Below are 288,358 nucleotides of genomic sequence, written 5' to 3'. Positions count from 1 at the left end.
GCAGAAATATGACAAATATGGGAGTGATGATGATTCAATAATTTTTCATTATGTTGACATGAGTTTAAGTAGTTATGAGAAATTAAATAATAAGATCTAAAAAAAAAATGAAAACAATAAGAAATTAAACAAAGATAATGGCAGGGTGTCTGCACGGATCTATACAGTTACAAGTTTTAAGCAAAGATAAAAGAAGGGAGAAAACTGATCAAAAGCTGTAATAGGTGTAAGGAAAAAAATATGTACTGTTGTAATTACAGAATAGTTAATGCACATTAGTGTCAGCAGAAAACATAACACTATCATTAATTTTTAGATTAACACACTTCCAATGGTTAGACAATACTTTGTGTTGCCTATGAGAAAGTAAAATATAACTAAGTAATAAAATGAATATATTTATATAAGATAGTGAGATCACAGTTTAGAAAGAAAAAGAGAGGAAAAAGAAAGCAAAAAGCTACTGTATTTTTCGGACCATAAGAGGCACCGGATTATAAAACGCATTGTCGATGAACGGGGCTGTTTTCATAAATAAGGCGCACCGGATTATAAGGCGCATTAAGCGAAACAAAACAGTCAGATAAGTCAAACTTCACTCAACTCATTCTTCCTGCTTCCTCCACTTCCGTAGCATTGATTCATTAATGTTGAATTCTCTTGCAGCTGCTCCATTCCTGTGTTGTTGCAGTATATTAATGACTAACCTCGCATTGTGGATAGATTATCTCACTTGTTCTCCTGACTGAAGTTTGGTCCGTTTACAGCATCCCAACATGCGATTGCATTTGTCCCTAACCATCAGAAACCCTCACGTTAACTTTTATTGAGTGAAAAAAAAAGTTAGCATTCATCCCCTAGCTTCACTATGTTTATGTTATACTAGCATACCTGAGTTGCTAGTGTGACGCCCACAAGTGTATGGTCACAATTGTAATTTTTTTGTGAATTGTTTTTGATGTAAAAGACCTGATTTTATGGTGGTATTGGACTTTTCATTTAGAGTTTTGGACAATGTAATTGCGTGGCATTGCCACAAGGGGGAGATAGTGGTGAGTGCGATATGCCTTTGCAACGCGTCTCTGCCTCAGACGAGGAAGAGCCTGCAGACCAAACGCAACTGATGTCTCCTGTCTCTGCTTTTCTGTTAAAAAACAGGTTAGTGGTTCAAGTTTGCTCACTGCAATGTACATATAAACCAAAGAAACCTTTTTCTGTCTTAGTGTAAAGACCGCGAATATTGTGAGAGAGTGTGTTTTCACCGATTGAGAGAAAGCTAACTATACCGCCATTTGTAATGGAAGCCGCCATTTCACTCGTAGTCTAAATAGGCAGCTGGTCTTATTACCTGTTTTATTTTGTGACAAACGCAGCTCTTAAGACGCTTCTTTTATCCTGACATTATTGGAAGTTACAGTTGATTAGGACCTACCCAGTTCTTATGTGTCAAATGTAAATAATCTGATGTATACTGTTTGTGGATGATTGTGAACTGTTTGTGAGCAATGGAAGAATATTTTTGTTTATTGGTTACAAATGTAATATATTGTTTGAATCTGTTAAAGTATAAGGAATGTATAATGGTATATAAGCGGGTTAATTGCAGTGTTAGTGGTGCTGCACAGAAATGTTTTTGATGCTGAAATGCAGTAGAATTGGTTACAGATTTATTGTAAATAAGGACACTCATACAATGATTATTTTGTAAGTTTATTCTTGCGAGAGTGCAAGGTAACCAAAAGGGTTTGAGCTATGGACCTAATTGAATGTTTGTGTTGTTAAAAGAGAAATGTGTGTGTCTAAATGAAAAGAAAAGGACGTTGTTAAATTCTATTAATAAACCAGACGAGGAAGAGCCTGCAGACCAAACGCAACTGATGTCTTCTGTCTCTGCTTTTCTGTTAAAAAACAGTTTAAAAACAGACCCCATCAAAGGCCTGTAACACTAGCAATCACGTAGCAAATCATTATATACCAGCTAGCCCAACTTCAGTAATCCTGCAAATGTCACTGCTGTTTAGTTTTCTGTCTTCCTTTATGTTGGAAGTGATAGCAGAGCTGTACGTTTTAATTTTTTCAGAAATCTCTCAGTCAGAACATGCTATATCATGTTTAGGTGGAAACTAGTGAGCTAACTTCCTGCTAACTTCTAACTCTGTTAGATTTAATAAATCCTGTTTTCATGGATGCCTGGATGTTAAACTTAATTGTTACACCTGGTAAAGCAGCAACGCTGATCATTTCAGTACAGATGAAAGAAGACAGTTTTTAACTCTCAGTGATGCCACAGTGTTCGTTCGAGTTTGGGACCTGAAGTGGACAGAGAGCCCATAGTCCTCCGCAAGGCTCCTGAATATGGTAGCTGTAATGCTCAGGCAATTCATCAAGCGGTGCGGCTTCATAGCTTACCAAAGTCGTACTAAAACATTTTTTGACAGATTTTTGAGCACCGTGTGCCACATAAAATCGCCTCGAGGTCAGTAAGCACAACCAGAATTCATACATAAGGCGCATCTGATTATAAGGCGCACTTTTTGACAATTTTTGATTTTTGAGAAAATTAAAGGATTTTAAGTGTACCTTATAGTCTGAAAAATACAGTAAAGAAAAGTCAGTTTCATTTAATCACCAAAAGCAGACCAAGAGAGTTTGGTGTTGACACTGTATTTAATGGGATAATAGGATGGTTTCAGTGATCTAAAAAAAAATCTATTAGTAAGGCCTAGGGATGGGTACCGGGTTCTGACATAAACGGTAGTAACCAGACCGAAAAGCAGCGCACATTTCGGTGCTTTATTTCTGTGCTTTTTTTTTCCTGAGATGTCATACACTTTGGATTCTAGCCAATCATTTTACCTTTCCAAGGATAGTAGGCGGGCCCAGGTACGTACATTCTTTTAGAGCAGAGCTACAGATTAAAAATGCCCAAGGCGAAGCGGTGAAATTCTGGCTGTACTTCACAGCAAAAGATGCAAACTCAGCACCCTGCAACAAGTGCTTTAAGGTGATACTGTGCAAAGGAGGTAACTCCTCAAATCTGATGAAACACCTGGCGACGTATAGCATTTTGTTAAAAGCCAAGAAATGCGCCGTATTTGATAGCTTGCTGCAAGACTTCACACCGTGCACATCTACTGCGGGTGGGTTGCCTGTTATCGGACCCAGAGTTAGCAACATCCCCCAAAAACCCGAAGAGGAGAGGCCTGGCCCCTAGCCCTGCCAGTGTAGCAGAAATGATGACGGATGATGATGGCAGCAGCAGCCGTTCTTCTCTGTAGCTTAATGTTGTTCGTGTGTAAGCTAACCACGTTATTAAATTAAAGCATGTAAGGTGAACTAGCAAACACTGTCGTAGTTATAGTGGCTGTCTTCTTGTTTGATGGCAGATGCTCCCTTCACCCTGGCCAAAAAGGCTAAAATGACCAAAGAAAAAGTGGAAAACAGTTAAACATGAGAGGTTTTTGGACAAAGTTTGTGTTTTTTCCACTGATTAAGCACTGCTTCCAGGCAAGAGTGATACCATAAATCCCCTATAGCTGCAGAAAAGGCTAACATTGTTATCTTTTTACAAAAAAAACAGCTGAACATGAGAGGTTTTTGGACCAATTTTATGTTCTCCATTCTTTAAGCACCGGTTCGAGCACCGTTTAAGCACTGGCACCGTTTCAAAAGTACCAGTTTGGTACTGGTATCGGATAAAACCTAAACAATACCCATCCCTAGTAAGACCTAGTTTTAGACTAAGTCAAAATGGGAATCATATAAAAACTTGTGACAAATTTTGCTTTTTTTAGTATTCCACTGCAATAATACCTAAATTTGAATCATATGAGATGTGCAAAATGGCTCTCCTTAGCTCTACTTTTTAGTTAACACAAATTTGCACATTTTAGCATGCTGACACACTAAACTAAGATAGCAAACACTTTACTTGTTAAACATCAGCACTTCCATGTTTGCTTGTTGACATTTAATTTAGCTCAAAATACCATGGAGCATATGTATAGCTTCATATTAGTAAGTGGACTGGTACACATAGTGCTTTTCCATGTTACCAGGCCACTCAAACCTTTTTGAACTACAAGCCTCATGCACACATGTACACACAATCACACATGTATTTATACAAGTGTTTTTTTCTACACCTAAGCACCTTGTCTAATATAACACTTTAACTCCTCAGCCACAGCCACAAGGTGTATCATCATACTGTATCATGTCATTCCATGTCATGTTTCGTTCCTTAGTAGAAATCTAGCTCTAGGTATGTATGACTTATCCAAAATCACCCTGGAAAGTGTAAAAGTAATTGCAGAGTAGTGAAGATGGTGGCCAAGGAGTATGAGTGTGAAATTCCCCAAAACCCTGGCCCTTATGATAATAAGGTTAATGATAATAATAACAACACAAAAAAAACATTACAACAGCAATGAAAATTGACTTATTAAACCATATATCAAACAGAGACACAATAAAAATATGCATGTTTAAATGTAGAGGAAAAATATTCACAAGAGAATTGATATTTACAACTTATCACAAAAAAAATCTCATAATGTTTATGTAAATAAAGCATGTGAGTGTATAGGCTGTCACAGAAAACTGTGGGTAGAAGAAGGTATTATAATTTTCATATCCACTTGGATCCCAGTCCTGCAAATTTCATCATCACAAAAAACGGACTCATTGAATTTACATACAATACACCAACTTTACATGTGCCCAGGCTAATCTCCCAAAATCCCATACAGTTGAAGGCAATGGTTTAATTTTTTGCTAGTCAATGTGATGGTCACAGAAACAGCAGAAATATAGAGGAAAATGGTGGAAATCAAGATTGCTCCGAGGGGCTGCTTTGCCATTGAGTTAGTTGTGTTGATGGTGACATCACCAACTGCACAAACTGTCTGTGAGTCAGTCCACTGATGTCAGCTGTCACATACAAACAGCTGCACCAGCTGATATCAGAAGCCTCTGGCTGTTGCAGTCCATTAGATGCAGTGTAAACACATGTGGGTATTTAGTTGGTTGAGATAACATCGGCATCATAACTCTGTCATGTTGACAGCAGATCTGAAATTATAAAAGGACTCGTGGAATGGCCAAATTTAACCTCATAAGACCCAAACTTCTTCATAGCATGCATTTTTTTTAATTTAAAAGAAGTTAAAAGTTTAAGCACCTTGTTTTTTCCAAACTGTGAGCATGATGTTTTTAATTTTACTGCAGTTCAGAGCTTTTGCCACAGTCAGCTTCCACTGACTGTATATAGGGAGGACCCAAATGCAGACAGGCAAAATGAAAACTTGATTCTTGACAGAAAGCAAGCCGTTTATTGTGGTTGATTAGAGGGTACAGAACAAAAGGCAAAACCAATGCAACACTAAGCAAAAACCTAAAATGGGAAGACTAGAAAGAAAACTATGGGCAGAAATCTGTGCCATCAGAAACTGAATTTGAATAAGTTAAATTCAAATTTGAATTGCTCGGATTGAATCTGAATTGTAACTTGAATAAATGCTTTTAAAAACTGAATATGAATTAGCCTAATTTGAAATTCAATTTATTGGTTTGAAAATGATCATCACTAAATTGAAATTAAATTTTATATTTTGAAAATGAATTCATTTGCTTTGAAACCGTATTTTATCCTTTAAAAATTTAGCTCTCGAATAATTTCAGATTCACTTCTCACCATTCAGTTTCAGTTCTACAATTCAATTTCAGTTCCAAAATTCAGGTTTTTTTGGGACTTACATCCAGTTCAAGAGTAATCGAGCACAGATTAATTCGGTTAGTATGTTATATGTATATATATGTACAATATAAGAGTGTATGCATTACTGAATGTATATACTAAATAAGTTTTTCTACGTGTGTGAATATATGTGTGTGTGTATATACATATTTTACAAATTAAATAGAGTACACAGTAAAATAAAATATATAAAATATACAGAGGTTGGTAGTTGGATATTGTGCAAAACAGTGGCATTACTGTACAGTATGGAGTGCATAATGTTGAAGTTCCAGTAGTGGAGGTGAGGTGTCTATGACGTGTTCAGCAGTCTGATGGCCTGATGGAAGAAGCTGTCTCTTAGTCTGCTGGTACGGGACCGGATACTGCAGAACCTCCTTCCTGATGGAAGTAGTCTGAACAGTTTATGGCTGGGGTGACTGGAGTCCTTGATGATCCTCCCCGCTTTCCTCAGGCACCGCTTCCTGTAGATGTCCTGGAGGGAGGGAAGCTCACCTCCAATTATCCGTTCAGAGCACCGCACTACTCACTGGAGAGCTTTGCGGTTGTAAGCGGTGCTGTTGCCATACCAGGTGGTGATGCATCCAGTGAGGATGCTCTCAATGGCACAGTGATAGAAGGTCCTGAGGATGCGGGGGCTCATGCTGAATCTTTTCAGTCTCCTGAGAAAGAAGAGGCGCTGCTGCACCTTCTTCACTGTTTTGTTTATGTGTCCTGACCACGTAAGATCCTCAGCCAGATGTACACCAAGGAACCGGAAGCTGCTCACTCTCTCCACAGCAGCGCCGTTGATGGTGATGGGGGTGTGTACTTCTCTGCACCTCCGGAAGTCCACTATCAACTCCTTTGTCTTTGCGACGTTGAGGGTGAGATGGTTGTCTTGACACCAGTGGGTCAGGGCGCTGACCTCCTCCCTGTAAGCCGTCTCATCACCGTTGGTGATAAGACCCACCACTGTAGTGTCGTCCGCAAACTTCACAATAATGTTGGAGTTGTTAGTGGCCGTGCAGTCGTAGGTGTAGAGTGAATACAGGAGAGGGCTCAGTACACACCCCTGTGGAGCACCAGTGTTTAGTGTGATGGGGGATGAGGTGATGCTGCCCAGTCTGACCACTTGACGTCTGTCAGACAGGAAGCTAAGGATCCGGCTGCAGAGGGAGCTGCTCAGTCCTAGATCCTGCAGTTTCCTGTCAAGCTTCGAGGGAACGATGGTATTGAATGCTGAGCTGTAATCTACAAACAGCATTCTCACATACGTGTCTCTCTTCTCCAGGTGTGAAAGGGCAGTATGTAGTGTCAGGGCTATGGCATCATTAGTGGACCTGTTGTGGCGGTATGCAAACTGTAGAGGGTCCAGTGAGTCGGGTAGTGCAGAGCAAACGAAGTCCCTGACAAGCTTCTCGAAGCATCTGCTCACGATGGGGGTCAGGGCTACAGGTCGCCAGTCATTCAATAAGGAGATGGTGGAGGATTTGGGTACAGGGACGATGGTGGCCATTTTGAAGCAGGCTGGGACTACAGACAGAGAGAGGGAAAGGTTGAAGATGTGCGTGAACACTCCAGCCAGCTGAGCCGCGCATGACTTGAGGACGTGGCCTGGAATCCCGTCCGGACCAGTAGCTTTGCGTGCGTTCACCTTCTTGAAGCTCTTCTGCACATCCTCCTCAGACACAGTGTGCGCACTGATGTCATCCGCGGTGCGCACACTGTCCGGTCTCATGGTGTTTGCTGTGTCGAATCTAGCGTAGAATACGTTTAGATCCTCACACAGAGAGGCCATGGTCTGCGGTGTGCAGGTTTTCCCTCTAAAGCCTGTGATTGTGTTTAGTCCCTGCCACATACTCCGAGGGTTGTCAAACTGTTGCTCCACCCTGTCCCTGTATTCACGTTTGGCTGCTTTGATCATCTTCCGGAGTTGGTAATGTGCATGTTTGTAATCCGATGTTTTTGCAAAGGCAAAAGCGGTGCTCCGTGCCACCAGTGCCGTGCGAACATCTCCGTTAATCCAGGGTTTTTGATTTGATTTAACTGTTCTGGATGGGACGATATCTTCCACGCATTTTCTGATAAATCCGCAGACCGAGTCTGTGTACTCATCGATGTCATTAGCAGCCACGTGAAACATTTCCCAGTCCACGTGATCAAAACGGTCCCGCAGCGTAGACTCCGATTGGTCCGACCACCGGTGCACCGCCCTCAGGGTTGGAGCTTCCTGTTTCAGCTTCTGCCTGTAGGCGGGCAGGAGCAGGATGGAGCGGTGATCTGATTGGCCGAATGGGGCGTGGGGGGGCTTTGTACGCATCCGGAAAGAGGTGTAGCAGTGGTCAAGTAGCCGGTCTCCACGAGTGTTGAAATGGATGTGTTGGTTGAGTTTTGGTGAAACTTTCTTCAGGTTTCCCTTATTAAAGTCTCCAGTCGTGATAAACGCCGCCTCTGGGTGTGCGGTTTCCTCGCTGCTGATTGCGCTGTACAGTTCCCTGAGTGCTCGGTCAGTGTCGGCTTGTGGGGGAATGTAAACAGAATGGCCGACAATCATCAGGTACTCCAGGTCTGGTGAGCAGAAGGATTTGACGGGTGCACGTTCGCATAATCACACCAGCTGTTGTTGATCATGAAACACACACCACTGCCTCTGCTTTTCCCAATAAGATCCTGTGACCTGTCCGCGCGGTGCACAGAGAACCCCGGTAGTTGTATTGTGGAGTCCGGTACCTTGTCCAATAGCCAGGTTTCTGTGAGGCAGATCACGCAGCAGTCCTGCATCTTTCGCAACCATGAGATCCGTGCCCGAAGCTCGCACAGCTTGTTCTCCAGAGACTGCACAGATTAGATTAGATTAGATTAGATAGAACTTTATTAATCCCTCGGGTGGGTTCCTCTGGGAAATTCGATTTCCAAAAAAGCACAGCACCGACAGAAGTTACAGAGTTACAGAATATTATATATATATATATATATATATATATATATATATATATATATATATATATATATATATATATACACAATACACACACACACACACATATATATAAATACAGAGACAATATAAATAAAATATACGAAGGGGATAAATAGAATAAATAGGAATAAAAATAAAAATACAAGTGAATTGCACATTTCAAGTATTGAGTCTATTGCACCGTTGACTATTTACAAAAGTATTGCACAAAAGGTATTGCACAGTGAGGTGAAGAGGCACTACAGCTTAGTTGTTCCCCTGCACATTAGCCAGTAATAAACTGGGTAACGGTGGTCTGTTAGTGCGCCGTCTCAGTCGAACCAGAACGCCAGATCTTCTCCCTCTGTGTCGGCGTTTGCGGCCTCCAGGGCCAGAGAACAAAGACGTCTCTGGTGAGATGAATGGGGGGTCTGCAAATGGAGGGTCCGTGTTGCAAAACTTGAACTCCGGAAAGTGATGAGAAAGTCCGTCTTTTATGTCCAGTAAGGTTTGTTGGTCGTACACAAGGAGACATGTGCTACTCGTGAAAAAATAAAGGAAAAGTAAAATTAAACAAAAAACAGCTGTTGCTTGGGGGAGCTTGCGACAAGGCTGCCATACTGGGCGCCATCTTATTGCTTAGTTGTCGGGTCACCTCCTGAACTTCAGCCTGTCAAACATAGCAATGGAGCAGTATGTTAAAAAAAAACTAATTAAGCATGCACTCAGTACCCTAAGAATTATTATGGTAGTTAAACACAGTGATAGTCACATATCATATCACTTCAAACAGAGGTGATCCAGTAATGCTGCTCTAATGAACTAGACTAACTATTCACTTTAGCTAAAGTTATTAAGTTAGCTAAAGAGTTGGGATGCTGTGTAAGACATAAATAAAGCTAAAATACAAAGGTTTGGACACCGTTTTGCATGTTTCCCTACTGTAGGGGTCTCTGCAAGCATAGAGAGGGGGTACTCTGAGAGGGTCCAAGATGACAACTTTGGAATTCTACTAGAAACAGTCGATCATATTTGTTTGTCAAAGCTGAATCCAGGGCAAACTACGCTAAATTAGCGTTTTTAGCTAACAGCTACAATAAGCATAAAAGTTACTGTATGGCTATCATTTATTAACATGACGCTTGTTCTTATACATGTAATACATTTATTACCAACCTGAGAGTTTATCCGCTGGTCATTCGACATGACGAATGACTTCTGAAGTCTTAATTCAGCTCAAGATGCTGTAGATTCCCATCAGTAACACTTTCGGTCCGCTAGTAAAACGTAGTTCTATTAATCTGCGCTCGATTACTCTTGAACCGGAACCAGATGTAAGTCCCAAAAAACTGAATTTTGGAACTGAAATTGAATTGTAGAACTGAAACTGAATGGTGAGAAGTGAATCTGAAATTATTCGAGAGATAAATTTTTAAAGGATAAAATACGGTTTCAAAGCAAATGAATTCATTTTCAAAATATAAAATTCAATTTCAATTTAGTGATGATCATTTTCAAACCAATAAATTGAATTTCGAATTAGGCTAATTCAAATTCAGTTTTTAAAAGCATTTATTCAAGTTACAATTCAGATTCAATCCGAGCAATTCAAATTTGAATTTAACTTATTCAAATTCAGTTTCTGATGGCACAGATTTCTGCCCATAGAAAACATGAAACATCTTAAATGTGAAATTCTGGCATGGATACATGAAAACCTAGAAATATGGCAAGAACATAACAGACAACTGGACACTGAACAGAGGGACACAGAGGACTTAATCAGGGAAGTGCAAAGACCTGGGGAACACAGCTTATATAAATGAACATGACGCCACAGGGGAATCAAAACTAAACACACTGATCATGGAATACAAGACTTTCAAAATAAAACAGAAAACATGGAGACCTAAACTTGGATGCGCAAGTTTGACACGAGACAAAGCGAGGGAGAGGGAAACGTAACCACAGGAGACACAAGAAGGAGGAAACTAGACATGATGGGCTTTAGAAACATACATGGACACACATGACAGACAGGGGAGGCATGAAACAGGGCACGGGGAGGACACATGTAAACAGGAATGGGACACATGTATATAAACACAGACACACAGACAGGGACAAAGAGGACAAAGACACACAAAGGCAAGGGAGACCAACACGGGGGACATGAAAGACTTCCACACTGAAGACACAACACTATAACTAACATAGTGGGGAAGACAGACATGGGAAGAACCTAGACAGACAAGAACGAAACAGGGAAACAGAACTCAATATCAACAGAAGTAACTGAAGCCTAAACTATAAACACCTGCTCTGCCACGAGGTGACCTGCTCTACCTCCAGGCTGTAGCTTGTAGCTGTAGCTGTAGGTTATGTTGTTTTTCCTACTATCATGAAATTCTTGCAAAGCATTTTTGACTTACACGTGTCATTTTCCACCATGTATGCATTGCTTTGTCCCTTGCCTGACATAACATGGCCCAGTTTTACACACGTATTATTAGATTAGGGACTTTTTAGGTATACTGCCAACAAAGCTCTCACAAGGCTATTTGTTTAAAATAAGGTTGTGGAATATGATATATGTGCCATGCTTGGCCCCAATTGGTTTTGAAAGGCTTGTTGTTGGCATAGATTCAGAGGCCATGAAATAAGGAGCAGGCGGAGGCAAAGCATGAAAGCATAAAAAACAGTAGGTCTAAAGCCCAGCCATGCAAAGGCAACATCAAAGCCAACATCTCAGTTAAACTAACTGTTGAGCTGAGAAAAAAAGGGGGGGAAATCAGACCCCACCACTCACAGCAAACACAAATATTGAATCCTTGCATGAATATATTTATACTTACCTTTAGACTACAGGGTGGGCCATTTATATGCATACACCGTAATAAAATGGGAATGGTTGGTGATATTAAAGTCCTGTTTGTGGCACATTAGTATATGTGAGGGGGCAAACTCCTCAAGATGGGTGGTGACCATGGTGGCCATTTAGAAGTCGGCCATCTTGGATACAACTTTTGTTTTTTCAATAGGAAGACCGCCATGTGACGGGTCATTGCAGCAAATTTCAATGCAAGACACCTTACGAGACCACCCATCTCCCATGCTACAGTTAGCAAACTGCTTTCTAAGTTTCGTAAAACTGGTTCAGTGTTGGATTTGCCAAAATGTGGACGCAAGAAAACTGTCACTAATGAAGAAACATCAGTGGCTGTCCTAGCTTCATTTAGCAAGAGCACTCGCTGCATGTCACTGGAGAGTGGCATTAGTCGAACATCCCTTCGGCGGATATTAGCTACTCACAAATGGCACCCTTACAAACTCCAGCTACTGCAGCATCTCAATGAGGATGACCCAGAATGACACACAGAATTTGCAGAATTGGCAAAACAAAAATTGGAACAGGACCCTCAGTTCACGCAGAAGATTGTGTTCAGTGATGAGGCAAACTTTTATGTGAATGGTGAAGTTAACAAACAAAACCACCGCTATTGGTCTGACACTAACCCACATTGGATGGATTCCTCCAAGACTGTTGGAACAACAAAAGTGATGGTTTGGTGTGGTATATGGGGTACAACGATAGTGGGTCCATTCTTCATCAATGGAAACCTCAAGGCCACTGGATATTTGAAATTGCTACATGATGATGTGTTTCCCTCTTTATGCACTGAAGTTGGCATGTTCCCTGAGTTTTTCCAGCAAGATGGTGAACCACCACATTATGGGTGCCAGGTCCGAGCATTCCTAGATGAACAGTTTCCTGGAAAGTGGATTGGTCGTTGTGGGCCAGTTGAATGGCCCCCAAGGTCTCCCAGTCTGACCTCCTTAGACTTTTATCTTTGGGGTCATCTGAAGGCAATTGTCTATGGTGTGAAGAGACGAGATGTGCAGCACCTGAAACTACGGATACTGGATGCCTGTGCTGGCATTTCTCCTGCGGTGTTGCTATCAGTGTGTGAAGAGTGGGAGAAGAGGGTTGCATTGACAATCCAACACAATGGGCAGCACATTGAACACATTTTATAAGTGGTCAGAAACTTGTAAATAACTCATGACAGAATAGAGTTTCATTGAAACCAAGCGCACCATTGTTTTTCTTGTGACATTACCAATAAGTTTGGTGTGTCACATGGCCCTCTTCCTATTGAAAAATCAAAAGTTGTATCCAAGATGGCCGACTTCTAAATGGCCACCATGGTCACCACCCATCTTGAGGAGTTTGCCCCCTCACATATACTAATGTGCCACAAACAGGACTTTAATATCATCAACCATTCCCATTTTAAATCTATGGAAGAAGGTAGTTGTATCCCTAGCAAGTATCATCTTCATTTGTTCAACAGAACTTTAAATTCAGACTAATCAGCTGATCTAACACTAGCAGCTCTTGTACCAGTAGCCTGCTTTCAATGCTGCTTTCCATATAGTGAATGCAGATAGATAGATAGATAGATAGATAGATAGATAGATAGATAGATAGATAGATAAGATAACCTTTATTAGTCCCACACGTGGGAAATTTGTTTTGTCACAGCAGGAGTGGACAGTGCAAAAGTTATGAGGCAAAAATTAGAATACAATAAGAATAAATACAGTACACAACTGTACAGAATAGAATAAAATAAAATACTATATACAGTAGAATAAAATAAAATAAATATACAATAAGATAAAAATAGAATACAAATACAAATACTATATACAACTGAGTAAAAATACAACGATGACAGAAAGGATTATTGCACTTAGTATTATTGCATATGTATGGATGTGTGTGCTTGATCAGTTAAAGTCTTTATTATGGAGTCTGACAGCAGTGGGGAGGAAAGACCTGCGAAATCTCTCCGTCCCACACCGTGGGTGCCGCAGTCTCCCACTGAAGGAGCTGCTCAGTGCTGTCACAGTCTGCTGCATGGGGTGGGAGATGTTGTCCATCAGGGATAACAGCTTAGCCGCCGTTCTCCTGTCACTCACCACCTCCACTGGGTCCAGAGGGCATCCTAGAACAGAGCTGGCCCTTCGGATCACCCTGTTCAGTCTCTTCCTGTCCCCAGCAGAGATGCTGCCGCCCCAGCAGACCACACCATAAAAGATAGCAGAAGCCACAACAGAGTCATAGAATTTCTTCAGGAGTGGGCCCTCCACTCCAAACGACCTGAGTCTCCGCAGCAGGTACAGCCTGCTCTGCCCTTTCCTGTAGAGGGCGTCTGAGTTATGAGTCCAGTCCAGTCTATTGTTCAGATGAACACCAAGGTACCTGTAGCTGTCCACAGCCTCAATGTCCATACCTTGGATGTTCAGTGGTTGCAGTGGAGAATGCTTGTGCCTGCGGAAGTCTACCACCAGTTCCTTGGTTTTACTGGCGTTGATCTGGAGGTAGATGACTACGTAGAACCAAACTACAGTGGTTTTGCCAAGTGCCTTCTATATCCCTTTTGGTTGTTGGTGCTCCATTGCATGAGCTGCAGCCCTAGATGTGCAGTCATCACCACTAATTTTTCATTGTTGAAATATTAATCAATAATAATATGATATAACCCAGTAAAATACCAGGAAGGCATGAAAAAATAGATGCCATACCAATTATCAGAATCAGAATCAGAATACTTTATTAATCCCGAAGCAGGTCTAACTTGTTTCAATTATGTCACTCAAACGTCTCTGACCTATATATGTATGGATGCAGGACCTTAGAAGGGTATGTGGCACAGCAACACTGACAGAGGGTTCTATGGGTCATTTGGGTTGCAGGGTGGGGTCTCTGTGGTTCCAGTTTCATTCACTGAAATCCAGAAAAATTGGATTGGGATCTGGAGAGTTTGGAGGCAATGTCAACACCTCGAGCTCTATGCCCCTGGCATTGGGACACTGCCGCAGGGGTTAACTTGGTCTGCAAAAGTATTTAGGTGGCTAATGAATGTCAAAGTAACATCAAAAAATGTTTAATGCTAAGGTAGGATCCAAGGTTTCTAGGTAGTAAATCTATGTTCAAAATAAAAGAATGAAATAAAAGTGACTTGGCGTCACCGTTATTTTTAGTTACCAGAACACATGATACGTAATGGGGAGCCTTTAATGCTTTAGTGTCTCATAGGAAAACATCACCATAAGTCTATATTGCTATATCAATCTATATCACATCCTGTGTTGATTCATTGCTTGTCATTTTCTTTTTTCTATTATTAATTACTTCAGCTTAATACGAGAGCATTTCTCATTTTAGACGGTCATTAGAAACACATTACCGCACCACTGATGCAATGTGACTTATTTACTCCACAACAATTTCCTCTTTGATGTTGCCTCAAAGACTCGGAAATGAGCCTGAAAAAGAAAGGACCAGCCAGGTTGCACTAGAAGAAAAACACAAGATTTTGTGTCATGGAAAACATCTGACATCAGTGCTTCAGTGTCCAGGTTGAGCCGCAAGAAATGGATTTTGAGTTTGCTTTTCCAGCTCTCAACAGGGCAGTAACATTATATTATTGGTTGTTAGCAGCTCTGAAGTTTTTCTATTACCTTGCTCTGTGACTTGACATTATTGTTATATAGTGGCACAACATGTGCCTTGCAGCTTGTTCAATTGTTTTGACCCTGTGAACCGTCATGACTGAGGGAAACATACGGGGAGAAAGGAGGGGAAGGTGGAAAGGTCAATGGCAAGGTGATCATATACCCGAGAGGAAAAGTGTGTCTGTGCCTGTATGCAGCGTTGCCGCTGTACTGTGCTGTTTCTGTTTAATACACATAAAAACAAGGTGGCTGTGTGCTGTTGTGGCCATCCAGCTCCTTGTTATTGAAAATACATTGATAGTTGTTCAGTCTATTCCGTATGATGAATGACGGTGAGCTAAGAGGGCAGATGAAACAAATAGCACTCCCTAACTATGTTCTGGTGTCTGACGGTGCTTCAATAGTGAGAAGTTGTTAGCCCCTTTCAGCCAAGACAACAATAAGTGTTGTGCTCTTTTTCTACATTGTGTTTTGCACAAATGGTATTGTCAGTTTTGTGTTTTTCTTGTTTTTTCATTTTCCAAGACCACGGTGATTTTAAGTAGAAGATTGCTTCATCTGGAAACGGAAATCCCCCCATTTACACAATGTGACCACAAAAATGCAAGCATCCGTGTCCTATTAGGTGTCACACTATGATGAAATGTTGCTAAAATGCGGTACGTTCGTTATATTCACCCAGAATGTTAGTAAAATATGTTTTGTGTAATGGGTCAGTAATCTGCAGGTGAGAATAAACAGATAATTTCTGAATTAAGCTCAGTATCTGGAACCTTTGTGAGCTATCATGGATGTATTGGTGCAACAGACTCAACATTTTTTAAAGCCCTGGACACCTGCGGTACCTGTGGAAATCCCATTCAACGGATTTAGATCCAGTCATTTCAGTTGTAGGAAATGTGACATTTTACTGCATCATGCAGCAACCTGCCTCAAGAGATAACACAGAAAGCAAACAGGCTCTATTAGAGCTGTGAATGTCTCACTGTTCGGATAAAGAAAACTTCACTAGCATCCAAACCCATCTTACATGGATGTGGAATTTGGGGCACTGAAATAACCATCGTTATAGGGCATACTGATCAATAACATTTAGGTTGTAAATGAGTCAAAAGGCTTGATTCCAAGCTGAAACTCATAGCTTTCTGTTCATTTGTACAGTTACAGTTACGTTTATGCCTTACTCTAACCTACAGTGTCACTGGATGGGGTGTCAAAATACATGAAACAATAGTAAACTCATAAAAACTTGTTACACAGGGAACTAAAACTACTATACAAATGTTTAAAAAAAGACAAAATAATGATAGTTTTTTAAAAAGCATGAAATTTCAACCCAAGAAACAAATGCTAACATTACCTAAACATAACCTGATCCGAACAACTTGTGGATGAATGGACTGAACGTGCCGTCCATAAGGCACATGCAGTACGCTTTGCATTAATCCTGCCTGTAGCGGCACAGAAAAAACAACATTTTTAAGTCTTAAAAAGGAGCTGCCTGGCAAAGAAAGAATGCTTTCAAATATATAAAGATGAAAGTTCTACTACAATACATAACTCAAAGCTTGTTCACGCTGCTTTGTGTGTTTGCTGCAGAAATGCTGCTTAGATTGTGTTCCCACAGAACAGAGCTGCTTCTTTTGGGCCTGTATGAAACATTAAAGTGTCTAATGTGCCGAGACAAATCACAGTTGCTGTTGGTCAGAGCTCAAATTTTGCAAAGTCAGGAGAAGCTTTCTAAATGTTTCATAAAGTATGCTATATAGACTAAAACCCAGGAAAAGCTTCTGCAAATATAATATGTGGGACATATTTAATAGTAAATAGAAGTCTTTTTGTAGTCCTCATGAAATTGTTTCTTTACAATTAGAATAGAATAGAATAGAATAGAATAGAATAGAATAGAATAGAATAGAATAGAATAGCCTTTATTGTCATTGTACAGAGTACAACGAAATTGGAGTGCCACTCCCTTGGTGCAAGTTTCAATAATAAATATAAATGTAAAATATAAAAAGTACAAAAAAACAATCGTAAGTACTCAAACAATAGTATGTACAATATATACAGGATAGCAGCATTAATATAATGACAGTGACGGTATGGAATAGGTTCAATTGTTTTTGTGCTTATTTACTACGGTGGTAGCTCTGGGAAAGAAGCTATCCCTGAATCTGTTTGTCCTGGTTTTATGTGACCTGTACCGTCGGCCTGACGGTAATAGTTCAAACAGTTGGTTGCTGGGGTGAGAGTGGTCCTTGATGATATTGCCAGCTCTGCTGAGGTACCGAGAGTTTGCAGTGACCTCCAGGCTGGGCAGAGAGCAGCCAGTGATCTTCTGGGCTGTGTTGATGACCCTCTGCAGTACTTTCCTGTCCGCAGCTGAGCACCCTGCATACCATGTTGTTATGCCGTACGTTAGGATGCTCTAAAATTATAATTAAATTAACAGACCAAAGATTAACAATCCAACAGAGTTTAACCTTTTTAGAAGTGATAAATAATGTACAGATTTCACAACTAACCATCCAAGTCAATCACACAAATTCCCTTTTTTTCCCTCCTATCCAAACAGAGTGGGTGACAGGACTCATTAGGCATGATTTTCTGTGGTTGCCTAGGTCAGTGGTTATTTTGTTAAAAGTTGCTGGTTTGTTATATCCCGAGAAGGTCGAAGGAATGAGGAGGTGTAACAATACTAGGAAGCAAAATGCAGGGAGGCTGTTTGGATGAGGTGGAAAAAAATGTTTTACTGTTGACAGGTTAACAGAGAAGCAGAGCCAAGGCCAACACAACAAACAAAACAGCCCTAACTTAAAACGAAACCCCGTCCACTGAATAACTTAGTCGAACAAAAGGATTACAGACCTACAAGTCAGCTTCCTGTCAATCAAGGAGAAACAGGAGAAAAGGGTGAATATCAAAAGAAAACGGCAGCTCTCCCCTACAAGCGTCCTCTGGGCAGTATAACAAAAGGTATAGAAACAAGGGTCAAATAGGTTGATTTGAGTTAAGAACCAAAATCAAGCTAGCCAGAAACATAACAATAAAACAGGCAGGTAAACCAAAGGTAGCAGCATACTCAAACAGTTGACATCTCAGCAACCACAAAAATGGCCAAAGTTCCCAAAGTGTAGTTTCAGTCAGCTTATAAAGCGTCCAGACTCAGACTTCAGCCAATGACGTGAAGCACAGGGACATCAGCAGCCAGTAGGAGGGAGGGGTGGAAATCAGAGGCCAGGACCTGGAAGCAGCACAGTGAACATTAACCTTTTTTTCCCCCTTACGTGGTTTTTATTCCTAACCTTGGAATTATGATCCCGTGCAATAGCTACAGTATCGCTGTTTGTCAAATTAATTTTATATTTATGTTTTGATAGTAGTCAGCAAGTGAATATGCCAGAATGTTCTGTTATGCAGTAAGGTTCATAAGTGTTATGTGTTTGTCAGAGTAACAGTGTTTGGTGTTACTTTGACACATTTTGTAACTAAAACATGATTACAGTATTGCCTTACAAAGTACTGCATTATTTTGTAATGCTAAGTAATGAGCTACTTTGTATAGTCTTACTGTAATCCCATTGCATTTTTCAGTATTGCACTAATGTAATGCATTATTGGACTAATGCCAGTAATTGCGTTACAGTTACTTTATGCCATTAACCTGAATCCAAGTACTGAATTTACATTTGGTTTCTGTTCCACACTCAGTAATGAGGTACAAAGAGATGCTGATACAATCAAAGGAGTCCATTATCAGGCTTAAACGAAACAAAATAAACCTATCAGAGAGATAGCAGTAATTTTATGATTGGTCATATCAGAAATTTGGTACATTCTTTTAAAAAAAAGGAAGGTGTTGTTCAGCGTAGAAAAACCAAAAGGCCTAAAAGACTGCAAAAGATAACTAACCTTGGGTAACAAAAACGTTTTTACAACATCTAGCCAAGTCAAGAACACTCTCAAAGAGGACGTAATATTATTTCCTACAAGTCTATTAAGTCTAGAAAAGATATGTTCATGAATGGAGATGTCTACAAAGTGGTATAAAGCACTCACTGAAAATGTGGGACTGTGTATACAAATGCCTGTTCAGTAATTACTAAAATGGTAAGCTTTTGTTAAAGCCTTTGCATTACAGATAACTGTCTGCACTTCAGTCATAACTTCATTTATGGTCCACTGTGGCAAATCTACTAAAACTCATTTTCCATATATTTACAGATCTGACTCGATTCTAATTGGATAACACTGAAAACTTACATGTTGTTGTTACATGTGAGCAGAAAAGGCATATGAGCAGCAGCGTGCAAACGAGGGATAAAGAGAAAATATCAAACATGTGAGACTGTTCATATGTAAATAATTGGATTAATGCCACATTCATAGTTGAGGTGAGGCGATTGTTTGCTGTGGCATGTAGTGTGTACAATTGTTTGGGGGGGAAATAATGCATTATTCTTACAAATAATGGCTAGGTTTGAAACCTCTTCTTTTCTTATTTTGATTTTGGGAAGTAAGGGAATATTTTGTGTGCTCAATGAGCAATGGCAGTTGGTGAGTAGGCGTGCGCCACAAGGACAATGGCCAAAGCTTAGGGATGTCTGGTGTGTTCTATATATTTATCTGGATGTGAGGAACCTCTGTGACACTTCCTGGAGAAGAATTTACTTTTCAAAGAGGTTCACACCATTTTGTCTGGACATGCTTGGGAATTGGAAAAAAAATGAAAAGTTATCTGATTTAAAAACAAAGAATGACTGCTGTACTGGTGGAAACTCTGGAGAATGGATTTGCATTTCAGATTTTTCCCTATCATTTTTCAATCTGCCACAAGAGATAACAAAAGAGCCATAAAAACCTGACCAAACAGACTTTTTTGCTATTTTTCATGATGCCTGAAAGACCAAAACTCCTGTAAAATCCCAGATAAAAAGGTCGCTCTGACACGCCTGCTTCTGCGAACATTGGATGTTAATTTACTCTGCCTTGAATTGATTTGTCTCAGGATTGAAATTCCACATGAGCATGAACTCAGAATACAATACTCCTGAACTAAGCTGAACTGTCAGTCACTGTCTGAGATGAGAGCGCTGAGGGTTTTCCTTCACTACCACGGGCAAGGGCGCCTGGTGCATAGAGTGTTAATACATGCACTTCTGAGTGAGCCACTCGCTGCTTTGGGCTGTGGGTATAATGTCTCGTTCCATTGGTTAGATGCTGCTGAAGGGTGTACTTAAAATCTTCCATTTAGTTCTGTTCAGTGCCCAAACAGTGGACTCCAGACGCTGCATTTTACATGTCAGAACAGCCCGGGAAGACTCCAATCTGTGAGCCGCTCACGGGGTATTAATAACTCACCTGAGCATCTGTGTAAATGTGTGTACGTTTGAGTGCATGTGTTTATGTGTCATTGAAAAGAGAGAGAGAAAGGCAGAGAAGAAGTCTGACTGTGGGTATTAAACACCCACAGCTCCCTCTAGCTTCTTTACTGTGAACAGCTAACTGCCCTAGATGCAGTAGGAGGCTTGAAGTGTATATGTCCAGTCATGCAGCTTCTACCAACTCATTTGTCATGATTTAAAACAGTGATCTGGAATAAAGCAGGGCCAAACTGGTCCAGCTGCCTGACTCATTTTCCTGAAACAAACTAATAATACCACCAATCACCAAATGGTTTGCATCGCAGCATTTTTAAGCTACTGTTGCCCAAGATCAAGATATTTTCCTCAAGCCCTCAAGCCTTGCTTTTTGTTCGTTTAAAAAGCCAGACTCAGTGCGATTGTTTTTATCCCGCCAAGAGTGAGAGCCCTTGGTACTCAAGAAAAGAAAAAAAAGTAATGTGAAATATTCTGGGAGACAGACTATCAGAGGCTGAGCCAATGAGCTGATAGAAAGAAACAATGAGATTGAGTCTGAGCCGCCATAGAACAAATAAGACCAGAGAGAAAAAGAAAAGTTTAGACAGGTTTTCACTGATGGATTTACTGAGAAGGAAAACTCGGAGAGAGAAGAGACAAATGGATAAACACAGGGGCAGAAAGAGCTGTTGCTGTTGAATGGAATCAGAAGGTTAGGCACCAAATTAAGGTTATTTTTTTTTATCAGTGTAGCATCTGTAGTGTCCACAGATGTGTACACATTCCTGCAGACCATCATTAAAAACACAAAAATAGGTATAGATGTTTTGTTTTGTTTTTATTTCAGGTGAAGCCTTCTGGAAGATAAATTTTTACAAATTTTTATACATTTTCCTGATATTTTACAACAAAAGACAATAAAAATATGTATCAACTTCACATACAGGTGACCACTGGTTAGAATACTTCCCTAGTAAATGTTTCCACACAGATTTTATGCTATTAATGAGTGGAGCAGATCAGCTCACTAAAACCTGCAAAATATTCTTACAGTAACATGAAGTAAGTCATATGATTAATAACACCTAAAAATGGGATGGCATTGATGTACATATTGAAACTGATGAGAAACAACAGATTAGAGTTATTGGCTAGTAGCATCAGAAGGAGAAGAGAAAGAGATGTTTTTCAGACAATTGTCACATCTGTCTACCTACCTGATCTCACTCTTGGCACTCACTGGTTTCATACCTAGACTGGAGGACATTGAATTAAATAAGTAAGTAGTAAGCAAACATTTTATATTACTTTTAAGTAATGGGAGTACATTGCTCAATTGCTCACTGGGGAAAGTTCATTGTTACACTACAATACTTTCCCATGTTCTTGTCATCTTAATTTAAATTCTATTTACTGTTGTAATTGTTTTTGAAAGTTCAATCATTAAATCCAAATTACCTTTTATGTAGTGCCCTGTGCTTGATTTCTTCTAGCAGCCCGGTAACATGTTGATTTTTAAAATGTATTCTTAATTTCATTTTCTTTTTAAATATAAAATTATGCACTATAAAACACAATGCACCAAAATTATGCACTACATTACTTCACATTGCTAAAATAACTGATGCACTTTAATGAAATCACCATTTGTACTTAGGATTGCTCACGGTTGACACACTTTCACCCAGTGAAGAGCATAGGCAGAAGTTTAAAAGCACTCCCCTGCACATTATCCTTTTATAAAACTGCTACAGACCTGCCTTTAACTATCATGTTCTTAACCCTCCCTAACTCAGTCACTTGGCAGCAGAGATGGGCAGTAACGCGTTACTTGTAACGCGTTACTGTAATCTGATTACTTTTTTCAAGTAACGAGTAAAGTAAGGGATTACTATTGCAAAATCAGTAATTAGATTACCGTTACTTTCCCGTAGGAACGCTGCGTTACTGCGTTACTAAAACCGTGATTTTTTTTGCGAGAATGTCTCATGACAGTGACGTAAGCAAGTGCGACGTTGGTGACAGCAGCTGTGTGCAGATCAACAATGGATAATATATCGAGTGCGGGAGAGAGTATGAGCGTGCAGCGTTTAAAGTGTGGAAGTACTGACCTTACTTTGAGTTTGATTCCATAAAAAGTGACAAAAACATTAGCGTCCATCGTGCGTGGGAAGAAAACTTCTTTTTACAGCGAAAAAAACCCCTAAACTTCCGAGCAAGCACCGAGTAGCTACGACGTGATGGGAAACTCACAGAGACACTCACGCGGATTCTTCAACTGACCGCAGCACACCTGCACCAGGGTAACCCTCCGCCTACCCTGCTCCTGCTTTACAGGTGAAAATAGAGCAAAAGGACCGCTGAGTCTTTGACTTTATTTTCTGCTGTGTTTTACTTGCATCTGTTTGAAAGAGTGAGTGAAAACACAAAAAATATTTTATTTTATGTGCTGGAATGTGTAGAAAATAGGTTTAAATGTTAAACTAATTTATTCAAGTCAGAGAATGTTGCATATAATTAAATGTTTTGCTTGATGCATAAAGTTAAAAGATTAAAACTGATAAAACAAGTTAAAAAAAGAGACTTTTCCATTTGATTACATTTTGTATGATGGATTATGTAGAAAAAGTAGAATTGGGCTGAAAGATCTATCGCTTTATCACCTCTTCAGGTTGTAAATCGTGTTTTTAAAAAGTAACTAAGTAACTAAGTAACTAAGTAATTAATTACTTTTGAAAATAAGTAATCAGTAAAGTAACGGGATTACTTTTTTGGGGGAGTAATCAGTAATTAGTTACTGATTACTTTTTTCAAGTAACTTGACCAACACTGCTTGGCAGTAGAAACGCCTGTGTCTGCAGAGCAGTCCAGATTTGAGCTGCATGAATGTGCAGGATGAGCGAGTTGAAAAGTGCACCTGTGAAAGCCTGAATAAATACAGGTTGGAAGAAAATCTTTTCCCCCCGAGCCTCCGACACCATGACCCGCAAAGCCTGCCGTTTGCATGTGCATCATTACACTACACAGCCATATGGAAGCCAATGTGCTTGCCTGCTTGGTGTGTCTAAAGCCTGGTCCTCTGGGATAAGTTTTACTCACTGTTGAGTAATGCAGCTTTTAGCAACATAATTCTGTGATTTCAGTCCCAAGCAGAACAATGCTATTTGTAGTTTTCTCACAGGTCGCTTGTGATTCCTTTTTTTGTCAAAACTGTGTATTTTGTAAAAGCAGGGGTAGTGATGTAGCATTTAGTGCAGAAATAGTAAATTTTACCAACCTTTTAGGCACATACACAGTCATCACATTATATAATGCCGCATCAATATGTATGTGTTTACAGATGGTTTGAATCTGACTGCCAACGGGTACAAAAAAGCTTGCTTTTAACCTCTCACATTGGACTGAGTGCTGCTTCACACAAGCTGAGGTGCAAAGCTAGTGAGAGTAACTGTCAGGTTGTGTGCCTGCTGGTGTTTGGTGGTGGTCTGTCAGTGCAGTGCAGGACACGGGCAGGGCCCTGGCATACACCATCAAAGCAAAAGTCAAAACTTGTCTGCATGCTTATATCTACCTTCAAACTATTCGATGAGCATTTTCGTGTGCTGCATGGCTGACTGATTGGGAAGAGCTGTGTTGAATACTCAAAGGACTCTTGCAGCCCCACCCACCCCAACCCCACACATCACACATCACACACAAACACGTACACCCCACTTGATACATACAAAGAAGGGATCTGCAGCCCTCTATTAATACACGTTTGTTTCCTTCATCTGGAGAATGATACACAGAATAATCAGGAGAGTGTGATTCATTTTTACCTCCCATGCCCTTCACCCACAGCATTATGTGTCTTTAGCTCCTGCTGTTCAGTTTAGTATCAAGTGAATCCATCCACGGTTTGAAAATGTCCCTGTTGAAATAGTAAGTTGCAAGCTGTTTCTCATGCAGGGCCTCGTGCAAAGAAAGAAAACTGTATATTGAAGCGATGGTGGTAGACTGAATTCATTATATTCTTAACTGAATTAAGCCAGAGCATGAAGTTGGAACAGACTGATCAAAAGCAAAGAAGGTCTTTCACATTGATGTGTCAGCAGAAAGGTTTTATATACATTTGTTTGTATCTACAGAACTAAGAACAAAATCTTATACGCCACATACATGGCAAAGATAGATCTGCCACTATTGTCCTTCAATATGCACACATATTGTATCCAAATACCTTTGTGAATATAAACAGCATATATAGCAACAATAAAAACAAAGTACAACCTCTTTAAATTTTATAGTTTTATATATTAGAATGTAAAAAATCATCTAGTTCTTAACAGGTCTTATGATTAAGTAAATACAATCTTCAAAAACGGACAGCATGACATGCTACACTGTGATATTACAGTTTTTCTCGATTGCTTAAACACTATAACCAGGCCTCTAAACTAAAATTTCAAAACCGTAACGCTACTGTTCAAAAAGCTCACCCATTTCCCTGAACTATAAACACTATTCCCTGCTTTGACACATGATTCAAATTTGGTGAACTGTTACTGCAAAACTCTACACACAAATCCCTACATTTTACAGTGCTTACACCATGTAGTCATTTAGAAAGCACTAGCATGCAATAATGTTAACTTAAGTCAGCATAGCTTGAGCTCAATTAGCACACAATTAACCAGGTGGAAACACTAGGAGTCAAAATTTAGCACACACCAATCAGAACCTGCGATAGATAGATAAAAGGGCCAAAGTCAGCTCATTCAGGTTTGAAACAATGGATCCAAAGAGATGCAAAGGAAGAGGACGTGGTGAAGGAGGTGGAGAACGACGGCGACAAGGAAGGGGAAGAGCAAGGGCAAGAAGACAGTCAGTCTCGGATGAAATTCGAGCCACTTTAGTTCACCATGTCCTTGTCCATGGGATGACTATGAGGGAGGCTGGGCAACGAGTACAACCAAATTTGAGTCGCTTCACTGTTGCCTCCATCATCAGAACCTTCAGGGAGGAAAACAGGTAGGTGTACTTGCAGTAAGACTGCTTTGTACAGTAACGTTTAAGTTACTGAACTTATGTGTCTTGAGTTTCAGTATGTTTCCATTATTTGCCTGTAAAATGAATGTGTGACAGTTACAGTAATGAGTGCTTCTATTTTTGTAGGACACAGAGACGACCACCTGGTGGAGGCAGGTTAAGGCTTTTGTCGGAGGAGCAAGAGAGGGAACTTGTAAACATGGTAATTGCAAATAATGTAATCCGCCTACAAGCGATTCAAAGGAGAGTGATTGAGGATGATCATCTTTTTCGAGGCATAAATGCCATCAGCCTCTCCACAATTGACCGAAAGAATCAATTCCGGATGAAACAGGCATACCGAGTCCCTTTCGAACGAAACTCTGACAGAGTGAAAAACCAACGTGTGGAATATGTTCAGGTATGAGTTTTGATACTGTATAAAGTATTGTGTACCATCACAGCATGGCAGTTTATGCTGCCATTTCAGCACTCTTGAACTGTGGTTCAGGGTACCGATTGACTCTACTGTGTTATGTGTTTTGCAGAGAATCTTTGAGATTGAAGGACGGCCTGTTCCCCATGAAATAATCTTTGTGGATGAGGCAGGTTTTAACCTGACCAAAAGAAGGAAAAGGGGGAGGAACATAATTGGCCATCGGGCTATTGTAAATGTCCCTGGTCAGCGTGGGGGGAATGTCACTATGTGCGCAGCCATCAGCCAACGAGGGGTACTCCACCGCCATGGCGTACTAGGACCCTATAACACTATGCTTCTCCTTGCTTTTCTTGATGGTTTAAGACAACATATGTTCCAGCTGGACTACAGGGAACCAGCACAGCCAGAGCAGCCTCACTACGTTGTTGTGTGGGATAACGTCAGCTTCCATCGCGCTGCTCTGGTTCATGACTGGTTTACCAATAACCCAAGGTTTTCTAATATCTTTCTGCCTGCATACTCTCCCTTTCTAAACCCGATAGAGGAGTTATTTTCGGCATGGCGGTGGAAAGTGTATGGCCGAGAACCTTATGTCCGTGTTCACCTCCTTCAGGCCATGGAAGAGGCCTGCCTAGACATATCAGTAGATGCATGCCAGGGGTGGATCAGGCATGCAAGAGGATTTTACCCCCGCTGCCTGGCTGGGGCCAATATAGCCTGTGATGTGGATGAGATTCTCTGGCCTGACCCAGACCAAAGACAAGATGCTGAGGTGGGATAATGTTTCTGGTGTGTGTTGTACTGTATAGTACATGAATGATAATGTGCCACTGTACATACATTGGTTGCGTCTTTTGTGTTTATCATGTGACAAGGGTTTTGAAGGGGAGAACCATAAGCAACCTATTTGTTTTGGAACTATTGTTTTGAATTAATTGTACCAGTGTGCAAAACTCTGTTGTAGTGTGTGTGTTTTTGAGGGCTTGTGTTTGATGTCTGAGGGCAAAGTTTGGTTTTTCAGCAGGAGTGAATAGTTTTGGGTGTAGAGCTTCATTTTGACCTGGAAATAGGATGTTTGGGAAATTGAGTGAGATGTTATGGATTTGTGTTTACTGTTGTGAGGATATGAGGCGTAGTTTCAAGAAATGTGTTTTAGCAATCGAGAAAAACTGTAATTACTTACTATGATAACTAAGCCAAAAAGGCAGAAGCAGCGTGTGAAAAACTGAGTCCACCCCATGATTCAATAGCTTGCAAAACCACCTTTATGACTTTATCCACCTCTTACATCATTGTGGATGGATGCTGGTCGACTTTACAGCATTGTACGTGATATATGTAAATCACAGACACTCACACAAACATACAAAACTCTCCCATTAAAATCTACAAATGTGTCACAGGCTGGGTCTCTGACCCAGCGCTCTGAGTTCATGTTTGTATTTGTCTCATTTTGTTATGTGATTTAGTTTGTGTTATTTCCTATCTGCCTTTAGTTTAGGCAGTTATTGTTCCTGGGTTTTCTATGTTTTGGGGTTTTGTATTTATTCATCACATATTAGGTCTGTTAAGTTGTGTTGTCATGTTTTAGTATTTCCTGTTTTATTCTGACAATGTCATGTGTTCTTTGTTTATTGTATTTAGCTTTCCTCTCCTGGTCCTGTCATTAGGTTTATGTCTGTCAGCTGTTTTCCCCCATGTGTCGCCACTTCCCCTGATCACCTCATGTCTGTATTTAAGCCTTTTGTTTTCTTCATGCCATTGTCAGGTCGTCTGCTCATCCATGTCTCATCTCCAGGTACCCATGTCAGTTCACTATGGTTAAGGTTTTTCATGTTTTGTTATTAGTTCTCCCAGTTTAGGTTATTGTTTAGTTTTCACCGATGCCCTATTATTTTGTACCCTCGTTGCTAACCTCAATAAACGGCTTGTTTTGTTAATCCACACCACGTTTTGGTCTGCGTTTGAGTCCTCCTCTGCAACACATACGGTCTGCCCCAGCCAGACCGTGACAAAATGTCTTTGTTTTAACAAATGCAGCATATAAAAATCATGACGTTGCTGTTAGAACCACCAGTCACAAAGTCCAGTCATTGAGGCAGTTCCACTTTGTTTTATCCCTTGAAGTGATGCAAGTTGTCTTAACACAAGAAATCTACACTAGAAAGGGATTTTGGCTGTCTACAGCAATCTTCTCGTTCAGCAAGGTTTGTGGGCCTTCGGCACAGTCCTCTTAAAGTCCTGCCGCAGTATTTTAATGTGGTTGAGGTCTGAGTACTGACTGGGACATTGATTCTCTTCATCTGGATTCTTTTCTTTTTCAGCCATTCTGTTGTAAATTAGCTGCTGTGTTTGGGATCACTGTCCTGTTGCATGACTCAGTTTTGGCCGAGCTGTGGAAGAGATGGTCTCACGCTACAATACTTCAGAGTACTTTGTTAAGAATTAAACAGATATTTTTTAATGGTTAACGCAGTGACTGCAGGTCTGGAAATCAAGTCCAAATCATCACACCTACACTGCCGTGCTTGGAAGTTTGTACAAAGTGCTGTCCAAAAACATTGTTTCTGTAACTGTGGTGCCATGCTGTTTATAGGGAGAAGATTAAATCATGTTTATTAAGATAACCTCAGAAATGAAAAAAAGGTGTCCTGTCTTTTTGCCATGACTGGATATGAATGCTTAGAAAAACTCATTCAGCCCTAAATATGCATGTATGGAGACATAGAAGAAATTTTATTAATGTGGAAGAGCAAGCCATTTATGAATATTATACAGGCTAAAAACATAACATAGGTGCAAAAAACACGCTACATTACATACAAATTGCAGATATGCAGACTCCAATTTAAATAAAACACTCTATTCAACCTAACTGGTCAGTTCAATTAATCAGTGCACACCTATACATTTCCCCCTTATTATAAGTTATTCTGCATTGTGCCTAACATATTTCACACAAGGTGTAAATGAGACAAATTATATTTTAAATCACTCAAATTGGCCTTTTTGGACAACAGTCTGCATACTCTTGGCATTCTCTCCGTCTCTCTCTGTTTGTGTGCCTGCTGATTTGGCAGACGTGTACATCATCTATTCATCTGTTTCGGCAGTATATGAAATCCAGCTTTTCCCTCAGTCTTTGGCAAATGTTTCCGTCACCTGCACTCACCTAAGATTGCTCTCAGGTCAGTCTTAGTTTAAAGTTTAGTTCCTACTGCTTTTCCTTACACTATCTCTCCGTGTGCCTCAGATTTTCCTTCATCTGGCAGCTCAAAAGCTATTTGCCTACCAGCCATACTCAGCTTATGCTACGCTCACTACAAAGACATCACCATCTCACCTTCCTGCAGGTCACACTCAACCCTGCCTGCACGCTCGCTCTCACCAGCGATTCCCAATTCACCGTTTCCCCTACTCTGCCAACCAATCACTCTCCAACTATGTTCCTGTCAGAAAACTACTCACTCCTCCACCCCTGTCTTCAGTCTCCTGGGTTAGTTTCTCTGTCTTCTCTTTTGAGTTTTGTAGGAAAAACACTTAAACATCTCCTGAGCATTTTTGTTATCTTTCTTGTAAATTTAAAAGCTGAGGTCATCACCTCAGTTTATGTGAGATAGTCAAGGCCAGGTTTTTCCAGCAGGCTTGCCACATATGCTGAACAACTTGTTTTGCCTTCACACCTCATCCCATATTATAGCTCGGTTTGGCTCAGGTGATCGTGGTGATTAAGGGCCACATTTACTAACAGGTTGCACCAGTGCAGACTGGGACTTGGTGTTAAAAAAAAGTGTCAGAATTTATATAGACAGAGCAGTGAGAAGATTTCATGTGAGAGACAGGAACTTCTGGGAGTTTCCTTCTCAAGGCACATTATAGGGAATGAATATTTAATTCAAGGGTACAAACTGATTACATCATCTTATTTTTTTAAAAATTAGATCACCAAGCTATCTAAATTAGTGGCCTCAGAGATGATCTGCAACCTCCAACCCAAAGGAGTCACGTAGTCAGAGCAGCAACAAAACTTCTTCCAGCTCTGAGTATATGTCTGCCATGAGAAGTCTGAGAAGCAGCCCATCATTTATTTTGATGTTTTAATTGCTTTTGTAGTTTGAAGGTGCTGTTTCTTTTTTGTTTGGATCAATTCATTTGCATTAATAAACTTTCTTTTTAGTAAATCTTTAATGCATTCAAATTGTATTTTGGTATCATTTCAGAACCATGGACAGTGCATGGTCCTATTTTGCCTGTTTTCACTGGTTCTCACCAGGCACGTGAAGAGGGGGGGGGCTAGAGGGGCTTGAGCACCCGCCCCTTTCCTGATGGGTGCCCAAAGTGCCCTTTTGTTGAGGCAACTTTTTAAAAAATATATATATATATATATATATATATATATATATTTTTTTTTTTTTTTTATGTGTGTGTGCGTGCGGAGTCCTGTCTGTGCCCCTCAACAATAATATTTAACTATTAATCACAGTTTTGCTAAATAAAAGGATCTGGCTTGCATCAGTCACATGATCACATTTAACCAATGATCGCCCTTGACGGCAGAACGCGCTGGTTACGAGCCGGGAACGAGCTCACAAAGAGCACGCGCATTTTTAGCGGTCCGGAGCTGTAGGAGAAACAAGTTAACTCAGAGACACAGACTGATGCGACAAACCCAGTAAGTAGGTGTACAGCGCACACTGTAGTGTATAGCACACAGGAGTATTAGCTTATTACGTACACGTTGGTAAGCTGTCTTGTTGCAACTGACGAACTGAAACAAACGAGCTGTGTGTGCAACAGCGCGACAAAATATTACCTGTCCTTTTATTAACTGCACAAGTAGTGCTGGTCATAGCTGCTGGCTACCTGTGTAAGGCTGTCATGGGTCTGTAGCTCTGTCACCGTTTTAGGGAACATATTTAGTTTTAAAGTAAGTTTCCGGGCTTTTTCTGCCTTTCTGGAGGGATTATATTTCACTAAAAAACGATCTAATATGCATGTCCACATAATAATTATTATAATTATAATATATTTAAAAACACAAGCTGTATTTTAAAGAACATACATTAAGAAGCAGATTATATTAGATTTATATTTTAAATAAGACAAAATTTGGATTTTACAGCAGTAAAATTATTGTATCTCTACAGTTTAAAAATTTAATAAGCTTTGCCCTGCACAGAGTGGATAGTGAAACAAATGGAATCATCATAATGACATTATTTCATATTTATTACTTCCCCCTCCTCATTGCTTTGTTATTGTAGCTCTAGTAATAAATAATAATGTAAGGATTCTGGATCAGCACCATGATGCCCATAGTATATACAGTATTCTGAAGAAGGTCTAAAATGTCCCTGTGTGTGCGTGCATGTGTGTGTTTTATTTAGATGGATTTAAAAAAAATATATTACTCATGATATAACATTGTCCAGACATGCCTGGTAAGGACATGAGGAGGAAACAGCAGGAGCTGTGTGAGGCTACTAAAGGCAGGGCTATAACATTTTTCTGTCATCATTTTATTACAGATTAAGTGCAAGAGTTGTTAGGTGTGGATAATTAGATTATAGTTTATTGCAATAGCAAGTTGTGCCTTGTTCCCACATAGCAAGTGGAGAGTGATATATGAAATGATGGGATGGAAGGAAGAAGAGAAGCAAAGAGTGAATCACAGGCAGAGCCTAAATTATTTCTCACAGTTTTTTGTTGCCTTATGGTTCCAAGCGCTGTCACCAATCTTTGCATTTTGTTATTATCTCATGACACTTGTTTAATCAGCTACCATCTCTCCTATGGACTTTTTAATGTCTACAGTCTCAGATCAACACAGCCCTGCCCTTCCTATATTAGATTATTGATCAATGTGTGTTGTTGTTATTCAGCCTGGTTCAATGTGCCCCTTTTTAACTTTGAGCACCCGCCCCTTTAAACCTCTCTGCACGGCCCTGGTTCTCACCACAATCTCATCAAATGTGCTCTAACCCATGGCTGTTGTTAGTGGTGGACTTACATGAATTCAGCTGCATGCACTTCGACAATATGTAACATATAGATCACAAACAGGAAAACACACACACAGGTGTGTGTTGCCTGGTTGCATGGTTCTTGGGAGATTGGGTATGTGATAGTGAAATGAACTGACTGTCTTTAGAAAACAACAAACCCTTTGTGAACCACCTTTTAAACTAACTACACGTATCATCGCTATTAGTGGTTTATGCTCACTTGCTCTTTTACTCCGTTCAGTAAATGGCCCTGGGACTTCTGAATCACCAGATAAAATATAGTTGTAGTCATTGTAATTCCACCCACTGGTTTGTGAACTCTGGATTTTGAAGCCACAGTGTTAGGATTTTTTTTTTCAGTACCATGTTCGTGTTTTGGTCTGATGGTGAGCAGATTTGGAGGGAAGTTGAAGTGCTAAGTTATTATCTAAGACTAGCAAGCTGAAGGCATAAACTGTATGGGAGCAACACACAGACACCTTCTAAAAATCTCCAGTGTTAAATTAACACTGGAGAGTGTCTATATGGGTCCACACCTCTGAGTGTTAAATGCAACACTGTTGAGTGTTAAATTAACACTTTTGACAGTGTTATATGTTTAAAAGTAACCTAGTCAGTTTTGAAGATTAACAATGGCTAACACTGAGCAGTGCTGATTTTCTAACACTGGAAAATAACTCAAAATGTTAGAAATATTCCAGTGTTAGAAAATGTCCCCACCGCAGGGAAAAGGGTAACACCACCTGGGTCTGGGTGCAGTTCCCCCCTCCAGGGGCAAGGGTACCTAGACCCGGTTCGTAGAGTACGCTTGGGGAGTGTGATCGTGTGTACAGCGTCTCTTTATGTCCGTCTCCACGTTGGTTGAGTGTGGAGTAAGTGCATATGAGAGCACGAGGGTGGGAATGGATGTTTGTGTCTGTGTGTGCCTGTATGTCTGTGTCTATATGTCAGGTTGGGTATCAGACGCCACCTCTCTGGGGACATCTCAGGCCCTCCAAGGTTTGGAGGCCTATCTCCACCCACCACCACTTCCCCTGCCAGTGGCGGACTCCCTCAGACATCGGTGTGTTGGTGGTTCTTTGTGTCTGGGGGTGGGCGTCCGGGTACACACCGGCTCAGTCCTTGGCGGCCGCTTATTGGGGCCTGGAGCCTGGGGCTCGCTCGGGCCACTTCGGAGGTGGGGTGCCCCCGGCCTCTCGGCCTGGGGCTCGGTCACTCAGGCACAGCTGGCTGCCGGCGGAGCTCACGGGCGCGTCACTGGGACAGTGGCGCGGCCGCCCCTCTGTTGGTCTTCCTTGGTCTCTTGTGTTCTGGGGGCCTCTGGATGTCTGGAGTTTTGATCTCCTCCATACCTGCTTCATACCCTGGAGGGACGGGCCTGTGGCTCCCCACACTCCCTAGCAGATCATTACATGGAGAAACCTTTGGAATGCAAGCATGCTGATCCACACAGGTATGCACACAGGTGTACACACAGGTATTCACAGATGCGGACTACAGCTTTCTTGGCTGCTGCCTCAAAGCACATTGTGCGCTGTCTATCTTGCGTGCTGCACAATATCGTTTCTTATTTTGTATCTACTGATATCTACTGCTAGCTAGTTTATTGTGATGGTGCTGTTTTTTTATTATGTTGCTCTTTGTTGTTTGCTTTCTCTTCTGTTTTTTTTCTCCATGCAGGTGACCCAGGTGTTTTGTTTTTTTTGGGGTTTTTTTCTTTCTTCCCCCCCTTCTCACCGTCTCTTCTCCCCTTTGGTTTTCTTTCTCTCCCTCTCTTTCTTTCATTCTTTCTCCCTGTCCTATCCCCCAGTCATGTCTGTCCCGTTTGTAGCAACTGAAAATAAAATAAATTCATAATTATAATAAAGGTCAATCAAATGGACCAATATGGCAAGGCCATGATGATCCACTTGGTAAAATGAATCCGCTTGGCATCTTTCTTGGCCTTAAGACAACAATTCTGATGGCTAAAGATCCAAACGGGACACAAAAAAAAAAAAAAAAAAAGGAAGCGCAGCAGTCAAGAAGCCATTCCCAACGATGGGGAACAGAGAGAAAAGGCTTAGGTATTACACAAAAACTGGACTGAAAATCAGCGGAAATGCATTTTGTCGAGTGATGTATCCTAATTTGAATACTTTGGTTCTGATCAATTTCAACATGGAGGGTGTCAGGAGAGAAGTGCAACAGTATCTATAACCAGAAAACACAGTTTAAAACACCGTGGAGGCTCTGTCAGGGTTTGGGGCAGCAGTTCAGCCAGTGGTGTTGGAGAACTTCTCAAAATTGTACTGAAAAAAATTCATTTTTCATCTTGACAATGATTGCAAACACACTGCCAATGCTGTAAAATCACACCTGGATAGAAAAACAGCAGAACACTATCAGTTATGAACTGACTTCCCCAGAGCCCAGACTTCAGCATTATTGAAGCAGTGTGGGCTCATCTTGATGGAAAATGGAACAAAAGGCTCCAAATATCCAAAGAAGAGCTGTGAAAGGTTCTTCAAGGAGCCTGGAGAACTTCTTGAAGACTACTTAAAGAAATTACAAGAACACTTGCCTCAGAGAGTTCAGGCTGTGTTGAAGAGGTAAGGTGGTCATACCAAATACTGACTTTCAAGCTTGTTAGGATCTGTGGTTTTCTTATAAACTTTTTTCAGTGTTTGTTTGCACGTTTATTTAAATCACTGCAGCTATTTCCCATTTTCCTCCCAAATTATAAAGAAATGAGGACTGACTCAAGAGTTTAGCACAGTGTATTTATTATAGTACAGTACATGCTCAGCATCTAATTTGTATGCATATAAGGCTGACACGTTCTGTCTGAGACTAAACATGAAAGAGTGTTTCAGTTCCAGTTTTATAAAATAAAAGAAAAAAGTGATATTAACCACCTTTGTTCATTCATCATTACTTCATTCTGTGATAGATAAAGCCATTGTTGTGTTACTTTTTTTTATTATTCTGAGTCAAAGCTGCAGGGGTTTAAAAAAAGAAGAAGAAACAAGGAGAAGGAGCGGGTGGGGGGTTGTTCAGGTAAATTGGCCTTGAAATAGAGGAAGATTTCACCCTAGGTTAAAACAGGTTGCTTTTCCCCTCAAAATATTCATGAAGCAATTATAATTCATATGATTAACAGCAAGGAACACAGAGGAACTGTGATGAGCATTGTAATTATGGGATTTGTGCAATATTTGAGAGATAAGGGTGTTTGTTTTTTGCTTGTGCCTGTTTATGCATGTGTGTATACTTTGACAAGCAGGCAAAGGGCATTGACTTGATAGGGTAGGTAAAAGCTGAATATCCTTGAGTTCTTGCTCCTAGAGAACCCAAGTGGAATTGGTGGCATCAATATTAATGAAGCGCATCAGTACAGGCCTGAATCTGACCGCACGAGCGTAATTTTTTAAAATCATAATAATCTACAGTCTGTTTATTGGTCATAACTAAGGATTCAGTGAGAGGGTTAATATCAGTGAGCGGAAGAGAAAACACGTGTTTCTCAGATGCAGATGGTGTTGTTTGCTTCTGTCCAATTCTCAGCTGCTGGCTCATGTTTTCAAATTAGGAGAAGAAGAACACACCTTCTGTCTATTTCTCTCTTCTCACTTCAGTAACTATCTTGTTGGTTTAAAATGGAGCACTGTAACAAAAAATAATTTCCCCCAGGGATCAATAAAGTATTCTGATTCTGATTCTGATCTTATGGGATGTATCCCATATCTGCCTATAGAATGAGACTGTGGCATTGTTGAGCTGTTTTTTGTTCTTGCCTCTACAGAAGAGCCACTTCTTTGGTTCAACATGAGTGCTTTCGGTCATCAAATACAGTCTGGTCTTCCTGCTGAGTCTAAAATGTGTGTGTGTGTGTGTGTGTGTGTGTGTGTGTGTGTGTGTGTGTGTGTGTGTGTGTGTGTGGGCAATGTGTTGCAGTGTTTGTGTGCAAACAAAGAAACTGTGTGTGTGGATGCTGCTTTTTGGAGGAGAGTGTGTGTAAGTGTGTATGTGGACGTGTGCTGGCAATCTATCATAGCTCTAGAGGTTGCTATAGAAACCCTTTCTCTTAGCCACACATCTACTCACACTGGGTTACATTTAATCTATACATAAATATGTTTTTAACTTGGAAAGGGCACCAAACCTTGTGTAGTATCATGTCTGAAACTACACCAAATGTGCCACTGAGCTGGAATTTTCAGGTGGCACAACAGAAAGAAGGCAATTTTTATCACAGGGAAGTTGCAGGTTGACATTGTTTGCTTATTCAGAGATGTAAACAGTAAAGGGAAATTCACTGTAAAAGAAACAAAATGTGTTTTTTATGAGGACACCATTTATCGTTATGGTAAGTGTTGCTATTATATATATACATATATATATATATATATATATATACCTGCACGGTATGTACCACCGGCAGATAGAGGAGGTGGCTGATATCCAGAAATCCTACCAGTGGCTGGACAAAGCTGGACTGAAAGACAGCACAGAGGCACTAATCATGGCAGCACAAGAACAAGGTCTGAGTACAAGATCCATAGAGGCTGGGGTCTATCACACCAGGCAAGACCCCAGGTGCAGGCTGTGTAAAGATGCCCCAGAGACAATCCAGCACATAACAGCAGGGTGCAAGATGCTAGCAGGCAAGGCATACATGGAACGCCATAACCAAGTGGCCGGCATAGTGTACAGGAACATCTGTGCCGAGTATAACCTGGAAGTCCCGAGGTCAAACTGGGAGATGCCCCCAAGGGTGGTGGAGAATGACCGAGCTAAGATCCTGTGGGACTTCCAGATACAGACGGACAAAATGGTGGTGGCTAACCAACCGGACATAGTGGTGGTAGACAAACAGAAGAAGACGGCCGTAGTGATCGATGTAGCGGTTCCGAATGACAGCAATATCAGGAAGAAGGAACACGAGAAGCTGGAGAAATACCAAGGGCTCAGAGAAGAGCTCGAGAGGATGTGGAGGGTGAAGGTAACGGTGGTCCCCGTGGTAATCGGAGCACTAGGTGAGGTGACTCCCAAGCTAGGCGAGTGGCTCCAGCAGATCCCGGGAACATCGGAGATCTCTGTCCAGAAGAGCGCAGTCCTGGGAACAGCGAAGATACTGCGCAGGACCCTCAAGCTCCCAGGCCTCTGGTAGAGGACCCGAGCTTGAAGGATAAACCGCCCGCAGGGGCGTGCTGGGTGTTTTTATATATATATATACACAGTGGGGCAAAAAAGTATTTAGTCAGCCACCGATTGTGCAAGTTCCCCCACTTAAAATGATGACAGAGGTCAGTAATTTGCACCAGAGGTACACTTCAACTGTGAGAGACAGAATGTGAAAAAAAAAAAATCCATGAATCCACATGGTAGGATTTGTAAAGAATTTATTCGTAAATCAGGGTGGAAAATAAGTATTTGGTCAATAACAAAAATACAACTCAATACTTTGTAACATAACCTTTGTTGGCAATAACAGAGGTCAAACGTTTACTATAGGTCTTTACCAGGTTTGCACACACAGTAGCTGGTATTTTGGCCCATTCCTCCATGCAGATCTTCTCGAGAGCAGTGATGTTTTGGGGCTGTCGCCGAGCAACACGGACTTTCAACTCCCGCCACAGATTTTCTATGGGGTTGAGGTCTGGAGACTGGCTAGGCCACTCCAGGACTTTCAAATGCTTCTTACGGAGCCACTCCTTTGTTGCCCGGGCGGTGTGTTTTGGATCATTGTCATGTTGGAAGACCCAGCCTCGTTTCATCTTCAAAGTTCTCACTGATGGAAGGAGGTTTTGGCTCAAAATCTCACGATACATGGCCCCATTCATTCTGTCCTTAACACGGATCAGTCGTCCTGTCCCCTTGGCAGAAAAACAGCCCCATAGCATGATGTTTCCACCCCCATGCTTCACAGTAGGTATGGTGTTCTTGGGATGCAACTCAGTATTCTTCTTCCTCCAAACACGACGAGTTGAGTTTATACCAAAAAGTTCTACTTTGGTTTCATCTGACCACATGACATTCTCCCAATCCTCTGCTGTATCATCCATGTGCTCTCTGGCAAACTTCAGACGGGCCTGGACATGCACTGGCTTCAGCAGCGGAACACGTCTGGCACTGCGGGATTTGATTCCCTGCCGTTGTAGTGTGTTACTGATGGTGACCTTTGTTACTTTGGTCCCAGCTCTCTGCAGGTCATTCACCAGGTCCCCCCGTGTGGTTCTGGGATCTTTGCTCACCGTTCTCATGATCATTTTGACCCCACGGGATGAGATCTTGCGTGGAGCCCCAGATCGAGGGAGATTATCAGTGGTCTTGTATGTCTTTCATTTTCTGATGATTGCTCCCACAGTTGATTTGTTCACACCAAGCTGCTTGCCTATTGTAGATTCACTCTTCCCAGTCTGGTGCAGGTCTACAATACTTTTCCTGGTGTCCTTCGAAAGCTCTTTGGTCTTGGCCATGGCGGAGTTTGGAGTCTGACTGTTTGAGGCTGTGGACAGGTGTCTTTTATACAGATGATGAGTTCAAACAGGTGCCATTCATACAGGTAACGAGTGGGGGACAGAAAAGCTTCTTACAGAAGACGTTACAGGTCTGTGAGAGCCAGAGATTTTCCTTGTTTGAGGTGATCAAATACTTATTTTCCACCCTAATTTACGAATAAATTCTTTACAAATCCTACCATGTGAATTCATGGATTTTTTTTTCACATTCTGTCTCTCACAGTTGAAGTGTACCTATATATATATATATATATATAAAAAAAAAAAAAAACACCCAGCACGCCCCTGCGGGCGGTTTATCCTTCAAGCTCGGGTCCTCTACCAGAGGCCTGGGAGCTTGAGGGTCCTGCGCAGTATCTTAGCTGTTCCCAGGACTGCGCTCTTCTGGACAGAGATCTCCGATGTTGTTCCCGGGATCTGCTGGAGCCACTCGCCTAGCTTGGGAGTCACCGCACCTAGTGCTCCGATTACCACGGGGACCACCGTTACCTTCACCCTCCACATCCTCTCGAGCTCTTCTCTGAGCCCTTGGTATTTCTCCAGCTTCTCGTGTTCCTTCTTCCTGATATTGCTGTCATTGGGAACCGCTACATCGATCACTACGGCCGTCTTCTTCTGTTTGTCTACCACCACTATGTCCGGTTATATATATATATATATATATATATATATATATATATATATATATATAGTGTATACAGAGATATTTAATAAAGAACCAGTAGTAGAATTTTTCTTATCAGCCATAACTGCTATGGGGTTCAGAGGGTTCCCATGAAACCTCACATGTCAGTCAGGTGGTGGGGACGGTTAGTGGTCACACAGATTGAAAGATGGCTGATCTGTTGCCCTTACAAGATTTGCCCATCAGTTAACAGCTTAAAGGTTGCTACATTTATGTTTTTTATTGCAAGTTATTTGCTTAAATAAAAATTTGTTTTCCATCATTTTTTACTTTGTCTTATAGGTACAACATTAATTTGCCATTTTGCAAAACTTTCCACTTCACATTTCACATTCATCCATCTATATTCCTAATCAACCAGGGTTGTGCTGCGTCGGACCTTGGGTGAGATGTATAGGTAAACCCTAGATGGATCACAAATCAGTAACAGAGCTTACAAGCTGACGCTCACAATCACACTAAAAGCTGATTTAGAAAAATGCAAATATTGTGGCAGCTGTGGTTGAGGAGGTGGTAGTCACCTGGAAGGTTGGTGGTTCAGCTTTCCAGCTCCAGTCTGCATGTCGACCAGATATTGAATTCCAAATTGCTTTCAAATGCATCCATTATGTGTGTGTGTTGGTGTGTGTGTCTATAACTAAAAAACATTTAAGAGCATAGAATAAAGGATTACATAGATGTGAATGTGGCTTGTTGTGTAAAAGTAAATTCACTGTTCACTAAGAGTAGAACAGTGTTCTCTAAGTACCAAGTACTTGCAGATTAGTTTTAGGGTACACCCTAGATAGATTACCAGTCAATGACAGAGCTTACACATTGCCTCTAACATGCAGTGTTTCTTCTTTACTCGGCTCTTTTCACTCACTGTGTGTTTATAAACCACTCTAAAATGAATTACTAATAATTAAAAGCAAAGTTTTTAAGATCTCTGTTTGTGTCTTTTGTCCTCTCTCACCCCCAACAAATGTAGTTCTACCAGGTTTCCTCCTGTTAAAAGGTTGCTTTTCCTTCCCACTGTCACCAAGTGCTTGCTCATCAGACGGCTGTCTGATTGTTGAGGTTTTGTCTCTATAGTTGTATGGTCTTTGCCTTACAATATAGCGTGCCTTAAGGTGGCTGTAAGGTGTTGTAATTTCACATTATATAAATAAAAGTGAATTGAATAGTCTCATCACAATGCACACATAAATTCCTGAAATGTAAAATTCTAAAACTCCACTCCTTTATTTACAATTTAGAAATTGGTGGAGCAATTTATAGAAATGTGCAAACGTACATGAAAATACAATAAAAAGTTGTATACAGTTGTTGTGGTTTTTAGTTTTTAAAATAAAATGGAAATGAACTAAATTGAGTGAAAATGAAATGAAACTTGTGACTCCACTGTCACTTGCCTAGCCTGCAAATATGGGCTTCATTGCTCTTTAAAACAGGACTATTATCTCCCAGCATAGAAACCGATCCCAAAGGACACTTTGTGCTTATCTCGGTTTTCTGAAAGAACAGCAGTATTTGACGACCTGGGAATGAAAACACGTTGAATGTGCATGTAGCATCTGTAAATGTAGAGCTTCATTTTCTCTGCAAACGTGTCCCTTTGTTCATTAACACTTGGAAAAAAAAAAGCTACTACAATATGCCATAGGCAGAAGGGGCACATCACAACTCATAATGCTTCTTAATCCAGTTTATTTATTTATTGTTCTCTCTCATAACTCTGTGTTGTAAACCAGAAATTCTCTCAAAATAACTTTGAAAAGAAATTATTCAAAATTGCATGTTAGTATTTTTCCCCACGGAGGCATGTGTGTGTGTCCATATTGATAAACGAGACAGACCCTAAGCAACAAGAGCCAGTGCCCATGTTCAGTGCCTCAGACTTCATCTGTTTCCCACTGGCTCCATGGGAACAGGTAATCAGGTTTGGTGAGCTATTGTCTCAGAACGGCAGCTACCTGCCTGGTAATCGTAAATGAGCGAGCGTGATGTGGAAAGACTATGGCAAGATTTTTCTTGGGTGAGAGAGATGGGGGGGGGGGGGGGGGGGGGGGGGAGCCAGAGACTGGAGAAAGAGAAGCTGTAATGGACAGTGCCAGAGAAAGCTTGTGTCCCTGAAGATTCTTCTGCAGTGATGGCTATTGGTATCTTTGTTTCCTTGGGGGACCGCTGCTCTGTCATCTTGAGCACACTTTCACAATAAAAACACACATGCACACCCGCTCACACTCACGTGCACATACACGCAATCCTCCGACACTGCATTCTGCCTCCTAGGTATTAGTCTGTTTTTCTGGGATATACACACTCAATCATTCACAGCTGCACACATGAATTTGGTTTTGTGAGGCACTGAACAAAACACACATGCGATGAGTTGTACGGTTCCCCCCAGTGCTACACTGTGGCATCCATTATTGCCCAGCACAATGACATCAAGGTCATGCCTTCAGGAGATCAGCATTTTGTCAAAAGTGACACCGTATTGCCGCCATCACTGTTGCTGCTGCTGTTGCTGAGAATTTATGCATCACTCTCTGGTTGTTCGTTCTTGACATTTTCAGCTCAGTAGGTGGCTAGAAATCTTTTCAGCATAACAATGCTGTTTTGAAAGCAGGAAATCAATTCATGTTTTTCATGTGTTGTCATGTGTTAGTTACCTGCAGAGGGAGAAAGTAAGGAGACAAATTTAGTCAACTACAGATTTAAAGTACTGCCACTTTTCCTGTTGTCAGCCATGTATTCATACTGGGTATCACATTCTAACAAAGTATAGTTTAAAGAGGTTAGGTACTATTGACTTTAAAACATATGGACATTCAGAAACATTGAATAAACTCTTAATAATGTAAGAATTAATGGGAAATTTAAAAAATGTATTGGACCACCTGTCATAACAATCAGAAAACACCTAAATTTAGCTTAAAAACTGTTGAAAAGTGTCAGTTAGATGTTAGTTTAATTTAGAGATCACATCAATATTTTCATTATTTCTTTTCCATTGTGTCTTTCGCCTTCTCTTCTTAATCTTTATCTTCTGCCACTCCTCTCTCCTCCTCAAAGATCAATGGGCTTTGATCAGTAGTTGTTCATCAATAGTCATGAGAATTTGCATACTAATGATCAAAGAACTGACCTCACAGTCCATTGTTCATTCAGTGGAGCTAGTTTGAGTCATTATGCAATGTCGTGTTTATAAGGTTGGGAAAACCTGCAGTCAGCTGAAACTGAAGAAGTCACTTGGATGCGTGACAAAATGTTTTTCCCACTCAAAACGTTACGTCCAACCTTTTGGGACTCTCTCCTCCTCATTTCCACCTTGTCCTTGTCTTCCTGCCCACGTGAAGCCTCATCACCTGAACTGAAGTCTCGGCTCTAAAATAAGAAAAACTGGCATAAAAAATCTTGTTTATTCTCAATATTGTTGCTGTTGCTTATTGTTGCTGATTAGATATGCAGCCCTCTCATCTCCCGGCAGCTGACAGCCATTCAGCAACAACAATGACATATTTAGTCCCTCTTTGGGGGGATACTTCCATGGGGCTTAAATCTGGAACTCTCCACCATTTGACCCTAGAACTGAAGAAGCTTCGCGGATGAGAGGTGAAACGTCTTCAAGCAACCTAAAGAAGTCCAGACGCTTTTCTTTCCAAGCTCCTTAGACTACGATGACCTGGATGACTGAGAACCTTCACAGACAACAATGACATGTGGTTATAAGCTAACACTTTGCCAGCTAACATTAGGCTAGTTTGCCCTAAAATCACACATTTCCACTGATGAACAGGTTGATCACATTCTCACATCATATGAGAGTTTATTCACTTGCATCCAAATCTGATGATGTTAGAACCACTTCAAATAAAGCTGTGGTAACACCAGCTAACAGTGGCTAACACTGGCTAAAATAGCATATACCATAACTAACTGTGGAGATAAACAGTGGACTGGAAGTTAATTGTTAAAGGTCATCATTCATCATCATATCCTTTAAGAGGGCTGATCTGTTCCCCTCAGAAGATTTGTCCATCAGTTAACAGCTTAAAGGCTGATACATTTATAGCTTTTATTAACCCTTTAAAGCCAGACGGAGCGGCAGGCTCCGTTTTGCGTAACTATTTTTAAATCCCAGTAGAGCTGCAACCACGTAAGCTAGTGCAATAATCTTTGTTGCATATGAAACCGGAGGAGTTGTACTTACATCTTATGCCATCAGCTTGTCCTAGGTCACGGTTTCCTTCCACATATAGCTTTGCAAAAATTGCATAAAAGCCACTTGCAGCAACAAAAACATAATATTCCAGAAACAGGCTTTGCCGATCTGATCAGCTGTTTGTAACACTTCCTTCGTTGGAATAGACATCAGAGCGAACCAGTGTTGCCAACTCCTCAGTATGGAAAATCGCTATTGGTTGTCCTAAAAGTCGCTAGAAGTTGCTAAATGACGTCATCGCCCCCATTCTCTGCGGCCTGCTGGAGCAGGGGGGCTAGGAGGAGTTGGCCGTCCGACTGCAGTCTGGAGTGTGGGGCCTCCCTGCTGCTACGGAGTGGGGGTGGTCTGCCTCTCCCCACCGCAGGGAAAAGGGTAACACCACCTGGGTCTAGGTGCAGTTCCCCTCTCCAGGGGCAAGGGTACCTAGACCCGGTTTGTAGAGTACGCTTGGGGAGTGTGATCGTGTGTACAGCGTCTCTTTATGTCTGTCTCCACGTTGGTTGAGTGTGGAGTGAGTGCATATGAGAGCATGAAGGGGGGAATGGATGTTTGTGTCTGTGTGTGCCTGTATGTCTGTGTCTATATGTCAGGTTGGGTGTCAGACGCCACCTCTCTGGGGACATCTCAGGCCCTCCAAGGTTTGGAGGCCTATCTCCACCCACCACCACTTCCCCTGCCGGTGGCGGACTCCCTCAGGTGTCGGTGCGTTGGTGGTTCTTTGTGTCTGGGGGTGGGCGTCCAGGTACACACCGGCTCACTCCTTGGCGGCCGCTTATCGGGGCCTGGAGCCTGGGGCTCGCTCGGGCCCCTTCGGAGGTGGGGTGCCCCCGGCCTCTCGGCCTGGGGCTCGGTCACTCAGGCACAGCTGGCGGCTGCTGAGTGAACCCTCATCTGGGACTCTCCTCAGCTCTTACTGGAACAGTGGCGCGGCTGCCCCTCTGTTGGTCTTCCATGGTCTCTTGTGTTCTGGGGGCCTCTGGATGTCTGGAGTTTTTATCTCCTCCATACCTGCTTCACACCCTGGAGGACGGGGCTGTGGCCCCCCCACACTCCCTAGCAGATCGTTACACGGAGAAACCTTTGGAATACAAGCGCGCTGATCCACACAGGTATGCACACGGGTGTTCACTGCTCGTAGACCCAAATTACACCTTTCTTGGCTGCTACCTCGAAGCACATCTGTCCTGCATGCTGCACAACAACATTGAATATTTAGTATTTACTGCTGTTTACACTTAGCTAGATTAATGCGATGGTGTTGTGTTTAGTATGTTGCTTTGTTTTTTTTGTTTTTTTTGTCTTTTTTGCTTGTTTTCTATTCTTCTCTCAACAGGTGATCCAGGAGATTTTTTTTCTCCCCCCCCCTTTCTCACTGTCCCTCTCCCCTTCTGTTTTTCCTTTCCTTCCTCTTTCTTTCTCCCTTTCCTATCTCTCACTCATGTCTGTCCCGTCTGTAACATCTGAAAATAAAATATAATAAATAATAAAAACAAAGATCGACCAAATGGACCAATACGGCAATGCCACGATGATCCATTTGGCAAAGTAAATCCATTGGGTATCCTCGTTGGTCTTCAGACAACAATTCTGATGGCTAAAGAACCAAATGGGACAGGCAGAAAAAATTAAAAATTAAAAATTAAAAAAAATAAATAAATAAATAAATAAATGACGTCATCGCCTAATTTGCATAATTGGTCATGCTAATGTAATTGTAACCTACGTTGTTGGAGAGAGAAATAACATCGTGGAAGAGACATAAAGTGAGTAAAAAACATCCTAAATGCATTTAGAATTTATTTAGAACTACAAATTAAATTTCTTTTAGCAATTATTGTTTTTTTTAATGTCACAATTCCAACCCTGCTCCTTTACCCGGGCTTGGACCGGCAAAAGTGACCCGAAATAGGCACTCTGGTGGAGTTACTGTGTGTGTGTGTGTGTGTGTGTGTGTTTATAAGTAGTTTTAAACCTTGTGATCCACAAAACAGCATAACAGTAAAAGAAGAACTGACTGCGTTACAGTCAGTGCGGGAGCAGCGACTTTGCTCATGCGCGATTCATTTGCAGTTTGGACGCATAGGTGTGAACATCTTCTGCCCTGATAGCAGCTGGGGGGGGGCTGTCCTCCACCCGTGAGCGCTTTGGAACGGGCGAGGTGCCCACGGCAGCACCGCTGCTTGTTGAGAGTAAAAGCGATACGCGTTTTCACGTCAAAAAGTCGTCATAAATAAGTCTCCAATAACACCAGAAAAAGTCCCCAGATTTGTCGCCAGTCTCTTTTTAGAAAAAAAGTCGCTAAGGGGGTCTGAAAACTCGCTAAATATAGCGACAAAGTCGCTAAGTTGGCAACACTGGCGCAAACTATCGCATGTCCGCCATTACCTGCCCGAAACCAGAAGTGACATCATTTTCGCAGAAATGTAGTTTTTTACCTTCAGTGTCTTATAAGCCTATACTGGTGTTTTTAAAAGTTATGTTTGACTTTATGACTTTCTGAATAGTTTCTGGGATGCTTAAAACTCAAATTGCACTGCTGGAAATAGTTTATTTTGATGCATATATGCTGGGGGGGTTTTTTTGCAAATTTGCATTATAATATTTATTTTCGTTTTTCCTGCGGTATGTAAAAATTTGTGTATTTAAAAAATAAAACTATGAAGACACTCAAAATAAATTTCCTGTGGTGGGAAACTATTTTGTGCAACCTTTTTGTATTTACAGTTTTGAGGGATAAGCCTCTTAAATTTCTCTAACTAGAAATATATGTTAAAAAAACAAAAATGATTTTCAATTGTTTTGTAGTTTATTGCACTTTTTTGCAATTTATGTAATTACTATGCACTCAATGCAGACATATTATTAAAATTTGGGCTATAATGGTTGTATTGATGTATAGCAACTTGAAATGCTCCCAAAAATGGCACTACAGCATGTAAAAATATAATATAAGCTCTGGCGGACTTGGTTCTATGGTAGGTCTTAAAGGGTTAATTACAATCCATTTTCTTACACAAAAGTTTCATCCTAATCACTTACCTAACCAGGGTTGTGCTGCGTTGGAGCTCATCCCATCTGTCACTGGGTGAGAAGTATAGGTAAACCCTAGATAGATCACCAACCAATTACAGAGCTTACACACTGATGCTCACATCCACACCAAAAGCTCATTTAGAATCATGCAAAAATTGTGAGAGCAGTGGGGAACCAGTCCAATCCATGTCCAAGTCCAATCCAATAAGGGACTGTATGGATGTGTCTTGGAATGTCTTGTTGTGTAAAAGCAATTCCAGTTCTCACTAAGAGTAGAAAAAATTTCTGTAAGTAACAAGAACTTGCAGAAAAGCCCACAATCCAAGACTTCTGGTGAAAGTTTTCTCCAACTACTACAATAATAGGACAATACTCCCTAGCGGTGCTATATCAAAATAAGGGTTGTTACAAACTTCATATGATTGTTCGATTATTATTACTATTATGCCCAAAAGCTGAAATCCCTTTCAGTTAGTATTATGATAATGTGTTTTGTTTTGGGGGGGCCCTATAGCTATTCTTATTAATGACTAACTGTAAGTTTCCTAAATAATTGCTATTCATAACTAAAGACTAATAGTTCGTAAAATAAAATATAACTTACTCTTAGCTGTTAGTATGAATAGTTCATGTGGATGTAGTATAAAGCACTAATTAATACTAGGCTTAATAACCAATACACAGGCTTACAATAACTCACGGCGAAATGTAAAGCCTACCATACAAACCTCTTGCAAAAAGATGAGCAGAGCTAAGAAAAGGAATAAATTGATTTTTAGAAAGTTGCTTCAAATAAGAGACATTAAGAAAAGAAAGATTTTCTCAGTAGATTCACTTGAAAGATTCAAGAAGCATATGTAAACATAAACATCATCAAACAAATACACTAAAAGGATGATGAAATATTTAACACCAGAGCCTTTAATAGTGCCCGCCTGGAGGAGTGCAGCCTGCCAAGCCGGGAGGAAAGGCAGGAGGAAGGGAAAGATCCACTTTGGGTTAAAGCAACTCTTGGTGTGAACACAAAATCACACAAACTCCCACCACAAAACTAACAAGGTGCACGAGGCAGGCAAGGTGCAGCTGTGGCGAGAGCTGTCACTCCACACAACCTGAACTGAGAAGCCAAACAACCCTCTTGTCAAAGCTGGAGGATATGGGCTGTGGGTTCAGTTATGGGTTACAATGAAATTCTGAAATGAAACAAATGATCAAGAAAAAATACTTTTCATAATCAGTCACAAAAAAACCCTTTCCTGATATTGTGTAGGTCTCTCTTATGCTGCTAAAACTGCTCTGACGCTTCAGGGCATGGTCTCTGGTCATGTTCCATGATGTCTGTCACCAAGACAATGACAGCATGTTGGGCTTGTTTAAAGTTCATTTAACACAATAAATACTTTATTCACCCTAAAAGTTTAGGAATGTCTGTGCCACAGCAGCCAAAACATGAAAAAGAACTTAGCTCAATAAAATAAATAAAATATCATCGAACACAATAGTTTTTAGAGATATATATAATACAACTCGTAAGCAGCAGGTCAATTAAAAAGAAAAGTTCAAAAAGTGAAGAATCAAAATTTAAGTATAAAATAATAAGGAGCATAAATCTGAAATAAATTCATTACCATTAACCATCAGGATCTATCGCAATTCTCCTCAGCCACAGTTATTTGGATGACCTCAGTGTCAGCTGATGGAGGAATCCAAACAGTGTTATTCAAACTGGAATTCTTTGATATGAATAATATGGATGCATTCCACCAGCAGGCAGCTCAATATTCAGGTCAGAGAAATACTCCTTCACAGAAAGCTATCCAGCATTATACCACTTTTCTGTCACAACTAGTGCAATCTCACTAAATTTCTTCCTACCATTCAAATTAACGTGCCTGTCCACCAATAAAGCTGAAACCACACTGTGGTCCCAAAAAGTGTGAATATGACAATATCTCACTATAACTTTGCAACACTCCATGAAGCACGTCAAGCTACACTCACTGTGTTCCCTCTGGTGTTAATCAGTTCACTGAGTTGTCAGTATTTTTTTCAAACACCTCACATTCCCCATGATGATCACTGGAACAGCCCCAGCTCTGAAACCCTGATGTTTCCTCAGCAGCTGCTCTGAAGGCCTCGCTCAGGGCAGTGGAAATGTTGGCGCAATGGGATTGTGAAGATTCTACGTCGTCATTAGTGCAAGTTGAACAAGCAAAACCTGACTGTTCAAGTATTGCAAAACACCTTCGCTTACATCGCAGTGAGCAAGAAAACATTATCAGGCATTTCAAGAGGCTGATAATCATCATGGTGATGGGAAAATTAAAAACAAAAACAAAGGCATGTAAAAAAAATCATATTCAAATGTTAGATTAGAGAAGGACTTATGGTCCTAATGGGAAAATCACGGAATCCCATTAAGGTTTTGGGGGATGGGAATTTTGCAACATATATATAAAAGCAAAAGGATTCCTAGCACAGTATTGCATTGTAGCAAGATGATAAACAGCTTTCACTGGCAATAATGTTAATGACGTGAATAATTGATAGAAGTAATGTAGAGCTGAAAGTCAGACAAGTGAATTAACACAACTAAATTAGGTATTTAAGATAAACTATTCCTTAAGACTAATTTCCTGCCCTTCCACAAACCAAAAATGGCAAAATATACCAAATATATTCCAAAGAAACATGAAGAAACATTTGCAGAAAGAGATGTGTTTCAGGCAAGTGCTAATTAATGCCAAAATATTAGATCATTAACCATCACATTTTGAGTTATATACGTGATGAGAGAGAGAAAATGACAGCTGGCGAGACTGTTCAGAGGGATTTGGCGACTCCGGAGCGTCTTCCTCCTTCCCACAGTGATCCGTCGGGCTGAGTCCCACAAACAAAAAGAACTGTGTTTTGGATCAGGGCAATGCTTATTATTGAGGCACAGAGATGGAAAGGCAAGCAAGAGGGAAGGAGCTTAAAAGGAGAGAATGCAGAGATTGGGGGCAAAGAGAGGGCCAGGAAAGGATGAGTGCCAGCGCTGCCTCCAGTGTCCATCTCAGATCCCTCCATCCTTCCCTTCATCCTCCCCCTCCATCCTGTCCCTTCTCCCACTTTTCAGCAGCTGGCTAGTTTTTTACCCCAGCAGAGAAAGACCTCTCTGATGGAGCAGACTGAGGCGTCAGTGTGTGTTCAATCTAAGAACAGAGTCTCTCTCTCTCTAAACTCTCTGTGAATTCACACCCGCTGCCGTCTCTCTCCTTTTCTCACATCGTCATCTGTGTTCTACCCTGCCTTCCTTTCCTCTGTTTTCCAAAGTGTCCTCTTCATCCTCCAGTGTTTTACCTTAGCCAGTTCCTATGCTTGCTATCTCTTCCTTATCTCCTTTCTATATTTTTTACTCGTTCACCACTCCATCCAACTCTTTTCATTCTCTCTCCCTCTCTCTTACTCTCTCGATCCAGCTGTCACTCCTGTCACTCTGCACTTTCTTTGGACGATCTTTCCAGTCCACTTTTAATTGACTTGGAGTGGCGTGTCGCTGAGAAGATGGGAGCAGTCCTCCTGGGGAGGTCGATATGTACAGATATGGAGCACCAACTCATTGCCACAGAATAAACATTGGCTGACTGCAGGGTATAAGAACTCTTTCTTGGCATGCATTTTTAAATGTTCTTTGCTATTTGGGTTGATTGGGACCTAAAGAATGTAAAAACAAAGAATTGCCAGATTTTTTTTTTTTTAACCTAACTTTTGTTTTTTGAGAAAAATGAGATCCACATATGAGGACATTTGTTTCAAACTTTGATAGAACAGTGTATATAATGTCCTCGTAAGTGGATCTCAGACCCTTGTAGAGAAAAATTAAGTATTTTGGTCTAGACGTCCCAAAATGTGATATCCACATATGTAGACGCCGGGTCCTAGTAGGTTAAGTCCAGAAATGAGGCCATATACTCAGTGTCTGAAATATCCCAACGATTTAGCTGTGGGTAATTCAGTTCTACTGCGCATTCAAAGTTCAGACCTCTCAATAATATTGAAAAGTGCAATGTTCATGCAGTTTATATGCCCTACTAGTTTGCAATATTACATCAATGTGTGTCTCCAGGTTTCTATAATTTATTTGAAGAAATTAGTTAATTTTAACCTCTCAAAATTGTGAAATCTTGCACTGGGATCACACTGCAACACATCAGTAAATTCAATAAAGATCTTTGAATTCAACCTTTGTTTTGGTGTTCAAAACAAAACCTACCTGATAAACATGGGCACTAAAACATCTCTCACAAGATCCAAAAATTGCTTTAATAAAATGACATTAGAAGGCATTTTTGATCTGTTTTTTGGGTTTGTTTTTTTGGTTTTTTTGCATTGGTTTCAATACACTTCTTTTTAGCTGAATGTGTTTGATCCTTCTCTAATTGTCACCATTGATGGAGTAAGAGTAACACAACACCAGATATCTACTTCTCACTTGAACTACCTTCTCTTACTCACTTGGTAGACATTCCCATTTCTATGCTTGTTTGCATCGCATTTATAAATATTAACGATAATATTCCTGGAAACGACACAGTTCACTGTGGGATCGTTCTGACCCTACAGAGGCTCTACATGTAAAATCATGGCGTCAATAAGCAGACCTTTTTAAAAGCACTAAAGAAAAAAAAATAATTTTTCTTTTTTTTGCCCGGAGGGTTAAGAGGTTTAATGAACTGGTGGGCTTGCAGGATTTTCACTGCTGTAAACATAGTAATCATAGTTTCACTTGTGATACATTTTTAATTTGGAAGCTCTCAAATGGAAAACCGCATTGACCTCAACATACCAGCCAATTAAATAATGCACTCTAAGGTACTCACACACTGAACATCTTTCAAGTAAAAACTAGAGCACGGATGAATCTCCATCAGGTTTGGTAATTAAAAACTGAGTTTATGATTGATCGAGTGATGCATTTGCAATATATGTACAAAACACACAATGGAGGTATAGTTGTAAATATTAGTGTTACAAAAATTGTAGAGCAACTTTATTTCACCTGGAGATACCCCTACACATACCTACACCTTACCTGAAGGTAACCTTTAATCACTTTTTTTAGGGAGAAGCAATTGCAAGGAATGTGTTGAGGATTTATTTTTTCGCTTCAAGTGACAGCATAAATTAATGATGTACAAGTACATTCTAAATATGTTCACATTTAATGAGCTAGCCCTTTGCAAAGCTGACAAACAGTATGAGATATCTCAGGAAAATCAAAGAGAGACGTTTGCATGGCCTTAACCATCTTGGTACTTTGGTGTGGTGCCACAGGTTATTGGTAGTTTCTTTATTAGGATTAGTTCATTATTAGGACCACTGGTTCAGATGAAATCAGCATTTTGGAATCTTGAACCAGTGTTCCTGCAATCCAGTCTTAATGAGTCAAAGCACAATTCAAAATACAAGGAAAGGTTGCAAGTGTTTACCATCTAGTGAGGAGCTGGGCAAGTCTGTTTGACGCCTGTGGTCTAGACAGGCCAGTGCCCACTATCTGATAAGTCCAAATCTAATACTGTTTAAATTTTTGCATGATCTTCTGTAATATACTGTAATTTATGTAATTTCCTCCTCAGATCCAGTTATAATCACAGCTTTATTCTGTCCTAACTTTTCCTATCGTTTCGTAATATGGGGACATGTTGCACATCTCTATAATGTACCCTTGTATCCTAAAACTTTTGTCTGAATGTATTCTTGTTTTACTCTTCAAAATACTTCTTTAATTTATTTTTAAAGGATGTTGATGACCTTCCATTTAGAATTGTCAGGGTTTTAAATACAGGACACAGAAAAACCAAGGAAGGATAAACCAGATACCACTTTTATTGAAAGTTTTTTTTTATTTTTTTATGAAAGTAAAACAAAAGAAAAAGTAAAAATTATAGCTTTGATCTAATTAAGGCTGAAAAAGCTAACATAAACCGGGTATAAAACACAAGTGCGCTAAGTTGGAAGTACAAAATCTTGTGGCTGGGGACAATATACTTATATTAAGAGAGTTAACCAGCTGTAATGTGTTGCAATTATTAACCTAACTGGTTGAATCCAAGTTAAATTTAACCCATTTTAACATTTCACAGCAGTAAAAATAGCATAATGTCATTCTTTTAGACTTTAATTTGAAGACTTTTCCTAAAGTGAAACTAAATACACAAAAATTATAATATTATAAAATTTTATGCTTTTGTGCAGGTGCTATCTATTTAAATGGATTTAAGATCTACCAATGTGGGAAATCCCTTTAGGGTTGTGTCAGGAAAGGCACTGGTTGTCAAAGTCTGCCATATCGAACATGCAGTGCTAACCAAAGTGGCAATCGCTTGTGAATAAAAGAAACGGCCAAAAGTAGGTTTTTAGTGTGGGTCAAAACAAGGAAAATGGTTTTTATTGGGAATCTTGACACTGTGAAGCTGTACATGTCATGTCTGTGTGTATTTTTTATGGGGCAGTGGTGACAGACTTCAAGGGAGGCCTTGACATTGTCATGGGAACTGCCTGTGTTCACTCCACATTTCCCCAATTTCCCACAGAGATAGGCAGCTAATGGTCTGAAATAGTAAAACCAGTGTAGGAGTGATCATATGTTGTGCACATAAGGAACAGAGGTCATTCAGAGGTCAGATGGTGCCTTGAAAAGTTATGCCTTGAAACAGATCAAATCTGATATAGGGTGGCAGAGGTGCAGTGGTTAGAAATGTCATCTCATAGCAAGGTGGTACCTTGTTCAAACCCCATCTGGGCTTCTTCTACTGTCCAAAGATATGTGTGTTAGCTTAATTTGTGAATTTCTAAACTGGCTATAAATGTCAGGTGGATAATATGCTGTATGAAACTATAATGTGGCTTGCACTTAAAAGCACTTTAAGTGGTCATTAAGACTAGAAAACCACTATATTACTATAAATACATTAAGCACTTGCCTTGTAATAAGATAACCTAAATGTAAGGCACTGGATTTATCCTGAGCTAGCTTATATTATTAAATTAGAGATCAGAACAGTTGGGTTGGATTATCATAGCACCTGAGGTGCTATTTCAGTGAGTGTGGGAAACACCTGTACAAATCGTACACATTAAATTTCCTTCCACTGCTTTGAATGTACAGACTAGTTTGTAATGACTTTTTCCATTTTGTTTTTGTGTTTTTCTAATTCTAAGTGTTAACTAATGTTAAGTAAACATTGGTACTACATGGATGGATACATAGAGTAAGGACAGTGTTTCATGATTAAGAATTAATATATAATAAATTCCAACAGTTTCAGAATCTTCTTGCCATTTTCACCTTCAGTAAATACAGTGCAATTAAATCATTATTACTGTTATGTAACAGTGCATTATATTGGGTAGTAATAGATATTTTTTCTCTAAGAATGAGTGCTATACGATTTTAAATAATGCACTGTGAACTGCTCAAATATAAACTCTGCCTACTCTCTGAAACAGTATTACAGTTTTTTCTGATTGCTTAAGCACATTTTTTGTAACTATTGGCTAATTTTGCAAAACTCTTCACACAAATAAGAAAACCTGTCACCCAATAATCAAAACATTGTAGTTCTCTTGCAAAAGCGAACACAGCTAGATTAACTCTTCACACCTTCGTAAAAATGGTGTTTCCGTATCAAACAGTACACACAAGCCATCATCTACGAAGCACACAATGCGCCAACTGCACACTGATGGTATGAATACAAAACACATCTGGCTTTTGCTTTCTCTGTGCACAAGGTAGGCTATGTCAGTTTGAGCTCATACTTTTGGCATAGGTCCATAAACATAGAGGGATCCAAACTTCAAGTACTGGTGTTTATTCACACACATCAAAACAAACACAAGTGTTTATTTCCAAGTCAAAACGAAATAGTAATTTCACTGAGGAAAGAAAAGAAATCAGTCTACATCGCGTCATCTCTCTGGATCTGGCCACAAAATTTTGTCTACATCACATGCAATGTGCAATCCTCCTTGTCCTTGTCGTCCTCTTCGTCCTACTTCTTCACCTCCACGTCCTCCTTGGTCTCCTCTACTTCTCACTCTTCCTGCTCCCTCCATTGTACTCCACACACAGAGCTTACCTGTATTATAGTGCTTGGGCTGATTGCAAAGTAAACTAATTATCTAAAAAAGTTTTCACATGTGGCAGTGTGCCAGACAGTTGGCAAAATAGTGTAAATAATAGCCATAAATGTGTAGGGTTTTGCTAGGAGTGCGTTGATCATTTGGAAATTGAGTGTAAAGCAGTGAGTTGTGTTTACAGTTCTGCAAAAAGAGTGCTGTGCAGTGGATTGTAGCTACAGGTTTGCAAAGTGTGTGTTACAAAATGGCAAACTGAGTGCAAAGCAGTGTTTGTGCTTTTAGTTTTGCATACTCAGTGAGTGGTTTTGCTATAAGTATTAATAGTTTTAGAAATTGTGCTATAAGAATCACAGTTAGGGTTTAAGCATTCAGAAAAAACTGTAACAATCAATCACCATTTATTAATGTTGATAGACTATTTATACATTCTAAATATATCTGTAGTTTAAAGTTAAAATAGTATGGTTCAGGTCAAAATTGGCCCAAACCATACAATGAAGGCATGGAATATGAGGATTAACCATGGATATTAAGAAATCTCTCTAAAAGGTGAATTCCTGCCCATTTCTCTGTGTGTGACGAGTTGAGAAAGGTGTGCTAAGAACTAATTAGTGGGGAAAATAAAGGCAGAGCAGCATGAACTAAAATTAATGGCTGAACTAACAATAACAGCAAAACTATGACAGTGGTGGTAATTACCACCCTTGTAAATGTCTTTTGGGTGCTTGTGCAATTATTGTTGTCAGGTCCTCCTACTTGTCTTGCTCTTCATCAGCAAACAGACATCCTAGAAACTTTGCAGCAGGATTTTAATCATTGCTATTATCTTACTTGCATCAACAAATCTCTTTATCTTCAGATAAAGATTCTTATTTGTCTTTACAGAGAAACTCTTTTTCTATTTACTACAGGTCGGAGTACGCAATAAGGCTAATCATAATTTTGAAGTTTGATGTATTCTGCTGTCTTTTCCTGTTTGACAAGTGGGTGGATAAAGGGTAGCAGTGTTTACTTTTAACACATACAGCATCGAAATAAAATCATTGTTAAAAATCAGTGTTAAAAACAAGAATCGCTAGCAGTGCTTTGCTAAAATGTAATTTGCAGCAAAGAACCTGTCAACATGTAGAGGTAAGAAGGTCATCAGGATTTTCTTTTGCAACAACACTGGCCTTGAGGCAGAATTTCAGTCCTAACAACACTCAGCAGGTGCAAGCCTGAATGGATGACCGATTAAAATGGTGGAAGACTAAAAAACTGGAGGCTATCATGAGGTCACTGACCATATGACCTCTGCTACACAGTTTCAAACAGATCCCTTTAGAAGCAGCCTATATTTGAAGGCAACAATGCATCTGTGATGGAAAAACATCAGGGGGTAGTCGACAGCCGTCAAATCCACAAACAGTTCGGCAAAGTTTGGAGGTTTTACAGGACTTCCCTTGTGCTAGCTAGTGTGCATCCTAAACAATTGCAAACTATTTACTTTATTTTAAAAAATGGATCTGGCAAATGAAGCAGATTTATAATATCTCTTTGGATATTTTAGCTCTCCGTTTATAAGCTCTCCAATTTTTGAGGTTGGAATTTGCAGACTTATTTGTGTATTTGTGTTAAGTTGGTGAATAACTCTAAAGAAGCAACTCACTTGAAATGCAGAAGAATTTTCTTTTATACTGTACATAGAGGACAATTCCAGGATCAGCACTATGGACGCTGTAATGATCCATTGATGACTACAAGAAATCAAAAATAGTTGTTGCAACCCTTTAACTTTCTATAATGTCAAATTTATTCACTCACCGATCCAAATCGTTGAATTCAGGTGTTTCAATCACTTGTATGGCCACAGCATAATGGGATCAAGCAGCTAGGCATGCAGACTGCTTCTACCAACATTTGTGCAAGAATGGGTCACTCTAGGAAGGTCAGTGAATTCCAGCATGGTAGCATGATAGGTTGCCACCAGTGCAGCAAGTCCAGTCATCAGATTTCCTCAGTATTAAATATTTCACAGTCAGCTGTTTGGGAAGCTATTGGGAACAACAGCCACTTAGCCACGAAGTGGTAGGCCACATAAAAACACAGGGCAGGGTTAGCGGATGCTGAGGCACTCAGTGGGCAGAGGCTGCAGTCAGTTGCTACAGTCCTGCCAACTTCTGGTGTCCATCAGATTAGCTAAAGTAGAGTGTGTAGAGAGCTTCATGGAAAAGTTTTTCATGGCCGAGCAAGCTTTACATCACCAAATGCAATGCAAAGTGCAATACAGTGGGGCAAAAAAGTATTTAGTCAGCCACCGATTGTGCAAGTTCCCCCACCTAAAATGATGACAGAGGTCAGTAATTTGCACCAGAGGTACACTTCAACTGTGAGAGACAGAATGTGAAAAAAAAAATCCATGAATCCACATGGTAGGATTTGTAAAGAATTTATTCGTAAATTAGGGTGGAAAATAAGTATTTGGTCAATAACAAAAATACAACTCAATACTTTGTAACATAACCTTTGTTGGCAATAACAGAGGTCAAACGTTTACTATAGGTCTTTACCAGGTTTGCACACACAGTAGCTGGTATTTTGGCCCATTCCTCCATGCAGATCTTCTCGAGAGCAGTGATGTTTTGGGGCTGTCGCCGAGCAACACGGACTTTCAACTCCCGCCACAGATTTTCTATGGGGTTGAGGTCTGGAGACTGGCTAGGCCACTCCAGGACTTTCAAATGCTTCTTACGGAGCCACTCCTTTGTTGCCCGGGCGGTGTGTTTTGGATCATTGTCATGTTGGAAGACCCAGCCTCGTTTCATCTTCAAAGTTCTCACTGATGGAAGGAGGTTTTGGCTCAAAATCTCACGATACATGGCCCCATTCATTCTGTCCTTAACACGGATCAGTCGTCCTGTCCCCTTGGCAGAAAAACAGCCCCATAGCATGATGTTTCCACCCCCATGCTTCACAGTAGGTATGGTGTTCTTGGGATGCAACTAGGGTTGCCAACCGTCCCTTAAAATACGGAATCGTCCCGTATTTCGAAACAAAAGTACACGTCCCGTATTGAGCTAATAAGGGACGCACTTTGTCCCGTAATACAGTGAGAATCAAAAGTAGTCTATAAATGTTTATGGAATTAACACTTTGTTTGAAAACATAATTCCCAGCCCCTCTCCTGCTTTGTGACCAATGAGCTGACAGCACACTTATGACAATTCGAGTATGACAATTCAGATTACCGCTCATCTCATTGGTCGAGGAAAGGTCGCTTGCGGAGAAAATACCGGAAGACAACAGATGACCACAACAAGAAGCATGGCCAACAGGGGAACAAACGCCGACTCTGCGGTGCAAGTCTCGGATGACAGTACACCTAAAGCTGGGCAAACACTGTGCGATTTTTTTCAGTCACGTTATTCAGCTCCTGCTCAAACTGCACGATTGACTCGCAGGGGTTAGAAGTTCGTATGTCACGATGTACTCTCACACTATACCGCCCGATGCTCTGATGCGACCTGAGTGCTCACACTGTGCCTCCATAACATGAAGGTTATAACAGAAAATCTGTCGCTCGCTCTCTGTCTTTCACTCACACAGACACACCACCACCATCAACTTTGCTAAATTGCTAATGAAAAACATTGATCAGGCAGCTGTGATTGAGCAGCAGTGTAAATCCAACTATTTTCACGGTTGTTGTGGTCGTGATAATTTTGTGATGCCACATCGAAAAGGCTCGGATGAGCTTTCCGAAGTTCTACAAGTTGTGCCTCCATCGCTTGTGTCCAGATCACACGCTGCACAGCCGTGCTGCGCCGTCTTTTTCACCAACGTTTACGTTTGCGCGTGAGCAGTGTGAGCGCCTGTGGTGACACCCTCACGAGCGATTGATGATCGGGAGCTGGTCGTGAGGTGTTAATCACTTCTCTTTACCCCACGTATACTACACGATGCACGATGAAGGCCAAAATCGGTCCGATCACTCAAAAATCGGCTCAAAATGGGCCAAAAATCGCACAGTGTGAGCCCAGCATTAGAGCAGCAATGTTTGTTCCCCTCAGAGAAAGGGAAGAATGGGAAAAGGAAAACACCTGGCTGGAAAAAGTTAATATGGGCATGTGCAGTGAATATCAGCGCTATGTGGCCAGAAGTGTGATAATATAATTTATTTTGTGTAATAAACAACTGCAAGGATAGATGATTACAACAAATAGATCACTAATACATAAAAGTAATACATAGATGAATAATGATGATGAGTTATGATGCGTAATCATGGGAACAAGCGGGTTTACAAACAGGAGCAGCTGATTAGCATTAGAAAAGCTGAAATAATACCTCAACTGAAGCCAATTGTACTAAATGCACTAAATGTGCACTGTTACAAGAATATTTTTCTTTCTATTGTTTTCTATTATTTTAAGTTAAGCAGGACAGAGTGCTTTTAAAGAAAGATTTACTTTTATTCTCAAAAGTTAAGCATGACAGGCTTCTGTTTAAGAAAGAGACCTGTTTTACTGTGTTAATGTTGTCATTTTGAGCTAAAAATAAATGGCTAAATGATCATTTGTTTCACATGTGTTCATATCACAAAGAATAGAATATGCATCTACTTAAATCAACTTCAAGTCAAATGGTTAAAAAAAGTAATTTCACACACAAAAAAAGAGCTAGAAAATTCACCACACTGGGAAGGGTGAAGACAACTGGGTCGCCCGGCCCTGGCCACGAGGTGTCCCTTATTTATTTTTCAGGGAGTTGGCAACCCTAGATGCAACTCAGTATTCTTCTTCCTCCAAACACGACGAGTTGAGTTTATACTAGAGATGGACCGATCCGATATTACGTATCGGTCCGATACTGACCTAAATTACTGGATCGGATATCGGAGAAAAATAAAAAAATGTAATCCGATCCAATAAATATCACGAAAGCACCTCACAAAACTTGCAACACGCCGTAACTCACCTCAGAACGTTAGCACGTTGGAGCAGTATGCATCACGTGATAGAGCGGCTGTGGCATGCGGGACCTGTCGGTGGTCTGGATAGCATTTGGAGCTTCGCTAGCAACCCAGCATTTCATCTCCGACAAAGTTATCCCGAGAGAAGTAAAGCAAGTGTGTAAGTCCATCTCTGAATGTTTGTAAAGCATTCCTGCGTTAAGCTTAACAAGCGACTGCCTCTCCTGCTGCTACTTCAATCATGAAACTGCTTAACGATCAGCTGATTGGCTTTTCTGTCGCGAGTCCGTGTCTCTAGTTTGCTTTTGGCCCACTTTGCACCAGAAAGAGGAAACCAGCGGCTGAACAACAGCAGCACGTTTAAGCTTGATCAGCTGTTGTTAGAATGTATTTAATATTACTTTCTACTCCAGGATCTTTTTCTACGTAGCTGACGCTGGTAACTGTGCAGGGGCGGATCTAGCAAAGTTTAGCCAGGGGGGCCGATAGGGCATTAACAGGGAAAAGGGGCACAAAGACATACTTTTCTTTCTTATTCTCATTTAAAATGTCTAGCTTTTAATAAATAATTATCTGACACCCAAAGTTTTAATTTGATGTAAAATGAATAGAAGTCCATTACTGTATATAGTAACTATTAAGTCTAATATATATACCCTAGTAAGCTATAGTACTTTTTCCTTTGGGAAGGTACCATCTGTGCAGTCTGCAATTTTGTTGAAGAAAGATGTTGAATCTATTTAATATTTCTTGAAAAATAATTGATTTCTGTGCATTTTTTTTCACACTGCATCAAATTAAGGTTGATTACGTCGATTAAGCATCATGAGGTGGAGCGTGAGGGGTGGTTCCCTATTTTTTATTTATTTATTTTTGTTGTTGCTGGGAGTTGGAACCCTATTAGTTAGGTTGCTTAATATTTATGCTAAGTACTCTTTAAAATACCAGAATAGGGAGGATGGTGTAGGTTTAAGTTTATTAGATTGATCAGTATTGCTGAACTATGAAACATTTTTTTTTGCATACAGGTATAACAGAATAGCTTTAGTGTTGTTGTTGTTTTAAACTTGAGTATGAACTTATACAAAATGCAGCAAGATATTTTAAAAAAACAGTTTTGTTGATTAAAAAACACTATATCGGATTCATATCGGTATCGGCAGATATCCAAATTTATGATATCGGTATCGGTATCGGACATAAAAAAGTGGTATCGTGCCATCTCTAGTTTATACCAAAAAGTTCTACTTTGGTTTCATCTGACCACATGACATTCTCCCAATCCTCTGCTGTATCATCCATGTGCTCTCTGGCAAACTTCAGACGGGCCTGGACATGCACTGGCTTCAGCAGCGGAACACGTCTGGCACTGCGGGATTTGATTCCCTGCCGTTGTAGTGTGTTACTGATGGTGACCTTTGTTACTTTGGTCCCAGCTCTCTGCAGGTCATTCACCAGGTCCCCCCGTGTGGTTCTGGGATCTTTGCTCACCGTTCTCATGATCATTTTGACCCCACGGGATGAGATCTTGCGTGGAGCCCCAGATCGAGGGAGATTATCAATGGTCTTGTATGTCTTCCATTTTCTGATGATTGCTCCCACAGTTGATTTGTTCACACCAAGCTGCTTGCCTATTGTAGATTCACTCTTCCCAGTCTGGTGCAGGTCTACAATACTTTTCCTGGTGTCCTTCGAAAGCTCTTTGGTCTTGGCCATGGCGGAGTTTGGAGTCTGACTGTTTGAGGCTGTGGACAGGTGTCTTTTATACAGATGATGAGTTCAAACAGGTGCCATTCATACAGGTAACGAGTGGGGGACAGAAAAGCTTCTTACAGAAGACGTTACAGGTCTGTGAGAGCCAGAGATTTTCCTTGTTTGAGGTGACCAAATACTTATTTTCCACCTTAATTTACGAATAAATTCTTTACAAATCCTACCATGTGAATTCATGGAGTTTTTTTTCACATTCTGTCTCTCACAGTTGAAGTGTACCTCTGGTGCAAATTACTGACCTCTGTCATCATTTTAAGTGGGGGAACTTGCACAATCGGTGGCTGACTAAATACTTTTTTGCCCCACTGTATGCCAATGCAGTGGTGTAAAGCGTGCTGCCACTGGACTCTAGAGCAGTAGAGATGTGTCTAGAGTAATCAAATACACTTCTCTGTCTCAGTCAGTGGATGAGTCTGGGTTTGGTGGTTGCTGGATGAACAGCACTTGTCTGACTGCAATGTACCAGGTGTGAAATTTGGTGGAGGGAGATCAAGGTGAGGGGTTGTTTGTCAAGGGTTGTGGTCAGCCCCTTGGTTCCCCTTAGTTTCTTAATGATTTAGCTTACCAAGACACTTTGGACAATTTCATGCTCCCAACTTGGTGAGAACAGTTTGGGGATTCTTGTTCAAACATGTGGTGCCGAAAGTCCATAAAGACGTGAATGAGCGAGTTTGGTGTGGAAGAACTTGATTGGCCAGCACAGAGTCCTGACATCAACCCGACAGAACACCTTTAGTATAATTAGAGTGGAGACTGTGAGCCAGGACCTTCTAGTCCAACGTCAGTGTCTGACCTCACAACTGTGTTTCAAAAAGAATAGTCAGAAATTCCCATAAAGACACTTCTAAACCTTGTGAAAAGCCTTCCCAGAAGAGTTGAAACGGTGGATTAAAAATGGAATGTCAAATTCATGTGCGTGTGAATACAGATGAGCGAATGCTTTTGGCAATATAGTGTATTCTGCAAATGTAAAAAAAAAATTTTTTTAAAAATGGACATACTTTTGTTTTACCACAACTTTAAACATGCACATTTTGAAGTCTAGTTCATACCAGATGCAACGATTTCTAATACTGACCCAATCTGTGTACTGGCATTTGAAGCAGAAAGATCAATAGACAGATTTAGTCTGAACTAATAAAGGGCATGATGAATTTTTGAAAGTTATTTTAATTAAATTTCCAAACGCAGATATACTTGCAATGCAACTGCTTCTCAAAGCATTTCTCAAAATAATCGCTTGCAGAAATCAGGCAGAATGTTGCCTGAGAAGCACAGAGCTCAGAAAGACTGTATCTGCATGTTAGATTCCGTCTACTCCTCTGTTCATCACCTACTCTGCATGCAGTCCTGTTTATTTATGTACATCTAAAGCCGTCAATAACATTACTTATTCTTTGAAAGCAATGGGTTGTTCGTATCTTCCTTTTCCCTCTTTGGAATTCCTGTTGTTTATACATAAACATCAACTACAAAAATGTGTCTTTTGCACATGTGCACTTACATGGTTGTGTGAACAATACATCTTAGAGAGATTCATTAACTCAGCTCAACTCATTAGCCTCCGAATGTGTTCCTTTATCAGAAGGGTTACGCTTGTGAGCCGTTTCATAAATTGTATCCACATGCGGTGATCCTTGTGGAGCAACTCAACTAAAAGAATGTCCAATTAAATTACCAGGATGCATTTCTTTCTGTATTTGATGCCAGGTCGTGCATATGCTTGGTATAAAATTATTTTAAGCTCAACATTAAAGAGAGTGTTTTGGTTTTTCTACATTTGTTCCTGCTTCTTTCATTTTTAATGATGCTATTTAAATGGAAATTCCCTATAGACTCAAATAAAAACTGTCACGATATGGACACTTAACAGAATGTCCACCAAGGCACATTGTGTACTATCACCTCTCATTATGCTGAAAATAATTCATCTATGTCTCATTGTTGTTGTGCTTTGTGTCACACCAGATAGAAAAGAAGAGCGACTGTTTGATTTGAAAGACTTCCACCTCTTGTTTTGATTCGCCCACGCTTTAAAAGTAACTCAGTGTCCAGTATGTATATATTCACTGCAAGGGAAACAGTGTGTAGGAGTAGCTTTTCTCACAGAAGCAGTCAGTGAGCTCTATGTTTTTGCAATGTCATTCAGCTTTGTTTCATTTGTTGTATGACACTGTTTTCTTAAAAGAAATAGAGTTGCTGTAAACACACATAGGGGTCAAGCATCAATAATTAATATAATCTTACTAATGTTTAGCATTTTGTATTTCCCTGAATAGAGTCAAGCAACATAGTCTCCAATGTTAAAAAACCCAAGTTTACAGCAGAAATGTTTACAGCCTATAGCGTCAACATAAAATTGTACAGACAATTTATGTTGACTAACCTGTCAGTCTATATTCCAACCCTCACCTGTGGCTCAGAGTAGCGACCAAAAGAATGAGGTTGCAGATACAAGCGGCAGAAAAGAGACCCTCGAAAGGAGCTGGTCAAGGTGGTTTAGGCATCTCATTATGATGCTTTCTGAACGTACCTAGATGGGGAGCCACGGCAGATCCAGGACTCGCTGAAGAGATTATATATATCTCTTGGAAATGATTCTGTGTCCCCCCAGATGAAAATGATTTCCTATACATGTGAACAGGACTCCTTGTTATTTTCATCTGCTTCCAAAAAATAGTAAAAATAACAAAAATATTCTTTTTCTTGGGATCCAGAATTAAGTTTTCGTGAAGTTTATACTCTATTTAAAGAAATTTTGTGGTGTGCCTTACACAGGTAGCTAATGCCATTGCCAGCATGTATACCTGAGGGAGATGCACATCAGGTTATTGAATGAGCTACAACACAGTGTCTCAGAAGAGTCTGCTGTTACAGCATACCTACTGCTCAGTTTTAACACAGTATAAATCCTCTGTTAGGTTTAAATATGCCTGTATATACCATTATCAGTGAAATATTCAAATGTCTTAAAGTTAGTTAAAGCATTTTGACATTGAATATCTCCTAGTGGATTCTGAATGATTCCGAAATCTGAGGAAGTCTCTTAGCTATAAACAGTGTTGGGGAGTAACGAATACATGTACCACCGTTACGTATTTAAAATACAAAATATGAGTAACTGAATTCCATTACAGTTACCGTTTAAAAAGGTGGTATTTAGAATACAGTTACTTTGTTGAAATAAATGGATTACACGGCAGTATTTTCCTGTTTCATATTGTCGCGGGTCAGGATTGTTTGGGTTTTGTGTGACAGCTATGTTCTGTTGTTCCAGGCGGCAGCATTACGGTTGCCAGGGTTACTATGTGCAGTGTTGCCAACTCCTCAGTAAGGAAAATCGCTATTGGCTGTCCTAAAAGTCGCTAGAAGTCGCTAAATGACGTCATCGCCTAATTTGCATAATTGGTCATGCTAATGTAATTGTAACCTACGCTGTTGGAGAGAGAAATAACATCGTGGAAGAGACATAGAGTGAGTAAAAAACGTCTTAAATGCATTTAGAATTTATTTAGAACTACAAATTCAATTTCTTTTAGCAATTATTATTTTTAATGTCACAATTCCAACCTTGCTCCTTTATCCAGGCCTGGACTGGCAAAAGTGACCTCAGATTGGCACTCTGCAGGAGTTAATTTGTGTGTGTGTGTGTTTATAAGTAGTTTTAAATCTTGTGATCCACAAAACAGCATAACAGTAAAAGAAGAACTGACTGCGTTACAGTCAGAGCAGGAGCAGCGGCTTCGCTCATGCGCGATCTATTTGCAGTTTGGACGCATAGGTGTGAACATCTTCTGCCCTGATAGCAGCTGATAACACCTGTGAGCGCTTTGGCATGGGTGAGGTGCCCACGGCAGCACCTCTGCTTGTTGAAAGTAAAAGCGATACACGCTTTCACTTCAGAAAGTCATAAATAAGTCTCCAATAACACCAGAAAAAGTCCCCAGATTTGTCGCTAGTCGCTTTTCAGAAAAAAAGTCGCTAAGGGGATCTGAAAACTCGCTGAATATAGCGACAAAGTCATTAAGTTGGCAACACTGACTGTGTGTTTCCTGGGTGAGAGAGCGCCTTTTTGTTGTTGTTGTTGTGCTAAGCTAATAGGCCAGTGGTTCTTAACCTGGGTTCGATCGAACCCTAGGGGTTCGGTGAGTCGGTCTCAGGGGTTCGGCAGAGCCTCCACCGTGACATGCACCGCTCATTTTGTGCACCAATAAAAAACATATCTATGTCTTGAATTTGAAAAAAATCATATTTTATTTTTCACTAAAGAGGGGTTCAGTGAATGCGCATATGAAACTGGTGGGGTTCGGTACCGCCAACAAGGTTAAGAACCACTGTAATAGGCAGAATGCTACAGGCATAGCCCTAAAGAATGTAGCCTCATGGGCAGTGTAGTCCGTGCTGCAGGGAGAATGGACTGCGATACCCATTATGTGTCTGTGAGCGCAAAGAGGGAGAAAAAGGCGAGTGGAAAAGTACGAGTTGTCACCGAGCAGAAACGGGAGCTGGAAGCATGTAAATATAATAATAACCACTGCAGCCAAGAAGAGTTCCTGACGAGCCCAGTTGTAAGTAAGCTATTAAGACTCGACTGTACACCGTGTTCGTGTTTTCCTCCGAAACAATAAGTTCTGTTGGAGCAGCCTTTCAACGCCTCTCTCAAAGTAAAGCTATTTTTCGGCTACAAGCCCGACACGGAACCCGACGTATTAGCCAGAGGTCCCTTTACTACGGTACGGAGCCGCGGAGCTTCAGTAATAGTAATAAATCACATTCATGTAGTTGTAAACAGCATGATAATATATCAAGTAATCCAAAGTATTCAGAATACGTTACTCTCATTGAGTAACGTAATGGAATACGTTACAGAATACATGTTGGGGCATGTATTCTGTAATCTGTAGTGGAATACATTTTAAAAGTAACCTTCCCAACACTGGCTATAAACAGTAAGTAGCTTGCTAACACAGTAGCAATGCATTTCATTACAATTTCAGAGTGTGGCGTGGGGTTAACTGCTGTGTTCTCTGGTGTGTGTATTGTGGTGTTATTTGGTCCTAGAGCACAAAGAGTATTTCTGTTGGTTTTTGTGCTCTAGGACGCAACTTCCAGGTCTAAAAAAGTGAACCTAAAGTCTTTAAACTTCAATTTTTTAATAACCAGCAGGGGGCGACTCCTTTGATTACAAGACTTTAAGTTCCATATAAGTCTCCTTTTGGCTCCCACTCTCTGTGACCTCAGTCAACACTTTCCTAAAGACTGTATGGTCTCACTTAAAGGTCTTAATAAATAACACAATGCTCATTTTATAAACGATTACAAAGGAAAATTATTATTATTATTATTATTATTATTAGTTATTCTCATTGACTTGACTTACAATCACTGAAGCTGTTAATCAATGAGCGTGTGGCGTCCTCAGCGTCAAAACACTGACATGACCAAGGGTCTTACCAAGGAGGCTGTGGCCTTTTTAAATATACGGTCTACTGGCTCTTATTAAATCATATTATATTTATGGTGCAATTTTATTTTCAGAAAATAAGTTTGTCTGCAGATAATATTGCATAAAATTGCTTTTCCCCTCAACTTTATCCAAACATACCAAAAAATATCTTTTAGTTTAGAAGTTTTGCGAGCTGAAAGAAACCATATATATGTAAAGATTTAACAGCTTTGCAAAGGGTTAAATGTTATTAGAAGAGGGAGAAGAAAAAAGAGGAATTAGAGTGTTGTGAAGGAAAAGAGTAATCTGATTTTGGTCAGAATGCTGCAGTCAGATATTAATGTCAGGTCCAAGGGTAATCTGGATAAATCACATCCAGACACAATCAAGATAAGGGATGCATGGTAATGCCAGGTATATAGGGAGACGTGCCGGTCTCCCTGACAACCGTGGCAGATGGTGTGTTGGGATCAACCGTGTGAGTAGCTGAACAACTGTAACAGCATGATGAGTAAGCCATGCTGAGCATTGGAAATTTTGTTTAGCATTCAGTAACCTTCAGTGGATATCACCCCCATTCAGTAATATGTCAGCCTGACATTCAGACGCACCCTGTTGCTGCAAGAATCTCATTACCACAGTTGGATTATGCTGCCGTCTACATAATATTGTATGAAGGAGTGTGGTATTTTTTTTTATTGTCTCACGCAGCTGAACTCCTGAATTCCATATTCTTAATGTAAGACTTTTAGGTCATCTAACAGTTTTTTTTTCCAATATTGGAGCCCAGTTTAATTAAAGGTTCAACAATTCAACATTTCAGTCAGTAAACAGTATGTGCACAGGGACTCATGTCAAAACCTTTTAAACAACAGTAAAGAAGTCTTTATTCTCAAAGCTTGGTCGTGTTCAACATAAACTTGATGGAGTTAACCAGATTTAATAGGGACAGTGGCTCCTATCCACTGGGATTCCAGCATGCAAATGTCATGTTTCTGTTTTTCAAATTTTGCTTACCAGTATCTTTGTTTTCTATCTATCTTTTATTTATTTTTTTTATTTTTTTTTAAATGCAGGCTATAGATGACTAATGAGATTTTACCCTTGACCAAGTGATTTTTAGTAAACTTGTTTTGAAAAGAAAAATCAATATGTATTGTCCTGGTCTGCTCAAACTCCATTTACCTCCACTGGGTTGATATGTAATGGTATGTTGTGAGCCTTTGCACAGATGGACCTACCCAGAAAGCTGATAAAGGGAGGCTTTATTAGAGTCCCAAATCACCTTGGTTTGTTCCTTTTAACACACAAGTGCAAAGGTTTTAGTCTGAGGTAGCATGTCAAAGATAATCAGGATTTAAGGTTGAGCCTGAGCAAAGTAAGAAAGATTCACACGGGTCCCTCAGACTAGACAAAATGTGCTCTAAAAGAGCAAACAGAAACCTTGTGTGATTTGACGCAACCTTCAAGAAGAAGGTGTTGCTTATCTGTGCTTCCAAAAGTATTATAACCGTTTTATAATCTGACAACATTCTGAATAAGCTTTGACTGGTATAGGCACAAACAGAACTTTATTTGTTTCACATATTAAGAATATCTGGTCATCTTTCTAGATATTTCTAAGGACTTCCTTATCATATTATAATACTACCCTATAGTCCCAGCAGGTCAGCTGAATATCTTCTCTACTGATTTTACAATCTTAATAGTACATTTTAAAGCATTAGATGGCTTTGCTTCAATGTGCATCAACAACTTAGTAATATTTTATTTGCCTTGGCATTTACTTAGACTGGTAAATGTTAATCTGTTGGCTATTCAAGGGTCTCAACTACTAAATGAAGGGCTGAATTTTTCCTTCAGAGCTCCCAAACTGTAGAACAGTCTGCACATTGGGATCAGAACAGCAACTTCCAACTTCAGTTTCAGAACAGTTGGGATTCTGTGTATAATGTAAATAAAAGTAGAATGCAATGGTTTCCAAAAATATAAAATATTCAAACTTTAGTAATGTAGGATGGGGTGACTAAAGGCTGGGGAAGGAAACGGTACTAAAAAAAGAACGGTTGGAGGAATATTTAGCAACTAATTAGATTAAATAGCAACAGGTCAGTAACATGATTGAGTATAAAAAGAATATCTCAGTGCATCAGAGCTTCTCAGAGGTAAAGAATAATGTTCATCAGTGCAAAACTGTGACAATTCTGAACATCTCATCGTCTTTAATAGTATCGTCAAACAGTTCTGAGAATTTATGGAAATCTCTGTGTCCATGGGACCAGGATGAAAATCACTATCAGATGTCAGTGTTAAAAGAATAGTGATAAACACAGCTGTCTCTGGACCAAAGGCCACCAAAAGTCTCCAGTTTTGGTGAGTGAAATTTTGATGTCTTAATGAGCTGGGCTTCTATTTAGGTCTTTTTGTGTTCTTGTGTCAGATTCTTTTCTTTCATTCTTATATTTTACAGGTTTGATTCCTATTGTAATGCAATTCCATTCTCGTAATGAAATACTGATGAGTTTAGATGGTCTACTGTTCTAGTCTGTTTTGGGTCCTCTGTCTTTATCCAGTTCCAGCTTCTATTTTGATTTAGTTATTTCCTGTGTGATTAATTCCCTCCGTATTACCCCATCTGTTCCTTCCTGTCTCATTTTTCTGTGTTTATGCTGTCGTCATCAAGTCTACCTCTCTCTTTGTCGTATCTACTGAGAGTCTTGTCTGTGGTTACTGGTTGTCTGTAGGTTGTTTCCAGTTTTAAATTCTGTCATGACTTCTTTCACTTTTACATCCTTATTTGTGATCGTCCTGATTTTTTTCACCTGTATGTTGCTGCCTTCCCTAATCAGCCCTCTGTGTATAAATATTCATGTCTTCCTCTTTGTCGTTATGAGTCCATCTGTTATACTCCATAGTCGTCCTCTGTGTCTGTGCTTCTCATGTATGTTTGTGTTTTGGTCTTGTTTTTGTCTTTTGCACTTTGGTAATGGTTCAGGTTTATCATCAGCTTTAAATAAAGGGCTCATTGTTTGTTATAGGTCTGCTTGTGTCCGGTATTTGGGTCCTGACTGTTGTAACAACCCTTATTATGGTATAGCACCACTAGGGGTTGTTGTCCTAATATTGTAGTAGTTGGAGAGTCTCCTACTGTAAGTGCAGCGGCAGCCATTACAGCTGTGAACGCTGCTCGCCGTGCATCTGTTTAGAGAGACCGTACCATTGTAACGGGCTGGTGCCAGCAACTACCTAACCCCGGAACAATGGTCAATGGTCAATGGTCAATGGTAACTTTATTGTCCCTGATGGGAAATTGATTCGCAGTATGTCAAAACAAACAACAAACATACAACCAACACATCACGTACACTCATTAAAAAAATACTATAATATAATATAAGCCTGATAAAACAACCTAGATATTCCATCGAAAAAAGTGCAATGTGCAATGGCAACAACACTTACAATTTAGTGTTGTTAATTAAGATAATAGCACTAGGTACAAACGACAATTTGTGTCGCTTTGTCTTCACTGCAGTCATTTTATAACGACGACCTGATGGAAGCAGTTGAAAATCGTTAAAGAGAGGATGATCATGTACTGTATGTACTAATAGGATAGAGCTTTGGAGACCTGGCTTGCATGATCTTGTTCTGTTAACGCTAAATAAACGTCTGTTGTTCTATTTAACTGACTGGCCGCTGGACCTACGCTGGATCTACTAGCTGCTCCTTTCTCGCCAGACAGAGTGGCGCCCGAACAGGGACCATTACACTGTAAAACCGTTTTAAACTATTTTTAGTATTTCTCTTTTTTTCTCTGGAGTACTTTGTGACTTTGTTACCGAAGTCCTATTTAAATAAATGCTTGCGATAAATCTTTTTGCTTGTTTAGCTTAGCTGTGCCTAGCTAACTTAGCATAGCTAACCCATTGAGTGAGGAAACTGTTTAACCTCCTTTAGCTTGTCCAATGTTTCTCTGCAAGTGCAAACCACTTTGCAACCCGCCTCTTCCCCAACTCCACTGTTGTCAGAGATGCCTGTTCTCTGACCTGTAATGTGGTCTTGCCATATCTAATCTAATTTAATCTGATCTAAATCACATACACATATGAAATGGTGGTGAAGTCCCAGCAGAGCATACCCAATTGGAGATTAAACAAAGCTAGAAATAATAATCTTCTGTTGATTATAGTGGTTCAGAGTGAACTTAAGCCATCATTTTCTTATTTTAAAGGAGAAAATTTAAAAAACATGATTAACTTAATTAAACCAGATTTCTCTGAAATGAGCTGAATATGACTGAGTTCTTCATTTAACAACATCTTAACTGCAAGGCGTATTTAAAAGCATCTTGTGATGAAATGCCAAGAAAGTTCTGCCATAATTTTTTAAGTATTTAAATATTTTAACTACTTTGGATGGCTGCTCGTGAGATTTCTACTACATGCTAAATAGTTGTTTTCCGTCTAGTATTGCAAATCGGCCAAGTTTACTTCCTGATGGATACTGCCAATATGGTTCATCCTGCTCTGAAGGACAAATGTGACAACCACAAACAGTCATTTCAAACACCACAGTACGCCAAGAAACAATGCAACTTCACCCAGTACTAGGAGCAATCAGTTAGTAATATCCCCACTGATTAGAGGTGTGTGTATATAATGTTGGACGTGAGGGAGAAGTTGATATAACACTCTATCAAAGATAAATAAAAGAGCCCTGGGCAAATATGCTAATGCCATTAGAAGGCAGGTTAGGGAAAGGTCTGTCTGTGCTCCCCCTTCATCTGCATAAAAATCAGCATTCCCTTCTCATCATCTCGTGTAGAAAACATGTTGTTGCCTCCAGCCATGCCCAGAGATGAGGTGTAACATTAACGCGCGAGGAGGCCAATCTTAGTCCCATGTTCTTCCTTACTCATGCTGGGAGAGAAGACTCGGAGGTGATTTGATTGCTACATAAAGAGGATGAAGCAACACAAAGGCTCAGAGCAGAATTTTATCAATGTATATCACAGTGAACCAGAACCGGCTGAACAGCAGTAATCACTGTATGCCACAGTTGTGGATCCACTTCCATAATAATTAGAATATGTGTGACTTTACTTTTTCTTGTCACCTTTGAGGAGGTTGTTATAACTCCTACTGAGAAGAAATAAACACTTGTGTGTATTCTTGCATAAGAAAAAGTAAGGAGTGAGTGAGTCAGGCTCTGGTTTGTGACACGAGAACATTGTTTATCCTAATTACTCATCGGCTAGGTTGCCTAATGCCTTCGCAAACAACCGAAAACATATGCTGAATTATTCCGTTTAATACTTTTTAAAAATGTATAATCCTGAGCACAAAAAATACATAAAACGTGAATTAATACAGAGTTTTAGAAGCACTGAGAGTGCACTGAGTTTCATTTCTGCTTTGGAAGGATAAATATTCTCTTTTAGATGTGTCCGCACACACGCACACACACTTTTTCCGCTTGCTGTTTGGTTTAAAGTGCTGAGAGCAGATGATGACAGTTGGGTGCATTACACCGTGGGATGATTGTGGAGAAAAAAAAGGACAAAAAAAAAAAGTGACAAGGCAACAGCCGACAGTAACATTTGTCCTCTGCAAATGTTATACTCCCCCACTGACGAAATCAGCAGCAAATAAGTCACTTTCTTTTGACCTGTAATTGCAGCACCAGTTGTTGGTCAAGAAGTGTAATTTTGGAACTGCCTGAAAAGTCCACAAAGTTTTGTCAAATAGCAGTCAGTGAGGCCTGAGGTACTGCATCTGAAGGATAAAAAGAGGACAAAATTCACAGGTATATATGTGCCAGAAGAAAAACTGGACGCTTGATTTAATGAAGAAGATGAAATGTAATCAGTGCAACTGTAGTGAGTTTGGATAATTAGTCTCCACTAGCATGTAGTATCTGTCAACTAGGGTTGAGATGCTGTAACAGAAAGACAGAAGATGGAAAAATCTATAAGTCTCATTTATTGAAAAATCATTCAACAGATTATTCAGTAGCCGTGTAATACCTCTGCTGTGGAGGTTCTGTTCTTGGTAGGGGTTTTGCACATTTGTGCGTGTCATTCAGTCTGCAAACACAACAGATCAAATTTTTTCAAATGTATCCCTCAAAATTTTCAAGGTCAACTTAATGATTTATTTCTCAAAAAAAATTTGACAAAAAAAAGTCTTTTAATTTAGAAACCATGATTCTTCCAAATCTATTGTGTATAGTCAACATACAGAAAGTACCATAAAAAGATTTAAATTGCATCACATCTGACCTCTAAATTCCCCTTTAAAGTCAATCTGAGTGTTAAAGTACTAATAATGCGATACAGAGCCATTTAAAACTATGCTTCCTACTGCCATTGCTTGTATAGACAACATATAGGCACATATAGGCACACTGAACGACACAGGAAATCATTCCTGCCTGTGGCCGTCTCCCTGTACAACGCATCCACTTAACACACTGTTTGCTGCTACAACTACACATGTTTCTTTTCCAACTATTTATTTATGAGTGACTTATGTATGTATGTATGTATATATATGTATATATTGTACTATTCTTAGTTAGTGTATTGTCTGTCTTGTCTTAATGTTGGTTTAAAATGGAGCACTGTAACAAAAAATAATTTCCCCCAGGGATCAATAAAGTATTCTGATTCTGATTCTGATTCTGATAAGGAATGATATACAGAGATTCTCAATATCACATTACATTGAACCCCTGACCTCTTCTTCAAGGTTAAATGAGGTCAAAGTTTCATAAAACGTCTTTTATCATTAAAACTATGCTCAAAATGATGCTGACATTGTTTGTATTGGCAACATTTCGGAAATGATACCACTTTATGCGGATTCTAAATATCACATATCTTTAAAAAAGGTATTAATTATTAAGTATAAAAGCATATGAGCTGCCTACTTATATGTTATACAATAAGCTTAAGTCATTCATGCCCAGTTATTTACAAATCAATACCTATTATCTATTACCCACTCCTACATAATTTTATATGTAGGTGTGGGTAATGGATAATATAAAAAATAATATACAAAATACAACCCAGGGCCCTTAAAAGTAAACACTGCCCAGAGACTGAGCTGCCTTGGTGGAGGTTTACGCTGTTGGAGTGCTTCTTTTTACATGTTGTAATAGTTCTTATGACTTTCAAATAAACCCAATTTTAGTTGGAATTACTTTTAGCATTTCCAACATTAGGCAATATAAAAGCACTTTTACATGCACTATTTTTATTGGTAATGCAAATATGTTATTGTGCAACCGCAGTACCAACACATCACAGATCCATATAAAAAAGTATAGTGGATTTATACCAGTTTCAGTGTTGACTTACCTGCTGCCATACCAGAACAAAATGAAGTTATTGCTACAGAAGACCAGTTTCTGATAAAATATCCTTTCAACCGGTGAACCACAGACTGTCCTAACTCATTGATAAAAAAGTTCTTGGTACGAAGTTTAACCATGATCATGTCTTAACATTATATATTTATTTGTTATTTTTCCATGTGCACTGCATTTGATTTTATGTTTTGTTTTTGTTTGTTATTTATTTTACTCGTTTTTAAGGGACAAATGCAGCAGGAAGCAGCATTAGCCACAGTGAGCTGCTGTAAGCCAGTGCCAACTTTTCAGCAAGGTAACCAACTCCTGTTGGAAGCACTGAGCTCTGCTTTTAGGAATAAAACTATTTGTGCTGTGCACAGCATGAAATCCTGTCATGCAATTACACCCTCGCTCTTTGATAAAACAATGGGAGTTCATTTTGTTGCACAGTAAACAGATACGTCACTGACTCCTCAGCTGTGCTTCCGAAGGAAATGTGTAACGGAACACTTGCTATTACCAGACTATAATCTTACAAATTTTAATTTGCAGGTCACCACTTGAAGTTTTTCTAGTGTTGATAACAACACTTCCATTATTTCAAAAATCAAATGACAAGATCTGAAGACCTCAAAGGAAAGAAGCTATTCCGTTGTAAAATATGGGAAGATTATATTCAATGGGGAAAGTTCAGCAAGCTCCCTGTTGGCTTCCTGTTAAATCCAGAATTGAATTTAAAATCCTTCTCCTCACATACTGTACAGGATCTTGAATAATCAGGCCCCATCTAATCTTATAGACCTGACAGTATCATATCACCCTAACAGAGCACTTTCCTTTCAGACTGCGGGTTTACTTGTGGTCCTATAGTTATTAAAAGTAGAATGGGAGGCAGAGTCTTCGACCTTCAGGCCCCTCTGTCTCCCAAATTAGCCAGTGGAACGAGCTGGTTCCACTGGCTGATTTGGGAGACAGACACCTTCTGTACTATTATTAGGCTCAAAACTTTCCTTGTTGGCAAAGCTTATAGCTGGATGAAGTGACCCTGAACCCGCACATAGTTACCCTGCATTAGACTTGGGCTGCTGGAGGCTTCAAATGACGCATTGCGTATTTCTTCTTCATTCGGCTTTTTTACACTGTCTCTGTGCTTATGAACCACTCTGCATTTCCACAGTGTCTCTTTTGTCTCCTCATCACCAACCAGTCGTGCCAGATGACCGCACCTCTCTGAGTCTGGTTCTGCCTGAGATCTTCTTCCTGTTAAAAGGGAGTTTTTCCTTTCCGCTTTCACCAAAGGCTTGGTTATGGGGGGGTCATCTGATTGTTGGGGTTTTCTTAGTATTATTGTAGAGTCTGGGGTGGAACAGTGCAATGGTAGTGTGGTGGCTGACATTGTTGCAAGAAGGTCCCATTTGGCCAGGGCCTTTCTATGTGGAGTTTGCATGCTCTACCCATATTTGCAACTGAGAACTGCATTCTCTTGAGGTACTCTGGGTTCCTCCCACAGTCCAAAGACTTGTAGTTAATAGCATTATGTTAACAAGTGATTCTAAATTGCCCATAGATGATGTGGATGTGAATGTCTCACTCTGTTAGCACTGGATGCATGGATGGATGGAAAAGGATAAAAAGGGTGCAAAAGGGTAAAAAAGTAGCAGAAATGAAATGTATAATTCTGACAACTCGGTTTGTTTGGTACACTTGATCTCAGCATCAGTTCATTCTCTCAGTTTCTATTCTTTGTTTGCTCACTTCCAAACAAATGTGTGAAAAAGAGGAAGCCACACGCGTCCCAAAAAAATAATATTAATAATAATCTGAGCTAGAATAAATGGCAGTGTCATCCCTGCAAGGTCCAGTTTTGATGTTAGTTTGTAATCCTCTGGACCAACTGTCACACCCTTTTCCCACAGAGTGCACAAACAATGCATTGAAAGGAGACAGGCCGCATGCATCTCTCTCCACAGAGGCAGTAGACATGAGTGATATTAATGGAAGCCATTAAAGAAATCTTGCACAGAAACACGACCCTTGGACGAGACACTGCGACTCGCACCGAGCAACCAAGCAGTTTTGTCTGTCGGGGAGAGAGAGGGTGGGTGAATGAGCACAACAAATTCTTGTGCCACACTAAATGTCGCCTCTCGGCTTTGCCAGGATGACCTCTGTGGCCAATTATAGGGGAGGCTAATGCTTTGGCTGACATATCTATTTGAATGGATGAGATGTTTTTCTCATTCGCTGACACAGGAGATCACATGCTTATTATCATCACAATGGTCGTATACACAAGCTTATGTAAATGCCTCCACGCGCTGTAGTGACTGTCAGGCCCGCCTCATATTAGCTTTGTGCTCGGAAGAATGGTGAGTGCCGAGAAAATAGAAGGGATAAATTCAGGGTTGCGTGGATATCAATGCCTGAGCTGTGAAGGCCACTCACCCAGATAACAAAGCCTTTTTTTCAGTATGTGTGCAATTTATTTTTTTAAATTAGGTCATCCAAAATGATTTTGAGGTCGCGCTGAGGTGCAAAGGACATTCCAGCTCTAAGGGGAGTCAACAAAGCTATCGCTTTCACATTTGTTGCTCGAGCATCAAAAGACACCAAAGCCCTGAACTGACAATGAACTGCTGCTAATGCATTCAATTCTACTATAATAAAACCAATTCCCAAAGTCCAAAATGCTAAATTCGAACACGCTCCCAATGTCATGCGGAAGGAGAGTCTCCCTGTCCCTCTCCCAGCTCGTGTCCTCCAGGCTTGCCCATCCACTTTAACCAGACTGAGAGCACCTTGTGGAGTGAAGTAGGGCAAGCACGTAGGCCCGAGGCACAGAAAGGAATGGAAATGAAGCCGCCTGGCTGCATGTTGAACTGGGTAAAGAATAAAACTGACTCGCCCACCCCCCACACAATCACCAGCCCCCCCTGCAGGAAATGACCCTTAATTATAGCCCTTCATGTTCATCTGTGCCAGCACCTGAAGAAAAGGCTCCTGTGGGGTTTCAGAGGCTCTGGCGGTGATTTCATCTGTAGGGCCATTCTTTGACTCCGTTTGTGTTGGCTGGCGGTACCCTCAGCTGCCGATTCATTGTTTCCTCAGATGAAGTGGGCTGATTTGAAATAGCTCTGATTTGATCAACTGATTTGCCTCCTGCTCTCCTCTGTTTGATCCCACTGCTTGCTCAGCCGTGAGCTTGTTTGGTAACCTTTGACATGCAGATGATGAGACCGTATTGACAGGAGCGTACGCCATGGCAGGTGTTTACCGAGTTTGAATGTAAACAGAACACACACACACGCACTCACAAAAAAAAGCCTCATTTATATCCATATAATTATATACAGAAGGCTGCGGTGCTTATTTGTGTGTTATTATTTTTTTCTACCTTGCTTATAGTGAAAGCTCAGGCTGTTCCTGCTTTTGCAGAGACCTGAACACAGTGTCCTTGTGCTTTTGCAGAGACCTGAACACAGTGTCCTTGTGTCCAAATAATCCAAATACTCCTCTGCAGGCCGCCACTTTGATTAAAGCACAATCCAAGAGCCTGCAGAGAGGCTGGAGAGAAGGGGGTGGGGGGCAGCACAGGGTTGTCAAAAGACTCGCTGCTATGCTTGCATACTCAGGCATCTATCTGTCTCTCTCTCCCACTCTTCTTGTGTGCCACTAAAGAGCCCTCAATGTCCAGCGTGCACGAGCCCGTTCCTGTTTGCCACCTTTCATTCTGTCAAGTGGCGGCCCCACTTTTTAATGACCCTCACGCTGTGTCTCTACTTCTTTGAAAAGTTCAATCCGGCTCCCCTCATACAGTGTCAGCCAGTCTCTAACTGTGATAATTGAAGCCCCTCATCTTTGGAGATGGGCTAATTTGCTGTCTTTGTAGCGTTTTGTTCTCTTCCCCTTTCATTGTATTATTCGCTCCACCTGCCATACTTCAGAATTCCTTGATGTTTCACAGCCCTCGCTGCCCTTCAGCTGGACAGCGCTGACAGTCAATTGCTACCACCACCACTGTCACCTACTGTCCCCCACTGGACTCACAAAGTACTGCATCAGCTCGCAGCCCCACTGGTATGGAGCACTTTCAATGAGAAGGAGATTAAACGTAATGGTTGATTAAGCAGTAATAGTTTGGCTTTCACTTGGTTGTAATCTTTCATGCAGTCATCTCAAAGGTTTGTCAGTACTTCCCGACTGACTACCCCGTGAGCAATTTGACTTCTCAAGGGTCCAATACCCTCGCCGTGTAACAGGTGTCATGCTCGCAACGCTTGTGATGTGTCCTAGCATCCTGGATCAACGTATTCGTATGTACTCAGCAGTTTTTGCGAGTCACAGTGGAGGAGGAAGAACGCTAAATACTGAACGAGTTTGCCTTTTCACCCTTAAAAAAAAAAAGAAATCTCTGCAGTGACTACAAAGCAGAGCCGAGATTTGTGGCCGTTTTCAGTTTTTTTAAGCTCTGCAAAATTTCAGATCACAATGCACTCATTTGAATGTAACAATCTGCAGATGGCTGTGTTTGAGTTACCCACAACCACGGCGGTAATTTCTGTGTCACCACATTGAAAACGAGTGGCTCGAAATAGCTCTGACTATTTTGGATTCAGTTACCGTCAGTGAAGGGGAGGATGTGCTGCAGCTGGCAAAAAGGTTTCCGACAGTGACTACCGAGCCTCCCCGGATACGTGTTTGCACACATACACACTTGTACCACAACACACGTACACAGACACACTTATCCTCACAACTTGGCAGGCATGCCCACAGAGCCGGCCAGGGAACGCAGGCCAGAGAATAACTTTGCTTCTCTGTGTCAGCAGCGCCCCCCTCCTCCACCTGCAGAACAGAGGTGGGGGATGAAGGAGGGTCTGCTACAATCCTTTCCTTGAGTGTTGCTAATAAGAACAGGAAGCCCAGATAAAGGGCTCTCTTTCATGGTGTACCCACAGCCATAATGAGCCCTGGCATCTGATGGATTACCCAGACTTATTTCGTAAAGGCTGCCTCATTTTTCCAGTTGCCCTCCGCTACCCTCAGCTCTCCCACTCTGTTGAACAAACCCCAGTCTTTTTAGTGCCTTATTTCTTTCGTCGCGCAGCCGTCACATGTGCCTGGATGCTGTATCTCCCGCTCATTAATTGTTCAGCGATAAGTCTGACATGATTTCCTCGGAGCTATACAGAAAAAAGTGTGAGAACACCGGTCATTATACTCGACATAATGGCGGCCCTTTAGTCAAACTCATAATGACTGGCTATATTTTCCGCAAATCTCCATCTAAAGCAAATGCTTGCAATTGGGAGATGATTTAAATAGCTACTGGCCATATATGAGATGACAGATGTTGAGTCTTAAGGCCTCCATTCAATACAGCATTGTGAAGCACTACAGGGCGCTAAAGTGCTGATCTCAGTTCTGTGTTGGCTCTTCTCCTGCTTTCTTTGACTTTGTGTAAGCACCAAGGAGTCCTTTTAGAAAAATGTTTATTTGATTTTGTGTTCAAAATCAGTGATATGCCTCCCAGTATAGCGCTTCATTACAATTAGAGGTCGGCTCTCTGTAGACAACAATTAATTATAATGATAGTACTGTTCCCGTGAAACTTTACTCTCTTCTCTTAACTTAGAGTCCTGTGAAAAAATTAAGTAAGTAAACCTTTACTGCATCCCTTAGATAGAGGTGCTCACACTTGCATGGCTAATTGAATACACAATCTATAAGCAGAAGCTTGGATGTTGTCAGGAGTTTTCAGGTGTGTGTTGGCACAATGCCACAATTTTCCAAGGACAGGACAGCCCAGCAATGTCACCCCAAGGCCAAATCACACAATGCTCAGGCAAACTGCAAACTCTTTGAGCTATATCTCAACAGGCCTCAGTTAGCATGTTAAAAGTTAAGTTTGTGACAGTACAATTAGAAAAAGACTGAACAAGTAGAACTTGTTTGGAAGGGCTGCTTGAAGAAAACTTCTTCTTCTTTCTAAAAAGAACATGGCAGCACAGCTTAGATTTTCATCTGAACAAACCACACAATTGGGATTGGGATATTTGGGGATAATGCACAACCAGACATAGCATATTAGGACAAAGACACATATAAGCCATTAAGCACAGTGTTGGAGAATTCTAGATTCAAATGGCCGTCTGTCTGACAGCTACAGCTTGGCCAAAACTATGCAAATCTACAGCAGAATGGCTGAAAAAGACAAGAGCCAGAGCTCTACTTGATTAAAAAGCTGTAGTGGTACCTTAAAAGAGACTTGCATAAACAAATGCTCCCCAAACCTCAATGATCAGAAAGAAGGCTAGCACAAAATTCCTCCAAAACATCTGAAAAATAACAGATTCATACAGAAAACACTTATGTCGTGTTATTTCTGTATGAAGGTGATTCTGCAAGCTACTCAATCATAGGGTGCACTTGGTTAATCTAAGCCAGACTGCATCATGTGAAAAGACTGACTTTTCCAAAACTGTGATATCCAGCAACACTAATGTAATCTCAAATCTCAAAACTATGAACATTTAGTTTTACCCATCTGTCTGAAATAACTCTAACTACTCATTTCATAGGGATTGCTTTACCATAATGCTGATGTTCAGCTTGTGGTTATCCTGGGCTCATGAGACAATAAACTGTATTTTCTTTACTACGCTGACCTTTTTCTGGATTTGATTAAAGATACTATTGGTAGTAAATACTTTTCTTCCTCAACAACTTACAAGAAAAAATAAATACCATTCAAATGTGCAGACCTACGACACAGCCATCATGGGGTGTATCTGGGATGATCAGGAAGAGGAGTACAGAAGTCTGGTGAGGAACTTTGTCGCATGGAGTCACACAAACCACCTGCAACTCAACACCTCAAAGACTAAGGAACTGGTTGTGGACTTCGGGAGGTCTAGAGCAGGTCCACTGCCGGTTCAGATAGAGGGGGAGGAGGTGGAGGTGGTCAACAAGTACAAGTACCTCGGGCTGTGGGTGGACAATAAACTGGACTGGTCATGCAACACAGAGCACCTGTATAAAAAAGCCCAAAGCCGACTGTACTTCCTCAGGAGGCTGAGGTCTTTTAACATCTGCAGGAAGCTCCTGAGGATGTTTTACCAGTCGGTGGTTGCTGGAGTACTTTTCTATGCTGTGGTGTGCTGGGGGAGCAGCACAGCAAAGAAGGACTCATCCAGGCTGGAGAAACTGATCAGGAGGGCTAGCTCTGTGGTCGGCATGAAGCTGGACACTCTGGTGACAGTGGCAGAGAAAAGGACATTAAAGAAACTGATGGACATTATGGACAATGCTGGGCATCCTCTGCACACGGCCATTAACAACCAGAAGAGTCTGTTCAGTGACAGGTTGCTTCTCCCAAAGACAAGAACTAACAGACTTAAAAACTCCTTTGTCCCACACGCCATCAGACTGTTTAACTCCTCTCTGGAGGGGAGAGGGAGGGGAAACAGGAGGACAAAGGAGGGGGGAACAACTAAGCTGTAGTGCCTCTTCACCTCACTGTGCAATACCTTTTGTGCAATACTTTTGTAAATAGTCAACGGTGCAATAGACTCAATACTTGAAATGTGCAATTCACTTGTATTTTTATTTTTTATTGCTATTTATTCTATTTATCCCCTTCGTATATTTTATTTATATTGTCTCTGTATTTATATATATATATATGTGTGTGTGTGTGTGTGTGTGTGTGTGTGTGTGTGTGTGTGTGTGTGTGTGTATTATATATATATATATATATATATATATATATATATATATATATATATATATATATATATATATATATATATATATATAATATTCTGTAACTCTGTAACTTCTGTCGGTGCTGTGCTTTTTTGGAAATCGAATTTCCCAGAGGAACCCACCCGAGGGATTAATAAAGTTCTATCTAATCTAATCTAATCTAGACCTATAATGCTGAAGACAAGTCTAACTTGCTTTTTTTTTTCTTTCAAAAAGTACGGTATGCTAACATTTAAAGATGTAGAAATTACTCAGTACTTAAAATTACTTTTATTTTAAAGATTTGTTACCCCTTAGTGTAGTCTACTTACCTTTAAGTATTTGTAGGTAAATATAATTGTGGTTTCAAATACAATACACTGAAATTTCTTTGTATTATAGGGGAGATATATCCTTATTCACAAACTGTATTTTAAAGTGTTACGGCCTTAAAAAAGCCATTAAAATTTAATTATGTACTGCTGTCCAGAAAAAATGCTTCAAGAATAACATAATGACATCAGAGGAGTGGCAAAAAGAAGTATTAGTAGTGTAGTAAATGAAAATCAAGGAATTCAGCCATCAGCTGAATAAAACTGAATTTACTAGATGTTTTCCATATGGCTAAGACTATTCCAGGGCTGGATTTCACTTTGTTATTGAACCCATTAATCAACTTAAGCCTTCCTTCCTGTCTAGTCCTGACAGTTTGGTTCGTTGGTTAAAAAGAGCAACAAGTTATTAGCCAGCGGTTATCTTTTCGGTCGGGTGGGAGAAACAGAAATAAGTTGACAAGAAAATATTACCATGTCATGACCTTTTAAGTTAGCCTGACAAACTTCTTGGGAAACGGTCACATATTTAAACATCCAGCAATTATTTAGTCACGTCAGCAGCCACCTGACATGGCTTCAGCCCAGCTTTCATTTTTCACCCGAGCTCTCTTTTTTGGTCTGTGCCAACTCCTGAGTGAAATAGCTGGCTCTTTAGTTTCTGAATGCTACACTGTGTTCACCACTTTGTTACTGTCTGTGTCTGCTTGCCACTTAGTCCTGGACAGGTAGTCTACAGTGGGGGTTTTTGTTTTTTTGATGAAAACAGCACCTTGCTATGGTCCCAAATTACCTTACAAGAGAAGTGAGAGCCAAACAGAGCTGTACGGTGGCTGTCTGGACAGCTAAACAACAAGCTAAAACTGTTTAGGAAGCTCAGTAAAGCTGAGTGGGAGTGTCAGGTTTGTGTGTTAACTCTCTGGGTTCAACAAATCTGACCCTGTTAACACCAACACTGGTTTTATATTGTCACTTGATACATCATTATAAAAATTAGAGCTTCTTTAAGCAGGTTCAATGACTGAATTAAGGAAGCCTGGCATTGATCTCGGTGTTCATTAGTCATTTGTTGGATCCGTCTACACAGAGAACCTTTCAGTACCTGGCAGCTTTGAACTGACTAATCTTAAAGCAAACGTCTTTTAGTCTCTGCTGAGGTTTAGACAAAGGTACTTTGGTTTAAGAGAAGTGTTAATGCAGTATTCATGAAGCACATTTCATAGGAAATAATTCTATGTTTTGCAGGTGGTTTCAAAAGGACTGCTTGGAGCATGAATCATCATCATTATTACAGTTTTTGCCCGTTGCTTGAACACTATAAACCCATGCTCAGACTAAAGTAACACAACGTGAAGCTTTTGTTACCATACCTCAAACACATGTACCCATACCTTAAACAAAAGCGCTGCTTTGCACCCCAGTACCAATTATGCAACACTCCTACCCCTTTATGCAACACACATGGTCCTGCATGCTACACTCTATTTCATACATAAGACACTTCGCTCACAAAATGAAATCTCAGGGTGCCATTCGGAAAACACATGTATCCAAAATACAAAACACATTGGATAATTGCAACCACTCAAATACACACCTGAAGGCACGTACTTGCAAAACCGAACACCAATTAGCCAACTACAAAAAGCCCTCAGCGTAGACATTTCAAGAACTTTGCAAGCATGGATGGAGGGAGAGCAAGAGGAAGAGGAAGAGGTAGAGGAGGAGGAGGAAGAGGAGGAGAAGGCCGAAGAGGCCATGAACGGACCCATATTTCTGATGAAATAAGAGCAACTTTGGTGGACCATGTCATCAACCATGGCCTGACTATGCGGGAAGCTGGGCAGAGAGTCCACCCACATCTAAGCCGCTTCACAGTGGCATCTGTAATACGAACATTCCGACTAGAAAACAGGTATGTCTTCACCTCCATACCTTCTGCTCTACTCAGATGGTTTCATAGCACTGTTCTACAGTATATCACATTACCATATCAAGTGTACGGGGTGCTAATGCTCCTTTTGCAGCCAAAGTGGCTGATTCCTTATATTGAAGTACAGTGTTGTACAGTGGATGACACAGTATATACAGTAAAGTACTGTAAGAAAAATAAGCAAACCGATGACAATATGTGGTTGTATTCCTCCAGAATGACCCGAAGACCTTCTGGGGGAGGACGGCAACGCCTGTTCACACAACAGCAGGAACTTGCCGTTGTGGACCTAGTGAGGGCAGACAATGCCATCCGTCTCCACCAGCTACGACGGAAAATACTTGCAGACAGGCGAGTGTTCAGCAACATAAACCATGTGAGCATCACCACCATCAGACGCATCTTGGGTAAACACAGCATCACCATGAAGCAGCTCTACAGAGTCCCATTCGAGAGGAACAGTGACAGGGTACATATCTTTCTACGTAGCACTCATAATTCTTATTCTCATGTATATATCTCATGCACATATCTATCTTTCTTTCTACATAGCACTTTAATTCTTATTGTCTGCACTGAAGCACCGCAGCAATTTCCTAATGTTGTAAACCTCAACATCTGGCAATAAACCCATTCTGATTCTGATTCTGACTTCGAGCTGAATATGTACGGGTACGTGTAACTGTCCCTTACATTTACAATAGAGTATTGGTGAAGTCCAGTAGCAGCTGAATATGTACCATATCAGTACCACATGGATCTATTCTGAGAGCTACACAGGTACCTGTGTGATGGGGTGAGGGTGCCGTATGTGTAGCACTGTAGTACAGTGATATGTTCCCCTTTTTTTCAGAGAATCTTGGCCATGGATGGAGCTGCACAGCCTCATGAATACATTTTCATTGATGAAGCTGGATTCGACCTGAGCAAAACAAGACGACGGGGTCGTAATGTAATTGGCCAAAGGGCAATTGTGCACGTCCCAGGGCAGCGCGGGGGAAACATCACATTATGTGCCGCCATATGCCTTCGAGGGCTTCTGCACCATCATGCAATACTAGGTCCATAAAATAGCCAACACATACTCACATTTCTAGATGCTCTCCATGATATAGTTGTACAGAACAGAGCAGATCAGCCCAGGTTTGTGGTGATATGGGATAATGTCAGTTTCCATCGGGCTGCTCTGGTCCAGGCCTGGTTCTCCAACCACAATCAATTTGAAGTGGTATACTTGCCCCCTTACTCACCATTTTTAAACCCTATTGAGGATTTTTTTAGGCTTGGAGATGACGTGTATATGACCGCCAACCACATGCCCGCATGCCTCTTCTGCAGGCAATGGAACAGGCCTGCGGCGACATTCAGGTGACAGCAATCCATGGATGGTTTCGACATGCAAGAGGATATTTTCCCCGGTGCCCAGCGGGAGAGGACACTGCTTGCGATGTTGATGAGGTCCTGTGGCCAGACCCCAACAGACGGCGGGATCCATGAGCCCACTTATGCACAATTGTCATGGTTTTTTGTGTTTACAGTATAGTGTTTTTTCTATTGCAGTATTATTGTGTTGTGGTTTTTTTTTTTTTTGCTTTATCTGAATTCATGGTACTGCGATGTACACTATTGAGTAGGTCTATTTGCGTTTTTGGTTGTTTGGAAATGTGTCTCCTGTAAATGTGCCTTCTGAATACACAATGGAAATCAAGGACTGCAGTGTTTTATGTAAAGAAGACTAGTGTGTTCCCCCTGATCTGTAAGTGTTTGCATATGATGCAAGTATGTGTCATTTTGTCAACAGAGTTACATTTTGACAGAGGAATGTCAGGTTTTGACAGCAGAGTTTAGGTTTTGGGAGTGGAGTTTCATTTTGGCACAGATGTGTATGGTATATTTCCCAGTGTTGTGTCGTGTTTACTTGTGTTTAGAGTTTTGGCACAATGAGCGACGTTTTGCCAAATGTGTTCAAGCAACGGGCAAAAACTGTAATTCACAAGAAGCATTCTAAAAGAAAACAATTGTTTGAGATCCACTCAGCAGTCTTCTCAAAGTACCTACTTCATAGACAAAAGGCCTGTGAAGAACTGTTGACCTTTGCAAGTCTTATCTGATCAGCAGAAAGTAAAAGACCAAGGATCTTTGGACTGCATTGCATTGATGTGTATTCTGTGAGTTTCTACATGAACATTTCTTTTGTGTGTGTGTGTGTGTGCGTGCGTGCGTGCGTGCGTGCGTGCGTGCGTGCGTGCGTGCGTGCGTGCGTGTGTGCGGGCGGGCTATTGAAGTCAACTCTGTGTTCTCTCCCTGGTGCTTCCTGGGCCTCAGCCAAAGCCAGGGCTCTGTAATACAAGATAAAGCTCGTCTGTTACCAAGACAGGAGGAAATGGAGCTTGGCTCTTTGGAGAAGGCCACTCACAACTGTATTTACATCATCGTGGAGAAGCGCTCGGCCACACTAAACCCGCGTGTGTGCTCATCAGTGAAGTGTCGTGTCTGCACAGAGAGAGCCGTGGTTTGTTTAGAGAGCTCTCCCTATAGGCATAAACAAAAAAAGAGGGTCTGCCTTTTAATTGCAGAGGTAATTTATCGCCTGACTTGCTAATTAAATTGCATCTTCAACCAGCCAGCCTAACACGTAACTGCACAAAGCCTTGAGCGAGGCGTGGAGTGAAAGATTTTGCTGCAGGCAAGAGGAGACGGGGAAAAGAAAGAAGAGGGGATGATGCGAAGAAAGGTTGAGAAAGAGACAAAAGTGAGCCTGGTAGTGAGGTCAAAGAGATGGAGAGGGAAAAGAGAAAGAGATTAAAGCGGGGAAGAAACACATGCCCAGCCACACAGTGTTACTGATCCCACCCCTGTTGTAATGCCACAAGTTACAGAAGTCGAGTGTTCTCATGCACATGTAACATCCAATTAGTTTAACTGAAGTCATGTTCTCTGAAAAGAACTGAAACTGACTTTAGGTCAGACATTTCTGTGTGCATCTTTTATTTTTCTGATTTTAAGGTTTGTGTGCTCAAATGCCTTGCAAAGAATATGCATTTTTGGCAACACTTTATGACACAGCCGACAGCTAAGGACACAATTCACCTACAATAAAATGTAATTTATTTAAAATTATTATTTAATTATATTTACATATAAATACTCCAAGGTAGGCACAGTAGAATAAGGGGGTAACAACCCAGACTTTTACAGGAAACAAAGAAATATTTACACTTTAAGTGAATTTAAGCAGTCTGTAAGTCATTTTAAGTAGTGCACATAGTAGCACTAGTAGTAACTAAGTGTTGCATAACGTCAGATATTTTAAAAGAAATTAGAGAAATTAAGTCATTTTAAGTACTATAAAAATCATTTTAATTGCTGCATAATTTCATGGTCATTTTTGCATGGTAAGTACACAGTGTGGGCTATATTGTGGAGTAGCTTAACTTTGTCTACGTCATTTTAAGGTCACTTATGCCTGGGCATTTTGATGGTATTTATCATACTTGTTATTAATCTCTGGCTCTCTTCCACAGCATGTCTTTTATCCTGTCTTCCTTCTCTCACCCTAACCGGTCGCGGCAGATGGCCGCCCCTCCCTGAGCCTGGTTCTGCTGTTAAAAAGTTTTTGTTTCCCACTGTCGCCGAAATGAATCTTTGGTAAAATTAAAAAAAAATTGGGCACTTGAATAATAAAACATCCAACATGTACATCAAAAAAAAAAAAGATGTGTGAAAGATCCACAGCAGACCCAACTACATTTCAATGCTTTTCAGCACACTTTGCTTGGTTGCTGTTCTCACACTCACGGCTGCAGCTTTTAAGCTCGCAGTCACACACACTAACAGCAACAACTACAGCAGGACCCAGTACAGACTTTAAGCCGGCGAGGCGTGATTGCAGATGCCCCTCAGGTGGTTCTGCCTCCCCTGCAGCAGCATCGCAGACCACACCCCGCCACAAGATGCAAAAAGGCAAGATTAATCCACCTGATTACTTCATATGTCTCACACCCCAAAAAGGATACTTACAAAGTATGATGGGGAAATGTTGTTTGTTCTTCTCCAAAATTACATGCACATGCTTATTACTTACAATACTTAAATTTACTTACGGCTTGATTATTTCTTTGTTTCCTGTAAACACTTGACTTGTCAGCCCCGTATGCTAGTATTCTAGCTTACTTTGAGTATTACAGTTTTTGCCCGTTGCTTGAACACCATGAACCCATGCCTAGACTAAAGTAACACAAGTTGAAGCTTTTGTTACCATACCTCAAACACATGTACCCCTACCTTAAACAAAAGCGCTGCTTTGCACCCCAGTTCCAATTATGCAACACACCTACCCCTTTATGCAACACACATGGTCCTGCATGCTACACTCCATTTCATACATAAGACACTTCTCTCACAAAATGAAATTTCAGGGTGCCATTCGGAAAACACATGTATCCAAAATACAAAACACATCGGGTAATTGCAACCACTCAAATACACACCTGAAGGCACTTACTTGCAAAACCGAACACCAATTAGCCAACTACAAAAAGCCCTCAGCGTAGCCATTTCAAGAACTTTGCAAGCATGGATGGAGGGAGAGCAAGAGGAAGAGGAAGAGGTAGAGGAGGAAGAGGAGGAGGAGGCCGAAGAGGCTATGCACGGACCCATATTTCTGATGAAATAAGAGCAACTTTGGTGGACCATGTCATCAACCATGGCCTGACTATGAGGGAAGCTGGGCAGAGAGTCCACCCACATCTAAGCCGCTTCACAGTGGCATCTGTAATACGAACATTCCGACTAGAAAACAGGTATGTCTTCACCTCCATACCTTCTGCTCTACTCAGATGGTTTTATAGCACTGTTCTACAGTATATCACATTACCATATCAAGTGTACGGGGTGCTAATGCTCCTTTTGCAGCCAAAGTGGCTGATTCCTTATATTGAAGTACAGTGTTGTACAGTGGATGACACAGTACATACAGTAAAGTACTGTAAGAAAAATAAGCAAACCGATGACAATATGTGGTTGTATTTCTCCAGAATGACTCGAAGACCTTCTGGGGGAGGACGGCAACGCCTGTTCACACAACAGCAGGAACTTGCCGTTGTGGACCTAGTGAGGGCAGACAATGCCATCCGTCTCCACCAGCTACGACGGAAAATACTTGCAGACAGGCGAGTGTTCAGCAACATAGACCATGTGAGCATCACCACCATCAGACGCATCTTGGGTAAACACAGCATCACCATGAAGCAGCTCTACAGAGTCCCATTCGAGAGGAACAGTGACAGGGTCAAAGGACTTCGAGCTGAATATGTACGGGTACGTGTAACTGTCCCTTACATTTACAATAGAGTATTGGTGAAGTCCAGTAGCAGCTGAATATGTACCATATCAGTACCACATGGATCTATTCTGAGAGCTACACAGGTACCTGTGTGATGGGGTGAGGGTGCTGTATGTGTAGCACTGTAGTACAGTGATATGTTCCCCTTTTTTTTCAGAGAATCTTGGCCATGGATGGAGCTGCACAGCCTCATGAATACATTTTCATTGATGAAGCTGGATTCGACCTGAGCAAAACAAGACGACGGGGTCGTAATGTAATTGGCCAAAGGGCAATTGTGCACGTCCCAGGGCAGCGCGGGGGAAACATCACATTATGTGCCGCCATATGCCTTCGAGGGCTTCTGCACCATCATGCAATACTAGGTCCATACAATAGCCAACACATACTCACATTTCTAGATGCTCTCCATGATATAGTTGTACAGAACAGACCAGATCAGCCCAGGTTTGTGGTGATATGGGATAATGTCAGTTTCCATCGGGCTGCTCTGGTCCAGGCCTGGTTCTCCAACCACAATCAATTTGAAGTGGTATACTTGCCCCCTTACTCACCATTTTTGAACCCTATAGAGGAATTTTTTTCGGCTTGGAGATGGCGAGTATATGACCGCCAACCACATGCCCGCATGCCTCTTCTGCAGGCAATGGAACAGGCCTGCGGCGACATTCAGGTGACAGCAATCCATGGATGGTTTCGACATGCAAGAGGATATTTTCCCCGGTGCCTAGCGGGAGAGGACATTGCTTGCGATGTTGATGAGGTCCTGTGGCCAGACCCCAACAGACGGCGGGATCCATGAGCCCACTTATGCACAATTGTCATGGTTTTTTGTGTTTACAGTATAGTGTTTTTTCTATTGCAGTATTATTGTGTTGTTGTTGTTTTTTGTTTTTTTTTGCTTTATCTGAATTCATGGTACTGCAATGTACAATATTGAGTAGGTCTATTTGCGTTTTTGGTTGTTTGAAAATGTGTCTCCTGTAAATGTGCCTTCTGAATAAACAATGGAAATCAAGGACTGCAGTGTTTTATGTAAAGAAGAGTAGTGTGTTCCCCCTGATCTGTCAGTGTTTGCATATGATGCAAGTATGTGTCATTTTGTCAACAGAGTTACATTTTGACAAAGGAATGTCAGGTTTTGACAGCAGAGTTTAGGTTTTGGGAGTAGAGTTTCAATTTGGCACAGATGTGAATGTTATATTTCCCAGTGTTGTGTCATGTGTACTTGTGTGTACAGTTTTGGCACAGAGAGCGGAGTTTTGCAAAATGTGTTCAAGCAGTGGGCAAAAACTGTAATATGTAAATATAATTACATTATAATCTCAAATAAAATACATTTAAATTCCTTAGAGGAATTGCACTCCTAGCTTGAGTGCCTAGTTGCTCCTATTAATGTTATGACATTATAATCATGAAATGAATCATGAGGAATCCCTTACAGTAACTATAGACTCTATAAATATAAATAGTCAACATGATGCAAACTGGTGTTTGCCACAACCATCACTACAGTTTTGGCTGCCATCTTTTCTTTTTCTTTTTTTCATTTTGATGAGCAGGTGGAGTGCTAATGCTAAGTTAGCAGCTATGCTGCAAACTGCAATCATAAATTATATAGGTTCAACACAACCATGCTAATCAGTGCAAACTATTAGAGTAAGAAAATACTTCTACAAATATTTGTAACTTGATTTAAAGGAGTGGCATGACAGGAATCAGCTACCAGCCCTGTCTGCATACCACTGTCAGTCTAACTTGCAAAAATCCCCTACCATACTGTTGTTAAGAAAGGCTAAAACCATTTTTGTACCAGGCCTTTAACATGCTTTTCAGTACTGTTAAGCTGGGCTTTTTAACATGGAAATCTTTGGAGCCAGCCTTAAGTGGCCCTGCCAGGAAACTACAGTTTCTGGCTCTTTTGCACTGGCTTCATTTTTGTTTTTCAGGACTGGGAGCTAGTACTTGTCATTCACACAGACTCATTACCTGATGCTGGAGCTTTTTAAACAGCAACATTTTATCCCATGTTAAGGTGCCGTTTCAAACACACATTATTGTTAACTTGCGCATCACGATCCCGAAACAGACGAACTATGCATTCATCCATGAAGACCTGATTCCATGTCAGTGCACTGGATGTACATCAAACACTGTCACAAGCATCTCAGCAGGAGTGTGTTTAGCCACATCAGGTGCTAAGAAAACCTGTGTTCCATGTCCATCGTGTACATTAAAGGATGTGATGAATATGTGCAGCTGATCCCAAAAGAAAAGTATGTTATGTCTGTGCTGCTTGAGTACAAATGCCTGTAACACAGCAAAGTGCAGACACATGTATGACAAAAGTACACAGCTGCTGACCTTCCTCATCACGACCTGTCCATCACTGTCACACAAGGGAGGGAAGTAAGTGAGGGCCACACATTTTGGAACAGCTGTGTCAATAAAAACTGAACTATGAGAGTTCAGATTATGCAGCGAATGCAGAATGGTACACATAGCAACGCTCTATGAATGTAATCATGTCTTTGATCCAATGTGACACCCATGACTGGAAACTGTCACAGTCACAATACGCAGCTTGGTGCTGAACATATGGACAAAAAAACCCTGTTTCTCTAAGAATGTTACGCATTTATTGAACTAACACGTTTCACGCGAGTCCTTTTCAAAGGTCTCTCATATAACTAAGCTGAAAAACAATAATCAAAGGTAACACGCTGACTGAATTTTAGTAGCGGTGCTACTTCGTATTTTTTTCCAGCCTGCGTTCTTTTTTTAATGAAATGAATAAAACAAAGCACGGTGACGTGTCTTTTGCCAGTTCTTCGTTTCATGTACATTGTGTTCCAGGCAGAAGGAAAAAAAAATAAACGGTACCTCACCACCGAGCTTTTCTCTCTCTCGTACAAAATTGAAAAGCACTTCACCGTTACATGTCAGTCAGGGGAGCAGCAGTGTTCTTGTTGTAATTAAAGGCTAAGACTCTTGTTTGAATATAGTGCCTTTCACATTAACACTGCAAAAGCTTACTTGTAAAGAACGGAATGCCCTCTTTCAAAATGACAATCATACACTTAGCTTTTCACACCTTCTTTTATGATTAAATGAAGATTTTGGGCAGTTTTTTCACATCTTGCACGAGAGGTTGTGCATCTAAGTAAAGAGTATTGTATTCTTTTGTGCATAGCATCCTTTTTTTCCTAATCCAATGAGCAGCAATGCATTTAATGTGAACAGGGCTGTGAAAAAGGCAAAAGATTCCCCCAAGGTCTCTACAGTATGTGTGAGAGCAAAATGCATTCATCAGTGTTCATTCAATAACATTTTTTTACTTATTGATTTTCTTTTGTCCATTATCTGCCAGGTGGCGCAACGAAAATGATAAACGTGACATGGCCGGGGAGAAGCATTGTGTATGAATTTAGATAAGACATTTAAAGCTCGCAGCAGAAGCGTCATACATCAAGTTATTATCCACTGTCACCTCTTCTCCCCTCTTTAGCTCTTTACAAAGGGCAGTCTAGTCGCTTTGAAGCCATCATTTGAATTCTGGGTTGCTTCGCAGCAAAGGTCTTATCTGGCTTATTTCATTTGCTTCTGTGTATTTCTATGAAATGCGTGATGCTTGAAATGCACGCGATTAAGCGAGCTGGAATAAATTTCTTATAAGTAAAGTGCAGAGATCATCTTTGTGTTAATCATCAAGGCGTGATAATTTGACATGTGTGCGCTTCAAATTTGCATGCAGATGGTTTTTACAAGATAGGTTCTGTTTATATTTCATTTATTGTGATAAAAAAAAGCCAATTAAATTCTCTCCAAGAAGCTCTTTTCCCCTTCCTTTCTCAGAAATGCGCTGAAGTATTGTACTGTAGCTCTTCTTATGTAGTATCTCGGCTGAACTTGTGCACTTGTTTGAAATGCAAATTGATTGCAGTGGTGATTTGCAGGGCAGCAGATTCAAATTTAAATTTTAAGAAGTGTTCTGAGCATTCAAAAGAAGATGCTACGATGCTAAATCATAATAAAAATGTGTGTTTCTATCGTTCTATCGGGAATATCATCATAACAGGTAGGTCAGGTAGGTGTACAGTTAAGAAAGAGATTGGTGGAGTCCAGTGTTAGACTTATATTTAAGTGGAAAGTGGAGGGTTTTTAAATTGCATGGACTTCTAGCTTCTTCCTTTTAAGCGGTATCCTCAAAACAGCTGAAAGATCTTATTATAAAAGAGAAAATGTAGAAGAGGTCAAAGTATAAGCTGACCTGTTGCTAAAAAGCTGTTTTTTAACGTAATAGTTTCACACTTTAAGGAATAAAAAAAAGGTTGTGTGCTAAGTGCAGAGGGTTAGTATAGCAAACGCTAACCTCACAGTCTCAAAGGTTAAAAAAAAAAAGGTCTGTCTGTCTAAAACTTACTGGTTCACATCTTTTTTTTTTAAGACAAGAAAATGATTATTTATGGCTTAAGGTTAGAATTTATAAGCTGGAACTTTCTTCATAAACAGGACTAAATGGGTCCACGGGGTACTTCTGTGAAGTGTCTCCACTGGACTAAGCTAATCACTGTCAGCTTCAGTTGACACATGGCCATGAAAGTGGCATCTCACTTTTGGGAAGAAAATAAATAAGCGTCCCAAAAATGTTGAGCTCTTCATATGAGAGCGACTGCCCACCACTCTATGAAAGCATACTACTGTGAAGTCCATCATTTGCATCCTTTTAATAACCTTCCTGGCTCAGGTAAAATTAGCATTCCTGTAAAATGTTTTCAGAAGTTGTGAAAATAGTTCCAAGGGGAGAAAGTCAACTTTTTCTACCTTCTCTTCACGAAGGCCAGGAAATACGTCCTGAAAGAGGAACAAACACGTTCTGATGAAGAGGGGTCTGGGGATGATGATAATGACAGTTTGGAGATACCTTTGTGATCATGATTGGTGCTCATGATTGCATATGATTTTTTCTTATAAGGATCTAGGTCTTTTTTCAGGTAGTTTTCCTGATTAGCTTAACGAGGGGGGAGGGAGGGAGGTGCTAATCACTGATCACCCGGTGCACCCGTTTCGGCTGCTATGAAATCCTGCCCAGCTCGCCGGCAGTGAAGGCGATAAGAAACCTCCTCATGCTCTGTTCTCAGAGTGAGGTCAACACGGGCCCACTCCCTTCCATATAAGCCATTCTTATTTTCAACATTATACCACTTTGATTCTTCAGGATAGCTACCTAAGACTAATTAGATGGTTGCATAGCAACAGGACGATGCAACAGCCCCAATGTCCTTTGAGCGCTTGGTTTCTTTCATATTAGCGATGCTCGCAGCTGTGCTTTGTGTTTGTGTATAAGAGGCAAGTGGCACTTGAGCTGCCCAATATCCTGCCACACTCACCATCACACTGAAGCATAACCAGTTATGCTGATGAGGTCATTAACTAAGCTAATGAATGCATTACTTAGCATATGTTGGCGCACTTGTTTTCAAACAACACACGGCAGCATCAATATTAACTGCATATCTTAAAGCGTGAAGGCATGAAGGAACCGCAGCACATTTATTCTCATTAATAACCAAATGTATGCAGCAAGTAGCTGAAAAATCGAAGCCAATTATCTGCCCGATGGGGCCGGCTGTGGTGCAAGGATCAACGTTATTCCGCGTGCTGTTTGTGTCCGTGTTTAAATCAATGCGCCACTCGCGCGTCTACATGTAGGCACACTTGACGGCACTGTGACGTCCTGTTGCTATGCAGTGTGTAATGCTGGGTAACTTGCTGGGTTCCTTCATTTTATTATTCATTACCATTAAACATTAGGAAGCAAAATGCTTTTTTTTTTCAGTTTGGATGCTGTTTTTTTATTATTTCATTTAAGGCTGATTCAAAATAGAGATAAACAAAAGGAATTATACATTCTCTCCAGCATGCAGGCAGATGTCTTTTAATAGTACAGTGTCTCATGGTTTAGCGAGGACTCGTGTACTGGGGAAATTGCCTTATGGGTTAAGTACACTGGTTACACTCATTGCAGATTAATGTGCTTTAGAATTGCGGCTATTTCTGGTCTCGCTGTTTAGTCGTGCATACATTTTTAGATGTTTGATCCATGGAGTTACCAGCTTGGCCAGTTATTTTCACATCACTGGCACATCATGTGTCACTACCATCCTTGACATCCTGAGGGTTAAGAGGAGCTTTGTTCATGCAATGTGGGCGCCACAGCGTTGTCACTTTCCATATGGGAAGAGCATATGACCGGCACACAGATGGGCCAGTGGCTGCCGGAAACCTTTCCTTTGCTTGAAATGTCTCAGGCTGGGACCAGATGATTCGGCATGGCATGACAAGTGAATAACAGCGCAGGGGACAGCTGTGATGTTGTGCCCTGAGGCCTGCTGGGATCTGAAGAGTCTTCACTTGAGAACTGATTGAACCTAGCTTGCCATTTCACAAGCATTGTTTGCTGTGCCGCTGCCCACGATGCAGTGGCCGCAGATGTTTAATTATTTGAAAAAAGAAAGAAAAAAGAAAAGAAATGAAAGAAATGGAGAAAATAACACAACAATGAAGCAGACACTGCTTGGAGCCGAACAGTCAGAAAGCAACACTTTTGTGTTCCACGTCAGCCAATTAGTGACAAACACGATTCTACATGACTGTTAGAGACCTAGACTACGAAATATCTGCTGGTAGAGTTGCCATTTTTATTGCCGGATGCTTTTGCCAACCTCGGCAATATCAGGTTCTTTTTGTGTGCCCGTTGTCATTATTATTTTAAATCCCAGAGTGGAGAGAAAAAAATACAGCCTCATATCGTAAACAACTTTTCTGGCCGTGTTGCATCGACCACTTTAGTGTAGCTTGTCAAAGTTTGGTTTGAGATGCATGGACTTTGAGTTTTTGCACTAGTGTTCAATATTCTCCTGCAGTGAAAAATTCCACTGCAGAAAACCCCAAAAATGTCAATTTTGCCACAGGCAGCAGACTCTAAATAAGATGTACCCACAAGACACTTGACTTAGGGCTGTTACTCCCCTTTTTACCTGCCAGGACAAGCTCACTTTCTCAGTGTAACTGCTGCTACAGCACCTCTATGGGTACCAACAGGATAACCAACAGCTACACTAGAAATCAAGGCAGCTCTGTTTAATATAAAAACTTCTTTTTGAAATAATACCAGCAAATAGATTCTAAACGTCATAGTGTTTAAATGTTAGAGATCTCATATTGCCTGGAATTTGAAATTGTGATTGTGTGAACAAGATATTGTAAAATAAATACGTAAATAAATAAAGACTCTCTTTTCTAAACTCTAACGGGTGGCTTGATGCACCCAATCTGTGCCAAAGAACTGGGTTGGATTACCTCAGGATAATTGCAGTGAGATTACAATCAAAGTTTTAATTAGACTGCAGCTACAGTTGGTTTACTCCTGCCTGGGTGTCGATTTACGATCTGTTAATTAAGAATTAGCGCATTAGCCTTCCCTGTTTCGCTCTCCCTCTCGGAAGCACACGCTTTTATCTTGCATCTTAGCGAAGGTTTTAGTTCTGTTTCTCACACCAAAACTGTTTGAACACCCCACATTAACCCACAGAGAGAGCTGTGATTTTATCTACACCTACGTGGATGTGTACTCAAATCCACGATTAGTTACAAAGAAGAAACACAACCTTGTTATGCTTTTCAAAGGTATTTTTAATAATCTTGAACAGGTATTTTTACATGATCTATACAGTAATTATATCAGCAGTGTAATGTAATAACTTTACATGCAACTTTTTCCAAGTCTAAGTCTCAAAAGTCAAAGTCACAACACCATAAAACCTGAATAAACCCTCTAAATTTTGGAATCAGATAAAATTACTGTCATGTTCCCAGTTCTGCTCCAGTCCTGCCTGACTATATATTAATTAACTGAGTTGAGATTAAGAGTAAAGCTGATATTGTTGGACATTTTAATGAACAGCGAGTTCTGTTTTTAATACAAATGTGACAAAGTGTTCTGTTTTTAATGTCATCTAGCCTTTTCAAAGAACCTTTTTTCTTTAGACCTGTTTTGACTGTGGTGACTTGCAAAGCTTTGAAACCACTGATCTAAAAAGGGTTATCTAGACCTGACAGTCTAAATACTTATCTTTTCAAGCATGCAGCTGATTTTATTATTGAGCCTGTTACAGCTGTTTTTAATCTGAGTCCCTAGAATAATATGATCCCTAATACCTGGAAAGCAGCCTGTGTTTGCCCCTTATTAAAATTTGGGGAGCCTCTGTGATTTAAATAATTATCCCCCTGCATCCACACTTTCAATGTGGATCCAACTCTCAGTTGAAAGAGTGCTTGGTTGACAATAAGACTGTAGGTGAAACCCAGTCTGGCTTTAGACTAGGTCATAGTACCGTAACAAAAAATAGGTCGGTGACAAATTATATTAATATCATTAATTCCTTGGACAGGAAGCATCTGTGCCGTCTCGGTTGCTAATCCATCAAAGGCATTTGATTCTGTAGACCAAGCTGTTGTTAGGCTCAGTGATGTTGCTTTCAGTGACGGGGCTATTGCATGGCTCAGGAGCTACTTGAACCAGCTATCTGTATTAACACTATGTTTATACAGATGGATACATGTCAACATTTCAAAAGGAATCCCCTAAAGTTCAGTTTTAGTTTGTTTTGATAATGGCTCTGTTTAATTTTCTGTTTTTTATTCATAACGTTGGGAAGCTAAAGTGGACATTTATGCAGGTGACACAATACTTTACTCCGCTGGCTTCAGTCTGGATCAGATGGTAAACGGACTGATTCTTATATAGCGCTTTTCTACTCTCTTGGAGTACTCAAAGCGCTCTATACAATATGTCACATTCACCCAATCACACAAGCACTTTCTTCTAAACTACATTTATACTCCGATGGATGAATCGGAGAGCAACGTGGGGTTAATGTCTTGATAGTACCCTTCAGAACAAGGATAAAGCAAGGATACTTGACATCCAGGAGTCAGGAAACCACTAACCTTCCGATCATTAGGTGACCTGTTCTACCTCATGAGCTACAGCCACCCACAGTTATCATTGCATCATTGCATAATGCTGCTTTCCAGAAAGCATATCCAGATCTCTTACAAAAAATTTTTTTTTATTTGCTAGGCATAGACTTTATTGAAAGAGTATCAACCAACAAATTTTTAAGTATTTATGCACCTAGTAAGAGAGCACCTAGTGCATTCTTAAATTCTTCATTATGCTCACCTTTACCTTTCACATATTTACATACATGCTGCCTTCTCTGCACTTTACATTTCATAATAATATCATTTTATAATCTGGTTTCTTGTCCCTCATTAAGCTGTGCTGTTGTAAGGAGACAACAGCACTGGTATATTTGTACACCCTTTCTTATCTGTGTAAACTCCTGAAACAGCAGCTACTAATTTGCACTCCTCTGTAGGATTTCTTCTGAACTTGGTAGTGCAGACTTCTCTTTTTTTGAATGTGTTAGTCTCCCTTGGAGAGTTCAGAGCTATTATAAAGTCTTCTGCGTTTGAAGAGTGCGAGTGTTATTCATAAGCTGGACTCTATGTATTTATTCATTCTATTTTTATATTATGTTCATGTTGTGTTAACTTTGACCTGCTTTATTTCCTCTTATGTGTACTGAGTTATAATTCATTTATAATTTGTAATTTTGCAATGGTGCACCATCTTGGACAGGCCTCCCTTGCAAAAGAGAGAATAATCTTGAGGGATTTCCCAGTTAAATAAAGGCTAAATAAAATAAATAACAGTGGTTGAATTAATGTGGATCGTTTTATAAATTACAAAAGGACTAAAGACTCCTAACTGAAACCCAAATCAGAAGAAAGATTTTCATCTCATCTATTAAATACTTCTAACAAGCTCTGGTTTGTAGCTTGTTCACTTGTTTGATTAGTAAGGCTTAAGGCTTGAAATTTCTCAAGAGATTTGACTTTGAAAAACGGATCAATTTAAGACATGTAATGCTTATGCTCAACAGTAGGGGGAGGTAGCGTTCTCATGAGGGTGGTCTGTTGGGTACACGAAGAAAAATGAGACCAAGAATTAGAAAGCATAGAGCAGTTCGCTGTATAGAATCAAAGAAAATCACCTTTTGTGGATTTTAAAGACATCACGTAGAAAATATTTTCTAATTTTCGTTTCTTATGCTGTTTTTTCTCGTGCTTGTTTTGCATGGGTGGAATCAGAGACCACCCAGTTACAGTCAAATGTATAAATTTATTGCCTATTATATATATATTCAGAAAAGTCGCATTGCGCTATAAATACATTGCTTTTCTCACAACTGCCAAAAAAGCATTGATAATATGAAACATCAAATCATACGCGTAGGGAAAACCGTCTGTAGTAGGACTAAGTACATCAGGAGCTGCTTTCTGTCTATCCGGTGCGATTCTATCTGAGTGGACATTTTTATTGTTTTGATTAGGAAAATATTCTGGGCAGCTCCAGCTAGAGGGTGCGTTATCTAAGGTTAGTTTCCACACAGTGGCTTCCGTTATATCCATATAAAATATTTAGATTCCTGATGTATCAAATCACATGTCAAGGTTAAATGAAAACAAAGGCTTTCGATGACCCATCTTCATGCTAATTGATTGCTAACGCTAGCTAGGAGCACACTTCGCAATCAGCTAAGAAGTTTAATGTATTAGTGTTAGCTTGTTACTTTTGATAATTATCATTTGAATATGTCTCCCTTTTTTAGTCGATTGATTGCCATTCAGCTGACACACAGCCAAAGAGTGCAGTTTGCCTGTAGCAGCTGTTAGCTTTGCCTAGTAAGTGTATGTTAGCATCATGTAGCAGCCAGTATAGTTCGCTGTTCCTGCTGGCCAAATGGATTATTGTTTATTCATTTAATTTTAGCGATACATCAGTATAATAGCCCACGTAAACATCTAGCTACAGTAAGTTAAATGTAAGTCTAATCACTATCTGGCCTAGCGTGTTACTGTTTAAACATACTGCTTCAGGGGATAGGCCGCTAATGGCTAAACGCTAATGGTTGATTATCACACAGAGAAGATCCCACATACACGTATATAAACGTCGTTACGACTGACAGAGAGCTCCTAAACCTAACAGCTTCCTGTGGTGTGTAATAATTTATAGCTACTGCTGTGTAAAATATAGGAACATCGGTTGGCCTAGGTACCTCCTTGTACCAAGGTAAAGCTGTATACTATAATAAAGGACAAAGCGCACTCTGGTATATGCCTTGTGGTGATCACATGCTGCTTGAATATGCCACCATGTAAAAAGTGAAACTATTAAACATCATATTTTATCTCACAGATTGTGATAGTGGACCATTTTATCTGGAGAAAAGAGCTTTGAGTCATGCATCATGTGCTAAGGTCCAGCAGAGGGCACTGTGGCATAGCCTTTTTCTGCTACACAGAGCATCGTTTAGTCTTTTCTGTGCTCTTTTTTTCTTCTTTGTGAGATTTTTTTTTTTTTAGTCAAACCCGGCGTCTTACAACCTAACCCAGAACTCCTAAAGTAAAATCAAATAAGCTTCCTTGGATGACAGACAGGGGATAAGTTTGCAGAATGACTGGATTTTATTATCACTTTTTCAGGGTCTTAAAAAAAAGTCTAAGAAAGAAAACCCTGGCTTACCCTTCTCTTCTGGGGGGGGCTTTCCATAAGAGCTTTTTGAGGTAGACTGACTAATTCCTCTGTGACTTTTCCCACAGTATTTAATGGCAGAGGGCAGAAACCACATCCAGGCTAAAGAGGTGTATTTCCCATTTCAAAGGAGAGGTCAAAGGTTAAAATGCACAGTGTTGCTCCTATATTTAGAGCTCAACCTGGGCTGCAGCTGCCTGAATCAGCACAGGTTTTAATTCCGTGCTATCGCCATTCATTTGGTGTTTTTTTGCAACGATGCTTTGTAGTGTTTTCAAGTGGGTTAGAGGCTCCCAAAATATGGCGATTCCAAGTTAATCTCATTTTTTTAAGCACTGATATTCAGTGAGTGAGTGCGGTTTTATTGAGAGAGTGTTTTAGCACGTTGAGTGGTGTTCTCTTATCTCCAAGTTTAAGGCAATACTGCCACACTGCTGCTGTTAAAAATAGGCTGCGTTAGTGCTTGAGAAGTGAATGTGTTGTGTTTTTCTTTTTTCATTTACTTGCTCAATTGTGATTGATAGCAGCAAGACATTTCTATTAGAGGAAATGTGGCTGGCCAAGAGACTGTTTTGCAGCCAAACCTGGGTGGAGTTTGGACAAGAAGCCGATCAGTCTCAAAATGCTTAACCCACCTTTGGGCAGCAATCTATGGCCTAGTTTTTCACCTGATCTTTAGGTTAACTAAACATTGGTCTTTTGAGATCGTATATTCATTTTTTAAAATAGTTTATTGGCTGTGTCTGCTGTGAAATGTTTTTTGTTCTAACATCTAGTGTTTTCCTCCAGATCTAATCTTCCATCGTAAGAGTCATGGATGAGCAGACAGGCTCACCTGGAGCCAATGCTGACAACAACAGCCAGAGAAACGGAGATGAGGTAAGAGGTGAACACACAGATATCGAATGATCGAAAAAAATACATATATAAATTAATAAAAAATTCCAGTTCACACTAAAAGAAAGTCTTGCCAGTACACATCAGGGTAGAACCCCTACGTGAACCTTTAAAACATGTTTGTTTTTGTTTTCTGGCAGAAACCCCGACGTGGCAGCTGGACCAAGGGGAGGAAGAGGAAGAAGCCAATGAAGGACAGCAACGCTCCCAAGGCCCCCCTGACAGGATACGTTCGCTTCATGAACGACAGACGGGAGCAGCTACGGGCAGAGCGTCCAGACGTGCCCTTTCCAGAGATTACAAGGATGCTGGGCAACGAGTGGAGCAAGCTGCCCCCCGAGGAGAAGCAGGTCAGCAGAGAAGTTTGAGACAGGATTACACAGTGAGCCCACAGTGGTGGAGAGACATGTGTCAAAACATTTCTGTTGGCATTTCTTTCCCAGTTGTATGCGAGTCTGTTTTAAGATTACCTGCAAAAGCATTCAAAAACAAATCTCTATGTTTTCACTCACGTCCAACTATGGAGTGCAGCTTTTGAGAAAGCAGTGGAAGAACATGAAGAGAACAGAAGCAAGCAATATTCATCTGGAACATGCCAACACAGAGTAATTTTTCACTTTGCACAAAAACGACTTAGGGAAAAAGTTCCCTTAGAATCCATAGCAACCGTGTGTTTGCAGCTGACAAAGAAACTCTGACGGCCTCTAACAGATTGTATTGTCGAAGCTTGATGCCCTCAGATGCAATACAAGAACAGCAGAAACGAGCATCGTCTTATGATTGAAGCATTTGGAGTTTTGCTCTAACAGATTAACTTTTTTATTCCAGTCCCAATCTATAGATGGACCACTGAGCTTAAGATGCACATTTAAAGATCCGGCAGAACCGTAATCATTTTGGAGTCCCTTTAGCTCTCATGATCAGCTCACAAATGCTAGCAAAAGAGAAGAAAAATCCTCATTCTTAATCAAGTATTTATACTATTCAGTGTGGGAGTTTTTCTTCTTGCTATTTTTACAGAGAATATTTGAAATGTCTGGACATGTTTTGTTTTCCAAAGTTGGCAAAGAGCATGTGCAACTTTGCTGCCGATGTGTTTCACACAGAGTCGAAAGCTCAGACTGATTAGGCGGTACGCTGGGACGAGACCTCTGAATGGCGATGGTTTAATAAGCTTTTCTACTAATTATATTACAAGATGCTTTTTCTCCCTTCTGTGAATTGAGCGATTGTAGGTTATTAATATTGGAAAATTGCATTATTTTTTTTTTTTAGTTTGTTGAAAAGAATTCATACTGATTAGGAATAATTACTCCCACTCATCTCACAATCTAACCCACAATCATCCTCCATCATATTTTGCACAAATCTTATTTCCAGCCTTTGCATCTAAGTCTCCCCGGCTTTTCTCACCTTTGTTTCTCGTCTCTGCAGCGATACTTGGACGAGGCAGAGCGCGATAAGGAGCGCTACATGCGAGAGCTGGAGAAGTACCAGAAGACGGAGGCCTACAAACATTTCACCAGGAAGGTCCAGGAGAAGCAGAAGGGCAAGAGGCACAGGGGAGGTGAGATCTGGTCAGAAAACAGCAGGGTGGCTGGTTGGCATCGAATGCTGAAAATCAAAAGTTTGGCTCGTGGCCCACCATCCATTAGGGTCTGCTGTTTGAAAGCTTTTGGCAAGTGAGTTACTTCCTTTGTCTGATGATATTTGGATAATCCAGCCTTTCTTTGGTGCGCAAATCCCTTCCAGACAGGATGACTCACATAAACGTGTATCTAATGAAAATCATACCGTACAGTGAGCAGTCAGTGTGTTCTTGTGGTTCCTGTTTGTCTTTTCAAATCATTATCACACAAAATGGAAGTTTGAAAATGTTGAGTTTTGAAGGAGTCCTCGAACAGAGAACCAAATGATTATTTAGAGCTTTTCTTTGTAAAATCATATCTCATTAGAGTCGATATATATTTTTTGACCAATATAGGATTTATAAGACTGATATCAATACTGATTTTTGGCTGATATTTTTTCTTTTTTCCACACACATACAAAGGAAAATAAAAAGATTTCCCTAACACTCCCTAGCCAAAATACGCAACATTAACACTCGTAACATGCTCCAAGTGTGTTTTTCCCGTCTCCTTTTTAAAATTTTAAATGTATTATATTTATTGGACGTTAAAAATACAAATGCAGATATACCAGTAAATGGCTAATATCAGTCGGACACTAATTCTCATTAATACTTTTGTGATTTTCTGCTTAAGTGAATAAAAATACTAATAAGGCATACACATTAAGTCGATTGTGACAAAACAAAACTATCAAATCTTTTCTGATTAACAAAGACCCCTAACATATTTCTGCTTACAGTTTAGTAATTGAACATATTTCAGTATTTAGTAAAACATAAATCACAACAAATTCTTTGTTTGTTCCTCATTCAGCGGAAAAATCGAAAATGATACTTTGCAACTTCTTAGTTGAATTTACGATTAATCGTTAGAAAATCGCGATCTCGATTCATACTTATGTGCGATCTCATTTCCAAATGACAACGATTAAAAAAAAGAAAAAAAAAGACGATGACGATTGTACCGCATTTTGATCCGGGACGTACTCTGCATGAAAACAAGCGCTCACTCTTCCTGCTCAACAAATGACAAGGGCGGAGCCTTATACCACGTGATACAGAAGCTGTGCCGTGTGATGCTAAAATTAGCAGGGAAAAAACAACTGAGAGCACGTCAGGGATGACGAGAAAGTGACAGGAGAAAATCCGTCCCTGTCAACCACCCAAACATCAATAACGGGAACCTTATACAGCGCTTCCCTATACACGTCGAACTCCCGCAGGCACAAAGAAATTACGGAGGCTATCACTTATCACCTGACCAAAGATATGGCTCCCATCAACACTGTGCAAACGAGGGATTTAGGAAAATGATCAACACCCTAGACAAACGCTACACAGTGCCGTCCCGCAACTATTTTTCTATTGTTGCGCTACCTGCTCTATACACGCAGCGTCGAGCAACGGTGGAGACGGAATTTCAAGCAGTACAACATTTTGCGGCAACGACAAAACGTGAGACATTTGTTGTTTTTATGTTTATTTATTGTTTTTATGTTCAGTCTCAACTGTTACGAAGTTGATGTGCAGTTAATAAGTGCAATAAATATTTATACTGGAAAAGAGAATCGTGAGAGAATCGTGATCTCAATTCTAAGCCAAAAAATCGTGATTCTCATTTTATGCAACATGAGTAACAGTTCAAGGTAAGGCCCTAGAGGCCGTTGCTTTGCTTGCTCGACATAAGGGCGGCATTACCTCTCCTTCAGCTCTCTCCTTTTAAATCCCAGAAATGTTAACGACACAAACAGCTGTGCTCTTGAAAAAAAAATACGAGAACGTGATCTGAACTTGATGCCCTGCTTTGTTCCCGATGATTCACAATACAAAGTGCACTGAGAGGATTTATTCTGTCCTTACTTGAACTACTTTTGTTCACTCTGTCAGTTTGTGTTGTGGTAAAGACACACCTCTCCAGATAAATGAATCATTGGCTGTCCTCTTTGCTTCTTTCCTTCCACTCCAGATGTCGGACACCAGGTAGCCAACGAGGCCCTTCACGAGGTCAGTGACTCTCTGCTCGTTCACACGTACTCTGACTCTATCTTTTAAAACACTTCAAACACAAAGTTAATAATGAGATAAGATCGCTCATTATGTTGAGGGGGATATCATTGTCGAGTAAAGAGGAAGACATGAGCACTTTATGTACTTAGTCAGCATTTTAGCGGTTGTAAAGAAAACAGAAGAAATGTTGGGGTCATGGTGTATTTACAGCAAAACGAAGCAAATGTGGCATTTTGTGAATCACATCTATATTGGTGCTAATGTAATTTTTCCATCATGGTCTCTTTATTAGTATTTATGAGGAAGCTGTAATAGCATGAAATGAAAGAGAATTAGTCATTAGTTGAAAGTTTTCTTAATACGTGTGTGTTTTCTGGCTTTTGTCACCCAGCAAACTTCTTGGGTTGTTTGCCCTCATCTTGCTCTGTGTGTTAAGTGCCTATTGTTGCGTGACTAAAGCGGGCTTAATCCTCTTTGGTGCTGTGTTTTTTTTGATCCAAACGCTTGCCTTGTACTAACTGTGTAATTCGTTTTTATTAAGTTCTCCGTGTGTTTAAGAGGTTTCCTTTGTAAGTCTTTCAGCACACTCTGAAGGGTTACAGCCAAGGTGACTTGACTTGGAATCACAGATTCCTGAGGGAATACCAGTGTTTTGAATTTAATGAGGATTCAGCATTAATGTCATTATGTTAAGATGTGAGGAAAGATGATTCTTTTAGAGGAGGGGATTAAAGCTGTGCTGCGTCTTGCGCTTCTGTTTCAAAATGTATTTTATTGCAAATTTATTGCAAACCATTTCAGAGCCTTTGATATTGTAGAAGCACCACTGATGAGATTACGTCTACCTCCTCATTTCTTATACTGTATCACTGTATTTCCCCGGTGGCTAGGTATAAAATCAATTACCCACCCACACACAGCCCAGCTAGATAAATGACCACCTCTTTGCTGTCAGTCTGCGTGGCCAAGTGTTTTCACCGTTGAGCTTATCTCTTTCTGTCTCGCTGTCTCCGGTTATAAACAGAAGGATGCAGAAGGAAAGGACAGAACTGTGTTTGACATACCGATCTTCACAGAGGAGTTTCTAAACCACAGCAAAGGTAAAAGAGCTCCATCCCAACCTGCTGTCTTCTTAAAAATGATTATTTGTTTTTAAACTTTGTGTCCATTTGTCTAGTTTCTAAACACATTCTTCTGCTACTTTAAGGACCACCACACTTTATGGCCACTGTCCTAAAATAGCTCCGCTTGCAACTCACTGATGTCCTAAACTCTCAGAGCAAATGAAAAATTGATGTGTAGATGTATCATCTGCCCCAGAGCTCCCCCTGTGATCTACCACTCTTTCTTCTGCATACGTTTCCCTGAACAGCACGTGAAGCTGAGCTGCGGCAGCTGCGTAAGACAAACATGGAGTATGAGGAGCGTAACGCAGCCCTGCAGAAGCACGTGGAGAGCATGCGCGGCGCTGTAGAGAGGCTCGAAGGGGACGTCATGCAGGAGAGGGGACGCAACGGGCTCCTTCACCAACACCTGGAGACCCTGCGCCAGGCTCTCAGCTCTAGCTTCTCCACTATACCCCTGCCAGGTGAGAGCACCCAGCACTATTCTGTGGATCCGGCATTCACAAAGGTGTCAAACAAAGATCGCGTTAATAAAGCTCTTTTTCCATTAGTACCTACTTGGGCCGAGTCGCCACGGATTGACTTGGATCGGCTGGTTTTCCCTCACAACCCTTGTTTGCATGCTTGTTGTCATAGCAGCGTAATTAAAATGTGACACGAACGCTACAACAAAGGTGGATGTAGTGGAGATATCAAAGATAGGCACGGCTGTGGCACTGATTCAGTCTTTGAGCACTACGGTCACCCCGGTGTGTCGGCCAGAACACCACTTAAGGCTAAATTGTCCCAGAGTACGAAAGGAGGAGGGAGCTTGAGGTTCCGTCTGAGGCACTTTATTGTCACCACTCAATTTCTGGGGCTGTAAACACAGCGGGTGTACACAAGTGTGTGTGTGTGTGTGTGTGTGGTTTCCTACAAAGGAAATAAACAAGGGAAATAACGATAAATAAAGAGAATAGACAAGTCAAATACTCAAATATAAACATAATACAACATAGTTAACATAATCAAATATAAAGATCAGATCACACTATGCAACTAAACAGTATTAGTGCGAGGTTAAGCAACCGTCAGTACACAGGAACTACTTCCGGTAGTTGTACAAAATAAAAGCGTCCCCCATCATAATCCGCTATAATGCTCTTATTGTGAAGGGCAAGCGGGACGCCATACTTCCGGTCTAACTTCGCTATTTTATTAATCCACATACCTAATTGTTCACTACAAACTCCGCCACTTCAAAGTAAACAATCACAAGCATCACATACAACATACAGAGAAGGTCTGATAACACAGGACTGACATTATGGACATACGAGCGACCGTACATGCGTCAACAAAGCTAAACCGGGGTAAGCTAACAACATAAATTAGCATATGAAATGAGGGTGATCCGACATTAAACTGCCCACCTTACTAACCGGATGATGTCACTAGAAGGTGGGCTGGCCCAAACAGACAGAAGACTGAATATTAAATGAACTTATATAAACTTATAAACACCAGTAAAACTATTCTATGAACTTTGGGGCCTTTTATACAGTGGACGTCGAACCAAATATATACCTAGTATTTAGTACCTGTTTGCATTGTTTGGAACCCCGGCCGAGCAGGTAATAAAAAAGTAGCTGGTACCTAATGGAAAACCCTGCAAAAAAACAAGATAGAAATCCACTGCTTTTATTTCTTAAATTGTGCAATTGCACTTTTGGGCTCAGTGTGATGCTGATGAATGCACATCATAAACTGGTATCGACTTAAGATCCACTAACAGTATTTCATCCCTCGACACACACGAACCAGTGTAGTAAGATATTAGTTCTACAGTCACGGTTGAAGATGGTGAGCCATACATGCACATAGACAAAGTATTTATTTATTCCTTGAGCTCCAGAATCTTCTATTAATCCACACATTTAAACACGGCTAACTCAATTTTTTTGTTTGTAGACCATATTGTAATGAGCCTGGGAATCAGGGAATTCTTTATTTTAATGTAATTTATTGTTGAAATGGAATTTGCTCCCACTGTCTTTACTCTTGTTTCATCTACATTTAAAGTCTATGCTGAGTTCACAGCTGTGATGTTTTCCTGGTTTTCTCCCACACCTGTTTGAATGTCTTTCTCACAGCAGAGACACTGAGTCTGCAAACAGCAGAAATAGTCAGAACACTCCTGGAATTATTTCCTAAGAGCTTTGCACTGAAAGTTGATTGCAAAACGCTCTCAAGTCTAGTGTCTGAGAAGCTCAACAAAGACTGTAAGGTCTCTTGAACGAGAACTTGCTCAATTCATGTTTGTAGATTTTACTATTGTTTGTTGCACCTCTGCTAGTCGCAGAAGTTGGGACAGAGCCAAATTTATGGTTTAGTATGAGGGTCGCTTTGGGGAATTGTAGGTTAGCATGTGTCTGGAAATGCAGGAATCCGTTCAGAAGCATTTTTGACATTGATAAAGTCAACAGTGTCCAGCATGACCGTGTCGTATGAGTCGTCCTACTACGATGTGATTAATCTTGCTTGTGTTATCTATTCTTGCTTGAGAGACATATTTGGTCATATCTGTGCTTTTCTGTGAACATATTTGACCTGAAAAACACACTCTTGTGGGCCTACAGGCAGTGGCGAGACACCCACTCTTGAAACCATTGATTCCTACATGAAGAAGCTCCATAGCATCATTGTCAGTAACCCTCAAGAACACGAGAATCTCATCAACAATGTGAGAGAGGTGGTCAACCGCTTGGACAGGTAAGAGATACCTCCATCCTCCACTCCAATTTAGATTTTTTCTACATACTTGATGTAATTTTCACTTTACTCTCCTAGTTCATGTACAGGCCACTCTTATGCTTCTGCTTCACCACAGTTGAATGTTTTTCCTGTTTCATCTGTGAAGAATTTTAATCATGTGTTTTACTGCTGTTTGACTCAGATAATTGGATTCAAGTTCAGCTGATGCAATGGACTGACTCACAGGACATTAAACAGACGCTCCTTCCTGGTTTATGCCCTTCCTCTTTACGTCCAATCTTCTTGTTGATCTCTCATTTCAGCCGAGTTTAAAACAACTTTTGTTACTCTGCTAAAGTGATACAAGCGAGGGTAATGTAGCGTCACATATTTATTTATAATTTTTTACTTCTGTTTTTTTTGTAAACCTGTTCACACACTATTAACATAGCCATAGTTTGTTTTATAAAGTAATCAGAGAATATTTACAACACTTTTCTGTTGTTATTGCTCCTGTTCGGTCTTCACTGTCTGTTTATAGCAACCTCCAGAACAATATCTAAGTCATTATCAGATGTGTTGTCAGTGGATTTGTATTTACATGCCCAGGACATACTGTTGAAGAGACTGTCTTTCTTTCATGCTCTGTTGAGGTGAAAAATGTGCCATTCTTGTTTTCTTTTTTTCTGTGTGAAAAGTGTTTGTGTTTTCAATAAATGCATTTACATCACGTAAGCCTTCAGTTTGTTTGGAGAGGTTCGTGATATGATGGGGAATACCATATGTTTGCTCTGAAATCAGAGCTAAATACACAAGACACCATTGCCCTAGATTTCCAACTTCAAGCTTTTCAAGTATCTTTTAGCATTAGTGTAGTTTATTCTGTGGATTTAGAAAATATTCAGACCACTTACTTTTTGTACACATTGTTTAGAAATGGGGCAATCTGTATTTAATAAACCAACATGAAGCGTGAAAATGCATGTTTAGAAATATTTAAGATAAGAAAGAACTTTGTTAATCCTAATGCAAACACAAGTGTCACTGAAATCTTTCTCCTGTTTTCCAATAATATCATGAAAGTATTATCATTATAATAATATTAAGAGGCTATAGCTGCTTAAATTTTAATGCAAGTCTCTAAAAGCTCTGCATACATTATTTTGTTTACATTATTAGGTCTTGCAGTTCAGAATGAATGTAGAAAGTCTATAAACTGAATTTCTGTCTTCAGGTGTCCCACAGTCGTTTTGTGGTGTTTAAACACTATCCTTTACCCACTGTGGCATTGTGGTATATCAAGTCATTGTTGTCTTCCCTTTGCCCTCTAGGTTCAAGAGCAGTTCATCTTCTTTCAAGGGCGTTTGCATTTTTGGCTGCATTCATTCTTCAGAAAGTTACAACAGGGAAATGCCACAATAACGTGATGCTGCCACCACCATGCTTTACTGCTGGGGACTTCATTATCCAGATAAAGAGCACTGCCTGGATGTAGCTAGACTCTGCTTGGAGTTCAGTTCGGTAGAGTTTTTGTCTCAGACCTGATAATTACTGAGGCCAGAGTGCTTCTGGGAATACTCTGTGCCTTATTTAATTATATCCAACCCATTAATTCGCTACAGTTGCACACTAATCAAGTTGTAGACACATCTGTGGGATAATTAGGCAAGCAGGATGCCTCTGATCACACTTGGAGTGCTCCATCAAGGAGTGAATATGTCTCTCAGTTTTTGATTTTAGATTTTAAAATAACAAATGCAGTATTTAGAAAAAGAACTTCTTTTTGTCCTTAAATTGTGATTAGTGGGCAAGTGGAAAACAGACAACAAGTCAGAGTTCTGAATAATTTTTTTGTTTACCTGCTGCATAACGCCGACTCTGTCAGATGTGAAGACACTCATTCTTTAGACGACTGTAGATGGTAAAGCAGCTGGTTTTATTACTCTGGATCTTTGACTTTGGCATTGTCTAAAAGCCTAGATTTTAGTAGGTGTACTGTACACATAAAACCAAGAAGCTAATCTGCTATAATCTACTTGGCTGGCACCTAAGCCTATTTACTTGCAGCTGATATGTGAAGTCAAAAAGATTTGGATTGCTGAAGCGAACTGAGCAGATCTGTTGTAATTTGCAGAGAGAGAGATACAATTACATTGCAATCTGCAGCACATTCACGGGCAATGGCTCACATCTGTATCGCGTTTGTGAATTTACCCTCTCATAATCATATTAAGCCGCAGGAGAAGGCTGTGCCATAAATCCTTTTTAGTAAAACACTTCTATATTGCGATTTTTATAGAAATTGAACGCAAGTGTTTCTGTTCTCTGATGATAGGCTGGCCTGGATATGAAGTCTAAAGTTGCTAAGTTAGTGCTATATTAGCTTTTGACTTTACATTGTGAGCCCTTCCTGTTTCCTTTCACTGATGCCCGTTTCCTTTTGTGACAACTGACACTTCCTCTTCATAATGTATCATAGCAGCACAGCCAACATTTTTCCGAACAGATGTCCTGTTCCCAGAGACAGTATGTCATTTCATACAGTGAACTAGTGAGCTGCTGACCACTGCATTGCAAAAGTCCAGCTCCCGGCTCCTGTACACTATACAGCACTGGTGAAGAGACCTCTGGAAACAGGTCATTGTGAAAGTCTGACATTTTACAGCCCAGAAGCCGATCAAACGCCAGCTTTTGGGGGTAATATTTACTGTTAAAGACCTTATGTTGTTTATGCACATAAGCAATCTGTACATTAACCTGACTATGACTAATGTGATGTTAGAATAAACGTGTTCACAGTGACCATGTTAAGGTACTGATGCTTAGCAGATTCTGTTTCCAGATAACATTTGCAAACTGGAATATAACCTGATCCCAGCTGATTGCAGGTTTCTACAAGTGCTAGAGGAGAATTCAGGATCGCGCAAGATAAAACAATGTTTACAAAATTTGAACCCTGAGATTTCCCAGTTGTCAAGTGAAAAGCTTGAGCTGCTGGTGGTGATAGATAAATAGACTCATGGTACCCCAAAGTTACCGTCTACCTATCCATCCATTTAACAGCAGGGTCTTCCTTTATGAGTTCTCCAGTATAGCTTTGGTCTTCTCTTCAGTCCTCTCCTTGCTGAAAACCCCCCCAAAGAGATAACTCGGGAAACATCCACATTCCCACCTCACTTGGCTTCAGCTTCAGCCCTGTTGACCCACGTGTACATTCACGCCTGTTAGCGTCAACAAACATGATCAACTGATTCGCAATGCCAAATACTACGGGTGAGAAACTTTATCTTACAGAGCTCTGTTAACATTGAGATCTCATATGTTATTAGAGTTGCTTGACTTTTTAGCTTCGAGGATCACCATCAGTGTGTGCAGTAGGTCATAAGCTCATTTGTATAATGAGCTTAACTACAGCTTTTTTTTCTCTCTTTGATATTAGGCCAAAGCTGTAAAAACAACAAGGAAAAGGAATACACTGCAGACGGTAGCGGCTCCTGTGATGCCTTGTTATCACGTTTTCCCTTGAGGTTCACATGTTGCCCTCTTACTTCCAAGCAGCCAGTCTGCCTTGTGTGATAACCTCTGTTTTAGGACATGACAGAATTGTTGGGACAGATAAGCAGCACTTCGGTCCCTCGTGACGTCTCTTTTTGCCCTCTTCTTGCCACGCCGTCATCACACCCAGTCTTTTGTCTTAACAGAGAAACACCCGGTGGAATACAAAACAATTAAATAAAAAAAAGTCTTCTTCCTCAGCGGGGCAGTGCCTGCATCGCTGGCCGGTATCCAGGCGGTAGAATGGTTGACATTAGGAGAGAGGAGCAGAGAGCCACTGATCCTGGACCAAAAGGAGGGGGGAGTGACTCACAGGAGAGAGGATGAGTCAGGCGTCATGTGCTGAACTGGCACTTGACGCTCTCAGTGTCCTGAATGGCTTCTGTTCCCATAATAACATGCACTATTATGGTCAGATTGAGCCTACCTTTTGTCAGTCAGTCAGGCTTGAGCTAAGCTGGTGTTGGCTTAATTACACGAGCTGGTATGCATTTATGGAAATGCTTGTATGCACTGCCTTACTTCTAATACTACTCATTATCTTTAAACGGGCTCAGATGATCAAACCGGTTCATTGGCATCACTTTTATGTTCGGCTGCTGATTTCCCAGATTGGAGATTAAGATCTTTTATTATGGTCAGCTGCAGAGCAGCTTCTTTGCAGCTGTGGTCTCGGTCATCTTGTGCCAAAAAAAGTTGAACCGACGCATTCTGTAAGGTCTGTTTCTGATCTGCTGATGCAGATTCTCATTATGTCTGGAAGTAGGAGGTTTACAGTAACGGGGGATGGATAACACCTCAAATTTCAAAGGAAGTTTTTCTGGAGGGTTTACTTGAATAACACATTATAACGAGCAAACGTATGAGACAGAAATGTAGCAAGATAAATGGTGTCTGAGGTTCACAGCGATGATGGATGTTCTCCTGTGTGGTCTGTCAGCTTCTCTTAGTTCCATAATAGGGAAAAAAGTTGCATGTCAGTTTTCTGCTGCTTTATTATCAGGGACAGTGCACTTACTTTCAATGAGTCAGTCCAAACTTCACCGCTTTTCTTTTGCCGACCCTGACTCACATCTCCCTGTCTCTGCCTCACTCTCTCATTGAACCCGGCTCCCACTCTGATGAAATGTTCTTTGCTTACAACATAAAAAGCTGTCCAAAAAATATAGAAGTGTCTCTTTTTTTTCTTGCATTTAGACACTTTTGAGCCGCATGTGACTGCGATACCAAAATAGTTTTTGTAATTTTACAGGCTCATATTCTTCAAATTACTCAGACAAGCATGGCACTCATAGAGAAGGTCTGGGGCAACAAAGGATGAAACAATGCCGCTTCATTGTATTTATTTAATTGGAGAAGGACAAAGTGACTCTGCACGTGCAAAAAGAAGAAAATCAGAGTCATCCTTCCGCTTCCTTTTATCCATCATTCATTCATACTCACTCTCCTCCAGCCCTGGAAAGTCCTTGGCCTCGGTGCCCAGGACCTGGGCAGTAAGGAGGAGGAAACAATGCCTGGAATGTGATGAGGAAAAAAAAAACTTGAGTCATTTCCACATGTCAACTTCTGGCTCAGTTCCTCCTCCTCTTCCCAAGTATGTTGCCTTCAGGTTCTCCTCTTATTCCCAAATTCTCTGGTAGAATATGTGATCTGTACTATTAGACCAAGGTTGCTGCCACCCAGGATATTATTTATGTGTTATGTTAATTGACCGTTTTTCCTCCAAGGTGAAACCGAAGCCACAGATGTTACCCCCTGTCAAAACCCTATTTCCTTTCTGTTAGGCACAAACCAAAACCCTTAATCTGTAATCTATCACACCAAAGTTTGATACTCTAACCTAAACACACACACACACACTTGGTTGCCAAGTGTACAAACTGTTAGAAAAAAATGACACATTTTTCCTTACATGTGGTTTCATATCTGTTTAGTTTTTAACACTCAGTTGGCTGTGGGGGCCTGAAGGCAGCGGGAGGAGGGGATTTCTTTTTTTCCATTGGTCACCATCCCTTAAGAGAAGCATGACGTCAACAAAAGACTCAATAACTGCACTCAACGCGTTTCAATAACTATTACACACAAACAGACATATGCACACATGTGCATACACACACGCACGCATGCACTCGGGGCGCCTTTGAATCCATCTGTTTGCCTCCTCCTTTCAAACTGTCGTTCCAAGACAGATGAGGTTTTGAATAATTAGTTTTTGATTATGAAGTATTGGAAATGAATTTGTGCTTTGAAGTGTAACGTCATAATTTACCGTCACCGATAATGACCGTGTTTGCCATTAACAGAAAGGACATGGCGCTGTACAAATGTCACAACAGTAGCACTTCAAATAATGTATGAGAATAGACTCGCAGAGTGCATCGGTGTTTTTTTTTATCGCTTTACTGAAAATAACTCTTTCAGTTCACATATAGTGAAGTCGCTCAGTATTCAGATAACCTTTATTTTAAATGCACGCACTCGATATAGAAATGGTAAAAGTAAAGTCAGATTTCCTGAAGACTACATATGTGTATTTGGGTTAAGCTAAACACAAACCGCAAGGGCAGATAAAACCTTTACCCAGTCGCTAACACACTACTCTGTGTGCATCTGTACTACCTTGTCACAGCGCACGGACCTGTTTATCTCTTACGGCCACTTTTCCCACTTCGGCGTCTCTCCTGCAAACTGCGCGTTCACGCGCTTCTCAGGCCAGCCCAGTATCCCGGGCGCTCGCTCCCGCGCCAGGCTGGTGGAAAAAACTGCAGCGGCTGTTGCTGGAGCCACGCAGAGAGGAGCGGTGTGGGAGAAATCACGGGCACTGGCAAGAGTTGAGCGGCACACACTCACACAGTCGCACAACACAGGCAGATTTTGTCGTTATTCCTGCCGAGGGCGACGCTGTCAGAAGCGGGGTTCATGGCTGCCAAGAAGTGATAGTATCGACGAGGAGCTCTTCGCCGTTCAAAAAAGGTATGGAAAAGTTAGCTATGGGTTCATTTTTCGCCCCCCTTCGCAAAATTGAAAGTGTCTCAGCCACAAGTCTCGCTAGTTTCTTGCGGCTGCCCAAGTTCCAGGTTGTCAGCGAAGGTATGTCGTGTCTTTGAGGAGGGAAAACCCCCCAAAAACTAGCGGTTCCGTGTTGTAATGTCAGATTTGTGCAGGATAGAGATGTGAGGAGAAGCCAGCGGAGAAGTTTGCTAGCCGTGCTCGGCTTCAGCGAACTGAGAGCTAATCAGTGACTGCGTGCTGACTTTGTAACATAGCTGCTGCTGCTGTCATAAGTTGAGTGAGTGAAGGCTGAAGTGGAGGGCTACAGATCAGTTTGTTTAAGAACAAACGCACAAACAAAAAGATGCCACTCGTGTGTGGTTTTGCGTACACCTGGTGTGGAATTGAGCCCATCCCCAAAACACAGCTTGGCCGTGTTTGCAGAACAGGATAGGCAGAGCTTAACTTTAAACTGCTGACCAAACAGGGGTCCAGGGAACACCAGGGGTCTTTTAGTGGGGAGTGGGAGATGGGATCGTGTGTGTGCGTGTGAGAGAGAGCGAGGGAGAAAGAGAGAGAGAAGTCACCACCCTGAATGGGGATAACAAACACAGTGGAAAGAGGATGTTTCGCTATTCTCAGCACTGTTACTTTCCTCCCCGCCGAACACTCGTGCATTTATGTGCAGATTATATGCAACAAAACTAAAAAAAGAAATCAACTTTCTGTCACATGCATGTAGTGCCCCTATAGATTGTACTGTTTTAATGCATAAACTGCATGTATTTAAAGATCACCTCCTGGTTGTTTGGAGTGAGTGGGTTGCTAGAGTCCTCCTTGCAATACTGATAAACAGGTGTTGGTTCACCAGTTTGTGTGTCATTCTTCCCACTCAGAGATTCAACTGATTGTTAACACTGGGCTTCATGATCACATGATCATCTTACCAAAAAAACAAAAACAAAAGAAAGAAAAGAGAATCCGATCCTCCTGTATCCCACTCAACTAGTCATTTAAATCAAACCCAACAGTGGGACCTGTGTTGCAAAATAGATGCTGTTGTCCTGCATTTCACTGGGACTGCTTTTCAAATGCATCTGTTTGTTGTGTCAGCTTGTTTTTTTCTGTTTTGTTTCTTTAATATGGCCTAATCACAAGGCTGAAATTATGATCTACAGCTTTAAATATAATACAGAATTCACCACTAGTGTTGTGAAAACCTTCCTTAAATTGCTACCTAAAAACTGAGCTCGAGCACCCTTTTTTAAAAAAAGTGATACTTTTGCCTTCCATCTGTCGAGCCAGGCGTGTTATCTGTAGTCAACTGTCTGTCCCGTTGTTTTTGAAGATCGTCATGGATTCTGCGTTACTTTTAAAGAGGAGGAAAAACAAGAATTGCCAGATTTCTTAAAATACCCTTTACTTTGGTCTAATTAAGTATTAATTGGTCTGGTGTTTTTGTTTTGATTTTTTTTTATCGCTGATTGTAAAAGTAAAACTTTCTTCTGTTTCAGTGTTACGAGTCACTGCCAGCAAAAGTTGACAGAAGCGGACGCTGAGCTCTTGATAAACGAGCTCTGCTTTGTGCGTTCATGTGGGATTGAGGTTGTCGGTCCTTGTTTTTGCTTGCTCCTTTCTTTTGTTTTGATTACAATGTCAACAAAGGTGGGCATCTGGGATTGTTACCTCACCCGGTGGAGGCAGACGAGAGGGAGGCCAAGTTGCCGATCTCAGATTTCCCTTCTGATAAGTGCCCTGTGGATGCTTATCCCCCGTCCTGAAGTGTGCGAACACAAAAATTGTTGGATTGTTTGCAGTATCTCAGAGTTGCAAACATACCTGACATTCTTTGTGGTGAGCAACAAGAAGATAGTGTTTTCTCTGGTTGACAGAGCTGCAAGAGGTTTTATGATTCGCTGTTTGACTGATGGAGGTGCAGTCTGGCAGTAGGGCTATATGCTGAGGTGATTGGAGCAAGATATAATAGCATTTTCTTTCTTCTTTTTTTTTTTTTTTTTTGCCTTTGACCTTGCTGTTTGCCCATCACAGATTGTCAGGTGTGGTGCTGATCTATGCTACCAAACTGTAAATGATATAAATGGGATCTAAATGACCTTTTACGTTACACTGGGCTCCTTTTTGTAAATGCCTTGGATGATGCGTTGGCTCGGAGACATGTCTCAGAATCTTTTTGTGTTGTGAACTGGAATGAAAGTTGTCTTTGTTAGCTGGTTAGTTCAGTGACCCAGAGTTTTGCCTGAACTGGGCGTCATTCCTATTTGTTTGTCAAATACTATTTGTTTGGGGTTTTTTTTTTAAAAAGTGGATCCTGGTACAGTTTTTTTTCTCAATAAATAAAACAGCCTGTGGATTTCCAAAAAAAAAGTTGTTGTATGAAAACTTAACAGTGCAAACTTTAGTCAGGTGTAACCAAGAATATGACTCAGATAGGGCTGCCACAAACGATTATTTTGATAGTCGACTAGTCACCGATTATTTATGCGATTAGTCGACTAATCAGATCATCATCCACTGGACATAAAACTACAGCTTATTGCACCAGCAGCATCTGCTCTTATATAACTATCATTAGCTTACAGCTTTAAGCTTTTAAGGTGCTAACTAAAAATAAAGACAAGATGATAGTTTATTCAATTTTAATGAAATTTGCAGATTGTTTCGGTAAAGTTTAATAAACTCCTTGCTATCTAAAATATAACAGGACACCGGAGTATATTCTCCAGCATCTCACACTTCTGATAATCAGCTGTCTGCTTGACGTTTATTCAGCTGTGTAAAAACTATAACTTTAATCTCAGCCAAACCGATTTACTCAGGAACAAATAAAATACTAAAAAAAAGCCAAACAATAACATTTTTAATTTATCTAAGTGACTCATATATATTTAACCTGAGTCGCGAAAGACGGCGGTGGGTTTGAAAACAATTTGCCGGGAGTCCGGTGTTCTCACGGCGCTAGTGACCTAGCCCCCGGCTAGCTATCGAGCTAGTGGGTAACAGACGTCTCCGAAAACGTCGGAGCGCTTTTGAAAATATGTGGTGTCCTGATAAACTGAGCAGATATTTGAGGTTTACACAGCTACATTCTCGCCTGAAAATATGTTAAACGTTTATTTTGTGACCCAGAAAGAATAATAAGAGTAATATTAAAACTAACTCGCTACCGCCATTGTTGGAAACTAAGCTGGGCCGCGCTATGAATTCTGGGACACAGCTGCTTCTTCTTCTTCGGGGTTTAACGGCAGCTGGCATCCTTGTACATGCTGTGCTGCCATCTTCTGTTTCAGTCCGTTATTACACTCTTAAATCCTGCTATTATTCCTGCGTCTTTTGCGATCTTACAAAGCTTCAAACGACACGTCGACTATTAAATCAGTCGTCGACGATTTTGATAGTCGACGTAATCGTGACTAGTCGACAAATCGTGGCAGCCCTAGACTCAGAATGGCTGAAGAATCTTCATCAGTAGATTATGTAAATGGTAAATGGCCTGTATTTATATAGCGCTTTACTAGTCCCTAAGGACCCCAAAGCACTTTACATATCCAGTCATCCACCCATTCACGCACACATTCACACACTGTATGTGCTGCCTGATTGTTCATTTCACGGGGTCAGTAATATTATCCCTCTGGATAGGAAGTTTACAGTGTTGTTTTTTGAATGTTTTATGAAATTGAAAACATACAAACAGGATTTCGCTCTCCATAAATTACTGTAGTTTGAGCTAATGAGCTTTGTGTTTAAACATCCTTACTCTGGTACAGAGCAGCGTGACAGCGCTGAACACATTAAAGTAAAATATGTTATGGATTAATCTGAGTCTCATGACGAGGTCGCTATATTGATGAAGCTTTATTGATGTCAGTGCCTGGTGCCTAATGTTGGATATTATTCGAAAAAAGTCAGTTTATTACACATTACTTGTTACTTACACAGGTGCTACATTACTCTGGTGTTACTTCATAGCACGTCCTGAGATACACTGCTGCATAATTGCAATATTACCTATACCGTAATGAGGTTTTTCATATTTAAGTGAAAACACAAAGTCGAACAGCAAATCAATATGGGAGTGCCCATGTTGTGTCCAGTTGGAGCATATGGGTTTAGGATTGGAATTTTTAAACTCAATTAGCTGTGTGCACAAAATTTAGATGTCTGAGCAGTAAGAAAATAACTTGCTTACAGTCCCACAGCTTTCTTATTCTTCCTGCTGATCGCTCATTTCTTTCTGCCTCTGTCTACCTCGAGGTTCTGTACGATTTTGTTAGTGCATCCCACTCTGCTGCAGCTTTTAGGCATTTATCAGCCAGAATTGACACGGAGGCACATTTATGCAATACAAAGTCGTTTTCCTCCGGTGTGGGTAGGACTTAATTGAGCTCAAGTATTTTCTGGCAACTTGATCTTTTAGTGCTGCTGTTTGGAGGTTATTGAAGTGCGTTACGTGGGACTGCATGGTTAAGTCAGTGTTAGAGATTTGCAGTATGCATCATCCTTGCTTAACTGCAGAAAACCCGTCATGAATTGAAAGTTATTCTCACACCCTTAGTCTGTCATTTCATTAGAACCTGTGTTTGTTTTTGTTTCAGTTTACAAGAAATAATGCTGATAATTGGTGTTATTATGAAGGTGTTTGCTTTGCAGAAAATTCAGCAACCTAAAAAAAGGTCATTTCTCAGATGGTAGAAGGTATAAGTATGACTGGACCGAAACAAATCTGTCAAGGATGTGTCATGTGACACCATGACCTTTGATCCTTGACCCCTGAGCTTGCTCTGGGACAAAGGTTTAGCAAGGTAACAGGTGTGACCCAGGGGTTATGAGATGTACACACATACAGCTGCTCAAAGGCATTCCTGTTGTATAAAAGTAGCAGTGGTACCAGATTCAGATCTTATTACTGCAGCTTTTAACCTGGATTTTACGTCAAAGTGAGGTTTATATTTTATGTCTTTCACTCTCTATCAGGTTCATCTTTGCATTCCTGATATACGTTGAGATTGGGGGCAGTAGGCTTTTGACTTAAGTACTTTAAACTCCTTGTCGTTCATGTGAATATTTACTTTATTGCCATTTTGTACTTCAGTGCCACTACAGTTACTTTGGATTGATGATGAGCAGTTAGTGCAGTCCAGCGCAAATATAGCTACAATGGTGAAAGATTTACTCATGTATCAGTATTAATAATGATACAGTCTATCAGTGATTGGGACTATTTTCCTGCATTGATTATCTTTATACAGATTACCATAAGGATGTAAATATTTTTTTTCTCATAAGTAATTTTGCTTAGTACTTTCTTGTAGACAGGCACACCATGAAGGAGTAGTTGTTATACTATTTCTGAGCCTGCTTACAAGATCCACATGTGCTTTGCAGTGACTGTGCTCTGCGGTCACATGGATGGCACATGGATGCCCCCACAGTACCTCTGTGACCAAAGTTGAGCCTCACACAATGGATCTGGAAACCCCCACCACTGTCGTTAACATTTATTTCAATATTCCACACTCAGTTGTCCATGCATTCACAAGTAAAGGCCTGGCTGTACTTAGCTTGTGATTTGAAGCACACAGAATTTATGGGAAAAACATCAGTATCAGAATGAGAATCAGTGACATTCTCAGGATTTCATACTGGTAACATTTTAGTATACAATGTGTGTAGTTCATCTAATTCCTGGAAAAGAACAAAACGCAAACTTGAAACAACTAATGTAATTCTTCTCTATGCTGCTAACTTAGAAGTCCAACACACATTACAGGCAGCTGTGGTGAAGTTAGCCTGGCAACAGTCGAGTAATGGAGCCATGAAGCAGTCACGCTTCCTGTGACCGGGCATGTGTAGTGTTTGTTGTGGACACAATCAAGAAAACTAGTTGAAAGTACATGTTGCTACCAGGATTGCATGGACTGAAGTTTAGCCAGTTGACAGAAACAATGTAGTTTTATATCTTTGTTTTTTTTTTTGGTCAAAATGTATTATTTCAGTATAAGTAGCAAACTTGTTTAAAATTCACACGTACCTCTTTTTTTATTTTTTTATTTATTAAATGCCACAGTCCTTGTTCACCTTGTTACATTGTGAGGCATTTGGCCATGTTGATGTTTCACAGCAAAAACACTCCTGATTTTAGAAGGTCATTGGATCCTGATAAAGTGCAGTGTGGGCTAGAAGCCATCTCCAAATCTTCAGCTCTGTCTATGATCGAGGCAAAGCTGGAGCCCGATTGTGTTTTGTTTGGGAAGTCTGGTCTCGGTGTAATTCATGCTGGCAGCTCCAGGTCGCGACTTCTTCTGAGTACATTTTGCAGCTATCAGGCAATAACACTGCGCTTACCAAAAGTCAGTGTAATGTCATCCAAGTCATCCAGGTAGGAAAATGTCAGAAGAAGTTCAAATGAATTTACTGGATGAACGGCAGAACTATTGTTATTGTTGACTATTGTTATTTTTTTTTGTCATTCATGAAATCAGAGATATTTCATGTATTCAGTAATTCAGTGTTAGTAGCTGGAAATACAACTGACATTTTTCAGTTTTTTTCTCTGATTTCTGTGACCTGACATGTCATCATTCCAGTTGGCTCAAGTGTCACCACTTTTTGAGTCAGTGCTGGGAACACTGTGGATAATTAAGATCACAGCAGCATTTGGATCGTATGTCAGCCACAAGGCTTCTACTTCTGCCTGGGTGTTGGATCATTTAGAAATGGGACATTCAAGTCTCACCCACAGCCAATTTGTGTGGGTCTGTGTGAAAGTTGGTGTCCTCATACATGTGTTATTTATGTGCTCAAACGTGCATTAAAGCAGTGGGACAAAGCCTTAAAAAAGCTAATAAGATTTGTTTCTGTGTTGGGCCTCAATCCAAATACCTAGCAAAATCTGCTCCAGGATTTATTATTCAAACGGTAATTCGCAATGTTAATGTTGCTAATCTTTACTGCACTGGCTTTGTTTTCTATTTTGAGGTCCCATTCACTCACTGTTGAAATGTTTAGTTTAACCTTTAGAAGAATGTTGACTTTGCAAACATTTGTGATTATCTGGGAAATTCAAGGCTGTGGCTTTGTTGATAAGCTGTTAGCTCAAGTGCTGACCTTGAGAATGTAAGTCTAACGAGCTATCAGCCGAGCTTGTGTTATTATAAAGCGGTGGTGCATATAAAATAGATTTCACCAACATCGATGTTTGCTTGTTTTACAGACGCACATTACTTGCATTTTTTAATTCATCCATTAGACGAGTAACATGAGACAGGAGCAATCAGACAAAGAGTTTACTGTAGACTTTCCTATTATATTAAGTTATGACCCATATAACTTTGGCCTAAAACATAATGCTGCTGCTCGCCCCGTGTCAAACTTTGCCCTTTCGCTAAAGTGTGTCATTCAAAAGTGTGTCTCCTCTTCACAGAGCAGCAAATGTTTGGCTTTTTAGTACATCCCAAACTGGCTTATTGGGCTAAAGCTGCTCCACCAGTGATTTAATGGTGTCAGATATTCTCCTTTTGATCTCACTAGTGAGTGTGAGATAGACTATTCCTGTCATCATCATCATCATCATCATCATTGTCTTGTTGGGTCCATAAAACCAGGGCTAGTGGTGACGTAAAGCCCCTTTTATTATTGACGTCTTCCAGACCTTTCACCGGTTCGACTGCTTGTAAAAACTAATGCAGGGCCTCATTAATGTCTAGTTAACAGCTGATTGATGTGCGTCATGTCAAATATTACATTAGCTATTGCTTTTGGTGGTTAGTGGAAAGTGGATGGATGATAATTGAGCAGTATGGAGGCTGAAAGCTATACCCGTTTTGATTTTAAATTCACTCCTGTGTGTCAGATAGCGCTAGGCTGGAGGGTAGTGCCATTTACATTGGCAAGAAGTTTGGGAACCCTTTGGAATTACCACGTATTTCTGCAGTGATTATGGGATTATATGGACCAGCAACCATGTCTTGATACTGGTGACTGGTTGACCACGTTCATCTTTGTGTTATATACTAACTGGGCTATATTAAGTCAGAGAAATGTGCTTGCTGTCACATGCACTTTTTGTTTAAAGTGTAATAATAAAGGAAATGCTGAGAAACAAACCAGGAAGCTCAATAAAGTATTCTTTAAACTTCTTTGCTGTCTTAGCTCCTTATGCCTCCCTCACTGTGAGAACTAACACAAATTGCTGCCTAAGGCTGGGACGGAAGACGGCCAAATAAAAGCTAACAATATGTAGAGGGAGATCAAAATCAGGGCGAATCTGGTTTCCAATTTCATTTAGAAGCTGAGTGCCTCCAGGCTCGGTCCCACAGTTCTGCATTTCTGGTGATTAAATCTGAGATGAATTATAGCGCTGGCTTTGGCAATCTCACAATTCAGTTCAGGTTCTCTGTGTGACGATTAAATCCGGAAATGTAAATTTATTCTCCCTCCAGTTCTCATGATGTCGAATCATTCCTCTTCTTTGCTCACTGAGCTACAGGTTGCACTTAACTGACATTCAAGATTAGGGGTGGCAGGATGAAGGAAAGACACTCTGCCATATTCAGGTACTCTTTGATCATTGATCGAAGATCTTGATTAGGACTTTTTTTTTTTTTTTTTTTTTTTTTTCCGACACAGACTAATAGACTAAGGGCTTTTTTTCTTCACCTCGCTAGAGTTCCTTGAATCTCTTTGTGTCACATATTTATTGTGCCAATAAATCAAAAATGCAGTCTGGCATTTGGCTTGTTTGAATGTGATCTATAAGATAGAAGATTGCTGGTGTTACTGCAAATTAGAGCAGGGCGATATGGCCAAAAATATTTATCACGATATATATTTGAAAATTTGCGATAACGATATAACTGACGATATAATTGATGCGAGACAAAATACAACTCCACAACATTACTAGCGCAAAAAGACAACCTTCCATTTATTTTCACTTAAACAAGAAGCTGGTTTTAATGTACATTAAAGCTTTATAAAAATGTAACAGTGCAAATGCAAATTCCTTGCTGAAAGTTTAACCAAAAGGCATTTCCAGTAGAAATGGGCTGACATATCCTGAGCATAACCATGTATAATATCCACTGAAGTCAAAAAGAGGTGCTTTGCAACATTAAACTGCAGTGTGCAGTACGTATTTTTCGGACCATAAGGTGCACGGGATTATAAGGCACATTAAGCGAAACAAAGCAGTCAGATAAATCAAACTTTATTAAACTCATTCTTCTTGCTTCCTCCACTTTTGTACCATTGATTCATTAATGTTGAATTTTCTGGCAGCTGCTCTATTCCCATGTTGTTGCAGTATATTAATGACTAACCTCGTATTGTGGATGGATTATCTCAGTTGTTCTCCTGACTGAAGTTTGGTCCGTTTACAGCATCCTGCCATGCGATTGCATTTGTCTCTAACCATGAAGAACCTTCACGTTAACTTTTATAAGTGGAAAAGTGTTAGTGTTTGTCCTCCAGCTTCACTGTTTATGTTATGCTAACATAGCTGTGTCGCTAGCGATCACGTAGCACATCATTATATACCAGCTAGCCCAACTTCAGTAACCCTACAAACGTCACTGCTGTTTAGTTTCCTGCCTTCATTTATGTTGGAAGTGATAGCAGAGCTGTACGTTTGATTTTTTTTCAGAAATCTCTCAGTCAGAACATGCTATATCATGCTTAGGTAACTAGCGAAACTAGCGAGCTAACTTCCGCTAGCTTCCTGCTAACTTCTAACTCCGTTAAATGTAATAACTTTTGTTTTCATGGATGCCTGGAAGTTAAACTTTATAGTTACACCTGGTAAAGCAGCAATGCTGATCGTTTTATTAAAGATGAAAGAATTTAGACAGTTTTTAACTCTCAGTGATGCTGCAGTGTTGTTTGACCTGAAGCATACGGAGTTTAGGACCCAGATTACTCCCAGATTTAAGAGCATCTTAGTCCGACAAATATGACAATAACAACGGCCGCTTGCATGTTCTGCAAAAAAAAGTGCTTTGTTGTGTATCTGACGGACAAACACCAAACCAGTTCCACATCACGGAAGTTGCACCATTTTTACAAACCAATTCTGGTTCATCTGTTTCACTCAACAATCGGCCATGTGCGTATGAAAACAAAGGCACTGCGCATGCGCGTTTTACTCCCATTCTATCGCGATATTTCATTTTCCTATCGTTGCCTAACATTATACCGGTATTACCGTGAACGGTATAATATGGCCCAGCCCTACTGCAAATATATCATTTTCCTCTTTCTGTCACCTACCTATAATAGGAAGGGTAATAAGGGGTAATGCCAATAACTGAAGTAAAGATGTTTTAAATGTAAACCTGACGTTCCTAACTATACAGACGTGCTCATACATCTGAGGTCGCCCTGCTCATGTGCGTGCTGTACACCTGCACACATTCTCGGCACAGTCATCATACATCTCTGGAGCAGGTGAACAATATCCCCTGCATCACCAGTGTTTCTCAGCGCCGGCTTTTGATCTAGGACAGTGTTGGCATCAGGCTGGCCTAGTGACTGCTTTAGGGGATTTGCTCTGACAGAGTTTTACACTGGACCAGCGTTACCGAACAGGGAAACAGAAAGCCCTCTGACAAAACCTGTCTAAGAGGAGGGGGAAAATGCTCTCTCTGTCTCCATGTCTGTAGTTTTCCTTTTTTTAAATGTTTTTTTTTTCATGTTGAATTTTGGAGAATAGCTCCAAGTTGTGTAGATTTAAAGGAAGTGTTACATGAGCTGTATTGAACTCCATATATGGCAGGATAATCTCCTCTTCGGGCATCAATCTGCGGTGATGTATCTGCACAAGTATTTGTTTGAGTTAGGACAAAGCCTCGGTGAGGGGTTGTAGCTGCAGCGATGCCAAAACAATTCTGGCCTGCTGGAATGTGTTGAGAGCACTTTTGGCCAGCCTTTAACCTCAGTAACTCTTGTGGACTCACCTTGCATCTCAAAATAACTTGCTCCACGTCGTGCTAAGATCTCTCAGACATAACTCGAGGCTCTTGGACTTGTTTACCATAGCAGTGAACCTGAAAGTTAACTTTTCAGGGTGAACTGCAGTTGGTTTTGTTGGATATCAAAAAGGCTGTCAGTGATACAGCTTTGCCTGTAGAAAGAAAAGTCTTATAAACGATGCTTTTTGATGCAGGGTTTTGCTGAGTTTCATAGTTGCTTTAAGGTGCTTCCTATTATTTAGTCTCATAAATGACAGATGAGACGAACTGGGGCTATGAGCGTGGTTCTTTACAAATCCACGCTATGTAATGGTTTCTTTTTCTAACATTGCAAATGCATTAAACCTTCTTTCAGCGTTCTAAATGCTTAACTAGGTCATCATGACTCAATTGTTCCCATTTAAATGTGAAATGTAGAAATTGTCTGTTTTTTATCTTTTGCTCTTACAGTCAGATGGGCTGTTTCTAATCTTGTTCTAATTCACTAATGAACCCGACTGACTTCAATATTTGTCTTCAGTTGCTTCGGCTTTAGCTGATTTGGGCTTTGGGAACATTGTGTTAAGTGCTGTCTTGAACTGTAGCGGGTGACTGAAATGTATGCTGGCAGTGTCGCGTTTCTACAATCTAATCACTGTTTTATTACTATTTTGTTCAGCATAGACCATCAAGGAGACTTAATGTCAGCGAACCCAATTTTCACATCATAAAGTGAATAGTGTAGAGTTGGCACATAAATTACTGGCAAAAATAGAGACCCATTTGGGTGTGGACGGTGTAGTAAAATTTATAGCTGGGCAGTTAATATGGCCAATATTACAGTATTGGTGAGATTTCAGTAACATGAAAATCACATTTGCTATCACATGAAATCGTAGAGTGAAGGTGGATAAACAGACACAGCCGCCTTATTAGGAGTATATGAAATATAAAGCACTTTAGTTACATCATAAAACAGAAATAAAATAACAACAACATGAAACCACATAACCAAAACAATAAAAACGATCTGTTCAGTGGTTTTGATAAAAGATTAAAAAAAAAAAGATTTTCATTATTTGGCATCCCGCTGCTGTTTTTACATGTAGTGATCATATAGCTTGTTGGCATTGATGTTTGCACTTATAGTGGCATAAATGATTCTGTGGGCAGGAGGAAAAACAAATGAAAGACATACAGCCTTGAATTAATTACCTTTATTGTAATTCGTGAACACAAGTGGACACGTTGTTAAATGTGTAAGATTACTTACTTGTCTCTCTTCTGCTGTTCTTGGAGTTTTTCACAGTGGATGGGGGCAAAAATAAGGAGATGTGATCAAGGAGCACAGTCGCATCAGTCAAAAATATCCTTCTGTTTTCTGTCATTTAATGTTGTCCATCAATCAGTATAGCCGCTCTACACAAAACATTAATTTCAAAGTGTCCTGAAGTCTGCGATGTGAACTTCTGATGCAGCACAGATATATTTAGGGGTGTGTGGGTGCGCAAGTTCAGAAGCGAGATAAAAGGAAGGCACAATTTATTATGATTGTCATAATAATGATAATGTCTGTTTAATGCATCAGTGTGGAGATGAGCTAAACATCGCCTTGACTGGCGAGCTGTTACTGCGCACATTGACCATCATCAATCAACGGCATCATCGTCCATCAGCACAACCCTAACATCCTGCATGTATTATACCGCAGTGCAGTAAATGTGAAATAAGCACCACAAACCACATCGAGAAGAATCATCATCATAGAGTTGAAGCAGCATTGGATTTATAGCAGGACCTTTGCAGTGGATGGTACTGTTTTTGACTCTGTAAACCTCGTAAAGTGGCGAGTGACCGCTCGCTCACAGGTCTGAGAAGTAGAAATTTTCAAATTAAGGTCAAGCTCGGTAGTAAAAGTTGGCTTTGGCCCATAAATGATTCATCTTTTGTCCTTCCTTAGTCCTGTGAGTTAAATCTACATTTGGACTGAACAGAAGAGCATTTCAAAAGCTGTGCACTTTACAGTGAGAAGAGCAATCGTACCTTATTCTGTCACCTGGCATTTCGTCGACGTTACACAACATTCACAAAAAAGCCTCCCAGCATTCACCACCTCCCCACTTGTAAACAAACATCTCCTGCCTGACCTTGCCTGACATAGCAAGACTCTTTCCCACAAATAATCCTGTTGGTGCTGCTCAAATTAAATTTGCAGACTCACCCCTTTTTTAAGTTGCCCAGCAGAGCGAGGGAACATCTCAAATTACATTTTTAACTCATCGAAGCCCCCCCGCTTCATTCTCTGTCACACTGAGTACACACACACACGCACACACACAGCCTATCCACACTGTGATCTCATTAGCAATAACAGTGCATGTCATATCTCTGTAACTCCTTCCTGGTGGTGCAAGGGCTTGATGAAGATCATGGTGCGCGACATGATCTTGATCGCATGAAGATTGAATGGGAAGAAAACAAACACTCCCATTCCTTCAGACTCTGGCCCACACCCCAGCCCATACCACAGCTATATCAGGCTAGCAGCTCATTGGGGACCCCTGGCAAAATGTCTGCAGGGGATGAGACGAGTGTGACGTGTCTGTCTGAGAATGTTGGGAAAGAATAAGTGGTGGATGAGAGAAACAAGTTTGCAGATTTTGTGTTTGAACTAACTCGTTGCCTGTGAAATTTCATGGTGATCATGATAGCAGGTCGGTGTCCAGCCCAGGTTTTGGCATTCAGCCACTAGATTTGGGCCAGGAACAGAAGAAGGAGGAGGAGGAGCTGGGAGTGCTATGATCCAGAGGACTGTTGACTGACAGGAACAGAGGTTGTGCACAAACTGGCCAATGAGCACGTGGCTGGCAAACAGGATACAGCAGCACAAGCTCCATTATGCAGTTAATTTTTTATGTCTGGATTCAGTCCTGGGATGGCATATTGTGAGATCAAAGTAAAAATATGATGCTCAGACATAAGGGTTCGTTCCTCCCTCGGGTTTTCTTTGGCATATTAAGGAGGAGTTTCATTAGAAATGTTGAGTGTTTGTTTTCTTCGCTTCGCTGAAGAGGAAATAAGATGTAAAGATGTAAAAATAGAGCATACATGCGTATCTGGCTTGCAAATTTCTCTTTTTTTTGCCAGCACATCTTTTTCTCTCCAAATACAAGAGTAGAGCACCTGCACCAACATGTGACAGAGTCTCTGCTGATGATAGCATAGGAGATCAGAGATAAGAGAAAGTTTGTTTCATTTGCGATGAGTAATGATGTGGGACACAAGTTGTTATTAGGCAATAATGTTATTAATAGTAGATATAAATCAAAATCTTTATTCAAATCTCATTTAAAATAAACATGACTTCAATACATTTAGAAATCAAGAATTATTTTACTGACACAGTCATACCAACTCATTCATATTTATTCATACTACTTTATTCAAAAAGTGCTAAAGTTAGTTACCAAGTGTACTTTGACAATAGATATTTCCAGCCAGCTCACTCAAGTTAAGTCTGTGCATGAAAAACTAAGCTTCATCTTCCATATAGTATCCAGCTTAGTTGGAAATCAGACTAATTTTCTTGATTAAGAGCTCAACAAACAAATTTCCAGAATCCAAATGAATGGATGAAAACACTTAAAAGCAAATGTTTCACCTTCCAGGGCTCATCATAGATGTGATCAAAGATTTGGATAGAACAAAGAAGACTTTCAAATTTTTTTTAAGATTGTTTTATGTTTACATTTTCTTTTTTTTAATTTAAAAGCTGTTAGTTTCATTTGAAACAAGGGAAACTAACTAGCACTAAGCTTAGGGGAGTGTAACATACTTGAGTGTTTAATTGCAAAGCAGTGAGCTACTCTGTTTGGATAAAGCATTCCTCTGCAGTGTACATTTCAAAGGGACTGTCTGCTGGATTTTACTCAGCGCTCCGTTTGATTTGCTAATTTCCTTCTCTGACTCCCGATACCTTTCTTGTCAGCTCAAACAAACAGCTATGTTCAACAATTGTATTTCTTTCTTTGAAGTTTTTATTCTGACTTAATATAAGCTGTACCTTTAAATCATTATGTCTGAACTTTATGCTATTTTTAAACTTGCTCACCTTTTGGGGCCTAATGGGCTATTAGCTTGTAAGTCAAGTCTTTGAAAGGAAAAGAAAATATGTTCGCACAGTTAACAAGATGCTGTATGCTGTTAAAGTGTTGGTGCAGGAGACAAATTGTCGCTGGTGAATTTTGGGCAGAAAACCATATTTAGTGAGAAAGATGAAGACACCTTTGGAGAGCTCTTTAAAGACAGGTGTCTTTGAAAAAAGGAGGAATTCATCTCCTATTGGATGAGATACTTAATCTCATGTATGTATCAGCGTGGCTGATATATCAACCACAGTTGGCTATTTGGTATCTGCATCCATAAATGAGAATCTAAAAAGCAGATATGGGAGAAAGTTGACAACAAAACAAGATTATTTTTAAACTGCGTTGTCATATTATGTTTTTATTGAGTCATAACTACACATAACAAAAGTCGTCTGACACAGTATCAGTCAGGCTCTGATTAGCAACACCTTATAGTCTGAATTCAACTTCACACGTGCATGCTCTTTACATAACGGTAGCAATAATGTAAAAACATTGCGTTCATGCAGAAGGGAACGTTTGCCTTGGAGTTTCAATTCGATCCTGAGTGATGCCTTTCAGCCATCCTAATGAGTTTACATCACTCCATGTTTTATCTGGCTTGCTGCAAGGGGAGACAGTCTTAATGGTTACCCTGTGTTTTTTCTTGTCAAAGCGCGTTTTCTCCTTTCTTTGTGCCAACTGAAGTTTCTAGAGCATGGTGAGTCTCCCAATCTGTAATTAGTGCCAACCATAAACAACTGGAATCCTGCTGAGCACTGCCACGGGTGGCTGCCCTCACCACGGCAATCTGGAGTTTCCCTTTTGTCCTTGGATGTGTCAGATGTAGAGCCAGCTTCCCACCCTGGGAGTTGAACAGTGGGCCCACTGTATTTAGAGAAAGGGAAAAGAAAGCCGGGGAGTTTAGAAGGAACATAGATCGAGAAAAATGTATAAATACTACGAAAGCAAGACAATTGAAACATCTCACATTAGGCCTGTGATAACAGGATTTTATTAAGCAGCATGGAAGACGTCAGGCTCCCTTTCTGTCCTCCTGCAGAATCGCATTTAAATATAGTGACCGATGCCATCTAAATACAATGCAAGGCCCTGACTCTTGGATCGGATCTGGTGCTTTTTCTGCCCTGGCTCTAAGATGCCCATTAATGACATCATGGTTAATGTACTACTTGGTAGCACTCCATTCCAGCTCATTGTTTAGCATTGCATGGTTATTCTTTCACACATATTACATCTACTCAGTCACTTGTCACAGTCTGCTTAGGTTACAAGATGCTTGAGTCATGACATAATCCATTTACCAGAGAGACGGAGTGGCTGGCTGATGCTGAATGAGGTTGGAGTGGGGGGGTTTTGTTTTTGTTTTTTTATTCCTGGTGAATGCATTTAGCACTATCCAGTGACTGGATTTGAGCCTCTTTTTGCTCAAATATTTCCTCTGAGGGTCATGGTAAAGTTGTTATCTTATGAACAGGGTCTTGGCCTGAAGATATGCTCTGTGGACCATAGCAGTCAGCTGCCCGTCCTGTGACTTCCTCGCCTATTTACCCTGGACATACAGCTAATGGAAACACATGCAAGAAAGGGACAAACATCTGCACATCCCATGAAGACAACAGAACCTTATTTTGAATGTTAAACTCCTTAAAACTGAAATCAAGGCTTTAACATGTCCTTTGGTGTTTTATTTGTATGATATTTGAGTCCACCCTGTTTCCCGGGATAGGTGTTTTGTGAGGGGTGACAATGCACACAAGGTTCTTTGTTCAGCATAAAGTGAAGGGTAATTAATACCTGTTAAACACAGATAAAGAAGGCAGGGTTTTTATGTATAACAGACCTTGGGATGCATGAGTTTCTCACAGAAACAGCGAGCTGAGCAGAGCAGAGGAGCCTCATGATGATAAAATCCTTTTGAAGTTTCTCAAGTTTCCCACCACAATTTACACAATGAAAGTTGTCTTTTTTCTAAATGTGAGTACATTCTGTGAATTCTGTCACCTTGCGGTTTAGGAATAAGCACTGGGGTTTCCTCTTATACTACAAAAAACCAAACCCTACTCCCTTCAGCCTTGTTTATTCTTCTAGCAGTAAACCTAAGAGTGGGGACGAGCCAAACTTGGGAAAAATAGGCAAATTCATTGAAAATTAGCAAGTCGACTTTTTCGAGATGTGACTTCATCATTACTTCTGTTGTTGCAGGGTGGGATCAAAATCGTCCCCGTGGTACTGAAAATGTTTTTTTAGTATTTTCCTGCGTATCGGTATTTTAGCATCATGGCAGCCCTCATAGCTTTACACTCCGTGTCTCTGTAAATCAAATACTTTTGCAGTGATCCTGTTCACAGGATTGCTGTAAGCTATCATGCATGTGTCTTTAAAACTTTGCATTTCTGTTCAGAGACCATAATGTCATGTGTGATATGGGGGGTAGTAACACGCTAAGCCCTTGATTCGGGTTCTGTTGAGTTTGGCATGTTTCGTTCCCATAGAGATTTCTTTTGATCAAACGGGCTGCTGAACATGCGAGTTGTCATGTCAGAACCTGTTACAAATCCTACTCTCGACACAGCAGGTCGATTCAGCCTTTCAGTTTTGATCTTAGAGTAACGATTTCCCAAACGTTATACATGAAAGATGTCCATAGCGCAATCAGCCGCTAGTAATTCATCAAAGTTTGCAGAGCCATTACAATATAGGCACAGAACAAGCAGTGGGTGCAGTAGTGCTGTTGGGATGCAATAAAACACTTTGCAGTGGCAGTAGCCTAGTGTGCTCAGCTCTGTATCTTGCCTCATTACCATTGCTTAACTGCCATAAAGAGTTGTGCAGCTCCTTGTGTCTGTCTGCCTTGTAGAAACACTGTAGTGCCCTGCCGATTAGAGCCAGAGGAAAGAAGTGTTCGAGCATAAACCCGGGGAGAACTGACCCTTTTAAATTCATATGTGGAGCACTTCCCCCTGACTTCTTATGCAACTTGTCACGCTTATTGAGACTTGTGGCATCTCAGACTCAGTTTCTCCTTCATTGTCCCTCTCATACCTTACAATTTAAAAATACTGCAAAGAGTAATGACTATTAAAAAAAAGTGGCTTAATTCCTAGTATAAATGTTCACCAAATACTTGTGGGTACTCCCCAATATTGACACATTCCCAGTACTCACACCTGCCGACCTCCCCCACCCTCTGCCAATATTAGTGTTGGATTATACATTAAGGGCCTAGTCATGTTTAGCAAGTTGACCCTCTTAAAACAAAACAAACAAAAAAAAAACCTTTCAGTGTAGACTCCCCAGCCCCCAACTCTAACAGTTTAGAGCCACTAGCAGAGGTCTGCCCTAACAATTCCTTATATAGCTTGGTTTCTTGCCTGAGCAGACTACATTATAAGTGGGCAAATCCAGAATGCCATGCCTACAGGGATGACTTTAGGGCAGGGGAGTGGTTCATGTCTAATTTCTGTTGAGTCATGGCTTTTAAAGAGAAATCAGGATGTGATGTGTTGTGGAGAAGGGGTTTGGATTGGCTTAGTCTGTTGGCATAATTAATGCGAGCTGAGGTTTGTGACTGGTTGATATGAATGCGTATGGAGATTATGACACACCAAGAGGGAGCGGTGTTTTGCCAGCCTCATTCCAAGCTTGGTGCTTTGTGGACAGGCACTGACCACAAAGCACAAAGAAGATATTTTATTACTATGTCTGATTGCTCCTACTATTGCTGTTATTAATTATATTTGCCCTTGTTGAGTAGAGCACTTCTTTATTTCTTGCCTTAGACTGTGTGTTGGTGCTTTTAGTGAAAAAGCAGGATAGCGGCGAGAGTCCTGCCTCCTCTTAAGAGATTTTTTAGGTTAGTTTTATCTGTAGTTAAGATGATGAAGCAGCTCGCGCTCCGCGTTCCCTCCCCCAGCATTATTAACCGTGCCGTCGCTCAGCGCCGTACCGGTCTCTTGAAGAGAAAAAATTATCTGTGAACTCTTGATTTCCAAACTTTTCAAACTGCACAATTGTCGTTTCTTTCTAGTGGAACTCAGACTTTATCAAAATAAAGTTTTTGTTCTCAACTTGTGTTTTTTTTCCCCTTAGTTTTTTGTCATTTTGAAACAGAAATCAATTTCACGAGCCTATATACAGGATCTGACTTGTCAAAGGAGCTTACTGGGCTGCGTGATGATGACATTAAGCTGACACCTGTCTTCTTTTCTCTTGCTTTTCCTTTGTGCAGGAAAATTGCTTCCAGACGACCTTTGCCTTTTTCTGAAACACCACTGCTTTTGTCAGCCTCAGAATACTTCAGCCCACGCGGAGCCACATAGCTGGGCAGGTAAGCTAAGTCTTAAGTTGTTGTTTTTTTTTTTACTTACTGTCATCTGCTGGACTCCATTATTGATTATATTGGAACTGCGTTTTCAGTTTGTTTTAGTCTTTTTTCTTGGACACTCTGTACTCTTCTACTGAAGTGTCCATTTTGGGGGGTTGGAAAATATTGCTGATCCTGGCAAGTAAATACCATTTATACATGCATTATGTTGGGCTGTACAAATAAATTGTAGCAGATCAAAGTAGCAAGAGTAGAGCTTAAATATCACCAAGTCTGGTAAGAATTCCTTATTGACTTAGAATTAGCATCTCCAGCCCACCTGGAGAGAGTTGTATTGATGTAATAATCTTTCTGATAGCTCTGACTCAACACTGTATCTAGAGCAGGGGGGTCAAACATAAGGCCTCAGGGCCAGAATTGGCCTGAAACAGACACCAATCCAGCCCACCGGGTGGCTTTGGGAAAATAAAAACAAAACCTGTTTTACAGTTGAAGGACAGTCTGGGCAAAAGCATGCCAGGACTTTTCTCTGTAGTCGTGCTAACAGATTTCTTTCATTTACTACAACAGCATTTCTTTATCATGTTCAAAAACTGAGACATAATGTTGAAACTGTAACTCTTTTGCTTATATTAGGATATCTCACGGATTAAATGTGTAGTTAAACTTCCTTACCCTGACAGAAAGGGGAGTTTCACTGGTCCGACCCACTTAAGATCAAAGTAGACCGTGTGTAGCCCACAATATCCAATGGGTTTGACATCCCTGATCTCGAGCAAACGTGGTTCATTATAAGTGGGGTTAGACGTGCTCAAACAGGTACGCCATATTGTGTGCTTCAGTTTTTGCGCTCAGTGCCTGGGCTGATGTTTAATAGTGTCTTTGTGTGTGTGGCCCCACCATAAAACTTCTCTTCTGTGGCCAGTATTCTCATGCTGACACAGAAGTGCCACATAAAACACAAATTTTTCAAACTGTGTAACATTCTGACCCTGGTAACTCGGCTCCTATGAGTATGGGTGTGTTTATGTGTAGCTTAGTGTAAGTCTATCCACAACACAGCTGTATTTGAGTGAAACACGCCCATCCCAAGTCTTACTGAGAGGCCCGGCATGCATCACACTGTGATTGTACACATGACCAAGGGAAGAGGTCAAGAACATGTCCGGGCATATTTCTTTTTTTTCCCACCGATTCCCAGGGCTACACTGAAAATCAATGTTATTTTGAGTGTGACGGTGAGGAAGTTTTCAAGTTCAAGAAGTTTTGGAAAATTTTTATTAGTAGTTGACCTATGTGTTAAAGATTGTCTCCCTTGGCGTTTAATTCAAGCTGTGTCCAAGTTATTCAATTGATATACAGCCATTCCTTTCAGCATTGGCTCATTTTCCTTTTTCTGGGAAGTGATTTCATCCTTCCTGACTTCATGACTTCATGAGTGTTGGTATTTCAAAATTGCAGCTTCACATCATCAACAAAGCTCTGGCAGCTATTTTTGGACATTGTGTTTTTGTTCTTTGGTACCTATTGCCATCTCTACTTTGACAACTTGGACTATTGTTGTGTTGTCATAATAAGGCTCTTACTTGTTATTTCTGTTTTGGATTTCCACATTAGCCATATATATTTTTCCATGTCCTTTGTTTCTGAGCTTTGTGATTTGATACAAATTGTCTGGTGTGTCTTACAAACATAAATTCTTCCGTTAACTGCAACAGCAGTTCAGTTTTCTCTTTGCACCTTTATTTTTTAAACAGAGTGTTTCATTGTTTAATGGTGGCAGATTTTAGAAAATCAGGGTAGTTTTTCTTCAGCTGTTATAGTAAATGAATCTAAAATGTCATAGTGCCTGGTCTTAATGGATGCCTTAGCAAAATTCTACATTTGTTTTGAATTTAGATTTTTTTTTTTTTTTTTTGGTAGAAGATTAGTGTGCATTTTGAAATGTCTTGACAGTCCTTTGTCTCTGTCTAGGCTAGTCACGACTCAGGATCTCATCAGTAGATCCCAAATCATCTAGTCTTACAGAGGATCAGAGAATCTTTAGGGAGGGGAAAGTTGAGAGGCTTGGATTTTACATAATTGTCTTCTAAACGCTGATTCGCTGATAATGTGGCCATTAATCTGATTGAAGTATCTAAATGAGGGACACACACTGGACTTCCTGTGGGGAACTTCATTAGTAGTTTTTGAGGAAAATGGGGGGTTGTGTACGATAATGATTATCCATGAATATGTAGCAACAGATAAGTCTGCTGGATATTGCAACTTTATAGTAGAGATAGGAATTATGCATTTATGCATGTCTGAATCACCACTTGGTCATTTTGCTGGGAAAAATAGAAGCAGTGATTTATTGAAAGATGCGCAAACATGCATGGAAATACACTATAGAATGAGATGTATCTCTCAGGTCTGTGTTAGGTCTGCATCTGCTGTAAATGGCTTTTTAGGCCTCTCACTTCTTTTTGTTCATATTTTTAAGGACACACTCCACACAATTCAACATTTTTGGCTAATAGCTCAACAAGGATCACCTTGTCGGTGCTATTTCTGTCAAACAAATTTATCTTTTATATTTTTAATGCATTCAACTAAAGATGGGGGGGTAAATGTGTTTTTTGCAACAGGCTGCTAGTAATAAGGCGCCTAAGGAGACAACTGGTTCTTTACTCAGTTGTCTCTTATGTGTAGACACAACACTGGTTCATTTATTGAGATAAATGCCTTTTTTATGCTTGAACAATTCATAGGACAGTGTTAAGTAATACAACAAATTAAAAAAAAAAAAAAACATTCCTTTGAAAATAGTCAGGTACAAGGTATACTCTTGTAGATTCAGAACTTCAACATTTAGTGAAAAATCAACTGCAACACCCTCAATCTGACTTTGACTCCATCCTGCTGGCTTACTTGCCTCAATTTCACATCTCCAAGAGGTTTGTGTGTGCCACAAGTACAATTTAAAAAAAGCTATAGCTATAATATTCCTTGTGAAGTTTTGTTAGTTCCCCAAAGAGTCTAGCTAAAGTCTAGTCTAGCTAAAGCAGAGGAGTTAACTGGGAATTGCACGCTAACATGATTTATCTGGGGTTCTACAGATTCGTTATTCTCTGAGCGTTAGCAGAGCTGCTGGAGATAATGTTAATTTCCAATTAATAAAGCGTGCTTAGTAGTAGGAACTGGGCATGAAAAATATAAAAATGTTCAACTTTTTAAAGTTTAAAAGTTTAAAGAAATGAAAACAAGTATACACAAGTATAAAGTATGGTCTCAGAAGCTGTGAACACAGGTGAATTAAAATACAGATTTTGTAATGGCATCTCGATACAAACCCTCCATAGATGTAATCTTTGAAATTCTTTAGTTTTCCCACAACAAGACCTGCTATGCAGAGGTTAGGTATTTTGTTTTTATGCCTATCCTGGCAGCAGTTAAAAATTAGTTAATTAAGAAGACATTAAAGCTTTAAGAAACAAATTGTAAACCCAAATCAAGCAAATATATAAATAAGACAGCTACAAATTAAAAGAAGTTAGATCCCGTTTTTAGTTGGAAAGTCAATTAACTATGTGAGATTAATTTTAGCTCTGTCTGTTGCATAATGCTTATGAAATTGCATACAGTATCTCCATCTGAAGACATGACTGGTATCAGTGCTGACCTGAAAAAAAAAAAAGATTTGGGTTCATGCTAACACTTTTGAATGTTCGATTATCCTGTAGTGAACAGAGGCCAAGTGTCGTTTTGAGTCCCTGAGGAGTTTCTGAGCTCTCTGAAAGTAAATCTACATTGGCTTGGAGTACACATGTATAGATCCAGTGGCTGAAGCTCTCAAGTTGTTCACCTTATTGATTGTTGCATTTCCGCACTGAGGTTTCTTGATAAATGGATTAGAATGTATTCTGCACTTTTTTTTACTCTGGACTTACCACTCAACAATATTCACTAAAGTGCCCTTCCACCATCTTTCAAAGTAAACAATGTCAAGTTTTCCCATTAGGTCTTCCTTCATAAGGTTTAAATCCATTAAGCCACCAAATGATCTAACTTCCAGGAAATGTATTGAGGAAGCAGAGGCGAAGGAGCTAAAGCTATTCTGTCCTTTAAGTCCACCATGTCACTGGAGTCGAGGTCAACAGAGATCAATAAATTAATAGGCCTCTAGAACATTTATTCCCATCACACTCCTCCCTGCCTCTCTTTCAGTCCCTCACTCTACCTCACTAAGTAGACCTTGGAAGCAGGCAGCTGTTGGAGTTCCCATCAGTGAACAAAGCGAGCACGAATGAATTTCACAAAGGGATTCACAGATGTCTGAAACATTAATATTAAATGATCTGTGGGTCAGCTCTCTACTCCATTTCTTTATCTATTATTAAGTGAGTATGAAAGTCTTTGAGGGTCAATATTAAGAATGTAAAGTAAACTTGAAAATGAAGATATAATTCTACCACACAGTGTTTTAACTCCATTTGTTTGCACATTTGAGTAAGAAATAAATCACATACTCAAAGTTAAAAGCTGTTTCACATTTATATTAAAACATTATAACAGTATTGTCCATTGTACAGTGGGATCAAATTTTTTGTCAAACAATTTCATTGTCGAGTTTATGTCATCATTATCAATAATCTGTAAAAACTGATAACAAAGGGATAACCAAATCCCAAACCTTTTTTTTCTTTTTCTTTTGAGTCACTCATTATTGTCTTTTTTTGCTTGTTTTTTGGGGGTTTGGGTTTTTTTTTTTGTTTTTTTTTTAGTAGTTATTGGGATCTTGAAATTGTCTACCGGAGTTAAATTCATACAGTAATAAAGCACAAAACATAGTAATCTCTCAGCTAATAAATCAGTCCATTAATTGGCATTCCAAGTAAACTTGCCACGTGTTGTGAAATCTTTCTTCCTCACCTTGAAATGACGTCAGATTGGCTTTTGAACCTTTGAGTCCCAGTGACACTTTGATTCATTTAGATGGACTGGGCTGGTCAAAGAGGAGTGGGTGGTAGGTTCCCATAAATTCCACTAAGCTGTTACTCCAAGCTGCCTGCTATAGTTATCCCAGGCCTGTTCCAGCTTAGTTATGGCAGGAATGTGCCATTGCATGAGAACAGGTCATCATTCCTCACGGCCTGCCACGACTCTCCGCAGTTCTTAGTCAAGGTTGCCAAGATCTTAAACAGATTTTCCCACACACTGAATCACATTCCCTTTCATCAATGAAAAACTTAAATAATTATTATCTAGTGATCTTAACTTTGCTCTGTCCAGATACTGGTGCTCATTAATATCCTCTAAGTTCTACTTGCAAATTCAGTCCAATTTCTGAATCAATCTCTACATCAGTTTAGAAGTGGCCAGTTTGGCCAGAAGTGAAGACTTGTATCTCATTGCTTCAATGCTTGTTTTGGGTTCTTAGTCTGCTCCCCACTTTTCTTTGTCTGCAGAAAGTGTTACTTGATCTCTTAACCGTTTCACAATCAAACATGTCTTTTCTTAGATATTCTGTAGTAGAATAGTTTAGTACACACAAGTAAAAAATGAACATATTAGGTGCTAAACCTTGATGAATATGAAACCAACTGAATAGCATGATTCACTCAGGATTTCAAACCTGGATCATGTGCAGACACAATGAAACTACTAATCACGTTTTTTTTTTAGATATCATAAATAAACTTGTTTCATTTCTATGAGCCACACTGTTATTAGTTTACCCTTAACAAGTCACATTTTTTCCCAGATACATTGATTTGTCCACATCTTAACCAGTAAATAGGTTGCTGTCAAATGTTTGGCTGCCACGATGTAAAATCAAAGAGTAGGTGGAATCAAAGCAGTTTAAAGACTGACGCGTGACCTTTTATGCGTCTTTTTAATGGAAAGAGTAAGTTATGCTAATGCATAAAGAGGCAGTAGGGTATACCCACAAAGATAATGTTATTTTGGCTACTCTGCGTTTCTGTTTGTATTACATGCTAATTTTTGCACCTGAAAGTAAACCAAAGAAAGTGATTAATAAATCCATCAGTAAGCAAGCTGATCCACCTAAGTACTGGCAATATGAGTTTTTTGGTAATATCAAGGAATGTGTCATTAGCTTATTGTCCCTGTGAACCATTTTGCAGACATAAAAACAGCTCGGAAATGTAGAATAAAAATGTAAGAAAAAAAATAATCTGGCGTATAATTAATGCTATTTTAAATATAGTGAATCTTATTTTTGGTCTGCCAATATTCACCAATTACCCCAAGCAAAAACTTTTTATTCAACATTCATATTCATTAACAGTCATGTTTTCATTTTATGTTGGCATTGGAAAGTAAACTCATCTTATAAACTGTCGCCTTGCTGCACTATCACCATCAGCTGAAGTAGCGGGAACTGGACAGTGTTCGTTCTGTTATTCCATCTGTGCCACACAGTATGACCACCTCATTGCATGGCTCCAACATTTCTGCTGGAAACTCTGAAAAGCCAAAGTACAGGGTCAGCTAGAAAACCTCAGCTCTACGCGTGACTTGTTTTTATACTCACAGTTAAGGGACTTCAAATGCCAACTCTCCAGTTGACAGCTTATTTCTCTAATTATTACAACAAGCTGTGTGGTTAGATTTATTGATCATGTTTACAGGGTCGGATAAAATATACTCACAAAGTAACATTCAAATTATTAGAATTAACATTGAAAACTCATCTGCCATGAAAATTGCTTTAAACTAAGGAAGCCCCTGACTATTGAATACATATCTAGTTACTGCACGTGTTGTTATGGCATCTATATTTCAGATTTATTATCCTCTAATCTACCCAAAGACATTTAACTTGATCTGTTTGAAGGCTTTAGTCTGGCCACCTATTGTTTCACTGTTTAGTCAAGCTTGTCTCACATGGCTTTTTACGTAGGCTGAGGTTTCAGCTGTTTGTCCTCTTTCTCTGGTTTGTGTTTTAAAGATGGGGAAACTGTACTCTGGACTGACAAGTTCATACCAAACGTAAAGTAGAAAAAGATAAAATAATCACTGTTCTCAAAATCCCTTCCTATCAAATACCAGCATTGAATTTTTCTTGGAGTCTTACTGCTTATAAACTAAAACATACCTTTGAGTGTACCTGAGCAGCATTTCATTGTATGACTATATAAGGTGGTATTAATCAAAAAACACTGCACTACACTACTTGAAATTTGTAGAGATTTTAACACATTCAGACTTTCAACATGAGGGCATTTTGACATTTTGTAAAAGCCTGCTTAACCTTGTTTTCAACACTTTAGATGTGTTCTTGCTGTGCAACCTGCCCAAGTGTTAAATCTGTTGGATTCAAGCTAACATCTCTTTCTTACTCCTGGGCCTTTGAGACTCACACATTTTATTTGCCTTTGGCAAAGTTTAGAAAGACTGCCAATAAAAGCAAACTTTGAAGCATGCAGTGCAGAAGAACTTTAAAAGTTTGCCTTTTGAATTTTTCAGCATGCACTTTTCAAATTATTTCCCCCAGCTATTATTCAAAGACATGTTAACAGAATCGTAATTTTACCATAGGACTGGTGTGCACATGTAAACTTACACATGATTGATATTTACTCTGTACTCTGTACTGGGATTGATGTGCAAGGTTATGGCTACAGCACTGCCTTCAAGGGTGTTCTATCATCCTGTCAGGTCTGAAGGGATTTAGCAGCTATTAGTAACACAGTATTTCTCTAAGTGGGACCTAAACGCATGTTATGGCACACAAAGTTTGACAACCAAGAGTTATGCAATCAAGTTAAATTGCTAAAAGCATATAATCTTGTTTTCCGGGAACATTGTTCTGAGATGCTAGCGGCTTTGCTAAATTGGTCTATAAGACGTAAACCTGGCAAACGAGCGCTTGCATGGATTTTCAGAAAAAGGAAGAGGCAAGCTCACTCACACTTTATAGGCATTTCTTTTCAGACTATAAAGACTAAAATACTGGTTCATATCAGCGGCTGTAACTTCTGACCGTTATTGTCATGGGCAGTGCCGAGAGTGAAGAAACAGGACTTTCTCTATATTTGCTTGTGTTGCTGTAGTTGCCCTGCAGGCAGCCAGATCCTAGTGATCCCATCCTCTGTCGTATGTTTTTTCAGCTGTGATTACATGACAGCTCTGTGAAAATTGAAAGTGGGGGGTGAATGCCTTTCTCTGTACATGACTTTTTGCATATGTCCTGACTTCAGAATCAACCTCACATAGCTTTTACATAGTGTACAAAAGCTGGTCTTAAGCTGATTTAAACATTAGAGACACATTTATGTTAAAGTGCAGCTTTTCTCTGTAAATGTGTTTCATGGGTAATTCCACATACTGTACAAAAAATTGGGATTTGGCGGCAATGTCCATCTAAGCTGATGTATTCAAGATGGCTAGGCAACATGGCAGCTTCCACAGACCAGCACCAGCTCCCAAGTACTTTTAATCATTTAAATCTTTTGTTTATGAGAATGCTTCAGTGTATTGGGAGACAATTTTTCTCTCTTCATGCTCAAAAAAGAAAAAACTGACAGTACCTTTATGTGTGTATGGGTTGAAATGTAAATTTTGCCTCAGTATAATTTTTTTTCTGTCACACTGTTCACTGTATAATTTAATTACTACTCATATTGTTTGTCAATAAAAGTAGCAGACTGTTGCAGAGATTCAATAGGCATTTATTCACTGTAGTTTCATTTAGATTGAAATTTCAGCTCTGCGTGGAGTAATGCAGTCATTGAGGAGCTGTTCTGAATATTAATTGGATGTACTGCAATGCATTAGTAATTCCATAAACTAGAGGCAGTTTTTAAAGCAAGCTAATGGAATACGTAGAGTGATTAGCTTGGGTGGAAGAACTGATAAAAGAATATCACATCAGGTAAATTCTGTTCATCAATCATAGTTTAATACAGCCATTTAGATTAAGCAATTACGACATGGCCAGTTATTTGTATAATAAAGAGGGACAGCTGTGAAAAATGAGTGTCGCTGATGTCGCTGACAAAGACAGGGACCAGATGGGTAATGTAGTCATCAAGATGTTAGCAGTCAAGCTGTGTCACTGGGAAACAATGAAAGATGATTGAGACAGGAGGATTAGCCAAATTGATTTTTTTTTTTTTTTTACAAGTCTACATATTTTGCGTCTGTACCATTTTTTTTTCTTTTGATTTTTTTGTTTTAAGACACCTGTTTTACCCAGATAACATAATCATCCCTCAATAATGTGGTTCAATAGTGTGTTGGTCCACCTTTTTGCGGCCAAAACAGCCGTAACACGTTGCTGTATGCTAGGCACCAAGAGTTTAGCAATAGATCCTTTAAGTTGTGAGGTGGGGCCTCCATGAATGAGACTTGTTTGTCCAGCACATCCCACAGATGCTCGATTGGATTGAGATCTGGGGAATTTGGGGGCCAAGTCAACACCTCAAAGTTCTTGTTGTGGTTCTCAAACCACTAATGAATAGTTTTTGCTGTGTGGCAGGGTCCATTGTCCACAGCCATCAGGGAATACTTATTCCCATGGTCTGCAAGATTCTTTGGTAGGTAGTAGGGCTGCTCAATTAATCGAATTTTAATCACGATTACGATCTGGGCTTTCAACGATCATTAAAAGTGACTGAGCCGATTATTAGCCCCTCCCTCGTGCTTTACTCTTGCGCTGCTCCATGTGGCAAATCGAGCGCACCTCTCGTTTCGAACACGCGTCACAACAATTAAGAGGACCCGAGGGAAGCTCGGAAAGCTAAGCAGAAGTTATTTGGAGAGGAGAGTGACTGCCGTTGGTTGAAAAGAGAGGTAAAAAAAACTTCAGTGGTGTGGAAACATTATGGGTTCGCGGAGTCAGACGTGGATCAAGTAGATACAGTGTGTAAACTTTGCTACGGTGTCGTAGCTGCGCCACAGAGCAGCACTGCAAAGTTCACTAAACATAGATGTTTACATTTTTCATTTATTTCTTATATTGCAAACATTTGCACTGTTATCAGTATTTGCACACTATTTTATATTATTTTTTAAAGTCATTATTCAATACATTGTTATTGTTAACCCTTTAAAGCCGGTCAGAGCAGCACGCTCCGTTTTGCGTAACTATTTTTAAATCCCTGTAGAACCGGAACCGCGTAAGCTAGCGCAATAATTTTTTTTTGCATATGAAACCGGAGGAGTTGTACTTACATCTTATGCCATCAGCTTGTCCTCGGTCACGGTTTCCTTCCACATAAAGCTTTGCAAAAATTGCATAAAACGCACTAGCAGGAACAAAAACATAATATTCCAGAAACACGCTTTGCCGATCCGATCAGCTGTTCGTAACACTTCCCACATTGAAACAGACGTCAGCGCGAACTATCGAATGTCCGCCATTTCCTGCCAGAAACCGGAAGTGACGTCATCTTCGCGAAAAATGTAGTTTTTTACTTGTAGGCCTTAAAAACCTGTACTGGTGTTTTTATAAGTCATGTTTGACTTTTCTGAATAGTTGCTGGGATGCTTAGAACTCGAATTGCACTGCTGGAAATAGTTTATTTTGATACACCTGCTGTTTTCTTTGCAAATTTGCATCATAGGATTGTTTTTTTGTTTTTCCTGCAGTATATAAAAATTGGTGTATCTCCAAAATAAAACTATGAAGACACTCAAAATAAATCCCCTGTTGTTGTAAACTATTTTTTGCATTTAAAGCTTTGAGGGATAAACCTCTTAAATTTCTCCAAGTAGAAATATATGTAAAAAAACAAAAACAAAAATGATTTTCAATTTTTTTTTGTAGTTTATTGCACTTTTTTGCAATTAATGTAGTTACTATGGACTTAATGCATACATATTATTAAAATATGGGCTATAACAGTTGTATTGATGTATAGCAACTTGAAATGCTCCCAATGGAAAGATTGTTGTCATAATAATGATTGCCATCGAAATAATATTGACTGAGGGTCGACCTCCACCATTAATGCTTCCAGTCAAAAAAATCTGTATTAAAGAGATTTACACAAAGCATATAGTTTGGAGATCATTGATTCTCTCTGCAAAGTTAACTGTCAGTGTTAAGATTTGTAACTGCAGGCCACGCTGGCAATTTAAGTGAATAGCCAGAGGCAAACTAAAGTATTTAAATGAATATGAAACTTTTGTCAGAGTGATAAAAGCTGCTGCATTGATCACAAATTCTCATTGATCGTGAAAGAAGGTTCCACGTCTGCTGTGAAAGAAGTAAATTCCTCTGTTGCACCTCATAAATGCTAATATTATGATTGTTTCCTTCGTGTGTCACAAGGTAATAACTTTCCCTCCATGGATTGATAGCCTGTCCCCTTTCTTTAGAAATGGTGTGTGTTACCTCTTGCCAGGAGGCCCACAGAGCCAAATCTGTCTTCTCATGCCAAATGGCCAAAGTGAAATTAGATTTTAGAGCTTGGCAGGGATACAGGGGAGAAACTATTTTAGAAGAGAAAAGTGGGACAGGGTTAAAAAAATTGACCAGAAATATAATATCTCATTCAGTATCCCATCAAGGTGAAAAAAACAACTATAACTTTGATATAAATATAAATAACTTTGAGTGAAATAAGATATAGTCTAGAGTAAGCGTTACAAAAAAGTGAAAGTGATTTCAGAACTATGACCAGTCTATAGAGCAGAGCAGGAATGATTGCAGTTGTATTCATGGAGAGTGCTTTCATGAAGGAAGATGAGGCAAGTAGCTTACACAGATGTTACTGTCATAGATTGTGTCTATGATATAGATTAATGCAAGTCTGATTTTGATGGTGATATTACATCTAGTTAGTAGAACAATAAATAAGCATGACTGTGACAAGCTTTCCTCCCCTATTTACCAACTTTTTCTTCACCCTGTCCTAGTTTAATAGAAATACCCCCTCCTCCCACTCCGTTTACTTATCTGCTACTGTTTGGATAGCCCAGGTTGAACTTGTCAAGAACACCATACTGTAAGGATCAGTATTTTGAGGGTTTAACAAGGAAGACTAAATGGAAAACTAACATCAAAAATAGCGGCGGGCTTATATTTGAGAGATATCGTGGTGCATGGGGCATGCCTAATTTCCTCATTAATTCAGTTCAAGGATCATTAGTCGCAGTTCTGTGCTAAATGTAGAAGCAGCAGCTCACTCGCCAGCTTTGTTTTCTTCACGCAGATACGCATTTGACTTAGTATCTGTGGCTTGTAGCGCTTTGCTGTATTTTCTCACATTTTTGTCAGGAGTAAGATAAGATAAGATAAGATAAGATAGAACTTTATTAATCCCTCGGGTGGGTTCCTCTGGGAAATTCGACTTCCAAAAAAAGCACAGCAACGACCAAAGTTACAGTTACAGAACTGTTATATATACATATATATATATATATATATATATATATGTGTATATATACACACACACACACACACACACACACACACACACACACACACACACACATATATATAAATACAGAGACAAATATAAATAAAATATACAAAGGGGATAAATAGAATAAATAGGAATAAAAAATAAAAATACAAGTGAATTGCACATTTCAAGTATTGAGTCTATTGCACTGTTGACTATTTACAAAAGTATTGCACAAGGTATTGTACAGTGCAGAGGCACTACAGCTTAGTTGTTCCCCCCTCCTTTGTCCTCCTGTTTCCCCTCCCTCTCCCCTCCAGAGAGGAGTTAAACAGTCTGATGGCGTGTGGGACAAAGGAGTTTTTAAGTCTGTTAGTTCTTGTCTTGGGGAGAAGCAACCTGTCACTGAACAGACTCTTCTGGTTGTTTATGGCCGTGTGCAGAGGATGCCCAGCATTGTCCATAATGTCCATCAGTTTCTTTAATGTCCTTTTCTCTGCCACTGTCACCAGAGTGTCCAGCTTCATGCCGACCACAGAGCTAGCCCTCCTGATCAGTTTCTCCAGCCTGGATGAGTCCCTCTTTGCTGTGCTGCTCCCCCAGCACACCACAGCATAGAAAAGTACTCCAGCAACCACTGACTGGTAAAACATCCTCAGGAGCTTCCTGCAGATGTTAAAAGACCTCAGCCTCCTGAGGAAGTACAGTCGGCTTTGGGCTTTTTTATACAGGTGCTCTGTGTTGCATGACCAGTCCAGTTTATTGTCCATCCACAGCCCGAGGTACTTGTACTTGTTGACCACCTCCACCTCCTCCCCCTCTATCTGAACTGGCAGTGGACCTTCTCTGGACCTCCCGAAGTCCACAACCAGTTCCTTAGTCTTTGAGGTGTTGAGTTGCAGGTGGTTTGTGTGACTCCATGCGACAAAGTTCCTCACCAGACTTCTGTACTCCTCTTCCTGATCATCCCAGATACACCCCATGATGGCCGTGTCATCTGCAAACTTCTGAATATGGCATAATTCAGAGTTGTAGCAGAAGTCAGAGGTGTACAGGGTGAAGAGAAGAGGGGACAGCACAGTTCCCTGTGGTGCTCCTGTGCTGCTGACCACTGTGTCAGACGTGATGTCCTTCAGCCTGACGTACTGTGGTCTGTCGGTGAGGTAGTCGGAGATCCAAGCCACCAGGCAGGGGTCCACCTCCATCCTGTTCAGTTTTTCCTGAAGCATACAGGGCCGGATGGTATTAAAGGCACTGGAAAAGTCAAGAAACAGGATCCTGACCGTGCCTTTTCCCCCATCCAGGTGTGAGTGGGCTCTGTGTAGGAGGTACAGGATGGCATCCTCCACTCCGACACCCACCTTGTATGCAAACTGTAGTGGGTCCTGGGCATGTTGTACCTGTGGTCGGAGGAGGTTGAGGAAGAGCCGCTCTAGAGTCTTCATAAGATGTGACGTCAGTGCCACCGGTCGGAAGTCATTCAGCTCATTGGGCCGGTTCTTTTTGGGGACCGGGACGATGCAGGATGTCTTCCATAGGGCGGGCACTCTCCCCAGTCGCAGACTGAGGTTGAAGACTCGTTGTAGCGGCTCCCCAAGTTCAGCAGCACACGCCTTAAGCATCCTAGGACACACCTTGTCTGGGCCTGTAAAGTGTAAAGTGCCAATGCAGCGTCTAGAAGTGTGACTCACCTATTAAAGAGTCAATTTCAAACGATTATGGTCATATGACAGCTCTTAAGCTCATCATGACTTTTAAATGGGTAAAAATTTACCGCAGTCCACGGCGGCGTTGTTATGAATCCCCCCACCAAAAACCTGTCAGGTTGCAATGTGATCTGGCTTTTAAAGCCTTCATCGCCTGATCCGTGGTTCAGGCTGTGGCGTCCTGTTGCTGCATGTTTCTTACAAGCTCAGCTGTTGATGGAATGCAAGGCTGGTAGAGTTGAAATATTTTCTCTGCAGACTGGCATTCATGTGTGAGCAGCATCAGAGTGCATCACTCCAGGCTCAGAATGAGCATATACAGGGGCTTTAGCAATGTTCTAACAAAGGTAGTGGTATAAGTTGTTTGCAACTTATCCAACTTTAGACTTATAAGTTGGATAATATAATGATCTGAGGCAGTATTTTTAAAGTGCTTATCCTTTGTATACTAATGTAATACTAAAAATGAATGAGAAGACAGCGTTCTTAGCTAGCCTGTCTATCGTCTTGACGTAAACACATGTAATGCGATTTTCTTTTACTCTGTTTGCCTACAGCACGGCTCAAATTCATGATCCTGCTCTTGCTGATCAGCAGCATAACTACTACTTACTTGTCTCGTTATTTGGTACCTTGTGAGCGTTACGAATTACACTTCAAAGAGCTAATTTGGGCCTGACATCCTAAAAATAGAAGTGAGCAGCACAGGGCTATAAAAACACAGCAGGGCTTGCCTTTGCTCACTCTTATAATGACTTCATTTCTATGCATTGGAAGCAGCACTGATGGATTTTGATGTCTTGCTGCTTCTTGTGAGGGCTCAGTCATCACATTTCTAGCGCTCATCATAAGGGTGAAGTATTCTGCTTGAAGGCAGCCATGTGACTTTTTAATGAGCATTCAGAAAGTGACATAATGACGCGCCTTCTCAGTGCTTTTCACCTCAGCTGTCGTCCCTCTCCCTTTTATGGAATAAATATCCATTCCTGTTTAAATGTCACAGGCAGACTGAGTTTTTATGGCATGAAGAATTCCGAGTGATAGCAGAGATTATGCATTACTCCATTTATTAAACTCACACTGCAAACTTGGCACTTTTCAGCAAGATTAGTTTGAGTTTGTTTGTGCTTTGGAACATTTGCATCTCCACAATTACCTCTCTGTTTTAGCAGACCCGCTCTAATCTTAAACATTTATTTTTGTGATTCATTATTTGACTATTGTGGAACCGGTGATTCTAAATTGCCCATAGGTGTGAATGTGAGTGCAAATGGTTGTCTGAGTCTCTGTGTTAGCCCTGCGTCAGATTGGCAACCTGTCCAGGCTGCATCCTGCCCTCCTGCCCAGTGGTAGCTGGGATAGGCTCAAGCACCCCCCACGACCCTGATAAGCATAAGCGGAAGAGAATGGATGGATGAATATTTGACTATTGTGAAAGTGTTGTCTCAACCCCACATTTCCAGACACTCAGAGGAGGAAGTCTGGCCAAATGATGACATGAGGGAAGTCTGGCTTACCTTTCTCCAGTTATGAAACTTAAATGTCCCGAATCATTTTTGATCAAACACAAACTGATACTGTGATGTTAGTCAATCTGTTTCAGTTTCTTAAGAGTAATAAATAATAGTCGTTAGTGGTAACTTTCGTGAATATGAATATTTCTCTCACTGTAATTTGAAGCAGTTTTTAGAAGAACTTTTGACAGAACATGGCATTTTTCAGAGGCTACAGGTGTGTTGTGGTGACTCTGCCTTTTCTAGCCACCTAAAAGTGAAACACCAATGCACTGCATGGTGGAATTAAAGTGGAATTTTCTTTTCTCCTACTGGGAAAATATGCACTCCAGCACTTCTGAGGAGTTTGAATTGAGCATTTACGGTCAGTTGTGCAGGTGTGCCGGGTGCAATTTGCTAAACCATCACAAAATTAGCATTGAGTAGTTTATTGATGCAGATTTCATTTTCTTTTTGCCATGTGTTACTTTAATATGGATCCTACAACCAGTTTTATAATAGAGGCCGAAGATCTGCACATCTAGGACAATATGTCTTTTATGGCGCATATAACAGTTCCACTTTCAGTACATCTGTTCAACTGCTTGTTAACTCAAGTAAAAAATTAGCCAATCACATGACTGTAACTCAGTGCATTTAGGCATGGTCAAGATGATCTGCTGAAGTTTAAACCGAGCATCAGAATGGGCAAGAAAAGAGAATTAGGGGACATTTTCAGGTTTGGGTTTTTTTTGTTTTCTTTTTTTTTCATTGTTGGTTCCAGACGGGCTGGTCTAAGTATTTCAGAAACTGCTGATCTTCTGGGATTTTCCCACAGACCCATCTCTAGGGTTCACAGAGAATGGTCAAAAACAAAAAAAAAATATCCAGGATGTGGTGGAACGGGAGATTCGCCTGATGGACGTGCAGCCAGGAAATCTGCAGCAACTGTGTGATGCTATCGTGTCAAATGGTATCAAAATCTCTGAGGAATGCTTCCAGCACGTTGTTGAGTCTGTGCCGCAAAGAATTAAGACACTTCTGAAATAGCTCAGAAGCAGCAAGGTGTACCTAACAAAGCCTTGCAATGAAACTATGGAGGTTCACTGCCACCCATCCTCAAGTTCCAGAGGGAAGACTGTGTAATTAGGAAATTGAAGAAGACACATGGTGCAATACAGGCTAAATAATATAAAACAAGGCTCCTGTTCTTAAATGTCTGCACTGTACTGTGCTATGTTTTACTATTCCCCCCTCGTTTCTTCATTCCTCCGTTTGCCATTTCTTTGTATTTTTCTAATTTTTATGTCGATTAGCTTTCTGCCCTATGTCTGTCTGCCTTTTTTGAGTCTCTTGCTCCATGTGTGTGTTTGTCTGTCTTAGTGGGCCCTTCAGAAGTTCTTATCACGTATTTGGTCTAACACAGGTCCTCAGAGACCTGCTGCAATCAGCTAGAGCAGGAAGCCAACATGAGCCTGCTCTGCAGAGAGCATTATTCTGCACTTAACAATCATGACCTATTCTTCCCCTTTCCTGTTATCCCTCCCTCCCCTCTTCCTCTCGTTCACCTCTCCCGACTGTTGTTGCTTTGAGTGTTAGTATCAGTGTGAAATGTGCCCTTGTTGTGGAAGTTGAGAAGAAGGATGTGTTACGGGTCCCAGATGTGAAGACCACAATAACAAAAAGAATACAAATCTGTAAAAACAAAGGTAGAGTCTCAGAGAAAGAATCACAGGAGCACTCGTGTCTTTTCCCGAATTGCATCTCTTATTTCAGATCAACAAATATAATTTACATCCAGTGCTTTCACTTGTCAGATATGCTCAATAACTGTAAAAGGTAAATAAAAGGCATTTGGCAAATATATGCATCTATGGTCATTACATTTCTCCAGTTTAGACTGTTAACCACACTATTCCTTCACTCATTTACATCAGCAGTGCAGATAGCATATAATGCCTTAAACGTCTTATTGCTCTTTCTCACATATAGGGCAAACTCAAAATAGCTTATCCACAAATCTGATATAAGTGCATAAATCTTACTAGATTAGACAAAACACACCTGGATGTATTACTTTGCAATGTAACAACATAAATGTACATTCATTCTTAGCTTATTCTTAACATTTCCACATCACTTGAACCATAAAGTATATATAAGATATTTTAATCTCAAATAATCTGATGTCAGGGCCTTTACAGTTAAATTGGAGCACCACACACACATATTTGCTTGTTAAATGGAGTTTACCAAGTTTAAATACATCCCGCGGGCTGGCGAACTCTCGCGGTAACTCTCGCGATAACTCGCGGTAACTCTCGCGAGACTTGGGGCTGCGCGGCTCGGCTTTACCACCGCTGCGGTGCCGCGCTTCAGTAATTTTCAACTAAACCCCACTTAAGGTTACATCGGCGGTGTCAACATAACTCTCAGTAAACACCGAAGTAGAACAAGGCACAAAACCCTCATACACTGTATTTTTAAGACGATACTGACCTGTAAAAATAAAGGTAGAGTCTCAGAGAAAGAATCACAGGAGCACTCGTGTCTTTTCCCGAATTGCATCTGAGAGGACAGGAAGTTGGTCCGCTCTAGGCAACCGCGGGCGAACGACTTCCGCTTATTATTTCTCACTTTTACGCTCCTCAATTGTTATGGACTACACGTAATGAATGTAAAATAATAATTGTCTTAATTGCTGACATATGTTTTTCTTAAAAATAATAAAATTTCCCAAAATGTGGTAGCACATTTGTGTTCACCACACGCTCCCCAACAGCAAAAGTGGCTCCTGACACTTAACTTGAATTATAAAAAAAACCTTTAAACTAACAAAGTCTCTTTACAGAAGTCCCTGGAATATTCCTCTTGCCCAGGTGTCCTTAGACTTCAGGCATTCTTCTTCCTGAGATTTCTGTTCGATTCAATAGCAAGGAACAACATATGAAACAGGTAAGTAAGGGCTAAGGGTGAGGGGAGAGGGGTAGGGGGGTTGGGAGTAGAGAAGAGGGTAGTAGAGGGAAGGATATGGCGAAGGTTGGACGTTGATGGTGTTCACCGCAGGATGAGCCTGATAGGCTGGTTGACCCAAGGATGGGTAGGTGAAGAATGTGGTGGGACGTCTCTGCCTGCTGGACTGCCTAAGATGAGATGGTGGCTCTGGATGGATGTCATCCCCTGGCTCCACCCTGGGTTCTGGCTCTGGGTCAGGAAGCTCTACTGGATCAGGACTGGACTCAGTGACGTCAACTTCTTCTTGAACCTGAGGCATCTCCTGATCGTCACTTAGTTGAGGTAGGTCTGGGTCTCTTAACACAATTAGATCCTCTTCCGGAACCATGGCACTTTTTTTTCTAGGTTGGACACGAGCCCTTAAGACTTGTCCTAGTTCACTTGGACCGGAGCTCCGTTGCGCTCCACTTGGAACTGGTGTGACTGGAGAATGGCCCCCTCGAGGGTATCTGGGTACACCAAGCCAGTACAATGGCTCACCCTCTTCCGAGTCAGTTGTGTCAGGGTTCGGCTCTGGTGTCTGGTGTCATTGGTCTTCCGGTGGACTTCTTGTTTCTCTTGTGTGGTCTTGTAGCCTGACTTTGGATAATGTCCACTGGCAAGTCATTCACTTGTAACAACAAGTTCCTGTGCAAGGTGCGAACAGGACGGCCTCCCGCCTCTGGACTCACTTTGTAGACGGGGTTGTCGCCCACTTGCTCCCTCACAATGTAGACCGTTTGCTCCCAGTAGGGTCTCAGTTTGCCAGGGCCCCCCCTTTCACTCAGGTTTCGTACCAGTACTCGGTCTCCTGCCTGTAGCATTACTCCTTTGCATCTTTTGTCATAGTTTGCTTTGCCTTTGGAACTTGACTGTTGACTGTTTGCATTTGCAATGCGGTATGCTTCTGTCATCTTCCCTTTCCATCTTTCTGCATACCCATGTGGTGTCTCAGTGTTGTTTTCTGCCATGAGACCAAAGAGAAGGTCTACTGGAAGACGAGGGTGTCGACCATACAAGAGGTAGTACGGAGAGAAGCCAGTCGATTCATGCTTGGTACAGTTGTAAGCATGGATAACATGGGGTAGATGTTCCTTCCAATTTTGTTTCTCCTTTTCTCCCAGTGTACGCAGCATCTGTAACAGGGTGCGATTCAGTCTTTCAGTAGGGTTGCATTGGGGATGGTAGGGGGATGTCCTTGAGTGACCAACGCCTGCGAGTTCTCTTAGGGACTTGAATAACTGATTCTCGAACTCGCGACCCTGGTCGTGGTGGAGCTTGGAGGGGAAGCCGAATTTGGGAATGTAGTCATTGAAGAGGCGGTCTGCCGCGGTCTTTGCGGCCTTATTCTTGGTGGGATACGCTTGTGCGAACCTGGTAAAATGGTCTACAACAACCAGTATATATTCAAACCCACCTTTACAAGACTCTAAGTGCAGGAAGTCAATGCAAACAAGCTCAAGAGGGGAGCTGGATGTTATGCTACCCATGGGTGCTCTCTCGTGTGTCGTTGGCTTCTTCTGCTTGATGCACTGACACTTCCTTGTGACGTACTCTTCAATTTCTCTCTTCATGAAAGGCCAATAGAACCGCTCTCGAGCCAGGTTCAAGACTTTCTCCACGCCGACATGGCCCATGTTGTTGTGGAGGTGTGTGAGAGCTACCTGTCTGTAGAGAGTAGGTAGGACCAGCTGCTTGCGTCCTGTAGTCTTTCTATAGAGAAGGTCATTCTCCATGTGCAGCCGACTCCACTCTCTCAACAGTCTCTTTGTGTTAGTGTCAGCCTTGTCATCTTCTGTTGGTCTTATGTCCTTCTCTACCATGTCAATGACTTTTCCGATTGCTGGATCTGCTCTCTGCGATTGTACAAGTTGGTCATGACTGATTGACTGTAGGGGTTCTTTGATGGGTAGGTTTGGTGCGGTGAGGTTAAGGGCTGCAATCCATGCTACGTCTCCTTGCTTCGCTCTTCTGCTCCCTTCCCAAACTGCACATACGGCTTCCTCCGACAGTTCCTCTGAGCACTCTCCCATGAACCTCTCAATGTCAAGTGGGCAACGTGACAGCACATCTGCATCAATGTTTACTTTTCCCGGCCGATATTTGATGTCGAAGTGGAAATCTGCCAATTGTCCGACCCAACGGTGTCCAACTGCATTGAGCTTTGCTGTGCTGAGGACATATGTCAAGGGATTGTTATCTGTAAAAATGGTGAAATGTGGAGCATAGTAGAGGTAATCCTTAAACTTGTCACAAACTGCCCACTTGAGGGCGAGAAACTCTAGTTTTCCGCTGTGCAAGTGGTAGTTTTGTTCAGCAGGTGTGAGCGTGCGAGACCCATACCCAATCACTCTCATCTTGCCTTGTTGGTTCTGATATAGGACGGCACCAAGGCCCCTCTGGGATGCGTCCGTGTGCAATATAAAAGGGCGGGTGAAATCAGGGTACGCTAACACTGGTGGCTGAGTGAGCATGCCGATCAAGCGCTCAAGGATCTCTTGGTGTTCTTTGTTCCACTGTATCAGGGCTCGAGAAGGCTGCTGAGTGTGTTTTGCTCTGCCTCTAGTTGGCTTTGGTGGCAGTGTGTTGGACGGGACTTGGAGCAAGTCATACAACGGTTTGGCTATGCGGGAGAAGTCCTGCACATACGTCCGATAGTAGCTTAGGAATCCCAAAAGCTGCCTGACTTCTCCGACGGTCTGTGGCCTTTTGTGTTTGAGTGCCTGTACTGCCTCGGTATCTTTGGGGTCCACCTTTACTCCATCTGCAGATACCAATCGGCCGACATAGCGAACCTCTTTACGGAACAGCTCACACTTCTCGGGTTTTAGCTTTACACCATGCCGTTGTAGGGCTTGGAAGACTTTCTGTAGCACTTGGACATGTTCGTCAAACGACTTGGAAAAACAAAGCACGTCGTCAAGGTAAGGGATACAGCACTCGTCTCTGAGGGTGTCAAGCATTTCTTCCATGCTCCGTTGGAAGGCTGCTGGGGCATTAGACAGTCCAAAGGGTATCCTCACCCATTCATAGAGGCCCCACGGGGTAGTGAATGCCGTCAGGTACCTTGAGCCTTCTGCGATGAAACCTTGATGATAAGCTTTACCCTGATCCAGGATCGAGAACCAGCTGTAACCACCTAGCGAGTCTGTGAGATCCTGGATCCGGGGGAGTGGGTGTCTGTCTGGCACAGTCTTGTTGTTTAAGAGACGATAATCGATGCACAAACGTAAAGACCCATCCTTCTTCCTTACGCAAATGACTGGAGCAGCATACGGCGACTGTGACTTCACTACCCATCCCTTGACAATCAGCTCTTGAATATACTCCTTTACTTCCCTGTAGAGGGGTTTAGGGATAGAAGCATAGGCCCTCTGGACTGGTGTATCATCTTTGAGCCTGATTTCCATTTGTAGTGAAGGGATACAGCCTATGTCTGTGCTGCTACGAGAGAACGCCTCACACTCTTCCCTTAACACCTTTTCAACTGACTTCTGTTGGTCCGGACTCAGGTGGCTAAGATCAACTGGGGGTAGCCATGACTCAGTGGACAGTTCAGAAACAGGGGTGGCTGCGCTTACCTCAGCTATGGTGATGGGGCTCTGTGTGGGTTGAGTCAGCTCTGATGTGTTTGTGGGTCGGTCTGCCTCAATAACTTTAGCGACATGTTGAATAGTACCCAGGGCTGTTCTCTTCGGTAGAATTATTTCGTGTTTGGAGTGGTTAGAGATGGGGACCTTAACAAATGGCCTTTGAGGGTTGTTGATCTCAAGGAGCCCTTCCCCAACACTCAGGTGTCTCAAGGCAGTGTTCTCGTCGGGTTCGTACAGCACCAGGGGGTCACAAATGTCAAAACTTTGGGGTACTCTGCACCACACTTGGACTGCTTTTCCAGCAGGAATGGTCACATTGCTCTTCCCAATTCTCACTGTGGCTGGGTCACATTCTGCTCTTTGTGGTACTTGTATGAAGTTTACCATAGCCATCACTTGCTCTTCGTCTGTACCAAAAGCTTTGCGTAGGAGACTATACAATAGAGCACTGGCCTCTCGGTCTGACTCTTGTGTTTGGATAATGGCGCCAAGCACGTTCGCTCCCAGGAGGGGCTGAGGGAGTGACAGCTTACTGACAAGGAAAGGGGCTTGCACAGTAAGATTGGGATCTTCGTGACCAGCGAGAGTGACTGTAAGTTCAACCCACCCATCATAAGGAACTGCTTGTCCGTTAACCGCATAAACTTCAAGTCCATCATTTAACAGCTCTTGGAGGGGTCGCACCTGATAGTTAGGAATAAACCGCTGAACCCACTGTCTGTCCACTAAACTCACTTGTGAGCCAGAATCAAATAACACTGTCACTGGATAGCCACCAATCAAACACTTGAGGAGGCTTTTCTTTCCAACTAGGGGGACTTTACAGCTGTTTGGTGTTAAACTTTGGCAAGAGGTTACCTGTTGCTTTCTCTGGTCTCGCTTTGGCTGCTTTCTTTTTAGCTTACTGCGACGTCTTGCACACTCAGTAGTAAGCTGTGCAGAGGAAGACCTTACTGGCTGGGACTGTGACTCTGCGCCGGCCTCTGGCTGTCCCTCGACAGAGACCAATTCCAGTTTCCCTGAGTTTTGGTCCGCTTTAAACATCCCACCGCTCGGTGTCCTGACTCGCAGCATACAAAGCAATGACTACAGTCCTGCAAGTTCTGTTCAGTACACTTTGGACAAAGGAACGCTTTCTTTTGAGGAGGTCTGTTGGGGTTGGCTGGGGTTTGGAAAAGCGGGTTGGGAGGTGGTTGTGGGGACAGCTGGCAAGGCTTTGCCTCCTGTTGTTTAATTAGGCTGGCGACCATGTTAGTTAGAGTCTCTACTTGGGCGGCGAGTTGTTTGATTGTTGGTGAGGATTGTTCTTTGGCTATCTTGTTGTTTGCTTCGATCCCAGCACTTTGGGCTTGTGCACTCTTTTGGCGGGCGACTTGGCCTAACCTTCGCTGGTGTTCATTTTCATCACTGATAATCTTTGTGACCTCACTAAGAATCTCTTCGTCAGTGACATTGTTGTTTGAGGTGAGAGGTCTTAGTCTTTGTCGCAAGTCTGCGTACTTAGCCCCCAGGCCTTGATAGATTGTGTGGAGGAAAACTTCCTGGACAGTTCTTGGGTCATAGGAGATCTCAGTGTTGGCCTGCTTCGACTGAAAAATAAGCTTCTGTTTAAGTCCAATCATGCGATACAGAAACTGCTGGGGCGTCTCTTGTTCACTTTGTCTAGCACACATTAACTCCTGGAGCATTTCAGTTGTCGCTTTTTCTCCGAGATGAGACCTCAGAAAGCCCTGAAGTTCATGGAGAGACAGGTCATCTTTGAGCATTAACATGTCCCGGAAAGTGCCAGGCTTCACAATTCTCAACACACCTCGAACAATTTCAGCCTCCACAAATCCTTCTTTAACTCCTTCATTAATCTGCTTGGTGAGACTGTTGTAGCTGATTTCGGAACTGTTGTCTCCAATCTGTCCCCCAAAAACTTTGAATTCTCTGCGTGGTAAGTACGAAAAGTCTCTTACAGTGACTGGCTGCTTAGGGCTAATCTGTATGATTGGTTGTGGTTGCAAATTGCTCTGCTGGCGTGCTACAGCAGGTGACTGGGCCCTTACAGTTCCACATAGTCTTAGCCTCTCACCCAGTGTCTCATACGCTTTCCTCAACTCCTCTAACTGTTGTGTTTCTGCGTTTGCATAGGGGTTTGGTGATATATCTGGTGGATCTTCCGGCGGTTGTGGGTCTAGCACGGTATTGGATGGTTGTGGACTGGGCATGGCATGTACTTCATTCTCACCAGCTGTTTGCACGGCAGGATTACTTCCCTGGATGACTAGATTAATCAAATCATTCAGCGTCAACAAATGACTCATGCCCTCATCTTCAAGTTGCAGTAGTGTGTTTGACTGTATGTAGGAGGTGATATAGTCCATACAACCTTCTTTATCATCCTGACTGAGCTGTGTAGTGTCTTTGTTTTCTGATGCGAGGCTCTTAGCGAGTTCGAAGAGGTCTTGACCTTGGAGTGAAAACAAGCGTCTCCTGATATTCCAGGCGAGTTCCTTTCTCTCGGTCGACATGTTGTATGTATTTCTGATTATCCTTCAGCTCGATAGTGACTAGGATGCGTCACACTCCCCTCACTGAAGTACGGTTCCACGTTGAGGCAAAGGTCCCCTTTTCACCTCACTACCTGGACACCTACTCGCTGGCTTGGCTGGAGTAACGGCCTTGTCACGATTGTGTCGTGGTTCTGGTATCACTGGATCTGCCCTCGACGACTGTAGAGGAGAGATCCTGGACGAGCCCCCACAGTTTGTTACGGGTCCCAGATGTGAAGACCACAATAACAAAAAGAATACAAATCTGTAAAAACAAAGGTAGAGTCTCAGAGAAAGAATCACAGGAGCACTCGTGTCTTTTCCCGAATTGCATCTCTTATTTCAGATCAACAAATATAATTTACATCCAGTGCTTTCACTTGTCAGATATGCTCAATAACTGTAAAAGGTAAATAAAAGGCATTTGGCAAATATATGCATCTATGGTCATTACATTTCTCCAGTTTACACTGTTAACCACACTATTCCTTCACTCATTTACATCAGTAGTGCAGATAGCATATAATGCCTTAAACGTCTTATTGCTCTTTCTCACATATAGGGCAAACTCAAAATAGCTTATCCACAAATCTGATATAAGTGCATAAATCTTACTAGATTAGACAAAACACACCTGGATGTATTACTTTGCAATGTAACAACATAAATGTACATTCATTCTTAGCTTATTCTTAACATTTCCACATCACTTGAACCATAAAGTATATATAAGATATTTTAATCTCAAATAATCTGATGTCAGGGCCTTTACAGTTAAATTGGAGCACCACACACACATATTTGCTTGTTAAATGGAGTTTACCAAGTTTAAATACATCCCGCGGGCTGGCGAACTCTCGCGGTAACTCTCGCGAGACTTGGGGCTGCGCGGCTCGGCTTTACCACCGCTGCGGTGCCGCGCTTCAGTAATTTTCAACTAAACCCCACTTAAGGTTACATCGGCGGTGTCAACATAACTCTCAGTAAACACCGAAGTAGAACAAGGCACAAAACCCTCATACACTGTATTTTTAAGACGATACTGACCTGTAAAAATAAAGGTAGAGTCTCAGAGAAAGAATCACAGGAGCACTCGTGTCTTTTCCCGAATTGCATCTGAGAGGACAGGAAGTTGGTCCGCTCTAGGCAACCGCGGGCGAACGACTACAGTGTCAACAGTTCCGCTTATTATTTCTCACTTTTACTCTCCTCAATTGTTATGGACTACACGTAATGAATGTAAAATAATAATTGTCTTAATTGCTGACATATGTTTTTCTTAAAAATAATAAAATTTCCCAAAATGTGGTAGCACATTTGTGTTCACCACAGATGCATTTCCAGTGACTGATTTCTCTGAAAAGTAACGGCATGTAGGAAAACAAAGTGTTTTACTAATGCGCAGAAATTAGAAATTCTGTGGGAGGGAGATCTAAACAAATCAGGAGGGTTTGACTTCAGATAATGACAGCTCGTTTACACTTTTCTGTTCTGAAGTTTTTTGTGAATAACAATACTCTGTGCATGTGCATCTTTAGTATGGGCTTGTCAGCAAGTACAGACAACAAAGCATGTGCTGGTTTTTTTTGTGACAGCATGTTGCTAGCTTTTTGTAACACTGAATAATGTCACATGACTATGATGATAACATGGGTTTCAAAGCCTCTGTTATTGTCACAACAATAGGCCTACCATCCTTGTATTTTGTAGGTCCGTCTCTGTCTCTCTTTGTCCATTATCTTGTACCAAGTCATTAGCAGCAGATGCTACAAGTCCTGAAGTTTGCAAGGTGGATTCTGCATGGATTTGACTTGTTATTCAAACCTATCCCGCAGATGTCAATGATCAGGGGACTTTTAAGGTGAAGTCAACACTTTGCACTTTTTGTCATGCTCCTCCATCCCTTTGTGAACAGTTTTTATGGTGTGACGGGGTGTATTATCTTGCTAAAAGAGGTTGCTGCTGCAATCAGGTAATGCTGGTGCCATAAAAGGAGTGTACTGTATGTGATGTCCAAAAATGTAAGATCCTGCACGGTAAAGTAAAATCCACATGAATGCCATGAACTAAGGTAAAAATATATTTCTAAGCGTGTCACCGACTTGCCTTTTTCCCCACATTGAATAACGATGTGATCTTTTCCCAGCCTAAGCTATGCAAATGTATACCCACCTTCCACATAGTGCTTTATCAGACCAGGCCACTTGCTTTCATTTTCCTGGGTGCCTAATTCTCCGTCACTTTTTCAGTTTGTTTTTTCACGAGTCAGTCTTGATGGGTAGACTTGTATCTACTACCTGACTATAATTGTCTTGGTCCAAGATGATTCGCTTTCTCACAGCCGGTCCAGATATCGCAATTACTGTTGAGAGATACACCGGAAAAAAAAAGGCTCTGGTCACTGATCAGAGTGTCTTTGATTGAAAGATATTACTTCTGTCTTTAAGATATATGGCTGTGGAAGTTTAGTGAACGTTGTCACCTGTGGAAGAAATTGATTCTACATGTAAATACTTTATGCAACATTGTTATTTATTGTCATTTATTTTATGTAATTGAATTGCATTGGATTGTACGGATTCTGCACTTTTTAAATGCATATTAAATCAGATTGGGAGATCAGTGCTAATATCCATTTCTAATGCTATTCTGTTTCTAGCAGTTGAGCTGACTCTTTGATTGAGAGTCAGCTCTAACACACTTCACAAGTTTCTTTCCACACAGAACAGATGAGATCTTGAATAGCAGACAGACAGACTTCACCTCGCAGATTTGGAAAATGTTTTATCCTGCACTATTTTGGAAAGTGAATTATAACCAGACATGGAGATAAAAATATACTAAATAAAATGTGAATAAACCTTCATTCAAGACTTACTTTTGGGTGTTTTGCAGAATGTGCAGTGACATGATAGACTGTTTCCATGTTTATTGGATTGCATTTGGCAGATTCTGTATTGTATTCCGTGAGAGAGGAGGGTATAGATTTTTTCTAACCAGATAATTGATCAAATTCCAGTAAACAATGGTAATATGACAGAGGAGACAAGCTTCAGAAAATGCTTAATATTCAATTTACCAAAAAGTTGATTCTGGTCATCTGGACGTAGCGTTTTCAGTGGGAGAAATTTTTCATCACTCATCCAAGACTTCAGAAATTGTCTTACCTTTTCACGTAAATTGCCTCCTTGACTCCGCGCTCAAACCAGCGTTCCTCCCTGTCCAGGATGTGTACATCGTCATCATTGAAAGACTGTCCACTGGCCTGTAGGTGTAAATAGACTGCAGAGTCCTGGCCTGACGAGTTAGCTCTTCTGAGTTGTGCCATCCGATTACCCAAGGTTGTTTGGTTTCGCCGATGTATAAATCACGCCAATCCTTCTTGAACGTAACAGCGTACAGAGACCATCTCTGAATTGCAGAGAGGGCCTAAGTTTAAATCTTTCAATATCTTATAATGCTGTTAGTGTTGCCATTTCCAATCTCTCTGTTAATGCTACTCATGGCCAATGGTCTTGATCAATGAACAGTGGTTGTTGATCAATGCACTGACAATTAGCATATTTAATGATCAAGAAACTGACCTCACAGCATGTTGTTCGTCAGTGGTGTTAGTTTCAGTAATTGTGTCAAGGTACTGTTCATAAGGTTGGGGAAACCTGCAGTCAGCTGAGACTGAAGAAGAACTTGGATGAGTGACGAAACGTTTCTCCCACTGAAAACGCTGCGTCCAGATGAACAGAATCAACTTTTGGGGATTTCCTTACCTGGATGATTAAGCATGCATTAAGACAATATTGAATTTATATTTTTGAGACAATCTCTCCTCTAGCTTAATCTTTTCAAAGTTACTCTGTACCCTTTGGATTCCCCCTCCTTTTCTCATAGGCTCTCATTGTTTCCTTGAAAGATAATGGGGTTTTAAGCTGTTTCCCATTTATGCGTACTTAAACTCTGACTTTATGGTCACAGATTGGTATTGCACCATTTAATCACTCTTAGAGCTTTATGTTCTGTACTCAGGTTAGGCTATCAAATATCCCCGTCTTGAATATTTTATGACACGATGCCTTCCTCTTGCTCAGGGAAATGTGTCATCTGAGCTAATCTGTAGTCGTTGCCTTCTAACACTGTCCTTCCCCCTTAAAGCACGAGGGATTCAGTGGGTTTTGTCGCCAATGGCCATGTGAAATATTCATTTCAATTAATTTTCAGTACTCTTACTACTTTTCAGTACTACTGTACAGTGGCTTGTGTGGAGTTGAATTACCTCAAAAATGATGTACTAGTGGCATATATGAAATGTAATGCAATATAATAATTTTCTCAGTTCAGAAAAACTGAGAAAGGTTATATGAGACATGGTGTGGTAATACAAATCATGAGAATCTAAGCACAAGTATGAATTGATTTTCCTTAGAAAAATCTAAACCATTTCTGACTTAAACAAGTATTTGTGAAATCTTTCAGGGTTGCATATAGTGGCAAAAACAATTCAGTACTTTGCTGCTATCGCTTTTAGTCACCCAGCTCCCCAAGCTCAACCTCTCTGATGCAGAAGCCCTTTCATATGCTTTGATCCTGTTAATAATTATTATCCATGGAGCTGAAGAAGAAAAGCAGAATGGAAAAGCAAAGAATGTTGCAAACTGATAGGCACATACGGGGGTTTCGGGAGGGGGTGGGTGAGGCTGGGAATGTTTTCAGGGATCGGAGTTTCAGCCCTGCGTTTTCCTTTCGCAGACATTTTCAGCGATTATGAAAAAGCAGAGAACGGCTCAAAGACGTCATCTGACGTGATCCTATGCCAAAGGGTGACATTCCTGCCACAGATAAACAGCTGTGGAACTTGAAACATATTTTTCCTGTTTTCACATACAGTGTAGAAAAAAGAATACTGTTGCTGATGCTTAAATGCGCCCTCCATACCATACATATTCTCCTATCGCTCATGTTGTTTTTGGATGAATTCTTAGTGGCCTTGCTTTATCTCATCCACGCCGTCCATCATTGTTGGAAGATGTTTGCCTCCTGGGCTGGTTCCCTATCTGGAGTGGCTCTGGATGGGCTCAGAACAGAACTGGAATGAAGATCCCTACTGGCCTACTGGCAGCAGTGAGAAAGGAAAGCACAGGGGGTGAGAGCAAGCCAAGAAGCTCAACTGTTTCTTCGTCCTTCTCGCTCTACTGGGGTTGGAACATTTTTCCATTCCTCCATAGTTACTGCAATTCATACCAGACTGTTGATATTCATTTGTATCTTATAACATCACTTCAGCGTGTAGTTCCTGTGCCATATCATGCTCAGTGCAAGGATAGAGTACAATTAATCTGATACTTTAAATAATAATAAAAAAGATGGTTAAAATACTATAAACTACAAGACTGCTGGGCTTTTTTTTTTTTGTCTATAGTACTACAAGAAAGTAGTGCTAGTTCTGTCTTGATGTTATATTATAAAGTCCCCCCCTACAGAAATTGGAGGGATTATAGAGCCTGTTAGCCACAGGGAGAAAACATCTCCTGTAGTGTTAGGGTGATGAGTCTTTTTCCTCGTGTTCATTGTGTCTTACCAGGGAGCCATGAATAGGATGAGAGGAATTGTGCCTGATGCTGAGAAGTCTCTTGAGTATACTCCCCTCAGACACATCCACCAGAGTCTCTAGTTAAGCTCCAAGAAAAGAACCAGCCTTCCTGATGTGTTAAAGTCTGTTGGCATCAAATACTTACGGCCCCCTGTCTGAGCACACAGCTGCATGAAAGGCCACACTCGTCTCCACGGAGTAATACATCATATGCAACATGATCCTGCTGGGGTTGAAGGTTCTAGCCTTCTCAGTAGAGGAAGTCGACTCTGGCCCCCCTTTTATATATTTTTTAGTATTCCTCAAACCTTTACTGGGGCCATGACTGAAAAAAAAACTAAAGGGCTTCATGTTTTTACTGAGACAGAATTATTTTATACAGGAATTCTTTGGTGAAATACACCACAATAAGACAAAGAGCTGAACCTGTTATTCACAGAGTGGGTACCCCCACAGATTCCCCTTGCTGCCACTGTTGATTGACGAGACTGTAATGCAGTGGGACACACTAATCTATAACAGCATCTCACACTCCATTGGATGGAGATGTGAATTTTCAGCAGACCTGGGAATACATCACTGCCTCACCAAATCCCATCAAATCATGACTCTGGAATGTCAGAAATTGCCAAAAAAATAAATAAGAGAGATTATGAGATTCAGTCCACCCTTTCTTCTATACGCTCAAGAGAAACATGTACACATAACTAACAGAGCCAAGCCATGCCTTAGCCCCTCCCTCTTTTTTCCCTGAAATTATTGATTGATAGCTAAACCTTGTTATTCACTGTGCTGTTAAAATAGACTTTATGATCCAACAACTCAATAAAAAAAAAACTGATTTATTCAGGGGGTGGGTAAGTTGTCATTGAGAAAAAGAATGTGTCATGGCTCACATCCATCACCTCTTTTATTGCTGCAACACAACATGTAAAAATGAAGTCATTATAGTGACAAATCTGTGATCGCTTGAGTCTTTCCGTCTGGAAACTGGGCAGCTGATGGTGAAGGACAGAGCGATGGATGATCCAGTTTTGCCCCCCCCCCCCCCCCCCCCCCTCTTCAGTCTCTCTGATAAACGCACACAAACATGAAGATATATGAGGATGACGAAGCGGGAGATGTGCAAACTTGCGAGGGTGGTGATGAAAAACAGCTGTTAGGGAAGGACGGTGTTTGCGTGTGAATACACACATGACAGCAATATTTATGCAAGTAGCAGCTCCTCACATACAAACACAATGTTCGCATATGAAAGGCGGTAAACCTTAATGGCAGGTTGGCCATACATATAATGGTGTCTAACCACAGGCATTTTTCTTGGAAACCGTTTAACATCAAATATGCTCACAGGCTGGTTTACAGGACTTTGCAAAAGTCTTGAACCACTCCTTCTTTCTTAATATTTCAATTTGAAAACAGGATTTACTGAAACGTGCAAACAAAAATGGAAATGCAGCATATAAGGTGAAACAGACTTTGTACAATTCAAACATGTTGGAAAATCAATATTTGGTAGAACCACCCTTATACTTCAATACAGTCCAAACTCTCTTTGACAAGCTTTCTTGTAGTTTCTAAAGGTAGTCTTCAGGAAAAGTTTTTCCGACTTCTTGAAGGATATCCCAGAGCTCTTCTTTGGATGTTGGCTCCCGCTTGTGCGGCTCCCTGTCGAGATGATCCCACAATGCTAGTAACTGCTACCTGCTAGAAACAAAGTGCCTAAAGATGCCATTTAAAAATGGTTCATTACCGAGTTGCCTGTTATACATAGAGACAACACTGGTTTCATCCCGAGAATAAGGTGCCTTTTTTATGTTTGAATGATTCATAGGGTAAAGTTAAGTTGCTCAAAATATTTAAAAAAAAAAAACATGGAAAAAGAGAGAAGAAGCAGTCAATGTCCAAAGAAAAATAGACTTTCAGAAAGCCTCGAGAACTATTGCTCAGAAGCACTTTAGCAAATGACAAAGTCTGGCTCCTCGGAAGGAAAATGTAAAGAAATGAGGTGTTCCTTAAAACTTATACTATAAAGTATTTTAGAGTATAACAGTTAGATTCAAGAGTCACTCGATATTCTGAACTTGGGAGTACATCTGCTTTAAAATATAGAAACAAAAAAATCCAGCATATTAGAACTTTGTTGTTTTAGTTTCTGTAACATTTGAAAGAAAAGGAAAAAAGGAGGTTATTGGAAGCTTTATACAGTAAAGGCAGGTCAGATTCCCTTACAAGTATTAATCGAACAAGCATTCGTCAGGATGACATTTGATGACCCCCCTTGTACCTATAATGATAAAATGGCCAAAGACAACTTCTGATGGAAACTCAGTCATTTTATTTAATAAACAGGCCTGAAATGTGATAGAAGCACTCTGTGTTTGAACACGTTCAGAAAAAACCTTCAAAAGTTACTCCTAGTAGGCTTTCAAGGGATAATGAGTGCCGTTATCGGCTACAATGAAGAGCAATTGGAAAAAATATATATATCACCAAGTGTTATCTTAGCCATATTTTAGTTCTTAGATCAGCAATACTTTCTTAGAGATATCTTTAATCTAATGCATGAGATAGAGGAGCGTCAGTGACCTTAAAGGCTTCAAAGGCCTCCTGCTCGATTCAGATTTTTTTTTTCTCCTTTTTTTCTTCTTTTTTTGTGAGAGTGGTTAATTACTGACAACTCTGTGGCTCAATTTCATTTATAATCTTCTGTCCTACTGGCTCCATTCCTGGCTTTATCATTTTGTTTTTTATTTGCCTTCTCTGCACACCATTACTTCAGCGATCAACCTTTGAAATAAAGCCTAAGAATTGCCAAGGCTGAGTTTTACTTGGGTTTCCTCCTTTCCACTTTCAGTTTTAATATTTACGGATTATTAATCTCATGATAAAGTGCATGCCATAAAGTACATATTTCAGTGACAGCTTAAATCCTATCCACACTGTAACCCATTGTAAAAATGTCTACAGCTGTTCTAATTTCATAAAATACGTTCCAGTTTTTGTCTCTCTTTACGAACAATGCCCTTGTTGGTCCTTAGATTGATCTAAAAATTCACCCTGGCCCTTGAATATAAAAGGCATAAGGTCCAGATGTGAGCACAGATGATGGGTCCCTGTAGACCTCACCACATCAGCTGCCAACTGCACTGACATCTGCATGCAGAGTACCTTTTGTGGTCAATAGGAAATGGCCTCTTTAAGCTAAATTAGTAGCGCTGTGCCATTGAGACTAAACACTGGAAAAAGCTGGTAGGAAACTCTCTCTTACAAACATCATATAAATGGTGAGGAACGTTCAGTCAGAATTCTCAGCTGTTTTTGCTTTTAAAACAGTCATAGCGTCCATTTTATTTAAACTGTCTTGCAAGTCTCACAAAAATGAGTTACTGTGGAGGCAGCACTGCAAACTAGGGATTTGGGCGATGGAATATACTGATGGGTTGGGACTCTTGAGTCGCTGACGTGTTGATGGCCGTGCTGAAGACTTCCCATTCTTTTGACAATATTTGACTTGGCAAGGAACGTTGAAGTAAAAGCAACTGGTTACCTTGTCACAACCCCTAAAGAGAAACCAGTGGTAACATGATCTTAGCGTGGGTGTTTGCTTTTTGCTGATTGAGTAGACATTTTGTGTATTACTTGAAGATTTAGGGGAGTTCACTGCGCTGAGGCGGGGTCAGTGGTTATGGCCTTGCAAAGTTGAATAATTGGAGAAAATTGAGGCATAATTTTTTTTTGCTTTTCGCTGTATTTTGCAGTGGGTGCATTGGTTAATTTCATCAGCCAGAGGTCTGACACATGTTCAGTTTTACAGTTTTCCATTACTCAAGGCATGCCATGGTACTTTGGAGGAACGTTGTTAGGCCGAGGAGCCATGCTGATGCATTTCTTTGAGTTATGACAGATTTTCTTTATTATGATTGAATGTGAGAAAAACTGAAACATGTTCTTAGCATTTATTTTTCTTAAAGCTTCTCAGACTGTTTATCACCTGCTTTATACACTATAAAGAGAGTTTCTTTAAAAATATAGATATTATTTTTAAATGTTATGCAATGGTGTGCTGGTTTAACCCACTTGAAATTGAATTGCACTGTATGTAGCCTGTAAACTAAAATGAGTTTGACACCCCTGTCATAGCTGTCGGGTGGATAATCGCTTTTCTGGACCTAGAAATGAATTTTCAAATAAAAGCATGCAGATATTGTATGTCATGTATATATCAAGTTTGAGGTTTTTGCCAAAGGGCCTGATGTACTTAAGGCTACTGCTTGTGAGGAAATGGGTTTCAAGTTTGACTTCGAATAATTATCCATAGCTTTGAATCATCAGAAGTTATTTTATTTTTAGTCAATGTAAGGAAGACACTTTGCTATAGTTTTACTGCAAGTAATATAACAAAAAAAAGTTGCTCATACTTTGGCAGAACATTTTTAGTAGGCTTCTGAAACCTTGGGACACAGTTGCTGTCCTACCTCTGTACTCTAATCCACCGATGAAATATAAACTTGGTAAGAAAATAAATCTTATCCTGTTGCAAAGCCTTTTTTTCCCCTTAAATTGTGCCATATTTGGAACGAAAATGCATTTATGGGTTGAGCAGCAGAGTTGAGTATGTGGGTAGCACTCATGAAAAACTTGCCAAATCTTCTCTGCCAATCCCAAACAGCTTATTATGCTACCGACTCTTGTTCTGAGCTCCTGGTGCCCCAGGTGCTGCTAATCAGGTGCCTGTGAGCATGGGCCGTACTACAGCTGTCAGTTGGTGTCTGCTCCAGGCATGTCATGCTATGATCTAGACAGGGCCTGTGCCACAGGAAAACTTCAAGCTGATTATCTGCCAAACCAAGTTGTTTTGTTGGCGTAAGTCCTAGTACCGTCTCCAAGTTCCATATAGGATCCTGTCAGACAAAGTGCATGTCCTAAGAATGAGACATCAGAAAAGGACAGTTTCCTCACCCTGTCAGCATGTAGGAATCTGCCACAACTGCCCTTCACTGTCAGTCCCATTTGCGGTGGTGTCGGCAAACTAAAAACATGAAGGGAAGTTATGCTCAGCAACGAGTCCAGATTCTGCCTACAGCAGCCGGATCATAGGATCAAAGTTTAGAGAAGACGCAGAGACCATTATGCTCATTCCTGCACTGATAGGGTGACAGTTTTTGGTGGAGGCAGCGTGATCGTGTGTTGACCAAGCTGGTAACCAGCATGAGGAGGTGGTGCCAGGCTGTTGTGGCTATGTATGGTTCTTCCACATGCTGCTGAGGCTTGCGTTTGTTAAATACATAAACTATAAATTGCCAGTGTTTCTTCAGGCTCCAATCTAATAAACACTAAAGAAATAGTCAAACACCGATTCCCTCACTTTTTGTCCTAAGTTCTTTTTGTTCGTTGTTATTTTGTTTCAATATGGCTTATTTAACTGACCTATTAATACATTTTATAGAAACTGAGGCGACTGGAGGTCGCCAAATTCTCAGGACACTGAAAAGTCGTACTCTTCTGCGTTACTGATTTCCTTCACTGGTTCATGTCTTTTAATATTTTATAGTACTTGTTTAGAGTGGGGAGATCACTTTCACAGTCTAGACTCATTCACTATACAAACCGTTTGGCTACTGAAACGTCTATCACATTTGTAAAACAGACCAGAGGTTGCCTATGAAGGAATCAATATCAATGTGGGGGGAAGATGACAGCTGCTCGACTCTGTCCCTGCCTGCAAAATGTAAAGGTTAAGAGGCATCATGAATTTGATAGGCCTCTTTGGGAATTCAACTCTGCTGGGAGGATCCAGCTCAGCCTCATTCTCTAATTTCTTCCCTTTTTTTTTTATCATCTTCCTGAACAACATGAGGAGTTCTTTGCTGGCCTGGAAAACGGGACCGTTGGGGACTGAATATGAATTACTTCTTCAAAGAAAAGGGGGAAAGGCCAAGTCTATCTTGCCTCTAGCTGTCATCCTCTTCATTTTTTTTTACCCTACACATTTTTTCTATTTTCCACCTTCTCTTCTTTAAATGTAAAAAGCCAAGCTGATTACATTCTTACTGTCATATGTGTGTCCTCTCTTTTTCCTCTACCAGTCTCCTTTTCTCTGCCTCTCTTCTGTTCTGTTTTGGCTCCCACATCATAACCCCCCCATACCTCTTCCCTCCCTCGCTCCTCACATTACGCTCCAGCTTTTCCTCTCTGCGTCCCTCCCTTCTCTCTCATTCATACACTGGCTTCATCTCTGCTCCATTAGTTATGCAGCTCTCTCTCCCTCTCACTCGTCTGCTCATCCACTGACCGGATAAATACCACTGCTTTGTAAGTAGTTCTCAGTTTTTCTTGTTGTTGGTGTTGTTCACTCCCAACTCTCTCCTCTTCACATCCTCCAAGGCTTCAGCAACTGTTGCTGTCTGTTCAGAATGGCAGAGGCTTGCTAGCATGCTGATGTGCTCAGAAACACAGATGGACAGGGTGATCCACAGAGGAGGGTGAGCAAAGGGACAGATCAGATGAAGTAAAGGCAGGGAGCCAGAGTGCGCATCATTACCGTCTCCCGTCTTGAGTGTCAAGCTTTTGGAAAAAAAGAGAGTTTGGGTGCTTGACCAAACTCTTCCTCTAATTAAGCAAGGAAGTGTGGCTTTGGACAAGCTGGGTCACATTTTAATGAGAGCTCTTTATACACTGGAATAGCTGCAGCCTTCTTAGTTGCACAATGAGACCGTTTCAGTGTCTCATTGCTGTTCTGCTTTACATTTTTCTGTTCATGTAACGTAAGCTTTACAAGTCAAAAATTAAGGTTAATGTTCTGCTTCCTGATATTTTTTGTCTGATCCGTATGAGTGTTGAATTTATCTTGTAAAATTGATTTTAATATTAGTGCCAATATACTGATCGCAAACAAATTTCAGTAATTAATTAAATAATTCAAATTAAAGTGCATGAGCTTTTTGCTCCTTGGGTCCCCTCCTCTTTATTTATCAGAGTGCTCTGCTGTCTGCTTGGGAGTGGCATCCGTAGTAAAAGTTTTTTTTTTTTCTTTAGCATGAATGAAGTTTTAATGAAACTTTAAATAAAAAGCCAGCATTCTGTTGAAGTGGAGAAATGACTGATTCAATAACCGTTTGCTCAAATGTGAAGAATAAAAGTACTTGCTCAGCTGTGTTTGGAGGAGAGTCATGATGCTAATTCTGTCTGATTGATGTTTGTTTGGTGGTTTATTGGTCACTATTTTTGCTCTATGTGTATTGGATAATCACAGTCCTCCTCTAGCAGATTTCTTTCTATTAAGGAAGAAATCTGTGTCTTAGCTGATGTTGCACAGCCTGACCCCAAAGAAATGTAATTTTGTTTATAATTCAGTCCACATCCCTGTGCACAGTTCTAGACTCTTTATATCTTTACATATATTTTAATGGGCAGTGACTCTGCATTACAAGTTATTCAACCTCAAAATTTTCATCTGGCTCGCAGGTGAATTAAAGGCTAATGTTATATATGATGTGACTGTCAAGATTGAGCAGAGGAAGCTTCCTTTATTTTATAACATGAAAGCACTTTATCTGCACAAGATGGAAATTTACTGTCAAACTCCTTTTGTCACCAGTAACAGGACGAATCAAAAAGAAGTATTGCAAATTGAAGCCAGTATAATAAGAACATTAAACACTGCTCATAATAATACTGCATGTGTGCTTAAGATTACTATTAAGGATTATTAAGGAACATGATTAATGTTCCTTAATAATCAAGAGGTGTTTTAAATGGTGCTGAAATGTGCATTTCTTCATATCATGTATTGCATTGCATGCAGTGTCAGATTAGTTTGGAGTGTGGAGCTAACCTTAGCAGTGCTAGCACCAGCAGCCCATGTTTCTTCTTGCATAACTGTCATCTGCATACTTTTCCATCGAAATCATTTACAGCTTCCTGCCAGAGAAAAGTTCAGTTGTTTGTCATGGCTGGGTAACTGTCTGGTGGCATTATAATATTTTTAAAATAACCTCCAATTGTTGCCCTTTAATTTAATTTTTCTAATTTTATTAGGGGGGGGGTTTACTTTAGCCTATAACAACAGACCTAAACCGACACCTAAATAACTCATTTTTAAGAGGCTAACAAAGGCAAAGTGGCTAAAACTAAAGCTATCCACAGCTCAGGGCAAGCCACAGCCATGGTTTGAGCAAAGGATCTCAGACTTTAGGAAGAAAATTATAGAGATGAGTGAAAAGCAGAAAAGGGTCCAATGTCCTGTTATCTGGTGAATTTATAAACATTAAAGAAACAGAAAAAAAATGTGGTGATGGTGATGTTGACGTGTTGACTTTGGGTGGTGGTAACGTGAGAAATTTGTATGAGATTAAACTGACCTCAAACAGCAAAGGCATTTTGTAATACACTCCCATGTCCTTTGGTTGGAGCTTACATCAGGACTGTGGCCCACAGCGTGTCTTTAAACTGTACACAAACTGTTCAGAGAAGAAACAGTTAACTGGTATTATGCCTGTAATAAAATTGCTAGCACTGACCTGTAGTTTGACGTTAGCTGAGCTGCTGTGGGAACAGCTCTATGCTATGGTACATTAGAACAGCCCATCCAACCAATCCAACTGGCTGGAGGCGCTGCAGGAAGTGTAGGAGAAACTTTCTCAGGGGTGAATTGACAGCTGGAATGCCAAAGGTCTGCAAGCCTGTAATTGCTCCAAATGAGCAATTTGGGGACACCAAAGCTTAAAGGAGAAAATCAGTCATAAACTTTGCTTTGTATTAACTATATTTTCTACTCAATTTGCAAGTCATTTGATGAATAAAACTACAGAAGACAAAGTTTACTTGGGGGAACAAAGAGTAGTGAAATGTTCCGGGTGACCCTTTTCTGTGTGTGGAGATTTCCACAAATACTCAAGTTGCGTTTTGATAGTTATGTGCTAAAACACTGCACGTATAATCGACGTGAGTAATGGTTTGCACATGGACTGCTACAATATTGAGAAATTGATGATGAACACATTCTCCTGCTTGCTGGATCTGGACTGTGAAATAAATCTAGTAGTCTTTGACCTGATGAGCCTTCCAGTTTTGAGGTCATCTTGATATGCGCACATCCAGGGCAAAACAGTCTAAATACTTATTTTTATTTGTAAAAAAATCATACAGAATGATTTCAGACTCAAAAAAACCAAACTTCAGTGATTTTAACTCCCACCCAAAGTCTTGCCTTGAGCCATCTCGAGCTGTGCCAGTGCTTTTCAGTGAGCGCTAGCCAACAAGGAGGGTTTTTTTTTCTTTCTTTCTGCTGTGTCAAGTGCTGCCATGCTCTTTAAGAAGACCAGATCAGAAATTCTTTGAGCATCAGCTGATGGCAGAAAATCAGTCATTATCTTCAGGAGAACAGCTGAGCTGCATAATGATCTCTAAACACTGAGGTTTTATTCATAAAATCCACATGTTTATCTTGAGCGATTCTTTTTAGACAACTTTTGAAAGGGAGCCAGTCTGAAAAGATTAGGATTTTTCACAGAAACTGTCATATTGAGAGTTCCAGACCTTCCTTTCTTCAAGCTGCAGTCTTGAGAAATACTTTTTGTTACTTATTCAACGGTTAAAGGCCAGTCAGTAGCAAATCAAATCACTTTTTATTGTCACATCACATGTGCAGGCACACTGGCACAGCACATGCGAGTGAAATTCTTGTGTGCGAGCCCCACAAGCAACAGAGATGTGCAAACACAACAACACAAACGAGCAAAATACAAGAATGGCCAACCTGAAACTAATAAATATATGTACAATATATAATAGTGTATGCATTTCTGGATGTGTATACTAAATATTTTCCTACGTGTGTGTGTGTGTGTGTGTGTGTACACATTTTTACAAATTAAATAGTAAAAAAATAAAATAATAATAATAATAATAATAATAATAATAATAATAATAAAATATATAAAATATACAGAGTTGAATATGTGCAAAACAAGTGGCATTTATATACAGTGTGGAGTGCATAATGTTGAAGTTCCAGTAGTGAAGCTGAGGTGTCTATGACGTGTTCAGCAGTCTGATGGCCTGATGGAAGAAGCTGTCTCTCAGTCTGCTGGTACGGGACCGGATGCTGCAGAACCTCCTTCCTGATGGAAGTAGTCTGAACAGTTTATGGCTGGGGTGACTGGAGTCCTTGATGATCCTCCCCGCTTTCCACAGGCACCGCTTTCAAGATGGCGGCGCACGTAGTTGCAGCAGCTCAGTGTTCTACCGATCGATGCTATGTTTGGATAATTTTGTACGCCTTATGTTTGTTTTTGTGTTCTACCAGCCAAGCGAATAACATCTATAGCCGACATGATCTCCTCAAGATTGGAGTAAGCTACCGCGAGAGCGTGACTAGCAAATTTGTCCGCTTACACAAGATACCGGTGGAAATAGCGAGGAGTCCGGGCTCCCCATGGATTGTTATCCCTTCGGGGTGGAGACGCAGGCGGCATCGAGAGAGAAGGAGACGGCGAGGCTGCAGGGCCGGCGCGCTAGCCAGGCTACGGAGGCAGCCACTCAAACCACCGCTCCCCAGCCTATTCATCACAAATGCCAGATCCCTCGCGAACAAGTTGGACGAATTGAGATTGCAAATAGCAGCGAATAACTTCATCAAAGACTCATGCATCCTTCTTATCACTGAATCCTGGCTACATCAATCCATTCCAGACTCTGCTATTGAGCTAGCAGGCTATACCACACAGCGACATGACCGAACAGTGGACTCCGGTAAGCGCAAAGGAGGGGGGCTCTGTATGTATGTGAACAACAGCTGGTGTACCAACACAGTGATAATAGACCGTCACTGTTCACCGGACATTGAATATCTGACTGTTAAATGCAGGCCCATCTACCTACCTAGGGAGTTCACCGTTGTCATAATAACAGCTGTTTACATACCACCAGATGCTAATGCTAACTCTGCGATCGCACTCCTGCATACAAACATCAATAATAAACAGAGCACTTACCCTGACGCTGTACATATCGTAGCAGGGGACTTCAATCACGCAGACTTAAAAAAAGCAATCCCCAAATTCCACCAGCACGTCAAGTGTGCCACTAGGGGTGACAAGATTCTGGACAAAGTTTATTCCAACATCAAAATGGGCTACAGGGCCAGACCTTTGCCACATCTGGGTCAGTCTGACCACTTGTCACTGTTTCTAATCCCTGCATATGCCCCCCTCAAGAAAACTGCTCTTACATCACAAAGAATATTACCATATGGCCAGAGGGTGCCTCTCAGCAGCTGCAGGACTGTTTTGACAGGACTAACTGGGATATCTTTGAACATCAGGACTTGGAAATGTTCACAGACGGTGTCCTCTGCTATATAAAACACTGCATAGACACTGTTACAGCAGTCAAACGGATCCGGGCTTATCCCAACCAAAAGCCCTGGATGACCCGGGAGGTCAGGCAGCTGCTGAAGGAGAGGAACATTGCGTTCAGGTCTGGCAACAGGGATTACTACACCACAGCCCGATCCAACCTGAAGAGAGGCATCAGAGAGGCAAAGGGGGACTATAGGAGGAGGATCGAGGACCATTTGAAGAGTAATACCAGCCGGCAGGTGTGGCAAGGCATCCAGCACCTAACCAACTATAAGATCAATCTCGGAGCTGCGGACGGTGACCTGGAGCTGGCAGAGGAGCTGAATATCTTCTTTGCCCGCTTTGAGACCAGGGTACCGGAGGTATTGGAGCCACAGCAGCAACACGCCACCCATAGCAGCACCACCCTCACCCTGGAAGAGCACGAGGTGAGGCGCATGCTGCAGGCTGTTAACCCGAGGAAGGCGGCGGGTCCTGATGGTGTGCCAGGTCGAATATTGAGGGATTGTGCAGGACAGCTGGCTGGGATCTTCACCAGGATTTTCAACAAATCCCTCGCACAGGCGACTGTCCCACTCTGCCTGAAGTCCTCCACCATAGTCCCCTTGCCTAAGAAGCCCCACATCACCGGCCTGAATGACTACAGACCGGTGGCACTCACCCCAGTGGTAATGAAATGCTTTGAGAAGCTGGTCCGCAGACACATCACAGCAGCCCTGCCCCGCAGCCTGGATCCACACCAGTTTGCCTACAGAGCAAACCGATCCACGGAAGACGCTGTAGCCACAGCACTCCATGCTGCATTAACTCACCTGGAAGAGCATGGTAGCTATGTGCGGATGCTCTTCGTGGATTACTGCTCAGCTTTTAACACCATCCTTCCACACAAACTGGTGGCCAAGCTACAAGACCTGGGGCTTCCATACAGCACCTGCATGTGGATCAATAGCTTCCTCTCGGGCCGTAGACAGAGAGTCAGAGTTGGCCATCACACATCCTCAGCCCTGAGTCTCAGCACTGGCTCACCCCAGGGCTGTGTGCTCAGTCCACTGCTCTACTCTCTCTACACACACGACTGCACTCCTCGCCACCACAGCAACATCTTTGTGAAATTTGCAGATGACACCACAGTGGTGGGGCTCATTTCCAAGGGAGACGAGTCTACGTACAGAGACGAGGTGGAGCAGCTGACGTCATGGTGTAAGGCCAATAACCTCCTCCTCAACACTTCAAAAACCAAAGAACTCATAATAGACTTCAGAAGGAAAAAGGCAGAGATCCAACCACTATTCATAAATGGGGACTGTGTAGAAAGGGTGGCAAGCTTCCGCTTCCTGGGAGTCAATATAGAGGAGAACCTTTCCTGGAGTGTGAACACCTCCGAGCTGCTGAAAAAGGCCCAACAGAGACTGTACTTCCTGAGAATTCTCAGGAGGAATAACATCACACAGAGACTGCTGGTGTCCTTCTACAGAGCCACCATTGAGAGTGTTCTAACTTACTGCATATGCATCTGGTACACTAGCTGCACAGGGGCTCCGAGGAAAGCACTCCAAGGGATCATTAACACCGCCCAAAAGATCACTGGCTGCCCTCTCCCCACACTGGAAGTTCTACACAACGCCCACTGTTTTAAAAAGGCCCAAAACATCATAAAAGACACCTCACATCCTGGCCACTCCCTGTTCGAACTGTTGCCCTCAGGCAGACGGTACAGGGCAATCAGAGCAAGGACTAATAGACTCAAACACAGCTGTTATCCAACTGCAATAACACATCTGAATACTACAAAAAAAATGTCCATCACGCCACTCTTGTGTTAATCTATGCACGGTCTGAAGCATGTGTGTGGGAATGTATGTGAATGTTTTACTGTTATATCTTATTAGTATTTTAAGTATTCTATCTATTTTATTTATTGAATTTTATTGTTTTATTTATATTTTGATATTGCTAGGGATGATGCAATGATCGGGGACCATTCTTAATTTCGTTGTTCTCATGACAATGACAATAAAGTTTCTGATTCTGATTCTGATGTCTTGGAGGGAGGGAAGCTCACCTCCAATTATCCGTTCAGAGCACCGCACTACTCGCTGGAGAGCTTTGCAGTTGTAGGCGGTGCTGTTGCCATACCAGGTGGTGATGCATCCAGTGAGGATGCTCTCAATGGCACAGTGATAGAAGGTCCTGAGGATGCGGGGGCTCATGCCAAATCTTTTCAGTCTCCTGAGAAAGAAGAGGCGCTGCTGCGCCTTCTTCACTGTTTTGTTTGTGTGTACTGACCACGTAAGATCCTCAGCCAGGTGTACGCCAAGGAACCGGAAGCTGCTCACTCTCTCCACAGCAGCGCCGTTGATGGTGATGGGGGTGTGTACTTCTCTGCACCTCCGGAAGTCCACTATCAACTCCTTTGTCTTTGCGACGTTGAGGGTGAGATGGTTGTCTTGACACCAGTGGGTCAGGGCGCTGACCTCCTCCCTGTAAGCCGTCTCATCACCGTTGGTGATAAGACCCACCACTGTAGTGTCGTCCGCAAACTTCACAATGATGTTGGAGCTGTTAGTGGCTGTGCAGTCGTAGGTGTAGAGTGAGTACAGGAGAGGGCTCAGTACACACCCCTGTGGAGCACCAGTGTTCAGTGTGATGGGGGATGAGGTGATGCTGCCCAGTCTGACCACCTGGCGTCTGTCAGACAGGAAGCTAAGGATCCAGCTGCAGAGGGAGCTGCTCAGTCCTAGATCCTGCAGTTTCCTGTCCAGCTTCGAGGGAACGATGGTATTGAATGCTGAGCTGTAATCTACAAACAGCATCCTCACATACGTGTCTCTCTTCTCCAGGTGTGACAGGGCAGTGTGTAGTGTCAGGGCTATGGCATCATCAGTGGACCTGTTGTGGCGGTATGCAAACTGTAGAGGGTCCAGTGAGTCGGGTAGTGCAGAGCAGATGAAGTCCCTGACCAGCTTCTCGAAGCATTTGCTTACGATGGGGGTCAGGGCTACAGGTCGCCAGTCGTTCAATGAGGAGATGGTGGAGGATTTGGGTACAGGGACGATGGTGGCCATTTTGAAGCAGGCTGGGACTACAGACAGAGAGAGGGAAAGGTTGAAGATGTGCGTGAACACTCCAGCCAGCTGAGCCGCGCATGACCTGAGGACGCGGCCGGGAATCCCGTCCGGACCAGTAGCTTTGCGTGCGTTCACCTTCCTGAAGCACTTCCGCACATCCTCCTCAGACACAGTGTGCGCACTGACGTCATCCGCGGTGCGCACACTGTCCGGTCTCATGGTGTTTGCTGTGTCGAATCTAGCGTAGAATACGTTTAGATCCTCACACAGAGAGGCCGTGGTCTGCGGTGTGCTGGTTTTCCCTCTAAAGTCTGTGATCGTGTTTAGTCCCTGCCACATACTCCGAGGGTTGTCAAACTGTTGTTCCACCCTGTCCCTGTACTCACGTTTGGCTGCTTTGATCGTCTTCCGGAGTTGGTAATGTGCGTGTTTGTAGTCCGATGTGTTCGCGGAGGCAAAGGCGGTGCTCTGTGCCGCGCGAACATCTCCGTTAATCCAGGGTTTTTGATTTGGGAAGGATTTAACTGTTCTGGATGGGACGACATCTTCCACGCATTTCCTGATAAATCCGCAGACTGAGTCTGTGTACTCATCAATGTCTCTGGCGGCCACGTGAAACATTTCCCAGTCCGCGTGATCAAAACAGTCCCGCAGCGCAGACTCCGATTGGTCCGTCCAACAGTGCACCGCCCTCCGGGTTGGAGCTTCCTGTTTCAGCTTCTGCCTGTAGGCGGGCAGGAGCAGGATGGAGCAGTGATCTGATTGGCCGAATGGGGCGCGGGGGAGGGCTTTGTACGCATCCCGGAAAGAGGTGTAACAGTGGTCGAGTTGCCGGTTTCCACGTGTGTTGAAAAGGATGTGTTGATGGAGTTTTGGTGAGACTTTCTTCAGGTTTCCCTTATTAAAGTCTCCGGCTGTGATAAACGCTGCCTCTGGGTGTGCGGTTTCCTCGCTGCTGATCGCGCTGTACAGTTCCCTGAGTGCACGGTCAGTGTCGGCTTGTGGGGGAATGTAAACAGCCGTAATAATCACTGCTGTAAATTCCCTCGGTAGCCAGAATGGCCGGCACTTAATCATCAGGTACTCCAGGTCCGGTGAGCAGAAGGATTTGACCGGGTGCACGTTCGCATAATCACACCAGCTGTTGTTGATCATGAAACACACACCACCGCCTCTGCTTTTCCCAGTAAGATCCTGTGACCTGTCCGCGCGGTGCACAGAGAACCCCGGCAGTTGTATTGCGGAGTCCGGTACTTTGTCCGATAGCCAGGTTTCTGTGAGGCAGATCACGCAGCAGTCCCGCATCTCTCGCTGGAATGAGATCCGTGCCCGAAGCTCGCACAGCTTGTTCTCCAGAGACTGCATATTAGCCAGTAATAAACTGGGTAACGGTGGTCTGTAAGTGCGCCGTCTCAGTCGAACCAGAACGCCAGATCTTCTCCCTCTGCGTCGGCGTTTGCGGCCTCCAGGGCCAGAGAACAAAGGCGTCTCAGGTGAGATGAATGGGGGGTCTGCAAACGGAGCGTCCGTGTTGCAAAACTTGAACTCCGGAAAGTTATAAGAAAGACCGTCTTTTATGTCCAGTAAGGTTTGTCGGTCGTACACAAGGAGACAAGTGCTGCTTGTGAAAAAATAAAGGAAAAGTAAAATTAAACACAGAAGAAAGCCGTTGCTTGGGGGAGCTCGCGACGAGGCTGCCATACTCGGCGCCATCTTGATGCAGACATCTTACAAGAAAGATCTGTGAATGTAACCAAAAACTGTTCTGACAGGTTTCAGTAATTGCTTGTACACTGGTTGCGCTAATTATTTGGTGTGTCTTTGACATTGTAATAAGATCTGTGAAAACATTTGAGGAAAAACACAAATACCGTTGGGTTTTCTTACATGATTGATATGAGAACTCTTAATTTTTTTTTAGCTCTAGCTCACTTACTATGTTACCATTCACCTAAATAGGGAATAGCACTGGCTGTTCACTGTGGGGATCTGCTCAAGACCAGTCAGCCCTGTCGCTCAAGATGCAGAGTAACTTGTGGATAGTTGTTATGGAAATATAGGCAACATAGAGCCGGATGACAGAACGAAAGAGTAAAGATGATACCGGGGACCATACAATGCTTTATACTGACTGTTCACATGACTGAATCTGCTAGCCGGACTGACCTGCGTGTTTAGTGTCAGTTGCAAATTTCTCAGCCCGTGTGGCGTCAACTGTGCCGCTAAGCTCAGGATTTAAGTGGCGACTTGTCTGTGGTGTTCCACTGAGCCATGTTGTTGTGTAAAAGCTTCCTGTGTTTCTTTGTACTCAACCACAGACTTATACTATATTGAACACACCATATTTAAGAAAAACACAGGCCTTACATTTTAATGCAGGCTTATGTCGCAATCCCTTAAATTAAGTGGAGCATAACCATCAAACCTAGCAGTTTTGTACTTTAGTTTCTAGTGTTGTTGTTTGGGATATTTTCTTAACAAAACGAGTGCGCTGGTTCATAAGGCTCTGTTGAAATGTGATTGAGCAAGACAGAAGAGTTGACAGTTGTCATCATGTTGTGCCAAAATTGATTACCCTCTTACGCCTTAATCCCAGCTTCATGGCACAGTTGAGATTAAATAATTTAAGCACTTTTTTTAATCTTGCTGCCAACATATATATTGTTGTCCTGCTGATTTTTAGTGGTTCAGATGGGACCCGTAGCCCAGCCTCGCTGCAGACAGTGTTGATGAGAGTGAGTCAGCAAACTCTGCTTTCAGAACTTGATTGTAGGCTCAAAAAGGTGAAGGGGATCTGGGCGGTCAGGTAAAAAAAACCCACTATGTTCTGTGCCAGATATATCCGAGTCTGATTAACTGAGAATCTTTTGACCTGTCAGCAAATAATTTGTTGATGCCTTTGTCCAGTGGTGACGCAGGAGAAGTTTAACAGCATGTTGGATATAAAAACAAGCAACAGTCATATGAGCATATGAGATGCTCAATATGTACTACTATGCAAAAATCTAGAGGGCCATCTTCCGCTACTTTCCTGTGAGTCATTGAAATATAAAAGAGACCCAGACTTCAAGGCATCAACCAGTGTTGTATGTTTAGACACTTTGTTACCGACTGCCTGTTACAAAAACCAACAATTTGTTCCCGTTTCTTTTGTTAAAATGACAAAAATTACTAAATGAATTCCCAAACAGATGAATTCCCAAGCAGCTATTAACTATAAACTTGGCATATCTTGACAAGCCAAACACGCTGCCAATGCAGTAAAACACTATCTGGATAGAAAAACTCACAGTGGAACACTATCAGTCATGGATTGGGCTCCCCAGAGCCCGGACGTCAATATTATTGAAGACGTGCGGGATCGTGTGGCTAGAGAACAGAACAAAAGGCAGCCAACATCCAAAGAAGAGCTTTAAATGTCTTTCCGAAAGCCTGGAGATTTATTGAAATTTCTTCTTTTACTGGACTGTCTCTAGCTGTTTTACATGCAGACATGACATAACTGATTGGCTGCTGGCTGACCCAAAATTCATGGGATTGACTGAAAGTTGAATCCCTGCAAATTCCATCTGTTTTGTTTTTCTATTTTACTTACCAGACTAATTGCAGTCATCTGGTCTATCTCCAGTAATGCAGTCAGTACCAGAGACGGCGTAACACAAGGGAGAAAAAGACCACAAAAAGTAGTAAACAAACAAAAGTAGTTGTGACCAAGTCTTTTCTAAAACCATAGAAATGAGTCTGCTGGATTATTTAATTTGACATCCTGACTGGTAATGGGCAGAAATATGTGAACCACATTTCAACTCCCAGACCCATGCAGCAGTTTGGGTCGTAACTTTTGGGCTTTTTTTCCTAACAAGTGAGCAAACTGAAGTTTGCCAGTGTCTTTTGTTGTACTAGACCTCATAGTAGAAACAATTCAGAGGTTTCTGCAGTTATGATTCTGGAAAAACATCTAAGTTCAAAGTAGTGTGACCTCAAAGGTTTGCCTCTGATACCAAACATGTATGCTAGCAGTTTTTTCACAGCATAACATCTGAGGATATTTTCTCCATCTTGTCTCCTCATTCAATTTTTGACAGATCTTTTTTTTTCCATTGTAAAGTGAATAAATGAACAAAAAAAGCGGAGCCCCTGAGATGACTGCTGTTATTTTTATCCTCCTAAAAGAGACGCATTGTCCTCGGATGAATTGGTGCAGAGCGGTTTATAGTGATTGAATTCTTAATACGGGGGGATGCTTTTGCATTATTTTCCTAAATTTTCCTTAGTCGCATAGCAACAAATAGTACAGCCACATATATTGCACCTAATACAACACCTTGAACAGATTGTACAGTTAAATAGGGGCGTTAGAATGAAGAAATGGAGGTATCATATTCAGTTCAAGGTGCGTGGAGAAAGGAAAAAGTATGTAAGAGTTTTATTGTAAACTACATAAATAATCATAACAGTGAAAAATGATTCCACAATTTTTATATTTTGATGAACTTGTACATGCATGTTGAAGCGCTTACAAAGTCAAGTACATACAGTATATCTGTAAAACCCCAGTAAAACAGGTTAGCTTAATGCCAACAACATACTTTTTTGTACTGTTTAACAAGAAGATTGATTGAAAAGTGTTCGTCCAACTGTAGGATAAACACGAGAGACTGATGCTAAGAACAAGCCATCGGGGCGACTTGAAACTCAAATGAGTTGATATTCACTGTGTTTTCTTCATTTGTTTAATAGATTGTCGTCTATGGCTTTTGGATGACTTTGCCTGGGTGATCAGTGTACCAGTAAATCTGATATCTGCTCTGTTACACTGCCAGAACAATGACTTGCTCTGAAAATGAGCCTCAATGTTTAGAGATCTGCTTTAGGCAAAGCAACAAAATGCTCTCTCCCCTTCTTTTCCTCCATCTTTGTTTGACTTTGTCTGTCTTCCCTTCCCGTCGCCCACCCCTTATTATTCCCTTCGTCACACTGTCGTGCATTTTGTTTATCTTGTCCTTCTCTGCCTTCTGTGTCTCTGTCATCTGCAGGTTCCAGCAGTAGCTGTTCTCTGCTTCACCAACTGGGACTCCATGGCTGGCAGTGGTGCTGCTTGATTCATTGCACTGTGAGTTTGCGTCTGGTTTGTCTGAGAATGAGTGTGTTGGTCTGTTTGTCTCTCTGTGTTTTTCTCATGCACTTTTCTTGGTTGTTAGGTGAGCCCATACAGAATAATACACTTTAACTCATCAAAAACCAAAGTCGTCTCGACTTGTCCTTTGTAGTGTGTGCCTCTCCAGTGTTTTATTTGCGGTTCTGTTTTGTCACTTCTTCAAGTCGATACCCAAAGAGTCTGATTTCTCCCCACGGATTGAAGTCTTTCTGTGATTCGTCTCTTATTTTTCTTTCACCGTTTTGCTATTTCTGTTCCCTGTGCTGCATTTGTACTGAAATACTGTCTCTCTTCAAAGCAGAAACTGTATACACGCTGCCACTGTTCACCACTTGATGACTTACTGGTTGTCATATTACAGCTCCTAGCATTGCAGTTTGCCTATTAGTGCAATACTCTATCCATATTATGGCATGTAAGATATCTATAACAGCTACTGTAGCACTTTTTCCTTTCATAACTGGCTTTGTGAAAACTGACCTGAATAACTGAAGTAGCAGCCAATGCGCGCAGTGGAATATTAGATTATTGGAATCATGTATAGGAAGTGAAGGCATATAGATCGTCTCGGGGCATACTTGAAGATGCAAATACTCTGCTTTAATAACTCATGTATGCTGTTTTTCCCCCCTGTGGTAAATTAAATCTCCTAGTAAAAAGTACTTAAAATATAGCCATCACCTCCTCCGCCTATATAAATTCAGAAGCCATGAATGCAGCAGTATTTTTTTTATCTTTGGCTTTAGTGCTAGACACACTTTTTCAATTAGTCTGGTGTTGGATGGGAGATGAGCTTACTTTTTCCTTTCAGTACCACTCGTTTTTGCATTCATGCATCCGATTGCCTTTTAAATGGAGGAACATTGTGATAGTTTTGAATTGATTTGATAGTAAATTGATTGTATTTAATGTGTATATTGTTTAGGATGAGTTTGATACTTGCAGTAAAAATTAAATAGTGATTATCCGACAGCTCTGTGACATTATGTTTTGCACATATGTTTTGAAAAAGAACAATGAAAACTAGATTTCCTACAAAGTAAACATTAGATTTTATAGGGGTTATATATGTTAAATGTTAATTCCTGATTCACCCTCTCTTTCATTCATTCATTTGGTCTCAACATATTTTTCACAGCTGTACCTTTGCAAACACATGGGTATGTATTTCTTGTGCTTGGCACTAGAGCTCATCCGATAGATCTGCCGATTTTAGCTATTTGCTGACAAATGCCAGTACAGCTGATGAATGAACACCTAAAAAGAAAAATTAGGAGCTCATGTTGCTACTGTTGATGTTGTGTATTTTGCCCACCAGAGAGAACTTCCCTGCAACATGTGTTTGGAAAGCCATAAACATGACAACCAGGTGATCCGAACAGAGTCAGAGTAGCTGAGTAATCTATGACTTGTGGCAATAAAAATATTATCTTATTAAGGTCTCATAAAAATCTATTCATAACAACTGTTACGTGAGCTTAAAGATGGTAAAACACACAGAGTCTTTTGACCAACTGCAAATATCAAAAGGACGGGACTGATCAGGGAAATGCTGAAATTCAGAAACAGTGTTTTTCTTAGTAATCCATGCTGATCCAATTTTTTCTGCTAGTTAAAAGCCTTTTGTTGATGACTAACTTACCTTTGCTAACACTGTCATGTTTCCATATGTCTCAGTGCCAGCTGGATAAAAAGCAGCCATCTGTGCTGCTGTGTCTCAGCAGGTTTAGGTCCTGGTCTGTTTGCATGTGCCTCCATCTCCACAGCTCCCACCACAGATGTTACTGTTTGTGTGGATAATGACAATAGATACTTCATGTGCTGTACTTAACCTTTCACAAAGAACCACTAGTCCTATCTTCTCTGCAACACTTGCTTTTATTTGGTGCATTGTGCTGAGACCTTAAGGCTACATGCGCACTGTGTTGGGTCACTTTTCTTGAAACGAGGCATGGGCTTGAAGCCAAGTAAAATAACAAATATCCTCCCCATATTTTAGCAGGAAAAAGAAATCACAGTAAAAAAAAAATTCTCATAATTTTTGCTGTTGACCTTAATTCCTAAATCTGCTTAGAAAAAGTGAATCATGTGGCAAATGCAAAAATTCCAGTATTGCTGCTGAAATGACACTTTTTCCAAATCTCAGCTATGCCAAGGGGGAAAAGATACTGACTGGCTTTTGTTAATGAGACCCGTCAGGCTTAATTTCACACACTGCACCAATTCAAACTATCCGTGGCTGGTCGGAGGAAGCAAGGGGGAGGAAATGCTTGTTCAGGCGAAGGCAAAGGTGTTGTACAAAGCAAACACAGACTGTCTCTTTCAAAACTTTCCACTCATAGGGATCTTCTTGTCTTTTTCCTGTGTGCATTTTACCTGGACAAGTTAGTGGCGCAGGATGGCATTAGCCCTCTCTTGATGCCTCCGCCTTCTCCAGCATCCATTAGTTTCTGCTGCTGTTAGTTTGTTTTGCACTTGGCAGTTGAGAGCTGGGATGGTGTTATGTTCAGTTTAATTGGATGATGTGGTATTCTCTTCCAAGCTCTAGATGCCAGCATCATTTCTTGGCCCGTGCCTTATCACCATCCTCAAAGCTACAGAAAGAGATTATTGCTCACATTGCAAAAACCGAAGGTCTCTGTCCCCCAAAAGCTAGAAAATGTTGAAAATGATAAAATTGATCAGAGATATAGTTTCTCTTTTCTTTCTCTAACTTTTACTTTCCTGATTTTTTTTCTTTTAATTTATTTATTTTCTGCACCAATATCTGTCACCTCAAAAATACTCCTGGATTTCACACAACACATGAAAACAGCTGTGAGTGCTTTCTAAACTGAAGCCAGATTTTTGGATTAGCATAGCTGTTCTCCAGAGGACACAGTTAGCAGGCAGAGAAACAGACAAAAGCATGGTTAAATCATTAGTGAAATAAGCTTGGCCCCCATTACCATCAGCCTAACACAGTCCAAAACCACCATGGGAAGAGAGAGGGAGAATTTCTTCACTCAAAGAAACACAGTTTCTTTTTATTGATGGTAATTGGGAGCTGTTATCAAATCTGTCCCCCACTTCTCATTTCTCCCAGAGTTGAGCGCTGTAGAAGAAACAGGCGATTGTTCTTTGAAGAAAGTAGGACACATTTTTTCCAGGAGCTTCAGTTCTGTCTTGAGGCTGTTTCTGTCTCTTGGAGCTTCCTATATATTCAGCCTATACATGGAAATGCTTGTCCTCCAGAAAGACTAAAGCCTGGATAGGCAAGTTGTGCAAGAGTAACCATTTTTAATCAGTGCTGTATTTTACATACATGTAATGTATATATACTTTATCACATTGTGCAACTCTCATAGACAACATTTTTGCAAATGACATTGAAAATAAGACTGTAAGTGGACTCCTGATTAACGACATAAGTGACCATCTTCCAATTTTTACAATCTATGATAGGAATTACAAGATCAATAAAATGGACAGTAAAAAAGAGTACAGACGAGTAAGAACAGAAGAAAGAATGAATGCATTTAAAAAAGATTTATTGAAGGAAAACTGGGGTGAAGTATATCAGGAACAGGACGTTAATAGTGCTTATAATAAATTCTTTAGAATATTTACATTACTGTACAATACCAACTGTCCAATAAAGCAATATAGTAGGAAACAGAAATATATGGACTGTCCATGGATAACAAAAGGTCTGCAAAATGCATGTATAAAGAAAAATGCTCTATACAGAGAGTTCTTAAGAACGAGAACTAAAGATGCTGAAATCAGATACAAAAGATATAAAAATAGGTTAACTAATATACTTAGATTTAGTAAAAAGGAATACTATAAGAAGCAATTAGATATAAATAGAAATAATAATAAAAGATTATGGGAAATCCTGAACAGTGTTATAAAATGTGGGACTGGACAAAAGAACTATCCCAAGTATTTCATTTGTAATGACCATGAAGAATACAATATGGATGTTGTGGCAAATAGTCTCAATGAATTCTTTGTAACTGCTGGACCAAATTTAGCAAGAACAATCACTCATCCTGGGAAAGCACAGGAAAAACCCGATACACTGATTGACAGAAATCCATATTCTATGTTTCTCACAGCCGTTGATGAAAATGAAGTTCTTGAAATTGTCAAAAAATGTAAAAATCACAAATCTTTGGATTGTAATGATATTGATATGATAGTGGTTAAAAGAGTCATTGAGGCTATTATAAAACCATTTACATACATCTGTAATTTATCATTTCAAACTGGTCGATTTCCAGACAGAATGAAAATAGCAAAAGTTATACCTCTATACAAATCTGGAAACAAACACCATTTCACAAACTACAGGCCTGTCTCTTTACTACCTCAATTCTCAAAAGTTCTTGAAAAACTGTTTAAAAACAGACTGGAAAAATTTATAGATAAACATAAACTACTCACTGAGAGTCAGTACGGATTCCGATCAAGCAGATCAACGTCATCGGCACTATTAGATTCAATAGAATACATCACAAATTCCATAGACAAAAAGCAATATGTGGCTGGGTTATTCATAGACTTGACAAAGGCATTTGACACTATAGATCATGATATATTAATAAGAAAACTGGAACGTTATGGTGTCAGAGGGGTAGTTTTAGATTGGGTCCGGAGTTATTTAAGTGACAGAAAGCAGTTTGTGAAAATAAATGGTGGTTGCTCCTTATGTATGGACATTGCTTGTGGTGTACCCCAAGGGTCAGTTTTGGGTCCAAAATTCTTCAACTTGTACATTAACGACATCTGTAAAGTGTCCAAAGTATTAAAAATGGTTCTCTTTGCTGACGATACAAACATTTTTTGCTCTGGTGATGATCTGCAGAATTTATTGGAGGATATGACTAATGAAATAAGTAAAGTGAAGTTCTGGCTTGATAAAAACAAATTATCATTAAATTTGAATAAATCTAAACTTATGTTATTTGGAAATAGTAGTTTAAATACAAATGCAAAGATTCAAATAAATGGTGTTGATATTGAAAGAGTCAGTGAAAATAAATTTCTGGGGGTAATAATAGATGAAAAACTTAACTGGAGAGCTCACGTAAGATATATTCATTCCAAAGTATCACGAAGCATTGCAGTACTAAACAAGGCAAAACAGGTATTCGACAGAACATCACTTCATATTCTCTACTGTTCACTGGTTTCACCATACTTAAGCTATTGTGCAGAGGTCTGGGGCAATAACTATAAAACCACATTACATTCACTTTTTACTCTTCAAAAAAAAGCAATTCGAATCATCCACAATGCAGGTTATAGGGAACATACAAACTCACTATTTTTGCAGTCTGAAATATTGAAAATTGACGATATAGTGAAATTCCAAACAGCACAAATTCTATTCAAAGCAAAAAATAAAGAACTGCCAGGTAATATTCAGAGTATGTTTTTTTTGAAAGAAGGAAGTTATAATTTAAGGGGTTTTTGTAACTTCAAAACAATGAAGGTACGTACTACAAGAAAAGGCTTTTGTGTTTCTGTTCAAGGAGTGAAACTATGGAACAAACTGAATATGGAATTAAAGCAATGTCCAAACATAAAACTGTTCAAAAAGAGTTATAAAAATATGATCTTCTCGATCTATAAAGAAAAGGAAAATATTTAAATTAAGTGAATGTCTCTATTTAAAAACAAACAAACAAATTCATGATGTGATATTATAGTATAAAGTATATCAGAAATCTGTTCACTATTTTTATTACAAATTATATCAGTAAGGAAGCTGACTAAATATTCACTGATAATTTATGGGACAGGGGTGGGATTAAATAAGTGTATACTTCTTCCCACTCCCTTTCAACATGTAAATTAATCAGAATGTTTTTTTGTATGTAATTTGTATAGTATATTTTTTTTTCTCTCATTTCTTTTCTAAATGTACTTGTATATTGTTCACATGTTGAAATAAATTACCAATCAATCAATCAATCAATGTAAGCTTTTTTATATCTTCCTCCTTCTTTGTTAGTATTTTGCTGTATATACATTATTTGTCTCACACAATTGTATCACCAGAATATTTAGTAGTTATTATTAATTACTGTTTCTTTTAATGGGGATGCCACAGAAAGAGTTTAACAGATGTATTGTGTATAACATCTAGCTGCTTTTGAAAGCAGTTGAAAAGGACATACAGTACCCTCTAGAAGCTTTGATGGCATCCCTCATTTCTTTACATTTCTCTTCCAATGATTCAGTCGTTTTTATAATTTTTTGAAAGTGGTCTTGAGCAATAGCACCTGACTGTTCAGTGTTTTGTCTACACATAACAGGCAACTTCACAAAGAACCAGTTTGTATCCTTTGTTACTACCAGCCTGTCACTAAAATAGATTAATTCCCATTCCTGCTGTTTAATCTATGAAAAATGTCAGAGAACATAGTTTGACAGGTATAACACAGCATTTTTATGCCAACAAGGTGCCAAAGATTTACTGAAACTATCGAAAACTTGGTATATCTCGGCATACTGTGCAGTGTTTTGTTTTTTTTAAACTTAGGAAACTGAACAAGTGGACAGTAGAAGAAGTGCCAGGCCTAAAAAAGCCAGCTGCTGTTCAATGCAGCCTCAGAAGTGGCTGTTGAAATGAAAGCTTTACTGACCTGGTTTCGAAGTTTCTTACTAGTTTTAGAATTTTGTAGCAGAGTAATAGGACAGGAGGGAAGAGGCTGCATGACTTGGCTTTGAATCCTCAAGGTTTTTGCAGCACCAAGGTAATCCAGTGATAGTTGCTATGTAGCAGTGGTAACATCTGATGATAGCTATTTCGGCAGATTCTTATATGGGTTAAAATAGCACTGAATTTACTTCCACAGTGTAACTTGGTTTAACACTGTAAATTGAACCTGTCAATCACAGAACTTGCAGTGTCACTGCTTTGAAAGCCACCAATCACATTAAGCCCTTCTTCCTTTGGACTCTGCCCTCCAAGCTACCAAAAGTCAGATTGAGTCGAGCAAGCAGAATTCATCTTTGAGATTAGAGCCGCCTGCGTGAGCGTGAATCTGCCACAGCACCCCCTCGAATGTGTGATGCGTCTTTGTGCTGAGCTGTGTTGAGTTGTACGCGTGCAGATTGTTGAATTTGAATACCTGCAGCTGTGAAATGAATTGCTCATTATTGTGTTTTGTCTTCTGCGCCTATTTCGACACAAATAAGACTCCATAGTTGTGCTACTGCAAATGAGTTCACCTGCTAGCCAGGGAGGGGCTGTGTGGCTGCCTGTCTGCCTCTCACTACTCGCCTTGCCACAAAATGCTGCAACTATTGAAGGCACTTTTAGCAAGCATGTGTAAGTGTGATGTTACAGTCTTGAAGCCAAAAGAATTTGCTGTGATCCCAACAGATTGCTGTTCACCGCCCCCCCGCCCCCCCCCCCCCCCCCCACTAGCACCCGAGGGATATCCAGCTCTCAGCACGATACTACCCTCACTGCTTCCTGGTGCCAACAAGCCTCTGTTTCACACGGTGGAGGTAGTGGAAGCAGGCGGAGCATTTTAGTCAGAGGGGGAAAGAAAGCCTTCATGAGCTCTCCACAGTTATCACCAGCCTGCCCCTGGCTAATAACTGTATCAGTTTTACACCAGTGTGGAGAGTGTGAGTGAGTATGAGAGAATATGTGCGTGTTGGTGTGGCAGTGTGGGTGAAACGGAGAAATCATCCAATGCGACGCTTGTTATTTATAGACCTACAGCAGATTTTTGTGTTAATAGAAATCAGCTGCAGTGTTACGCTTGTGTGCAACTGATTCAGGCTTTAATTTTTTGTGCATTTTTTGTAGAAGCACTATGTGAAATTTAAGTTTACATTTTTGTACCTTTTCAGTCTCAGCTGGCCCTTAGACATTGATTAAACAAAGATAAATATAAAAACATATTTAATTGTTGATGAGCACAAGTGAAAAGTCAAAGAGATGAACTTATTTTTCATTGTCCTCTATTGTTTTGCCTCCACTGGGATTATACAGAGAAATAGTATGAATCTCATATGGAACTTGCATACAAAATTCATACTGCTGAATTTTTCCATAAGCTAAGAAGAATTTTTCCAGTTCAGAATTCATGTGATCAGGTAGAAGTTCTGGAAGTACAACTATGTGAAAGCAGTCAATTAGTGATACAGAAGCAGCCGTATGTATATTAACAATGTTCAATGACCTCTTGAAGTTATTGCTATTAGTTTTAGATGGTTAGGGGCGTGTATCTTTTCTGTATTCTACTTGAAGCACATAACATGAACACATAATATTTAACAACATTAATTTATATATATTTGGCCCTAGTGCATTAGAGTAAAACAGTCTTCTATGTAAGCTTCATGTGCTGTATGTACATAGCAGCTTCCTGCTGGTCTGGCTGTTCTGACTCATTATTTGTTTTTTCACAGCTTTTATGATAATCAGCAGCTTTCTTGCACAATTAATTTTACTTCTGTTTAACAATTTCCAAATAGCTAATCATAGTAATATTTTTTTATGATTCCTTTTTTTATTTTAAAAGAAAAAACCCTCAGCTTTATTTATTTACAATAGAATTTAGTGGATGTGAGTGGACGTGGGTGTATAATTGTGTGTGTGTGCGCGTGCCATTAAATGCATGTGTTCTTTTTGTTTGTATTGTGCACTCCCACACATCTGGCTATGTCTGCTCTGCCACTCCACTGGTGTTTGTCTGGAGGCCAGCGGGTTGGTCTCCCAAGGGGACCTGCAGTGGCTCTTTCCCAGGCCAGACTGCAGCTACTCTCCCAGAGCTTGCACAATACCAAACACTGCACTGGAATGTTGTTGGCTTCATTTTTTTCTTCTCCCCTTTTGTTTTTTGTCTCCTTTTCTGTGTTTTTGCCTTGTGCTTTTGCTTTTCTCTCCTAAATTTATTCTGTTTGTTTCAGTTTTCTACAGATTTCAATTGACTAATATTCCAGTGTAATTAATGCACTGATTTACAATTTTCATTGTCAGTGTTTTGACTTTTTCCCATAGGAACAAAAAAAAAAAATACAAAAATATAATTAGTAGTTATGAATTAAAAACATGAAAATAGTTATACAAGAATCAGAAAAAATTGTGCTTTATTTGGGGGGAACACTCAAACGTTTGTTATAGGAAAGCAACCTGCTGACATTGACAGCTAACTTGGAATACTTTAGTCCTGTCACCAGTGGCTATATTGAAGGTAAACAACAGCAACTGAGACTTGAGACAGTTGGAACTGCTAAGAGATAATGACTGAGCCTTGCTACTTGCTGTGAGGACTTTGTTTTGACACTGTCATTTCGTTTTGCATCGACTGTTCCTAGTCAAATCTGTCACTAAGTAAGCGATGGGAGGTGAGCTCATAATGAGGTGAACTTGTCACACTGCTCATATCTATTTGTCAGCGCCTACCACTAAAGGGCTCATGTGGCCCATGTTTACTGTCTGGTGAAGACTTTAGCCTTGAAGAAACTCCTGAGTAAATTTTCGAATAAAATGTGTGCTCACGTTGCAAGTAAATCATGTTCTTAGAGATTGAGTTTTCACAATTAATGATTTGAAAATGCAGTTCTTGTTGCAGTTTTTCTCCTGCTTGCATTATGTTTATTATTTCAAAGAACACATGAAAATACCTGATTGTGTCCTACCATTTATTTAAAGCTCAGATACATCTCTGAAACATGGACACAACTGTCTGTTTTTCCAGCATAAAACAAAAAAACAACAACAAAATCCCAGTGGAAGCTTGAATTGTTGCCGATGCCACAACTCATTAGACTAGAGGCATGGCACTGTCGCAGTCAAGTCTAGGATCACACACAGACTGTTTCTAAAAGCTGAATGTAAAGCCAATGTTTGAATCAAAGTGTGGAGGGCTAAGGTATCAAAACTAACACGCTAACCACTCACAGATAGTTGCTAATAAGAGATTGTGGATGAAATAATACTAGTACACTAAATCCACAGCTTTGCTACTTCATGGATGAGCTCGTAAATCGTCAGCCGTCACTCAAAGTAGCCACGCCCCTAATTTTAGGTCTTAACAGTAACCAGGTGGATGAGTTGTGGCTTTGAATGAGTTGTTATGGAGTTATTATTGGCTGTAAAGACCAAAACAGTTTTCTGTACAAGGCAGTAAACATGTTATTTTACATTGTTGAAGTTGGTCATTCAGCTTCAAGTGGCCATTAGAGAAACTGGAATTTCTTTTTTTTTTTACATTTTTATTATTATCATCCTCCCCACACACACATACACATCTCTGGAGGTTACAGCTTCTGGATCAGTATCTGTGTTATTTATACACATTGTTATTGTCACTCTTTCAAAGCTGTGCGAGTGCCTCACCAACTCGACTTGTCTTCATGCGAGCAGGCCAGCTGCAGCAGACAGTTTCACACAAACACAGAGTAGCAGCTGCAAAACTCAGAGAGAGTGAGCCATCTGGCCGCTTAGTACATTACAAGTGGATTCAGTCCATTACACCCAGTCCATCTTGAGTTACAGCCACATGAATGGGGACTTGATGCATCGTGAATCCCATAAAGGAGATGCACAGTAAAAGCCATTCATTTCCCTTTAAACATTAATCATTGCACCGTACACAATATTTTTGTGTAGAGTTCAGTACGGTTGTTTGTCAGCCAGTGAGTCTTAGTGTTTTGCCTGTTTAAGTGTTTTTGCAGTTGACACATGTAAAAACAGGGTTTTCATATATTCAACAACGATTTAATGCTGTTAGACGTAAATCGTCTGTTTTTTGCGTCTTCCTGCTTGTGATCTTTTCCATGTTGCGGTTTCGTTCTCTCTCTTATGCGAGGGTTGGATGAAAGGCAATATCAGCCTTTTTTCATGCAAGGTTTTTTTTTTTTTTTAATGTTTTATGTTATGATTTATGTTAACACTTCCATTGTCTGCAGTTAGCTAGAATAATGTTATTTCTTGACTGTCAAATTTATATTTACATTCATTAATGTTCATCTTCAATGCTGCAGTAAATCATAAAGGATGAAAGGCAGTCACGGGATGTTAAATTTGCTGGTATTCCGGATCAGTTGTGATAAAGCTGCGGTTGAAATTATGTGGATAAACTGAGGCCTGTGCTTCCTCTCTGCTCCTTTCTGTTGTCTGGCTTCCTTGGTGGTCTGCATATTGTTGGCTCTGTAACTTGTTTGGATTGTGAAAGTGACTATTGAACATTCTGTAGGTTACATACCATGTCTCTCAGTACTGCTCATTTGTTGGAACATAACTCTTATAGTTAAGCCTGTAATTGAGCTTTGTTTTTACTTAGCTGTGTCTGAGTTGTATTTCCTTAGTGGCTGTTTTCTCCCTGTTGCCTGCTCTGCAGGTCATGTCAACATAAGTTGAATGATTTATCTCTTACTGGTGTGTAACCAAATTAGTGCACTTAAGACACATAAATCTTTTTAGCTAATAAATCCTAAACTGGTTGCTTTTAATGTTCGGCTATTCATCCTTTTATGTGAAACTTGTGTCTTTTTAATGGGATTCAGCAGTTGCTGTGAAAATCCATCTTTTTGTTCGACCTGCCTTCTTGGAGTCAGTACTTGTGAACATAAACATCCCTCATAAAGACACTGTAAGATCCAGCTAGTGATATTGCTGATGCTTCTTTGGAACTCCTCCATTTCCAATGAGATCATTAATGTTTATTTCAGCTCATTAATGCCAGAGGAGATGTAATAGGGACTGAAGCTGATTTTTAAGTTAACAAAGAGAGGTGAAAAATTGCATCTCAGTTGTGCAGTAAAATGAATGGTTGACTGTACTTAGGACACAAGTTCAATTGGGCAGCTAGTGAGAGGCATGCTTCCTGGAAAAACTCCTTAAAACTGGAGATACGGACTGTGAAGTCATTTTGGCAGCATTGCTGAAAACGAGCTGAAATTTGGTCAGAACTAGGGAGCGAGTCAGCCATAACTTGGAGTGGACTTGCTTGAGAAATTGAAACAAGGCTGCCGTGTACCAACACTTGTGTGCACGCTCATCTACATCTACAGGACACGGCTTAAACCACTGTTGCCACAGAAGTAACATGAGTCCATATTAGTGGGCCTGCAATGTAATTATTTTTGTTCCATTTTTTTTAACCAAAGATAATTGTAGAGAAACTTGTTACATAGCAGTAGGACCCTTGACTAAGTGAATAAATTAGTCTTGGATACTACTGTTATTTAAGGAGTCAGTACTTAGAAAACTCTGAGAAATGCTTGAAGGGCATCACTTTAAATCCCTGGATGAGCAGAGAAAATCTGTGGAAAGGAGGCAATAAGTGAAGCCTGAACTTCATTTGCTGCTCTTTGAAAGCACTTCATCAATGTGCTGAAACTGCTGCTCAGAACCATTACTTTCACTATCTGTACACCAAACGGACATGTTTAATATAGCTTATGACACGCTGTCAAAATTATTTATACAAGAACCAACCAATAAAGTTTCCGATTTGCAGGACTGTAGGACTGAATATGTCAGTTTATATGTTAGCTGCCTAATAATAGCAGATTTCAGTACAATACAGCAAAACACTTTAGGCAGGTTAGCTTTACACTGGTTGAAGCAAAGACTGAAACAAAGAGAATGGATGTGTACGCTTGTCAGAGAGAAAAAATAATATTGGTGCAGCTCCAACAGTCTAGCAGTTGCCAGGCTAGTGCAATTAAAGCATCATGAAAAACCAACTTGTTTTGAACTCATAAACTTAAAAACTTCAACATCTGGCAAAAGGCAGCCGAAGAGCCAACTACTAATGTTGGAGAAGTGATTATCCGTCCAGTAGAGTTAATATAAAGTGTTGATCCATCAAGTTCTGCTTCAGTGATCCTTAGTGATGACTCCTTAAGTCCCTAGAGCTCTAAGGGAGTGATAAAACACCCTTCCTCCAAAAGAAATATTCTTTTATTTGATCATTTATGTTGTGAGAGTGGTGTCTAACATGGTGGCCTAAAATTTCCCATAGACATGCAGTTGTGTTTTCGCTGATCATTTCCTCAAAACATAACGTATGATGTCATTTTCATCGTCATTTCTTATCAAAACATTCAGTGACTCTGTGCCCTGTGAATGAACAAACCACTCCCAAACACAGCAAAACTGAGTCACCTGATTCCCACAAGTTCCACATTTTTTCTTTCATTTGTCAGCCATCTCTGACCTCAAGAAATAAGTCATAAAGCTTTTTGTCCTTGCAGCTGGCTGGTTGATGGGCCCTCGAAAACATGAAGCCTGGTAAAAAGTGACATTGGCTAACTGCAGCATCACTAACAGTAATGCTCTGTGTGCTTCGTGGCCTATTTTCCTTCCCTCCAAAATAACATCTTGAAAGCTTTTGATGTTGCACTCAAAGAATATATGACAGTGGTTTTCTTCTCTAATGAACTTGTGGTAGAAGACGACGACTTTTTCTCGGCTTAACAAACAACAGCGTGCCCTGCTTTCTCACACTTCCTGGCATCGAGCTCTGCAGTTCCATCCCTATTTCATATCTATTCTGCTCTTGTCTATCCCACTGCTACGGCTGTCTTATCATTCAAGCCCTCTGCCATAAAGCAGCAGAAAATCCCATATCCCATCTCCTCATGGCTTCAGCTTTCAGCCTTGGTTATTCTGCTATTATGTACCAGGCTCAGCGAGCTTCCACTCCCTCTCAATAAACGTGCTCTGGGTGGGAAATGAGCTCCTGTCCTCAGTATTCTGATTTTTCTCAAGGGAAAAACATTGCCTCTCTGTGGAGAGGTAAGTGTAGCAGAATCTGATTTAGAAATTTAACACGAGTTTCCTGCTTGTGGTTCTGGTGCCTTGCTTCTCTACATCTCAAGCGCTCATCTCCCATTCATTGGTCACGGTTTCACATCTTTGACTGGTTTGTCTGTTTTTTAACAGTCTCACTACTATGCTGTGGCTCTCTGTGTCTCCATATCCCCCAAATTAAGCCTTTTTTGACTCAACAGATTGCCCTATATGTACATGATATTCTTTAAATGTGTGAAGACTTTTCATGTGAACGATATAACAATATGAGGTAGATCTTTACATTTGTGTTGGTGGTAAGTTCTTGTGTCTTGTTTACAGTCATATTGTTTCTTACCTGGAAGTTAAAAATTCTCCTGCTATGTGTTTATTTGATTGATGCAGTGTCAGCATTAATGCAGACATCTCATCCACTCTTGTGATGAAGAAAGAACCAAGCTGAAAGGCATGAAAAACTTGATTTGCCAATGCATCTATGTACCAGCAGAGATCTGGGTAATGACTGAGACATCAAGGGCACAAATACAAGGGACTGAAATGAGTTTACTCCATAACGTGGCTAGGCTCTGCCTTAGAGATAGGGTGAGGAGCTTGAATGTCTAAAAGGATATCGGAGTAGAGCTGCTGCTCGGTGTTGAAAGGTCTCAGTCGTCCAACTGGAAGGAGACCCCAGGGTACACCCAGAACTCACTGGAGAGATTATATATCTTGTCTGGCCTTCGAATGCCTCAGGATCCCCCAGGAGAAAGTAGAAAGTGTTACTGGGTAGAAAGATGTGTGGAATGCCTTGCTCAGCCTTTGAATGGGTGGATTCTGTTTCCATTTTTATAAATCATCTACCCTTAGTTTGATATTTGGTCGTCAGCCCAGGTATGAACATACGTCGGAATTCCTCAAACCTCTGTTTGAGGAGTAAAAAGCAACAGCATTATTGCCTCCAGTACAGGATGATGTAATGATGTGTTATCAAAAGCATATATTGAATAAGCAGTGAAGAAAATGACAAGAAATACATTTTAAATTGAGGCAAAATTTCTTTAAGAAAATGGATTCTCTACATTCTCTACCCACAAGTGTTTTTGTTAAAAGACCTCTGGCAGTATTTTATCTTGTCATGAATCAAACAAATCACTGATTCTAACCAGAGCCCAGAGCCTGTGTACTTTTGCCTACAAACTGCATTCAAACTTGCTGATATATCATTGGTTATATTTCAGTTCAACATAAATGTTATCAAACTAAACTGTTCTTCTAACAAACAGTAGGTTTTCTATCTTAGTGTCTCACATTCAGACAGACAGAATTGCTGCATCCTGATCTCTTCAGCTAGCCCAGCCACACAACTAGACACCAGTGCCTACCTGAGTCAGTCTCAAGCAGGTGGTAACAGGAAGAGCGATGAGGTTGGGCCGGTTGGGCTCCGCTCTGGTTTAGATGTACTGGTTGCTAAACACATAGTGACATCCTTGCAGGCTGCCTCCAACAGGTCCCACATGCTTTATCTTCTTTAGAATGAGTATATCTCTGGTGCGTCAGTTCACTCAGCTGTGACTGATGGAGGGCAATGGTGAGGAAGCCTCAGGTGTATTGGGTGAATAAAAAAAAAGTACGGGGAGATGTGGTGAGATAGGAGTTTAAAAAATGGGCTTTCAAGTGTAAGAAGTAGGAGTCCCAGAGAGAGGTTTTCTTTCTAATCAATTTCATCTTTTTGCTAACATCTGTGTTGGTTTGCTGCATATTTAACTGACTCCTTGAACTATTGCTTTTTTGTTTTTGTTTTTTTAAAAGGCCGCACATTGAGATGAATGTTTTAGGCATTCCTAGAGTAGATTTCAGTAAATAAAGTTCTATCCCACCAGACCCTCTCGAGAAGTTATTCTTATCCCAGTACAAATCTGGGTCTCACTTGGCAGTCCCACGGGGGCTTGTGACTTGGTGGTAGTGGCACCAAGCAGCAGGTGCTGTGTGATATCTCGCCTGGCACAAAACCAGACAGTGTTTGCTGCTATCAAATGAGGAGCAGATGGTCACAGATCATCGGTCAGCACTGCATCTCATATGAACGACTACCTTGCACTGATTTGATTGGGGGAAAAAATGTAAAAAATGAAGGGTAAAGCAGAAACCTGCCCTCAGTCCTCATCTTATTTGACTGTCTTTGTTTTTAATGAGACAAAGCTTTGTTGGTTTGTGTGATGTTTATCATCGGTATGAGTAGTTTGTTGTTTTCAGATTTTTGTCATTGAGAGAAAGCCACAAGTGGCACCACCAAAGTTTCTACATTTTTGTGGGAATATGGGATTGAATTATGCATTTAGGCGTGTGTGCGTGCGTGCGTGCGTGCGTGCGTGCGTGCGTGCGTGCGTGCGTGCGTGCGTGCGTGCGCTTTTTGTCTTGTGAATGCTCATTATGACAGCAGCCACGGTTGTCTTCATAGAGCTGTCAGATTTCTATATACTGTCTTGCGGCCTACTCGCTGACAGGAATCACTGACAGCACAAGTCCCTTTGAGATGAAGTCAACTTTATATGGTGGACAAAATAATAACAATTAAAAGAAACACACACGAGTCTTAATTAGGCTAAGATTTGGATTGTGTACCACAAAAAACTTAACAAAAAGCCCCACAATGCATTTCCTTATGTAGCTTTTACATTTTCTGACAGGCTGTATAAAAAACATTTCTTTTATAAAGAAACTAAAATTGCTGTGACGCTGGATCATATTTGCTTACATTGTTTGGCAGCTGTCCCTCTACTCCTTTTTGATTGTTTGTGGGGGTGTTTGTGAATCCCTGTCTTATCCTTCAGAGTGTGTGTAGGTGAGCTGATGCAAGTGAATCCTTGTTCATCCTAGTTGCTTCTGCATTGGACCATTTTTGTTGTTGTTTTTGTTTTGTTTTTCCAGAAATCCAGCTGACTTCTACATTGTGTGTTGTCATCAGATCTGCATAGTGTAGAGTAAGCTGTGGAAAATTTAAATCTTCATTGTTGTGAACTAATACTCTTAAATATCATTTGTTTGTTTGCCATTATTTTCACTGGACAATAGGCTTGATAATTAGGCTTTTGTTTGTTGTTTATATGTTGCTCTTAGCCATGATTCACTTTGTGCAACCTTTTATTTTTGAGCAAGAAGAATAGGGGAGTCGCATCATGTTACAGTACTGTGAAAAAAGTCTTGAGTCTCCCCTGTTTCTTTATATTTTGTTGGCTGCAGGAATTTAATGAGTCGTTTGCAAACATATTTATTGTTGAGTTTGTACAATTCTAATGACCTTGAAAGTCAATATTTGGGATGACCACCTTTAGTATTCAACACAGCGTGAGAACTCTCTCAGGCAAGATTTCTTACCATTTCTTTAATCTTCAGGAATCTCCAGGCTTCTTGAAGGACATTTAAAGCTTTTCTTTGGATGTTGGCTGCCTTTCGTTCCACTCAGGATGATCCCACACTACCTGAATAACGTTGAGGTCCGGGTTCTGGAGAGGCCAATCCATGACTGGTAGTGTTTCATTGTGTGTTGGAGGCAGTCTTGTGTTTTTTTGCATTGGCAGTGTGGTTGAGATCACTTTACCAGACACTTTGCAGATGGTATTGCATGGTGGGTCCAAATCAGACTGTGTTTTTCTGTCTTCATAATTCTATCAGTTTTGCTGAGATCCCCAACACCACTGGCTGAAATACACCCCTAAGCCGTGACACATCCTGTTTTACTGATGATTGTAGATACTCACTATTGCAGCTCTCTCCTGTCCCTGTGTTAACAACAATTTGAACCAGAAATTTCTAGTTTGGATTTGTCACTCCGTAAAACCTGTCACCACTGATTTTCAGTCCTGTTTATATGTAAATTGGGATACCTCGTTTTTCCCTTCTTTAAGAATGGCTCCTTGACAGCCACCCTTCCATGGGGACAATTTTTGATGAGCTTCAGAAGACGGTGGATTCATCTGCAGAGCCAGATGCATCTCTCAGTCAGAAAATTGTTAGGCACAAGGACTGGACTGAAAGTGAGTGAAAAAGCAGCCAATGTCCAAACAAAAACTTTGAAAGTCTTTCAGAAAGACCACTTTAAAACAATGACCCGAAAATCAAAATGTAAAGAAATCAGGGGTAGCTCAACATGTTTTTTGTTGTTGTTGTTGTTGTTGTTGTTGTTGTTGTTGTTTACAGTACTGTATGTTCACGTTTCTCCTAAACCACAGATGTCAGTCAATATTGAAAATAATCATTAGTCCCTCAGTAAATCACTCAGTGTGGAACTGATCTATAGATTGCAATAGTTTTGGTTGAAAATAAAACACATGTAAATAAAAAGGCTCATAGTTGGACAGGACTGCTTGTTTCTGGCTCTTGACACACATAGGTTCAAAAGCACATTGCAGCTCTTTAGCAAGTTGGTGGCCTTCCCAGTTGAAGCAATTTGGTGTTCAACATCTGGTTCCGGACATGTGGACAGGTGGAGTCGAAAGTCAAAACATGTTATGTAATCACAGATGTAGTTTACCAAGTGAATGCATAATCCATTTTGTCACAGATTTGGTGTTCACATGCAAGTCATGGTATGTTGTTGGTGTTCACAGTAAAGTGTAAAGGTGTCTTTGTTGGCAATGGGTTGGATGGTGTAATTGCGTGTGGGACACCTTGTAGCTCTGGTGTTTGGTGGTGTTGGTTTGCATAATTTAAGTCTCACAGCTTCTGCTTGAAGTGCTGTTTGAAATAAAGCGGGGCAGGAGAGAGACAGATTTGCATATCTCAGAAGACAAAGCAACAGTGGGGAAAAAAGAAAGCCTTCAGTAAACGGCCTGAATAAGAAGAGAGTGGGTAGGGAGAAAGAGTGGGAAATTTTTGAGCCACAGGGAAAAAGACAAAACAACAAAGAAAAAAAACTTTGCGAGGGAAAAGAATGGAGGAGGAAGAAATGCAGATGAGACAGAAGAGCTTTTGGAAATGAGTGGAGAGGAGACTTTTCCGCTGTGTTGCATAATATTTGTTACATAATGAAAGCAACACAAAAATAGATGTCTATAATTTGGCTGATGGCCATAAGTAGGAACACTTTTATTGCAAAAAAAAGGAGAACTGCATTTAGGATCATGTTAATGTTGAAACAAAGTCGATTGCATAAGCCAGAGGGATTTCTTGTGTCACGATGGTTTTCTCTTTCTTTCTGCATCAAGTCGGATGTATTATAGTTTAATGACTGTGTCCCTCACGTTGAGCTGTGTGAGCTGCTTTTCGTGGTTTACGAAAAGATTAATTGGTATAAGAGAAGTCATCCGGTGCTTCATTTGTCCTGGGTTGTCCTAGATTGTCCTGGTATCTACATATTCTATTATTTCATCCCCTATTCTCAAATATCTGCAAAGACTTGTTAATACTTATTATGTATTCTTGATGTTATCTGTCCAGTCTTTCTTTTTTGGGGGCAATCGTGGCTCAAGAGTTGGGAGTTCGCCTTGTAATTGGAAGGTTGCTGGTTCGAGCCCCAGCTTGGACAGTCTCGGTCGTTGTGTCCTTGGGCAAGACACTTCACCCGTTGCCTACTGGTGGTGGTCAGAGTCCGGTGGCGCCAGTGTCCGGCAGCCTCGCCTCTGTCAGTGCGCACCAGGGTGGCTGTGGCTACGATGTAGCTTGCCATCACCAGTGTGTGAATGTGTGTGTGAATGGGTGGATGACTGGATGTGTAAAGCACTTTGGGGTCCCTAGGGACTAGAAAAGCGCTATATAAATACAGGCCATTTACCATTTACTATTTTTTTTTTCCCAGTGTTAATTCTAAAAGCAAATTTTAAATTTTAAATTTGACTAAAATGTCATTTAGTTTTGGCATCTAGGTTCTTTTGGTTTTAGTCAACTAAACATTGTAGAATATAAGATTGTTGTCGGCCAAACCTAAAGTTGATTCGGTTGACTAAAATATAACTTGTAAAAATGTTCTCCTGTTTTTACTGGAGAACGTTGCTCTAATGGGTTTAAAAATTATTTTCCCTTGACTCTTCTTTTCTTCCTAAGTGTTAACATGTTACGTATTCATGAGAAACAAGTGTGGGAGCTAGCTGTACTGTTCCCCGAGGGCTGCTGAAATGTGTTCCTCCAACATTACTAAACAAGGAGATTAATTCTGATTGGATCAAACTCTTCCCGCCTTTCTACAAAACTTATTCAGTTCTGATTGGATCTCATCTCTCTAGAATATTTTCATCTTGTTTTTATTCGTTGATGAAGGAGTCAATACTTTTCATTATAATTTTTGTCCTTGTGCATCAGCTTTTATTTATGATGAAAATGAGCAAACGGTTTAGAGAAATGCTTCTTTCCAAGCAGTTTGATTTATTATTGCAGATGCTCTGATCATTAAATGTAAATAATCTGTGATTGTTAGTGTTACATTTATAGTAAATTTTTAGGGTTTTGACCAAAAGTGTTGCAGTGTGCTGCAGTCATGCAAGAACAGGTGGTGGGAGGTCTTGTAAGTTACATCATGGATCTAGTTTTGCTCAGAAAAAATCTATAATATACAAATATGTTTTACTTGTTGCTGGGTGCAGTGTCATATTAGCTCCCACTGTGACAGGATTTGAAAATAAAATCAAACAGCAGCAGAATTTTAATGAGGGAGAAGAGAAAAGTAAAATATGTTGTCACGTCCATCACGGGTGGTTTCTACTGGTGGATTTGTGGATGTGACACATTAAATATCTGATATTTCCCAATTCTCTCAAGTGTGATCAGAATTATGGCAACAATGAAAAGTGAAGTATCTTATTAGAAAGCACCCTGATAGCTGCTGCTCATAATTTCACCAAACTGATTTGGAGTCAATAAACACAATAAGGAGTCTTTTTTTCCTGATTTCCACAGAAAACTGCTCGCTTCCTCCCCTCCATCTGCTGTCTGTCAGGGAAGAAATAATGCACTTACAAAGTCTGCCAGGTCTACATCTTAGCTGCATTTTTTTAGTGTGCAAAGCATTGTTGAAAAAAGTGAGATCCTTAAGTCTCAGGATCTCGTGGATGTTCATGGAGCAATGACCCACAGTTTGCGCTGGAGCAGTTTGCAGCCAGTTGTAAAGCAGCTAGGATGAGAAGTGGCACCTCTGAGTCTGAGGCCATGGTTCTGAGTCTGAAAAGTGGCATGCTAAATCAGGGTTGGGAATGAGTTGCTGGAGGATCTCAAGTGCCTCAGGGTTTTGTTCACAAGTGAGGGAAGAAGGGAGTGGAAGAGTGGCAGGCGGATTGGTGCAGTATCTGCAGTATTGCGGATGCTGTACTGGTCTAAGTATGAAAGTGAAGCTGTTGATTTACTGATCGATCTACATTCCCACCCTCATGTATGGCAACAACCTGTGGGTACTGAATGCCAGTGGCATGAATAACCTTCCTGTGTGGGGTGTTTGGGCTCTCCTGTAAAGATAAGGCGGGCGTCCTTTCGATTTTTAAAAGCACATGTGAAAAAGCAAAGTCCTAATAATGTTGTCCTGTAAGGGTCAGAATTGGACAAAACAATGATACGTGCCGTCACTGTAAACGAGCAGAAATACCGTTAAGGTCCTTTCACAGACACACTGGGCTTTCTTGGGCTTTAGAAAGTTACTTTTTGAAAGTCTGCCACAGTGCCTACGTGTCACACTGTGACAGCTTTGGAATAATATTGTGTGAATTACAGCCACTGTTTCCTGTGTGGATGCAGCCTGTTCGGTGTAACAGGATAAATCTTCTCCCGCCCAATGTGACTCGGTCAGCAGAGTTTGATTCAGGAGTTCCTCTTTTATTGTGTCTGGCCCTGGGCGGGGTGTTGTCATTGTAACATCCTTCCGTACGGGACCTGACGTCCATGATTCACCTAACCCTGCTGATATCAGCTCTGCTATGAGTCATCCACAGCTTTATTTGGTTAACTGCTAAGTTCAGTCATAAAAGTGCAAAATACTCAAAGATTTAATTAGGTAAATATTAATTTGCTAATGCTTTTGTGATAAACTGTCAGAAGGGAAGAAAAACCAAGGTTCTCTTAACATTGTTCTGTTAATATTGCATTTTAAGTTTCACAGGTGGTCATTGTAGAATGTCTGCATGATTGTTATTTGGTTGCCTTAAAAAAACATTCTGAAAATCTGTGTTTGGATGTCTTTTTACCTATAAAGCATATTCACTTGTGAGACCAGCCCAAGTGTTTTAAAATAGTCCATTGGTGGACCCTATATGTCAAGCAAAGCTGAATAAGCTCTTAAATCCCAGCCAAAGACATAATATTGGTTTAGAAAACAACACTTAAATTTATTGCTTTTTATTGCTTTTTTTTTTTTATGCACCTTCTTTTGTAGTTAACTGTTTTATTGTATTTTATTTTATTTTTTCCTTGAAAATAATCTGTTGATGGCAGGCTAGTTTTAGAAATGGTGCATAAACTGCATAAACAGATTATGTAACCTACCATTCCTGTGTAATATTTAAACATGGACTGAGCTTGAATTTAATTGGCTATTTGAGTTACACTTCACTTATTATCCATGGATTTGATGTTAATGTGGTATTTCAGAGCTTGTTATAATTGGCTGTGAGAAGCTGGACTGGTCAATCAGGATAAAGCACATCTAAATGCTAATGGCTTTTTCTTTGTCTGTCTTCCTCCATTAGATTCATGATTTGCATTGAAGTGTGGCTTAACCGGATATAACAAGGGTTCCAGAAAAATGTTTAGTCCCATCTTTCCTTCTTTGAATGTATTTAGTAAACAACTAGGGTAGGGCCTTTATCACTCTGCTACTTTTTGTTAGCATTGTATAATTACAGAAGTACATAAATATGACCGGATAATTGGACTTGTGCTGATAACCAGAGTTTTAAATGTCAGCCTTTGTCATTTTACAGATTGAATGGTGTGGATTTTTCACCACTGATCTTTTTTTTTTTTAAGTGGGTTGTTTTTTTTAATAGGTGCCATTGTTTTTAGAGTTTATTTTACTTAAAACAGTAACTGTGTGGTTCAGTGCCAGTTTTCAGGTCTTTGGTTGTTTGCATTCAGTCCAGCATGAAGAGAATATTAAATGACCCAATTTCAACAGGTGATTTAATATTGAACAGACAGAGGTGTCTTATTGAATGCTTATTTTGAAAATAAGTTTCAGTCACACCCCAAAGGCTGTGAACTGTGTATGTTCTTGGGTTTCTTGTATATTTTTATTTTTACTTGGTTTTGCCTTGAGGCTTTACTCTTTGATATTTTGTGGATTTCAGTCTAATTTCCAGCAGTAAAACATCAAATATTGACAGTTAAGAGGAAATCACTCACTGGCCTGATAACACATTTTCCATAGCCATCAGTCATCCCTCATTGTCATCAAATTTTATGTGAATATGTATCGGAAGAAGCCCTGCACATAGTAAAGTGGTTAGAACTGTTCCCTCACAGCAAAAAGGTCCTGGTAAAGTCCAGTCTGGGGCTTTTCTGTGTGGAGTTTGCATGTTTTCCCCGTTTTTCCTGCTTGGGTTCTTTCTGCACGCTCGGACTTCATCCCACAGTCCAGAAACATGCATGAGGTTCAGTTAGTTGGTAAACCTAAATTGTGAATAGGTGTGAATGTGAGAGTGAATGGTTGTCTGTCTCTTGTGTTGGCCCCATGACAGATAGGCAACCTCTCCAGGGTGTACTCCACCACTCACCTTGTGAAGCTGGGATACCCCCCCCCCCCCCCCCCCCCCCCCCTTGCACACCTGAATTGGATAAGCAGAAGAAAATGGATGGATGGATGTATCACAAGAGCCACTGGTCACACTGATCATGTGTGAACTCTGCTGAATCACATTTTCCATCTGAGTAACAGTTCATAAGGTTTTGGATTTTGATTCAGTAACAACATCAGTGACTTCATTTTACTTAAGCTTGACTCAAACAGTCCATAATAATACAGAAATAACCTGTTTCAGTTCCCACTGCTTCTGCCCCTTGCCTTTCTGAGTCTTGTAGGACCATTTTGGGTTAGAAAACAGATCAGCTCCCTGTAGGATGGACTGAGGTAGTAGAGAAAGTTTGCCACCTAATGGAGAAATTGAAATACTGCTTTTCTGAATCATTCTCTCCCTCCCACAGATGATTATTTTTTGTTGTGTTTTTGCTTCTGCCTTTCTGCCTCATCCTACTCTTTGTTACCAGTGTTGCATGAATAAATCTAAATGCACAACTAACTGAATTAAGTTGAATGTATTCTTTTCTCTCCTGTTGTGTTTTTCAGGTCTGAGGTCCTCCACGTTTGAATTGTTTCAATCATTATTCATCTACAGATACTCACTGTAGTTTGGAGCTTCATGGAGGGATTTCCTGTCCACTGACCTAAAGGGCTGACCTTCTGGACCCGCAGCCATGTCGGCCTGCAGCACCTTCACAGAGCACGTGTGGAAACCAGGCGAGTGCAAGAACTGCTTTAAACCAAAGAGTTTGCACTGTCTAGCTCAGAGTAGTGGAGGGAAGCCTCCTTCTGAGCAAAGACCTCAAACATCCCAGCAACAGAACCTTCCAGCTGCTGGTGCCAGAGCCAATCCTAACCATACCACCACCAACTCCCAGCGGACTGGCAGTGGATCTGCTCGCTCAGGACACTTCCGTCCACCTGTGGCCAAGAAGCCAACCATCGCTGTTAAGCCCACTATGATGCTGCCCTGCTCCTCTGCAGGACTTGATTCAGATGGCAATCTCCAGCAACCACCAAAGGTAATAGAGCAGGGGAAAACATCAGCCTTCACAGTCTGGAATCGCAATGGACTGAACCGCAAAAGACCTGGTGGGCCCAGCAACAACAATGAAGGAGAGGATGACAATGATGAGATTGAGGGTTATGGACCACTTAGCCCAAGGACACCTAGTGGAAATAACAACAACAGTGGATTGACAGATGTACTTAAAGAGATTGCTGGGTTGGGCCCTGGTTCTAGTCCCACGCAACTTTCTGGCTCAAAGGACTTGTTTTGGGGTCGGATCAGTAGTTCATACCGACGATCCTTAGAAAGAGGCATACCAGCTTCAAGCTGTCTGGCTATGGGAAGTAGTAGTGGTGGTGGTGGTGGAGTTGGGAGCACTGCTCAAAAACGGGTATCCCTGAGCGATAGTACCAAGATCATCAGCACAGAAGGTGGTCGCTTTTGTTATCCAGACTTTACAAGTGAAAGTGAAGATGAGGAGGATGAAGATGATGATGATGAGGAAGACACTGAAAGGGATGATGATGAAGAGCATGAGAGCTGGGATGAAAGCGATGAAGAGTTGGTAGCCATGGAAATCCGTATGCGAGGACAACCACGATTTGCTAATTTCCGTGCTGCCACATTGTCTCCCGTTCCCTTTGCTGCGGGGAAAAAGTGGAATACTGTGCCGCTTCGCAACCGCTCACTACAGCGAATTTGTGCGGTGGACTATGATGATAGCTATGATGAGATCTTAAATGGCTATCCTTCTGTGGATTCCAATGGAGGGCTGATTTCCTACGGACCTCACGATATGCTAGGCAGCGGCTTCCTGTCAAATTCTGAGTCTGCCACTTCTCCTGAATCATCGTCATCAATACCGGAGGATTCTCGAACAACATCCAGCAGTGGTAGCAGCGCTAACTGTGTCCTTCGAAATGGCTTGCATTCTCCCACATTTTGTAAGCCACCTATCACCTGCACTTCTCCTCCTAAGAAGGAATCTGTCAACAGGGCACTGAGTCCACTAAAGGTAGCTGAAACACACAAGGCTGTCCTGGCTATCAGATTAGAGGATCAGGATGGCAGAGAAGGGATGCCAATGCCCCAAGCGCTTCCTGGTCAGCCAGTCACTATAAGTTTTAGTCCCACAGAGGAGCAAGCTAAACCATACCGTGTAGTAAATTTGGAAAAGTCATTGATCTGTAAGCCTTACACTGTAGTAGATGTCTCAGCATCCATGGCCAATAAAGATGAACAGATTCCAGATTCTCAAAAACCCAAAAACCAATCGATGCCTTCAAGCCCTACGACATCTAGTAGCACTCCTTCAGCCCAGGCCGTAGCTCCAATGTCCCCAATATCTGTGTCTTCTCCTGTGATGCCAACATCACCTACTTCTTTTGCTCTGTCAGGTTCATCCCAAAAGAAGATTAGCAGCATACGTTACCAAGAAGTGTGGACATCAAGCACAAGCCCTCGCCAAAAAATACCTAAAATAGATTCAGGGGTTGGGAATAATCCTGTCCCTGCCCTGACCACTCAGCACTGCAGCCACAAGTCAGCTCCCACTTCTCCCATTGCTGGGCTATCTTCTTCTCGAACTGTACCTGTGAAATCCCCCAATTTATCAGAGATCAAATTTAACAGTTTCAATAATGCAGGCATGCCTCCTTTTCCCATTATTATCCGAGATGAGCCTGCTTATGCCCGCAGTGCCAAGAATGCTGTCAAGGTACCTATTGTTATTAATCCAAGTGCATATGATAACCTAGCTGTGTATAAGAGCTTTCTGGGACTCAGTGGGGAGCTACCACAGACAAAAGGGATGGGTAATAGGGTAGCCAGCCATACTTATGAAGAGATTGGATCCTCTGAGAGTGTCCAGTCCGCCTCAACAGAGAAAACTCTCTCTGGTAGAGGAACATCAGAGCGAGCCTCCTTTGAAGAGACAAAGGTTCCACTTGAAGCAGTGTCAAAAGCACCAAATCTACAACCTAGAACCACTACAGACTCTTGCACTGTGACAAGCACTGTAATGGGCTCGACAAGTGGGGCATTCTCACCCACTATATCAACAAATTCTCCCGCCAATCCTGCCATTACTGCAAATGCAAATGTACCTGCAGCCAGCACTACTGCCAGTATTGTTACACACACTTATAAGACAGGTGGAGATGCTGCTTGCAATAAAGATGATAATACAAGCTTAGCTTTATCTTCTGGGACAGCTGTAAGCCATAGGGAGGAAGCCAGTGCTGTGCTTTCACAGATTGTGGCCTCCATCCAGCCTCCTCAATCTCCTCCGGAGTCCCCATCAGCACAAACCAAATCTTTTAATTCCGAGGAGCTATATGCCCTCCCACCTGATGCCATTAAGGAGACCCTTCTTCGGCCCAAGTCTCTCTTTTCCCCAACTGATGGCTGTCTTTCCAAGTCAAAGAAAGACACACCCTCAAAAGTTTTGTCTAAGTCTCAGAGTGCCTCTGCTGCTGCCCCACTCTCAAGCCCCCAGCCTGAGCCCACTGCCCCCTTCCCTCCTCCAAGATCTACATCCTCTCCTTATCATGCTTCTAACATACTCCAGAGACATTTTGGAAACTGGACCAAGAGCTCTGCCTCCAGTTCACCAGTGCGACCTGGCGAAGGTGAAGCGAGTCCTGGAGGGGAAGGGAGACGTAGTTTAGCAGAAAGCTCCAAACCTAAACGCTGGATCTCCTTCAAGAGCTTTTTTCGTAGGCGGAAAGACGAGGATGAGCAGAGGGAGAAGCTGGAGAGAGAGAAGGAGAAGGGCAAGCTTGTCGGGCTTGATGGAACTGTCATTCACATGCTTCCACCACCACCAGCTCAAAATCAGCACTGGTTCACTGAGGCAAAAGCAGAAGATCCCACCCAGAAACCAACCATTATCTTCACCTATAAACCAGACACTGGCAGTAGCCACGGCGATGAAGGAGAACTACGGGTAGAGGAGTGCAGAGAAACTACAATACTGAAACCTGACGGAAACAAAGATCCTAGGCCTTTGAGTCCAGGCAAAACAACATCCTCACCCAAGGCTGGAGGAGAAAATTGCAAGGATTTAAGGTATTTTAAAATTTTTGTTTAGTCTTCTGAAACCAGCAAATGCCCTAAAAAATGCAGTTATTTAATTGTAGTTTCGGTTTTCAATAAGAATACTGTCAGAACATGAAACATGTTCATGTTCAAACATGTTCATAAAATCTCACCACTAGATTTTAGTAGGTTTGCAGATTGCAGTGTTGAGTTCTATTGTCTTACCCCTCTCAATTCAGCTGCATAATCCTAGCTACGGAGCGTGCTGACAAACAGCTTTAAAACTTTGTCAAATGAGCCCGATACATGTCGATATGAGTCAGTGAAGCTCACTTCTGACCGATGACAGCAATACTGAGGTGAGTTGTGATAAATATCCTGACCCTTTCTGTCAGTCAGATCAGCTGTTTTTGCTGCTGTTAGGCACAGTTAGCTGCTGTTAGCCAGTGTTAATGAAACTTTCCTTGAAGTGGATCTGACATTGTTAGACCTTTACACATAGCAAATAATTGCATTTTCACATTGTATGAGAGTTTAAACTGTCGGAGGGAATGTGAATTTTTTTTAGGACACTCAAGCCTAAAATTAGCTTGGATAATGTTAGCTTATAACATGCTGTCGTTGTTTAGCTGGCTTGTTGTCAGCTGTCTGGAAACGGGATGATCACATGTCACATTAAGTAACTGTGACAATATCAGGAATAAATAATCATGTTTATCGACAAGGATGATGTTTTATTCAGATGCTGGTGGTGTTGTCACTTCCCTTCATGTTTTCACTTCTTTCACGAAGGAGACCCCTTCTCCGATGATAAACCATATGTGTGATCCTTCATATCTTCAATCTGAAGGTGCAGACAGAAATAACAATTTGCCTGCAAGCTCTCTACTCCTCCACCTTTAGCTTACTACCTATGTGGCTGATCTCTAACTACATACATAAAACGCAATTAGGCAAAACAACAATGTCCATCTAGGCTACTGTATTTGAAATAGCAGGTCAACATGACATTTTCCCCTCCTGTGTGTTTTTAATGGATTCATTTATAAGTTCATGAGAATGCATCACTTTGTTGGAGGATGTAATTACAACTAATCACTGTATATTTATGAGTGCAATATCCTTTTCTTGTACTAAATAACCTAAAAAAAACCTACTAATTGTACCTTTTTAACTTTCAGCTAAACTAAACCTTGAGTTGAATTGTGTTGCAAACAACTGCTATAAAATATGTGATCATTTCAAAACCAAAAACTAATACAGTTGTGGTGTACAGTATATTCTTTACTTAAAGTACAAAAACAGAAATAATACCAGCATTGTGGGGGTTATGACAGAATGTGGGGTTTTTTAATATAGGATAACAATATAGGATAAATTGTTCCACTAAAAAACAAACAGATTTCAACCCTTGGGACATATTAAAAGCAAAATTAATATTTTTTACCCAATTAGTTGTAGATGTCCATTTTTGTGTAAGACTCAGAGTAGAACTAGTAAGAATCTATCACTCATGTTCACACATGTTTTTCCTCTGTTACCTCCAGCGAATTAATGAATGATTTTGCAGTGCTATGCCAGTATTACCATTACCTACACAGGTTTCCTTCATTGTACTCATGGGAGCCAGCTTAATATGAACATGCTCAGCCTTTATCAGCTGCTGCTTCAAGTGTCATAGTTGCTACTCTCCCCGTCATACATATCAGTCATCACAGATTTGAGAGGTATTTGATCTCAATCGGGCATGTCTACTTTCCTACTTACCCAGCCCACTGTGGTGTGATCTCTTCTGTAATATCCTCTATTACCTGCACAGCAGGCTTTGCGCACAGTGCATTCTTTAAGAGTAGCCCTCCGTTTCCTGCAAGTCATTCAATAACACATTTATTAAACCCAACTTTAGACTGAGTTTTCCCTGCAGCTAGTCAAAGCTGCGGCTGTATCAAAGCTTCAACCACATTCATATGCACTCTTTCACACTAATTAGCCCTCGCAGTGTAGGTGCGGTGTTCTTGTATTCTAATTTCACAATTTTTCTTTGACCTGCCATTGCCCTCAGTATATCTTGAGGCACTTTTCCTGCAGTGTGACTAATGGTGCTGAAAAATGATAACCCAGATATTATCAGATGCATCGTATGTTCTGCACTAAACTGTGAGCTTGTTTGTGACTCAGAATTGAAGCATTGTATAATTTTACATTTAATGTAGGGATGGTAAATAGTCAAATCAGCTAAATGTGGCTTGGACTTTGGAGATATTAAAAAGCAATTATGTCAAAGTTTCATATTTCTTTACTATTTGTTGACAGATAGAAAATGAAAATGCTTTTGAGCTTGAAGTTCACCAGCTACAGTGATTTGTCTATGATTGGTTTTTCTTTCTTTTTTTCAACCTATCAAACACCATATATTAGAAAATATTTTATAAAAATGTTTTGTAATATATTAGAAAATACTCGATTTGAATGACCTCCTTGCTTCCCAAGGTTGCTTTCTTCTGTGTTTAAATACTGAGTAAAAAAAGCACATTAAAATTATTTTGCATAATTGGACCTGCTACCATAGGGTCCATAGGGCTCTATGGTGGCTGAGATAGGGTCCAGAGAATGGATGGATAATTGGATTGGACCTTTTACTGGAGACTTACTGACAACAGCACCGTTCCCTCTCCTGTTTCATGTACTGTAACCCACAGCTACCCACATTATTAGGAATAACTTTCCATAAGTGTTACTGAAGATGCATCACATCTAGACACAGTTTATATCTTTTTCTCACCTTATCTCTCGCCTCCTGCTTAGTCCCTTTATATCTGTGCCACCCTCATATTGTCCATGTCCTGTTTTGTTTTTCTTTTCCTCCAAGAAAAGAAAATGTTTTCCACCATTCTTTTCTCTGTTTAGTGTAGTTTTTCACTCCTCTTCTATGCTTTCCTTTCAAAAATCTTCTCTTTCGAGCCCGAAGCACTGTGAACTCCTAAATATTTCACTCCTCCATCTTGTCAAAAGCTCAGCCCCATTCTCTTTTCTTTCTGCTGCTCAAGCTCCTATCTCTCGCCTAACCTTATAACAACATGTGCAAGAATCAAATGTGCACTGCTTCTGATAATATTATTGCACGTCTGCTGAGTGCTTTACAGCAGTGGGCTATATTGGGGTGTGCTCTATATACCCACTGAGAGCACCCAGTACATGTTGCCAATACCTACTAGTAATTAGTCCAAGCAAAGCTTGCACAGAGCACAAAGGATTACTCAAATGAAGTGAGAAGGCTTTCCATTCCTGCTCCCTACAATGAGTGTCCAGATAATAAGTCCAGAAATCCAGACGATATGCTTATTATTACAGTACAGTGCAAAGGTTTTGAGCTATCCCCATTTCTTTATATTTTGGTAGGAAAATGGAAAATAACTGCAGTGTTTTATTGAAACGGTCATGGCAATACAGTATATAAGGCAAAAATAATTCTAACAAGTTTGAAAGTCAGTATTTGGTCTGATCACCTCAATTCTTTAACACAGCCAGAACTCCCTTTGGCAAGCTTTCTCGTAATTTCCTGAAGTACTTCTCAGGATTAGTTCTCCAGGGTTCTTGACGGGCATCCCAATGCTCTTTCTTTGGTGTTGGCTAGTGTTGTTCCTTTCTACATCAAGATGATCCCACACTGCTTTAATAATAGAATAGCAATATTGCTATTCTTAGTTAGTGTATTGTCTGTCTCTGTTAATGTTTGTTTATAATGGAGCACTGTAACGAAAACTAATTTCCTCTAGGGATCAATAAAGTATTCTGATTCTGATTCTGATTAATTGGTTCTCGGCTAAGTTGTGTGTAAACACAACACAACCTAGGTCAGCATTTAATGGTTCAATAAACATGAGTAACAAGAAATGAGAAAATACAGACAATGTCCAAAGAAAACCTTTAAAATGCCTTCAGAAATCCTGGATAGCTTTTGCTCAAGACCACTTTTAAAATTACAAGAAAGTCTTGCTGCTTGTAAGCAAGCAAATAAAGAAATAAATGGTGGCAAAAGCCTTTTGCGCAGCACTACAAATATTCTTAATTTATTGTAAGAATAACAAAGGTTTTTCCCCATTTCTTGCAATGCCTATCCAAATTATTAAGCAATGATTTAAAATACTTATTTAAGTGGTGTAATGCACACACCTTGTAAAACACACTCGTATACCCTCGACTCAGAGTTCCTGTAAAAGCATCTGTGTTAAGCTAGCATGATATAAATCCTAACACTAACTAGCCTAACCTTCAGAAGCTTCTCACCTTTGGTCTAACCGTTCTTCACACCTGACATTGATAAGCAGTTGTTTGGGACCTTGCTGTTAAGTTGTCAATTAGTAACTAAACTACTACATTTCTTCACTTGGCGTGTTGGTGGTAGGGTGCTGTGTTTTTCAAGGAAAAAGCAGCTAAATATTTGTCCCTAGCACCTGAGATTACTTTCATGTTGTGAAAATGTGTAAAACAAATAAATAAAAAATGTGTCACCCTGTTTTAGTGACGGATAATAAAAGGATGGGAAGTATTCATAAAGATCCCAGTTCAATTATATTGTTTAAATGATTGCTTCTGCAGGGTAATAGATTTAAGTCTTGTATACAGACACCCAACACCAAATTTAATGTTTGGTTTTAAAAACAGCAACCTTTGCGACTAATCACTTACTAATTACTTACCTAGAAACACAAGACCCATTTGACAGAAAAGGTGTAACATGTTTTTGTAGTCTTCTTTTAAACCTATACAACACATACACAAACAAACTCACATATTATGAACCAGTTCCAGAGTTCATTTTAACAGCTTTCATATTGCTTGGCAGATGAGGGGTTAAGCCTGGAAGGGTTTTGAATCAGTTTTATTGGTGAACAGTGGGTGTGCTCTTCAGCTTTGGCAAACACACATTACCTTAGACAGGTAACAGCGTTCAAAGAGGAAGCAGCAGGAGAGAGAACGAGGAAAGAACACATGCAGAAAAAGACTTTCTTTATTCTTCTCAACAGCGCGGTTGCTGTACCTAGAATGTGATTCCATCTACACGTTTGTGTTCTGGGTTTCTAGATGGGAAGTTGTGTGAGCCAGTACAGCGGGTAAGAACTTTAAACTCTCTTCTGCCGCACACCTTTGTAACCTACGACCAGCCTGGTCATTTGAAGTCACATTGAACAGCGGGAAGAGAGGTTTGAATTTAATTTGATTTGCATTTTGGATGAGGCGTTATTCTTCTCTCGCAGCAGAGGAGTGAAAATGCACCCAGGCAGTTTTGCGATGTCTAAACAAGTCAGGTCCTGACCGCTGGAACATGTAGCAGCCATAAAGGTATTTGTATCAAGGCCTCTCAAAGTTTACCCTGGATGTTTTGTTCATACGGGATTTTGAAGTGGAGATTGGGCTCTTTGTGATTTAGTGCTCTTTTGAGCAGCATTATAGCTAGTTGTTAGCTAATAGTAGACCGGATCTGAGTAAAATCAGTGTCAGCTTTGTGCAAAGAAAAAAACGGGGAAGAATAAGAATACGCTGGCGTGTACAGGCAGAACAGAAGATCTTTTGCCTCGACAATGTTCTATAAGCTGTCTTGGCTTACTCAGTTTTCAGGGTGCAGTTTTGATTGCTTCATCTTTTCACAGTTTACTTACTTTTTGATTCCTTGTTAGCCGACAACATTGTGTTATGTTTTTATTTTAACTGTCAGCCGCTGGTAAGTGCAGAAGTAATCCACGATAGTACCTTGGGAACTATCGATCAACTCTTAAAAGAGACATGGACGGTTTATAGCCTTAAGAGACAGCTGAGACAGATCATAAATGTGTCACGTCTGATGTTTTCCTCAACACAGCGCTCCAGGGTGGAGACAGAAACGCGAGCCGCTTGGTGTTGTCTTGATGACTCTTTTCTTTCATGTAACGGTCAGATATTGCAATAGTTTTCCAAATGAACAATGAGTCTGCACCAAAACACAAGGGGAATGGCAATTAGAAAGAAACAGATTAACGTCCAGTGCATTTGGCTGTAGCGAGATGCAAGATAACACAGCATGCCATTCTGTTAGGAAATCATGTAATAGTTTAATTCCTTTCCCCCCCTCAAAATATCAAATATTTTTAATGTTAAGACGATAAACAAGGTGGTTGACCTTGGACTGCCATGGAAATTTTGTTTTATATGTTTTTTTAGACCTAAAATGTAATTGATCAGCCCGGTGAAAAGCGTGTCAGACTTTGCTTCACTCATTTCCTTTTTTTGTTCTTCTTACCCATTTCATGAAAGCATTTAACTTTTACAATTATTACTGTCTTCTTTGAAATGAAACCTTTGCTTTTATCTTGATTTTTTTTTTACATTTGTTAAATATAAAACTACTTGGTGTGGTTTTGTGTAATTTAAAGCTAATTTATTATTCCTGCCACACATGGGCCTTAAGTCATGCTATACTTTGCACACACAAAGAATATGAGTAACTGTGAGCAGCTGTGAGTAAGTGGCTGGCTAGTTGTTGACAGAATAATTTCAACTTGTTCTCTTGAAGTTTGTTTTAGTTTCAGGAAAAAGTGTCCTACAGTGTATCAAGCAGCTCAAATATCTTGATGAGCTTTGTCCCATGAGCTGTACTTTAGGGACTTTTGCTCATGATCACACAAATCATTAGTCATGCCAGTGTGCAATCAACATTACAGTTAAAGGAAATGACACATCTGATTTAGCATAATACAAACATTACTGCCAGCCGGTCCCACCCGTGACATTGCCTGCGGCTGTGAAAACAAGTGTGAACTTTTCATGACCTTTAAAGTTTTTTTTAAATAGTCTTTGACAATGAATCTTTTTCATGCATTACATTTAAACTCAAGATAAAATTTGACATATATCCCCACCACCATAATATCTAAAATGCAAAGCACTGTACAAGCCCTGTTCTCTGCATGGTTATTGCAGTTGTTCTCCTACTGCTTTTGACAGGGGCACGAAAAAGTGTCATAAACTTCCTGTTTGGGTTGGTTGCTGATCTACTTTATAGATATAGCTGACGTACTGATTTTGGCTGTAGTGAAACTAATTATTTCAGTGTCCACTACTACCCCCCACCCCCCCCACCCCCCGCACTTAAAAAAAAGCCGTTATTCCTCTTCCTCTCTTGTAAAGTAATAAATACGATGATAGTATGTCAAGCAGCTGTAAATATTTGACACTGTAATTTCCAATCAGAGGAAGGAAAACTATTGCTACTCATTAATCTATTAATTGGTTAGTACTAAAAGTCCTTTTCACTCTAGAGTTCATGAAGCTTTAAATAAAACATTTTAATTCATTCAAATGGTTTCTGGTTTCTGTCTGCTATGCCAGAAAAGGCAATACTGTCCGTAGTACCCAGTACTGTGTTGTTATTTACACATAGACGGCACATTGCCTGTACAACTTGCATCTTTGTCAACAACATGCACTAGGGTGCTTCCAAATATGCTTTGGTGAGTGGAGTTATCACAGTTATTACACAGTATGGGTGAATTTCAGATGTGGCCCAGAATTCTCACACCCGCAATTCAATGGGGTTAGCACATGATGAAGTCATTGTCTGGTGTTGTAATGAAGACTATTACATAGTGTGAAAGCACACAGCAACACACCATTACAAGGAAAGCTGTTGTGCTCAAAGATACAGTCATTTCTTTTGAATGAATAAAACAAAATGTTGTGCCAAGAAATATACTTTGATTAGTGTGTAAATAAGCCTTCCAACAAATCCATACATTGTTATAAACTTAAAATGAATCCATTAAAAGTACAAGTGTGATAGATGGACATCGTTGTTAAACCTGATCGTGTTTTGTGTACGTGGCAAGAGCCCAGCCACTTCCCCAGTAAGGATTACAAGTGAATTTTCATTTACAAATCGCAAAAAGCATTTGAACAGGTGCATTTTTATCATCTCTTTCTCATTATGTCACCACTTTCTCTTCTTCCTCCCTCAAGCTTCATATGCTTCAGTCCGAGTACTACGATGTTAGATCCACTTCAAAGACAGTAACACAGTTTCACTAACAGCAGCAGGAACAGCTGTGATTACTGACAGAAAAGTTCAGGATATCCTCAGCAGCTCACCTCAGTATCACTGTGATCGGTCAGAAGTGAGCTTCACTGACTCATCCACTCACATCTGAATTTTACAGCCTCCTTGAGAGTAAATAGATGAGGATACATATTGACAGCAGAGGTAAACAGCAACCTGACAGCCTATACTCACTGGAGATGAACGGCACTCAGAGTTGTTTTTCCTGTAACAGAAAAACAAAATATAACAAAAATATATAACAAAACTCAGTCGACTGCAAACTGCAATCTACTGACATTTAGTGGTGAGAGTTCGCACACCGTATCTTTAAAGTTCTTGAGCTTGAGCGTTACCTTTTTTTGCAATTCTTTAGTCTTACCTTTTTTACCTTTTACCATAACTCTTTGTGGAATTTGCATGTTTTTCCTGTGCCTGCGTGAGTTTCCTTCTGTTTCCTTCGACAGGTTAATTGGTGTTAAATAACCTGTAAGTGTTGATGTGAGAGTGCGTACTTGTCTCTCCCTGTGTGCCTGATGAACCAAAGGCCTGTCCAGGGTATAACTCGCTTCTAGCTCCATGTCAGCTGGGATATGTTCCAGAAAGTTGTTTTTTTTTTTTTAATTGAAGGATGGATTCATTAGCGTATTTTTCAACACATTCGAATGTTACAGTCCTAGTGAAGACATGTTTAAAGAAAAAAAGCTAAAAAAAAATTTTTTTTATAATAATAATAATAAAAAAGGTTAATAATGGCATTTATATCTGCGAAATATTCTGATCTCACCTCCTTAAACACCTCAAATCAGAGCCACCTACTGATGAATGGTTCTTCAAAACATGTCATCATACTGTGCTGTGACTTGCTTTGCCTTTTTCTTACACCTTCCCTCAGGCGCCGTATGTGTAGTTGCATATAAAACGCATCAAGCTTCAAAAGCCTCCCACTGACAGCTGCACTGGCTCCAATTTATCTCTTGCTGAGGAAGATGAAGTGTGCTGATAGAGTGAGGCACATACTGATATCAGAGATGGAAAAAAAGACTGACCAGATAAAACCAATGTCGTATGTGTTTTTGTTTATATCCTGAGATGTTAGATACAGTTTCATAGACGGAATGAATGACAGATTAAAGTCCCTATCATAAGCAACTCATTCATCATTCTGCAGCACTAGTGTCTTTCCAATATGAGCCTTCTATTATTATATTGCTTCTTTTATGAGTTGTTTTGCTGATATTTCTTTGAAGAGCAAAAGCTTGTCATGAAAAGATTAATAAAAGTCGAGGCAGTCTGGCAACAGGATCAGATCAGCCGCCACACCCATCAACATATTGATGTCTCAACCCTTTAGTACTCAGTAGGAGTTAATATAGTCATGCTATCAGTACTCTGTAATACAGCTTTATTAGTGCAGCCAATATCTCGCCTGATTTAAGCTATTTTCTGATATATTGTTGGTGTATTGATATAATTATTTGTAACTGTCGATAAATAAAAATGTAAAAAGTAAAGAGGGAGAAACGCCCTTCAGCCAGTGTTAATGTTGCTTTGCTCGTCCTGCAGAGGGCGCTCTGTAGCTTCCCTGTTGGCAACATGTGTGTTCAGAACACCCCAAACACAACCAGCTGATTCAAACAGAGTGATCCTCCACTTGTTGTGACAGTAAAACTAATTTTAAGATTTTTTTTGTTTTAAACTTCATCATCGTATTTATTCTGGTATTTTTATAACACAGAGTTATAACTGAGTACACCTCCATCTCAGGACTTTGGGCTCCATTTTGATCCGCTGTTACAGCATAATGTGAAAGAACCAGAGTGCGCCATGAGCTCACACAAAAGCACATACAGACTTACAAGGTTAAAACAATACCAGCTACTCTGTCGAGTCTGGCAATGGAAGCACTGGGAAAAAATACTGTCAGCAAGTGCAGTCACGTGTAGGCAGACCAGTAGATGAAGAAACTAAATGAACCATGCCTCTCTCTGTCATGTGCAGCCAGGTACCAGTCGGTGCCAGCGCCAGGGATCGGGAGCTGCCCAGCGCCACCTCCTTGCCTGCCAAAGTGAATCTGGGGCTGGTGCTTGGGGAGGCCGCGGAGGGCCATGCCAACCAGGTTGCTAGTACAGCCGCGGCCAGTGAGGGCAGCGCCAGCCTGGGAGAGCCTGAGGACGACGGGATTCACTCTCATTATTCTCACTCTCCTGCCTCCAGCCAGTGCAGTGCCACCTACAGCAATCTGGGTAAGAGTGAAATATGAAAGATGGATAGAGAAGGATTTTTGTTTTGTTTTTTTAAACTCATGTTTATATTAGTGCTGGAGAAACCTGAAATTTAAGATGATGCCTTCTGTGGTGCGTAGGCTTAGTCAGGATGATTGAATTGTCTACATAAGTAGGTTTTGACTGTGTGTGACAGATTTTTCTGCCTGATGTCTTAAGACACATCCATCTATTGCATTCTTCAACTGATTTTTATTCTGGATTTGTCACATCACAATGCTCACAAAAACTGAAGATAACGTAATGAGGAAAGCTAATCTGCAAATAAAATATGGATTATACACCAAAATTATTGAATTCAACATTGTTTGCACTAATTAGTATATAAAAAAAAAAATACAAAAACAGGAAAGTATGACATGTCAGTGTATAAGACCCTCCTTTGCTGTCGCTGTAAGCTTGCCAAACCGGTGAACTTGTGTTTTTTGGCAGTTTTGGCAGTTCTTTCACTCCTGAGTGGCTGATTTTACTTTCTTCCTGTATCAGCACACTTTCTCATGTGACAGGGCATAATTTATTCTCTGCAAAAACAGCTGGAGCCCGAAATCTCGACACATCTTTTCACACACAGCCTGCAGCTCGGTGCCTAAAATAACATATTACAAAAAAAATGTTTGTTTTTTTCCGTTGGAGGTGGGAGAATCTTTGCCCTGGGGTTATTGATCCTACTCATGAAGCTGGTTCAGTTCCTGATGGTGATCAAAACTGAGAACCCTAGGGACCTGCATAAATCCCATTTTAATCACAATCCTCCTCTTTGTTTTCTTTTATCATATCCTGTGTCTCTGTCTTGAAACTATATCATGACTGACTGATAAGATTGTAATAGGGCTACCTGCCTTGCTGCTTTCACACAGTATAAGAGCATAGACTACATGGCTAACCACAGTACTGTTAATAGGATAAATATTGTGGGGAGTTTTTATGTTTTCTTTTTTAAATCACGTCTTGTAGCCAAGAAACGGCATAAAAATATCTCTGGATATTTTTTTCTCTGAAAATTGTCCCATTTCCTAGAAACAGCAGGACATCGGTAAACAATTGGGAGGCACAAGAACAAATTCTTTGAGGCCTTGATGTTCTTTTCACAGAAAAAAAATTCAGCCAGCACATTGCAGATTTGCTCCCTGATACTTAAAAAAAATAAAGTTATTCTGCATGAACAAGACAACATACATTCACTTAGGTACTCCTTTCTAGTACTGTTTTGAACTTTTACCTCCAGAACTGCTTTAATTCTTGGTAGCATAGATTCCATTTTTAAATCCATATTGACTTGAAGCATCACACAGTTGCTGCAGACTGCCTGTGGACGCCACAGTGTAATGAACTCACTGTGATATTCAAGATAGCAGTTTGAGATTTGTGCCATGGAGCATTATCCTGCTGGAAGAAGCCATCAGAGGATGGGCACACTGTGGGCATAAACCCTTTAATGCCCGAGCCATGAAATAAGTGCCAGAAAATGTAAAAAAAAAAAATTGAAATGTTAAAAGTATAGTATAAGTTTAAATAAAAGTATAAGTTTATCATAAAAGAAAAGAATATTAAATACAATTTTTTTATTTTTTTATTTTGACATATTAGATACTCACACTCTGTGCATCAGAAATGGTCGTTCTTGATCAGCACCAGCAATTCTCAGGTTGGCTGTGTCATTTAAACGATGCTGTTGGTATTAAGGACCCCAAAATCTTCCAAGGAAAAATATCCCCCAGCCTGAGCTATTGTATCAGTGGTTCAGACTGAATCCCTGCTTTCAAGCTGTAATGTTTCAGAATTTTGACCATCTGAATGCTGCAGTAGAAATTCAGACCATGCAACACTTTTCCAAACTTCTGTTGCTCAATTTTGGTGAGCCTGTGTGAATTGTAGCGTCAGTTTGTTGTTCCTGGCAGACAGGAGTGGTACTCGGTGTGGTCTTCTGCTGCTGTAGATTCAGAGATGCTCTTCTGTGTAGCTTGGTTGTAACAAGCAGCTGTTTGAGTTAATTTTGCCTTCCTGTCACCTCGAAGCAGCCTGGCCATTCTTCTGTGACCTCAGAAGGTTCTCTGTGAACCACAGAGATGCTTGTGTGGGAAAATCCCACGACATCAACCATCTTTGAGGTTCTCAGGACTGTTTGCTCCATTCTGTTGCTTAGTTTAAACTTCACCAGGTCATCTTGACCCTGTCTGCATGCCTAAATGTACTGAGTTGCTGCTATGTGATTGGCTGATATCTGTGTTAACAGGAAGTTGAATAGGTTCTTTGTCCATCACATTCCTGTAACTCCATGATAATAAAGTGTCTTGCTGATGGACAGGTTTCATTTCAACTTTGCTAGCTGCTCCGCTTTACAGGTTTTCTCTCACTTTGACAATAAGCACATACAGCCCAGCTTCTATAACAGAGAGGTAGGCACAGCTGTCGAGTACTGTCGGGGCACTTAACACACGAAGCTCTCTGTGTGGGAAACGGATCTCTCCGTGATCAAGTGGCATGTGAGAGAACAAGAACAAGAAATAGAAACACAAAGCGAAAGGGTTAGAGAGTGTGGGTTTGCAGAGCAGCTGTGCAACTGAGGTGCCTCGCTGCGTCGTCGCACATGTGGACGTGTGATGTTTAAGAGAATTAAACTATACAGCTTCCTGTTTTAAGGATTCAGCAGTGACAAAATATTTGTGTTGCTCTGGCACTGTTGTACTAATTAGGCCTTTTTTTTCCTCTCTTTTCAGAAGGCATGTGCAAACTGGGAATGCAGCATTTGCACGGGTTTGTTTGTGAAGCTTGAAATGCACACGGGCCCTGTGGATGGGTTGTGTTAAAAGCTCCCTGGATGACGCACGCAGCGAGCTGCCTGCAGCCTAATTTAACTTTGCTGCATACTGCTAATGAGGGGCTAGATAGAAGTTTGTGTATCCGTGTTGTCAAACATCGCACAGAACAGCGTGTCGTTTCTGTTTGGGAGGAGGAGGTGTGTGGCCTTCCACACACTGAGACACACACAAACAAGTGTTGACCTAAGACACACAGCCGCTCAGTGTAACGCCTGCTTTGAGTTTCCTGTTTTTCCTGCTGTTACCGTAGCATCGCTTTGCTTTTCACTACTGTGGGCTACATTTGCTGTTCACACGTTTCTTTTTTTTGTGAGGAATCAGGTTCACTTTTTAAATGAAAGTGTCTCTCTCTTGCGTGCTCTCGCTCTCTCACTCACTCACTGTCATGTAGTATAGTCTCGCTCGGGTTTTAATCAGAGCATCAGGCGGTAGGAGGCAGAGTGCTCGCTGCCTTTAAGTGAGAAATCTCCATTATTGGTGGGAGCGCTGAGCCTGTCTGTTGGCACCGGTGACTCCTCACAGACTCTCAGGGATGGAAGCAGAGAACAGCGTTTTATTCTGCCTCTGGGCGCTGCTGCTGCTGCTGCTGTAACTGCACCACGTTTCTCTAAAAACTTTGAGGTGTTAGTGGAATTGAGGTAAGCTTGTTTCGCTCGTTTTCCTCAGTGTTTATCTCTGTCATATATTTATTTTTCTCTGTTCATCAGCCCCCTCACCTATTTATTTATTTATTTATTATTTTGAAATTCTCCCCCCACCCCAACCGCCACTTCTACCACCTCTAACCGCCTACTCCACCGCTCTCACTCCATTCCACCCCCCCGGTCCTCTTTATTCTACTTTATTCTACCCACCTCCTCCATCCATCGCTTGCCTCTTGTTAACGTGTCAGAGTTAGTTCGGAGGCAGCTGAGCAGCAATCGCTCTGCTATGGCAACAAGTTCCCTCAACCAGTCAGAATTCATCAAACCAGTTGATGAATGCTGTTCCCTGGAAATTTGACTGCACGGCTCTGACATGATATTTTAAGAACAACGGTTGGATCAGTCGCTGCATTTGTGAGTTTTCACATTATATTACAAATATTAACTGTTAGCTTTATGTGCTCTAATTTGCGTGTATATATTTATCACTTGTTGAGCTGTTTTCAGACTGATTGTTGACAGTGTGATGTGATGCAGCAGAGACTCTGAACTGACATCTGCTGGTACTCGGATTTGGACTGAGAGCAGTAACAGAGCAGTTGGCTCAGACACATCAGGTTCTTCATGTTGCTGTAAAAGAAGTTTAGTTTAACAGCAGTGGACTTTAAATGATTAAAAATCAACTTTGTAGTCATGTTTGTGCACAGCTTTTTTCTGTTCCCCCTTTTTTTCAAATTGTGGTTTTGCTTCAAGCATGCTGTTGAGCACCGTCACAGGCCTTGGTTTAATTGAATTGCAATGCACAAATAACTATTTACCCTGTTCCTTTACAGTAGGTGTACGACATTCTGGGATTTAGAGTTGCTACTTTGCTAATAGCTGCAAACATTAACTGTGTCATAAATAACAGTGTGTTCTTTATTGTTTTTATGTAGTTTTAAAGATTTATTTGCTTAATCATACACATGCAAAAAAAAAAAAAAAATCCCAGTCTTATGTAATTGAGTTAAGTCACAGCCACACTGCAATAAAAGATCCCTACGACTGGAAGTGGGAGACGGCTGCTTTCTTGGATGGATTACTGCAGATTGGTGGAGGAACACATTTAATATATTCGTTCCACGGAGGATTACCAAGACTCATTTACTTCATCCTGACTGCTCTATCTTAAGGCTTTTCCTGCATTCTTAGGATGATGTCAGCATGACTTGCACATGAGGTGTCGCCCATACTTTTTAACGATGTATAATCAGTAGTATTTGTGCTGCACAAAGAGGAATGATTTGTTCACGAACATGCATTTGCCTCAGGGACGGTCAAAGTAATTTGGTAGAAGGAGGTGACTTTGAAAGACATGAACTCAGATCTCCCTGGTGAGTTAAAGCCGCGACGTTGAGTTATCTGTAACCCTACATGCACACTTTGTTAGAAAAACCAGGGAGCTTTGTTCCCATCATGCAAACAGCACGACCCCTGCCGCCTTTTCCTTTTATCACACTTGCCTCTGACCCGTGTGCCTCGGTGGTCATTAACCCCACAGAACGTTGAGGGAATCCAATCAGTCTCCCAACCTTCTGGATTCTTCCTTCCACCATCCAAGCAAAAAAATAAGGTCACATCAAGCCACTTCTAAATTTGCTCTCCATGCTGCGTCTTTAAGCCTCACTACAGAACAGGACTGCAGATTGAGTCAGGCAGCTGGATGGTTGAAGAAACAGCTTGTGGCCTCAGGGCCACCAGCTCTATCACGTGCTGTCGCACACATCATCATGTCATCCTTTTGTCCTCAAGAGACGCAACAAGCTAGTGGTTCTCTGGAAACGCCAGAGAGCAAAGGGCAAGCCCTAGCTGTAAGGGTGTGTCGTTGTTTTTGTGGCGAGGGATTATTCGTTAGTTTTATCGAATTGCAGCTTTTGTGTCGTTTTATTTTTTTCATGTATCCTTTACTGATATCTGGGTCTTTAAGTTGTTTTTTTCCCATGGCAAAGATTCCCCACCTCCCTTCCAAACCAAAACAACTTGAGAGCGATGTTTCTGTTGGTGTCTTAACTGATCAGAGTGTGGAGTTAAAAAAACAACAACACAGAAATGGTGTTGACAAACTATCGAATGTATTTGGATGAGTATTTAAAGGTATACATATACGTGAAATATTGAATCTGTGCAAATGCTTTCATTGACTGATTAGATTTTGGTTATAAAATTTCTGTCTGCAGGTTATTTAAGGTAATAACTGTGCTGTCAAATCATTGTTGTGGAGTTAACGGGCTAATTTTTTCATATAAAGTCTGTTGTATACTAACATTAGATTATTGTGTGAATTTAATTCAAGGAAATTGAAGGAGCTGTTCTTCCTGCTTATTGAACTGGATATCATTACGCCCTCCGTTCAATTTGAAGGGTCCCAACAGTCTTTTAGTTTCACTGGATCTTTTTTATGCAGTATGAATGTTTTCTGTTTTCTTTCCTTCAGGTAAATCTCGAGCCAGCATGATTCCACTTAAACAGCCAAGAAACATGAAAGCATCCAATGACACACTAGCCTCCATCGAAATCGAAGGCCTCGCTGAGCAGCCAGCCCCTAAAGCTACACCACCGCCATTACCCAAAAAAGCAGTTCCTCGTTCCAGTACTGAACCCATCCTGGGAGGCAAAGAGCCAGTGGGAGGCCTCAGGCCTCGAGCTGAAGCTAAACCGGGGGGCACCAACCTTAGTGTAGCCAACCCTCTTTATGACTTGGACTCCACCTGGGAAACAGCTAGTCAGAGCTCCTCTCTGAGCTCCGAACCACATCGAGGCCACGACCATGAGAGCGGTGACTCCTTAGAGAGGTCATCAGCTGCCACAGCTACCAACAAGGCCCGCATGACCAATAGCGTGTCCTCTCTGGTCCCTCAGCCTTCACCTGCTGCAGCCAGCGCAACCCCCGGCAAAGAGAAGAGAGTCTACCCAAGTTCAGAATCCCTGGCTGGAAGGGGTCGGACAGCGGGTCGCGGAGCTGCCGGAGGCGGCGCAGCCTCCAAACCCCAGAGACCTGCTCTTTACAGGGGGTTGGACAGCTGGGATGAGGTGGTGGGGAGGATCCGCGGGCTCCACACAGACACTCTACGGAAACTGGCAGCAAAATGCGAGGACCGTTTCATGGCTGGCCAGAAAGATCATTTGAGGTTTGGCACTGAAAGCTGGTCCCACTTCAGGCTGACCACTGGGAAACCCTGCTGTGAGGCGGGGGACGCCGTTTACTACACTGCATCTTATGCCAAGGACCCACTGGTCAATTATGCCATCAAGGTGAGATTCTTTCTTTTAGTTTGGTGTTAAATGAATACAGCTTCTTTTGTGTTACATATTCTGTTGAATATTTAAACCCTAAAACCTCGAAAGAACCTTAAACACTGACTTGTAGGAAAGAAGAGAAAAACAAGGTTTGTCCTATTTTACAGTCAAAGCTGTTTCCCCCCCCCCAAAAGAAGTGATGTTTTCTGATCTCAGTAAAATATTTCAGCATCTCTTTGTTCAGCTTGTTCTTAGTTTTCTCTTAATTAGTGTGTTTATTTGTTGTGGGGGATTGGTTTGAATTCTTGCTACATCAAAAGTATTGTAGATATCTTTCTCTGGTAGCTGCTGTCTTTGCAGTAGATTCATAAAATCCTTGTGCTTATGCCGACGAATCTCCTCCCCTCTTTTCTTGAAGTGCTGTGAAATATTGGCACTTAAACTTTGATCCCTTAGGGCATGACCTTGTGCAATAAAAACGAGCGTTGTTGTGTTTGTTTGTTTGTTTTCTTCGCCTCTGTGCGATTGTGCGAGAGGAGCAGCTTTGTCTTCAGTGTGTATGGAGATGCATGTGGTGGTTTGAGGGCACAGCTTGCCGAAAGAGTTCTGACGCTAAACACAAAGCAGATATGGATGAAGGTTAAATTATTCACAGGATATGAAACACTGTGCGCCACACCACTTCAAAGCCTTGCCTTCGTATTAGCAGCAGGCTTAAGAGAGACTCTTGTTTTTTTTAAAGACGCTCATCTATAAATAAGGCAACCAGAAGCAGTAGAAACAAGCCCCAACTTCCCAATTAAACCTTCCCCAACTCTGTCTGAATGCAGCCCAGCTATGCCCCTGCCTTCCTTTAACCCTTTATGTGCAGATGACGCATCTGAACTTTCATATTTTACTTCTGTGCTAATTACTCACTTTAGCTCTCCAAAGAATTCAGTGAGCACCTCACTGTGCTTTAAAGCTCTAGCGTATCACTGAAGAGTCGACATTAAGGAGACAAGAGGTGGTAATAAAAGCAGTGAGTTTCTGCTAATTTGCAGGATTGTGTTACAACCAGAAACACGAGTACGGTGTCAGAGTTTTGAAAATCTGCAGATGTCTTCAAAGAAAGTGAAGTAGGCAGGTCTAGTCATCGTGAGCCATCATGCTCAAACAAACATCAAGTGAAGCTGCACATTCCTGAACAATTACAGGGTGCGTCTGAAAGGAGTGCACTGATGCGGTTATTCATGCTGTATGAGAGTTTAATCAAATCTACATAAATCACAACAAACACTTTAAACTTTTAATAGAAGTAATAAAGTGAAATGACTGAGGTTGTCGTTGTGTTATAAAAACATGTTCAGGTTTTAATTCATAATCCATGTCTTGATTTATATCAAGGGTGACTCAGTTGCTAAGTACTATAATTATTAGCTGCTTTGCAGCTATATACAGTTAATAAAAGGCTGCAATATTTTTACATATTCTTTATCAAGATGGAAAACTTTTCAAGTTCTATCTTACAGCAACGTTAGAGTGTTACTATTTGGCCACTTTGAAAAATCAGCATCTCGTCTTTACATGTAGATTTTTATTGTTTTTACTGTTTAAAACATACATTGAAAGTGCCACAGGAAACACAAACAAAGAACTTATGTCACAATCACAGGGGGATGATGAAATTTGCATAATATATAGGAGGAAAATGAAAACAATTGGGATTTATAGTATATATTTTTAAAGATATTAATATATATATGTTAATCGCTGTATGTCTGGCGGTGTTCATACAAAGTCTCATCCAGGTTTGCCCTCCCGTATATACATATATATCCATACATACACTACAATCAGATTCTACAATAGTAAACAACAAATGTTAGACACCTGCCAGAGGTTTCTCATTACAGCATCTTTACAACTCACTGTTTAGTCTTATGAATTACAGCAAACTCACTTGTCCTCACAACATCTTTGAGTCATTTTGTATTTTGGGGACATTTATTAAATTTCTGAGAATAATTTCTGCAAACGTTGCACATCAGTGAAGACAAACAGGTTAAATTTGATCATTATTAATGAAACCACACTATTCATTTTCAAGGGGACAGAATGTTGTTCAACCCCAGACATCTAATACATCATGCTTTCTCCACAGACTGATTCTGTCTCTGACTCGGCTTCACCTCTCACTGTGCTGTGATCAAAGATTAAGAATGAGAGCTATGGAGGCTGTAACTGCTTTAGGAGACAGAGACACACTCTCAGTGCTGTCTGTAACAGCCTCAGCTCGGCTTTCTGCCCTTTCAGCTGTGTATCATTAGCTGCATTGTTTGAGAGAAACCGAGCAGGACAGAGAGTTTCGAAAGAAACAGAAAATGTTTTTGAGTTCTCCACTGAAATGTTCTGTGTTTTCTCCTGGTGTTGCAGAAGGTCGCTGTTTGTTTGGAGGTCGCCCACAGCAGCCAAAAGGCCAATTCTGCTGCCAGTAGACCCCGTTTTATTTCATTGAGATGAATCTAATTTAGTTACCAGCGACCATATGAAAACACAGTATATAGGAATTACAGGAAGATGGGCAAAAGGTCAGGTATTGACGGATTTACTTTAAAAATAAATCCCAGTAAAACCATTGTTTATGATCATATTGTGAACAGATCTCATGAAAAGACTGAAACCAACCAAGTGTTTGTTCTTAAAATATACAACCCTGTCCCCGCCTGTGACAGGTTTCATGTTTAAAACCTCGAAGTTATTTCCTAAAGCAGCTAAGCATCTTGTTTTTTTTAACCAAACTGTGCACTGACAGGGGTAAGGGTGCATTTCGAGGTGTATTTTTAGCCATGGATCGATACACATCCAATGCTTCTGTAAGCGTTTCTGACAGCAGGACAGTGTATGTGACAGAGACTCAAAATAAAGGAACGATGCCGACGTTTTTGCCGACACTAAGGGTAACAGTGTGGCTCATTTGTGTCGTTTCTGCTGTGTGTCACAGAATCGTCGGGTTATTTCGTGACAGTAAGAAAACAAGAATATCATTGAAGTTTCCCCTATGTTTCATTGCTGATATATGGACAAATAAGATCTGAAAATGACTTTAGGGTGATTGAATTCTCATCTTCAACTCAAGACATTGGACTGACAGTGATTTTTCTCTGACATTTATTTGTACTTCTTCAGATCTGTCGGAGCCAGGTGAAGGAGACCCAGCAGCAGTTTTTCCACAGCCTCGCAGTGAGGCAGAGCCTGCCAGTGCACTTCAACATCCAGCAGGACTGTGGCCACTTCCTGGCTGATGTTCCTGCCCGCCTGCTGCCCTGGGAAGAGGAAGAAGAGGAGGAAGAAGCAGATAAGGAGGAAGGGGGGCCGACAGTAAAGGACAAAGAGGCTAAGATGGCAGATTCAAAATCGCCTTCTCCAAATGGGAAGCTAGATGAAGTCCCGGCTGCGGGTCACATGAACACAGCTGGCCGCTTGAGGAGCCGAGTGGTGGTGATCACACGTGAGGTGCCCTTCCAGACAGTGGCCGACTTTGTCAGAGAAGGCATGAGCCGGCACACTCAAAACCCGGAGCTGTATGAGCGTCAGGTCTGTCTGCTGCTGCTGCAGCTTTGCTCCGGGCTGGAGCACATGAAACCTTTCCACGTGACCCACTGTGACCTGCGACTCGAAAACCTGCTGCTGGTCCAATGCCAGCCTGGCAACTCCTGGAATCTGGACTTACTGGAGCCCAACAATAACAGCAACGGCAGCAGCTCGGGGGCAAGCGCTGCAGCCACCGCTGCCGCCAACTCCACCTGCCCCGCACGCCTCATCATCAGCAACTTCTCCCAAGCGAAACAAAAGACCACTCTCATGGCCACTGACCCCGGCACGCTGCGCGACCAGTCGAGGCTGGCACCCGAAATCATCACAGCCACCCAGTACCGCAAGTGTGATGAGTTCCAGACTGGGATTCTGATCTATGAGATGCTGCACAGACCCAACCCCTTTGAGGAGACGCCGGAGTTGAAGGAGCGGGAGTACACCTGGGCCGACCTTCCACCGCTGCCCGTGAGATCGCTTTACTCACAGGGGCTGCAGCAGCTGGCGCGCTTGCTGCTCACCGTTAACCCCTCCGAAAGAATCCGGATGGCCGAGGCGCGGGCCTGCCTCCAGTGCCTCCTCTGGGGACCTCGGGAGGACTTGTTTCAGGCGCTGGGCTGCAGCAGCACCGGGCCTATGTCCGGGGCCACTTCGGGCCAACGCGAGGCCACCCTGCAGAACTGGCTGGACCTCAAGCGGACACTGATGATGATCAAGTTCGCAGAGCGCTCGCTGGACAACGCCTGTGGCGTGAGCCTGGAGGACTGGCTGTGCTGCCAGTACCTGGCGTTCGCCACCACAGAGACCCTCGGCCGGGTGGTGCACATCCTGCAACAGCCCCAACAGCATCCCCCATCTCTGAATGAGAACCAGCCAGTGCACCCAGCACAGAACCAAACTCAAATACATCCAGCACACACCTTTCACTTGACTCCTTCGCAGCCACTCTGAGTTTCTCTGCCCAACTGTTACTATGGCAACAGAGCCAACATATCCCCCCTGTGTGGTCCCTCTGCTGATGTTAAAAGTGTGATGTAAGCTAATAGTCAGCTCCACAGTGCTCACCTAAAACAAAACAGCTGCTTGTGCTGTGTCTGTGTTTTCTTCTTGGACTGAATCGGCTGTGCTAATTGAAATCATTTTGGCTCTCGTCATCAATGCCCCGCGTCTTCACATATCATGAGTTTATCACTCCACCAGTACTAAACTGAGGATTTTACCAAACGTGTGAGGAATTATTTTAAGATTTTGTGTTTCTGAGACAAGTCTCCAGACTTGGAGAGTTGTGAGTACTCAGTGTTAAATATCATTTTCACGTCATCTGTCTACAGGGTTTGAGGGAGTGTGAAATGAAATAACTAAGCTTCTACGGTGATGCATATTGATATTCTGCAAGTTTTGTCTGACATCTAAAGGGACACCACGGTCAGAATTTAGAAAGGAAACTGAGAATTTGGAGTTTCATCCCAATAATTTGACTCTTTTTTTTTTACGCAGTGTTGTATTATAAGCAAGTTTTATTTGAATCAGAAAAAAGGGGAGTGTAGGGAGGATTTGAAATGAAGGGAGTGGAGGAAAAACAAGCTTTTGCCAGACATGAGGACATGGCTGAACATTGAATTTAATATATTTTAGTCTTGACATTTGCACAGCTGAGACTTCTTCATTTACTCATTGTGCTTTTAGAAATTCAAAAGCCAGTATGAAGTTGAAATTAACAAAAAAAATTTAAACATAAATAATTATCAAAACACATTTCTGCACAGAGCTTTGTAGAGGTGGGTGACGAACACTGAGCTAAACTTGGCTTTTCATTTAATGTTTTTACGCTTCGAAGTTGGAAAAGGCTCGACCGCCCTGGCTGCTGGTTTGGGCTCTTGTTGGCGTATGTGCAATTAATACCTGTCTTTTATTTCTTTTTGAGGTAACAGCATTATGCAGTCTTTTACTAATACTCTCTTCCTTTGTTTTTGTTTTGTGGCACATAAACTGATCAGTTTCATTTCAATCCTGCAACTTAAGAAGCAAGGTAAAGTTCAGTGGAAAGTACTTCTTATAGTAGATGGGATATTTCAGGGACTGCAAAAAAGTTATTCTTTGTCGATCGTTTTATCTTTTTGTCGAGTTGTTTTTGAACGGTTCTGCGTTACGGATGACATTTGCACATTTACATTTGGAACGCTGGTGCCCCTCGGTGGAGCCCGGAGCACACGGTGAGACTGAATAAAGTTCCTGTGAATCTGAGGAGCTGGATCTGATGTGTTTTGCAGCGTGTGGAATGTAAACGTTTGCGTGGACTGAAACAGACATTTGTTCTCATCTGCTCTACAAATGTGCTTTTTTTAGTTCAACCACTTAGTTTCATGTATAAATTCTATCTTGGAGAGAAACTAATTACACAGCCACTGACACTTGCTTCCATTCCTCCTATATTGTTTGTTTCCCCTCTTCTCTTTTCCCCCTTTGCTCTACCAGTAGGAGAGTAAATCCTGTATTGATGCTTCCTGCTTGTCACTCTGAATTAAACGAGCTCTGTGTTATTGACTTTCCAGTCTGGAGTCAGTAAAACCAAGACATGTACAGAAGCCTCAACCAGTAACACTTTATAACACAGTCCATAACTAAGAGTGTAATTCTCCTGTAATTTAGTGGAATTTTAACATATTTTATTTGAAACTGCAATGTAATTATATCCACATACAAATATTTAAAAGGTCGTATAATGGAATAACGGGGTAAAAAGTTAGATTTTTACTGGAAACAAAGAAGTATTCATACTGTAAGTAATTGTAAAAACAAACAATATTTCTCTATCTTACACCGTAGGTGCTCTGTACTTTTCAGGGCATGGCCCAGTTATGGAGTGCCCTGACCTTGCTTAATTTCCAGATATTTTTACAGGACAGGAGAAACAATTTTAGGCAATATGTAATTAACTGTGAATTTTGCAGACAAACAGTATTTTCCTTTTCTACATCATAAGTATGCTCTACTTCTCGGAGTGTATCTGTATTATGGAGTGACTGAACCTCGCCTTTTACACCCTTAATGTTCATTATGTCTCCTTCGCTGTAAAATACTTAGAAGTTTGGCGTGGTTAAGCCACTCCCATGACCCAGAAAATGCAGTGTACTTACAATGTAAGATAATGTTTTTCTATTAAAGTACCAAGAAATTATGCAGTACTTACAGTGTAATTATTTCTGTTTCCTATAAAAACCTAACGTGTTACACCATTATTCCAGTGCACCTATCTTGAAGTATTTGTATCTAAATATAATTACATTGTCATTTCAAATAAATACATTACAATTCCATTCAATTACAAGGGAAGTATGCCCTCAGTCAGCGGCTGTATTATAAAGTGTTACCATTGAATTTAATGTGTCGAACAAAACACCCCGAATAATATCTGTATCCCAGAATTTAATACTTGGAGGACTGGTGCTGCAAATTTACTTTATTTCAGATGTGCAAAAACTTTGTGGTCCTTGGAGCAAAAAACGAGACAAAGCAGGTTTAAAGTTTGTTACTGTGTTCAAGGGTTTGTGTACTGAGGAATGTGTGTGGGACAGCACTGGTGGCTGTCCTTGTATTCAGAGTTAAGCCTTTATATATTAAATATAGTATAAATATATATATATAACCTTTATCTATTTTAATCCACACTATTTTGTGGCGTACGGAGCACTTCTATTTCTGTCACGAGAGTCTAATAATCATTTTATCTTTTAAAAGCTTTACTTGATTTTCTTCCACCTTGCATGTTTTGGAGGAAGAACAAGGTGAGTAGTTATCACTGTCCTATACAAAGAATCAATTGTAAAAGATCCCAATCATTCAGTTGCATCCACGCAAAGAACAATGTACAGTATTTTTACCCCTCTTGTAAAGTTACCTGCGTAGGAGAAAAACCACTTTGGCTGAAGGATGACTTTTGAACGCACCACTGAACCATAATATTCATCCGCCGTTTGGAATACGGCGGACGTTGTTTTCTGTTCCTCTTTCTGCTCTGGTTTTCTCTTTTGCATTGTTAACTGCCACTGAATCTAAAAACGGAAGCTCTCCAGGGCTTTCTAAGTATGTGTACAGTATGTCTCCTGGCCTGCAGCCATTTATTGTTGTTCAATTTAACCAACAGTAACAGAACAATAAATATATGTTTTTTATATATACTCTTTGTGCTCTGTGTCATTTTTGCTTGATTTAACTGTTTAGAAAAGGAAGGATTTCAGTCTTTCTGCCAAAGTTTTTATTACTTTTTTTTCTTGGAAATCAGGATAGTTATTTCAGGTCATTCCATCCATCCATCCATTCGCTACCGCTTATCCTTTTCAGGGTCGCGGGGGGCGCTGGAGCCAATCCCAGCTGTCATAGGACGAGAGGCGGGGTACACCCTGGACAGGTCACCAGTCTGTCGCAGGGCTAACACACAAGGACAGACAACCATTCATACTCACATTCACACCTAGTGGCAATTTGGATTATCCAATTAACCTATCCCCACAAACTGCATGTCTTTGGACGGTGGGAGGAAGCCGGAGTACCCGGAGAGAACCCACGCAAACACGGGGAGAACATGCAAACTCCACACAGAAAGACCCCGGCCTGATGGTGGAATTGAACTCAGGACCTTCTTGCTGTGAGGCAACAGTGCTAACCACCGTGCTACAGTGCTGCTATTTCAGGTCATTCTTGACCTGAATTGATACAGCCACATCAGCAAAATAAGAATTGTCCTCAAGCTCAATGCTGATAAGGAGCCTTTAAATTATTTACAGTGGGCATTATAAAACTGGAAACATGGGTTGTTTTTTAACTCTGTAAAGTACTCAGCAGTTTGTGTTTAAATGAGGTTTTTGTTACTTAAAAACCACATTGAAAGTGGTTTTAAGGAATAAACACATTTCTTTTTAAACAAGTTTCTGTTTATCCCAAATGCCTGTATTGGTACTGTCTGCTTGCCTCCGTGATAGCTTTCAGAATTAATTAAAGCAAAATCCCCTCCAATTTTTGCTTTTATTGTAATATTATATAACAAGAGTGAATGGGAAGGTGTGTAACATGGCAGTGAGACCTGCTATGATGTATAGTGTAAAGAATGTGAAACCGACAAACACAGACAGAAGAGCGAGCTCGAAGTTTCAGAGTTAAAGATGCTAAGTTTTTCCAATGGACATCCGAGGGACAACTGAGGTCGAGCAGCTTGGAGACAAAGTTAATGAGTAAAGTCTGAGATGGTTGGACACGTGCAGAGCAGGGATGGTGGATGTTTGGAAGGATGCAGGAGATTGAGCTACCAGGCAGGAGGTAAGGTGGAAGACCTCAGAGTAGATTGATGGATGGAGTGAAGATTGTATTGACATGCAGAGGGTTGGTGTGACGGAGCAAGATGATCTGCTATGGCGACCCCTGAAGGAACTAGCTGATAAGAAGATGTAGTTCTCTGCCAATGTTCACCACCAGATGGCGGCATGCTAAAGAACAACAACATGCACCGCTCTCCAGTGTTCAAAATCTCTTTACTGGCTGACTCTGTTTAGTAGTGTGTACCACATTCAAGCATCTGTGAAGCTGTGAAAAGGAGTAAATACCTGCAAGTACATGTATTTACATTACATAAACAAATTAAATCACCTCTTTGGGCCAAAATAACAACTTTGCAGTTCTTCATCAACACACTGCTGAGTGTCTGTGATGGCATCAGCCACACAGGGGTAAATCAGTCCATTTGTTCACTTTATGAGTTTGGTTTGCAGTTTTCTTCATTAATATAATTCATTAATCATTTGGTTAAACCCCCTGATAATATGAGGCACGCACATAATATTGTGTGGTTTTTCTAAAAATGTTTTGTTATATTAATTATGTTTCTTTTTCTTTGAGTTACCTGGTTTTGGGCGGTGGCTGTTTCCTGTCTGGGCGAAAGGCGTGGCTGAGGACTCTGAGAGCAAAATGCCTGCTCAGCAGGACAGACCATGTGCTTATCAGGAACAGGGGTGTTTTAGGTTTACTTAGGTTAATCTGTGCTTAGGTAATATTAGTGTGTTTGTTTTCCCCCTATTGTGTGTAAATGGTTTGGCCAAACCACTATAAAAGCTACCCTCATGCATCTTTGTAATTAGGTCAGTTTGTGAGTTAAGTTGTGTCCACTTTGTTTATTTAAGTTTCTGGAAATTACTTTTTGCAGAGTTATATTTAGTTGACCTCTTTTATGGGCCTGCTAATTATGTTTTTGAATTTTGTCATTTTTGAACTTTTTGAGGGTTAAAATAAAGAAAAGTTTTTTGAAGATTTTGCCTGTGTCCTCTATGCCTTGGCTGCTTGGTCCCTCACAGTGTCTAATCTGTATCAGCGAATAATCACAAAAGATGTGGGTGCATGTGTATGTGTGTCCTGTGGGTGGTCAAATCAAAACATAGCATTTCCGCCTGATTTTTGAAACACAGTTTTGGCTCATTTGAATCAAGTTGAATGAGATCAAAGAGGTCAGTCTGGTGCTCAGAGGATCCTGCGGCGATGGCCTTTGGCATGCGTTTGACCAATCATTCAGGTGAGCTATGACAACACCTCCAGAATTTAGAGTTATTATACGGTTGGGAAAGTGTAGCTGTCCAAACTGCTGAATAAACACCTAAATTGTCCTTTATGGGTTTTGTTATTTGTTTAACGGTTTTATAGCTATTATTTTATACGATGTTAGCTGGAATTTGCAGGTTTTCCACAACTTTTTGCAAATTCAAAAGTGGATTTTGCAACTTTTTGCAAATAGAAGGTCCTCGAGGTGATCGTGTATGCATTAAAAAGGATCTTTTATGCTATTCTCTTTTTGTCACGTGTGTTCCAGTGATGGATGTTCATATTAAACGTGGCCATGAGCATAGAAACTCGCATAACCTGGATGTCATGGCTTCAAGCTGCTTTAAACATAGTTTTCTAATCGTGGCGCTCTATGATGTTGATTAGAACAGAGAGCCTTAATATCCCGCACTCTTAGAATCTTTAAAAAAAAATTGAAAAGAATGTGTTGTTACACACTTTAACACATGTAAAACAAAAACATTTAATTTCACACTTTATGTGTTGGTTTTAGCCCGCACAGCTCTGGGCAACTGCTGTGTGGGGCAGCCAATCAGAATAAAGCTTGCTTAAAGGACTAAAATTCATTTTTTGGAAGGCTGACAGTAGATATACAGCTTTGCCAAGGCCCAGTATGAGTAAAATGTAGTCTGAACTGTGGAGCATGGGACTCAAGGATTTGGGATTGAGTGAAGCATGTCCCCTTTAAGATTCAGACTTTGATCTTATTTCATATTTCAAGCATTTTATATGCAAAACTGAGATGAATGAAAACTATTTCCAGCAAGAACTGTCTGGGTTAGTTTTCAGCTCAGTTATTAAAATTACTTTTATTTGTGTCTAATAATGTTTTAAAGACCAGCTGATGGTTTGTAATTACAATGTTGGGCTTGTAAAGTAACATTTAAAAAAAAAATCACATATCATATGAGCTGTGTCTTTGCAGCATTTCACTCATTAAAACCGACTGCAGCATGTAGTGAGTGCACACTAGTTGGAAATAGTTTAATTAGAATTATTTGGGGGAAATGAGGACTGATGCATGTTTTTCTTATCAGAGGTTTCATTACTGCACCATGCCAGCCTCCAGCACAGACAGTTATGCAATTTCACACTGAATCATCCCTAACAGCTCAAATCTCAGATGAATCAGGGTGGTGGTGATGGCGGTGGAGGAGGTGGAGGTTTGTTCAGCAGACAGATTTTGATCATTTGAGGTGGGGGGCGCAGGAGAGTTTTCACAGGCGTCAGATTTGTGGAGGGATGCTGAGGGTGACTTCAAAAGTTTGGGTGTACCTGTGTACCTCTCTCTCACTCAAACACACACCTCCTCCTCGTGCGCGGGGTTGTGTAACAACAGTGTGTGCACGTAGAGCAGGCAGGTCCTCCCCACTGCTGCTGTTGTGAAGCCTTGAAGGAGGAGGAGGCGGTGGTCGAGTCTATCGAGCAGCCCGAAGGTAGAAGTTGCGCTGCAGGGGTGGGACTTCATTTGTGCAGTCGGTCGGAGGTTCATCTGCGGCTCTGGCTGCAGCTTTCTGCAGACCTTAGTGACGGAAACACACGGACCCCTCTGAGTTAAACATCAAACCCTCCTCCTCCTCTTCTTCTTCTCCCTCTTTTCCCTCCTCCGGTTGGCCGTATCTGAACGCTTCCGGATGCGCTGACCCAGCAGCAGCTCCTCCACCATCAGCACCATCATCAGTGTGAACGCCGTGTCCCTCCCTCCACCTCCCCGGGGTAGATAAACCCGACCGGCACCGCTGTCATCGGATGGAGAGAGCCGCCTGAAGAAGGGAGAGCGGTGGAGTTGGTCTACCCCCCACCTCCTCTTCCTCCTTCCTCTCCACTGCGCCAAAAGAAAACTCCCGGTAAGAAATGCGTGCTAACTCCGGCCGGCTGGCTCGGTCGACCACCTGCCAGCAGCTCCGTGCGCTCCCGCTGAGCATAAACATGCAACCCAGACCCGGGACCTTGCTCCCGGGCTTCCGTGTTGGCATGAGGGGATTCATTTAAATTCATTAGAGACGCCTGTGAATACATTCCAGCAGACGGGATGGCAGGATATGCTTCGCTTCTGTGTGTGCGCGCGCGTGTGTGTGTGTGTGTGTGTGTGTGTGTGTGTGTGTTTGCGTGTTTGTGTGTCTCTGCCTGGCTTTTTGATCCAAATATTGATTTGCGTTGCAAGTCGACTGAAGTGCAGGCGCAGGGCACGTGAGACTGGTTAGATGTCTGTGAGGATGCTGTGAAAATATGGAGACGGCTAAAAGTTGCTTTAAGACAGACGTTTGTTGTTAAGGATTTAAAGCAGGGATAAAAACGTTGGCATCATTGGAAAGTTCGGGATACTTTGGAGTTGAGTATTGTTGTAAAACCTAGCTCACTTTCACAGAGGTGGATTAAAGTTATTAACCTAGTAAGTAACCGTTTTACTTAGTAGGCTGACAGTTTGTGTTTAATTTTACTACTCTATAGCAGGGGTGTCAAATATAAGGTTCGGGGTCCAGAATCGCCCGCCCAGGACTCCAATATGGAGTTTATTGTAGTTTTGAATTTTCATATTAGTTTTAAATTTGTATTTCATTTTGACTTTTTTTTTTTTTTTTTTTTTTTTAATATTTTTATTGAGAGACAAGTGTACAGTAGTTTACAATGACAACACAATCTGTTCCCCTCACATATTTTTTAGTTTTTCTTACATGAACAGACACAATAACACACACACAGGCACATCTACACACACGCTTAAGTAAACAAACAAAACAAAACCTAATAAGAAACCCAAAACAAACACAAACCCCAAAAGGGGGAAAAAAAAAAAAAAAAAAAAAAAAAAGGGGGGGGTGGGGGGGGAAGAGACATGATATTAATCAGCTGGTAGAGCGTTTAATGACTTGCAATAGTCCACGAAGGGGCCCCAGATAGAATAAAATTCTCTGTATTTGCCCTTCGCCACAAGGCCTATCTTTTGCAATTTAAGAGATGACATCACATCTCTAAACCAAAAAGAAACTGAAGGTGGCTTTGAAGATTTCCAAAGGAGTAAGATGCAACGTCTAGCCAAAAGTGATGTAAAGGCTAATATTTTGAAGTGTGTAGGGTCGGTTAGACCAGTGTTGACTGGAAGCCCAAAAACAGCTAGAAAAGGGTCCATGCAGATTTGGGTCCCAAGAGCTTTGGAAAGAATAACTGAATACTGACTCCAGAAGCCATGGAGTCTTGGGCACAGAAAGAACATATGGCCTAGGTCACATGGGGTGGCATGACATCTCTCACACTGATCCATCACTTGTGGGTAAATCTCAGACAGACGAGACTTTGAATAGTAAACCCTGTACAACACCTTGAACTGGATGAGTTGTAACCTGGCACAGGACGTACTATAACGGACATTGGATACTGCTTTCTCCCATTGCTGATCCGAAAAAATTATTCCTAACTCCTGCTCCCAAGCCCCCCTAATTTTAGCAACGGAATGGACATTTAAATCCATAAGTTGTTTATATATTAAAGATATAATTGACTTCTTATTGGGTTTAAGGGATATCATTTTGACTTTTTAAAAAATTCAGTTTAGTTTCCAAGGTAGATTTTCTTATGTTGGTTTATGTTTTATTTGTTATTAGTCTCAGTGTTTTAGTCCTTTTATTGTTATTGTATGGGGCCGTATGTAAGAGGCAGGACTCACAGTTTTGTAGGCATTCAGAGTCTCAATACAGCACTTCACACATACATCAGTGACTCATTACGTAAGCTAAGGATATTTTTATTTTCTTTTGGTTCATTTTCCAAGTTCACAAAATAGTTTTCAGTTCATTTTTATTTTTTCACATCTAGTTTTTAGTTTAGTTAACTACAATAACCTTTGAACGAAGACATAGAGTTTGGACTTCTAATTGTATTTTCTATGATATTAGCTTTTCCTACTAAGAAAAATCGTCCCCATGGTCACTCATAGTGCACTAAAGTAACTAAGTGTTACATAAACATTTAAATCAAAGAAAATGCTCTTTTTCCACTGTTTCCTATGTATTTTCATTTATTGTTTTTCAGTTTAGAACATTTTGTAATACAACTGTCTGACAAAGAACGCATACAAGACATCTTAGCTTCTATTGTTGGTGAGTGAAATTTTGTAATTTTATTTGTGTTCATTAAATTTTTTCATGAAAGTCATTAGCAGGTACCTGTTTGTGATGCAGCCATACTGTATGGATTCTCCTCATGCTGCCAAGTGTTAGCTGATAACCTTGCACTGCACCATCTCAGGCTAATAGAGTCACTTTTGGCCCAAAAAACAATAACATGGAAACAGCTAAAGGTGAAACCAAGAATTCAAACGAGGACTTTACAAACCAGTGGGTGATGTCGTAGTGGCCATGTCCATCTTCTATATACAGTTTTTTTCTTTAATCTTTCAGGTTTTCCTCCAAATGTTTTTTTTTTAAATTATTATCATGAAAAAACAGATAGTGTAGTTCAAATGAAACATGATGTCACCACTTGGCTAAAGTGCCAGCAGCTTAAACATTACCCATCCTTAGGGAAACACGGAGGTAACAGATACACACTAAAGGCTGGGAAACAATGTCAGGATCTCACAGAGAGGAAAATTATACAAGTTGAGCTTTTAATTTGAATGTTTTCCACCATAACGCTATTAAATGATGTAGATAATTATGCCTTAAAGATAGTAATTTAGTTAATGCTCCTTCCTGCTCGGTGTTTTCTGCAGTGATATTTGTGACTTTAGGGGCCTCGCTTTTACTCTTAAGAGGACTGTTTGTACCGACTCCCTGGGAACCTTTTTGTATCAGTCAAAGGATGTGTAGGAGCAGACTCTCTGTACTTCAGAGGTGTTTTTAGTAAAGACGAAATGAACTTAACATCTAAAGAGGATTTAAAATACTTGTTTTCTTTTTTACTTTTATTTTGACATTTGAAATGAGGGGATTCATCTCGTTAGTCTGGCTTCCTCCATGAGTGTTTTCCTGCACTTTTCTAATCGTGCCAAAAGTCTGTGCGAAGCGACGTGTGTGTCGCCGTCACTGAGTTGAAATACGAGATCCTCAGAATCTGATTCCTCCACCAGCACTCGCAATCATCTCAGCCATTCGTTTAACACCTACTCCTATTTCTCCCTCTCTGTCATGGGCTTTCCCTGTCTCTCTCTCTCTCTAACACGCACACACACACACTCTCTCTCTCTTTCAGCCTTAACACACTCTCTTCACCTCCCATTGTCCGTGTTGAACTCCTCTGGGAAAAAAGTGTTATTACATTAAGGAAACTGAGAACACTCAGACGAACACCGGCTCTGCGAGGCTACGGAAACACCCGAGGCCCACAGCCATTATCAAAATGGTATTTCTTAACAACAAGGACTGGGTTTCCCTTAATGTATCACATCCAATATTTTCAGACCAGACCGTGTAATGGATTGACTCGTTTTTTATGGTGAATGCCTGTGGTCAGAGCAGTTTTGCTGCCAAATGTAACTAGAGCTCACCTCTCCCAGAGATGCCTCAAAAGGCAGCAAGGCTACAAAGAGAATCATAAAGTGTCCCGAGATGAATCACATTTAGGAGACTTTAGCTCTAAGAGCAGTGAGCAGTGTTGACACAGTATAAAAGTGGCTGCTTAACTTCACTGTTATCTTGAAGCGATACAACATTGATGCTAATAAACAGGAAGTCCAGCATTGGGCTATTCTTTAGGTTTAAAGCTAAAGGTGTTCAAAGTAAGTACCTATTTCTGCCCAAATAATTTTGCACTTGAGTGCAGTTCCTTAAGAGTTAATCAATAAATCTGTGCTCAAAGCCTTTAACCTCTTTGGAGAATTTAAGCTTCCACCTACTTTCACATTACTGAAATGAAGCAAACCTTTATCCGAGACATTAAGGCAGGTCCAGCAGACACTTTCTAAGTGCTTTCCCTGTCCTTATTAGTCAAATTGTGAAGTGGTTAATCTCATAAGTAGTGGGTGTAATTAATTACAGGGACAGAGAGCAAAACATCACACATAAGCACATTAGCTTTTCTGTTTTAATCTGAGGGCAGCAGGTTTGATTACAAAACTGATGAAAAACTGTTGGCATGGAAAAACTCATTTCAGGTTGCAGGAATAAATGCAAACAGTCAGCAAATTCTAACAGGCTATCATTTTAAGGGCCGTGGTTATGTTGTGATGCGTCCATGATTGAGCTGATTCTGTAATAACAGCATGTTCTGTCGTCCTGTGACAGAAGGCAAAATCCTAACAAACGTTACTCCATCATTAACTCAACCAAACAGGAGTAGTGCTTCTGTTTATCCACTCTGTGCTGTATATCGGCCTTTTGGACATTTGACTGCAGGATTTTTCTTCATCGCAAAACACCCACAGCTTTTTCTCTCTCTGGCAAAGAGTGAGAGAAAATATTTAACCTCCAAATTTCTGGGGACAAATCAAATTCCGGTTGTGAGGGTTGTTGAAGCAGCTCTCCGCTGGGTAATCACATTAGATGAAAAGCAAACAGCTCTCTGAATTCTACTTTTGCAAAAAAAAAATTTCTTCTCCCTCCCATCATCATACTTTGGATTAAAATTGATTTGCAGACATCTTGACACTCTCTTGATCAGTCACTGGGACATCATGGCACACAGCATACTCATTTGACAGATTGCCAGTCCATCTCAAGCCCAGCACAGAAGAGACATCCATCCATTCATGCTTGAATTTGTGAATTTAGAATCCCCAAATAACCTAACATGATTAACTTTGGATTGTTGGGGGAAGTCTGAGTACCTGGAGAGAATACATGCAGGCAAACTGTTAGTAGTGTTTGCTTTAGGGTCTGTTAGCGTGAGCCCCAAGTTTGCACATGAAGCACAACAATGATCACTATCACCAGTTACAGTCCAAGACAATGGAGTCTGAGTATGTCTAACTGGATGACGATAGACAGAAAAAAGGGGCGTGTCAAGAAGGGGGGCATGGGGTGACACCAGCCCCATCTAAAATATGATTGACCCCCATTCCTGGTGCCACCTCACAAAAGTCATTGGACTAGAGATACATCAGTTTTTTTAATCCACAAGAGTACTTGTACTAGTACTATGTTGCTTTTTGATTTCACTCTACTATAGAGCAGGGCGATATGGCCAAAAATATTTATCACGATATATATTTGAAAATTTGCGATAACGATATAACTGACGATATAATTGATGCGAGACAAAATACAACTCCACAACATTACTAGCGCAAAAAGACAACCTTCCATTTATTTTCACTTAAACAAGAAGCTGGTTTTTATGTACATTAAAGCTTTATAAAAATGTAACAGTGCAAATGCAAATTCCTTGCTGAAAGTTTAACCAAAAGGCATTTCCAGTAGAAATGTGCTGACATATCCTGAGCATAACCATGTATAATATCCACTGAAGTTAAAAAGAGGTGCTTTGCAACATTAAACTGCAGTGTGCAGTACGTATTTTTCGGACCATAAGGTGCACAGGATTATAAGGCACATTAAGCGAAACAAAGCAGTCAGATAAATCAAACTTTATTAAACTCATTCTTCTTGCTTCCTCCACTTTTGTACCATTGATTCATTAATGTTGAATTCTCTGGCAGCTGCTCTATTCCCATGTTGTTGCAGTATATTAATGACTAACCTCGTATTGTGGATGGATTATCTCAGTTGTTCTCCTGACTGAAGTTTGGTCCGTTTACAGCATCCTGCCATGCGATTGCATTTGTCTCTAACTATCAGAAACCTTAACGTTAACTTTTTTAAGTGGAAAAGTGTTAGTGTTCGTCCTCCAGCTTCACTGTTTATATTATGCTAACATAGCTGTGTTGCTAGCGATCACGTAGCACATCATTAAATACCAGCTAGCCCAACTTCAGTAACCCTATAAACGTCACTGCTGTTTAGTTTCCTGTCTTCATTTATGTTGGAAGTGATAGCAGAGCTGTACGTTTGAATTTTTTCAGAAATCTCTCAGTCAGAACATGCTATATCATGCTTGGGTAACTAGCGAAACTAGCGAGCTAACTTCCGCTAGCTTCCTGCTAACTTCTAACTTCGTTAAATGTAATAAATTTTGTTTTCATGGATGCCTGGAAGTTAAACTTCATAGTTACACCTGGTAAAGCAGCAATGCTGATCGTTTTATTAAAGATGAAAGAATTTAGACAGTTTTTAACTCTCAGTGATGCTGCAGTGTTCGTTTGACCTGAAGGATATGGAGTTTAGGACCCAGATTACTCCCAGATTTAAGAGCATCTTAGTCCGACAATAACGACGGCCGCTTGCATGTTCTGCAAAAAAATGTGCTTTGTCATGTATCTGACGGACAAACACCAAACCAGTTCCACATCACTGAAGTTGCACCATTTTTACAAACCAATTCTGGTTCATTTGTTTCACTCAACAATCGGCCATGTGCGTATGAAAACAAAGCCACTGCGCATGCGCGTTTTACTCATATTCTATGGCGATATTTCATTTTCCTATCGTTGCCTAACATTATACCGGTATTACCGTGAACGGTATAATATGGCCCAGCCCTACTCTACTACATGTATATTCTGAATGCCATTATTGGACTTCATAATTATAAAATATAAAGATTTTGTTAATTTACTTTGGACTCACTAACTGTAGGAAAATAAGAACTTTCCTGTCAATCGTTTATCCATTAGTTAATTATTTTGATGTAGTATAAATGGTAATATGTGCGGGCCGTCTTTATCAATAGGAAAAACTGTACAAATTATGAAAGTACAGTTAAAAGGTCAAAATCTATGCACTCCTTCACATTTTCTAATAATGTCCAATGGGCCGGATTGGAGTCTTTGCTGGGCTGATTCTGGCCCCCGGGCCTTATGTTTGATGTAATGTTTGATGTACCTCCAATAATATGTATATGATTCTGAAGCATAATTACACACGAGTACATTGAGTTTGGATACTTTTATATATTTGACTATACAACTTGTGACCTATTAAGCTACTTAAGTAGCATTATCATTTTTAAAAAGCTACTTTGGGGGAAAAAAAGTATCCCTCACAAGATCAAGTTTAAATTCCTATGCAACTCCACTTTTCACATAGTAAATCTGCAGTATGATGACCATGACCTCCTGTGCTTTTGTACTGTAAAAGTTTTGAGTTTGGTGTTTTGTTCTTTAAACTCAGTGAGTGATGGAGTTGACTGGCTCCAACACGCAGAGTCTTCTTGCCTCCACTGGCAACGGCCAGTGCTGACTTTTTAAAAAGTGGCGCCGGCTACTTTTACTTTACTGTGCCGTCCAAACCAGAAAGTCAAAGTGCAGCCAGCTTGGAAGCAGACTGATGCGAGGAGGCAGGACAGAAGGAACTGAATGGACAAATATTACTTTGCTGACTCCACACAGGCCGCTGTGTTGGGTTACATCACACTGTTTCACAGAAAGCGGCAGGGAGGAAGTTAATTTGATTATGAGCCACTGGGCAAGATTAAAAGCAGAATTGATTGATCAGTTATTGGGAGAGCCAGGGAGTGAGAGAGTACCGGAGAGTCTGACAGGCCTGCGATCCCCTCCCCCTTCTTCTTTTATCCCTTCCAATGCTCATCTGTTTCCTATTGGTTTCTCCAAACAGACATACATTCGTTATGTTGAAGCATCATCTCTTCTGTTATCTCATTGTTTTACCCGGTTATCTTACTTCACTGTTTATCTATACTCTCGCCTCTTCTTTTTTTGTATTCCTCTGTGTGTGTGTTCCTGTGTGGGAGAGGGAGACCATAAATCCATGTTCTTATTGATCACGCCTGTTTTAATATGCGTCTAAGAGAAGCCATCATTTCCTTTCTTCCTTGTTGTTTGCAGCAGCAGCAGCAGCTGTGCCGTAGTTATATCCAGTGTGTAGAATCTTCCTCTCTGTGAGCAGGTGTGTTACTTCTTTGTGTCTGAGCTGAATTTGTGGGTCAGATACAGATATAGAAGAGGCTGCTTGGTTTGTATGCAGCAGCTACAGTGTGTGTTTCTGGCTCTAGGTCAGACCGCACAGAAACCAAAATAACAAAGTGAGGTTTTCATGCTTTTAAAGTGTGGGCACTCATATGGAAATTATTCATAACTGAGTATTTTTCTTATTGTAGGTAAGCTTCATGATATCGGTTCATGTATGTTTTACAGTTTCTAGGATGTGCTATAATTTTTTTTCTGTTTTGAGGACCGTAATTTTGTGTTTTTCAAGCCCCCAAAAATGTAAATTACAAACTACATAGTGATTTTGTCACAGTGGGACACACAGGTGTATTTATGGAACGGATCCAAAAGAAGAGATGGGTGAGCATGAACCTGGGCAGCAGCAGACCCTGACGAGACTTAACATGAAGGCAACAGACGACCCGATAAAGAAGAGTAAGAGACAGAGGACTTAAATACACAGGAGGGTAATGAAGGAAGTGGAAACACCTGGAGAGACACAGCTGACACAAATGAACATGACACCACAAAGGGAAGTAAAACAAAACACACTGAACATGGAAACACTAGACTCTTCAAAATAAAGCAGGAAACATGGAGAGACGCAGACATGACAACACAAGCTTGACAATTAAAACATTGAATGGGGAGAGACTAACGCACAGGCAGAACTGAAAGTAAAACACTGAGGACAAGACAGATGACATAGAGGACAGGAAAGGACTTGACTCAGGAGACGTGGGAAACAAAACTAGAATAAAACTCAACCAAATCCTAACACAAGAACCTAAAATACTTCCAATATAACATAAGAAATCAAAATTTTTTATTATTATTTTTATTTTATTATTATAAACACTATGTTACTACAATGGTCGTAGCATATCTATATATCTTTGTTTCCTAGCTCTTCCTAGATGCATTTATTAACTTGGATAAAACTTACTATACAAAGTACTTAGGGTACCAAGATTATTAACATCTATATCACTTTTGGGAATAAGTTTTATAACACTAAAATCCTTCAAATTATATATATTATGTGTAGTAGCTGATCTGAAGACGAATGGCGACATTACGTCTAAGTTACATGCATGTGTACATTGTTGACATTACGTCTAAATTATTTGTACGTTTATGTTGTTAACATAGCGTCTACGCTAGATGTACATGTGTGATGTTGATGTTTTGTGTACATTGTTTTTTGTGAATATGTTTTAGTTTAGTCTTTAGTCTCACTTCAGGGGTCACTGGAAGGTCACTGGAAGGCATTGTCATGCATATCTTTAAAATAAGTGTTTTCATTACTGAAGCTAACAAGTGCCAATGACCTGTAGGCCTAGTTTTTATTAAATATAATTCAATTCAGTTTTATTTATATAGCACCAAAGCACAACAAGAGTTGCCCTAAGGCACTTTATACTGTAAAGTAACTATCATACAATAATGCAAAGAAAACAGAGAAAACCCCAATAATCATACGAACCACTATGAGAAAGCACTTTGGTGACAGTGAGAAGGAAAAACTCCATTTTAACAAGAAGAAATGGATAGATACCATATTTCTAAGACTTTTAGGAGAGAGTACAATAACCTAATTTTTAAGTGAATTTAGAAGCAGAATATTAGAGGTCATCCAGGTCTTTATGTCTTTAGACATTCCTTCAGTTTAACTAATTGGTGTGTGTTACCTTCATGAACAAATAAAGTTGGGTGTCATCTGCATAGGAGTGAAAATATATCTGTGGAACTCCATAATTAACTTTAGTTTGCAAAGAGGACTCTATTTATTTAAACAAACTGCTATGATAGAGAGCTATGATACAAACCACTGCACTGAAACCTGACTGAAAATCTCCAAATTACTACTGCCAGCTGGAAGGCCTGTGGTATGTGACTGAGATAGGTTGATCAAATTTAAGATTGAAGCATTAATTAATGGTATGATTTCTTTGAACAGTCTTGTAGGAGTGGGGTCTAAGAGACATGTTAATGATTTGGATGATGTAATTACTTAAGTTAACTCAGAAAGATCAATCAAGAAAAAGAATTCACCGACACGGTGCAGAGCAGCTGCCTGAATACTACTCCCACAGAGGTCGATTATCTTGTCAATAATTTTACATCTCCACTGTGTACGACTCTGGAAACAGTAGCTCCACTGGAAAAGAAAGCCTCAAATCAGAGGAGGTTGACTCTCTGGTATAACTCTCAAATGTGCACCGTAAAGCAGATAACTCGCAAGCTAGGGAGGAAATGGCATCTCACCAATTTAGAAGGTCATCATTTAGCCTGGTTTGCTGCTTTATAAAAAAAAGCCTTTCATCACTGATTGAGGAAAATAAGAGTAACCCTATGTTTTTCTTAAGCACTGTAACCAGGCTGACAAAAAGCTGTTATACTGCTGTGAGTCTCAATCACATACAGCCTGAGCAATAATATGTGGGTGACAAGACCATGTGCACAAATTCTCTTGTCACAAATGATAAGGGTCCGATCAGGACTGCAGTCTTAGTGCCTGGAGGAAAATCAAATCTTCACTCTTTCCCAACAAATCCAAACACTGTGAGATATGAAGCTTAATAATATGTTGTTATAGTGACAAGCATGCATTATGCTTAACTCCAAACTTCTGCTTGTTTTAATTCTTCTCATTACAACCTCATTACTGTTTCAGTAAATTATATTTCGCAATTTTTCACTGTTCCATCGCATTAGTCTCGTGCCACTTAACAATTATTTTTTTGCAAGCTGACATTATGACAAGATACTCATTCCATGCCTTTTGTAGTAATTAAAGTCCTCTCAGCAGAGCAGAGCAGCTGTGCTCTGTGTGCAGTGAAGAAAGAGAATATGGCTTTTGGCTGTTTGAGGAAAGTTATGAGATTGCAAAATCTCTGCAGCAGTGGTGAAATAAATCTTAACAAGTGGGAGAATCGAGATTATGTGGGCATGAAGATGACACATCGGCGGGAAAGCTGTAATGCACACTTTCACCTTTCCCTTCACAGCCGTGTGCTAATAAGCTGTCAGCTCAAATCGAAAAGAGGAAACAGCAGCACATCTGATAACGAGAAGAAGACATCGGGGTTCAGGCTGCAATTTTAAAATATGCTGCCATCTCTTCTTCTGTTTTTCTCTTTCTAGCTACTCAGCTTTATCGCATAGATTCCTTCCTCATTAGATCGCCTTCCTGGAACAGAGACAAGGAAACCGGGAATGAGTGGTTTTAAAAGCAACAAATGTCGCAAGCCAGAATATATTCTCTTCTGTTGAGGACGATGCATGTGAATTCCACCTTTGAGCTGAAGACTGCTTCTGTGGTAGACATGTATCAATGAATGCGCATGGGCACAGATTATTTCTTTCATGCTTTTTAGGACATGGCGTCAAACCTACCTTCCAGCAAGATATAGTATCAGACATATAGTTGCACAGTGTGCTGTAGCTCCTCTGTGGTCCCCCATGATCTATTGCTACTCATGACTCAGTCCTGTCTGTGCACATCTGAGGAAGCACAATTCAAAGACTTGAACTGCCAGTTGCAGGAACATTTGGTGATCAGTGCAATACTATTTGTGTTGTACTTATTGCAGAAACACATTGGCTCAGTTAAAAACTTTTTTTTCCTTTTAGCTTCCATCCATCCTCCCGTTCATCCACACATCAATTTTTGCAGGGAAGCAGCCCAAGCAAGATGTCCCTCTCCCCAGCTATCTCCTCCAGCTTAATCTCTCCAGCATATCCTGGGTCTACCACGGGGATTCCTCCCAGTGGGACATGCTTCAAACACCTCACCCAGGTGACCGCCGCTGCCTCCTTTTGATGTGGAGGAGTAGCAACTCCACTCTGAGGCCCTCTCAGATGACTGAACTCCTCATCCTATCTCTAAGAGAGAGGCCAGCCAGCCTTTGGAGAAAACTCATTTTCACCCTTGTATCTGCAGTGTCATTCTTTCGGTCACTACCAAGAGCTTATCACCATAATGGGGTGAAGTGGCCTCAGTTAGAAAAGCGTGGAGTGCCTACTCCAGGGTCAGGGAGAAGCTGCTTCCCCGAGTGGAGAAGTTTAAGTATCTTACGGTGTTGTTCATGAATGAGGGCAGAGATGGGCGGGAGATTGACAGACGGATTGGGGTCCTGGATGCAGTGATGCGGATACTGTTTGTTGTGGTGAAGAGAGACCTCAGCGTAAAACTCTGGGGGACTTTGGTTTGGAAAGTTTTTCTCTAGTTTCTGCCACTGTGCTCTCTTGCTGTGAGTCATTTCACATTCACATCGCTCACTAGCTGTCCCCAGTTTGGGTACTTATATAATAAGGATATTACTTACCTTAGGGTAAGGAGGAAAGACTACTAAGTGTATAAAGGTTAGAAACAACCTTGAGCCATTGTGTTGGATGATAATTGGACTTTATCCTGTGAACGTACGCCACAGAAATGCAGTGAGCATGTTTTGTAGTCTATTTCTGTTCCCAGGAAGCTGGACATCATTATTCTGCCGCCTTAAACCCACTGAGGCGTCGGAACACCAACGCTGCCTTATTGTTATTTACTAAATCCGTCTGAGACCTTGTCTTGCTCTCGCTCTTATTCCCTTCCACACTCTCTGACCCTTCTTCCTCTTTTATGCTGCTTCTGGACCTCTTCTACACTCACACGTTACCTTAAGCAGAGCTGAGCTGATCTGAATCATGCTGGGCCCTGATAGGGAGGTGGTGCTTGGAGCTTCCTTCTCAGCCAGAGATTCCGTGTGCTTTGCTAATGGCACATCAGCAGCTGTCAGTGGACCCTGCACTGCGTCAGCCAGCATGACTGTGGTCTGCAAAGCGCTCAGCAGAACTGACACACACACACACACACACACACACACACACACACACACACACACACACACACATCCTGCAGCCCCACCCCCTCCAGGCCTTTTTTCTATATCATTAGTGTAATGCTCCCATTTCCCCAGTGCTGCTCAGATATGGGGGAGATTCCAACAAACTCGGAAGGAGGAGGGGGGAGGAATGAGTCACGCACCAGTGACAATGTTGGGGTTTTTTTTTCAGTTTGCAGAGGAAGAGAGGGGTGCAAGAAAATGTTGTTTTGTCCTTTGACAACAACGCCTGCTGCTATTTAGAGAAAAAAGAAAACCATTTAAATGTAATATCTTTTTATTGTTAAGTGGACAAAGGATTTTTCCTCCTATCTGGCAGCTCTGGGCAGGAGGAAAATTGGAAGATCTTAGAGAAGATTCATGGACATAGTGAAAGAGGACATGCAGAGGGTTGGCATGACAGAAAATAATGGATAAATGGTGCAGCAGAAAGCAGAACAAGAAGAGTTAAAGAAACTTCCCTGTGTGCACATACAATTATAGTGCACTAACATTCAGAAGTCTGAGCCCTGAGGTTTTTGCCATTCATTTGAAAAGAACGTGTGTCTATTTTTTTATTTTTTGAAATTCCCACGTTTCACACAACAACAAAAGTCACAGATTTATGTCTCATAGTTCAAGCATGTTTTTTTCTGAGTACTGCAAATAATATATATATATGAACATTGTTATACAAAGGTTTTCCTGTGTTGTGAGAGGAGTGTCAAGTGCTGTAATTTCAGGGAGCATTTAAACCTGATAACAGGCTTCTCTCCTTGAGGCTAGCGGCTTAAAGCTAACCACTAATAGCACGAGCTGTCCCATACTCCAACCAAACTGTAACCAAGTCACTTCATTTCCCTTCAGCTCCTCAGAAAATAATCCCCTTTCATCTTTTTTTTTGTTTGTTTTGTTATTGTGTTGGATCCGGAAGGCACTCGTGAAGGGATGTTTTCCTGCTGATGACCAGATGAGAAAACACTGTAGAATTTTTGCAATATATCATTGGTCATGAACACCAAACCTAGTTATGCACCAGTGTTACCAAGCATGCATCCTGTTTATGCATTTTGAAATGGCAGCAGATGTCAAGAGTTATTAAGGATAAATAGTGTAGTTTGTCTTGTGGCACAAATCAGGTTTATGTAAACACATTTGCTTGACGGTTATTGCCAGCACGGTTTAAAGGTCATTTAAGTTACAGTTTGCAAAATCATATTAGATGTAAAAAAGAAAAAGAAAAAAAAGGAACTTATTGTTTGGTTGGGTTCTTGCAGGCTGGCTGCAGCACCATGTCCTCGGCTCAGAGTGGAGATATATCAGGCTACCATCTGAGTGGTGAGTAATTGTTTCTATACTTACTTTGTTTGAATACCTTTGTGTGGATTAGTGTTTGACAACCGCAGTGTTATATTTGCACAGACCTCATCTCACATGGAGGCAGTGCTGTTAGAAAGCAGTTTACATTGTTCTGTAACTGGCTTATCACAAGTAGAGATAAAGCTGGCAAAGTCCTCAAGAAGTTTCAATTCAATTTTTAGGAGTCCAGCTCTGTGCAGGCTTCCAGTGCCTTTATAGATGCTGTAGCATTTAATTCAAACTGGCATTTTAACTTGTTTGTCAGATTTTTGTCAGATTTGGTTCCCAACCATCTGATTTACATAAAATTTTATGTGCTCCAACTGACTCCCAAAGCCACCACTTGGCATTAAATGACAAGACCTGTAACAGTGGTGACTGTGCTCAGTCACTGGGAGCTGTTCGAGATTCCTACTCAACCTGGTGTTCTCCCAGTCTGTTTGCCATGATCAAACTATGACTTTATGTAACTACAGATGAAACAGAAGTTTATAAGGAATTCTTTAAGCATTTGTTTTTTGTATCTGTTTTAGTGGTGCGTAACCCGCCGGGCTGGGAGGTTGGGCTCTACCTGGTGGGCTTTTTCGTACTGCTGGGCCTGGCTGGGCTTAATATCTGGAAGCTGTGGAAATCTGGAACTTTTCCAACGCCGTCTCCTTTCCCCAATTTTGATTATCGATATCTGCAAGAAAAATATGGAACCTCCTTCTCGGAAGTCAGACAAAAGGTACCCGTACAATATCAAAAACTAGAAAAAATACCTGCAGATTCACGCCGAAGCAGAGGCAACTTTGGTGTCAATTACAAGTAAGAATCTGATTTTTTGAGATTAGTTATATAACTGAGCATAAAAAAAAAGCTGAATGTCAGTTTCTATTACAGGTACATTCTGCAGTGATTATTAAAAATAAATTATTTCACTTGACAAAGCTAAGAATAATACACTAATAATATTAGATTTATCAATAGTAACACACACATATTTCTATGTTACAACTTTTTGCAGTTGTTTCTTAGCATTATAGTGTAAATCTGTGGAAATGAATGCAATTTGAATTAATTTGTCCAGTCTCAGTCTACTTTTTAATCTAACTTTACCTTATTTTTTATTTTCTTTGTTTTTCATCACTTTTTTTAAAATCAGGACCACTACTATGTATCTAATTGCTAGAACAAGGTTTATTAGATAGCTAGCTAGCTATATAGCTATCTCACTAGCTAACTATCAAATAAACTTTGTTCTTCTGTAGCAGCTGATGTCAACAAAGGTTATGTCCAATACTCGTTAGTTTTTTTCTTTAACACAGTTTTGTGGAAAAACTAATTTATTCATAATGCATATGTAACAACTAGCATACAAACAAAAGTGCATTAAAGTTGCTAAACAGCGAGCTATTCCTCTGAAGAGTTGGTAGAGACCAGTAACAGAGCTAAAAGACCATAACAGGTGAATTATTACAAGTATAGCCGCTCCCTGAATCCATTCTTTGCTGACAAGTTCATGTTGTCAACCTAAAAGTTGCCATCAGATGTTTCCATGTCCTGTTTCTCAAGTGAAAAAAATCCTTGAGGTGTTAAAATGTTGTTTTGTCATTTTTTTTAATCCTCTACTCAAAGAGAGTGGCAGCCAATAACCACCGGCGAACCTCCACCACATCCAGCCGTAAGCCTAGTCTGGCCCTTGGCGACACCCCAGATGGCTTCAGGGACCTGGGCCATTTGGAGCTAATGAGTAGAGAGTTGGACCCATCAGGCATAGCTCAGCTCAACCGATCCATCTCTACCGACTCACTCAGCTCAATCTCCTCTATTGCCAACAACTTTGGTAATGACTTCACTGTTGGCCAGCTGGAGATGACCCTGGAATTTGAACCATCCAAGCACCCGGGCCAGGGGATGGGATTGCTCCACATCACCCTGCACCAGGGCAAAGACCTGCTGGAGAAGGAGGAAGGCGACTTCCCTGGCTGCTTCATCAGAGTCTCACTGGGGCCAGAGGAGATTAATGTGGGAGTGACAAGGGTAAGGAAACCTCTGCCTTCTGGTATTTTCATACTATGGGAGACCTCATGGAATCTGTGTGATAAAAAGATACATTTTAGAATTTCTTATGTTTAAATAAATGAATACAAAATGTAGGTTTCATTTCAAGGTAATTTGCTTTGCAAAAGGTTTGAGGGAAAATATGACAGACCTCAAGATGCTGTGTTTAATTCATCTAGAATGTAAAATGTCAAAAAGGACAGTAAAGGTCTTCACAGTACTTGTTTTATATAATAAATAATAATGGCTTTCAATGGAGTTTCACTTGTAGAAGGTACTAATGGTTATTTTTGTTTTTTAGTACCTCATAATTATAATTAAAGTGGGACTCTGTTTTTTAAGGGGAATGGCTTTCCCTGTTATGTTTTTTTTTTTAAATGTTTTCTAAATACTTACTTTTTTGCATTTGCTAATTAGCATTAAACAGAAAGTAGTAGGCCAAAAGCAGGCAGAATACAAACTGGCAAAAAGACTCCAAAGCTCAAAGCAAAAATCTGTCAAGTTGTTCAGGGTGGAGCAGGAGTACTGAAGAACTAATGAGCAGAGTGGGAACAGGGATGTGGAACATCAAGTGATGCAGCAGGTGGGGAGGCAGGACAGATGTGAGGACCTTGTGTGACGACAGAGTTACAGCAGAGGAGGCAGATGACCCACAGATGAATGATATAAATAAAACCATGACTCACTGGTGAGATATTTTACACGGTGGCAAAGTTGATGAAGAACCAGCTGCCATGGCTAAAAATGACCATTACAAGTAATATAATGTTTCACAGATATAAAAAAGGACAATAACAGCCAAACCTTAAATTTGAGATAAAAACATTATTTATTAACAAGTTAATCAAAGCGTGAAAGCAAGCATCATACATAGCTGTGTTAATGTAATGTAGCGAACACATGTATCATGACAGCTGCGGTGTTCCTCGTTAGCTTGCAATAAAGTGTAAAAATGTGATGGGGGGCCTTTTTTTATTCATGCTTTTGACTGCTAAAAGAGCGGGTTTGTGATGCTGGAGGACTGAAACTAAACGAAACTAACGGATGGCTAATTAGCACTTAGTGCTGAGATGACTGAACTTAAGATAAAATTTGCTTCTGATAAATTCGTGGAGGAATAACGTGGCATCGAAAGCCTTCCTGCTCAGTGAGGGCAGTTTGGGCTCCCTTGAAATGTGTTTAAGATCTCAGACCTGGCTGAATTTTAGTCAGAGACAGTGATACGTCCCTCAGGAGGAGATGCTCGATCCTGCAGCTCGACAAGCCAGTTCTTTCCTGTCCGTCAGAAGAGCCCATTTCATTTGCTTGAGTGGACAATCCCCCGAGAGCTGCAGGAAGGTTATTTCACATCTTTTACTGGATCAAAGATGCCTTTAATGTCTCCAATGGGCAAGCCTTTCTTACAACGAGCAGTAACCCCAAAAATTATAAAAGTACATTAATTATCTCACTCGGAAGAATAGTGCTTTAAAGACACTGTAATTTGATGAGCAAGACAATGCAATGGCACATTCTGCAGTGTTTTCTTTTTTCTCAATTAACTTTTCATTTTGTCATTTAATGGAGTACATAATGACTTCTATTGGAGTGTAACACTTACCAGCCAGTTTAGATACAGTTGAACATCTATTGTTTAATCAGTCAATTAGTGCATTTAGACAAGACAAGATGACCCGCTGAAGTTCAAACTGAGCATCAGAATGGGGAAGAAAGGTGATTCAAGTGACTCTAAACGTGGCATGCTTGTGAACCAGAAGTGCTGGTCTGTGTATTTTAGAAACTGCTGATCTACTGACATTTCCCAGCAAAACCATCTGTACGCTTTACAGATGTTCTGAAAAAGAGAAAATATCCTGTGAGCAGCTGTTGTCTGGGTGAAAATGCCTCGTTGATGTCAGAGGTCAGACGAGAATGGCCAGACTGCTTTGAGCTGATAGAAAGCCAACAGTGATGCAAATAATCAGTCGCTACACCCAAGTTATGCAGAAGAGCATCTGAATGGACAACACGCTGAACCTTTGGCTACAGAAGCAGAAGACCAGACCAGGTGCAAATCCTGCCAGCTAAGAACATAAAACTGAGGTTACAGTTTGCACATTCACAGCCAAATTAGACAACAGAGGGTTAGCAAAACGTCGCCTCGATTGCTGCTGCAAGTCAGAAGTCAGCATAAACAAGAGGAAAGCATGAACCCGTCCTGTCTTGTATCAGTGTTTCAGGCTGTTGTTGGTGGTTTGATGATATGGGGGATATTTTTTTGGTATACTTTGGGCTTCTTAGTACCAACTGAGCATCATCTAAACACCACAGTCACAGTTCACCCATCATATGATAGCTGCTTTCATAAAGATAATGTGCCGTGTTACAAAGAATCATCTCAAATTGGTTTGTAGAACATGACAGTGAGCCTGCTGTAGTTAAATAGCCTCCACAGTCACTACATCTTAATCCAAAACAGTCTGAGTAAATCAAATTAAATCATTTCAGCTGCTCACTTGCTTCATTAAGAGCATTAACAAAACATTTACTTGTACTGCATTCCATTATAGCTTTTGTGGTGCATTTGCTTCCTGATAATCTACTTCATTTTTAGCTTTCCTTTAAATTCACCACTAGAACAATTTCATCACGCTCTTAGTAAGAAGCAACTGTTCTGACAAGAGAAGAAACAAGGCGTCGCTCCCGCCATCTGCTACACCTGGCGCTCGCCTTCTGCTCTTGGCACTAACGCTGCCAGAATATTCACACATTTCTTCCACGCTGTGAGTCATCGCTCCATTGTGGGGCTGTGGTTTTGTGCAGGCTTACACGGGATGCCGCGGGGACTCGTCGGTGCCCCAGTTTTAGTTGCCGTGCCGTTCGGAGGGGTTTGATCTGACGGTGATCATAACAGGAGCAGCCGCCGATGCAGCAGCTTTAGTGTCTCCCTCTTTAATGTCAAGGGAAGACCAAAGGAAATGCTGACATCAGCTTTACTCGCTCCGATGGCCACGCAGGCCTCCCTCCACCCACCCCTTGCATCTATGCTTCCTTTTGCTCTTTTTTTTCTTCTCCAGCGCCTCTCTGTGCTGTTACTGCTTTTGTTTTGCGTTCTGTCAAAACCCCCAAGCCCCCACCCACCCAAATACCCCGTTTTCTCCCTCTTTTCCTCTCATTTATTTGCTGTCAGTTCTGCTTGCCTGTCGTGTTGCATGTAACAACGTGCACACACACCTCTCTTTCTTTCTCTCTTTTTATTGGGGGCTTACATCTCCATTGTAAAAGTGATAAAGCTAATACTGCAAGCAGGTAGTCTCACACGGTGGTGGAAGGCTGCTCAAGATGCTTTGTATGTTGTATGTTGCTACTTTTTTCTCTGGATCCCGCAGGTGCTGAGCAGTTATGATGCTATTCAGTTGGTTGATATGAAGCACAATCCAAGGTCAAGCCGCACAAGCTGATTTGTAGACCATTTGCTCTGCTCTAAATTCACATGTCCTCAACGCCGCAGTGCGTTGTCGTTTTGCTGTTCATCACTGGAAACCCCAGGTGACCTCGCGATCTCGGTTATGATGTGTTTGTGAGAAAGCTGCAGTGTTTTTATTTCAGACACATTTAGCAAAAATATTCATGCTGGATCTCATACTTCGAGAACAAACACTGGTGTGTGTGTGAGTTGGGGGGGGGTGGCTATTATTAAATCTGCTATGTTACTAGTTGCCTGGTAACTTCTGACCGCATCGGTTTCCACACATCCCCTCAAGACCTGATGACTTGAAATTACCATTACAACTGTAGCTCTGGCAGCCTCTGTCTTTGATCTTAAGTAGTCATGGTGTGGTTTGCTTGTCAGAGGCTGTTTTCCACATTAAAATGTGTTCTGGATGACAAGAAAAGGAAATGAATAGTGGTTTTGTAGCATTTTTTTCTGGTATATCAACAAAAAAGAGACCTTGTGCTCTTATCACGTAAGCTTCTTTAATAGCAACACTACAGGTGGCTGTAGCTCAGGTGGTAGAGCATGTCATCTACCAATTCCAAGGTTGGGAGTTTGATTCCTGCCTGCTCCAGTTTGCATGTCATCAGATCCTTGGGCAAGATGCTGAACTTCAAGTTGCTCCCTGATGTGTCTATCCAAGCGTGAATATTAGATAGAAAGCACTTAGTGTAGAAAAAGCTGCTTGTTTGAATGAGGCATAAAGTTGTAGAAAGCACATTGAGTGCTCAAGTAGATTACAAAAGTGGTATTTAAGACTAGTCAAACATATTACACATTCCTCTGAGAAGTATGGTGCAGTTGCACATTCTGTTTGGTTTATTTTCCATTGTTGTTGCATCATTGTGTGTTTTGAGTTTGGAATATACAATCCTGCAAATTGTCCACCACCTCCAACAGGTCCAGACAAATGCATTCACCGTGATCTTCGATGAGCGCTTCTCCATCCCCATGGATTCTTCCAGCCTGGAGGAGTACAGCCTTCGCTTTGCCGCTTTTGGTATCGATGCTGATGAGAGAAATATCAGCGCAGGCGTAGCAGAGCTCAAGCTGTCAGACTTGGACCTGACCATCAGACCATTCAACGCCTGGCTCTATCTTCAGGATGTCAATAAGGTGTGTTGATACAGAGAGAGAGACAGAAAAATAATGCTGGAACTGGAACATCTAAGTTCTGTCCTTGCAACGTTTCAGGAAGCACAGCGGTGTCTGACACCATCTGCTGGACATTTAACAAAACTACATGTCAGATCCAAACAGAATCAAGGTCAGGTCAGTGAGGGTGCTTCCTAAATGGACGAAGCGTACAGATTTTTTTTAATTCTATTGTGAAAACTATGTGACAATATCAATATAAAACTAATAGATACAATTTACCATGATAGGTTTAGTGGCGACAGTTTAACAGGATGGGAGAATCATTGTTACCTCATCACTGGATCAAATCTTGTCTAAAACTAAATCTAACAGCATTATTTTTTTTATTTAGAAATCAACATGTGTAATATTTTTCAATAACATATATAAACAAATGTGATGTAAAGCACATATATTATATCTTTTATTCTCAGCAAAACTGTGTCCTCAGTGAGCTGATCAGAGAAGCCTCATGCTGTGGAAAAAACGATGAACAGTATCCACAGAGCCTGGAGTGAGGCGCTGCAATAATCACATATATTAAAGATATTTAATTATGAATAATTAATATTCAGTTGAGTACACTTCATTTCTGTTTTATTTATAAAACTATTCATAACAGCAGTTATTAACAGCAGTCACCTCCAGTAGCTTCGCAGTGCAAGATAAAGACCTTACAATATTTGATAGAAAATCCCAACTATGCGATGATCTGCTATGAGCAAGCACTTGGCGACTGTGGGAAAGGCAAACTCCCCTTTAAAGGAAGAACCAGGTTCAGGGAGGGGCAGCCAATCTACTACCAGTATTAGGGCAGTGAGGGGAAAGACAGGAGATAAAAATGAGAGCTTAGAGAGACAAGGACAAAACGAACTATTGGAGGGAGAAGTCAACGACATGTGGCAGCGATATATGCACACAAGGGGAGTAAAAAGAGGGATGAGGAGGAGTGCTTAGTGCATCATGGGCAGCCTGAGCTTGTAGCAACACCACAAAATCATTTATCAAAAAGGAAGGTTTGGAACCTAAGCTTAGAGTAGAGAGGGTGTCTCTCTCCCAAAGTCAAAGTGGGAGTGGATTTCACGGGAGACGAGTTGAAGCCTCTGCCTCCTATTCTATGTTTGGAAACTCTAGGAACCACAAGTAAGCCTGCAATCTGACAGTGAAGGGATAATATGACACTTTAGGGTCATTAAGACGGGATCCGGTTGATTATTTAATGCTTTTTATTTGAGAAGAAAGATTTTAAATTCAATTCAGCCAACAGAGAGAAGTCAGCATGAGAGAAATATGATCTCTCTTTCTAGTCAGCACTATCTCGGGGTGTTTTGGATCAAACGAAAGGTATTCAGGAAACCTTTACAACAATCCGATTACACAGAAATTACAATAGTTCAGCTTAGAAGGAATAAACGGATGACTGTTAACCGTGATTTACTCATTTTGACAAAATGATGAATTGAAAATTAAATGTTTCAAAACTCTATACATTATGCACTAACACTATGCAATGAATATATAATTTTAGTAATTTAGACTTTCATTTTCATATATTCTTAATTGAACTAGAAACGAATTTAAAGACTGTGTGTAGCTCCTTAAAATTAAATAAAATCCACAGTAGTAGGAGTTCTGATTCGCCATACTCCAGTCAACACGTTACAGTCATTCTGTCGGCGCATCACCTTGACTAGAAATGTATGATGTTGTATTTAATGGCTGCCATGCTCTGGTTTGACCCCACAGGCAGTGGATGCAGTCGGGGAGATCTTGTTGTCTCTCAGCTATTTGCCAACAGCAGAGCGTCTCACTGTGGTTGTGGCTAAGTGCAAGAACCTGGTGTGGACCAATGGCAAGAACACCGCAGGTCAGGGATGCTTTTTGTCTGCAGGGTTGTGTTTCCTTTCCATCATTAGAAGTTAACCTGAAGTGTGTGCATGAGCGTTTTGTTTTCTTTTTCGTGTCAGCTGTGCAGTGCATGTGTATTAATGCCATTAAATCTGTGCCGTTCTCAACACGCTAACATCTTGCGAACAAACAAAATGCTTATTGATTTAATAACAGCAGCCTGTCTATTTTTATTCAGTAAAAGGACTAGATGTTATACTCCCTGTTAATGCATTGCTTTAAATGAAGAAAATCTTGAGGGATGGCTGTTATGAGGAAAGGCAGCCCAGAAACTTTATGGAATTTCTTTAAATAGTGTGTCAACTGATAATGGTCACACTGCCTGAGACAGCGAACCACACTGAAACACCGCCTCCAGAGCTAATTCTGTATACAGAGCTGTGAGTCTACCTGATTTGTCTCCAATGAGGAATTTAGTGGATGTTCTACAAACTATTCACTCTACCTTCACTCCTTCTCCTTCATCAGATCCATTTGTCAAAGTCTATCTGCTGCAAGATGGCAGGAAAATCAGTAAGAAGAAGACTTCCACCAAGAGGGATGACACAAACCCCATTTTCAATGAAGCCATGATCTTCTCTGTGCCGTCAATCGTTCTGCAGGTATGTTTCAGACCATGATTTATTATTTTCCAGAATAAGAAAATGTTAATAGGAAACATTATTAATTAGTAGGAGGGAAAATTAAAAAAAACCCACAAGTTTTGCAGGACTTAGGCTTCTTTTTGTCGTTACACTATTATCTATCTCAATCTGTGTTTTATAATCCTGTATGTGCCCTCTTGTAAAAGTGATAAGGGCTTTCAAGTAAATGTGCAATAAATTATAAGTATACAAATAAAATAAAGCAAAAGTTAATATGTATATGCAAAGATGGTAGCAAGTCTAGAAAGGCCATTTTTATTAGCTGACTAACACACTCACAAGGGAAATATTAGCATGCTAACTTGAGGCCAGTGGCTACGATGTTGACTTGTCTTGATGCATTCTCAATCATTCACGTTAGTAAATCCCAAAAGCTAATTCTGTTCATCAGGAAATAGTGTTTTCAGAGGGAGAAACGTTTCATCAGTCATCCAAGTGACTTCTTCAGTCTCAGCTGACTGCAGGTTTCCCCAACCTTACAATGATTCTAGATGAGAATACTCTTAAAAAGGTGTTTAAATTCACTGAGAAGGCTCATTCATACAGTATGAGAAGTCTAAGACCAGGCAACAAAGGAAGTTTGACTTACTTGTTGTGCATGGGAAGCCACAGCAAAATACGGAGAGTGTCCTCAGCGCCCAGAAGAGAAAAGGATGCCACACCGGGCATGTGGACAAGTGGATTAAAAATCTGCCTGACAGACAACTCACCCAAGCAGAGAAAAACATCCTTTCAAAAGGGTTGACGCAGAGACAAATCCAGCTAGTGGAACTGATCGCAGCCACAGCCGCAGACATAGCCGCAGACATAGCAGCAGGGCAACTACAGACGAAAGTTTCGGCCGGTCTCAGCAATGCAAATACCCCAGCATCCAACATCAGCGTGGAGGAGAGGAAGGCACTAGCATCACTTGTGTTCAAGTCACTGAAACATTAGAGGTAGTTCATAAGAGATTACAGGATGACCCCAACCTCAGCAACAGGACCACTCTCAGCACCCACCAAGTGTGTTTGCTTTTGGAACGGTGTCTTAATTCCACCTATTCAGGTATGTGGATGACACCTGGGTGAAAATGTAATCTCAGGATGTACCACAATTCACAGATCACATTTCCTTGGTGGACCAACACATCGAATTCACCAGGGAGCAAATGAAAAGTGGCAGGTTAGCCTTCTTAGACTGTGAGATTTCTATCGCTAATGGTGGGCATTTAAAAGTTGATGTGTACCATAAACCTACCCATACAGATCAGTATTTAAGGTTTGACTAGGGCCAGGGAAGCAGAAGAACATCACATCAAAAAACCCCTGAGTAAATATAGTTATCCCAGCTGACCATTTATTGAAGCGTCTGATTGGCAGTGATCCTAAGCAGACTCCAACACCTGAAGACTCCTTAAATTAAAGGAAAGCTTGCCTAAGAGTGTTCAGAATGTTTTGAAGAATAAAGGTTGTCATACCAAATATTGTTGTTTCTATATATGTTTTAATTAGTGCTGTCATAACGCCATAACGCGTTGACGCCGTGCAGCCCTACGCACGGGGCAATCGGCGCTAACTCGCTAACGGGGATTTGCAGCGTTATTGCGGTTATGCCGTTAACGTCATTTTAACGAGATTAACGCTGACACCACTAGTTTTAATAAATCTTTGCATCCATTTCCAATTTTACTAGCAAACAATAAAACCATGAAGGGTGGCTTTAGACTTTTGCACATTACTGTATGCTGGTGTGGTTCTTTAAATCTTTCAGTCGTTGGTTCTCAAGTGCTGGAATAACCAACAAACTGAAAGATACATTGTTCAATGGTCTACATATATGATGGTGATATAATTGAAATCCTGTAGTGGAAACTATGCCTTTAAAATGCATGGATCATTCAACCCCCACAAAAATAATCTGTTAGAAAAAGTGCAAAAGCGTATCGAGATATGGTCAAATTGTTGTTGTGACACATGTATTTAACTAATTCCATAAAGATTTAGATGAAGAAAAAAACCCAGCTGAATCCTGCTTAGAGAGAAGGTTATGTAACCACGTTTGTGCTCTGCAGGAGCTCTCTCTGAGGGTGACGGTGGCAGAGGCCACAGACGATGGCCGGGGTGAGAACCTTGGTCATGTGATCATCGGCCCTGAGGCCAGCGGGATGGGAATCACTCACTGGAACCAGATGCTGGCAACTCTGAGGAAGCCCGTGTCCATGTGGCACCCTCTGCGCAGGATCTAGTCACCTCAGAACATACCTGACCCGATTCGAGTACAACACTCACTTCTTCAAATTCCTTTGAACTCTCCCTTTGTTTGTTGCCATTTTTACATTGCATAAGTTATATGTCTCTGTAACAGAGACATTATCACCCTGGGTTGTGTATATAATAAATGAGTTTAGTCACCTCTCACTTTCATTATTTTGTCTTCATTCTCTCACCTCGAAAGGGAATTGGTCTGAAATCCGACTCTCCTCCAGTGAGAGGACTCGAGTATGTGGATGTATATATTGCTGCCTTAAAAGTCGTGATCAAATGTTTTATTTTCAAATTTGAAAAGGAGCCCAGCCTTGGCAGATGCACTCCCTCCCTCTGCATGGTGCGTGCGCTGGTAGAAGCCGATTGTAAATGTTTGGAGAATGAGCTACTGGATGAGAGGTGAACTTGTTTCTCTTTCAGGAAAAGCACCCATTTGTCTTTTCCCATCAGTCACTGATTGTACCTTCTTAATTGAATCGGTTCTAGAATTGAGATGGGTTAGCGCTCTTGGATTTGATTATCTTATATTTGTTAATAGTGTGGTTGATTAACATTAGCGGTTTTGGTATGTTCAGTATTAATCATGCTTAAATCCAGGTACTCTTATCCAGGTGAAATAACTGTAATTTGTAGCAGTGGTTACAGGGTGGTAAAATCAGAGGTAATCAGCATATAAATATCATGCTATGTTGTTCTACTTTTACCACGATTAACGCAATACTAATTGTATAAGCATATTAGGATGTGTAAATACTGCAGTATAACATTGTTTTCATTTAAACTTTTTCTCTTCTGGGTGTAAAAGACATGTTTTTCATATTATGACTACTAATAAAATGCTGAACACCATTTGTACAACTCTATATTAAACACCCATGTCATTGGTGATTGATGAATTATTGTTATTAAAACACCTCTGGGAATTTAACCTTTGATGTGGAGTGTACTAACCCCCTGAAATGGGTTTAAAGTTTCTTTTACGTTAGAGGAAACATCTTGATATCCTGCGTGGTTTTCACTGGCCACTTGTTACATTCATTATAGCTGTTGTTGTTAAAACTGCCCAGAAACATCCCTGGCCAAAAGCAGGTGGTGGTGGGCGGGGCTGGGTGTTAAGTGGAAATAATGCCAAAACATTCAAATGAAGACAGTGTGACAAGAACCTCGTGAAGGTCAGGATGTCAAGATGGCTTTTGATCAGTCTCAGACATTCTCTACAACATTGTGCAACAGTGCTTCTGAATGTGAATTATCATGTGACGCAGCCGCTAACAATCTTTTGGATTTCTTTCTTTTTTCAGACATGTTTTAGGTCAAATTATGATTTATAACCTCACTTTGAACACACCTGTGGTCATGTAATGGGCAAAAGTTTCCTACTGTGCCAAATAATGAAGCAATATTTTCATTTACAGTCAACATTGGCATTCAGTTTGATGAAGTTGTAACTAACATTCAGCCATGCATGAAGTTATTTAGCATTTGATGTGAATGTGCCTCATTAATAAAATGTATTGTGTGAATGCCGTTTGAAATAAAAAGTGATTCAACAGTTATTCATGAGCCACTTTATCGTCATGACTTTAAATTGCAAATTTTTGTGAGAAACCTCTATAATGCATCTGTAGAAGTTGCATCTTAATATGCTCATCTTGGGTTTAGAATTGTATTAGTATCCTGTTCTTCATCAGGAGATTGAGATGCCATTGCTGTTTTTGTGTTTTTCTGAGTACTTCCGAGAACAGGTTAAACAATTTCTATTTGTTTTACTGGTTACAGTGATGAGTTGATTGGTAAAAAGTGATCCCATTGGTGCATCTAAAAAATCTATACCTAGACTGAATGCAAGAAACATGTAATCTAGAATATTCTAATTTGGTGATTTGAGAACCCATCAAAACTGGATTTTTAAATTCATACCACAGGTGCATCTACTAGGACTCTGAGGCGCAAGACTGGTAGGCACCAATAGTTTTAACATATAATTTTTCACACATAATTTTTGTTTTTTTTTATAGGGCAGCATGGTGTCACGGTGGTTAGCACTGTTGCCTCACAGCAAGAAGGCCCTGAGTTCAAATCCACCATCAGACTGGGGTCTTCCTGTTTGGAGTTTGCGTGGGTTCTCTCCGGGTACTCTGGTTTCCTCCCATAGTCCAAAGACAAGCAGTTAATGGGGTTGGGTTAACTCTGAATTGTGAACAGGTGTGAGTGCGAATGGTTGTCTGTCTCTATGTGTTAGCCCTGCGACAGACTGGCAACCTGTCCAGGGTGTACCCCGCCTATCACCCTAAGACAGCTGGAGTGTGTGTGTGTGTGTGTGTGTGTGTGTGTGTGTGTGTGTGTGTGTGTGTATACCCCTTCTCTCGCCAGCTGGGATAGGCCCCAGCGCTCTCTGCAACCCTGAAAAGGCTAAGCAGTAGCAAATGGTTGGATGGTATCGAAGGCTGTGCTAAGATCAAGCAAAATGATCACAGAACAATTTCCTGCATCAGAGGCCATTAACAGATCCTTATAGAACCTTAAGAGAGCGGTCTCAGTGGAGTGCTGCTTTTGAAAAGCAGACTGAAAAGGATCAAAAATCTGTAATCTGCATAGTACGGACCTGGTACCCAGGTACCATGACCTAATGGAAAACTCTGAAAATGTTGGCGAAGATGGCAAAGTTTTCTATTGAAGGCTGTCCACAGTGGGACTCCTGATTAGGGAGGAAAAAGGAAGGTATCAAGAAATGAGTAGCGATGCTACTGACTATAACATTAGGTTTGATAGCAGTGTGGCAAATTTCTGAAATAAAGGACACAGGGTGGGATGCATTTGGACATCAGGCAATGACCCATTTTCATTCTTTCATTTAAAATACTATTCACCGACACAGCCTCTCCATCTGCACACCAAGCTAACACTCGAACACATAGCACAAACGTCACAAAAGTAATGACCTTAAACATAACTAATGCTGAAAAGATGGAGACACGATACAAGGGATGCCACAAATTGTTATTTTGATAGTCGACTACTGACAGATTATTTTTGTGATTGTTTGACTAATCAGATCACGCATCCATTGGACGTAAAACGTACAGCTTATTGCACTAGCATGCATCTGCTCTTATATAACTATCATTAGCTTACAGCTAGTGTTTAAGGTATGTGCTAACTAAAAATAAAGACAAGATGATAGTTTATTAAACTTTTAATGAAATTAGCAGATTGTCCCAGTTGAGTTTAATAAACTCAGCCGTCTGCTCCTTGCTATCTAAAATATAACAGGACACTTGAGTAAATTCTTTACCATCTCACACTTTTGTTTAATCAGTTTTCTGTTTGACGTTTATTCAGCTGTGTGGAAACTATAACTTTATTCTCAGCCAAAATGATTTACTCACAAACAAATAAAATACTGAAAAAAGCCAAACAATAACATTTTTAAGTTATCTAAGTGACCTATATGTCATGTTTAACCTGAGTAGCGAAAGACCGCGGGGGTCTGAAAACGATGTGCCGGGAGTTCGCTGTTCTCACCTGCTCTAGTGAGCCTTGAACCCCCGACTAGGTTTCAAGCTGGTGGGTAACAGACATCTCCAAAAACGTCACAGCACTTTTGCAAATATGGGACGTCTTGATAAATCGAGCTGATATTTTAAGGTTACACAGTTACATTCTCGCCTGAAAATATCTTAAAAGTTTATTTTGTGACCCAGAAAGAATAATATTAAAACTAAGTAGCTGCCGCCATTGTTGTAAACTGGAATTGGCTGGGTCGTGCTATGAATTCTGGATACACCCAACCCATCCTTCACATCTAGGGAAAAGGAGGACACATTTGTCCAGCCGCATTTGGGGGAGTCGTTGAATTTGGACAGCCTGCGTTGCGTCGCTGTAACGTAATCTGTCTACAAATGCGACCTCTGAAGGATGTGGCCCCTAAATTTGGACACAGCTACGATACCTGAGATTGCTGCTGCTGCTTCTTCTTCTTCAGTCAGTGCGCCCCAGGGCAGCTGTGGCTACAATGTAGCTTGCCATCACCAGTGTGTGAATCTATGTGAGAATGGGTGAATGACTGAATGTAGTGTAAAGCGCTCTGGGGTCCTTAGGGACTAAGTAAAGCGCTATACAAATACAGGCCATTTACCATTCTTTGGTGTTTAACAGCAGCTGGCATCCTTGTACATGCATTATTGCCATCTTCTGTTTCAGTCCATTATTACACCCTTAAATCCTAGTACTTATTCCCGCATCTTTCAGGACGCGTGGACTATTAAATTAGTCGTCGACGATCTCGACGTAATCGTGACTAGTTGACTTATCGTGGCAGCCCTCGTGTTACAAAAATAAACTGTGTGTGTGTTTTGGTCTCTCTCCCAAGCTAATGTTTCTAGGTGTGTGGTGTAGGCTCCTGCTATGCCAACTCGGGCCACATCACCATTTCAACTGACATCAGGTAAGCAGCTTAGCATGTATGCTGAAGTTGTTTAGAAGCACTTCACTGCTCCTGCCCCTGATTTCTACTGATATTTGAGGCTAGTTCTTTCATGTTTATCCCTAACAACACTGCACCTGATGGCACTGTGATTCAAGCATTAAAGTAGCTCATCACCCTTGCTGACGAATTGGCCTAGCACTCAGGGACAAGTGATCCATTCAAACCTTTCATGGAACAGTGATTTGGTAGATGGAGTGGTAGTGTGTCTTTTCTTTTAATCATGTTGCAGTGGCCTTCCTGACTGTCTGTGGATGCTGCTTCATTGCGTGCATGAGAAAATTTCTTACACTAAAAATTTTTACACTGCTCTGTCCAGGACCATCTATCTGTATCGCTAAATAGAGCAGAAAGAGAACACCTAACAAGACGACCTACAGCCCATGATGACTCTATGGACAGTACTTAAGTTAAATACAATAATGACTATGTTGAAAACCTAGACAGGCGAGACATAAGCCTGATATATTAGGAGAAAAACAGTACACTATTTATTTGTAAATATTATATTAGAGTGTAGCATAAACACAAGGGATTTGATAGAAAAATTATTAAAGTTATGCAACACGTTCTGAAATTAAAGCTACGCAACTCTTTACAGTAAGCTGAGGAAATGTATGTTCATTGTGTATGCTTTTGTCTCCTTGCAACTAAAATAAAGGCGTTGAAACTCGCTACTGTGTCTCACTTAGCTAGCTAGTTAAGTGATACACTAGCTAATCAGAAAGAATTTATTTATCCCCTAAGGACGTTATTTACGGATTACCTTACAAACACACATCAGACAGAGAGCATATTTCTCCAGAGAGCATATTTCTCCTGTTTTGGCTTCCCTTCATTGGCTTCCTGTTAAATCTAGAATTGAATTCAAAATCCTGCTCCTCACATACAAGGTCTTAAATAATCAGGCCCCATCTTATCTTAATGACCTTGTAGTACCATATCACCCTATTAGATCACTTTGCTCTCGCTCTGCAGGCCTACTTGTTGTTCCTAGAGTATTTAAAAGTAGAATGGGAGGGAGAGCCTTCAGTTTTCAGGCCCCTCTTCTGTGGAACCAGCTTCCAGTTTGGATTCAGGAGACAGACACTATCTCTACTTTTAAGATTAGGCTTAAAACTTTCCTTTTTGCTAAAGCATATAGTTAGGGCTGGACCAGGTGACCCTGGATCCTGCCTTAGTTATGCTGCAATAGACGTAGGCTGCCGGGGGATTCCCATGATGCATTGAGTTTTTCCTTTCCAGTCACCTTTCTCACTCACTATGTATTAATAGACCTCTCTGCATTGAATCATATCTGTTATTAACCCCTGTCTCTCTTCCACAGCATGTCTTTTATCCTGTCTTCCTTCTCTCACCCCAACCGGTCGCAGCAGATGGCCGCCCCTCCCTGAGCCTGGTTCTGCTGGAGGTTTCTTCCTGTTAAAAGGGAGTTTTTCCTTCCCACTGTCGTCAAAGTGCTTGCTCATAGGGGGTCATATGATTGTTGGGTTTTTCTCTGTATCTATGAAGCGCCTTGAGGCGACTTTTGTTGTGATTTGGCGCTATATAAATAAAATTGAATTGAATCGAATCATCAACACACATCACAAATGCGGCAGGGCATCGGGTCCTTATGTCGGCACTTTACAATCAGTTTGGTTTTGGAACGTAAACGCTGCATCTCCTCTCAGCGTCCGCCTCTCTTTGCCATTCCCGAACAGAGATGCGCAATTTCTCCTTGACTTCAGCTGAATTGTCAAAGCTGTTATGATGACGTGTAATTTAACTCTATTATGATAGTTATAAGAATCAAATTATGAGAAATAAGGGGGGGAAAGCATCTTTGGGGAAAAAATAATTATTTTAGTTAGAGCTGGGCGATAGAACGATAACGATATGTATCGCGATATAACTTTTACTCGATAGAGAAATTAAGCTATCGCGATAGACCTCGCCGCTCTTGTCCTCTTAAAAAAAAAAAATAAATAAATAAAAAATCAGCCAATCCAAATTAAGTAGCGCAGAGCCGAACCAATCACAGCCGCAGCGTCACGTCGCGTGACTTGTAACGTACGGCACAAGTGCCAAGCCGCACATGTGTTTGTTTGGGAAGCAGCCAGCGGGTAATGGAGGAAATGAGTGTGCCGACTAGAAAAATCAACCGAGCGTGACCGAAAAGAAAACAGATAATGGTTCCAACGCCGGAGAGATTGTCGAACGGAAGAGCCATAGAAGTTCCGTAGTGTGAAGGTATTTCGGCTATTTCAAGTCTGACAAAAAACAGAGTAGCGTGCACTGTAAATTGTGCCGAAAGCAAGTCTGGAAATACAATAAACTGGTGCATGCGTCACACTGTGCGCCACGTTATTGTTTCGGTGAAATGAATTTCTACAATACTGTTAATTCTACTCTCTGCAGTGTTTAAATGCTTACATATACACACAGTTACTGTCCCTCCTAGGGTTGCCAACCGTCCCTTAAAATACGGAATCGTCCCGTATTTAGAAACAAAAGCACACGTCCCGTATTGAGCTAATAAGGGACGCACTTTGTCCCGTAATACAGTGAGAATCAAAAGTAGTCTATAAATGTTAATGGAATTAACGCTTTGTTTGAAAACATAATTCCCAGCCCCTCTCCTGCTTTGTGACCAATGAGCTGACAGCACACTTATGACAATTCGAGTATGACAATTCAGATTACCGCTCATCTCATTGGTCGAGGAAAGGTCGCTTACGGAGAAAATACCGGAAGACAACAGATGACCACAACAAGAAGCATGGCCAACAGGGGAACAAACGCCGTCACTGCGGTGCAAGTCTCGGACGACAGTACACCTAAAGCTGGGCAGACACTGTGCGATTTTTTCAGTCGCGTTATTCAGCTCCTGCTCAAACTGCACGATTGACTCGCAGGGGTTAGAAGTTGGTAGGTCACGATGTACTCTCACACTATACCGCCCGATGCTCTGATGCGACCCGAGTGCTCACACTGTGCCTCCATAACATGAAGGTTATAACAGAAAATCTGTCGCTCGCGCTCTCTCTCTGTCTCTCACTCACACAGACACACCACCACCATCAACTTTGCTAAATTGCTAATGAAAAACATGATCAGGCAGCTGTGATTTAGCAGCGATGTAGATCCAACTATTTTCACGGTTGTTGTGGTCGTGATAATTTTGTGAGGCCACATCGAAAAGGCTCGGATGAGCTTTCCAAAGTTCTACAAGTTGTGCCTCCATCGCTTGTGTCCAGATCACACGCTGCACAGCCGTACTGCTCCGTCTTTTTCACGGCGTTTACGTGTTTGCGCGCGAGCAGTGTGAGCGGCTCACGAGCGATTGATGATCGGGAGCTGGTCGTGAGGTGTTAATCACTTCTCGTTACCCCACGTATACTACACGATGAAGGCCAAAATCGGTCCGATCACTCAAAAATCGGCTCAAAATGGGCCTAAAACCGCACAGTGTGAGCCCAGCGTTAGAGCAGCAATGTTTGTTCCCCTCAGAGAAAGGGAAGAATGGGAAAAGGAAAACACCTGGCTGGAAAAAGTTAATATGGGCATGTGCAGTGAATATCAGCGCTATGTGGCCAGAAGTGTGATAATATAATTTATTTTGTGTAATAAACGACTGCAAGGATAGATGATTACAACAAATAGATGACTAATACATAAAAGTAATACATAGATGAATAATGATGATGAGTTATGATGCGTAATCATGGGAACAAGCGGGTTTTCAAACGGGAGCAGCTGATTAGCATTAGAAAAGCTGAAATAATACCTCAGCTGAAGCCAATTGTACTAAATGCACTAAATGTGCACTGTTACAAGAATATTTTTCTTTCTATTGTTTTCTATTATTTTAAGTTAAGCAGGACAGAGTTCTTTTAAAGAAAGATTTACTTATATTCTCAAAAGTTAAGCATGACAGGCTTCTGTTTAAGAAAGAGACCTGTTTTACTGTGTTAATGTTGTCATTTTGAGCTAAAAATAAATGGCTAAATGATCATTTGTTTCACATGTGTTCATATCACAAAGAATACACATCTACTTAAATCAAATTCAAGTCAAAGGGTTAAAAAAAATAATTTCACACACAAAAAAAGAGCTAGAAAATTCACCACACTGGGAAGGGTGAAGACAACTGGGTCGCCCGGCCCTGGCCACGAGGTGTCCCTTATTTATTTTTCAGGGAGTTGGCAACCCTAGTCCCTCCACACATACGACTCTGTTCTGCTTCTATGCCCCAGCTTTGTTTACTTTTTCCCACCGAGGCTTCTAGACTTCTGATTGGCCAATATTTCTGCACGGTTAGGAATCTAGCGCCACCTGCTGCTTTGGCATGTTCATAGCAGCGTTTTCCTTCATTTCCGCCTTTATGTGTGGACGGGATTATTTTTTAAAACGAAAACGGAAAATCTCCGTTTTCAAAAATACCCGTGTACGTGTGGACGTAGCCTCAGTCTCTGACTGGAAGCGCTAATTCGTCATTCGGCTTTTGTCAGACTAAAGTAACTGTTAAAACTGTTTGAAAAGCTCAGCTATACAACAAGGAGAGATTGAGAATTTCATTTTAGTTCTCAGTTTATTTGATATTGACAAAAGTTAGTCAGTTTTGTCTGTTCTTCTGTAAAACAAACTAAGATTTATTTTTAGAATTAATATTTTGTTTCTAAGTGGAATTGACAATTTAGTCTGTTTTGTTTGTTCTATTTTGAAACTTAAACGCTTTAGCGGCTGCCTTTTGTGTAGTTTGCAATATTTGCCTTTATTTATCTGAAAAAGTCTCATGTTCCTTAAGTACATCTACCCTGTTGAACTTATTATGGGAAATAAATATTTAAATAAAAACAAGCTGCTGATTATTTCACATTTTACTTGTGAGCAACAGCACATTTAAATCTTACAAATATAGTTATTTGGCTTATATCGTGATAGATATCGTTATCGCCTGAAATGAAAAAAAAAAACAACATATCATGATATGAAAAAATCTTATATCGCCCAGGTCTAGTTGCAGACTGCCGGGGCTGACCGTGTGTACTTATTTTCAGACAAATACCATTGTTAAAGGGACAGAGAAGAGATCTTAACAACTTAAAGGAACCTCCCACGAGATGGACTGGGAAAGAGAAGGAGGGCTGATGGGATGGAAAACAGGGGATCACCACAGTGTGCTATTGAGAAGAATGAATGAATAAATTGGAAGCGATGGCATTCCTGGCGATCTTCAAGGCAATGAGACATTATTGATTTCGAAGGAGAAAACGCATTCTTAATGTGTCCAGGGATCCAGGCCTTCTTTTTCATTCTGCTTGTTGTCCTTGCTCTTTTTCTACAGCTTTGTATTCCCAAAAAAAAAATGTCTGAGGAGTGAAAGCAAGATGTAAAATCCTAATGTAGCTCATGACGTGTCAGTCTAGCTGCTGGAACACTGAGCACTCGTCTCAATTGACAGTGAAGGTACTGTATACTGCACCACAGCCATCTGTTCCCTTTTGATACAATGCAGTGAATCAGCACTTGAGTTTTTTGAACGGGTGCATCCTAAAAGCCTTTTATCTGCAAGGATGGAGGCAGGGAATGGCTGTGAAGACGGTAATTTGTGTTGATATTAAGAGGAAGGGAACAATAAATTGTGCTATTGCTACTGCACCCACTTTCTTAAAAAATATTGTGAGGCAAACAAGCTTTTTGTTTTGATTTTTAACTCTCAACAACATGATGGTCCATTGGTATATGGTTATCACCCACCCACTTTTTTCTGCTTACCCTTATCAGGGTTGCAGGGGGGCTGAAGCCAATCCCAACTGTCATAGGAGAAAGAAAGAGTACACCCTGGAGAGGTTTCCAGTCTATCGCATGGCTAACACAGGGAGACAGGCAACCATTCGCACTCACATTAACACCTGTGGCCAATTCACCTCTTTGGACTGTGGGAGGAAGCCAGAGTACCCGGAGAGAACCAACACAAACACGGGGAACACATGCAAACTTCACACAGAAAGGCCCTGGCCAGATGTTGGAGTCAAACTAAGGACCTTCTTGCTGTGAGGCAACAGTGCTAACCATGCCACTGTGCTGCCCCCCACCGGTATATGCTTACCTCCAGCAAAATAGTATTTTTAGTATTTTTTTCAACAAAATGCTTCTTGTGAATAAATGAATGAATGAATGAATATATGATTCTGACATTATCTGCCACAGTGTGTACATTTTACCATTTTATGACGCCCTGCCTTGGGTCTGAGTGTTAGCTGTACTTTTCCTTCTGGGCGCCGCTCCAGGGTAAAAGATTCTAATGTGAGGTGGTAAGCCATAGATTAAAGATCATATCAAACCCAGCAAATAGACAAAGTGTCTCAAGTATGATGGCACAGTCAGGAAACGCAGACAAAGTTTGAGGTGATATGGAGTACAGCCTTGTATTTATCATATAGCGCAACAATAGCCAGTGTATAGCAATCAAGGAGATGGTGTGCTGTGCGGGATGGACTCAGAAAATGTTTACGTTCAAGGACACAGAGTTATGTAGGCGTGTAAAGCCTCTGTTTGAGGCTGTAATATTGTCCCGTTTTTCTGCCTCACACTTTTTATATGTAAAGATACAAAAGAAGAATGGGGTCTTTGTTGCGGGACCTTTAAGCCGACTGCGGAGATATGGACATTTGTGTAAGTGGAAGAGCTGGCATCTCAGACTGCCATTGCTGTTGTGTAAGGTGTTATGCCCCCTATATTCCACATCATATGAAAAATCGCCCACTGGAGAGGAATTACACTGGCTTGGTGTGGGTTAGTCTGGACAAGCTAAGGCCTCATGAAGAGCTCATCTGAATGCCGTTATGCCAAAACCTCTGTATAAAAAGGGATTAAGTAAGTTTATGGTGTATCAAAACATCATTTAGTACACAGTGGTGAGTGGAGTCTGTATAAGGGGCTTTGAAGTAATATTAGAACAGTATGTACCTAAAAGGCAGGGAAATGTTTAGTACTTCAAGCTATATTAGATTTGGAGACAATGCTCTAAAGAAAATCCAGAATCGTTAGCTACATGGTACGGTATTGCTGTTGGACAGTCTGATGTGTTTAATGTTTTGTTTTCTAAAGGAAGCTGATTTTATGATGTTGACTGAGGTCTTTATGTCAGTCAAGGTGGCCCACTTGGAACTGGCACATAGGGGAAACTTGACATTGGTAGTGGCACTTGGACTCAAACACAGAGCACTTGATGAGTACTTAGCCTAGAGGGGCACTTGGGCCACTTTGATTCCCATCTGATGTGACATAAATAGATTAAAAAAAAAAATCAGCCAATCCAAATTAAGTAGCGCAGAGCCGAACCAATCACAGCCGCAGCGTCACGTCGCGTGACTTGTAACGTACGGCACAAGTGCCAAGCCGCACGTGTGTTTGTTTGGGAAGCAGCCAGCGGGTAATGGAGGAAATGAGCGTGACCGAAAAGAAAACAGATAATGGTTCCAACGCCGGAGAGATTGTCGAACGGAAGAGCCATAGAAGTTCCGTAGTGTGAAGGTATTTCGGCTATTTCAAGTCTGACAAAAAACAGAGTAGCGTGCACTGTAAATTGTGCCGAAAGCAAGTCTGGAAATACAATAAACTGGTGCATGCGTCACACTGTGCGCCACGTTATTGTTTCGGTGAAATGAATTTCTACAATACTGTTTCTGTTAATTCTACTCTCTGCAGTGTTTAAATGCTTACATATACACACAGTTACTGTCCCTCCACACATACGACTCGGTTCTGCTTCTATGCCCCAGCTTTGTTTACTTTTTCCCACCGAGGCTTCTAGACTTCTGATTGGCCAACATTTCTGCACGGTTAGGAATCTAGCGCCACCTGCTGCTTTGGCATGTTCATAGCAGCGTTTTCCTTCATTTCTGCCTTTATGTGTGGACGGGATTATTTTTTAAAACGAAAACGGAAAATCTCCGTTTTCAAAAATACCCGTGTACGTGTGGATGTAGCCTCAGTCTCTGACTGGAAGCGCTAATTCGGCTTTTGTCAGACTAAAGTAACTGTTAAAACTGTTTGAAAAGCTCAGCTATACAACAAGGAGAGATTGAGAATTTCCTTTTAGTTCTCAGTTTATTTGATATTGACAAAAGTTAGTCAGTTTTGTCTGTTCTTCTGTAAAACAAACTAAGATTTATTTTTAGAATTAATATTTTGTTTCTAAGTGGAATTGACAATTTAGTCTGTTTTGTTTGTTCTATTTTGAAACTTAAACGCTTTAGCGGCTGCCTTTTGTGTAGTTTGCAATATTTGCCTTTATTTATCTGAAAAAGTCTCATGTTCCTTAAGTACATCTACCCTGTTGAACTTATTATGGGAAATAAATATTTAAATAAAAACAAGCTGCTGATTATTTCACATTTTACTTGTGAGCAACAGCACATTTAAATCTTACAAATATAGTTATTTGGCTTATATCGTGATAGATATCGTTATCGCCTGAAATGAAAAAAACATATCGTGATATGAAAAAATCTCATATCGCCCAGCTCTAATTTTAGTCTGGCCCAGTCCCTTACGTCTGCTAGGTGGAGGAGGTAGGGTTAATTACCTGTACTGCAGCCACACACCAGGGGGCGATAGAGACGTTTTGGCTTTATTTTGGGGTCTGTTATGTCGTTTATGATTTCTACAGTGGTTGGTGGTAAACATTAGTGATGTGACGTTCTGTATCAAGGCTTCAAAGCTTGTGTCGAGTATTTGAGGGGGCGTTTCCACGATGCGCGTAACGAGGGTTGCTTCGTTTATGGGAGGAGCTGAAAATGATGACGTCCGAAGCCTCGCTGCCCGGCTGTACCATCTGACTGGTTCAGGAAGTGGTTTGAACTTTGCCGCGAGCTATGACAGCGATATAAACCCCTCAGACTTCATTCAAAATGTGGGTGTTTGATGGAGAGTTGCGGTTAGTGAGAGTGAGCCATCAAATGCCATGATAATATAGCATGCCGTAATGTTACTAAATGATATAACAATATTATACAACTGTAATACGTTACGTGTGATATTTATATTTGCGCTTTGTTCTCCTGAGGAAAGACAATAAAAACAATCTCAAATAGATGACCTGGTTAGCATGGTGATTGAGGACTCCCAGCCATTTAGCATTGTGGAGGACAAAGGATTTAAAAGATTTGTTAAATCATTAAATGTTCTATGTTCTCCCCACTAAAAAAGTCATAAAAGAAGTGAAAATTTAGTTTTTACAGAATAAAATGTGAACAGGCAGGACTGTAGCTGTCCATACCTCAACTTTACAAAAGCACAATCACTGTCCACACCCCAACCACACCTCACCTCACAGTAAATGATCATTTCCATTTTAAGCATTTCCAAATAATCATTTTCCATGCTGCCAGTATAAATATACACAGTATAATGCCATCACTACAATATACATGTTTTACACGCTCCTTTTGTTGTTGACATTTACAGGCTGTGTGCAAAATGCCACACTCTTCAAATTCATGCCAATTAATATTTTTACGTCCAGTAGATGTCCTACTAGAGCAAATGAAGCTTCAAGACGCTTTGTGCTGGGGTGAACCAACTAGTAAACATACCCCTGACCAACTTTGTTTGCTACTCCGTGAGCAAATCAGTATAGAGGGGCGTAAGAGGGGCGGGACCATCGCAGGCAAGGTCCAAGAAGAAATGTTCTTTTCTGGAGTCAGGATAAAGAGTTTTATTCCGAATAGTGTGTGGTCTAAACGCTGAGCTGTCGAGATGGCTGACAACAGAGATAAAGCTACCGACCAAATGAAGTCATGGAAAGCGAATAGAGGCTCTCAGGTCTATTCATTCGGTTTGATCGATTTTTTTTTTTTGGTTTTGCGCGGTGATGAACTGGAAATGGGCGATTTAAGCTAGCTTTTCGAGAGACCTATCGTTCAGTAGACGATTATATTCAGACATATAACTTTGTTTTGTAAAGGGCTTACTTGCTAGCATTACTATTTCATTCTTTTTAGCCAACGTTCTTCAAAGAAATCGAGTGGGTGACTACACATCTGAGACATTTTGGGCACTAAAAAAAACAAACACGCGAACCAGCCGTGAAAGAGATGTCGTCTGAACAGCACATAGTAATTGTTATGATGCCAAACTGCACCGTTGTATACACGTGTTACTTTTTATGCGTAACACAGTTTGCATTTTTTAACTCCTCATTCAAAATCGCCATCATGTGTTGTTAGTTTGATTAATTAAGTAATAAACCAGCTGCACCGATTTTGTTTCTTTACTGGAATCATCAGGTTAAAGTAGCAGAAAAGGACAGTTGTCATGTATTAGTGTTCTTGTAGTCTTTCTTCAAGATGTATATATTTAATGCTTTTTCTGTTTTTGTTTGTGTGTTGTGTTGTTTGTGTGTTTTGTTTTTAATGTGTCTATTATTAGAAACCAGATGTGCTGACCACAGGCGGTGGCCATCCAGTGGGAGACAAATTGAACTTGCAGACTGCAGGGCCAAGAGGGCCGCTGCTGGTTCAAGATGTTGTCTTCACAGACGAGATGGCCCACTTTGACCGTGAGCGAATCCCAGAGAGAGTGGTCCATGCCAAAGGGGCAGGTAAGGCATTATGCTGCAATCATGCACTCAACATTTTTTTGCTTTGAGGTCAGTAAGACAGCAAGACGTTTCATGCCCACACTTAGAACTAAGGATTGTGGCCAGATATACAATCACAATATATTTTTTCTTCATTTTGATCCGATAATAATACTCAAATATGGAAAACGGTGGAGTGCCCGTGTCAGGGCCTGTACCTGCCTCAAGTGGACGAGTTTAAGTATCTTGGGGTCTTGTTCATGGGAGAGGGGAGCAAGAGCTCAGCAGACAGATTGGTGCTGCGGCTGCAGTAAAGTAGACCCTGTACCCATTCGTCGTGGTGAAGAGAGAGCTGTGCGTACCCGTTGATCTGCATTGTCACCCGCACCTATGGTCACAAGTTTTGAGTATTTGGACATTTAACATGAACTAGAATGCCACAAATACAGAGTTACTAAGTTGTGTATTCAGCTCCCGACACCAAAGATTGTCGGTGTTTAAAAGGTATTAACAGCAGCTATGTGGTGCAGTTATTTCTGAGATAAAGCAGTGGCCAAGAATCAAGAATTGTATTCTGGTGCAGGCAGATGGCTACAAATGACTGCATTAAAATACAAAGTTAAACAAAACAACCAATAAAGTGGTCTAAAAGGAAATGTGGATCCTGCTTATTTGTGGATTAACTCTGAACAATTGTTAATCTTTACAGGCTTTACAGATCAGGGCTTCAGACTTTGGACAGACATTGAACGAGTTGTTTGTTGGAATACGAGCAAACTAAGACCCAAACAACTTGGGTCTTATATTTGTCCTCATGATAAATAAAGTAAATACAAGAACTCGGAATTTGTGAAGCTTATATTAGCAGACATGTCTTTTAAAATCTGTATTTATTTTTATTTTTTTCTCCATTATTCAGGGGCGTTTGGCTACTTTGAGGTCACTCATGACATCACTCGCTACTGCAAAGCCAAAGTGTTTGAGCATGTTGGCAAGACTACACCAATTGCTGTCCGCTTCTCCACTGTGGGTAAGAACGCCTTGTTCGCCTTGGTTACAGATTTGCTTAGTGAGGGGGGGGGGTGTTTATTCTTCCCTGTTTTTGATGTGATAGTTTGGACTTGCTATTGAAATCTATAGTAGCACCACTGGACTGCACTCTAGGTCCTTACACTCGTATGACTCATTGATGTTTGCAGGTAGCAGGAGAGGGACAGCTCAGCTTCGGACAGTGCTGGGGTTTTAGCTAGCATCTTAAATTGATGTAACTAATAGGGGTGCAACGATATTCGTATCGATATTGAACCGTTCGATACAGTGCTTTCGGTTCGGTACGCATATGTATCGAACAATACAACATTTGTAATTTATTTTATCAACTTTCCTTCTGACAATGCTGTCTGTGTGGAGCGCTCAGTGGATCTGCGCTCGACAGTGCAGCCTAGGCTAGGAAGAGCGCAGGGCAAGCTAGCAAGACAGAAGTTAAGCTCTCCTTGCAACATAGACCTCCCCCACCCTCATTCAGATCTGGTGTTTGGAATTATTTTGGTTTTCATGTGACGTATGACCCTGAAGGTAAGCGAGTCATGGACTAAAGTAAAACAGTATGTTGGATGTGCCATGCAATGCTCAATTACATGGGTGGGAACTAGTGTGTTAGCGCAGTTAGCTCGTTAACGTGTTGGCCGTCTAGCCCCATGCACAGGGCGATCGGCGGTAGCTCGTTAACGGAGATTTGCCGTGTTGTGGCGTTAAGGTCATTTCAACGAGATTAACCTGAAAGCACTAGTGGGAACACAACGAATATGACTGCACATTTACGCTGACATCATCCTAGTGCAAAGACAAGTGGAAGCAGAAAAAAAACAAGCAAGCATGCTACTAACTTTAGCCGAGTCATTTAGACAGCTGTTTAATATGCTGCTGAGAATATAGCCCAGAAGAAGCGGATAGTATAGCTTTTATTTTGGAAAGAGCCATTTCTCTGTAATAAACTCTCTTTTCCAAAGATGAGTGATTCCTCAATCAGATACAGGGCTTGCAATATCGCTAGCCCGACGTCCTGGGGCTAGCGATTTTTTCAGTCGGGCTACCAAAATCTATCTCTTCCCTGCCCGTCGGGCTATTGTAGGAAGAAAAAATATATGTCAATGCTTTTGCATTCTTTCAGAAATGTAGCTGGGTAATTATGTCATTGGCATCGGTGAGCCACTGTCAATATGTGACATATTGAAATCGCGTTTAAATTTGCGCTTGTTTTTTTGCTTTCACTTTGCAATCGCGCGAACTGTGTATAGAGAGCGACAGCACTGATCTGTGAGTGATGATAATTTGTGCACCAATTCCTCTGACATCGTCTTATCAATCGTTAGCTTACTATGCAAACATGACAAGTGAAATCTCCCGCAGCTTAAACATGTGAGAGGTTGATCGCGCAGAGAATCGCTGAGCTTATGTGAGTGTGTGTGTAAAAGCAGCAGTATATATATTTTAGTTCTGCTGAGCCAAATAAGACAGGTCAGGGTGAAGAAGTGACAGCCAAAGAAAAGCTTACCACAAAACGGAGAAGTTATGACAAATCAGACTATAAGGCAAAAAGAAAGTGCAGCTTTATGGTTTCATGGATAAAATAATTTCTGTGGCTGCAATATGACGAGCTAAATAACCAGGGCTGCACATAAGTGGTCCGCAGGTGCGCATTCGCTGTCAAAATAAAAAAACACGCACAAGGGTTAGGGTTAAATTTAAAAACTGTACTTTTGAGTTAAAATATATATTTATAATTTTAATAAATGACAAATTAAAAAGGCATGAACATTTTTTTTGTATCGAAAAAATATCGAACCGTGACACCAAAGTATCGAACCGAACCGTGAATTTTGTGTATCGTTGCACCCCTAGTAACTAAGGACCATCAGTGGCTTTCAGGCGATTCTTAATGGGGAAAAATGTTCCATATCCACAGAGCTCTGACATAGTGGCCTAAAGATTGTGTTGCTTTCCATGTTTTTGTGGCCTGGGGATCACCGAGGATTTGCTACATCACAAATGTACACCACTTCTTCAAAGTCCTGCATCTGCTTTCAGCATATTTTATATTTCAATTAAAAAAACAATATATATTATTCAGAATTGTGCATGGGATGGAGTTTGCCTCAGAACTTTGACTATACTTATATTTAAACTGTCAGGACAGTTTAAATATGAAACAGGTATGTTTATAAATATACTCCTGGATTATATGAGCCCTTAATCTTCTCACAACATGTTCATGTCTGCTGAAGACAGTTATGAAATGCTTTCAGAGGAAAATAATATGGACAATTAAAACATTATATTGAATGTTTCAGAAAAATGCAACAATAGAAGATGATGATAATGATTTACTGCTGAAAAGGTTTTTGGTATGAGTTGCAAAACAAACTTTTAAATGCAAAGTGTGAGTAAAAGTGGTTATTTGTTAAAGGAGTGTTCATTGTAAGAAGCTGGCGATGTGATGGTAAGTGGTGTACTTACCATCTTGATTTGTGTGACACCAGAAGGGACATTAAAGGTAACTTTCAACAATGCTACTGGCTGTAAGGTGCAGATGGTACACACTGGCTCCAAATTTAGTTTAAAATAGTCAACCATATTACGTCATTGATTTTTGAGGAGTTGCTGTCTTATGGTTTGTTTGTTTGTTTTTTAATATCCCAGCTGGAGAGGCTGGGTCTGCAGACACTGTGCGTGACCCTCGAGGTTTTGCAGTCAAGTTTTACACTGAAGATGGCAACTGGGACCTGACGGGCAACAATACCCCAATTTTCTTCATCAGGGATGCCATGCTGGTGAGTGGGTGTAGGGACGCATGTGTCTGGGCAGACCGTAATGGTTCAGATTTTTATAATTTTGTGTCAGAGAGTTGTAGTGTTACAGCAGTACTTTATTTTTTTTTATTTATTTATTTTTTAACATGTAAATAATTCTTCCAGGAACAGATTGTAGATCTAGTTTCATAAGTGGATGATTTTTCAGTTTTGTATCTTTTCTTTGTTTTTACATTAAATATCTAACATGGGGTGTTTACACTCTTAGTTTAACTCAAAGTTTATAAAAGCCAAGCTTGTTATTCCTAATGTAAGATATTTAAGACCAGAGACACATTCCTCACAACACCTGTGCTAATATCAGTCAAGTGTACATTGTCTTATATTAATGTCCCATCCTTAATTTCGTGCAGTTCCCATCCTTCATCCATTCCCAGAAGCGCAATCCCCAAACCCACATGAAAGACCCTGACATGGTGTGGGACTTCTGGAGTTTGAGGCCCGAGAGTCTGCATCAGGTAGATGCTGCTGAGCCTGATACTGAAAAGTCTAGTATATTATGTCATGTCAGCTGAGGTGTTTCTAAAATACACATTTAGGATAAAGAATATTTTCAAGTAAGTCTTTCTGTGCACTGTTGCTCGCTGTCTTTATACTTGTAGTCATTATTGACAGAAACTCTTGTAGTTGTTTTCATGGTCTCGTCTTGTCTCCTGTGCAGGTGTCTTTCTTGTTCAGCGATCGAGGTTTGCCTGATGGCCACCGTCACATGAATGGCTACGGCTCTCACACCTTCAAACTGGTCAATGCCGATGGTGAACGTGTCTACTGCAAATTCCACTATAAGGTCTGCCTGAGGTCAGCTTTATTAGCTGTTATGTTGTGTGTTCTGCCATCTCTGACTTCATTTTTTTAAAATAAATTTTTTAGACTGATCAAGGAATAAAGAATTTGACGGTGGAAGAGGCAGACCGCCTGGCAGCCACCAACCCAGATTATGGAATTGCAGACCTGTTCAATGCTATTGCTAATGGAAACTACCCATCCTGGACCTTTTACATCCAGGTCATGACCTTTGAGCAGGCTGAGAAGTTCCGGTTCAACCCGTTTGATCTTACAAAGGTACCGCAGTTCTGCACAACAGAAAACATCCGAGTTATAAAGTAATACGTGACATAAATGTGCAGTGACTCGGTAACTTGTTTTCCAAAAACGTCCATATTATCACAGGTTGTCTCTAAATAATGACGTGCTCATTTGAAAATCACAGATGACTTTTGTGATTTGTAAATTTTATTCGCGGTGCAGGTTTGGTCACATAAAGAATATCCACTGATCCCTGTGGGCAAACTGGTTCTGAACAGGAACCCAGCCAACTACTTTGCAGAGGTGGAGCAGGCGGCCTTTGACCCAAGCAACATGCCACCAGGCATCGAGCCCAGCCCTGACAAGATGCTGCAGGTGACATTATGGCAGATTTGACAAGCTGGGGGGAATGAAGAAAAGCTAGGTTGGTATTGAGCTCTGTCCTCCATGTTCTTTGTCTAGGGTCGCCTCTTCTCCTACCCAGACACGCATCGTCACCGGCTGGGAGCAAACTACCTGCAGATCCCTGTCAACTGCCCCTTCAGGGCTCGTGTGGCCAACTACCAGCGTGATGGTCCGATGTGCATGCATGACAACCAAGGTGAGACGTGATCA

At 40.8% G+C, this 288,358-nt stretch overlaps 5 protein-coding genes across 7 annotated transcripts in view; all 5 read left to right on the top strand.

Annotated features, from left to right (window-relative positions):
• Positions 1-25,943: 25,943 nt before the first annotated feature.
• Positions 25,944-30,046, top strand: LOC146628232 (uncharacterized). The gene is made up of 4 exons (XM_085357034.1): positions 25,944-26,018; positions 26,146-26,679; positions 29,290-29,532; positions 29,978-30,046. Exons 1-4 carry the CDS (start codon positions 25,944-25,946, stop codon positions 30,044-30,046), a joined length of 921 nt encoding a protein of 306 aa, XP_085213160.1.
• Positions 30,047-99,922: 69,876 nt separating this feature from the next.
• Positions 99,923-110,203, top strand: hmg20a (high mobility group 20A). 3 transcript variants are annotated; one of them, XM_085357664.1, is made up of 9 exons: positions 99,923-99,987; positions 101,938-102,027; positions 102,186-102,395; positions 103,480-103,612; positions 105,645-105,682; positions 106,713-106,785; positions 107,058-107,273; positions 109,428-109,560; positions 109,745-110,203. In XM_085357664.1, exons 2-9 carry the CDS (start codon positions 101,962-101,964, stop codon positions 109,746-109,748), a joined length of 873 nt encoding a protein of 290 aa, XP_085213790.1. In that variant the 5' UTR covers positions 99,923-99,987; positions 101,938-101,961; the 3' UTR covers positions 109,749-110,203. The 3 variants fall into 3 exon arrangements, with proteins under 3 accessions (XP_085213790.1, XP_085213789.1, XP_085213787.1); XM_085357663.1 differs by having other exon boundaries at positions 106,710-106,785; XM_085357661.1 differs by lacking the exon at positions 109,745-110,203 and having other exon boundaries at positions 106,710-106,785; positions 109,428-109,564.
• A 5,662-nt stretch (positions 110,204-115,865) lies between these two features.
• Positions 115,866-237,716, top strand: peak1 (pseudopodium-enriched atypical kinase 1). Its single transcript, XM_085359425.1, has 7 exons — positions 115,866-116,070; positions 135,435-135,533; positions 185,267-185,343; positions 209,403-212,934; positions 222,974-223,218; positions 229,194-230,011; positions 233,165-237,716. The coding sequence occupies exons 4-7, from the start codon at positions 209,531-209,533 to the stop codon at positions 234,518-234,520; spliced, it is 5,823 nt and encodes a 1,940-aa protein (XP_085215551.1). The 5' UTR covers positions 115,866-116,070; positions 135,435-135,533; positions 185,267-185,343; positions 209,403-209,530; the 3' UTR covers positions 234,521-237,716.
• Positions 237,717-256,272: 18,556 nt separating this feature from the next.
• syt12 (synaptotagmin XII) lies at positions 256,273-267,862 on the top strand. Its single transcript, XM_085357660.1, has 7 exons — positions 256,273-256,318; positions 256,873-257,066; positions 257,957-258,361; positions 262,758-262,973; positions 264,741-264,861; positions 265,371-265,504; positions 267,600-267,862. Exons 1-7 carry the CDS (start codon positions 256,273-256,275, stop codon positions 267,771-267,773), a joined length of 1,290 nt encoding a protein of 429 aa, XP_085213786.1. The 3' UTR covers positions 267,774-267,862.
• Positions 267,863-281,953: 14,091 nt separating this feature from the next.
• Positions 281,954-288,358, top strand: part of LOC146628228 (catalase-like) — an 11,225-nt gene continuing 4,820 nt past the window's right edge. The window contains exons 1-9 of the mRNA XM_085359424.1: positions 281,954-282,091; positions 282,698-282,869; positions 283,768-283,878; positions 286,548-286,678; positions 287,071-287,175; positions 287,379-287,504; positions 287,588-287,779; positions 287,966-288,118; positions 288,206-288,344. Of these exons, the coding sequence (XP_085215550.1) occupies positions 282,026-282,091; positions 282,698-282,869; positions 283,768-283,878; positions 286,548-286,678; positions 287,071-287,175; positions 287,379-287,504; positions 287,588-287,779; positions 287,966-288,118; positions 288,206-288,344 (1,195 nt within the window). The 5' untranslated portion in view covers positions 281,954-282,025. The remainder of the gene's footprint in view (positions 282,092-282,697; positions 282,870-283,767; positions 283,879-286,547; positions 286,679-287,070; positions 287,176-287,378; positions 287,505-287,587; positions 287,780-287,965; positions 288,119-288,205; positions 288,345-288,358) is intronic.

The sequence above is a fragment of the Diplotaxodon limnothrissa genome, linkage group LG7, assembly GCF_057381915.1.
Source record: "Diplotaxodon limnothrissa isolate DT_005_m linkage group LG7, D_limnothrissa_male_GT1.1, whole genome shotgun sequence".
Lineage (NCBI taxonomy): Eukaryota > Metazoa > Chordata > Actinopteri > Cichliformes > Cichlidae > Diplotaxodon > Diplotaxodon limnothrissa.
This window is presented reverse-complemented; position numbering and strand designations above follow the sequence as displayed.

Bases quoted from the DNA above. Each gene is read 5' to 3' on its own strand.
- LOC146628232 (XM_085357034.1), top strand. From the start codon at position 25,944: ATGAAACAGGCATACCGAGTCCCTTTCGAACGAAACTCTGACAGAGTG. The intron at 26,019-26,145 runs GTATGAGTTTTG...TGTGTTTTGCAG, and splicing joins AACGTGTGGAATATGTTCAG to AGAATCTTTGAGATTGAAGG. The intron at 29,533-29,977 runs GTTAGTTTCTCT...TTTAAAAATTAG, and splicing joins CCCTGTCTTCAGTCTCCTGG to ATCACCAAGCTATCTAAATT.
- hmg20a (XM_085357663.1), top strand. From the start codon at position 101,962: ATGGATGAGCAGACAGGCTCACCTGGAGCCAATGCTGACAACAACAGC. The intron at 102,028-102,185 runs GTAAGAGGTGAA...GTTTTCTGGCAG, and splicing joins GCCAGAGAAACGGAGATGAG to AAACCCCGACGTGGCAGCTG. The intron at 102,396-103,479 runs GTCAGCAGAGAA...TCGTCTCTGCAG, and splicing joins TGCCCCCCGAGGAGAAGCAG to CGATACTTGGACGAGGCAGA.
- peak1 (XM_085359425.1), top strand. From the start codon at position 209,531: ATGTCGGCCTGCAGCACCTTCACAGAGCACGTGTGGAAACCAGGCGAG. The intron at 223,219-229,193 runs GTAAGAGTGAAA...TCTTTCCTTCAG, and splicing joins TGCCACCTACAGCAATCTGG to GTAAATCTCGAGCCAGCATG. The intron at 230,012-233,164 runs GTGAGATTCTTT...GTACTTCTTCAG, and splicing joins TGGTCAATTATGCCATCAAG to ATCTGTCGGAGCCAGGTGAA.
- syt12 (XM_085357660.1), top strand. From the start codon at position 256,273: ATGTCCTCGGCTCAGAGTGGAGATATATCAGGCTACCATCTGAGTG. The intron at 256,319-256,872 runs GTGAGTAATTGT...TATCTGTTTTAG, and splicing joins ATCAGGCTACCATCTGAGTG to TGGTGCGTAACCCGCCGGGC. The intron at 258,362-262,757 runs GTAAGGAAACCT...CACCTCCAACAG, and splicing joins TTAATGTGGGAGTGACAAGG to GTCCAGACAAATGCATTCAC.